A 247,296-nucleotide genomic window follows, 5' to 3' on the forward strand; every position below is an offset into this window, starting at 1 on the left:
AGGTGATAATCTTTGAACATCCAGTTACTTCCTCTTCCCTCCACTTTCCTTTTCAGAACTCCAAGCCATTTCCCCTCAACTTCTAAAGGTTCCCACCATTATGTCCCTGAGTAGTCCACCAGCTGGTGGGAACTTTGGTCTTCATCTATATGGAGGAATGTATCAGAGCTGAAGCGGACACTTTCCCTCCTCACAGACCAGGCAGAAGCTATATGGTAGCTGGCCTTGATGGTTTTGTTTGAAACAGCTCATGGAAAATTGGGTCAAATTAAAAAGTGATTTTTTTTTTAAATGTTAAGAGAGAGATTAGAATCGAACAAATACAAATCTCCAGGATCTAGGAAATACAAAGGGAGTTGACTACTATTTTTGATGCTAATTAATAAAAAGAAAGAGAGGCATATACCTTAAAGGCTTTTGGGCAGTGAACTTCTGGGGTAATTGTGTCATTTTCGTGTACTTCAAGGGAAAATAATATTGAGATAGGAGGAAAAAAGTATGGCAATTGTCCTGCTCAGGACTCAAGAAGACAGCTGGAAGGAGATAGTCTACCTATTTTCCTACCTATCCCCAAAGTCCCTTTTCATTTGGAAGCTTGAACCATCTTTTATAAAAAAAAAAGATCACCTTAGGATGAGAAAGAATATACATAGAGAGATTTAGGGAAATGAAGCTCTGCCTGTCCAGATATCTAACAAGAAGGAAGAGTAATTCCAAACTGGGGAAGGGGTACTCCTTCCAAGTCCCTCTGTGAGTATCCATCTCATATGGAGAGATAGAGTGAGGTCACAAGCTGGACTTGGAGTTGGTAAGTTGTTGTGGTTTACTCTTTGTGACCTGTTTAGGTTTTTCCTTGGAATGGTTTGTCATTAGCTTCTCCAGTTCATTGTACAGATAAGGAAACTGAGACACATAGGTTTAAGTGATTTGCCCAAGGTTACCCAGCTAATTAAGTGTCTAAGCCCAACATTGAACTCAGACCTTCCTAACTCCAGCCTGGGGCTCTATCCACAGCACTATCTAGCTGCCCCTGGAGTTAGGAAGACCAGGATTCAAATCCTGCCCTTCCAATATTACTTGTGCGACCATGGTTAAGTCAATTACCAGTTCTGAGCATCAGTGTCCTCTCCCATAAAATGCATTTTGCTCCTTTCAGAAAAGAATTGATTTGGGGCAGCTAGGTGGCACAGTGGATAGAGCACAGGCCCTGGGGTCGGGAGTATCTGAGTTCAAATCCGGTCTCAGACACTTTAATAATTACCTAGCTTTGTGGCCTTGGGCAAGCCACTTAACCTCATTTGCCTTGCAAAAAAAAAAACGCATTGGTTTTCTATTTCTGTCCAATCCTACAGCAAAGACAGCATTTTTAATTGTTCTATAATAATTCCCCAAGGACTCTTCTGGTCAACATGAGAATGAAGACCAAACTTTAGTCAAGTGAGAAATCAACAATGTAGTCTTTGGGGGGACCTTATCTCCATTCCCATTTTTATTGGCAAGTAAAGTTCCTAGAGCAAAGCTATATCTTAGTCCTGAGGGTTCTAAGGTACCTGTGAGGGCATAGGGTATGTCTTTCATACATTTGGCTTAAGTGCCTGTTCTGGCATTTTCCTTAATATCAATGGCTAGTGATTATAGCTGCAATATCATTTATGATTGTTGTCTTTTTTTTTTTTTTTTTTTTTAGTTTTTGCAAGGCAGTGGAGTTAAGTGGCTTGCCCAAGGCCACGCAGTTAGGTAATTATTAAGTGTCTGAGGCCAGATTTGAACTCAGGTACTCTTGACCCCAGGGCAGGTGCTCTATCCACGGCGCCACCTAGCAGCTCCATTGTTGTCCTTTGTAATCAAAGAAGATCATGACATCATATGGATGAGGGAATGACTTTAACATTATGATTTTTGTGAGGGGAATGTTGTGGAAAACCATCCTTCTCACTGCTTCTTTCAGAACAGTCTTCACTCTTGTAAAGACTAACAGACTGCCTTTTGTGAGGGGTTGGGGGAGGGAGGAAGTAAGATTAGGGTAAAAATTGTAAAAATCAAAATACATAAAATCTTAAAAGAAAGAACAATCTTCACTCCATGGCCTGATCTAATAGGAAATAGTGGGAGTTCTTGGCCTTATGGGGTCTTTTCCATGTTATTGAGCCCCCCCCCATGTTATTCTAAGCAGAGCATCAGTATGTTGATATTACGGTGACAAGCTTGCAACAATATGATAAAAACTAACCTGTCTCTTGATGGTCTAAGCATCAGTACAGTGATTTTATAGCAATAGTCTTTCACCAGTAAGCTAAAGCTAACTAGAGATAGAGTGTTGGGCCTGGAGTTAGGAAGACTCATTTTTCTGAGTTCAAATCCAATCTCTGACATTTATCAACTGTGTGACCCTGGGCAAGTCACTTAATCCTATTTGCCTCAATTTCCTCATCTGTAAAATGAGCTGAAGAAGGAAATAGCAAGCCAGTTAAATATCCCTACCAAGAAAACTCCAAATGGGGACATGAAGAATCAGATATGACCAAACAATAGAATGTTTAAACAATTAACATTTAAACAAATAATTAACTAACTTTTGCAGTGGGATATTTCCTAGGGATACAGAAACACACAATTCCCTAGCTCATCTCAAACCTTGATGAGCATTGGTTCAAAACTGAAGAGTGGCTGAAAAACATTTTTTTCCACCAAGTCATTTTCAAATATGGCATCTGAGAGATAGAAAAGTCTCTCCCTGACTTACAGAAATGTTTGTGTAGTTCCACTGTAAGGCTGGGTCATATAAGTCACTCAGGATTTTGCTTCTATCATGCTTGGCTTCCTGGCCAAGTTTCTGGACCCCAGGGGCTCTCAGTTTTTGGAAGCTCACAAGGTCACCAGTCTGGTCTGTTCCGTTTCTAATATTCCTTCACAAAAGGAAGGAAATAATAAGACATATCAGGGACAAAAGCAACAACAGGGGCATGAGCTCATGGCTTCATTTCAACCTCGCTGGGGACTGAAGGTCCTTGGCACAGTCTTCACCTGGAGACTTACAACAAAGAGAAGGAGGTCAAGTCATCTAGGCTTTTGTCTGTAGGCAGGCTTAGCTGCCAGAATCCAGTGGAAAAGCTTTCTTTCCTTCTTGCTAAGTAGACAGGAAAATATTCCCCAAAATGTCTGCGTATGCTCTTCATAAAGAGTCATGTCTGCTTATTCCACATCACTGGGCGCTACAAGTAGGCTCCCCAGACCCACAAGCTGCCAGAGCTAAGCCCCCAAAGGTCAGTCCCCTACTCCAACTTGATGACCCCCGTGTGTACTTGTATTATTGGGGGGATGTCTTTCTTTTCTTGAAAAAGAACAAAAAGTGCTGGTAAGTGGAAAAATAAGCATTTGGGTAAGGGAACATTATAAACGTTCTATGGGGGGGGGAGAATTTAGAAGTTATTCCTCATTTGCACTGAGGTATGGATTGGGCTATTGTTCTTCCACTTAACAGAGTCATTTTTTCTTGTGGAGACATCTTTTCAAAATTTCTGTCCAGCTCCCCAGTCTGTAAAGTCTGCTTACAGCAATTATATTCAGCAAATGGCCTAGACTTTGAAGTCACCTGGCTCAGACAGACTGAGCAGTGTGGGAATGATACTGAATACAAGGTGATGTGGTTTCCTAGGCACTAGCCCTGAAAGCTTCTGATTCCAATTCCTCTCTGGCACATCCTTTTTTCCCTCTTCCCAACACTCCCTACCCCCCTTAAATCATCAGAACTACTCTGTTAAAATCTGAAACCTTAACCCTTGCCTAACCTTTACTTAAAAAATGGGATGGAGAATGAGATTATAGGGGAAGGGTTTTTTGTTTGCTTTTTCTTAATGGGGGAATTTAACCTTCAAAGGCAGGGAGGATAACTGACAGGAATCATTAAGGCAGTTAGGTGTCTCAGTGAACAGTGTTAGACTTGGATTGGGAAGATCTGAGTTCAAGAAGGAAGGAAATGAATATTTATTTAGTTCTTACTATGTATCAGATACTATGCTAACTGCTTCGGATAAAGAGAAACTAGTGAAAAGAACAATCAATAGTCTCTGCCCTCACAGAGCTTACATTCTAATGGGGGTGGAAATGCAACACTATAAAAAGATGAAAAGAGTGGGAAAAGAGAATGAAAGTTTGGAAGAGTGGGATAGGAGAGACATAATTTTGAAATCCAGAAGCCAAAAATAGGGTTCTTAGAAGACTAAAAGCCAGTCTGGGCCTTTCCACCAAATGGGGGACTCTAGGAGAAAGTCACTAATGTGAGAAAGGGCAGGTCTTGCAGAGGGAGCTCCATGTTCAAAAAGCTACAGGGATGGTTGGTTATTCAAGAGCAAGTAAGATAATATTTGTGAAGCACTTTACAAAGCTAAAAGTACTATCTAACTCTATTATTATTATTAATTATCATTATTATCTGACTCATTACCTCTACAGACAATCAAGACACTGGAGGTGAGTGAATCAGTTATGTGGTTTTTCTTCAGTAAGGGAAGAAGGGAAGTTTGATTAGGGGAGTCCCTAATTGGGTGAGTTTTCTAATCATGTTGATGAAATTACAGGGTGTGGGCCCTTGTCTCAAAGTCTGTGAGGTACACCCCCCCCCCATGGAAGGTAACCTTTCCTGCTTGCCTAGGGGATACTTGCCCCTGCCCTGGCAGCCTGGAAACTCCCCACGCTTAACTAACTGAAGCTTAAGATTTGGATTCTTGTCAAAGGAGTTACCTTCTTTCTATGGTCTATAAAGATAAGCTGGTAGACTGGCTCATTTCCCTTTTTGTCTTTTCCCTTGTGCCTTCTTACCTACCTCCCTTTCTCCAGGTGCACTTAATGATGATTTGTACATTATATACCTTCCAGGTGGCCCAAAAGGAATATTCCTTAATTTCAAATAGCTGAGCATTTTCTTTCTATTGTTTTGTTTGCCTTTCTGGGCACAAATCAAAAACACAGTCCTGAGAGTGAACTTTCCCATTACAGTGATGGAGGCAGCTGCCTCCTGATAAGATTTCCTTAATGAACCACATAGCAGAGGCAGACGTGTATATTTATTTGTATATATATTTACTTTATCCAAAGTTCATGAGTAATATTTTTGGATCCTAAACTCTTGGTGTAAATAGAGAATTATCAAAGGAACCCATGAAGTTAAAGAAATAAAGCTACATCATGGGGGTATGGGAACTGGAGGAAAAGATAGGGACATATTATCCATGATATTGCCATGAATTACTCAGATAATATATATCTGATGTGAAAGGGATTTCTTTTTTAGCAGCTCCCAGAGTATGTTTACTTGCCAGGGTAAGTTCAAATCAGAGGGTGGTACCTTGAGTTTCAGGGAGACTATGTAGGAAAGAAGGAATCAATAGAATATCAAAAGATTGCCCCTAATAGCAGATCAAAGTTCATTTCCATTCAAGTGGGAGTTTATGTGATTTTTGTCTGTTCATGCATTCCTATTTAACCTTTGCAATATTTTTTGGAATAAAATAAAGGCTATCCCATATTTGATTTATACATACTACCTTGAATGCTTGTATAGGAGATAGAGATGCTGGGATCTCAGAAGTTATGCTCTCAGATCACTACTTGTGCCAACTACCACCACAAAGTCATCCAAAGTATTACGCCCTTGTATCAGGATGTTATTGGAGTACAGGGTCTATGGACAACTCTCACTTTTCCCTTTTTTTTGCTTAGGAATGAGGGAGTCTCACTGAAAATGTATATTTGTATTTGTTTGTGTGTGTGTGTGTGTGTGTGTGTGTGTGTGTGTGTGTGTGTGTGATGTGAAAAAGACAGAGAAGGACATTTCCTGCCAAGACTGGTGCAAGCCCCTTAATAAAATAATTAGGGGAAGAGTTTTTGCTTACCAATAAAATAGAAAGCAGATAGAGATTTCTGCTGATATTTGTAACCATGAAGAAAGACAGAGAAGCCAGGCTGGCACCGAGGGGGAGACAGTAATTGGAAGCAATGAGTATGGTTTGAGGCAAATGGTAGGAGTTGCCTCTGAGACTGGGAGAGGAAACAAGGCTGAGTACATTGAAATCACTCACACCTCACTTTAACTACAAACAAACCTTGTCTACCTTGCCTTGTGTGAATGAGTCCTGTGGAGTCCTCATTTCTAAAGTGATGTTAGAACACCAGATTCATCCAGAAATGTGCTGATATTATTTAACTTACTCTTTTCTGTCCCAATAAATAGACAGATAAATGAGTAGATAGACATAGATACATAGATTTGGTAGCCCTATATCTACACAGATCATTAGATTTTATTTTTTTTTCCTTTTCTAATGCTATTCCTTGCCTGGGTCCATTATCATGGTAAGGAACTGAATTCCTAAACCTGGATTAAATTCTAAAGTTTCTGGTATTCAAACTAGGTAGGAAAAAATGAGTCAAAATAGGTGAGTTATGATTAAAGGTCTTCATGATTTGAACCTGAGTCCATGAGGGTCTAAAGATGATAGGATCTATTGATTATAATTTTTAAGTGACTGACTGAAAAAAAGGGAAGCTAGAAGTTTGTGCTTGGTGAATGTGAAAGGAAGAAAATTACATGAATGCCACCTGCCCCATGGCCAGCTATTTAGTTTCTGGTAGTTTCCAGAGAACCAAAGAGTTGATCTTAAAAGACATGAATTTGCCTTAGGTATGCAGTTCCTTCAGAACCCGTTGGATTTCTTCCATGCCAGCACAGGATCAGCCAATTTACGGCTGGGAAATTCTTTCTTAAAGGAGCAAAGATCCTTGCAGATACTAAGTGACTTCTTAAAGGTTTTTAAAAGCCTCTGGCCAGCTCCCAGAGATCCTATTGGGAACTGGCTTTCAAATTAGACAGCAAAGAATCCAGGGTCAGCAAAATCAGTTGCCTTTATTACCAAGGACATAATGACTAAGAGCATTTAATCAAACATCGCTTGTTAAGAAAAACCCTTGAAGTTTCTAATTGGTGTTGGTTTTGACAAAAAACAAGACTGAAAGAGGATAGAGAATTTGATTTTAAATGGGCTAATAATTGATAACAATGATAAATTCAAAAGGTTGAAGCATCTAGTCCAGTGACTCCCCACCTTTTAAAATCCTGAGTATATTTTAAAATTTGTTGTGGCACATGTGGGAATGCTGAGACCACTAATGAAAATCTGAGAAGGCAGGAAAAAAAGAAATGCAAGAATTATGGTGATGGAAGAAGGTAGGAACTTTGAAAAGAATATATCTGATCATAATTTCGCATGCAAAGCATTTTACCATTTACTCCCAATCTATCTTTTCAAAAAAATTCATTTCCTTTCTTCTAGTGAACCCTCTACTATATTCTGAGCACTCTTGGACCCTGTTGGCTGTCCTGAACCTGAATCTTCCTCTATATGGTGTAACCCCTAATTAGAAAGTGAACTCCTTGGAGGGACTTTTTTCTTTTTTCTTTGTATAGCCCCAGAACTTAGGGACACAAGATATTCATTTCTACTTCCAGTATTTCCCTTATTTAGAATGTATCTTTTTTTCCTATCAAAATCATATGTATTATTCAATAGAAATATTGTTTTCCATGAAGCTTCCCTGACCACTCCTATCCATTCACGGATATATACCATTTTACCATTTATGAAATTCTTTCCTTTAATGTCTCTCCTCTGCCAGTTTTGGATCCCCTTTCCTGGAATCTCTAAAATAAATAAAAGCAAATAATAGTGCAGTGGATAAAGTGCTGGGTCTGAAGTAAGGAAGTCTCATCTTCTTGAGTTCAAATCTGGCCTCAGACACTTAGTAATTTTGTGATCACTTAACCCTGTTGGTTTCAGTTTCCTCAAATATAAAATGGGCTGGAGAAGAAAATAGCAAACTACTCAGTATCTCTGCCAAGAAAACTCCAAATAGGGTCATGAAGAACTGGACGTGACTAAAACTACTCACCAACAACAAAGATATATATGAGATTATTATTATAAGAGAAAAATTTAGTATTCTGCTTTTGACACAAGCTTGTCAAAGATAATTTATTATCTAATCATGGTGAAAAAGACACAGAGAAAGAGATGGGGAGATAGACTGATAGAGAGAAAGAGAGAAACAGACAGGGAGACAGAGACATGGGAGAGAGAGACACAGAGACAGACAGAGACAGAGAGAGACAGAGACAGAAAGACAGAGACAGAGATAGAGAGAGGAGAGAGAAAGGGAGGATGAGAGAGATAGAGAGGAGAGACAGCTTAATAACTTGGGCAAGTAACTCAGAAACCCCATTGCCTTCAATAAATTTTTTTTTAAAAGTTTAAAAGAGAGAGAGACAGACAGACAGACAAACAGAAGGAGAAAGAGACAGAGGAGAAATAGAGATAGAGAATGAGAGTGATCAAGAGAGACAGAAAGAGAGAGAGTAATGGATCCATGCAGCTCTCACCTTCAACTTGGAGGCTGGTTCAGTACAGTCGATAAATGAAACAACCCAACCACGAAACAAATATGTGTGTGTGTGCATAGACATATTATAGGAAAGCTTTATATAGACATTATATAGTAGAATCACAGTTAGGGAAGTTAATCTCTGAGTTAGGGAAGAACCCACATAGTCCAATTCATACCTGACCATGAATCCTCTCTATAACAAACCAAAAAAGTGGCCATTTGACTTCTATTTGAAGACTTGTAGCAAAGGAAACTCCACTACCTCACTTATGGTTGATTTTTAAAAAATGTTTCTGGACATTTTTCAAAAAGTTGGCATTAGGTCCTTGGTCAGGAATATCATCCTCAATCAATCAATCAATCAACAAGCATTTAATAAGTATCTAAACTAAGCACAATGCTAGACCTGACAGATTCAAGGACAACAACAATAAAAGAAATAATCTCTGCTCTCAGGGAACTTACTATCAATTGGTAGAAATTCTCATTACTAGAAAAGTTTTTCTAATTATATTTTACTTTTTCAAGCCTTCTCTCCCTTGCTCATGCTCTTTGAGATAAAAAGAAAAACAAATCCCATTAAAAATATGTATAGTTAAGCAAAAACAAATCACAAATTGGCCATATCAAAAAAAGGCTCATTTTACACCATTTCATATCTTTTCAATAAGATGGGTAGCATGTTTAATCATTAGTCATATGGAATCATGGTTGGTCATTTTACTAATCTTAGTTCTTAAGTCTTTCAAAGTTGTTTGTCTTTACAATATTGTGATTGTAAAATAGTCTTCTTTTGGTTCTTTCTGCCAACTCCACCATGTTATCAGTTCATACAAGTCTTCCCAGATTTCTCTGAAATATCCCCTTCATCATTTCTTACAACATAATAGCATTCTATCATATTTATATACATGATATGTTATATTTATATACTTTATATCTTATTCAACTACTCCTTAATTGACAGACCCTTCTATTTGTCACTGCAAAAAGAGCTGCAATAAATAAATTTTATATATCGTTAGAGTTTGTTTATAACCAAACTTTCTTCCAAGTTACTTTCTCTCTAGACTGCCCCCACCCCTCCCTTATTCCTTGACTACTTGAATTATTTTTCTTTGACTCAGAAATTTTGGATTTCTGCTATAATGTTGTTGGAGTTTTCATTTTGGGTTTTGTGAATTCTTTCTACTTAATGATTTCTTGAAATACGGTGTCTAGACTTTTTTTGCTAATTTATTTTATGTCATGAAATGAGTTTTAAAAATTGTCTCTACTTAATATGTTTTTCAAGTCAGTTGTTTTTGCCATGAGATGCTTCACATTTTCATTTATTCTTCCCAGTATTCTGACTTTGTTTTAATATCTCTTGTTGTCTCATGGAGACAATTTAGTCCATTCTAATTCTGAGGAAGTTTGTTACTTGGACAAGTTATTGTAACTATTGTGCCAATCTGTTAATTCCTTTTCCCCTACTCAAGGCATTCTTTACTCAAAGACTTTATTTGAACCATAAATCTGGTAGCAAGATATCTAATTAATACAAAGGGCAAAGAAACTCACAAGAAAATAAATTGAAAATATATTCATTCTTTTTCTATTCTCCAATTCATAAAATTGATATAATTTTTTATAGGCACCAGTGGAGAATTCATGATTCTAAGGAGAACTCAGAGGTGGTCTTTTCTCAACATGATTTCTAAAGATGGCAAGGAGTTTACTGATATCTTTTGGCTGGAGTCATTTGCCTCTCTGGCTTTAGGGTCAACAGGACCAGGCTTCCAGAAAGATGTGAGTTCAGACTAACTGACCCTGCAGCTATACTTTCTCCTTACTCTAGCTAGAACTACTTTTCTCAGTGAAAGAGAAAACTATCTTTGTCTTGTAACTCTCATTTTAGTTTTCACCATTGCTAAATATGCCAATACTTATTCCCTTATATAATACTCCTTTGTAACTTTCTTCTTCAAACCCAGTTCATACTTCTTGACAAAATTCCTGCATCTAGTTCTAGTTTCATAGCGTATTTGGCCTTCAGACATTTAGTTAGTACAGGCAAATAAGGTCAGACAGGAGTTGTTGAACTCTTATTATAGTAAGACTTAAAAACTGATTGTATGTAGGAGATGGGGGAGGTAGGAAGTCAAAGATGACTTGGATTGGAATATAGTTAACAAGGAAAATGGCAGTGATGCCATTAACAGAAACAGGAGAATCAGTAGGAGAAGTTGTGAGACAGTGGGGTGGGAAAGGAGAGATAAAAAGTTTTATTTTGGGGCAGCTAGGTGGTGCAGTGGATAGAGCACTGGCCCTGGAGTCAGGAGTGCCTGAGTTCAAATCTGGCCTCAGTCACTTAATAATTACCTAGCTGTGTGGCCTTGGGCAAGCCACTTAAATCCATTGCCTTGCAAAAACCTAAAAAAAAAAAGTTTTATTTTTTAACATACAGATGATATACCTTGGAAATATTGTGGGTTTGGTTTCAGACCACTACAATAAAGCAAATATCACAATAAAACAAGTCACACCAATTTTTTGGTTTTCAAGTGCATATAAAAGTTATATTTACACTGTACTATAATCTATTAAATATGCAATAGTATTATTTCTAAAAATTGTACATACCTTAATTGAAAAGTACTTTACTGAGAAAAAAATGCTATCATCTTGAGCTTACAGTGAGTTGTAATTTTTTGCTAATGAAGGGTCTTGACTTGATGTTGATGGCTACTGCCTGAATAGGAGAGTGGTTGTTGAAAATTGAAGTGGTTGTGGCAATTTCTTAAAATAAGACAGAAGTTTGTCTCATCAACTGACTCTTCCTTTCTCTTGAATACTTTGAGGCCATTGTAAGGTTATTAATCCAATTTCAATATTGTTGTATCTCAGGGAATCATGGAGATTCTGAGGAGAGGGAGAAGAGCAGTCAATGGACCAGTCAGAATATACACAACACTTATCAATTAATTCATCTTATATGGGTGTGATTCACAGAGTATCCCCTTCCCCCAATTCTAGTAGTAACATCAAAGAACACTGATCACAGATCTCCATAACAGATATAATAATAATAATAATAATAATAATAATGAAAAAGATGGAAATATTGTGATAATTACCAAAATGGGACATGATGTGAGCACATGCTGTTGGGAAAATGAAGCCCTTGGATTTGTTAGATGCAGGATTACCACAAACCTTCAACTTGTAAAAAAAAAATACAGTATTTATGAAGCACAATAAAATGCAATAAAATGATTTATACTATATACTGAGCTTGAATTGTCCACAGGACAATTAAATGAAGAAATTCGGTAGGCCTCAGGAAGTATGAATCCAGAGCCCTAAGAAGAGTTCAGTACTTAAGAGGTAAATTGGGGAGCTAGAGAGTCATCCACAAAGATAATAGTTGAAGTTATGTAGAGGATATTACCATGGGGGAAACTGTATTCATAAAGAAAAGAGGATAAAGGAGAAGTATCCACTTTTAGGATGCTCATTCAAAAAAAGACAGTTTAAAAGTTTAATAGGGAAGAAGAAAAGCCAACAATATAATTACAGAAATAAGAAAATAAGGGCCTACTTTTCTATGATGAAGGGAAAGTAGTGAATTGAAGATTGTGCCACATTTTAGATTGAAAAGGATCCTGCATAAGGGTCTAAAGAATTGGATTCTAGACCTGCTTCAATGGTCATCTAACCTTAGTTTAAGTCACTTAACTAGTCTCAGACTCAGATTCCTCATCTTTAAAAGGAGAATAATATTTGCCTTGTCAGCTTCATAGAGTTTTTGGAAAGATGAAAGAAGATAGTGTAAGTTTTTCTAACTATCAAGAAAAAGGATGTCTTGGCTATTGGGATAAATGATATTCTGGAAAGGCTTTCTGGAGAACACAGATCTCAAGCTATAGCTGAAAACGGGATCAAATGTTTCCAGCAAAATAGTTGAGATTCCAAGTCCTCCAGACTTGCTTACCTGACCTTGCACAAGTGTTTTGTTTTTGTTTTGTTTTTTAATCTTGCAATGCCTTCTGTGAAGTGGTGAGTACATTACCCTCTCACAAAGATGTGGCAGAAATGAGCTGTTTATTGATTGTGAAATATTTTGAATGCATCACATACCAGCTAAGTGCTAATAAGAGAGGAAGCCAAAAGCTGTGGCTTTCCTAGTGAGTTGACTAAATGTTCCTTCTCATAAATGTTTAAAGTCCCATAGAAAGAAATATCTTGTGACTGGGACTTAATCATCTCATTTCATTAAAATGTAGATTTAAAGATACAAATACCATAATAGAATGAATGAATTTATTAAGCATGTTATTTGCAAATTAGGGGGCTCCCCAGCTAGGTGATACAGTGGATAGAGTACTGGGTATGGAGTCAGGAAGACTCATCTTCCAGAGTTCAAATCTGGCCTCAAACACTTTCTAGCTATATGACCCTGGGCAAGTCACTTAACTCTTTGCCTTTTCTGTAAAATGAGCTAGAGAAGAAAATGGCAGACCACTCCAGTATCTCTGCCAAGAAAATCCCAAATAAGGTCATAAAGAGTTGGATATGACTGAAAAATGACTGAACAACTGAATTCCAGGAGATGAGAAAAGCTAAAAAATTGTTGGGGGGGGGGGGGATGGTGGAAAGAATATAGCAAAAGGAACTGGAAAGGGCAAAAAAGAGAAACTTCTACTACATCAGAAATTTGCCTGGGTGATGTTCCTATCTTCTCTCAGAGAGACAGAGTGGTCACATAGACAGAGGAAAATCCAGGTCAAGGATATTCTCAGATACTTGGTGGCTGTGTGACCTTGGGTAAGTCACAATCTCTCTGGTCCTGTAAAAATGAGAGTAGGACTGAATTGTTAACATCTTAGATCTCTTCCAGAATCAAATCTAAGATCTTATTAAAGCTACTTTAGAAATTTAGTTTTACCCCTCCATTTTATAGATGTAAGTAAGCACAAAGTGATAAAATACTTGTCCAGAATCAAATGGCCAGAATGTGCAACCAGACTTCTGACTCCAAATCCAACATTCTTTCCACCATACCACATTGCTTCCCAGACTTTACATTTAGGAAATGTCTCTAACCACACCCCATCCTATGATCTGAAAAATATCAGAATGAAGTGGGAAGGCCTGAGACTTTTTTTAAAACCCTATTGAGTTCTAGCAATTAGAGATTAATTTGTGTCAAAGGCCCTCTTTTAAAATACCTTTTTTGGGGGGAGGGGGAGATTAAAATTGGTAGTCATTTACATTCTACTTTGTGTTGTTCAGTCATGCCTGACTCTACAAGACCCCAATTAGGATTTTCTTGACAAAGAATTGGGGTAATTTGTCACTTCTTTCTCCAGTTCATTTTACAGAAAAGGAAACTGAGTCAAAAGGGCTGAGTAACTTGCCCAGGATCACACAGCTAATAAGTGTTTGAATCCAGTTTTGAATTCAGAACTTCCTGACTTCATACCCAACACTGTCTCTGCTATGTCACCTAGCTCATCAGCTGACTTAACACCTAGATAAAATAGAATTATTATTATTATTATTATTATTATTATTATTATTATTATTATTATTATTAATGTAAAAGGGATACTTGAGGACAAAGGAGATATTATTGGGCCCCTGGAACCCAAAGTTGGGAAACTGGCACAAAGGAAGACCTAAAAGTATGAGTTAAGGGGAGAATTAATTATTTTAGAATTTTGTGTAGTGCCCAAGTGGCCAGTCCAGTGCCCCTAAAATTCCCTATAGTACTCACTGCCTTTGACAACCTTCCACTTGAGTGGTGCCTACTCTGCCCTGTAAATAGAAACATTAGTAATGATACATAAAACTTGCATGTGTAAGTTGGCATGACTCATTTATGTAAGTATAAGTGTGTACTCCAACTTGTATAAGTCGGACTCCAACTTTATTTGTTTTTTACCCCCAAATAATGGCTTCAGTTACTAGAATTATCAAGAGTGCTTTAATCTCACACTTGGTATTTTCCAACTTTTGAGGACTTAGTCAAAAACGAACTGAACGTTATATGAATTATTATAAATATGACTTTGGAAATGCATCCAGAACAAGGGTTCTTAACTTTTTTGGATGCTATGGATCCCTTTGTAGAATAATGGTTTCAAACAATTGAACGAAAGGCTAAATGTCAGTTAAAGACTAGTGAAAAGAAAGATGTAACTTTTCTCCTCATCCAAATTCATGAATCCTCTGAAATCTACTCATGGAACCAGGTTGAGAATGCTTGCTATTTAGAAGAGCATACTGGGTTGGAATTGGCTATTGAATCTCCACTGATTGCTGGGTATCCTTCCTAAGGAAAGCCTCCTCTCTTTAGCTCTAAAATAGTTCTGTTCCATTATGAAGAATCATTTCCCCTCCTTAACCAACCATTTCCTTCATTCCAGAGAAAGTCTGATTTCTTTTTGGACACCCTCATATTCTAAACACACCCTATTTGCCTGCTGCTCCTTTTTTTTTTTTTTTTTTGTGGTGCCTTTGAGAGAAGCCTTGGTCTACCAAAGCATTTGCATGGATAATTTTGCCTCCTTTTGTTGTGGGAATTCTTGCTTGCTGCTCTCCCATCTCCAAGACATTCCATTCCTCCTCCATAGCTGCCAGTCATTATGATGCCTTGGAAAATCACCCCCTGATAGCCCCTCTGCCACATTACTTCCTTCCCCTTTTTTTTTAGCTCTGAAATATCAGTACAGCGAAAGTCATTTAGAACCTGACTATTAGTTCAGTATCTTTGACAGACAATCGCTGACAAAGCAGCTTTAAAGAAAAGGCCCAAGTAATCCCTTTTTTGTGGCTTCTAAGTATTTGCTGGTCAAAGGGGGCTCCAATCTTGCAGACTGTAGCTCAGCTATTTACACTGAATCAGGTAATCACAGGGTGAGAAGCTCCTCTAATCCATCTTCCTCACTGTGTGGTTGCCTAAGAAAATGCTTAACCTTAAACAGTAGGTAGTTGTTATTGTATTGTAAAATATAGAATACTGATTGACATAGTCAAGAGTTCCCAACTTGTTTTTTTAAAAAGTATCTTGATAACTGTATTTCTATATAACTGATTTCTTTTTGTCTTAACACAGACTTAGGAAGGTTCAAAGTACCCCAAAGTACCAAACATGAAAATCAGTAAAAACAGTAAAGCAATTCATTGATATGGGATACATCAGGAAGAATGATGGAGCCCTGGGCCAAATTGGGCAGCCCAGTGGGGCCCCAAAGGGCCAAAGTCTATTGTGTTTTTATAAATCTTTTATCTGGTCAAGTCAGACCATGCATTTGGGAAAGAAAATCAGGAACCTGGACCTCATGACTGGTGTTGATTTATGCTGGTAGAGGGAGAGAAGATTCCTGGGAAAATAGAGACTGGCTGGCACAAACAGCCACACGTTCCTTCCTCTTTGCTGATCTTACTCTAAAACGGTAGCTCAGCTTTCCTGTCAAGAATTTTTGAACATCCCCGGGGCATCTTCCTTAGCAGACCAGAGAGTTTCCTGAATTCCCTATTCTTCTGTAAGCCTCCGTGTTTTTATTTTGTCCTTTCAAAAACATTCTGAGGAGTTTTACCAGACTGCAAAACTAGTCTGTGACACCAAGAAATGATTAAGAATTCATGACTTATAGAATTTATTTCATATCCTGCAACTTTGATGAAGTTGTTGTTGCAATGAATGTTGTTGATTATGTAGTGTTCTCTACAAAAATGGATATTTTTTTTGTTTCCTCTTTGCCTGTACTTATTTTCTTTGATTTATTTTTCTTCTCTTTTTGCTATTGTGCCATATGAAATGATAAAAGAGATGGTTTCAGAAAACCTGGGAAGATTTGTATTAACTGATGCAAAATGAAGTGAGCTAAAGCAGGAGAAGAGTTCATATAACATTGTAAAGCTAAATAGCTTTGAAACTCTGAAGAATTCTGATCAATTCAAAGATCAAATAACATTGCAGTGGTCTCATAACAAATCAGATTACTCGCTTCCTGACGGAAAAGTGATAAACTCAAGATAAAGACTTAGACATACATTTTTGGGCATGTTTATGTGGGAATTTGTTTTGGCCATGCATATGTTACAAAAGTTTTTGTTTTTCTTTTTTTTTCTCCTAATGGTAAAAGGAAAAGATAGAAGGGAGAGAAAATAAATGCTTGTTAATTGGGAAAAAAAAGAAAAAAACAATAAATAGTGTGTTCTGATTTACAAACAGCTTTCTTCTGTAGCAATAGCCTCCTGAGAGGAGTTTCACCCTCCTGGTGACTGCATACCTACAAGAGTTCCCCTTCTCAACTCACCCCCTTCCCCGTGGTATCTCTCTCTCTCAGTAACCCCTTCTTCACTGTGGCTTCCTGGGTTTTCCATTCCGCTTCTAACCCCAGTACTAGTTCAGAATAGGATCTTTAGTGGTAAGATTTGCAGTAGTGGAGAGGAGAGAAGAGAAGAGGGGAAGGCAGATCTTCATACCCTAAAGTGACTCTTTTCTCTCTCCTCTAGGGTTGGGCTCCTGGGCAGTAGCCCTAGCCCACAGACCTCACCATAATTCCTTGCCCAAAGTCCTGTTCTGGTCTTTAGAGTATCCTCTCTAACTCTTGTGAGAGAATGCCCAAGACACATATTACTTGAAATGAAGATGAAATAGGCTTGAAAAGAAAAGGTAGGAAGAAATTTCAAGAGAACCCCCAAATTGTTAGCCTAGTATTCTTAGCAGTAATTATCTTTTAAATCTTCAAAAGAATTTGGATCTACTTTCTACTGAGGAAGTTAATAGGGGAGAAAACTAGAAAACTGCTTTTCACTCAAAAGAGGGAACATGGTATATTGGACAGGACACTAGACCTGAACTTGGGTTCAAATCCTCAAACACTTAGTAGCTGTCTGACCCCAGGGATATCATGCAATTTCTTTGTACTTCAGTTCCCTTCATCTGAAAAATGAGTGAATTGGACTTAAGTCTCTAAGGTCCTTCCATCTCTAAATCTATGATTGTAAGTTAAGTTCCATGGTACATCAAGGAGAAACAAAAATCTAGTTGGATGCAACTGATGGATAACAAGGCACAAGAAAGCCAGCAAATAAAAACCTAGGACCCTGAGAAAAGGAATCATCCTGGAGAACTGAGCCCAGTTCCTCAGAGCTCTCTCCCACCCCTCATCCTCCTTCTTGCCCTCTACAGATAAACCCTGGAGTCCCCTCCCTTCCAAAGTCCTATCCCTATGCCTACTGCCCCTTGGTTTAATGTCAATGTGTCATGGGAGGAAGAGGAGGTATATAATTCTTATTTCTTAAGCTGGAACTTTGAATGTATTTTTCTGAATACAACTCAGTTCTACTGTACTCATCTATTTTTATTTATTTAATTTTATTTTTTGTTCAGAGAGCTAGGACAACCATATTAGACTGCCAATGGATAATGCTATCTCTATCCAGAGGAAGGAAAACAAAACAAAACCCTTCAGAATCTGAGGAACACTATATTCACTTTTTAAAAAAGTTCTCTTATGTATTTCCTTCCCTTAGTCCTAATTCCTTATACAGAAAAATGATTATTCTGTAAACATATTTAACAAAAATGTGTATGTACAACATTAATCTGATTGTTCACCACTGAGGAGATGGGGATGGGAAGGGAGGGTGAAAGGAAATTAAGTAATTTAAAAAATATACATATGCATATGGATGAATGTTGAAAAACTTTTATAACATGTATTTGAAAAAATAAAGTATCAATTAAAAATTATTTTTATTGTGAACTTAAAACATTCACATAAACCAATATACAAAGAAGAAGAAAGTAAACATATTTAATATGATACATTAGGTATATCCTAGAATTAATAAGCTTCTATGAGTTGGTCAAGGGACATGGGTAACCAACCTCCTTAGGAAAGGACTATTTTTGCTTTTCTTTATATCCCCAAAATTTAGCCCAGTGTTTGGTTCATTTAATAAATGCCTGTTCATTGATTGGAAAAGTACTATGTGTTCCTGCTTCCAAGTCACTGATTTCCAAGTGGATTTTAGAACACAATCAGTTGGTCGATTAGAATCTGCCAAGTATTTCAGAATCCTCAGGCACCATCCTACTCTAGGAAATGATGACATTTTTTTATATGGAGGAAAATCTCCAGCTCTCTTTTGGAACAGAGGCAAGATTTTTCATCCTATCTTTCTCCTCTTCCCTTTCTGACCCTTCCAGGACCAAAAAACTTGTCAGAGACTTATCTTAGTTTCAACTCTGCCCAGGCTGGGCAGTAGAGAAGCAGCCAACACCTGGATCTCTTTCATAATAGGTCAACAAAATGAAACAAAAACCAAAGGTAGCAGGGTCAGCCATGTGAAACCAACCCAGGACACCAAGCTCTCCTGCAGGTACAACAGCACTCACTGGAAAGACCAGTCTCAGGGGCGACTCCACAGTCAGACTGAAAGTCAGATGCAATAGCAACTACCTTGGTTTATGTAATAGCCCACATCAGAAGGCATTTTATAGGCAACATTAAATCATGAGCAGTAATCTATGTATGAGCAACCATTGCCCAGTCTTGTGTTCCAGTATAGAAATGGATTAGAGAAGACACAGTTTATGCTTCCATGCTTAAAATGTTCAAGACTAGATTAGCTTTTCCAGAAATGCATAGTAGGACAAAAATTGAATAATAAAACACAAGGGACCAAAACATTAATTTCATCACAAATGATAGTTTTTTTAAACCTACAGTTTCCCAACAAGTATGTTACAAAATCCACAATGATGTGTAGAGGTAGTGAGCTGCCCCTCCTACTTTTGGCAACTCCTCAAGTAAATTGCTTTGTTTGCTACCTCCAATCTCTAATCTTCTATCAGTACCTGCCCTATTTCCATTTCACAGAATCCTAGAATGTAGAAGAATGAAGGAATCTTAGACACCATCATCATCTTCATCATCATCATCATCATCATCATCATCATCATCTCTCTCTCTCTCTCTCTCACACACACACACACACACACACACACACACACACACACACACAAAATCTCTCTCCCTCTCACTTTTTCAGAAGTTTCTTCTGTCAAGTTGAGTCACTTTTTTTTCCCCTCCAGATTTCTTTCTTCATTCTGTTAATAAAATTCTACTCAGTGGCTCAAACTCCAATGATCTCCTAAATGTTCCCAGGACTCATCTCTTTACACTAGTACTATCACAAAGATTGGCTATTCTAATCACATACTTGTTTAAGCAAATGCATAATATGAGGAGCTCCAGTTCCTTGAATCTATTTAACATGTCTTAGAGCAGGGGTTCTTAACACGGGGTACACTGACCTTCAAAGACTTTAGAGGGTCTGTGAAATTTGTCAGAGAAAAAAATGCATCTTTATTTTTGCTAATCTTTAATTGAAATTAAGCATTTCTTTCTATTATGAATATAGGCAATGATGCATTATTCTGAGGAGTCCACAGGATTCATTAGACCAACAAAGGGATTCATGACACACAGAAATAGGTTAAGAACACCTGTCGTTGAATTCAGTTAAGTTTTTTTCAAAAACCTATGTTCTCTTGCCCTCCCCAATGCTCAAACTTTCTACTTCCACCTACTGGAAAGAATAATGGATATATAGTCACAAATCTTTGCTTTGCTTCTTACTATCTATATGACCTTTGGATAAATAATGTCTTTCCTTGGGCCTCAGTTTCCTCATCCATAAAATAGGATTTTTGAATTAGATAATTTCTAAGAACTCTTCCATCTCTAAATCCTATCATTTCTATGTGTCACCCAGGTTGGACCTTGAATTAATTTGCCTTAGTGGCACCCCCATCCTCAAGATGAGTTTGAAGTATGGAGTTTGAGACTTCCCTTCATCACTTCTTCCCACTTTTTGCAGTGACTTTGGGAACTAGGTAGGGTGAGAATTCAACTACAAAGGAGAGGAGAAAGGTGATTAGTAAACTAGGTTAATTAGACACTTGAGTGGCCAGCTTATAACTCCCTATCATTCATGCTAGAGATATTCTCTTTTAATCAGTCAGATTCCACACCCAGTCCTTATAAGTAGAAGAAAGAATGCTACCATTCCAGAAACTTCAAAATTCAAACTAATGCTTGAAAGGGTAAGGTACTAAGGAAAAATTATTCTCCCTAACATTTAAAAAAAGACACCTATTTAATGTAAATAAACATTTTTAGTGCTTTGTAAGAATCAGTACTATTGCTTCCCCCATGATACCTTCTCGATCTTTCCCTCTATCACCCCCCTCCCCAATAAAATTTCCCTTTATAACACAAAAGATGTTTTAAGTGAAATAAACCAATACTTTGTCCAAAACTGACATATTCCTCATTCTGTACCTATAATCCACCATCTCTCTCAGAAAAGGTTACCATCAGTCCTCTAAAGTCAAGAATATTTACCGTGAGATGGCCTTCAATGACCTGTCACTTTCCCACAACTCTTCTTCCCTTCCTCCTTAGGTCTTAATTACTCTCTCAGGGCCTCATTCACGGTCAGGATCTAAAGATCAAGGTCCTGAAAGCTCTCATTTGATTGAAGTCCTGGGCAAAGGGCCAGATGAATTAAGAGTTTGTATGCATCCAGAACAGAAGGGAAAAGTCTTGCTACTAATGAAGCCCAAGTGGAGAGAGAGAGAGAGAGAGAGAGAGAGAGAGAGAGAGAGAGAGAGAGAGGAGAAAGTCAGAAGCATTGCCCTTTGAAGATGGTGATGGGAGAAGAGGCAGGAGGAGGATTCTGACCCAGATAATGGTCTAGAGCAGAAATGAGGCAAGACAGAAGAATTTGGGTTTAAACTTTCTCCTGAAGTAGTTCCTAGGATCCTGTAAGTACGGAAAGTTTATCACATGGGGTCATTTCGAAATCTAGAATGGATCCTTTCTCAGAATGTTTTTAAATACATTTAAACGTTAAATAAGATTATAAAAGATACAATTATAGTGAAAAAGTTATCAAATACTTAAAACAACCAAATTCACAGATACCATATTAAGAACTTCTGGCCTAGAATGACCCAGATGGAAGGTGTACATTCAAAACTGACAACAGAATTCCAAACAGCCTGGAGAGGAAGGAGAATTTATGAAAAATTTCAAGATGTTAGAGAACATTAGAACTGGATAAGGCTCTGCAGCTAAAGCAACTGTAAGCAGCAGTCCACAGTTCCCAGGCTTTAGCTGAAGACCACAAATGAGAATATCAAAAAACAGGAAGAGACTAGGGATATCAAATTTCATTGTAATAAATCAGATTTGAGGAGGGACTAATATTTATGGAATATTTGCAGTTTATTTTTCTTAATTTTCTGTAGTGCTTTTCCCAGCATTTCCCAGAAGGACAATATGATCAGTCTGAAATCAAAGGGGAGCCAGAAAGTTAAGGCAGCAAAGTGGCATTGAATACAGTGGGTTTTCAGTAAAGAAGATACGAATTCAAATCTTGCCTAAGACTGACTAACTGTATGACCTCTGGGCTTGGAATTTAATCTCTATCTGCATACCTTTCTCAGCTGTAAAATGAGGATTAAAAATAGTGTCTGCCTCTCAGGTTTTTTGAGAAGATCAAATAAAAATAATATCTGTAAAGCATTTTTGTAAGTCTTAAAGCACTATGTAAAAGCTAGTTATTATAAATATAATAATATGATTTGATATATGATAGTATATTATATAAGTATATATTATATAATATATGTATATAATATACATTATATATTACATATATAATATTATGTTAACTACATTATATTAAATAATATTCTTTGATTATATCATGTTAACATATTATCATATCATTAACAATTATCCTCTCTGTGACTCATTTTCCTCATCCATAAAATGAGGGGAAGGGAGTGACTTGATGAAATCTAGAGTTTCTTCCAACTCTAAATCAATGGTTCTATGATTTTATAAATCTAGAGAAAAGAATGGAACATTCCTCAAATCTTACCATTAATGGTGAAGAACAGCCTAGGATCCAACAGGTTCCCAAGACTGCTAGCCCTTATTTGGAGGCTGGTTGAGATAATGGAAAATATTAGATTTGGAGGCAGAGGGCCTGAGATCAGTTGCTGACTCTGCTTCCTTGCTTTCTGCGTGATTTCCAAGTCACAAATTCTATGGTCCTTAGTTTCTCAAATGAGAGGCTTCGAAATGAGAAGGCTTTAATACCATGCTTCTGTGCATAAGATGTTGCTATTTCCCCCTCCCTTCAGGGAAGACCTGAACAGGATGACCCCATTTAGGGCCCAAGGGCAACAACTAGACTAAGTACTACAGCAAATGGGTCTGTGAGGTTTCACTAGGATGGGGAGGAGCAGTCGGGGCCTACAGAGCATCCAAGGTGAACAGAATGGGCTGCCCTCAAATGGTCCCTGTTAAGCTGCTGGGTTTTACTTGTTTGCTGGATTTTACTCACAAGAATATTAAGAAACCAAATAAAGAACAACTAGATTTAGTTAAAGGCAGCACAGAGAAAATCAAATTCACCTCTTTTATTGGTTTCATATTATTTTTCTTTTTACAAACCGGAGAATGGAAGTGATTTACCATAAATCACAAAAGTGTGTGTGTGGGGGGAAGTAGGGAGTAGGGTAGTAAAGGTTCAGTTTAAACCCAAATTTTCTAATGCCAAATCTATCATTCTGTCCCCAAATTATACCTTGCTGTATAGGAGGGGTGACAGGTCTGGCCTCTTCTTTTCCTAGTACCCCCCATTAATTTCATCAAACCTTCCTTCCTTTGTACGGCAGTTTGTTTTACAAGTGTATTCCTCACAGACTGAACGCTAATTTGGATTTTGGTTTGGGATGGGGTATGCTGGTAAATATCTAATAACTAGCTCTCTGGTTTAGAAATATATGCACAGGATCCACTTTTTAATCTAACATGCATTATTATTTTCTCCATCATTTTTTGACATCAAGGAAATTAACAAAGTACTAAAACGTGATTTTTAGCATGTGCAGATTTTTGATATATAAATGCTCACACTGAAAATTTAACAATTATCTTGTGAGCTGATTCCATCACACACCCAGTTCTGACAGTAATTTATAGTGGCCTGTGTCACCTTGGGCCTCTTGGGTCTCAGTTCTCACAACTGCAAAGTGAAGGGATCTAGGATAGTGTTTGAGTGATGGGAAGAAAAGAAAGGATTTTGTAGATTTTAAAACACACACATATATATATATATATATATATATATATATATATATATATGTATATACATACATATATATATATATATATATATATATATATATATATATACACATGCTATAACACTAATTACTTCATGAGAAAAAACTGTAACACCAAACTAACTGGATTTGGAATTTTTAAAAACTTGAAGTCCTAATAATCCAGTTTATTAGATGTGTGACTATTGGAAATCATTTCCCCTCCCTGTGAAAAAATGTCTTGTGATATTCTCTATCCAGTTCCAAGACATAGTACTTGTGTCCAAGGAATTAGGGAGACAGGAATAAATAGATTCGTATCTCAGTTGAGCCTAGAGAATAGAAAACAAAACTTTTACTCTGGCACCAGGTACGCTCTTTGAATACCACAGATGTACAAAAATACTTATCTTCTTTCACTTTTTCATTTTTTAGCATGCCATATTTTCCTTTCTTTTACATGTGACTACTGTTTCCAAGATATTCATCTTTGATCAAAGAAAAAAAATTAATGCAGAAAAAGAAGAGCAAAATAAGCAAACACTTAACCTTCCCATAGTATGTGCTGAAAGAAATACAGACACTCCCATACCCAGTCACCTCAAAGCTTCTCTCACACAAAAACTCTAACCTAATAGGGTGAGCACATTGCAAATAATCAATGATTTGTGTATGGAACTAATAAGTAAAAAGTAGTGAACCAGTGCCCCCACACTTGTACAATATATCTCAACCATCAATAGACCTCAGTCGTTCTCAGTAACTTCCTCCAAGGGTGACAAACACACAGGATCAGGATTCCTTCTCAAGATGCATACCCACAAGCACATCTAGTCTTGATTTAACTTCTATGAGGAACCTTCCAACTCCTATGTTTGGAATCATCCTATAAGGGAGAGAAATACCAGTGGGAATTGAAGAAATCAGATTAAAAGTTCTTGATGTTGAATAAAAATAATATCATCCCAACCCGGATCTCCCCCTTAGCCACCATATTGTACATTCAGTTCCAGTAGTAAAGCAACTTCTTGCTAATTAGGCAACCGTGGGCTGGCACTCAATTTGGCAGATGGCCAAAGGAACTCATGAAATCAACCTCCCAAGGCAGATGTTTTGAAGTGATGCAATGTCTAACTGAAAGTTCCATTCAAAGCAAGTAAGTTAGAAGGGTTCCCCCAACCCTTCTCCATTTCCCATACAGTCTGGATCTGACTCCTTCCAACCTTGAGATAGGTTCATTTTTTTTTATCTGTGGAGAAACAAAAAGAGACTTAAAACAGTAAGAAAACTTCCTGGCCATTTCAGATGTCGTTGCCTGAATGGACTGCACAGCAAACCTGAAACCAGGACAGATTTAGCATCCACATTCTTTTTGTCATTTTCATCTACCCCACACTGCAGGTTTTTCAGGTACCTGCATGAACGTGCGCACACACACACACACACACACACACACACACACACGTGCTCTCCAAGGAGTGAGTAAGCACAACTATTTAAAGAACCCTTCATCTAAGAACAGGGCTTCTTCAGATCAAGCAGTCAGAACAAGCAGTCACAACTCTCATGTAAGTACCTCTTACTTGGGTCTGACTTTAATCTATAGAATTGGATTAACTTAGAAACTCAGATAAAATTCTAATAGTTACTCAATTGGATCCCTCTATTAAAAAATAGAGAGAGAGAGAGAGAGAGAGAGAGAGAGAGAGAGAGAGAGAGAGAGAGAGAGAGAAAGGAAGAGAAAAGAAAGGAAAAGAAACCAAAAAGGAGATTGTTAGAGATCTGAGAATTTTAATAGGGTTGAACTGGAAACTTTTGACAAGGGAAATTTCATTTGGTTTGTCGGCAGCTGTTGAGTTCACTTTGGCATCTCTCCTGTTTTTGAAAAATGTATTATAATGAGTACTTGAATTGCCATGCCAGACACATATGCTTTTTTGTTGTTTAATATCCTATTCTCTATTCTGGTATTTTAAGCAAGATCTGTCCAAGGTAGAATGAAAAAAAAATGCTGGACTTTAAGTCAGAAAAGACCTAGCTTCAAATTTCATTTCTGGCATTTAATGATGGTATGGCTATGAACAAGTTATTTCAACTCTCTGAACCTCATTTCCCTCATCTGTAAATTGGTGATAATATCTGTAGTACCCACCTCACAGCTCATCGTGAAACTCCAGTGAGTTTAAAGTGTAAAGTTTGCAAATTTCAGTTAATATTATATGATCTAGAACAATATCTTTTAATGCATGTTAAATGCATCATATTTAATGCAGTTATATCTATTTTCAACATGTTGCTATCAAGTGGAAATGATCTATATGTTGATTAAGTATGATGAAGGCTTCAAGACAGGTGATTAAATTTTTCTCTGCTTTTTTGCTATTATCTGGAGAAATTTATTTCATTACAACCAGTAGTTACTTGTTTAAAGGATTCCGTGTATTCTGGTGCCTTGAGGAACTAATACCCAACCTGGGTTTAGAGCTATGCAAACTGCTGAGAAAAAGGAAATGGAATAGAAGCCAGGGACATCCAGAATCTATGCAACCCTCAGGTCTAAATATCTTTGTTATTAGGTTACAAAAAAGATGGAACCCAATAGTTCATTCATTTGTGCATGGTTAAGTCTTACTTTATCTTTTCAGAAGAAGGCAGAGACTCAAAAGAGAGGCCACCTTCATGGTGAACTATCACATTGAGCAAATATATATCAAAAAGATAAGCTGAGCAATAAAACATTTCACCCAGCATTTTAAAATTTATGCCTTTTGTTTTTCATACCACATCTATTTTCAAACATTAACTCTCCCTTCTGATCTTACTCAAAAGGTTTTACTTTGTCACAAAGATTAAGAAAACAAAAATAATAATAGTTAGCTAAATGGCATTTTAAGGTTTGCAAAGCGTTTTACAGATATGATCTCATTTTATCCTCACATCTCCAGGAAGTAAAGTTCCATTATTACCCTTATTTTAGAGATGAAGAAATAGTGACTTGCTCAGGACATAAAGCTAGGTAGGATTTGGAGTAGGATTTGAACCCAGGTTTTTTCTGACTCCTTCAGCACTCTATTCACTGCACTTTCACATGTCTTCAAAAGTACAGCAAAATCAACTCACCTAACATTTAGATTTCTTTTTCTTTAAGGGAATACAACTGTTGTCTGAAAAGCCAATGCAGATAGAAGGGAGAATAAAATATTTTATATACCAGGGCATCTGAGTCATCAAACTAAAACCAAAGCAGCCCTGTTTGTGGTGGCAAAGAAATGGAAATCTTTTCATTTTAAAGATTTTATTTATTTTGAGTTTTACAATTTTCCCCCCCAATCTTACTTCCCTCCCCCCTCACAGAAGGCAATTTGCCAGTCTTTACATTGTTTCCATAGTATACATTGATCCAAATTGAATGTGATGAGAGAGAAATCACATCCTTAAGGAAGAAAAATAATGTATAAGAGACAGCAATATTACATAATAAGATATAAGGGGTTTTTTCCTAAATTAAAGGTAATAGTCCTTGGTTTTTCTTCAAATGCCACAATTCTTTCTCTGGATACAGATGGTATTTTCCTTCACAGATAGCCCCAAATAGTCCCTGATTGTTGCACTGATGGAATGAACAAGTCCATCAAGGTTGAACATCGCCCCCATGTTGCTGTTAGGGTATACAGTGTTTTTCTGGTTCTGTTCATCTCACTCAGCATCAGTCCATGCAAATCCCTCCAGGTTTCCCTGAATTCCTATCCCTCCTGGTTTATAATAGAACAATAGTGTTCCATGACACACATATACCACAGTTTGCTAAGCCATTCCCAGATTGAAGGACATTTACTTGATTTCCAATTCTTTGCCACCACAAACAGGGCTTCTATGAATATTGTTTTAGAAGTGATGTTTTTACCCTTTTTCATCATCTCTTTAGAGTACAGACTCAGTAGTGGTATTGCTGGATCAAAGGGTATGCACATTTTTGTTGCCCTTTGGACATAGTTCCAAACTGCTCTCCAGAAAGGTTGGGAGTGTTCACAGCTCCACCAACAAGGTGTTAGTGTCCCAGATTTCCCACATCCCTTCCAACATTGGTCATTGACCTTTCTGCTCATAAAACCCAAATTGATGATGATGATGATGATGATGATGATGATGATGATGATGATCCTTTTTAAAAATCAAAGCATTTTTTAAAACAACCTGCTATCCACAAAACAGATATAAGACTGCTAGGTGGCACAGTGAATAGGGTGTAAGACCTGGAGTAAGGAAGACTCATCTTCTGAGTTTGAATTTGGCTTCAGATATGTAATAGCTGGGTGACCCTGGGCAAGTCACTTAACCACCTTATTGGTTTCAGTTTCCACATCTATAAAATGAGTTGAGAAAGGAAATGGCAAACCACCCCAGTATCTTTGCAAAAAAAAAAAAAAACCTTCAAAAAACCAACAACATAAAAACAAACCAAAATCCCAAATGGGGTCATAAAAATATCAGATATGACTGAAAAATGATTAAACAACTAAAATCTGCAAAGTACTCTAGGTGAGAGAGAAAAAAAGATGATAAAAATCCTCTGATGAGAGTTACCATTTCTAGTTGAAGAACCTAGATATACACAGAGACTTCTTTAGAACTAAAGGTCTGTAGATTCCCGAGGGTCCAGTTCTTAACCTTTTATTTTTCTTTTGACTCTTAGACCTCTTTGGCAATTGGGTGAAGCCTACTGGTTCTTCTTAAAATAATGCTTTAAAAATCCATAAAAACAAGATACATGGGGTTACAAAGGAAATCAATTATATTAGTTATCAAAATTCTCTTTGAAAATTCATAGACCTTACATTAAGAACCTCTACCCCTGAGGCAACTAGAGCAGCAGCCCTGGAGTCAGGAGGACCAGAGTTCAAATATGACCTCAGATGCTGTATGACTTTGGGCAAGTCACCTAACCCCATTGCCTTGCAAAAAAAAGAAAAAAAAATCTCATCCCAATTCAATTCCTTTCTTTTTCCAGAGGGGGAAATAGGGACCTTGCCTCAAGTTACACAGCCCTAAAACAGTTAAGAAGTAAAACCAGGCAGTACATAATTAACTACAGGAAGAAGTCATTCAAACAAGAGTTGCTTAGACCTTCAGAGGACAAGCACTGGAGACCCTCCTGGCATTCCTGGCTTGTCAGAATCCTACTTTTATATTTGTTAAGGAGTCTGGGCTGTTTCTCAAGTGCATTCTTGGTGCAAGTTGTGTCTCCACAGTCTCTTTCTATGCCAAGAGAATTAATTGCTCCAAGTGCTCAAAGGTGTGTTATTTAAGGATCATGTTAATGGTTCAGTAGGAATGTTTCAAAACTAAAGCTTCCTTTTGTTCTTATTATAATATCTGGTATAAGCAGGTGGATTATGATTATTGAATAGAATAAATGAACAAAATAGACAGCATGTTCCATTAGTTATTCCTTTGGGAAATAAACCACAAAGAATTAATCCATGTATTTTTCTGCCACAGTAGGATCTTTAAAAAAAAATAGTCACTACTATCAGGACCAGTCCTACGCCAAATTGTGGGTTAAGTTTGTCTTCATGCTCTCCCTCTGAACCTTTCTAAGGTTCTTTGCTTCTTATCAGCTTTCCCCACACTTATGCTCTTTTTACCCTTATGGTGCCCAGGGTGTGGTACTTTGATGCCCCACCCAGGCTACTTCTCTTAGGCAATACTTCAAGCCCTCCACCTTTCCTTTAACTCAGAACTCCTTTAACTTAAAATGGAATGGCCCTCTGTTTCATTCTCTCAAAAAATTTCCCAGATGGCTCTTTGAAAAAAATAAAATCTGATAAATGAACTGAAGTCTAGAGTATTGAGTCTCTGGCAGAGATAGTCACATTTTAAAAGCTGGGGGTGGGGGGTGGAAGCAACTTAAGAGAAAGAAATGGGAATTAGGGGCAATTTCAGTATCATGCTAAAGCAGACAACCTACAGATAAGGCTAGCCCAGCTCCCCTCCTACCTCCCCTCCCCTTTTTTTAAGTGAAAGGGCAGTTTTATTGAGATTCTCCATAAGGAAATACAATCTACTGGGGCACTGAACAAGCAGTTGCCACTTCCTTCTCTCCCTCCCCACCCTTAAGGACTCCCTTGGGAAGAACAGTGAAGGTAGATAACCAGCAAGGTGAGTCTCTCACCAAGAACATAGTAGGGGGGGAGGGGAGGGGACTAATAGAGAATAGGGGTTGAGGAGGGAGACTGTTTCAGGGTCTAGTGTGCAGTTTGGAGTGGGGATTTGATAGGATCAGTAAAAAGGGTCTTCGCCTCCTGCTGTTCTTGGAGTAAGCTATTGTTCCTTAGAAGTGGATGCCTCAGGGCGGCTAGGTGGTGCAGTGGATAGAGCACCGGCCCTGGAGTCAGGAGTACCTGACACTTTATAATTACCTAGCTGTGTGGCCTTGGGCAAGCCACTTAACCCCACTGCCTTGCAAAAACCTAAAAAAAAAAAAAAAAAAAAAAAGAGGTGGATGCCTCTCTGAGAGTAGGGAAGGGGTCACTCCTTACACTGAAAATTGTTCTGAGGTTATTGGGGAGCAGAGTAACCATTCAAAGTCGTGACAGTCAAGAACAAGAGAGTCGGGAGTCCTTTGTAATATAAGGCCTATATAACTGTTCCTTCCCTGGAGATGGGAAGAGGTTAGTATAATTCTCATTTTTTTAGGGAGACAATGGAGACACAAAAAGACAAACTGGTTTGTGCCATACCAGAAATCCTTGAACTTTTCGCTAATAATTTCACCAGTCCTGCAGCAAATTCTTAGATAGTGGGAAGCAGGAGAAAAAAGGGAAGGATTCACTTTCGAGTATGCCACATCTGGAGCGAAATCCGGCTTTTAAAGTCCCTTTTCCCCGTTTTGAAAAATCTAGAGCTCTCTGGTTTCAAGCCTCGCTGCTGCCAACAGCGGCAGCTGCGCCTGGTGCTTGCCACCCTCTGAAAAGGGCACCTCGTCGGGGTAGGTTTAATTAAGGTCTCCAGCCGGAAAGCAGGGGAAGGAGGTGCCACTCCGTGCCTGGCAGCCCCTGGCCTGAGTCAAAGCCCCTGTCAGAGAGAGGGGTTGCCCATCCCCGAGGAGAAGCTGTCCCGAGGGGATCCATCCAAAGGAGGAGCTGTCCATCCCCAGGGGGTCTGTCCATCCCTAGGGAGGCTGTCTATCCCCGAGGAGGGCTGCCCATCCCGAGGGGGGGGGCTGTCCATTCCGAGGAGGAGCTGCCCATCCCGGGGGGGGGGGGGCTGCCCATCCCAGGGGGCGCTGCCCATCCCCATCCCCAGGGGAAGCTGTCCAACCCCAGGGGGGCTGCCCATCCAAAGGAGGAGCTGTCCATCCCGAGGGGGGCTGCCCATCCTAGGGGTTGCTGCCCATTCAGAGGAGGGGCTGTCGCGGCCCAGCGCTGCCGCCCGAGCGAGGGGAGCCCTTCTGGGCCAAGGTGAGCCCCTGGGCGCTGGAGGCTGGCCAAGCGCGGGGCGAATTTCAGCACTTCGGAGAGATGCGCCCTTACTGTCCCGGAGCTGGTGGGAGCCCAACCTGCCCCGCAGCCCCCTCCGGACAGAGCTGCTACAGGCTACCTGCAGGGGTGTCAGGTTGGGAGAAAACGTAGTTTTGAAAAACTTAATGGATTTCTTCCTCACCTCCTAAAAATGCTTTCTCTGAAAAAAGGGTTACCTTCAAGATGCTCACTTCAGATCCTGCTTGAGGGATAGCTTAGCTGAAGAGATCTTTTTTCTTTCTTTTAAAAAAAAAGTTGATCGTCTCTGTCTCTGTCTGCCCTGTCTCTGTGTCTCTGTTTCTGTCTGTCTGTCTCTCTCCTCTGCCTCTGTCTCTCTGTGTCTGTGTCTCTGTACTTGTGCCTCTGTCTCTGAGTTTCTCTCTCTCTCCTTCTTTGTCTCTGTCTCTGTGTCTGTCTCTCTGCCTCTCTCCCTCTGTGTCTGTGTGTGTGTTCTGTATCTATGTCTGTGTCTCTCTGTCTTTGTCTCTGGGTTTCTCTGTCTCTCTCCCTCTCTACTTCTGTGTCTTTATTTTTTCCCTGTCTCTCTTTCTATTTTTGTGTCTCTCTCTCTGTCTTTCTTCCTCTCTCCCTCTCTGCCTCTGTCTCTGTGTGTTTCTGTCTTTCTCTCAGTATCTCTCCCTCTCTGTCTCTGTGTCTCTTTTCACTGTCTATCTTGCCTCTGCTTCTCTATTTCTTTATTTCTGTCTCTCTGTATGTCTGTGTCTCTGTCTCACTCTCCTTTCCCTGAATGATTAGAAGATAAATTGTTCTTTCAAATGAGACAATATTTTTAAAAAGGCATTGTGTGGAAATTGAGTTTCACCATTTAAAAATAAAACAACTGCCCAGGACTTTAATATCTGTCCTCCTTATGTCTTAGTTTCTTCAAGTATAAAATGAGGAGGTTGGCCTCAATCACTTCTTGGAGACACTACAGAACTAGAGGCCACGGAGTCCACATTTTAGAGATGAAGAAACTGAGCTTTGGTGATTTGCTCAGCTCACATATGTAGGAAACATCCAAGGCAGAATTAGGGCCCAACTCAAAAGCCAATACTCTTTCCCATGTGCCATGGTGCCTTCCCAATGTTATAGCTTTGCAGATTCCTTAGAAAAAGGCACAGTGCAAGTGATAAGGAACTAGTACAGGGACTGAGCTAATTCTTGCTAATGTTTTTCAGAATATAGTTTCTCTTCTTGCTAACAAATCACTATAGCAGGCAGAGAGACCTGGTTTCTTAGAGGTGAATTCCTGCCCACCCCCATCTAATTATTTGTAATTAGTTTCTGATAGTTTATAAAGAATAGCTTATAAGATGGAAACTACTAAGTCCCTCCAGATCTTAAGTACCAAGGTCTGTACTTATCTACAGTGAGTGACCTCCATGTGAACTTAACAATTCTTAGCCTTCTGTCCAATGTTCAATAAAAGTATAATGAATGTTGTACTAGTTTTTAATTACAAAACTGAAACTTTCTGGAGCTTTGAAATCATTTCACTCAGTGAGATTAGTTTTACTAATCTGTTGTTTTTTCATTTCTTTCTTGAACTGTTTAATCACTCAGTTTACCAGTACTTTTTTTAAAATCCAAAACTATGCTTCTCTACTATATGCAACTTATTTTTATAAAAGGGCAGCTAGGTAGTACAAGGGAGAGAGTATGGGCCCTGGAATCTGGAAGACCCTGGGCAAGTCACAACTCTCTTTGCCTCAGTTTCTTCATCTGTAAAATGAGCTGGAGAAGGAAATGGCCATTCCGTTATCTTTGCCAAGAAAGGGGGTCATGAAGAGTCAGACTTGACTGAAAATGAGTAAATAACAACAATTTTATAAAAATCTATGTTAAATCTAGTTTATCAGACAGGCAGAGTAATATGGATGATATGGATTCCGAGTTCCCATCTCAAATGAGATATTTATGAAGTGCTTAATATAGTTTTGGTACACAGTAGGTACTTAAGAAAATGGTTGTTCCCTTTCTCCCTTCCCTTCTGTTCTCTTCTCTGTATTAGCTCCTTGAGCTAATTAATTTATTATGCATAACATATTCCATATGCACATAAAATAAAATCATATACTTACCTGGCTCCCACCATCTAGCTTTTTCCATATTTCTTTTCTATTGAATGCTTATATTGTGCCCAGCAATATATCTTCAGTCTCTTATATTTATTATTCAGTAACTTAAAGTAGGAAAGTGCTCACCATTTAATTATTTATTTATTCAGCATGATTTCCATATAATGTAGGGAGCATTACTGATAAATGATAGGATTCATAAATCAAGAATCTTTGGGTTCCTTTGGGGGGACTGTGGTTATAGAGCTGAATAGAAATAGACCATGAGAGATAGATTAGCTTCATTCTACTGGCAAAAGTTTGTTGCCATAAAATGTCAGATTGGTGGTTCTGAATAGTGGATGTATCTGCTTGGCTGGGAAATCATTGGGGCCTAGCTATCATGTGTGGAGCTATGACTAAATGTCACTAAGTCAATAACATGATAATACTTTAGGAGCCTTCATAAACTGGGAAAGATCTGACTCTAAAAGGTCTGGTCTCCCATTGATCACCAGTTGTCCTGATCTTATTATGTCACACCACTGGGCTCACATAGTTCTGGAAGAGATAAGAAAGGAGTCTGCACAACATCCCTACTCTAATCAATCTTCTGTGTATTTCTTCCCTTATGTAATGGTTTTTCTTTGAGATTGAAGGACCTCTACTACTACTACTACTACTACTACTACTACTACTACTACTACTACTAAACTACTACTACTACTACTACAACAACAACACCCCTCCTCCTCCTCCTCCTCCTACTACTAGATAGGAGTCATGAGGTAATGCTTTCATTATACACAACACTAGTCAAGCCTTTATTAGAATTTCTGCCTGGTCTTGACCCCTAGAACTTAAAAGGTGAATTTGGAGAGGATTCCGAGGACAACCCCCAAAGTGCTTAAAGAATTATTAAGTATGGGGCAGCTAGGTGGCGCAGTGGATAAAGTACCAGCCCTGGAGTCAGGAGTACCTGTTCAAATCTGGTTTCAGACACTTAATGATTACCTAGCTGTGTGGCCTTGGGCAAGCCACTTAACCCCATTTACCTTGCAAAAACCTAAAAAAGAAAAAAAGAATTATAAAGTAGAGGCAGCTAAGTGGTGTAGTGGATAAAACACTGGCCCTGGATTCAGGAGTACCTGAGTTCAAATCTGACCCCAGACACTTAAATTGCACAGCTGTGTGACCTTGGGCAAGTCACTTAACCCCATTGCCTTAAATTTGCAAAAAAATTTTTTTTAAAGAATTATAAAATAATATCTATGAGGAAAGGTCAAATGAATTGAGATTGTTTAACTTAGAAAGGAAAAGGCAGAAAGCAGACAATAAAAAGGCTTCAAATGGATAGTTCATGAAATTGATCAACTATTTTCCATCTCTTTTAGAGACAAAACAAGAAGAAAAATGGGCCTAAGTTGTATTATTTGGCATTTAGGCTTTTTATGAAGAATTCCATCATAATGTGAAAGGTTGGAACGAGTTTGTGAGCTGAATCAAGTCCACTAGTTTTTATTAAGTGTCTGTTATGTGTTGGGCATTGTGCTAAGCCCTATTTGGGGGTAGGATTTCTTTGTCTGGTGAATTTAAGAGCTAAATAGCCCGGTTTATTTTAAATGTAAAGAAGCTGAGATCATTTGACCTCCTGAGATCCCTTCCCAACTAGTATATGTCATGAGAAAGGACGGTGTGCATGAAATCCTTAGTCCCCAACTGGTATTCTAGCCATTGAAACCCTATAGTAGAGTATATGACAACTCCTTCTGTCAGTCCATATCTCCAGTTTGCATCAGTAAACCACCACATCATCATTTCTAGGTGCCACTTTCTTCAAATTCAAGTTACAGAGGGTTAATCTTTACTATATCTGAGACTTTGATTCTTCAGGAAGTGTAAATGGCATCCTTCCAAATGAGGCATTCCTAGAAATTGGAGTGGTAGGTGTATTTATTGATTACTAAAAGGAATAACAAATTAATGAAAAAAGCATTTATTAAGTGCTAAGGGATGGGAATTCAATTTGTGTAAAAAAAGTCCCTGCCCTAATGGAGTCTACATTCTAATAGGAGAAGACAACTTGCAACTAGAGTTGAATGAAAGGAAGAGGAAATAAAGGAGAAAGGAAGAAAAAGAGAAAGCAGAAAGGGAATCATCTTGCATTTTAGAATAACTCCACAGGGCAGCTAGGTGGCGCAGTGGATAGAGCACCGGCTCTGGAGTCAGGAGTACCTGAGTTCAAATCCGGTCTCAGACACTTAATAATTACCTAGCTGTGTGGCCTTGGGTAAGCCACTTAACCCCAACTGCCTTGCAAAAACCTAAAAAAAAATAATAACTCTATATGCCTTCTTGTTTACATGAATTTCAAAATATTTAAAAACTAAGAAGTGACATGAAATAAGATCAGTCATGTAGAGTTATTTTTTTTTTTAGATTTTGGCAAGGCAAATGGGGTTAAGTGGCTTGCCCAAGGCCACACAGCTAGGTAATTATTAAGTGTCTGAGACCGGATTTGAACCCAGGTACTCCTGACTCCAGGGCCGATGCTTTATCCACTGCGCCACCTAGCCGCCCCTAGGATTATTTTTTAGTAGCATTCATATCCACTCATCTATCTACATGTCACCTAAACAGAATTGCCCCCAACTAAAGACCTCCAATGATGGAACACTCACTCCAAAGTTAGGAAGACCCAAGTTTAAATCTAAGTTCAGATACTTATTAGCTATCTGATCCTTGCTTGGCAAGTCACTTAACCATTCATTGCCTACCTCAGATTCCTCATCAGTAAAATGGTGATAGTAATAGCACCTACTTCCTGGGCTTTTTGATATAATGAGATAATATTTGTGAAGCACTTTACAAATCTTAAAATACCACAAAAATGTTGATTATTCTTATTCTTATTTTTAGTCTCAAGAGAAGTGAAAAAAATTTCTTCTCTAGGAGGTCAGAATCATTGGAAAGAGGGAAACTTCCTTATAGTTTCTTTTTATAGCAGTGGATAAAGCACCCTGGAGTCAGGAGGACCTGAGTTCAAATGTGACTTCAGATACTTAAGTTACCTAGTTGTGTGACCTTGGACAAGTCACTTAACCCCATTGCCATGCAAAAAGTGGGGGGTAGGAGAGAAGGAGACCTCTTAGCCGGTGAGCATGACTCAGACTGGCATCACAGTTTATCAGTGGAAGAACTGTTGTTCTACAGCTGTCAGTTTAGTACCTATTATACCACAAGATCACAGTCTTACCGTGGATATGATTTTCTTCTAAACCCTGGAGGTTTCCCCAAGTGCTGTCTAGGTTTTAACACCTGGGCTCAAGACATTTTCACAGTATTATCATTTTCCCAGTGTGCTCTGAGACAGGAGGCAGGCAGTGAGGGTTTTCTCCTGATCTGCAGATGGAAAAAAAACTGAACTAAACCAAGAGGGGAGATTAATACACATTTGTGTCAACCTGTACCTGTAGTGTAACCACTGTACCACATAGCTGTCCTTCAAAATATATTTTTTGATAATTATATTTTGATATAATTGGCTTTCTTTATTATCTCATGGATTTTTAATGCATTTAAAAACCTTATTCTGAAAAAGGGTTTATAGACTTCACCAGATTACCAGAGGGGTCTGTGACACAAAAAAGGTTATGAATGTCTGATCCAGAGGAAGCCCCCAAGTACATTGGGTAGGCTCCCTTGTGGAGAATCTACAGGAGGATATTGATAGGAATTGAACCTTATAGGAGGGTTTGATTGTGTGTCAATCTTCACCCTTGGAGGATATATCAGTGAGGTCACAGATTCATTAAAATGTGGATGGTTTACTATTGTCCCTTGTAGAAGTATATCCAATGCAAAGAATCTTTTCTGAATTTTCCACAGAGCAAGCACAACCTGAAAAAAATTATGCTTATTTGTTTTATGCAAGGTTAAAAAGGAAATTCAGAAGGATGGCAGAGATATTTAAATTTGCTAGTGCAGATTAAAATATGGATCCATCGCTACCTTGTTTTTCCTATTTAGTTATCATATAATTTCTGCACATTTAAATGTCCTGGAGAAATAAATACATATGTTTAAAAAAAAGTAAAAATGACTCTAATTTCCTAGACCTAGAGATGAATGGGTCTTTCACAGGATCATGTTTAGAAAGGATTTCCAGAAGAAATTTTTGTTTGAATGAACACATACACACACACACACACACACACACACACACACACACACACACACACGAATGGGATGACAGTATTTTACAGCCAGCTTTCAATTATCTATGTGTGGATTAGCCAAATCAGATTTAAAATACTAGACTGATTTCCGTTCCTGGCAAGTCTGCTTTTGGGTCATTTCTCCTGCTGTCAGCTCATGTGTATTCAGAGGATAGAAAACAAGTAATATTGGCCTCAATAAAATAGAATCAGGAAGATAATTGAGCAACCCAAAAATCATATGATGTATTCCCAAACTCACCAAAAATTAGAGCAGATTTGCTAATGAGCTGCTGCTGTTTTGAATTACTCATATCATTGTTCCCCTACACAAGCAAGATAGAGAGCTGATTTTATAAACTTAATATTTGCCTGTGTAATCCAAATTTCTCCTTCATCTAAACAATTCTCATTAGATGTAGAGATTTTCCCACAGTGTAATCTTTTTTCTAATCCTTTAACACGTTTAAGCATCAAAGTTTTTTTTTTTTGAGAAGGCTTGGGATTCCTATGCTTCATTAGCGTAACCCCACCCAGGTTACCTGTTTTAAAAAGCCCTAAGGACATTGCTCTGTATTATAGTAATCATTATTATATCCCTGTTGTTGTCATAACAGTTTGAGTTGTGGATGGTCGGGGGAATTAACTTCTAAGAGGACGTAATGTGAATGCTTGGAGAACAACACAGCAATCATAAGAACACAGTACTTAAAGCAGGCAGACACCCAAATACTGTTATTCTGGAAGGAAGGTTGTATTTCACTGGTGCAATGTCAAGTTTTTGAGGCCAGAGACTCTTTTCATTTTGTCTTTTTCACATCTACCACCTAGATTCTATGTAGTAGAAATTTAGAGCCATTTCCATGCCAAATGTTCACATGGACTATGTTTGACCCGTGACAAAGCCTTCCTAGCTTCTATTGGTCTAATCAGCCACAGTCAGACACACTGAACTTTGACCCTCTTCAGAAATGAATAACTACAACCTATCAACCAACAAATCAACTTTAAAAGTACTTGTCAGATTGGATTGAGGGAGAAAGGAAAAGCTCACAAGGCAAATTTCCATCATTTCTATTCAAACTGCCATTAAATGCCTCCTCCCCATCCATCCACTATCCAAATAAAATTCATTTGAAGTTTGTGTCTTCCAACACTCAATGATGAGGCAACTCCAACACCACCTCTTAAGAGGCAAAAATAACCTCCTGCTATCTCTGCAGCCTGCAGCCTCTTCTGTCCTGCAGACTTACCATGGAGATAACATGCAAACCCACTTATATTTGCTGACTGTGAAGGCTCCCAGAGCATATATATAGCAGAAACATCCTGGTTTTAAAGAACACAGTTGGCAAACCTCTTCTTTCACACCTAATCACCTACAGCAACACCCAGTCTAAGAATATTTCTTCATCATTGCCACTGTCTCACCAGTGCTCTGAGACAGATTAATGGAAGAAAATATTCTGCCCTGCTCTGCAGATGGAAAAACTGAACCAAACCAATCATCCCAGGTAAAGGTCTTCTTTGTCCATTTGCTTGAGTCTCTGAATGACTTTAATTCATGCCTCTTGATTACTGGGATGATTTAAACCCAGATCACTTCAGACTATTGGAAAAGTAGAATTTTAGAGCCAAAAATCACTGAGTTCAATCCCATCCTTTTTCTGGTTCATCTAAATGTTGGTGCTTTTTTCTTCTAGCTATATAAAATATAATATAGCTTAAAATAGATCTGTTCTTCCTGACTCCATAGTTCGGAGTATGTTAGTATTACATTATCACTACACAGACATTTGGAAGTGTATAGGATGTCCAGGGAGGACTAGCACTTTTGGTGTGAGGTTTAGGACTCCTCATCCACAATTAGTATCTGCCTGTCACCCTACACTCTAGCCTGGCCATCAATAAATGGTCTCAGCAGATGAGAAAAATCAGGTTGAGGGTAAGCAATAATCCTTTAATCTATGCATAAGTTAGAGAATGCCTATCCCAAGCCAATAAAGACTTCCCATGGAAGAATGGGAGATGAGAACAATTTGTCCAACCAGTCATGAGGCCATGAAAGCAACCGAAGCATTCATTATGGGATGCATATAGCTTAGTCAGACACTAAAGACCCAAGAGGATCCCTGGCATCCCAGTCTTTTTTCTTGCCACTGAAATTCAATGACTCTGGAAGAGAGAATAAAGCTGACTATGTGTAAGACAAGCACTCTATGATGTTATTGGTCCCCTTCAAAAACAAAGAACCAACAACAATCTAGGTGTTTGTGAATACCTTATTTACAAATATTCCTTATTGGGGCAGCTAGGTGGCACAGTGGATAGAGCACCAGCCCTGGAGTCAGGAGTACATGAGTTCAAATTTGGCCTCAGATACTTAATAATTACCTAGCTGTGTGGCCTTGGACAAGTCACTTAACCCCATTGCCTTTGCAAAAAAAAACAAATATCCTTTATTGACAATTGTGAGCACACACACACACACACACACACACACACACACACACACACACCAGCTCCCATACTGCTACCTATTTTGATTACTGTCTATTCATAAATTTGGAATCTTCTTAAAAGAGATGATGGAAATATTTTCAGTCAAGAGTTAATCATTCATCCTTTAATCCATCCATTTGCTTGTAACAGGCTAAATAATAATAATATCATCTCTGAATTTATACCATACACTAACAAAGAAACACAAAGTTATCTATTATCTTTTAGATTTATACAGGTTTCCACATGTAAGACTCTGGATGAGCACAAAAGTTGAACTGCCCTTGAAAAAGGATCAGCTTTATTACAAAGCATTTTATACCCTAGATTTAATAGATGAGTAATTCATTGCTGAGATTTATGTAAAGCTTTATTTATTACAGTTTTTCAGATTATCTTATTATTAGCTCTTGGGGGGTAGGTGGAGAAGATTCTTTTACCATCAGTTTCTGTGAAGAGGGGATAGGGGATAGTGGAAAGGTTATTAGACTTGGGGGTCAGAAAGACACGGCATCAAAATCCTTCAGATATTTTTTCACTGTGTGATCCTGGGTAAGTCTTTCTGCCTCTGTTTTCTAATCTGTAAAATGAGGCTGTTGGACTCCATAATCTCTGGAGTCCCTAGTTCTAGTTCTAAATCTATGATCCTATGTAATCTATGCAATTTTGTATGTAATAAATCATCCATGAAGATAAACTAAATCATTGAACTAGTCACTTAGGTCAGCTCTATAAATCTGACAGTTGGTGGTCTTAACAACTTGACCACTGAGCTGAGAGTTAGGTGTTAATTCAACTTTCTCTGTTCTTGTAGAATGGCTTTCCTTTGAGAATGTTATTATGAACCACTTCTCAACCAATTCAAGAAAAGCATGGGGTAAGAGATGGATGGGTGGTCTGGCCTGAATGTATTAATTGAAACAATCGGATAGCTTATCCAGCTGGGTCAGGAACAAATCTGCTCTGCAAGGTAGGGAAACATGTCACAGATTCCAGATGCAGCCTAGCCTGGCATCAGTATTCTACAGTCCTGGCTCTTCGCCAAGCTATCTCCACCCTCCTCTCTCCCTTCTTTGTCCCATCGGTGCATTCTTTCTCTGCTCTTAAGTACAGGGATGAGATTTACTGGGGGTGATTCAACTCTAAACTGAGTCTCTGTTGTTCCTCCTTACAAGAGATATGCTCTGGCTGGATAATTCATGGGGTTAAAACAACAAAGCACAACCCTCCAGAAGGCAAGGGAGGGACCTGAGTTATTTCTCCAGATTTCACTTTTTTGGCTTGAACATGCCCAATCCTGGTTGTGATGAGGAACAAAACAGCCCAACACTGTGGCAGATTTTCTAAAACAGCCCATGATGATGATGACAACTATTATTGTCCACATAAAGAAAATAATTTGACAATCACGTGCTGCTTCTCTTTCTCTTTCTTTATCAATTAATAGGTGAGAAATGGGAGAATTGGGAAATGGAGAAAGATGAGTTATTAGTAGCATCAACACTCATCTATAAAAAAAAATTAATGTTTTGACCACTGTCAAAATATACATACTTAAACCAGAGAGGAAATGTTGCTTAAAATATGACTCTCCCTTACTCCTAACCAACCCTTTATGGAGGGGGGGTAGATTCACAGGTGTTACACATTACATATATTTTTGGACTTTTTCAATGTATTGATTGATTTACTGATTTTTTCCTCCTTTTTCTTTTTCTGTTTTTAAAAAATACTATTTATTACTTGGAATGGTTTCTGGAAGAGAGAGGAGGAAGGATGGGGGGGGAATGATGTTGATATAAAAAACAAAAGCCATCCATAAACTTAATAATAAAAAATTTTTATAATAAATTCTGAAGAAGACCCATTAGGATTTGGAAGATATGTTCATGAAAGTAGTAAATATATTGCTGTTTACCACTACAAATACATATCTATCTCTCTATCTATCTATCTATCTCTCTCTCTCTCTCTATATATATATATATATGCACAGGAAAACAAATGCTATATACCTAGGGATCTTGGATAAATCAGTTCAAGTCTCTGGGACTCAGTTTCCTTAACTGTAAAATAAGGGGAATTTTGATCAGATGACCTCAAACTTCTGTTTCCAAATCCATTGATTTCTTTCAGCTCCCAGTCTGTGATCCTGTGATCAACTTTACTGATTCAAACTAGTCCTTTGATCCCTCTGCTCAAATGCCAAAAAGCAACAGAGTCAATATGGCATTTGGTTGAGCTGAACAGTAAATACTTGAGTTGATAGATTAAGTTGCCATCTTAGTAAATGATTCTAGACTGGAAGTCAAGATGATCTAGGTTCATAATGCTAGGAGCCTCTAACACTAGCTGGGAAGATCACTTTATCTCTTTGAGGTGCCATCTTTTCATCATCTTTACAATGGAGTTAATATGCATACCCATTACATCATAGAGCTGGCAAGAGGGAGGCTCATTTGGAGTTTGTGTTAATCACTTTGCAAACTTTAAAGCTTTATAAATAAATGTCAGCTCTTCTTGTTATCCATACCCACATTTTTGACTCCACAAATAATAAATTAACCATCAATCCAGTCCTTTACTTAAGAGAGTTTATAGTAAGATTGCAATCAACCTACTGAATACCTTATTTCCTTACACACACACACACACACACACACACACACACACACACACACACACACACACACACAAACACATCTTTCTCTGACTTTCTGTCCTGTCTTTGTCTCTGTCTTTTTGTCTATCTCTGTCTCTCCTGGTGCCTTCCCCTCTGAGGAGATGACCGCTATTTATTTTAATAGATAGATAGATAGATAGATAGATAGATAGATAGATAGATAGAGATATGTATATATGCATATATAAATATATAAATATCTTATATGTACATAGCTGTTTGCATATCATTTCATCCATTAGAATATGAGTTTCCTCAGCTCGGTGGCACAGTGGATAGAGTACCAGTCCTGGAGTCAGGAGGACCTGAGTTCAAATGCGGATTCAGGCACAATAATTACCTAGCTGTGTGACCTTGGACAAGTCACAACTCCATTACCTTAAATAAATAAAATTTAAATACTAATAATAATAATAATAATAATAATAATAATAATGTGAGCTTCCTGAGGTCAAGGACCATGCCTCTATTTTTTTTCTTGGAGCCTCCTATGCTTATCTCAGTGTTTGGCAGAAATACAGTTAGTACTAAATAAATGTTGGTTGAAGGATTGAATAGTTGACTGAAAGGGGCAGAGCAAAGGGGCAGTGGGTCTGACTTTATAGAACAGTTGTCAGTACGTGCTGCAAGGACTCCAGTGAATAAATGGAACATGCAAGATTAATATTAATTAAAACAAGCAGCCCAGCTCCCTAGAACGTCAAACTGCCAAACCAATAGGATTTATTGTTAGGTGTTACTGACTTTTAAAATAACAAAATCTGACATGTTTGCTTGACAAACTGTGGGAAGGAATAGGTGACAGAGATGATATGGTCACTGATGATCAAGGAGAATGACATGTCTTACGCTTCATCCACATTTGCCATCTCTCTTTCTTCTTTCTTCATGAAGCAATAAGCAACATGTTCTGTGAGGACACAGTGTACCTTACTCCATGTATTAGAAGGCAACAGGCAACGTGTGTTCTTGTTTTTATTATACCAGATGAAATGGGAGGAGTTATGATTCCTCTGGCTTCTGTTCTCATCTTATGAGCTTGAACAAACCTGCCAAATTGTTTATGCCTTAATCAAACTCAGAATTAGGGTTTAGGTAAAGGTAGGCAGACACCAAGGTGCCTCATGTGGGGATTGTTGAGAAAGAGACCACAGTGAAGAAAAATATAATAGTCCCTAAATACATACTCTAGAGCCAGAAAATTCTGCTTTTGGAGAGGTATATAGAGATGCTATTGATTTCTTTTTTTTTTTTTACATCTTTGGAGATTTCTCAAGTATCTTTCTCCCTCTCCCAGAGAGACATCACATATAATAAATAGTATTTTTAAATTCAAAAAGAAAGAAAATGAAGAGAGAAAAATTGATCATTGTGTTGAAAACATTTATAGATATTTTATTAGAAGTCAAATTGTGTCTGTACAGTGAAGATTTAAAGTATACTTACTTGGGGGCAGCTAAGTGGTGCAGTGGATAGAGCAGCAGCCCTGGAGTCAGGAGTACCTGAGTTCAAATCCAGCCTCAGACACTTAATAATTACCTAGCTGTGTGGCCTTGGGCAAGCCACTTAACCCTTTGAAAAATGTTTAAAAAAAGACAATAACAAAACAAAAACAAAGTATATTTACTTGGAACACTACTTTTGCCTAGCAGATACAATGTGTTATGGTGGCCTCAAGTCCTTCAACTGTAAAATAAGTTTAGACTAAAGTTTTAAAAGGAAAATGAATTCTTTCTTTTCTTTTCTATACTGAAGAAAATCTCACTGAGAAAGAGAAAGCTCTTTTGAGAGCTTGGTTAAAGATCTTGGTGGGAGAACTGATGGGGTAGCATAGTCTACAGAAAAGAAAACTGGATTGCTACAATAGCCAGGATCATTTTTTACTCTTGGCCAAATTGAAATGGGTGATGGTTGAAATCAATGTTGCTCACCCCCTTCTCCCACCCCAATTCGTAACTGTTTATTTGCTTTCATACTAAAGTGTAAATAACAGATGATGCAGTCTTATTTTGTGGGGAGAGGAAGGAGGCTACATTTTAACAGGGATTAAATCTTAAGCTAAAGTAATGAATCATCTTGGCAGAATTTCAAGCATCATTGATGCAGAAGAGTAATATATGGAGGGGGGATTAGAGGAAACTTTATCCCCTGACATATCCACAATTCCCTGTTCTGAATCTTGGTCCTGTCTTTAACTGTATACTTTGGACAAGTCAATTCATTTCTCTGTGCCTCCATTTCTCCATTTGCAAAATAGAGCCAGTCCTATCTTTGCCCAACTCCAAAATAATGCTTTGAAAGTCATCTCTCTGAAAATACTTTGAGATGACATGTTCCATGACATGGGAACTCAGTTCACCCTCTAAGGTACATTTTTGAAGGGTATAATTGATTCAACATTAACACTATTTGAAATCCAAGGCACAGTCTGAAATATTTTCCTTTCTCCTCCTTTCTTCCTTACTCAGTCATTTGTATTCACTCTTGTTTTCTGTTGGGAATCCTGGCATTCACTAGGTTTGCCTCTAGCCAATAGTTCCATATTTGGTGTAGTTAATCACATTTTACAAATGTGGATCCAAGTCTCAAGCCTCAAAAGTTCTCCAGAAAGGGAAAAATGAAAAGAGCACTTAGTATCATGCTGACAAAGGATTTGAGTTTGGATCCCAGTTCTGCATTTGGAAAGTTTGATCTCTCCTGTGTGTGTCTCACAGAGCTTTTCCATGCCTTTCCACCATGAACCAACAAACACAAGGAAATGCACAGGCCTGGATCAACCACAGGTATTTATGAGAAATGAGTGGATAGATACAGTCTTGATCAGACTAGAAGAACTCACTTGAGATTGGGTACCAAACATATCCAGATAGATTTAGATAGGGGCAGCTAGGTGGTTCAGTGGATAGAGCACCAGCCCTGGAGTCAAGAGGTCAGGGATTCAAAATCAGCCTCAGACACTTAATAATTACTTAGCTGTGTGACCTTGGACAAGTCACTTTAATACCATTGCCTTGCAAAAAAACCCCAAAAACAAATAGATCTAGATAGAAAAAAGTAAAAACCTAATTCCTTCCCATTCCTTCCTTCTGTGTGTTTCTCTGTGCTCTGGTCAGTTGATCAATAGTTCTTGAGAAAAAAGAATGGGAGGGAGAGGAGAGGTGAGGAGGGGAGGGGAGGGGAGGAAAGGAGTGGAGAGAAAAAGTGGGGCAGCCAGGTGGCATAGTGGATGGAGCCCTGGTCCTGGAGTCAGGAGTACCTGAATTCAATTCCGACCTCAGACACTTAATAATTACCTAGCTGTGTCGCCTTAGACAAGCCACTTAACCCCATTTGCCTTAAAAAAAGAATTACCTAGCTGTGTGACCTTGGACAAGTCACTTAACCCCATTGCCTAGCAAAAATAAAGAAAACAAAAATCTTATCCTTTGGCACTTGCTCCTTTCTTGAGTTTTCACTTCTCCAGTGTCTGTAAGGGAATGGATTGAAGGAGGGAAGCCACCAAACTGCTGTTACAAAATCACTCTGCTAGCAACCCCATTGCTACTGCTGCTCAATGGGGCTGGAGTGAAAGCCTTCCTTCACCTCTCTGGGAACTGACTTTTGAGAAATTTAGAAAATTGCTGATACTGTAAAAGTTTCCTCTTTTCCTGAACTAGGGATAAATATGACTTTCAGAATTATTAGCACCTCAAGCCCCCTCACCAGGCAGCCAGACCAAGCCCTGGCAAAAGGACTGTTCCATTCAGAGTATGTAATGTTTCCATTATTGCCATGGCCAAGTGACTACTTAAAGTGCTGTCTCTCCTTGAAGAGAAGATAAAGGAACTCAAGGAACATCTCCCCAACTTTCTAGGTTATTAAGAAAAACTGAATCTTCCTGGTCCTGGGGTCAGGAAGACCTGAGTTCAAATTCAGTCTCAAACACTTACTATGTGACCCTGGGCAAGTCAGTCAACCTTTGTCTGCCTCAGTTTCTTCAACTATAAAATGATAATAATAGCATCTACCTCCCAGTTTTGCCATGAGGATCAGATGAGATGATTAAGTTCTTAGCAGTGTCTTATTAAATGCCTATTTCCTTCCTTCCTTCCTTCTTTCCTTCTTTCCTTTCTTCTTTCTTTCCATAATACTTCTTTAAGAAATTTTATTTAAGGCAATGGAGTTAAGTGATTCACTCAAGGTAACACAGCTAGGCAATTATTAAATGTCAGAGGCTGGATTTGAACTCAATTCCTCCTGACTCCAGGACTGGTGCTCTCACATGTCCAATTGTCTTTCCATCATTTCAAAGTGGCTGTCCACTATGCCACCTAGCTCCCCTCCATAATACTTCTTAACCTCCCATTACATCCAGGGCCATTTCCAATCATGCTGGACCCAGATGACTCTGAAGGAGAAAGTGAAGTTGGTAATTTCCTCACTTAAATCCAATTCACTTGTGTGTCATGGTATCACCTCCCTGATGTCATCATCCTTTTTGAGAAAATGAAGGCCAAACAATAACTCCTTAACTACTTCAAAGTTTCAAAGATGAAGCTTCTTTCTAGACACTACCGTTACTTAAATTATTAAAATTCTTCATCTTGTGGGTCAGGAAGAATGGTCGAGGGACTTGATATTCAAGGTTAGGAGGAACATAGCTAGAGGCTGCTTAGCTGCCTTTGACAATTCAAGTCACTGGATTCAGATGAGCTTTATCCTTAGGTACTGAAAGAAATCATGGAGCATTTGAGAAGTACTGCATGATTAAGGAGGGCAAATACCCCATCTTTCAGTAAAGAGAAAAGAAAGAAAATAGAGTGTGCAAACTTTAGGTCAGTGAATTTGAGTTTGAATCTCAGAAAAATTCTGGAATGCATTATGAAAGTATAGCTGACAAACATTTAAAAAGTGATCATAAAAAAAATCAGTATCAGTTCCTAAAAACAGATTGTGACAGACTAACATCTTTTTTGGACAGGGGTTGTTAAATTGTGAATCAGAACAATGTTATAGATTTTAGTAAAGTTTTTAACAGCATCTCTCATGTTTTTCTTATGGATGAGATAGGGATTTATGGATGAAACAAAAATTCCTACTTGTGTGGGTCTTTACCAACAGTTCAAATAGAACTAAGCTGATTAAAGTTTTTCAGGTTAACCATTCTCTTTGACCTCTGCAATGGTTTACATTGCTTCTCTTTTGGTTTTCAGGACACCCCTCTCTCCTGGTTCTCCTACCTATGAGACAGCTGCTTCTTCTCAGTCTTCTTTGTTAGATCCTTATCCAGATCACACCCTCTAACTGGGGGTGTTCATAAGGGTTCTGGGCTTGGGCCCTTTTGTCTCCTCCTCTATACAACTTCAGTGACCTCATCAATTCCCATGGACTTAATTACTATCTTAATTACTATGCAGAAGATTCTCAAATCTATTCATACTGCCCCCATCCTCTCTGCTGAGCTTGAATCTCACATGTCCAATTGTCTTTCCATCATTTCAAAGTGGCTGTCCAAATTTGTCCAAAATGAGCTCCTCCATCTATTGCCTTTCCTAGCTTCCTGTAAATCTTAATTAATCCCATCTTCTACAGAAAGACTTTCAAAAGCTCTCTAAATTCTAGTACTATCCTTCATAATGGTTCCCTATGTATTCTATAAATAGCCTGTTTGCATATACACTTGTCTCCGCTGTCCCTTATTAGACTTGAAGGCAGGGATTATCTTTTGCCTCTTTTTCATATCTCCAGAGCCTGACACATAATAAATGCTCATTGATTGATTGATTGAATGCCTGTGTATCAGAATTAATTAAATATATTTCTTAAACTGCATTTTAAATTTTGACTTTCTTTTGGTAAAGTAATATAAATCTTCCCAACCTTACCCAATACTACCCCAAGTTAAATTATTAGTTGGACTTTATTCAAATTTAATTATCATATTATTGTTATATTAGAACAGTTCATTTTTTAAATGTCTAACATTGAACACCCCATGATGTAATAAAGACTGCCTCTTTAAAGCTGATTTTTAAAATATTTTTTCTGCCCAAATTGTATTGCCTCCTAAAACTAAACATTAAAACTGTTTTCTTGCTGAAGATTTTGTCTCTTTGATATCTAAATATATATATATATATATATATATATATATATAAATACTCTCATCTAGATATATATACTCTTATCGCTTGCTTTATGAGGTAACTCACATGAGGTCACTGGACTTGTTTTGTTTCATCTTAGAAGAGGGAAAAAGAAAAGAAAAAGCAAACATTTGATAATCAAATATAGCCTGCAAGGAGAGAGCCTGGGCTGTGGTTAAAGGTGGAACAGATTTTGCAACCTAGAAGGCCCACACCCATTTCCTCCAACATTTTTTTCTCTTCTTTCCTCCTTCATCTTTTTTAGTCAATAATAAACCTTATCCAAAACTTCAAGTTGATTCCACTTCATGCCATCCTGATCAGATCAATCATACTAATCCAACTAATTGGATGAGTCCCTTTAAAAGAACCAGGGCCTCCTTCATGAAATCTAATACAAAGTACTGTAACAGGAAGCCAGGGAAATCTAATGCAATAAAATGCACCTGATCAGATTTAAGAACATTAGTGGCCCTTCACTTATAAACAGGAATCAAATGACAGAGGAGGACAAAGCTAAAGCAGAAGGGTTCATCATTATAACAGGGTTTTGCAGCAAGAAAAGCAGCTAGATTTAGAAATTACTGTCCTGGATCTTGAGCACATTGAACATCTGGTAGTAAAGGATCAGGGAGTCTTCAAAGTCTCTTATAATCCCAGCAGGCTAGAAACTTTGTTCTACAATCAAGGGTTAGGATACATGCCACACAATTGTCATCTTTGCAATAAAATCACACACACACACACACACACACAGATGCAGAGTATAGCCTACCCCAGTTTAGAAAGAAGTTTAGGTGGCATTGGCTTCTTGTAGCATTTCTGGATCAAATTAGTGGTTTTCAATGATCATTATCCTTACAAGCTAGATTTTATTTAAATTGTATATCTTAGCAAAAAAGAAAAAGCAGAATATATCAGACTTTCAGATGATCCTTAAAGTCTTTTCCATATCCAAAATTAAATGAATTGATTAAGTACTTATATTCCTGGATAACTTTGTTAGCTAATCATAATCTTATTAATTGAAGGGTTCCATAACTAGGTGGCAATTTAAGACTCAAAGACATGAAGAGTAGGATAGGGATCAAAGAGAAATGGGGACATTCCAACCCAAAGCAACCCCAGCTTCTCTGGTTCCCCTAAAATGCAAGCCATAAATCAATTTCATTGACGCTTTTAATATTTTGGGGGAGGAAGGATGCTTCCAGCTTCTTTTATTTTATTTTTTTCCCAGGTTTTTGCAAGGCAAATGGGATTAAGTGGCTTGCCCAAGGCCACACAGCTAGGTAATTATTAAGTGTCTGAGACTGGATTTGAACCCAGGTACTCCTGACTCCAGGGCCGGTGCTTCATCCACTATACCACCTAGCCGCCCCTTCCAGCTTCTTTTATACTTTTTTGTCTATATGAACCCTACATTACAGCCCAAATAAAGTTCAAGTTATTTATCACATTCAAGATGACTGTTCTCTTCTTCATGAATTCCAACAAGCTCTATCCCAAGTTTAGACTGGATTATATCCTCTGCATCTCTCAGAAACTTTGTCTCTCTTGGAAACTCAAGTGCATTTACTCCTTGAAGCCTTCCCTGATCACCCCAGTTAGTAGTGCTCTCTCTGCCTCCATCTTTCTTGAACTTTGTGTTCATGTCGTGACCCTCAAATTGAATATAAACTCCTAGACTCTAGTAGGAACTGCTTCATTTTTTTCTTTATATGCCCATTCTTTGCACTTAAATATTTGTTGAATTGAGGTAGACTAAAGAGCTTAGGATCACAAAAACTGTGTAAGATATCATAGATGTTCACTGTTAGCCAAGCCTAGAGCAATTCCTAGTATAACCATTATAGTAAAGAAGGAGATTTTTGAAATTAAATTTTATTTTTATGTGCAAATAATTCACCTCTCTCTTCCCCCTCTTCTCCAATTAAGCCCAGGGAAAGAAAAACAAAACCCATGTTACAAACATATAGTCAAAAAAATTTCTGCATTGACCATGTTGTCGACTGTTTGTGTGTGTGTGTGTGTGTGTGTGTGTGTGTGTGTGTGTGTGTGTCCTGCACTGAGTCATTTACCTTTCTATCAGGTTTTAGTTAATATGTTTGATCATGAGTCCACTGGAATCATGGTTGGTCATTATGCTGACTAGAGTTCCTAAGTCTTTCAAAGTATGATACTGTTGTCAGTGTATATACATTGTTTTTCTGGTTCTGTTCACTTTACTCTGCATCAGTTCATAAAAGTCTTTACAAGTTTCTCTGAAACCATCCCCTTCATCATTTGTTATAACACAATAGCATTCCATCATATTTACATAACCCTAATTTCTTCAGCCTTCCCTGACAGGCAACCCTTCAGTTTCTTTTTTCTTTTTTTTTCTTTTTTTTGCAAGGTAATGGGGTTAAGTGGCTTGTCCAAGGCCACACGGCTAGGTAATTATTAAGTGTCTGAGTTTGGATTTGAACCCAGGTCCTCCTGACTCCAGGGCCAGTGCTCTATCCACTGCCCCACCTAGCTGTCCCAACCCTTCAGTTTCTAATTCTTTGACACCAAAAAAAGAACACCAAATATTTTTGTACAGTTTATTTTGCTTAGTACTAATCCCATCCTTCAATTAATTCTACTTTCTCCCTTTTCTCTTCTATCTTCCATTGAGTGAAATGTATTTCTGAACCCAACTGGGAGTGTATTCTTCCCTCTTTGGATCAGTTCAGTTGGGCATGATGTTCAGCGTCAGCAGCTAACCCCTCATTTGTATAGACTTATATTTGAAAATGACCATTGTGGGCGGCTAGGTGTCGCAGTGGATAAAACACCGGCCCTGGAGTCAGGAGGACCTGGGTTCAAATCCGGTCTCAGACACTTAAATTACCTAGCCGTGTGGCCGTGGGCAAGCCACTTAACCCCATTGCCTTGCAAAAACCTAAAAAAAAAAAAAAAAAAAAATGACCATTGTACATTCTAAGCATTGTCCCATAGTCCCATCAGGACTAGGAAGTTATAGGAGGGGCAAACCTGTGATTTCATTGCAATTCCTTCCAATGAGATGAGTATTTGCTTAACATCTGGTGAAAAGCCCAGGTTCCTGAGAAGTCAAGCGACTTGCCTGGAGACATAATCCTTGTGGGTCAGAATTGGTACCTGATTCAAGGGGAGAACACCTCCAGTAGGATTACTTGATTTTTAAATTTGGGGAGGTGACAGCAATTAAGGGCAGTTTATAGGGAAAGCTATAAACTGAAGGCTATCGGAGCTTCCTTCCCCAGCCTCACCCAAGGACTATGACTGGCTCCCCACTCCCCACATTTCCATTAAGCTTTTAGTTTCTAGCCGAGACACAGGTCCTGGCTCACAAAAGACACCACTTATTGAGAGCTGGTGGATTGCACTATTGATTCGGTGCAAAAACCTGTTAGCTCACAGCGCTGACTTCTGGGGAGCTGCAAAATGATAGGAAGCCACGAAGCGTAATTTTAGGGGGGAATGTCCCGAGCCTGGAGCTCTTCCTTCTGCCCGCCCCCTCTTCTTAGGGGGACGAGGCCCTTCCTCTCCGCGGCGAAAAAGGCTCTGGGAAGCGCATTTCTAGCCCACCGCACCCCTACTCTTTAATGAGGAGGGAGACTTGAGTCATCCTCCCGACTCCAGCTCGCTGCCCCAGGGCCAAGGCAGGGTCTGGGAGCAACTCCCGGGAAGGTGAGCGGGGGGCAGGAGACGCTTGGGGGAGGAGAGAAGGGCTCCGGGGTGGGTAGGGGGTGGCCGCCCCTTTAGCGGCTCAGCTGGGCGGGCAGAAGCGAGGCCGGGCGGAGGCGGGGAGGGGTAAGAGCTGGGGGGACCCTGACATCCCCAGGGGCTGGCTCCTCCGGGAGCCGCCCGGCCCCGACTTGGCGGTGGGGAGACCCGGGGTCTTAGGCTCTCGGGGTTGGGGGGTCCTAAGAGGCACAGCCTCGGTCCGGGACCCCGGGGGGCGCCCCGAGCCAGCCTTGCAGCCCGCAGCCCCGGCCCGCCCCCATCCTGGACTTTCCTCTCCATCTAGTGGCCACAGGGACCATGTCGACCGACACCGTGAGCTCCATCACCAAGGATCAGGTGGAGAGGCTGGAGGAGAACTTCAAAGCCAACAAGCACCCGGACCCCCAACTCGCTGATCTTCATCGCCGCCGAGGTTGGTCTCCCGGAGAAGGTGACCGAGGTGAGGCCCCCCGCCTGCCCCTTTCCCCAAACCCAGGCTGTGGCCCCTCTCCTCTTTTCCTCCTTCCCTGGCTTCTTTATCCTAGCTGGAGTCACCTTATCATTTCCCACTCCCTTATCTCCTCCGCTGCACCCCCGCACCCATCACCGCCACCCTGGCTCCATCTTTCGGGATCACCACCCTGGCCCCAGGCTGCTCTGCCCCCAAATCTGAGGCCTCTCATACTTTGCCTTTCCTCTCACCCACTTTCGTTCCACAAATAGGTACCTATATGTGCCAGGTCTGGGTGGGCAGGTGCTGGGGACACAAGGACAAAAGTGGAACTATTTCCTCACTCCAGGGACTACAGGCAGCAAAAGTTCCTCGGAGGGTACCACGCTGCCCTTTCAGACAAGCCTCCCTCCTCCCCACCTCTCCCCCACTCCTCTTTTATTTATATTTATTTTTTGCAAGGCAAATGGGGTTAAGTGGCTTGCCCAAGGCCACACAGCTAGGTAATTATTAAGTGTCTGAGGCTGGATTTGAACCCAGGTACTCCTGACTCCAGGGCCGGTGCATTATCCACTGCGCCACCTAGTCGCCCCTCCCACTTCTCTTTTAAACTGTCATCTCCCCTGCTCCTTCAGGTCCTTTTTCTGCCGGTGGTTTAGCCTTTTTTCTTCTAATCTTTGCTCTCCCCAAAGTCCAGAGTTGGGTCTTCTTCCTTTGGACAGTCGGCCTTCCAGACAGAAGCTGTTTCTCTTCTATCAGTGGGTTTCCCAGCTAGGTGGACTCTCCTTTGCAGCTTGCTGCAACATTCATACTCATGGTCATTTCCATCATCTTCCATGCACGATCTCTCAGCTTGCTGTCCTGCCCCACTTCTGCTGCACCCATTTCCAGTGTCTGATGTCTTTAAGTATATTACTCTGGATGTTCATAGAATTAGAGGTTTGAGATGGGAAAAAACCCTATAGCCTAAGGAAGGCTAAGCCTAGATGGGTTTAAATAGCTTGTCCAAGGCTACACAGCTGCTCAGACAAAAAACCCAAGTTTCCTGCCATCCAGTCTGTCCAGCACAACACACTGTACTTTAACTTAAAATAATCCAAAATTGTATCTGTTGGTATACCAACACAGATAGAAGAAGGAGGGGAAAGAAGTAAAGAAGAGGAAAGGAGAGGAATGTGTTCATATCAAAATATTTTTAGCTAAGGATAGGTAATCAAGTAAAGGTAATTCAGTTCAGGCCAACAAGCATAAATTAAGCACCTAATATATAGAAAAACACTGTGGTTGGTATAGAGAAAATGATAAAATAGAATATTCTTTGCCCTCAAAAAAAGAAATTTGGGAAGAGTTTTTAATTTATATTTTATATTTAAATTTATTTTATTTTTATTATTTATTTACTTATATCTAATAAATAAATTTTAATTAAGTATATTAAAATTATACATATAATAAAATGTGTTTACATATAATTATTAAGTATAATAAAATTATATGTATATAAAGTATGTAATCTATGCATATAAGAATAAGGTAATTGATAGATTGAAGGAGGCCAAGGAGAGATCAGAAAAAAATTTGTTCTAGAAATACATGAAGAAAAAGGGAATATTAACTGCTGAAGAGATCTAGAAGGACTATATGGCACCTGATTGGAGTCTTATTTTTTTTTTGGTTTTTGCAAGGCAGTGGAGTTAAGTGACTTGCTCAAGGTCACACAGCTAGGCAATTATTAAATGTCTGAGTCCAGATTTGAACTTAAGTTCTCCTGACTCCAGGCCTGGTGCTCTATCCACTGCACCACCTAGCTGCCCTTTATTGGAGTCTTGGAAGAAAGAGAAGTGTGTTTTAAACATGTCTGATGTTTCGAGCTGATCCAGTCTATTGTTTTTATTTTATAACCAACCATAAAGTTACAAAGACCCATCAGTCATCTAATCACTAATTTTATAATCTGTTCACCATTTCATAACATCGTTACTGAGGACCTAGCTAGTCCCTGTGACATTTTGCCTAATGGCAGTTTTATTTTCTTCAACTAATATTAATAGATAAGCTAAGTCTTCATATTGGGTTCCCTGACTCAGAGTGGTTCAGAGAAACAGAGGCAATAACAACAGTTAAGTCCTTTGTAACCAGATTGCTTTGTGTTTCTAAATGCTCTAGAATAGATGAATTCTAATTATGGAGGGGTAGACTTAGACTAATTGCCCCCTTTGGTCCTGTGATTTGTTTATAAAGTCTCTTTGCACTTCTGAAAGTTGCTTAGGGCAGAAGATGAAAATAGCTACTTGGCTAGTGCCTTCCTTTTAGGAGATTCCTCTAAATCAATCAATGGAAAATAATGGTTGGGTACCCGATGGGACCCAGGTAGGAGCACTGATTTACTGTGTGAACCTATACAATCAATGCCCCACTCACTCATCTGAAAACATGAAGAATAAGATTGAACCATGTGACTTTTCAGGGGTTGTTTACCATCTTGATATCTGATTCCATTTGCCCTTCAGCACTGAATGATAATTAATTATATACAATAATCATAATAACATCTTTATGTAGAATTGTGGCATTTGGATGGAAGAACAAGACTGCCTAGCATGGAGCTTTGTGTTCAAATTTTGTTTCAGTTACTTCCTACATGTAGGACTCCGGGCAAGTCACTTAATCTCAATCATCCTCAGTTTCCTATCTTCAAAATGGGCATAACAGTAGCATTTGACTCATGAGGTTATTATGAAACTCAAAGGAGAGAACATATGTGCAATATAGAAGCTAACTATTAGCTTTAACAGTCACAAATCATTTTGTGGTCACTGTTACACTGCGATTCTCTGAGAGCAGGATTTGTTTTTTAATTTAAAAAAAATCTGGTTTTGCTTTTTTTGTATCATCAGAGCTTAACACAATTCTTAGCACATAATAGGCATTTAATAAAATGCTAGTTGACTGACTTGAACCTCACAGTATTCTTCTTAAGTAAATATTTTAAGTATATTATCCTCATCTTATAGATAAGGAAAGGAGAAAAAGGAAAATATTATAGATAAAGAAAAGAGACTAGTAAAGGTTGAAGGCAGACTATCCATACAGATCTACCTAACCTCAGGCTCAGCACTCAATCCATTATGTCAGGCTTATAGACCCAGTAATAATTGGCAGAGGGATACTGGTTCATCTCCATGGTGAAGTACAAAATGGGTCAGTCTGTTACATACTATTTTATAGACGGGGGATACAAAAGACTAAACGGAGCAGTGACATCCCATCATCACAGGCTGAATCTATTCAAATTGTCCTAGAAACTTAGTGCCTCTGCCAACAGCTGTCCATTGATTTATGTCAGAATCAAGCTATATTTAGTCAGTCCATCCTGGGGCTAGACAACTGTGTCAAGATTTACCTTGTTGATCATTTTCTTACATGTGAGTCAACAAGAAAGCAATTTGTATCTGCCTTTAGCAGATCATCCATCTATAATATTGATTGAAATTTCTTTTGAAATGTTTTTTGATAATTTAATTTTTTAATTTGATCATTTAATCAACAAGAATTTAATAAGTACCTACTATTTATCACACACACTGGGAATATAATAACACAGGCTAAATATATTTTCCTGGAAAATAGCCTGATGAAATTAGTTTTTTTAAATCACAGACTCTGTTGAGGGGGGGAAAAAATGACTGAGGAGGCAAGGATTTTCCTTCTCTTAGAGACAGATTCTGACTGTGTCTGTACAAAGTAATGCCTGAGGTACTCTTCCAATCTATGATAAGCTCACATTAAATAATCTATGTTCCCTACCCCCAAAACACATATACTTTTGGTCTATCAGTTCAGTTAAATACACATTTATTTAGGACCTGCTAAGGTACTGGAGGTTCTGGAGATAGAGCAAATTAGTGACCCGCTAAGAAGTTTACATTCTTCTATAACCCCCTGTCCCCAGATACCAGTGATCTTATCTGTAACATATAGATAATGGTGATTGGAGACATCGAGGTTGATACAGTGGAGGGAGTACTAGACCTCAAGTAAGAAAAATCTAAGTTCAGCTTCTCTCCAAAACATTGACCAGTTATGGGGTCACTTTATCTCTCTGTCTCAGGTTCCTTATCTGAAAAGTGGATATAAAAATAGAATATAACTCAGAAGACTTTATAAGCCTTAACTGAGATAACACTTGCAGGATACTTAAAATGTTATATAAATGTGAGCTTTTACCAGGTCAAGTTTCCTGCCACAGTAAGAATGGAAGGAGTTTGTGTGAAAACTGGTGGCCAAAAGAATAAACTATTTGAAAATGAACTAGGATTTTCTCTACTCCCTGCCCTGTCAACCAGCAGGCAATATAGAAATAACACAACCATTTCCTAACCCTCAGAGGAATGGTGGGAAGAAATGATCAAGTAATAGAAAACATTCCACAAAGATAAAGTAGCTAAACGATCATCTGGAAGGTTTGATGAATTAGCTCCACAAGGATGGGGGAGAAAGTGTTTCATGTAGTTCCTGGTTCATAGTAGTCCTTTAATAAATGTTTATGACTAAAAGCAAGGAGCCTGTTCGTAAAAAAAAAACAAAAAAAAACTTTCTCCTTTGATAATGGAAGCTTAATTGAAAGTTTTCCTACCTGGGATGACTACTAAACCAAGAGATGTGCCAAGAATCTGTTCTCTACACAGATTAAGGAGAACAGAATATTTGCACCCATTTGTCAAGGTTGCATTCAAATTCTACAGTTTTCTCCTTCACAACTTCCTCATGTAGAACAACTGGCAGCTCAGAATAGTAAAAAAAAAAAAAAAAATTCCAGGTCATACTGAAAGTGGTGAGCTGAATTGAAGAGCGAGAACGAGGGGCACGAATTCTTTCATCAGATATCTCAGGAAGATAATTTATAGAATCACAGAATCTGAGAACTGCTCCAAACCATCCCTGAATAAGAATCCTTTTATAATCTAATGTATGCACTGGAACATTTTACAAGCATTTAAGTTCTATATTTGTGGTAGCCCATATCAAATTCAATCTACCCCACTTCTTTTTAACCTTCCAGTTTCCTATATTTTGTTGTATTTCAGTTGAACTGTGGGTTTATAAAAATGCACTCGGAAGTAACTCTGTGTCTATCATACACTACCACATTGTATGTATCTGCTGAAAAGACTGTTCCATTTTCTCGTCCGTGGACCTCCTCTGCCCCCAAATCTGAAAAGGTAGTTCCATTGGTCTAGGGAAGCTGAAATATCCTGGTTCTTCCCTTCCACTTCTGCATGAAGAGGAGGAGGAGATGGATTAGAGTGGGAAGAAGGGATTATGGATGGGTTCAAGGGACCCACTCCCAAAAAGGAATTGCTAGCCACCAAATACATCATATTTCTGTGTTCCTGAACAACTTATTGAATTTCCTTGGTGTCTCAGTGTCCCCAACTATGAAACAGGAATAACGATAATAATGCCTAGCCCATGGAAGTTCAAATGAAATAATATTTGTAAAGTACTATGTAAACATTAACTATTATTAAAAAGTAAGCACATTTGTAAAGTGTTTTGTAAACATGAGCTATTATTAAGAAATAAGTAGAACCTAGTATTTTGTTCTTTGGCTTCGTCCAGCATGCCAGGCTGGATCCCCTCCCTTTAACTTCTTAAAGAACTTTCAAGATCTGCTGCCACAGAATAATGGGCACAAGCAGACAACCTACTCACTGCCTCCTTCCGTACTTGCTGCATCCTTCTCTGCTTGATGGCTCTCTTTTCCAAAGCAGGCCGACAGGGAAACGTTGGGTACAGGTAAGCCCAGAGCAAAATCTGTCCTAGGTTACAATGGTCTATCAAGAGCTATCCTTCTGAGGACTTTTACCTGTGTTATCCAATTTGATCTTCACAAGAATCCTGAGAAATTGATCCTATTATCCTCACTTTAAGGTTGAAGAAACTGAGACAAAAGGCTTAAGCATCTTGTCCAGAATCACACAGCTTGGAATTGTCAAAGACAGATTTTGAACTCTGGTCTTCTAACATCAAATCTGGGTAGGGGATTTGGGTGGGAGATCTTCCTGATCTATGCCACCACTATCCCATTTTACAGATGAGTAAACTAAAACCAGAAAGGTGGCTGTGTTAGGAATAGTTTGTCTAGTGTCTTGCAGAGATTTAAGTAGTACTGCTGAGATTCCATTCCGGATCATCTAACTCCAAATTCAGTGCTTTTTTGCCAAGGCCACACCATCTACCTTTCCTTCATTTTCCTTCCCATATACATGTATACAGCCCCTTTTCTGGGTGAGAAGAGATTATAAATCCCAGGGTCTTTAGGGATTTACCTCTCTTAACAAGACAGTCAATGTGAGAGAAGTCTGAATGACTATTTCATATGTGAATGCACATGTTTCTGTAGTTTGTTCCATTTCCTCAGGAAGTGCTGGTTGAGATAATAACCATTTTTAGTCTGACAGACTAATTCAGGTTCATGATTTCATGGATTATCCCCTCCCATCTATCACTTAGGTTTTAAAAGAAGTAGCTTCTGGAAATAGTACTGAAGTGACTTGTTAATTATCTGACCTTGAGCAAAAAAGAAGTGGTGGGACTTATAAATAATAACATCTAGGCGGCTATTTACTCACCCTAACCATAGGACCAACTTGATTCTGACTCAACACTTAAGCAGGGATTCTTAACTTGGGAACTATGCATTTAAAAATGTTTAATAATTATATTTTGATCTAATTGGTTTCCTTTTATAATCCTATGTATCACATGCATTTAAAACATAATTTTGGGAAGGGGTCCATAGTCTTCACCAAACTGCCAAAAGAATTCACGAACCAAAAAACGTTGAGAACTGCCCTAAAGAGTTACAGATTTCTTACTTATTCCTTATCTTCCCTATGCTATGTTATTTCCTTTCTTTAAAAATTGTGATGTCATCATGGACTAGAGATGCTACTTTCATGAGGGCAAGGAAGGACTTTGTGTTCCCATGAGTTATCTCTGAGATGCTTCCTCCAACACTGGTAGGAATGTTAGGGTAAAGGCAAGAGCCAAGAAAAGTGGGGGAAGGAGCCTTGCATAAGAGTCATTACATCAAAATTCAGTGGGCCTAACTATATAATTAGAAATATCATTTCCACATAATTCCCATTAGGAGAAATGAAGCCCTTATTTCACTGTGAGAAATCAGTCATTTTATCATCATGAAAATAAGAAAGGCTTTATTTACTGGCCTTTATTTACAGGACATTTTGCTTAGATAGGGCAGAGTTCCCTGCCTACAATATAAAGTAGATGTGTGTCAGTTAACTTTTCAGTACTCCTGGGAAACTCATAATTAAGAAGAGTTACTCATCTGCATCAGCAGGGGAATTTTCATTCTGGGATTTCCCTATAAATTCAAAGTCCAGATGACACCCATTCCCCCCATCCAACACACTCACCCCAACAACATCAACATCTAGGTTAAAAAACCTACTGGGTTAAGTCAAATGGAATTGCACAAAATCCTAAACCCAGTAACTCAATCTCTCTTTTTTTAAGTAGATTTGGGGAGAAAAAGCTGGGAAACATTCTCATCAGTCCCTTGAGATGTAGAAAAGGTCTGTTCTTTTCTATTATTACCAACTCAAATCCAATGTAGCTGTCATTGTCCTTTAGAGAAGGGCTCTTTTTTTTAAACTCCTCTCAATACTTTTGGGCCCAGTCCCAGAGCTCAGTGAATTTGGAAGTTTCATCAGTGCAAGAGCTGAAAAACAAAACTCTCCTTTAGGAAAGAAAAAGATGTTAGCTACTGAGATGTAAGATGCTAGCTGAAAAAGAAAAATGTTCTTCACAGTCCCTTCTCATTTATAGGGTCTGATTCTCTTCCTCAGAGTAAATAAATCCCTCTCAGTGTCTAAGGGTAATGAGGACATGCATTTATGAGCAATCAAGGGATAGACTTTCTTACCCAAGGGATGACAGAACACAGAATAGGCTGGTAAGGCCAGGAACCATAATCAGGATCAATTTAAGTGAGTAATTTAAGTAATTTGAATCTATTCTAGGTGGGGGGAGGAGCACACAGTGTGCTTTACTGGGGATAATTTTGAAGGACTAAAGCTAGCTTATTAAATTTCAAACTCATTTGATTTCCAGATAGCCCTCATCCTATCTGTTTTGGTATTGAAATAGAAATGATTTGTATTTTCTTTTTTTTCTTCTTTTTTTTTGGACTGTTAGTGGCTCACTCATGGAACTACAACTCTGGTCCATATTGAAGTTTCTACTAGTTAAGGCAGATTGGTCATAGTCTGCTGTAATAGGGTTGACATCCCAGAGGGATGCTCTCTGCAAAAAGGCAAATTAAATCTCATTGTATTAAAGTGGGTCATGATATCAAAAAGGATCCCCAGCCTCCCAGCATTTGATTTTCCATGTGTGTGTGTGTGTGTGTGTGTGTGTGTGTGTGTGTGTATGTGTGTGTGTGTGTGTGTGTGTGTGCAAAGGTACCATTCTGCATCTGTAAAACTTTATCATTTTTTTCAGCTGTAATTACTTGAAGTCTAGTTTAATTCGGCCTGCTCCCATTAAAGAACACTTCTCCCACCCCTGAAAATAAATCAAAAAACTATTTCAAGAAAAGTTGGCTATGGGGGTGGCTAGGTGGCACAGTGGATAGAGCATCGGCCTTGGAGTCAGGAGTACCTGAGTTCAAATCCTGTCTCAGACACTTGATAATTACCTAGCTGTGTGGCCTTGGGCATGCCACTTAACCCCATCACCTTGAAAAATCTAAAAAAACAAAAACAAAAACTGGGCTATACCAATCTCATATTAAGGTATCAAATCAATAGGAGACTTTAATATTTGGTGTTATAATTTAATAAAGGCACCCCAGTGTTCCAGAAAGAAAGCATCTTATGAATTGGCTTGGACAATGGAAATTCTAGTTTAAGGGTTGGAAAAAGTACTGGGAGACATCTCATTAGGAGCCTTTCCCCTTTCAGGCAATAAAGTTAGTGACTCACCTGTGTTCATCTATCTTTGTGCCTCCCTCAGGTCTAGTAGAATGCTGCCGAGGTAACAGGCATTTAATAAATGTTTTTGAACTGAATGGAACAGCTGGGGCAACCCTAGAGTCACTAACTGTTGCTCATTTTTGTTAATTCTCAGATTCCCTCTTCCAGGTGTCTGCAGCTAACAGCCCCTCCTTAGCTGCTCAGTCTGTGCTTTTCTTGTGTCTGATTATTTTTCAATCTGTAAATCTAGGAGGCAAATTGCTCCAGAGACAGTGTCCTAGGCCCTGAGTTTTGGGGACATTTTATGTTATTACCCCATTTTTGTCCAGTATAGTTTCACACACACACTTGGTTCACAAATACAGCTAATATTTACTAAACTGTGAGAATTTTTGGATGCAAACTAGATTAGGGCAAGTTTCTGATAAAAGTTGTAGTGGATGAAGAGGCTGACTTTGAAGTAAGGAAGATCTGGGTTTGAATCCTACCTCAAATACCTAGGAGCTATGTGATACAAAGTCACCTGCCTTCTCAGTTCTTTAGTTTCCCCATTTATAAAATGAGAATTATTGCTATCACCTACCTAATTTTGTTATGATGATCAGCAGGATAATGTATGTAAAGCACTTCATACTTTTTAAAGCATTGAACAAAATAGGAATTATCATTTTACTCTTTGGATAGCATTCAGCAATCCTTGGTTCCCCTGTTCTAACCAGTTCTCAGGACTCTTCTCTACCACTGACAGATCATTCTTCTTACTGGACTTTGCTACTCCTACTCTAGGCTCAGGCTGAATTCTTAGAGAATCCAAAGTGTATCTTTTTTGCTTGGTTTTGTTTTCCCTGTCTGGACCTCAGTTCCACTTCCCTTTTCTTTGGCTTCAGGTTAAAACTGTTATCTTGGTTATGACCACCTGAACTACCACCTCATCTCTGTCCCTCTGGACTTCATCCCCTGGAAATCCCTGACAAGTCTTTCATCTGATTGTGGCCACTCAAGCTTTGAGGGTACATGGTGTCCATTTCTTGAATTGAATGATTTGCCTATGAATAACAGATCTTAAATGTTTTGATAGTTAATGGAAGGGAGGTGGTCTTATGGACATTTATTCCCCTCCAACCACATCCAGACCTATAGTCACCATCTTTTTGGAAAAAATGACTCAAAATAATTCTGTTTCTTTGAGTAACTGTAGTTTTTTGCATTTCTCCCCAGAAATGGTTCAAGCAGCGACTGGCTCAGTGGCGGGAATCTGAAGGCCTTCCCTCAGAATGCCGTTCTGTTACAGACTAAAGAAGATGACTAGGAGACCACCATCTCCAATCACACCATGAAGATTGTCTATTATTTCTTTACTGGGTTTAGTCAAATTATTTTTGTTTTGCAGTGTAGTTTTTGTATGTCCAACTGTTAACCGTCCTGCTATTTAACATGATGTTTTATTTTTTAAATGTATGTATTAATAGAAAAGATGTCATATGAAGCTCTCTGCAACTTAAAGATAACAAATGGCTTAGCTGGGAAAGTAATGCAGTAGGTGGGCTGGTATATCATAGCTCATGAACAGGTCATCCTCACAGTGTCTCTCTCTCTCTCTGTTCAAAGTTTATTCTTTACTTATACCTCACAGTACTAACAATGGCCTCCTACCAGTTTCTCTGTTGAAAAGAAAGAGCTGGGAGTGGGGGGAGGAATGCCTTCCAAGTCTGCTTTACAAATTAATTTTCCTTATGTTCAGTTCAACTAAGTGGATACAGTTAAGTATTCTCAAGGCACCTAGATTATGAAGCAGTTTCCAGGACACTGGATGCATTAATTTGGACAAAGCCCAGTTAGGTGGGAAGAACCCAGAAAACTCACAGCTGTCCAAAAAAAAAATACTTAAAAGGAAAAAAAGAACAGCCCTGAATGAATTTTATTTAAACACATGAATTAGATTTATTTAGCTAAATGAAATAAACTTATTTTGTCCTGAAATGATATTATTAATAAAATCATAACTTCTTATTGGAAATACATCGTTTTGTTGCACTTTATGGACTTTTAATGTGACAATTAAGTACTTGAGATTGTGAAGGTCTAGGAGAAGACTGGAATCATCCAAAAGTGTGACCTTCAAGGGTGGTCAAAGTGAAGTTTCCTCATTTGGGCCCATCTCAGTGGAGAATTTTCCTTTCTATGGTCCTGTGTTTGTGGTGCAGGAATCAGAATCTTCTGCTCTTACAGACCTTCTTACAATTTGGGAGGCCAGAGAGGAGTGACAACTGAGGGTCCCAGAACAGTGTTGTGTATGAGAGAACACATACTTTATATGAACCAAGACTTGGAGGTGATTTGGCAGAAAAATGCAAATGTTAGCACCCCATTTCCTTGACCCCTAAGACATTTCTAGGAACTTTATTAGATCTGGAGGGCACTCTTTAGTTGGTTATATCAATCAATTTTCCAGGAGAAGGTGATATATTTGGGAGTTTCAGGAAGTCTTTGGAGATTTTAACTAACATATTGATCAAGAGACATTTCAGCCTCTAGGTTTTTCAGTCCACTTGCAACACTCTTTGTCTAAGAGCCCCACATAGGAAGAATCCTGTTATATGGCATGGAGTTTTAAAATGCCCCCAGCATACCTTTGAACTACTGTTTAACATGCACAGACTATGTTTCCAGTCATTTAGACTAAAAAATGGAAAATACAAAACATTGGCGTTTTAACAGAATACAAATGTTTACAAGACCTTATTAAGCAAGCCTGGCGTGTTTTAGCTTGTATGCCTTCAAGTAATTCATCCATAAACAAATGTACAGAGTCCTGGGGTTTAAATTGAATAGAATCTTGGATCTGGCATGTTTCCCTGCACAACCCCATCCGTGGTATTCAGACCATCTGTCTGAACATAGGGCTGGGCCCCAGAGGGCCCTCTGCAGAAAACAGGAGAATGACCAAGTCAAGAATAAAAATCAAATAAACACAATAAATACCTAGTATTACAAGAATATCTAATATTTGCAAAGCACTTTCTCAGCCACATAGCAACCTTGTGAGATAAAAAGAGCAAAGTTTGTGATGCTCATGTAGCAAAAAGAAGAAATATGTACAGGTAGCCCATACCAAATTACTAGCTGTCATGGAAGGGAAGGGGGAAAGGAAAGGAGGGAAGTAGAAAAATGTGGAACTCAAAAGCTTACCAAAAGATGAATGTTGAAAACTATCTTTGCATGTAATTGGAGAAAATAAAATAACATTCAAAAAATTCAATTAAAAAAACTCAATTAGATCTTTCCTTTAAAAAATCAAAACCAAAAAAAAACCAAAAAAAAACCAAGATAGATCTTTCCTTTAAAAAACAAAACAAAAAAAAACAAGAGAGATCTTTCCTTTAAAAAAAACAAAAAACTCAATTTATATATATATATATATATATATATATATATATATATATGTATATGTATAGGTTCAGTGACTGTCTAAAAGCCATGTGATGAGTGAGAAGCAAAACGTGGACTAAAAATCAGAATGCTTTCCCTCCAATTTCAACCTTCTGTTTGGGATTGGAAATTCCACACATTTGGAATGAGGAGAAGAAAAAGCTAGGCATAGCATCCCAGTTCAGGAAGGGCATCCTTTGTCACCAAATCTTTGCTTGTTTTATTTATTTGAGCAGAAGGGTCTAGGAATTGTGCCCTTGCCTGGCATGTGATGAGGAAGAAAGGAGAATTGCAATGAAGGCCCATTCTAGTAGAGCGAAGTCTCTAGTGGAGTGTTCCTGGGATCTGTCCCAAGTCCTAAGTCTATTAAATCACAACGTAGATGAAGGTATATATAGTTTGCTCATCAGATTTGCAGAAGCCCCAAAGCTTGGAGCTGGATGAACAAACCATGCTTAAAAAAAATCTTTACAGGTTACAGTGATCAGTTGAAGCTAATAAATTTAATAGAATAAATGTAGCAGCTACACTTGAAAAAATATGAAATGCATAAGTATAGGATGAGAGCAATATGACTAGACAAGAGTTTATGTGGGAAAAAACTGAGAGGATTTAATAAAATCCACTCAGCTTTGGAACTCCCTTTCTGGAGCTGAGCTGTCTTGACTGGTGAATGGGGAAGTGCAAACTCACTCTATTCTAGGTAGCCAACCTCTAACAAGAAAATCCTTCACATTTTGTCCAGTTGCCCATTAATCATTTTTCCATTTTCCCTGCTGCCATATCGCCCATTTTCCTTTTAGCACCCATACTTTGCACCCCTTGCTTTGGGCACTGTAACCAAATCACTACTGCTATTGCTTCTATATAGATATTTAAATCAACTACCCTATGTATTAACTCACTATCCCTGTAACTCCCCAGACCCAAACTTCCTTCCCTTACTGTTGTTGAGTTGTTTCAGTTGCATCCAACTCTTCAGGACCCCATTTAGGTTTTCTTGGCAGAGATAACTGGAGTTGTTTTCTTCTGCAACTCATTTTTTTAAAATTTTAGAAAGGTTTTATTTAAAGTTTTACAATTTTCCCCCCAATCTCCCTTCCCTCCCCCCAACCCCCAACAGAAGGCAGTTTGCTAGTCTTTACATCATTCCCATAGTATGCATTGATCTAGGTTGAATGTGATGAGGGAGAAATCACATCCTTAAGGAAGAAACATGAAGTATAAGATAGAGCAAAATTACATAAAAAGATAACAGTTTATTTGAAATTAAAGGTCTTTGTTCAAACTCTACAATTCTTTCTCAGGATACAGATGGTATTCTTCATCACAGATACCCCAAAATTGTGCCTGATTTTTGCCCTGTTGGTATGAGCCAGCCCATTAAGGTTGATCATCACTCCCATGTTGCTGTTAAGGTATACAATGTTCTGGTTCTGCTCATCTCGCTCAACATCAGTTCATTTTGCAACTCATTTTTACAGATAAAGAAACTGAGACAAATCAGTTTAAGTGACTTGCTCAAGTTAACATAGCTAGGAAGTGTCTGAGACTGGATTTGAACTCAGGGCTTCTTCATGCAAGGCAAGTGTTCTATCCACCACATCACCTAGCTGGTAGTACTATTCCCCTATATATGTTGTCTCCCCCATGAGAATGAAAGTTCCTTTAGGGTAGAGACTATCTTGGTTTTATATTTTGCCGTAAAGAGGACTATGAGGTATGGCCTAACTCATCCCATAGTTCACATGAAACTCCTATTGAATTAATCTTGTCAAGCAAAACCAAGAGAATTGTTACACCTGCCTTTAAAAAAAAGGCATGACTCACTTGGAACAGCTCCTTAAGAACACACACCTGGGGACTAGATGTATCACCTAGTGGAGAAAATTTGGCAACCCCTGACCAATAGCTTCTGAGTGGGAATCTGCATTAAATATTTGCTTTTGATTCAAACTTGTGATTTCACTGGTATAGAACTCTTGGTGTGGAAACTTCTTTCACTGATGCAGATTCACAACTCATATATAAATTTTAGTCTTAGAGAGATGTTTGGGACCATAAGAGGTTAAATGACTTGCTTATAGTCAGCTAATATGTGTAAGAGGTAGGATTTAAAGCCGGATCTTCCTGACTCCAAGAATTCCTATCTACTGTTCCAGACTGAGGGGCAGATAGGTGGTGAAGTGGATGAAGTGCCAGACCTGGAGTCAGGAAGACTCATCTTGAATTCCAATCTGGTCTTAGATATTTACTGTTGTGTGAGCCTGGGCAAGTCACTTCAGCTCATCTATAAAATGAGTTGGAAAAGGAAATGGCAAACTATTTTGGCTATCTTTGCTACCTCAAATAGGTTCATGAAGAGTTGGACACAACTGAAACAACTAAACAAATGAGTCCATAAACTTGAAGAGCAAAACATTCCTCCATATTTGGTGTCTGCAGTAGAATTCCTTCATGTTTATTGCTCTTGGGGTCAAAAAGGAGAAGAGAATGCAAAAGTTTGATGGTTTCCAGGAAATTCACCCAATTGAGAATTGTTTTTCCAATGAAATATCACAGAGATTCTTTTAACTTTTAACTTTAACCACACTCAAAACAAAAAAAGGTAATTTGGAAGTCCAGGTCTCAGACCTAAATTTTGTTGCCTATCCTGAAAAGGAAAGCAATCTACTTGAACCATTGTAGAGGGTCTCAATTATCATGCTAAGGAGATTCTTTTTTATACTAAAGATGATAAGGGACTAATAATAAGTATGGAGGATGGAAGTGACAACATCAGAATTATGTAACAGCAAAATTATTGTGCCTATTTCACAGAGAATAGGTTGGAGAAGGGAGAGAGAAGGAAGCAGGGAATTAAGAGTTAAGAGGATATTATAATAGACCATGTGAAAGACAGTGAAGACTTGACCTAGAGTGGTAGTAGTAGTCTGAATGGCAAGAAGGGGACATGAGAAACAATATAAAGGTAAGATCCAGAGGACTTAATAGATTGCTTTGTATGGTTGGGGCACACTGAAGGCACAACTCTGAGCAATTATGGGAGAATGATGCTATCAAATGAAATAGGGAATTTGGGAGGAAGGGAATGAGTTCAGTTTAGGACATACTGACCCTGGCAGGACAAAAAGGCAATGTGATATGGTAGAAAGAAGGTTGAATTTAGAATCAAAGTTTCAAATCTCTACTCATTTATTTAATATCTGTGTAACCTTAGAAAAACCAATTAACTTTTTAAAAATTTAATTTAATTTTGCTTTCAGTTCCAAATTCTTCCTTCACACTCTCCCTCCCCAACTCTCTGAAAATGTAAGATAAATAAAACTTGTTCTTAAATATGTCTAGACATGCAGAACAAATTTCCACATCAGCCATATCTCTCAACCCCCTACCCCCTTCCCAAATAAAAAGGCAAGAAAAAGGAATAGAAGAAACCTTGCTGCAATCTGTAATCTGAGTCCATCAGTTCTCTTTTGGGAGGTAGATAGTATATTTAATTATGAGTTTTGGATTTGAATTTGGTCTTTATGTTGATCTGTTCCTAAGTCTTTGAGAGTTGATTATCTTTGCAATGCTGCTGTTACTTAGTGCATATATATTTGCCAGGTTCTGCTCACTTCATTTTGCAATAGTTCATATTAATCTTCCTAGTTTTTCTTAAACCATCCCTTTCATTTCTTACAGCACTATTGTATTCTATCATATTTATATATTATAACTTTTTCAATTATTCCCCAACTTAGTTCCTAATTCTTTGCCATCACAAAAAGAGCTGCTATAAATATTGCACATTCAATTCCTTTTCTTCTTTTTTGAATATCTTTGGGGTAGAGATGCAGTAGAAATATCACTGGATCAGAGAGTGTGCATGGTTTAATAGTCTTTTGGTCATAGTTCTAACTGCTTTCCAGAATGGTTGGACTACATTACAACTGTATCAACAATGCATTCACATATCTATTTTCTCATATCACCTCCAACATTTGTCATCTGTTTTTGGTGATTTAAACCTATCTGATGGGTATAAGGTGGTACCTTAGAGTTGTTTTAATGCTTTTTCCTAATTACTAGCTATTTAGATCATTTTTGCATATGACTATTCCTCCTTCCTGAAAACTAACTATTCATTTTCTTTGACCATTTAATCAGTTGGAAAATAGCTCTTATGCTTATAAATTTGGCTCAGTTCCCTATAAATTTTTAGAAATAAGACCTTTATTAGAGAAACTTGCTGCAAAGATTTTTTTCATTTTCCTGATTGTTTTCTAATTTTAGCTACCTTGATTTCATTTGTATAAAACCTTTTTTACTTTTATATAATAAAAATTAACCATTTTATTCCTTGTAAACCCCTCTGTCTCTTGTTTGGTCATGAACTCTTCCTCTAATTATATGTTCCCCAATCATATAATTTCTTCTATGCTCTAATAAGTTACTTATATCACTCTTTATGAATAAATCATGTATTCATTTGGTAAAGGGTGTGAGATATTGGTCTATGCCTAGTTTCTTTTAGATTGCTTTCTAGTTTTCCCAACAGTTTTTGTTAAATAGTTTGTTCTTACTCCGAAGCTGAGATCTTTGGATTTATGAAATACTAGGTTGCTATGCTCATTTGCTTCTGTAAATTATATAATTAATCTGTTTCATTGATCAGCCTTTCTATTTCTTACCCAGTTCTTATTTCGATAATTACAGATTCGGAGTATAGCTAGAGATTTGATACTTCCATTTTATTTAAAAAAATAATTCCCTTTATAATCTTGTTAATTAACTTTTAGGCTTTAGATGATTCACTGAAAATGAAGGGAATGAACTGAATAACCTCAAAGATATCTTCTCTACATTCATGTTCCAATAATAACAATAATGTTTGTCCTTCAGTCCCAAAGAAGACCATGACATCAGGGAGGCTATACCATGACAAGCACATGAATTGGATCTGAGTAAGTTATCAGTCTTGCTTTCTCCTCCAGAGTCATCTGGGTCCAATGGCCAGATGTGAATCAGGACATCTGGAGATGGCCTTGGATGTGGGACAATCAGGATTAAGTAACTTGCCCAAGGTCACACAGCTAGTAAGTGTCATAATCTGGATTCAAACTCCCATCCTCCTGATTCCAAGGTCAGTACTCTGTCCACTGCACCATTTAGCTGCCCTATGATCCTTTAATTCAGATAGAGACAAAGGCCCAGATCTCAAAGGAGAGATTAGGGGTAGGGTCATCTGCACTGAGATTGTAACTGAACCCATGGGAATAAAAGAAATATCACCAAGGGAGACAGTGTCAAAAGAGAAAAGAGGTAGATCTCTTATAGTCCATACCCTATATTATCACTCAGCATGTGTAAATGGATCAAGGGATAAGTAAAAAAGACTTTCCCCTGGCAAAAATAAATTATGAAATAGGTAAGGAGAAAACCAGGAGGCAGCACCACCATGGTTGTTATGAGAGGTTTTTGTATTCAGAAAAATGCTGTAGCCAATAGTATCTAATATCACAAAAAAATCAAAAATGTTGAGAAGTTAGAAAAAACTCCACATTAAATACATGAGTCAGAAGGCAAAACAAATTTCAGACAGTTAAGGCATAAACATTCCTTAAACTGAAATGTTTCAGTCCAACTGGATACAAAATCTTAAGATTTCAAAAATATAAAAATCCTGGGAGAACTGATTCAATTTTTGGCTTTCATTAAATAATGACAAATGGTGGGTTGCTCTCCAGGATAGAATGGATGGAAAGAACAGAAAACCATAAGGTGATGTGTCATTTGGATGCTTATAAATCAGGCAATTTATTGTAACTTCAGAGTTTTGCACTAAGACTAAGCCAAAAATGTACTTTGACAATTAGAGAGAACTAGGACAGTAGGGCAGTGTGGTAGATAGAGCATCAGCAAAGAAGTCAGTAGAGCTGAATTCAAATTCAGCATCACTTACTAACTGGATGATCCTAGGCAAGTCACTTAATCCAAATAACTCCACCCTTCCCCCAAAATTAGAGAAAATGATGATTGAAGTGCCTAAAATATCACAAGGTAATTATGCAATTTTTAATTCACAATGGGGGAGTAGAGGGAGGTCCACCCCAAAGTACCTGAAAAAGTACTTGGAGAGCAACCCACCATTATCATTATTTAATGAAAGCTAAAAACTGAATCAGTCCTCCCTGATTTTTTTGTATTTGTAAAAGCTCAAGGTTTTGCATCCATTTGGACTAAAATATTTCAATCTTAGGAATGTCTATGCCTTAACAGTCTGAAATTTGTTTTCCCATCTCATACATTTAATGTGGAGCTTTTGGTCACTTCTCAGCATTTTTAAAAAGTGAATATAGGGTACATTCAGATTCTGTAGGAGTTTTTGTTTTGTTTTTCTTCCTCTGAATGTAGATAGCATTGTCCATAGCAGGTCTCAAAGGCTGTCCTACCTCTCTGAACTGCTGAGAGGAGCTGTTTCTATCAAGGGTGATCAACTCACAACATTGTTGTTAATATGGGCAATGTTCTCTTGGTTCTGCTCCCTTCATTTAGCATCTGTTCCTATAATTCACTCCATGCTTTTCTAGAGTGTGATCATTCATGGTTTTTTAATAGAATAATAGTATTTCATAATATTCCTATACCATAACTTGTTTAGCCATTGCCCAACTGATGGGTATTCCCTTAATTTCCCATTTCTGCCACTACAAAAAGGACTACTATGAATAATTTGGAACATGTGAGACTTTTCTCATTTTTTATGATTTATTCTGGATATAGGCCTAATTTTGATATTGCTGGGTCAAAAGGTATGATCAGTTTTGGAAATAGTTCCATATCATTCTCCAGAATGGTTGGATCAGTTCACAACTCCACCAACAATTAAGCTTGGGTGTTGGGGGGGGGTGCAAGGCAATGTGGTTAAGTGGCTTGCCCAAGGTCATACAGCTAGGTAATTTTTAAGTGTCTGAGGCTGGATTTGAACCCAGGTACTGCTGACTCTAGGGTCAGTGCTCTATCCACTGTGCCACCTAGCCGCCCCAAAGTTTGGATTTTTTTAAAGAAAAATTGTGGGTTTTGTCATTTACTTTTTTCCTTGCTTGCAGAATAACACTTTTGTAATGGATTATAGATGAAATGTAAATTAACAAACTTTTCATCACAACATATTCTCTTTGCATTAATAAAGAGGTAAGGAACATAGATGAGACAACCTGATTCATAAAATTGCTATATTAAAAAAAATTAAGGTCAAGATAAAGCTGAAGAATGATATAGAGGTAGACAATCATTTTTCCTAGAGAGGAACATTAAGGTGAATATTTTGTGATTATGGAAGAAATTTTCTGTACCACCAGATAGCTTATTGTATTGCTAAAAACATGGAATAAAGGCGGCTAGGTGGCGCAGTAAATAGAGCACCGGCCTTGGAGTCAGGAGTACCTGGGTTCAAATCCGACCTCAGACACTTAATTACCTAGCTGTGTAACCCCATTGCCTTGAAAAATCTAAAAAAATTAAAAATTAAAATATGGAATAAAACTATGAAATAACAATAGTAATAAAAAGATTTAACCTTTAAATTGCATCCAGGTGGTACAAAGCATCATTCATCTCAACAAATGACTGGAAAGACTTTGAAGAAGAAGATGCTTCTTGTTCTTTGTACGTGGTGGACATCCCCCAAAATAATTAATTTTGAGGATGGAATATTTCATCATACAAAATCTATCATTGGAATAGAAACATCTGAAGACCCAATCTAGTTACAAATAAATGTATTAAGAGAAAAACTACTACAAGAAGGAATATTTTACTTTGCTTTAAGGATGATCAAATTCTTCACCACTGAGACTCCACATCCAATAAAAGCCTGGTTTGATAAGATAGGAGAAACTATGGTAAGAGCTGAATTGTCATTGCAGATAAAAATATGTCCAATTGAAAATTTTAGATCTTTGGAGAAAGGGACAGAGAAGGGAATATGAATTTATATATAGCACCCACTATATACCAGAAGATGTACTTTTAAAAAGTATTATCTCATTTGATCCTCACAAAAAAATCTTGCAAGGTTAGATCCTCACTCTACAGTTGAGGAAACAAACAGGGTTAAGTGACTAACCCAGGGTCACATAGCTTGTAATGTCAAATTTGAACTCATATCTGGCATTCTATCCACTATGCCACCTAGTTGCTCTAAAATAATGTTATTTTAGAACAAAGATTAGTATAAATTATGCAATATCATAGAAATCGTTAGAATTATAAAAATGGGCTTTTAAGATCATCCAAGCCATAAGGAGGTTGAATAACTTGTCTAAGGAGACACAGGTAATAAACCTAAGAAGAGATTTGAACCCAGATTCTATGACATCACAGTGATAGCGCTTTCCAATGTATTGTACATCTAATCTACTCATTACTTTTATTTATTTAATCTATTTATTTATTTATTTAGTTTTAGTTTTTATAGGGCAATGAGGCTAAGTGACTTGCCCAAGGCCACACAGCTAGGTAATTATTAAGTATCTGAGGCCAGATTTGAACTCAAGTACTCCTGACTCCAGGGCCAGTGCTCTATCCACTGCGCCACCTAGCCGCCCCCTACTCATTACTTTTAACATCAGAATTTAAAACAAAATAAAAGCAAATTAAGACATTGACTAAATAATCAGAATTATATAGTTGGATCAATTAAAACATGCAAAAACTTTTTTTAAAAAAATCATCTAATCTAATCATTTCATTTTTAGAGATGCAGAAACTTGGCTCTGAGATCTGCCCAAGTTCATACAAGTCAGTTGCAAAATCTAGGATTAAGAACCAAATCTCCTGTCTCATGGTCCAGTTCTATTTTCACCCCAACTGCCTTTTGTCAGTATAGTGGATAGAATGGGAGACCCAAAGAGTGCTTTCCACAGTATGTAAGAGATTTCTCTTCTTTGGCATTAGGATAAAAGGCAGAGGTGAGGAGCAAATGTCAAGGGTCATCTGCATTGTTTAAAATATCATTTGAGAGTCATATAAAATTATCAACTTAGAAATCCTAAAAATCCTAAATCAACTAAAAAACTCCTAGATTTAGTGAATTTTGAGCCCTACCTGAGGTTGTCTTGGAAGCACCAGACCAAATGAGGTTCCCAAACCCTGGTGTAAGGGTGGATGGAATAAAAAGTGCGTTATAAAACATCAGGAGTGGGCCAGAGTATCTTGGATCACAGAGGTCTATACCTATTGATGAGCCAACATATGATAAGAATAGGTAGTGAATATATTATATGATGATGATGTTTGTCTTTCATTCTTGAAGAGGCGATACCATGACAAGCAAGTGAATTGGATTTGAATGAGGGGCTACTGTGCTAAGTGTTAAGTCATCAGTCTCACTCCTCCAGAGCCATGTGGGTTCAATGACCAGATAAGAATCAGGACAACTGGCGATGGCCCTGGATGCGAGGCAATCAAGGTTAAGTGATTTACCCAAAGTCACATAGCTAGTAAGAGTCAAGTGTCTGAGGCTGATTTGAACCCAAGTCCTCCTGACTTCAGGACTGCTGCTCTATCCACTGTACTACCTAGGTACCCAAATATATATTATATATTACATATTATATATTATGAGATTAAAAGCTGTCTGCCCATAACCGGGGGTATTCTTGGGTATCTATTTTAGTTCAGGGTCAAGTCTATGCTCTGGTTCTCTTCTTGATTAACTGGAGGAGGGTAGGGCATGAGTAAAGTGAGGTTAGAAGATGCCTATCTATCACTGGGGGTATTCTTGGGTCCAGGGTCAAGTCCACACTCTGCTTCTCTTAACCAAGTTGGAGGGTAGGGCATGACTAAGGGTGTTGGACAGGCAGATGGCAACAGCCTGCCAGCCCAGGAATGCAACCATCACTACTTTCATTCAATTTTCTCAAGGCAACTGGCCTGATCTTGATCAACTGAATCCGGGTGCCTTGCCAATCATCTGTGTCAGAGCTCAGGCAGGTTAAGACCAGAGGTGTTCACACTTTTCTCAGAAATGGTTTATGGGCTCACTTCATCACTGTCAAGAATTGGATCCACACGCCCACACTTGTTGACCTTCCCCCTCCTTGGCTTCCTCTGTTAAACAAACCTGAGAATTTTCCTTGCTTTACCAGATGTCTCTTGAGTTAGTCATTTTCTCCTGTTTCTCTGTTTGAATAAAGCCAGTAGGATCATGCAGACAATAGGAAAAACGCTGAATTTGGAGTTCAGGGAATGAGTTCAAATCCTTACTCCTCCACTTTCTACTAGCATGACCTTTCTTTATTCTCATTTCTAAAATGAGAGAATTGAACTTAAGGGTGCTTAACTTTTTGTGAGTATGACTCTTTTAACAAGTGACATCTAGGGAACTCTTCTCAGAATAATGTTTTAAAATGTGTAAGAAAAGATATATAGGATTACAAAAGATACATCGGATCAGGTTCATAGCCCCAGTTTAAGAACACTTTTGGATTGGGTGATCCCTAAAGTTGTTTACAATTCTAAATCCTATGATCCTATAAACCAGTGACACATTTGTAGACACCCCCTTAGTGGCTATGCCTAGTTAGAAATCCCCATTGCCTCAATGAGACAGCCCAAGCTTGACCCTTACCCTGTCTCAAACTAAATGTTCCTATTAGACTGTCTGATAGTAACATACTTGAGAGTTATTTTTGACTTCAGTTTTCCAAAGCCTTTTCATTTTATATGCTTTCTACCATTTGGCCACAGTTCCTGAAAGTGCTTTAAAAAGCAAATATGAAAATTTCAAAATAAATTTATTGGACTAAAAAAAAGCAAATATGAGACTTTGTGTACTACAATCATATAGGTTAACCTTGTTTAGATCATTCTGACAGGAAAAGTATTAAATAAACTGGACACAAAAAGCAAAACAATGGGTCTCTGGGGTTAATTTAGTTGACTTCTAGAAGGATTCCAGAGAATTTAGTCCACTGAAGGGCAGATGGCATGCAGGGTATTAGTTAGCCAGAGATAAAGGCAGAAGGGGCTGCACAGTTTTTGGTTGCTTAATATGAAAGGTATGTGAAGTTCCTCCAGTTTCCAGCCTCTGTTTCTTGATGCTTCTAACAGAAGGTCAACTATAGAAAAGTTCAGTCTTGTTTAGAGGCAGGTCTGAGAAGAGTTGGACTGAGTTTGGCTGTATGCATTCGTAGGTGGAATAAGTGATGCTCTGCTTAATGTAAATCAAATCCAGGGGGAGAGTGAATTCTGAAAAGTCAACTTAACTGCGCAACTGCTGGAAGGTTCCCAGTTTCCCAGCAGAAGGAAAATACTGGCTTCCAAAGGAAAAGATAGGCCAACTGGCTGCTCTTTAACAGCTTTGAGAAGGAATCTGTCACACCTAAGTGCTAAATGGTTCCTTAGGGGCAACATCAGCCAACATAAAATAATCCTAGAAGAGACAGGGAGAGGGGAAATGTTGGTAACTAAAAATGAGTTGAGGCAACTAGATTGCTCAGTGGATAGAGCACTTGGAAATAAAAACAGGAAGACCTGAGTTCAAATGTGACCTTAGACACTTTATTTTTGCAAGACAATGGGGTTAAGTGACTTGTCCAAAGTCACACAACTAGGTAATTATTAAGTATCTGAAGCCAAATTTGAACTCAGGTCCTCCTGACTCCAGGGCTGGTACTCTATCCACTAGCTGCCCCCCTGAGACACTTTCTAGCTATGTGATCCTGGACAAAGCATTTAACTCCTTTTGCCTCAGTTTCCTCATCTATAAAAAATGAACTGGAGAAGGAAATGTCAAACCTCTCCAAGTATCTTTGCCAAGAAAAGAAAATGAGATCATGAAGAGTTGGACATGATTGAACAGCAACAAGAAACACTTCTGGAAGAAATATGATTTGTTGAAGTTAATGACTTGTGAACCTTCTTTAATAAAGGGAAAGTGATAACTTTTCTATCTATTTATAAAATTTAAAATTTGATGTGATTTGGAATTAACAAACAGTATTGATAACATCCATTGTTTCTAGAATCAATTACACACTATTAACCTGTCATTTAGAGTCTGGACAATTTGACTCCTAGCTACTTTTTCAGTCATACTATTCTCCTTCCTGAATTATGTTTCAGGGGTGAAAATGGACCAACTGTTGTTTCCTAACTTCCATCCACCACCTCCATTAATTCCTCCAGCTCTCCCCTTATACTGGATTGTACTCTTTCATGCCTATCACTCAGCATCCTTAACTTGCTTCAGTTTAAGTGCCATCTACTCCAGGAAGCCTTCCCTGATTGTTTTCTCAATTTCTAGACTATCTGCCTCCTCAAATTATGTTGCATAAGGAATATATTTATTGGAATGTAGTCCTGGAATCTTAAGTAGGTATTTCCCCAGGAACTACATGCTGAGATAGTTTTAGTTGACTTCAGTGCCAGCAATGACTTAGTTCCATAGTCTGGGAAGAAAAGAAGGGAATGGAATGTTAGAATTCTAGAGAGACGAGGTTGGAAGAGCAAGTATGCAACCTCTAGGTGATATAGTGGATAAAGTGCCTGCTGGACCTTGAGCTAGGTGGAGAAGCTTTGTAACCATCCAGTGATTATTCATCTCCCCTGCATCTGGAGCACTGAGAAATGTAAATAGTCAGTGAATTCCCTCTTATTCTGTGGCTTTTGTTTTAAAATTTCTACTCTTGTAGTTTAGGAAGTTCAAAGAGTAACAAAAAAAACCTTTTACCTTTTATCCCTAAGGGATGAAAAGGACCAACTTCCCTAGCTCAGTCTGAAGTGTTTATTGCAGGCATGTTTCCTTGACCTCATAATGCTTAAAGTAAATTGTCTTTGTTTTTCACTGCCCAGATGAAGTCAAAGTGAAGTTAGTGAAAAGTGATCTTACAAAAAAGGGCAGGGCGTTGCCCTTGAATAGAGGTGGAAGAAAAAATCCAAACCAAAAATATTTAGAGCCTGGAAGAAATAGGGATACACAATTCCTTTGTTACATGAAGTGTGGAGATGGTTCATATTATACTTGTATTTTTTGTGTATGTATACATGGTAATGCTTCCAATCCTGTGCCAACAGCCCATCTTCCTGCAAAGCAACTCCTATTGCATCCTGGCAACTAAAGGTTGCTACTGCAGCCTGCAGGTACTACAGCCATATCTACTGAATATCCAAAAAAATCATCAAAGTCCTTGGCACTGTCAGAGGGTTGAACATCAGAAATGTATATAATTTTATCAGTGACAATGGCATGAAAGAAGAAGCCTTACCACCATCAAGTTTTTTAAAAAATTATCTTATTCTGAATTTAAATAAAACAAACACTTCCATAACATAGTAGAATGGGGGGGGGGGGACACATGAAAATGCAAATCTATTACGTATAACTTTCTATTGCTTTAAAACATATAATCAAGTTATTATGTAACTTTCTTTTTTGTTTCCTTCCCCACTTCCACCCCACCACAGAGATGGCTATCATTAGAATTGTACCTTTGACCAAGGGCCTATTCCATCCTTTTGCAGCTGAAACTTTACAAGTATGTTTTCTTCTCCCTTTAGAATGTGAGCTTCTTAAGAGCATAGCCTGCTTTGTTTTTTTTATTTGTATCTAGAGGTTTGCACATAGGAGCTGCTTAATAAATCATTCATTCATTCATATTCATTCAAGTTTTATCCTAACCCCAAAGAGAATAGAATTTCCTAGAAAACAGACCTATTTAGTTTGTCTTTGTATTTCCAGTGATGCTTATTGTTGAATTAAATTAAAAGGCATTCCAACTACAACATGTGCACTTTGGGGAATCCATGTATTTATTAGAGTAAAATACATACATATATATATATATATATAAAATATATATATTATATATATAATATATATATAGGTTGCAATTCTCTGTTACGTTAATGTCATTAAATAAATTTTGATTTTCATTGCCATTCAGAGCCAGGAATGTTGCTTTCTCCATTGTCATATTTTTAACTTCTCCTATATTTTAAAATGATCTATAATTAACGACAATAAAACACCCTAATTCCAAGGGCTTTGTACCAATAGTGAATTGTGGATTGGAGTCTGATTTTAGTTTCAAGGTGATGATTATTTTTTTCAATCAAGTTCCCAACATCAAAGAATAGGGATTTAAAAAAAAAACAAACCTTTTTATTTTAATGACTTGGTATGGTTTGTTAAAATACTTTGACCTTTCTAGAGCTAATGGTATATCCATAGTCATTTGTTGACTTTCCAAAGAGTAATGTATAATCTTTTGTAAATTTGCTTTTATTTGAGGGGAAGAAATTTACCTAGCATAGCAATTTCAGGTAAATATCTCAAGGTCTTTTGATAACACTCAATCTGTTAAGAAAGAATTTCCTAGGACACTAAAAGTTGATTCTAAGGACAATGGTTTTAAAGAAAAAAATTAATGAGAAAATGCTGAGAAAGTATCTAGTTGCCCTCTGAGAGTTTAAGTCACCAGGCTGAGATGAATTATAGTATGGTATTAAAAGAACTTCCAAATGGAGTTTCCAAGCCAGCATCAACAATCTTTAAAAAATTCTGGGGAACAAGAGATGGGTAAATGTGATCCTTATTTTTGAAAGGGAAAGAAAAAATGGGTTCTTCAAATTGCAGACCTATGATCGTGATGTTGAAATCTTGAAAAAAATTATAAAAGAGATCATTTGAGAGCTCTTAGAAAGAGGAATAGAAAAGTTATTCACTATATGCTGGGCCATTGTCAATCATCTAGACTTTTGTCTTGCCACTGGACTTTGATGAGTTTGAAGAAGAGATCAAAGCTGATGACTTTCATAATTTATGAGCAAATCAAGACATCCCCTGCAATGTCATTGGTGACCTTGGTCTTATTATCTATCTGTTCCCTTAAATATTGTTGACCTAGGGGATATAGTTTTTAGATTCAAGCTAAACTTTTGAACAATGTTCCTTTAATGGGGAATGGAGGACCCAACTTTATATCTAAGACATGACTCCTTTCCCACCAAGTTCCAGTTTTGGGAGGGTTTTTTGGTAATAGTACCATCATACTTATTTTATTCAAGTATCATTTTGTTAAGGAGGAAAACCTTCCACTAGATTTAAGACAACCCCCCAGAACACACCTCAATTTGAAGTCAACATATCACAGATATTTCACAGAAATCATAGAAACTTAAAACAAGATCAGAGAAAAGGGAGATCAAGGGAAATGTGTGTGTGCGTGTGTGTGTGTGTGTGTGTGTGTGTGTGTGTGTGTGTGTGTGTATTCCTAACTTTAACAAATGAGCAATGAAATATATGTATGAATGAATTGAGAATTGTGTCCTTTTGTGAGATTGGTAATAAGTGGAAAGACTGATAAGCAAAATAGAATCTACTAAATAATCTGAAAATGGTTCTCTTTTCTCTGCTATTAGAGCCTGTTAACCCTCTAAGGGACCACTCATCTGGTAATTATATATTAGGTATGTACAAATATTATGACAATATTTCTGTCTAGGGGCAAATATAGAAAAGGTCAGGGCTAAGCCTAGGCTAGAAGGCATCTGATTAATGAAAAAATATATATTCACCTCTATATAGCTGTACACATGTGAAGCTCATTATTTGTGATGTAGGTTACTGTATAGTCACTAATTAAAAAAGTGAAATTTCATGTTTTTAGGTACCTTGTACTAATTCAAGTGCCAATTTTAGAATGAACACATACAACAAAGATATCCATTTCTCCAATCAATAGCAAAACAGACATTGGAAAAATGTACCAGGAGAATATGTAACAGACAATAGAGTAAGAGCATTCAGAATAAGTACCAATCCTGTTGAACTGAGCTAATAAACTCAGCTGAACCAAGAGAGTCTCAGATCTTACCAAGGAGAAACTTCCCAAAGTCTCTAGAGGAGCAAACTGAGAATGGGGACATGATGGAGACTTCTTCTTCAGCAACCTTAAGTGGAGTTGGCATCATCCAACTTCTCTCTCAAAGTTAAAAGCTAGAAGAGCTCCAAACTAAAAGCAAGAAAGAACCCAAAGTGACTCAAAGAAAGTTAAGAGCCTGATGAGACTGAAAAGCTTGAAGAATCCTACTCTTTGCTTTTTCTGCTTTTGCCAACTCTGCCCCACCACTTAGAGACTCGGGTATTGCTCTCTACTAATGAGGAGAGAGTCCTATATCAATGGTTTGGAGGACTCAGGTTATATGTTGATAATCAAGAACTTGTGTTAATAACAGAAAAATTCAATTCTAAATCAAGTCCAAGATTAACAGTACCAAAATCAGTTATTTTTTCCACCCATGGCAAGCCACACAAAAATCATTCTCAAATAAACTTTTTGAATAAATTCAGTTAGGAGATAAGGAACATAGTATACTATGGATGCAGATTATAGGACAACACAAGGCTAGAGGTGGGAGGAGGAGTCTAAAGAGTAGTTTCTCTGAGGTTTATGAGCCTTTTAACAGATTCCTATTTTATAACTAATTATTCTTGCTAACTAGGTGCTGAATCACGTTTCTACCAGCTGAAAGACTGAAAATACCGGGCAGCCAAAATTTTGATTCCCGGGGATAAAGCCTCAGGTGCCCTGCCCTAGTTATATATAATTCTGAACATTAATATATGTTAAAGATTTCATTGTCATTCAACATTCAACTAGAGAGACTATTTAGAAAATCTATTTAGAGCTGAAGGGAAAAAAAAGTTAATAAAGAGAAATATACCATACACTATTAGAAACAAAAGTCTAGACACACACACCAGACAGAAGAGCTGCTCTGGTCTTCCAAACTGAGTGTCGGGCCAGAAGACAAGAGAGAATCTTTGCTATTCCTAGCTACCTTGGCAAACATTGCCGTTCTTTTCATCCTCTCTCATAACAACTTACTTAGCCTTCTGGTTCTGTTATGACACTTTTTCCATAACAGTCCATGGGTAGATGTCTGAGTAGAACATAAGGAGCTGGCTTCTCCCTCTCCCTCTCCAGCACAGTGTAGAGAGAGATGAGTGAGTACTTCCAATGTTTGATCCAAAGGACAAAGACCTTGTGGAACAGTACAGCCTCTGACCCACTGTCCTCTCCCTGTTAACTAAATAAAAATTCTGCTTTCTTCACATGTGAATTTTAGTACATGTAACCAATCCAAGGTTTCAGTGTGTCTGCAAAAGCAAACTGTAGCATCTTATCAAGTTAAGATTAAAGGGGATGGAATCATATGATTGCAATACTTAAAAATTTAGAAACCATCTGCTCAAGTGTTTTTGAATGCTTTGCATGAAATTATGGTACCAGGGTGATTATAATGTAAATAAGGACTCTTGGGAGAGTGGGAGAAATCAATCCAGGTTGAATTGTTCCCTTTGGAACATTAAATAATGCTTTGTTTAATGGAAGGTCTAGGATTTCATCAGTTTAGGGGGAATTCAGGAAGGAAATTCCCTTTACCAATGCAGATTAGCAACTGTTATGCAATTGATAACCTTAAAGATTTGTTCCTGAGCAATAACAGGTTAAGATATCTAGGTGGGGTAGTAGAGTAAAGACCTGAGTTCAAATGCAGACTCAGATCCTTAGTAATTGTGTGATCCTGGGCAAGTCACTTAACCCTATTTGTCTCAGTTTCTTTATCTGTAAAATGAGCTGGAGAAGGAAATGGCAAATCACTTCAATATCTTTGACAAGAAAAACCCCATATGGAGTCAGGAAATTTGGTCAGGACTGAAAGGAATGAACACCAAATAAACTTAAGGTTCCATCCAGGTTCCCTTCAAATTCCAGGGAATCCACCTAATAAAAGTGAAAAGAAGCAAAAACAAAAAAACAAAGAAACTTAGGTCATCAAACACTTTCATTTCTACTGATGTGTTGATGGAAACTATGATATGATAAAGTAGCTAGAGAGCCAGCTTAAGTGTCAGAACCACCTGAATTAAATCCCACCTCCTTATAAGGAATGAATCACTTAACTTCTCTTTGTTCTTGTTGGTCCTATCTGACCTTCCATGACCTCTTTTAGGGTTTTCTTGGTAAAGATACTGGAATGGTTTAGCCTTTCTTACTACAGCTCATTTTACAAATAAGGAAACTAGGGGCAGTTGACTAGTGCAATGGATAGAGTACCTGCCCTGGAGTTGGGAGGATCTGAGTCCAAATCTTGAACTCAGTCACTTAATAATTACCTAGTTGTGTGATCTTGGGCAAACCACCTAACCCCATTGCCTTGAAAAAAGTAAAAAAAAAAAAAAAAACCCAACACAAACCCTAAAAGACACAACTACAGTAAGGAAAATTAGGCAAACAGGACAAAGTGACTTACCCAGGGCCACACATCTGGTGCCTGAGGCCATATCCACCAACTAGCTAGCCACTATAATGCTGCAATTAGAGTAGGAAAAATCTAGGGTACTCTCAACTACTCAAGAATCCCTAAAAACTGTGATCTTGTCATTGGCCAATTCTTTGTGACCTCATTTTGGAGTTTTCTTAGCATTAGAATAGGAGTGATTAGCCATTTTCTTCTCAATTTACAAATGAAGAAACTGAGGAAACTAAGGTAACCAGGATTAAGTGGCTTGCCCAGAGGCACACAGCTAGCAAGTGTCTAAAGCTAGATTTAAGCACAGGAGGATGAGTTTTCCTGATTCTATTCCACTATTATCACCTAGCTGCCCCTAATTCCTCCAAATATACATTATAGGTTCAGCAGCAAATATATAATCAATTTAGTACACACAGCAGTTCTGGAAACTTTCCTAAAACATTGGCTCTGCCTTACTTGAGAGTAAGTGACTGTAGCTCCTTCCAGGTAGGGAACCATGTTTTTCTGGTTTGCTCATTACCATGGTCAAAGATTGAAATTATAAAGCAATCTGTATCACCTATCTTAATATGCTACTCTTATACAAAATATGTGCTCCATATCACCAAACCTGATATGCTACTCTTATGCACCAAATTATAGTCAACAAGAATGACTATCATAAGCATTCTATTAAACTGTGAAATAAATATTTGTTGGACAGTTTAAGGAACAATACAATCAGGATTGTTGAGATATAGCAGTTATTAACAAAAAAGATGAGATAGATTTGGTCTCTTAAAAAAGTAAGTATGTTCACTGGACTGAAATTTTAATTTTAATCAAATTGAGATCCTGAGAAAGGTTCTTTTGATGATAGGAACTGATTATTCTGCTCCTCCTTCCTTCTCATAAAATGAACAATACATCTTTTCAAAGAATCAAAAGCAGGAACAACCAAATGTTTGTCAAGAGTGTTCCTCTTCAGTTTTCACACCTTTCATAACCTCATCTCCTTTCTCCCCCCCGGCCCCACATTTTTAAAGGGAATGTGTGAACCTAAGAAGCAATGAGGTATCTTAAAGACAGGAAGATGTCCTCTGATATTTAGTATCACTGTGTCTTTAGAGTGAATAATCTCATCAATTTGATGTGCCTTAGAACTAAAGTATCTGATAATCTTTGAGTCTCCAACACTCTTAGCAAATGATTTCCTCTAGTCCCGATTAGCTGTCCACCGGCATTATTCCCATGACCTTCCAGGCAGCTTCTAGGAAACCAAAGTCTTTGGGTTCCTGGAGGTGGGGGTGGGGGTGGGGCAGGAGGGGGGAAATAGTTGAAGAGCTGAGTAGCAGAGACAGTTGAGTGACAGGTTAGCTTTGCCATACTGTCAAAAGCTTGTCATCAAATATTACCATACTGACATTTAAATCAAGAGACAGGGTTAGCTTTACTACACTGTCATACATTTATTGTCACAAAAATACCACACTTCACCCAATATTATTGTAAGCCAAGGTACCTCAATTACATGAGAAGGACCTACATCAAGGTCTCCCACTATATACAGACCAACACCAAAAGTTGTTTCCTGTGCAGTCACAAGTTAAGTTATTTCTAGAAGAGGCAGTGAGAAGGATGTTGTAGCACAATGTTGCCCTCATTTAATCAACATAATTTTCATGTCATGTCATCATTCACTTGATGTCATAGTCTTCAATTTTGAAGGACAGCAATCAACCATGTGTCTCAGGCAATTCCCTATGATTTATTTACAAGAGTTGCAATCTGCCTTGGTGGAAATCTCTCCCACATTAGGAGTTCCCTACACTAATGAAATAATAAGTTATCCTTGTGTACTTGTGGTTAGAAGTTAGCCCTCAGAATTCACATGAGAACCTTCTGTTTAACATCTATCCACTACTAGTTGCATCTTTACTTGGGTGCTACATTGCCTGAAGGTTATTTCCACTTCTTAAATTCCTACCACGAATTAGGTCATTAGATTTTCCCCTTCTAACACATACATCTTATAAAAATTGGAAGTTTACTCATTTCCCCCCAGGCATGAGCTCTCATTTTATCTTGTCATCAAAACAAGAGGAAAAAATGAGTTTGGAACATAAGCTTGTGGTTTTCTTTTTTTCTGATGTGAAATTTCTGAGCAGTTGCATCCCACATGAGAAGTAATTTGCCTGATCTAAAGGGTTTGTCTTTTATTTTCCCTAGAGCATTTTTTTTACATCAGAAAGTATTTGTACAAGTTAGGTAGCTGTCATGCTACCTTTAAGCATTATGTAATAGCAATGATTTTTTGATTTTTTTTAATATTACACAAAGATAAAACTCCTCAATCTATAGCTGCTATACTGTGCAATTTAGCAGGGTTTGGGGTTAGAGAGCAAGAGAAAAGGTAGTAACAGTAAATTACAGGATGCAGCTGTGACAAAGGAATGTTCTGCTCTAGGTCAAGGGTAGAGAAAAGATGATAATGATTGGGGCTTCTCCTTTCCATGACTCATTACTGAATTCATTCACCCTGATTTAGAATGGGCCAGCACAAGTTGGAGCCAGACTGGACAGACAAGACTTGGAAAGCACAAATCCTCATTCATTTTAATTTTCTACACCCAGAAAAGACTTAGATCCTGAGGCCAGAATTTCTGATTCTTCATCCAGTGTCTGGCTAGGAGGATACATTGAATGGTTGTTTACACACTTTTGCCTGCTGAAGAGAAAACTCAAACTGTGCATTGCATACATCTTTTGGATTTAGATCCATCTTGTATCAGGAGAACTTTTGAAGTTGAAGAAAGTGGTAGATTCACCACTACAACCCAAAAAATAGTAAGGAAAGGGGTCTGATAGAAAAAGAATCATGAAGGTAGAAACAGTAAGATATGGCAGCAAATTGACTACATGGGGTCAGAGAAAATGAAGAGTCTGAAATAATGCTGAGGATAATAAACCTGGGAGACTAAAAGGATGGTAGTCCCTTTAATAGAAATAGAGAATTTTGGAAGAGGCAAATATTTAGGGAGAAAACATGAGTTCAATTCAGGCTACTGTGAGTTTAAGATCCCTTCATGACATTCAACTTGAAATGTCCAAAAGTCAGTTGGTGATGCAAGATTGAGGTGCCAAAGAAAGGCAGGTACTAGAACTGGGAGTTAGTTTCATAGAGATGAAAAACTAATGGAAGCCTATAAGGTTACTGAGAGAATGTGGAAAGAGAGAGAGAGAAGAGAGCCTAGGACAGAATGTTGGGGATGTTAGAGAGTGTGATATGGTTGATGATCCAGCAAAGGGAACTAGAAGGAATAGTCAGACAGGTAGGAGGAGGACCAGAAGAGAGTCATGTTATGAAAACCCAAAGAGAAAAGAAAGAGAGGAGTGGTTGGTTTTGTCATATCTGTCATATCTGATTCTTAATTATTCTATTAGAGGTTTTCTTGGAAAAGATACTGCAGTAGTTTGCCATTTCCTTCTTGAGTTCATTCTAAATGAGGAAACTAAGGCAAACATCGTTAAGTTACTTATCCAGGATCACACAGCTAGTAAGTATTTGAGACAAGATTTGAATTCAGAAAGAGAAGTCTTCTTGACTCTAAATCTGGCACTCTATCCACTGTGCCACCCAGTTGCCCTCAGAGTAGGTGGTAAATAGGGTCAAATGGAGCAGATTAGTAGAAGAATTAAGACCCATAAAAGACCATCTGATGGGACAATTGAGAGACCATTGCCCTGAATATAATAGTTAAAGAATACTATTTGACTTCCAGCCAAGATGGCAGAGAGAAGACAGACACTGTGCTAAGGTCTCCTGGTTTCCCCTCAAAAATACAATGAAAGAAATCTCTTAACAGAAATTCGATTGACAAAACCCAGAAAAAGAAGCTAGGAGAAGAATATCTACTTCAAGGTCTGTCTCAAGGGATTGTAGGTGAACCAGGAGCAGAGAGCAGACAGCCAGCACAGGGGCAGCAGCAGGGTGAAGGCAGAGGATCAGCCTTAGCTGTGGAGGCTTCAATGAGTGACAGTCTGAGGATCAACTTTAGCCACGGAAACTTTGGCTGGGGGAGTAGAGGTCTGGGGAGTCCCAGCCAGGCTAGAAGTCAAGTTCCAGCACAGAGAGTTGCCAGCACGGCTGCACATCAACCCCGGGCTGGGGGCATGAGCAGAGCCTTCTTCCCAGAACAAACAGAAACCCCCCTCCACCCCCTAAGGTTCATGTGTGGGCAACAGAGCTCCCTCAGCTGAAAGGGGAGAGTAACTACTTCCCCCAGGGCCCAGCCTATTGTTCAAGAACAATTTAGAACCTGCTGCCCCTGCTTCTCTTCACTCCCTGCAGGCCTAGGCAGAGGGCCTCAAACACTCCAGAGAAAGCAACCAGTACCCCCCTACTGACTGGCCTACTTGGAGCTATTAAGCCAGGTGAACAAAGCCTATATGGCATTCAAAAGCAAACCTCTGAGAGTCACCCCCTCCTCCAACACAAGACCCTAGGAAAATGAATAAAGGCCAGCAGAAAGGGGGCCCACTGAAAGCACAGATTCTAACCCAGAGAGATCTAGAACTTTTGAGGAGAATATGAATTGGTCTCCAACCCAGAAAGACTTCCTTGAAGAAATCAGGAAGGAGTTTAAAAATAAATTGGAAAAATTGGGAAAAGAAACTCAAGAGAAAATTAACATGTTGCAAGAGAAAATTAACATCTCGCAACAAGAAAACAAATCCTTGGAAAATACAATTGGACAAAAACAAAATGAGAATAATTCTCTCAAATGGGCAAATTCAAAAAGAAAATAATTCTCTCAAAACTACACTTGAGCAAATGGAAAACTCCTTCAAAAATAGAATTGATTAATTGGAAAAGGAGCTGCAAAAGCTACATGAAGAAAATTCTTCTCTAAAAAAAAGAATGGAATATGTGGAAGCTAATGACTCCATGAGACAATAAGATTCTGTTAAACAAAACCAAAAGATCGAAAATATAGAAGAAAATGCAAAATACCTCATCAGCAAAAACCACTGACCTTGAGAATCAATCAAGGAGAGACAACCTAAGAATTATTGGTCTTCTTGAAAACATTGAAGAGGGGGGAAAAAAGCCTGGACTTAATATTACAGGATTTAGTGATAGTAAACTTCCCTGGTATCATGGAACTAGAGGACAAAATAGTTATTGAAAGAATACATTAATCCCCTCCGGAAAGGGATCCTAAAAATGAAAACACCAAGGAATGTTGTAGCCAAATTCCAGAACTATCAGATAAAAGAGAAATCCCTGCAAGTAGCCAGAAAGAAACAATTTAGATAGCAAGGAGCCACAGTAAGGATTACACAAGACCTGGCTGCATCAACATTAAGGGATCGAAGGGACTGGAATGAGATATTCTGAAGAGCAAGGAAGCTTGAAATGCAGCTAAGAATCCACTATCCGGCAAAGCTGAGCCTTCTCTTCCAGGGGAAAAGATGGACATTTAACAAAATGGGAGACTTCCAACATTTCCAGATGAAAATACCAGAGATAAATAGAAAATTTGGACATCAAACAGGAGACTCAAGAGACACATGAAAAGGAAAATAAAGGGTAAAGAAAAAAACTGCTATTCAATAAGATGAAACTGGTTATATCCCAACTGTAAGAAAGATTCTTATAACTCTTAAGAATTATAGCTCTATTAGAGAGAATATACTTAGCCAGAAGTGAAGGACATTCATGACTTTTCTGTGACTCAGAAAGAATGATTTAAAAACAATACCTCCTTAAAAAGGGGGACACTAAGGAGACAGGAGGCTGAAGGAGATTGAATGGGGTAAATCTCATTACATTAAGAGGTACAAAGGACCTATTGCAATAGAGAGGAAGAAGGGAGAAGGTGAGGACTACCTGAATCTTACTTTCAGCAGCTTTGACTTAAAGTTAACATATGCACACTCAGTTAAGTTAAGAAACTTATCTTATTTCTCTGTCATCACATTCAACTGAGATCACTGTATAACAAGGAACCAATGTAAACATTAACAGAATGCCTTCTGTGGGGGGTGGGGGAAGGGAAGCAAGAATGGGGGGGACATTGTAAAACTCAAAATAAATAAAATCTTTCTTTAAAAAAAAGAAACTGGGGGCAACAAGAACGGAATTGTGTCTTAGGTGCTCTCTCATAAAACTCATAAGCTAAGGACTCTAACTAAATTTTTGAGAGACAGAACCCACAGAGGGAGCCAGTGAGGCAGTTCTCCTATTCAAGGTAACCTAGAAAAGAGCAGAAAGGCTCTGCTCCCCTGGGGTTGGAGGGGCAGCCTGCCAAAGGGGTAGCCCGCCAGAGCAAAAGAACTTCAGCCTCCCAGAGGCAGCCCCAGGGAGCTGGGAGCTGCGGCTCACAGCAGTAGGGGCGTTTCCTGAGCTATACCCTGGGGAGCAGCAGGCACAAATTGGGGGGAACAGCAGTAGACCTCTGTGAGAGCGAACACATGAAGTCCAGCCCTCAGGGCACACAGAGAGCAAAGTGGCCAGCACAGCTGAGTTCCAGGAACAGAAGCAGGTGGATCCAGGAAGCATGAGCCCCCAGGGCAGTAACCCATTGAATCTAGGGAGGGGAGTGAAGAGAGAGACTGCCCAGCTCTGTCCTCTGCCCCTGGAACAGGACTCTGGGGCTCTGACCACATTCAGATCCTGATAGTAGTCTAGCCCCCCGCCTAGAACAGCAGGGGCCCCCCCACCTCAGCCCCGTGGTAGAGGGGGGCACATATGGTCATTGACAGACAAGGAGGGAGGACAGAGCCTCACATACTGTGACTCTTGTGGGAGTGTCCCAAAAGCTCAGGAAGCACCCCAAAAACAGGTTTAGGCTGGGAAAATGAGCAAGCAGAGAAACAAGAGGAACACCATTGAGAAATATTTTGCATATGACCCCAAGAAGGATCAAAATACTCAGTCTGAAGATGAGGAAGCACAAGCTCCTGCATCTAAAGACTCCAAGAAAAACAGAAATTGGGCTCAGGCTATGACAGAGCTCAAAAAAAAGACTTTGAAAAATCAAATGAGGGAGTTAGAAGAAAAACTGGGAAAAGAAATGAAAGAGATGCAGGAAAAACATGAAAATGAAGTCATCAGCCTAGTCAAAGAAATCCAAAAAATGCTGAAGAAAATAGCATGCTAAAAACCAGCTTAGGTCAAATGGATAAAACAGTTCAAAAAGTTATTGAGGAGAAGAATGCTTTATAAAACAAATTGACCAGATGGAAAAAGAGATAAGAAAACTCTCTGAGCAGAACAAATCCTTCAGACAAAGAATAGAATTCAGGGAGATTGATGAATTTGCCAAAAATCAGGAATCAATACTTCAAAACCAAAAAAATAAAAAATTAGAAGAAAATGTGAAATATCTCATTGAAAAACCAACTGATATGGAAAACAGACTTAGGAAAGATAATTTTAAAATTATTGGAATACCTGAAAGTCATGATCAGGAAAAGAGCCTTGACATCATTTTCAAAGAATTACTACAGGAAAATTGCCCTGATATTCTAGAAGCAGAGGGCAAAATAGAAATGGAGAGAATCCACCGATCCCCCCCAAGAAAGAGATCCCAAAAAACCAACCACTAGGAATATTATAGCCAAATTTCAGAAACTTATCTTACCTTTCAAGTATTAAAAGGATAAAAGGTTAGGGGGGAAGGGAACTAACAGAAGGAAGAAGAGGCAAAGGGAAAGGGGAAAGAAAGGGGAAGGGATTGGATATAGGAGGGAAAGCATACTGAAAGTGTTGGTTTTCAGAAACAAAATACTGGGGAATATGGATAAAGTGTAAAAAGGGGGGAAATACAAACAGAGGGAAGATAGCATGGAGGACACTAAAGAGTTACTAATTATAACTTGGAATGTGAATGGGATGAACTCTCCCTTAAAACATAAGTGAATAGCAGAGTGAATTAAAAATCAGAATCCTACAATATTTTGCTTACAAGAAACTCATTTGAAGCAGAGAGATACATATAGAGTGAAGGTAAAAGGTTGGAGCAAAATATACTTTGCTTCAGTTGAAGTGAAAAAAGCCAGGGTAGCAATCCTTATCTAAGACAAAGAAGCTGCAAAAATAGATAGTGTTAAAACAGATAAGGAAGGAAACTCTATCCTTCTAAAAGGTACAATAGACAATAAAGTAATTTCAATACTAAATATGTATGCACCATTGGTATAGCATCCAAATTCTTAGAGGAGAAGTTGAAGGAGTTACAGGAAGACAGACAGCAAAACTCTACTAGTAGGAGACCTCAACCTCCTGATCTCAGATTTAGATAAATCTAATCATAAAATAAACAAGAAGGAAGTTAAGGAGGTAAATAGATTATTAGAAAAACCTAGATATTATAGACTTGTGGAGGAAATTGAATAGGGAGTACATGGCACTTACACAAAAATTGACCATGTACTAGGGCATAAAAACCTAATGATCAACTGCAGAAAGGCAGAAATAGTGAATATATCTTTCTCAGATCATGATGCAATAAAAATTATATGCAATATTGGGCCAGGGAGATATAGACCCAGAACTAATTAGAAACTAAGTAACCTCATTTTAGAGAATGAGTGGATCAAACAACAAATTATAGACAGAATTAATTATTTCATCCTAGATAATGACAATAAGGAAACAACATACCAAAACCTATGGAATACACTCAAGGTGGCTGTCAGGGGATATATTATATCTTTAAATGAATAAAATAGAGAAAGAGAAAATCAATGAACTAAATATTCAACTAAAAAATTACACAAAGAACAAATTAAAAACCTCCAATTAAATACTAAATTAGAAATTCTAAAAATTAAAGGAGAAATTAATAAAATCAAAAGCAAGAAAACTATTGAACTAATAAATAAAACCAAGAGTTGGTTTATGAAAAAACCAATAAAACTGATAAATCTCTGGTCAATTTGATTAAAAAAAGAAAGAAGAAAACCAAATTTCTGGTATCATAAATGAAAACTATGAACTCACCACCAATGATGAAGGAATTAAAGTAATAATTTGGAATTATTTTGCCCAACTCTATGTCAATAAATTTGGTAATCTGAGTGAAATGGACAAATATTTACAAAAATATTAATTTCCCAGGTTAAATGAAGAGAAAATTACCTAAATAACCCTATCTCAGAAAAAGAAATTCAACAAGCCATTATTGAACTCCCTAAGAAAAAATCTCTAGGTCCAGATGGATTCACTAGTGAATTCTATCAAACATATAAGGAACAATTGGTTGAAATTCTATATAAACTCTTTGAAAAAATAGGTGAAGGCAGAACTCTGCCTAACTTTCTATGACATCAATATGGTGCTGATACCTAAACAAGAAAGAGTTAAAACAGAAATAAAATTATAGACCTATCTCCCTGATGAATATAGATACAAAAATCTTAAATAAAATCTTAGCAAAACGATTACAACAAGTTATCAATAGGATAATACATTATTACCAAGTAGGATTTATCCCAGGTTGGTTCAATATTGGGAAAACTGTTAGTATAATTAATTATATCCATAAAATACTTATCAGAAATTATATGGTCATATCAATAGATGCTGGAAAAGTTTTTGATAAAATACAGCACTCATTCTTACTAAAAGCACTAGAGAGCATAGGAATAAATGGATTGCTCCTTAGAATAACAAGCAGTATCTATCTGAAACCATCAACAAGCATTATATGCAAAGGGGATAAGCTAGAGGCATGCCCAATAAGATCAGGGGTGAAACAAGGATGCCCACTATCACCACTACTATTCAATATCGTATTAGAAATGTTAGCTTCAGCAATAAAAGAAGAAAAAGAAATTGAAGGAATTGCAATTGGGAAGGAAGAGGCAAAACTCTCATTCTTTGCAGATGACATGATAGTATACCTAGAGAATCCCAAAAAAATCATCTAAAAAACAACTAGAAATAATTAGGAACTTTATCAAAGTCACAGGATATAAAATAAACCCTTATAAATCCTCATCATTTCTATATATGACTAGCAAGATGCAGCAGAAAAAGCTAGAAAGAGAAATCCCATTCAAAGTAACCTCAGACAATATAAAATACTGGGGAGTCTATTTGCCAAGACAGACTCAGAAACTTTTTGAAAACAATTACAAAATACTTCTCATATGAATTAGATAAGATTTAAATAACTGGGAAAATATCAACTGCTCATGGATAGGTCAAACTAATATAATAAAAAATGGCAATTCTACCAAAATTAAACTACTTGTTTAGTGCCCTACCAATCAAAATTCCAAAAAATTACTTTAATTAGTTAGAAAAAAATTGTAGGGGATGGCGTAGTGGCGTAGTGGATAAAGCACTGGCCTTGGAGTCCAGAGCACCTGGGTTCAAATAGACACTTAATAATTACCTAGCTGTGTGGCCTTGGGCAAGCAACTTAACCCCATTTGCCTTGCAAAAACCTAAAAACAAACAAAAAAAAAGAATACCATCTGTATACAGAGAAAGAATTGTGGAGTTTGAACAAAGAGCAAAGACTATTACCTTTAATTTTTTAAAAAATTATCTTATTATGTAATTTTGCTATCTCTTATACTTTATTTTTCTTCCTTAAGGATATGATTTCTCTCTCATCACATTCAACCTAGATTGATGTATACCATGGAAACAATGCAAAGACTAACAGACTCCCTTTGGTGGGGGGAGGGAAGCAAGATTGGGGGGAAATTGCAAAATTCAAAATAAATAAAATATTTCTTTATTTAAAAAAATGAGTACTATTTGAGTAGCTGATCAGTTTATGCCAGTAGATCTGCTCCTTCCTAATCTATGTCCCCATATCTCTTAGCTGTTCCATTCTCTCAAATCCATCAGAGAGAAGGCAAGAAAATGAACCTCAGTGATAGACAGGGAAAGATTTTCTCATCTTAAATCCCCTCCTAATGTGGAAAAAAAGTAAAGATTGCCATCTAGATATCTTCATATTCATGCCTCATTTTGGAAGGTCACATCAGACACATGAGAATACGTGCCAGGACCTCCTTGAGTAGTCTCTGTAGAAGCAAATTCCATAGAAGCAGGAGCAGGGAAAACCAGAGTGTGTTGTTAAGGAGTGAAGATCAATCTAGTCAGCAGTCAATCCACTCTCCTCTCTTAACATAAAGGATTGCTAGTAATTCATTAAGTGCCAAAGTTTATGTTTGGTTTGACAGATGTTGAATTGGGGGTTAGAGCATCTATTTAAAGGAGAAAACCACACACGCTCCATGGGCAATGCAATACCAAACACATGATCATAGCCAATGGAAACCGGCAAATTTATTTGTTGCAATTTCCAAAATGTTCTGCCTCTAGGCTAAAGGCTTCCTTTCAACACATTTTTTCTGTTATTCTATTCCATCTCTTCATGAAATGGAACATCTAAAGCCAAGTTACATCACTCCCCCAAGCTTTGCCAACACTATGTCCTACAATTCAAAACTTATCCTGAATATTCTTCTTTGAGGAACTCCAATTCCATGGTAGAAATTCAACTGGCAGAGGAGACCTAATCCATCTTATGTTCTTGGGGCAGTGCCTTCATAACTTTTGTTTGTTGTTGTTTGGTGGCAGAAGAAAGGATTATTATCCTGTGGGATCAGAAACTGAATGAAATCATGCTATACAAGAAGGGGTACCAAGGTATGGGGTGGAAAATCCATTTTGCCTAATATTGTTCTTCAAACAGACACTGGACATACAAGATAGGAAGCTTCTCAGCTAGGGGTGCCCTCCAGATGATACATTTTTAATGCGCATTATCACCTCACACTTACCAGATTGGCTGAATTAACAAAAAAGAAAAAGGACCAATGCTGGAGAGGATGTGGGAAAAACTGGGATACTAATGCACTGTTGGTGGAGTTGTGAACAGATCCAACCATTCTGGAAAGTAATGTGGAACTATGCCCAAAGGACAATTAAACTGTGCATACCCTTTGATCTAGCAATACCATTACTAGATCTATTCCAAAGAGATCATAAAAAAGGAGGGAAGACCCACGTTTTCAAAAACATTTATAGCAGCTCTTTTTGTAGTGGCAAAGAACTGGAAATTGAGGGGATGCCCATGAACTGGCGAATGGTTGAACAAAATATAGTATATGAATGTTGTGGAGTACCATTGTTCTGTGAGAAATCATGAGTAGGAGGACATCAGAATAACTTGAAAAGATTGTTGCTGAGTGAAATGAGCAGAACTAGGATAACATTGTATACATTAACAACACATTATGTGATGATCAACTATTATATGACTGAACTCCCCCTCAACAGTTCTATGATCAAGGACAATTCTAAGACTTGTGTTGGAAAATGTCATCCACATCAGGAAAAAAAACAACTACAGAGTCTGAAGGCAGACCAAAACATAGTATTTTCACTTTTTTTAAACTTGTTTTGTTTTGTTTAGTTCTGATTCTTCTTTCATAACATGATTAATATGGAATTATGTTAAACATGATTGCACATTTTTAACCTTTATTAGATTACTCACTATCATGGAGAGGGAAGGTAAGGAGGGAGGTAGAAAAATGTAGAACTCAAAGGTTTACAAGAGATGAATATTGAAAACAAATCTTTGCATGTAATTGAAAAAATAAAATAACATTCAAAAAAGTTTAATTTGCATTATTAATATTTTCTTCATCACTTTTATAAATCTAGACAATCTTCAAAACAATAAATTAAGACCTGATTTGTAGTATTTGCCCATTTCCAAGGTGTAAGCACTAACAGGTAAGATTTAACAGTGGGCTTTCAGGTTTGACACTAAAAGAACAGTCATGATTCCCATTGACTTCCTACATAGGGATATCTTTACAGTTATCAATTAGTTTAGCATGGAATAAAACATACTGTTGCGAGGCTTCAAAGTATAAAAAGAAGCTTCCACTATGCCCCAAGGGCAACAAAAATGTGCACACCCCTTGATCCAGCAATATCACTAGGGGTATACCCTGAAGAGATGATGAAAAAGGGTAAAAACATCACTTGCACAAAAATATTCATAGCAGCCCTGTTTGTGGTGGCAAAGAATTGGAAATCAAGTAAATGTCCTTCAATTGGAGAATGGCTTAGCAAACTGTGGTATATGTATGTGTTCTATTAGAAACCAAGAGAGATGGGAATTAAGGGAAGCCTGGAGGGATTTGCATGAACTGATGCTGAGTGAGACACGCTAACAGCAACATGGGAGTGATGATCAACCTTGATGGACTTGCTCGTTCCATCAGTGCAACAATCAGGGACAATTTGGGGCTGTCTGCCATGGAGAATACCATCTATATCCAGAGAAAGAACTGTGGAGTTTGAACAAAGACCAAGGACTATTAACATTAATTTAGGAAAAAAACCTGATATCTTATTGTCTGATCTTGCTATCTCTTAAACTTTATGTTTCTCCCTTAAGGATATGATTTCTCTCTCGTAAAAAAAGAAGCTTCCAGCCATCATTCTTGATGTTAGATGTGTCAGTTCCAGTAGTAACTGCTGGGTGGCAGAGATTAGGCTTTCAACTATCTCCCCCTATTATTATTTTAAGGATAGTTACTTAGAAAATAGCTTTATTAATACTCTCTGGTGTTTACAGACAGAAATCAGACACTATAGAAACATATTCCAAATTCTTACTTCATTCAATAACATCTTTTTACATAATTCTAGTCATTACATGATCTGGAATATTGGCAAAGTTGAGGGTAGGGAGGAAGGATAGAATTATGACAAGGCAGAGTACCTTTTTGCAGCTATGCTAGGTTCTTCCACCATCATTTTAATAGACTGTTGGGGAATTAGTAATATATAATACCAGTTACTACAAAGCCTCTTGACAGATTTGTAGAATTTGAAAGTGAAAAGGAACATCAAGATGGCAGAGTAGAGGCAACAACCTAGTTAATTTCTTTCAACATTCCCCTTCAAACACTAAAATAATGTAAATTAAATTCTGTAGTTTAGGTTGAGGCATTTTCTATCCAAGGATAACTTAGGAGGATAAAAGGAGAGGTCTGTGACACCAAGGTTAGGGATAGCTCATAGCTCATGCTGTGGCAATACTAGCAGTGGGCCTTGGAGGTGATTGTAAAAGCAATAGCAGCAATTTGGGGGAACTCTCAGCCCAGAAACAATAAGGGATTAGACAAATAGAAAGAGATTACAGGGCATCATTTGGCAGTTCTATTGCCCATACACAGCTCCTAATTGCAGTTCCAAGCTGCTTTTAACACAAATGAGTATTGATTGTACTTTTTAAAAATAAAAAAAGTTCTGCATTTAAATATAATTTTTTCAATGAAATTTGAAATTTACCTTGAGTTTTACAAATTTACCCCTATTCTTGCTTCCTTCCTCCTACCCTCCACAGAAGGCAGTCTGTTAGTTTTTATATTTGTTTCCAAGGTATGCATTGATCTAAATTGAATGTGATGAGAGAGAAATCATATCCTTAAGGAAGAAAAATAAAGCATAAGAGCAAAATTACATAATAAGATAATGGGGTTTTTTTCTAAATTGAAGGTAATAGTCTTTGACCTTTGTTCAAACTCCACAATTCTTTCTCTGGCTACAGATGGTATTATCCATTACAAATAGCCCAAAATTGTCTGATTGTTGCACTGATGGAATGAGCAGATCCATCAAGGATGATGATCATCCCCATGTTGTTAGGGTGTACAATGTTTTTCTGTTTCTGCTTATCTCTCTCAGCCCTGAATTCCCATTCCTTCTGGTTTCTTGTTGTTGTGGTTAATATGATTATACATTACTAAAATATTCTTGTTTAAGAGTAAACATAATACCCCATCCCCCACAAAAATATAGAACCTCATGAGAAGAAAGTAAAGAAAGAGAAAAAAATGTTACAATCTGTGTTCTGATACCATCAGATTTGTCTTAGGTGGATCACATTCTTTATCATAAGTCCATCACAGAAGTTACTTCCATATTTTTCCATAGTTTCTGTTGCTGATTATAATTCCCTCCATCAATTCTTCCCCCACTACCATATATTATATTTTCTCTCCCTTTCACTCTGTCCCTCTTCAAAATGTGCTATAGGATAGTTGAGTGGTGCAGTGGACAGAGCATGGGCCCATTGACCAAGAGGCCCCAAGCCCACATACCACCCCAGAGACCCAGCAATCACCTGGCCCCATGGTCCCAGGCAGGCCACCCAATCCCAGCCCCTTGCAAAAAGTAAAAAAGAAAATGTGTTATTTCTGACTTTTCTCTCCTATGATCTAACCTCTGCTCTATCACCCACATCCCCCCTTCCCCCTGTCCCTCTTCTCCTTTTTACTCTAAATTTCTATACCCTATTGTGTGTGTATGCTGTTTCCTCTCTGATCCATTTCTGATGAGAGTGAAGGTTCCCTTAATCCCCCTCGCCTTCCCCCTTCTATGTCATTGCAAAAGCTCATTGCAATATATATATATATATATATATATATATTTATATAATATACATATATATATATATATATCTTTCTCTTACTCTCATTCCATTTCCCTTTTAGCCATTGACTCCATTTTTACAAAATATTATAACTTCAAATTCAACTCTCTCCTGTGCTTCATCTATAAAAGTTTCTTCTACCTGCTCTATTAAATGAGAAGGTTCAGGGGCGGCTAGGTGACACAGTGGATAAAGCACCGGCCCTGGAGTCAGGAGTACCTGGGTTCAAATCTGGTCTCAGACACTTGATGATTACCTAGTTGTGTGGCCTTGGGCAAACCACTTAACCCCATTTGCCTTGCAAAAAACCTAAAAAAAATGAGAAGGTTCAAATGAGCATTATAAGTATCATTTTTCTATGCAGGAATATATGCAGTTCATCATCAAGTCCCTCATAATTTACCTTCTCCTCCAATCTCTATGCTCCACCCGAGTCCTGTATTTGAAGGTCAAACTTTCTGTTCAGCTCTGGTCATTTCAAGAGGAACATTTGAAATTTCCCCTGGTTCATTGAAAGTCCATCTTTTCACCTGGAAGAGGATGTTCAATTTTGCTGGGTAGTTGATTCTTGGTTGCATTCCAAGCTCTTTTGCCTTCTGGAATATTATATTCCAAGCCCTACAAGCTCTTAATGTAGTTGCTGCTGAGTCCTGTGTGATTCTGACTGCAGCTCCATAATATTTGAATTGTGTCCTTCTGGCTGCTTGTAATATTTTCTCTTTGACTTGGGAGTTCTGGAACTTGGCTATAATAGTCCTGGGGGTTGTTTTTTGGGGATCTCTTTCTCAGGGAGATTGGTGGATTCTCTCAATTTCTATTTTGCCCTCTGCTCCTAAGATATCAGGGCAATTTTCCTGTAGGGATTCTTTAAAAATGAGGTCAAGGCTCTTTTCCTGATCATGACTTTCAGGTATTCCAATAATTTTTAATTTATCTTTTCTGAATCTGTTTTCCAGATCAGTTGTTTTTTCAATGAGATGTTTCACATTTTCTTCTAATTTTTTTCATTCTTTTGGTGTTGAAGTATTATGTCTTGATTTCTTGCAAAGTCATCAGGTTCCTTTAGCTCCATTCTATATCTGAAGGATTTGTTTTCCTCAGAGAGCTTTCTTATCTCCTTTTCCATCTGGTTAATTTTCTTCTCAATAACTTTTTTGAACTGTTTTATCCATTTGACCTAAGCTGGTTTTTAACATGTTATTTTCTTCAGCATTTTTTTGGGATTTCCTTGACTAAGCTGCTGACTTCATGTTCATGTTTTTCCTGCATCTCTTTCATTTCTTTTCCCAATTTTTCTTCTATCTCCCTTACTTGATTTTCAAAATCTTTTTTGAGCTCTGTCATGGTATGAGTCCAACTTCTATTTTTCTTGAAGTCTTTAGATACAGAAGCTTGTACTTCCTCACCTTCAGATTGAGTATTCTGATCCTTCTTGGGATCATAGACAAAGTATTTGTCAATGCTCAGTTTCCTTTTTTTCCCCTGTTTACTGATTCCCCCTGCCTGTGCCAGGTTTTGGGGAGCTTCCTGAGCTTTTTAGTTTTATTGGGACACCCCCACAAGGACCTCGGTGTGTGAGGCACTGACTGCTCTCCTAGTCTGTGAATGACCACAAGAGCACCCCTCTGCCACAGGGCTGAGGTGGGGAGGTCTCTATTCTATGGGGGGGCCTAGGCTGCAATCAGGATCTAAATGTGATCAGAGTCCCAGAATCCTGTTCCAGGGCCAGAGGACAGACCTCGGAAGTCTCCCTCCATTCCTTTACCTTCAGTGGGCTGATCACTCAGGGAGCAGATGCCTGGAGGCTCCTGCTTGCCAGTTCCATGAGCCTGCTTCTGTTTCCTGGATCTGGGCTGTGGACTATGCTGAGTGTGCTAAGTGCTGTGACTGTGCTCAGGGCCTGGGCAGAGGTCTCCCTGCTGATCTTCCAAGTTGTGTTTGGTTCTCCCTGGGGTGCAGGTCAGGAAACTGCTTCTGCTGCTGGGAACCACAGCTCCCAGGCACCCTGGGGCTGTTCCCAGGAGGCTGAATTTTCTTCACTCTGGCCAGGCCACCCCTCTAATCCTGTGGAACAGTTTTTCTCCACTATTTTCCAGGTTACCTTGGACTGGAGAATTGTCTCAATGGATCTTTCTGTGGGGTCTATCTCTCGAAAATTTAGTTAGAGTCATAATTTTAAGATTTTTGAAATATTTTCGAGAGAACACCTAGGAGAGGCTCTTCTACTACCGCCATATTAACTCTGCCCTGAAACATACTTTTTTACTGTATTTTTTGTGTCTTTAGTTTGTTTTCTTTCATAATATGACTACTATATGTTTTTCATGACAGCCTACAGATAACTATATCAAATTGCTTGCCTTTTTATGAAAGGGAAGAGAATTTGTAACTCAAAAGAAGAAAAAGTATGCTAAAAATTGCTTTTGTATATAATTGGGGAAAATATTAATTGAAAATTTTCTATATTTATTGATATAGTCATGTGGCAGGACCTGAGTTAGAATCCAGACATAGATGCTTACTAGCTGTATGACCCTGGGCAAGGTTCTTAACCTCTGTAAAAGTTTCCTTCATCTGCAAGATTAAAAAAAAAAGCCTCTTGGGTGGTTATGAAAATTAAATGTACTAAGTAAAAACACTTAGTACAGGGTCCACAATAAGCACTATAAAATTTCTGGCTATTATTACAAAGTGGATTTAAACCACTAAACAAAGGTACAAGAGTAAAGAAAATAACAGGGGAAATAAGCAGAGAGCAAGGACTCCAATATGCAATCTGACTGGATCATACCTCTCCCTATAGGAAGACCCTTCTATCTGGGCCTTTGACAACCGATAGAGTAATTCCCTCAGTGAGAACTAACAATGTAGAATGATCATGGATCTAGAAGATTCACCCAGTCTTTCATATTTCACTTGAAACTAACCATTTCCAGTTGAGTATGATTAAGAGAAAGTATGAAATAAGCATATTGATTTCATGGCTGCCAAAAAGTGGAGGACATGATGAAACCAAGGTTATAGGCCAGAGGGATGCATTAGAGAATATCTGTCAAAGACATCCATGCCTTCTCCTCCTACTTTGATACTTTCATCAGCTGCTTGAACCATCTTCACCAGGGGATTGGAAGAAGAGGTATCAAGTAATGTTAACACATGGTCAGAGTAAGCTAGATGAAGAGAGCTGAGTCACTCCAATTTAGTGGTAGTAGTCCATCATGAGCATAATGTGCTTAGGAAAACTGAGGAGGAAGAATGGAGTTTTCTGACAATAATAATACACTGGTCACTACTTGGGAGTCTTAGGACAGATTCAGTGGCTTGTGGAAAGCAACTCAGATCCAGTTAAGTTTCCTGGGTATGGGAAGGATAAGACTGTTTTGTTCTAACCCTCGTGAGGCCATTACTGAAATAAGATTTTCTCTGTCTCTTCCAGTAAAACATTTGGGATGGTAAGCTAAAAACCCAGTGCAGGACCTGTGTTTTGTTCCCTTTGGCTATGTTGTTTACTGTAGCTACACTTCACTACAGTGACAACCTGATTAAGTTGAATAAATGTGTTGTGTTTGAAATTTGAGATAAAATGAGGCACAACATTCCAAGTAAATTCAGTTTTATTGATAAAGCACAAATTTATCAATAAATAGCTTCTTAGCTTCCCCAGTTATGGGGTTAACACTTTTTTTAGAATTTTTAGGGAAGAACAGAACAAAAAACCAAGTTGTATAGGAGGGGGAGACAACATGATTGGGTACATCACAAAGAGTGGGCTATCAACTATGTGGGACTATTAACCACCCCTCTCTGTCATTAAAAATACTTGATTGATTTATGAAATTCATCTGCATATTGCAGATCTCTATAATGGACCTGAGTTAACAAACTCTCTAGTGCCTAAAAAGATTTGTTGAAGAGATAAGATTCTCCTTAATTGTCCAAGATAGGCAAGGATGGACAATATATCTTGTGGAAACATATTAGGTCAGTCTGTAGGCTTCTACAGATAACAGACAGATGTTCTGAGATTTCCACAGGAATGGAAGATAAATCTTTTCCCTTTAATTTCAATGACTTATATACAGACTGAATTTTAAACTGACTCAGAGGGAAAAGCTTAACAAAAGACATAGAAAGTTAACTTAGGTATATACAAGAATTGATTATAACATGAAATCAATGCATCATAGGGTCAATTATAAGTTGAATTAATTTGAATTTCCCATGTGATCATAAATTCATGTGATTTTCTGGAATAGCCTAGACTACATTTATATATGATGATTTCCTGAGAGTCTACCCTTATCAACTTTATGTATAATTAAGAGTCCCAGATATAAAGACTTCAATAAAAATCTTGTTGCCATAGGCTTCCCTTCTTTCCCAATCTATCATCTGTTATCAACCTCTTAAAATTTATTCAGTTCTTTACCCTTATTTTCAACAATATTTTCTTATAAACCTTATATCTACATAACATAAAATTGGTATTCCTTCAACATGAAGATCTAAAGATAGAATTAAATTACCTTAGATATAGTTTTCCAAGAATAATTCACTACTTTGCTTTTCTCTCTTTTTCATTTGTGTGGTTTTATCTAAAGTAAAATTTACGTGTGTCTTGAAATTTTGAAAATATAAAGCCTGTGCAAAAATGCTATTGTAGAAATTTCTGGAGCGATCTTATCAAACTTTTTGCTGTTTTCAAGCAGTTCTAAGACACCTATATGGACCAAAAAACTGATTTTATATGACACTGTTCATACATAAAGAAAGGCTGGTGAAAATGTGATGCTTTGGGGTTAAAACTCATCCCTTGTGTGACATCCAAAACAAAAATGACATTTCAAGCTGTCCAAGAGAGCTTGGTCTTTCTTATCAATGTATAATTGTTTACAATAATGCAGTATCTAGCTTTTTAAAAGTAACTGGTATAGGAACAAAATTACCTATTTTAAGAAAGATAAAGTCACCTGTGTGCACTATGAGGAGAAAGGGAGAAAAATATTGGCAAACAGAGGGAACACTGACCTTATTAGAAAAGAAAATATATAAAGCACACAAGAAAATAAAAGAGTTCACACTTCAGGCTCACAATGGCATGGTCTCATTCACTTAAAAGGAAGATGCACATTTCTTTTTTTTTTTTTTTTTTGGTGAGAGTGGAGGAGAATGTTGGAGTCTAGAAATACACAATCAAAAAGTGATCAGAAGAAACCAATGCCGTTTAATCATTACAGTGATTTTTCCCCAAGGTCTCTGAGTATTTCCTGGCAGAACAGGAGAGTCAGACATCATAAGAGGGAAATGAAGACCCATAATTGGTGTTGGAAGTATTCTATTCTGATTAATCAACGTCTAATAGGCTCTGCCAATTTCGCTAATCTCGGTGAACATATCGCGACTTTTGCAGCATCCTTAACTTTAAAGACATCTAGATTACTAGAATTCACAATCAAAGGAGTTCTGAAATAAAGCAAAAGGAAAAATCAATAACATTTTAGAAAGAAAACTGGAAATTTCTCAGTAGTATAACACTACAACAAACTAAATGACCTAAGTAAGTAAAATTTAGTTCTCTTTTATTATTGAGAAATAACTACCATGCCTATCCTAGCTGGGTTCATGAATAAACAGAGCTCTACAAAGGTAGTATGCACTTATAAGCAAACAGAGCCCCTGTCCTAAGTTACCACCCAGTTCCCCTTATCTTTCTGGGGGGAGGATGACTTGATTATTTTATTTTGGTTTTGGTTTTTCTTTTTACAAGGCAATGGGGTTAAGTGACTTGTTCAAAGTCACACAGCTAGGCAATTATTAAGTGTCTGAGGCTGGATTTGAACTCAGGTCCTCCTGACTCTAGGTCTGGTACTCAATCCATTATGCCACCTAACTGCCCCTGATTTGATTATTTTAAAGAATAATTTTGGCCTATGATTTCATTGAAGGAGGGAATTCTTAGAAAAGAAATTCTATCATCTAGTAAAATCTCCAAATTACTAGCCTTACATTGTTGCCTGGCAGTAGTTGTTGCTGATGTTGTTGCTTGACTTTCCTACTATGATATCAAAAAGATGCTTGAGGTTACTGAGAGTTGAAAGGACTTGTCCAGGGTCATGAAGCCAATATGAATCAAGAGTAGGATCTGAATCTATATATCATACTGTTTCTAAAATTGCACCCCTCTTCCCTACTCATAATTATGTACATAATTAGGTTCTCATCCAAAAATTATGATCTACTTTTTTCTCAGGACCCTTGAACTATAATGCCCTTCAATACTGTTTTAGACAATTAGACTTTAGAGAAAAGTTTATAGCCTGGAATCCAATCAGTCTTCCTTACTCTGCCAGTCCACTGGACTGATGACTGATGACTCAGTTGTGAATCTGAACCACTTGATTCTTTCCCCTGCCATATCTTCTTCTAAGAAAGCATGCCCCATACCAGACCTAAAACTATATTATAATGAGGAAGTCATCAAAACTGTCTGGCATTGGTTAAGAAATATAGAAGTAGATCAGTAGAATATATTAGATTCAAAAGACATAGTAATAAATACAGTAAAAATTAAGTATAATAAAAAATAATTTTTTTGATTTGATAAACTCAAAGACTCTAGTTTCTGGGAAAAGAACTCACTATTTGACTGGGAAAACAATAAAATAGTATGGCAAAAACTAGGCATAGACCATCATCTCATACCCTATACCAAGATAAGATAGAAATGAGTACAGGATTTAGACCTAAAGAGTAATACCATAAGCCAATTTGGAGGTAAAAAAGGAATAGTTTATCTGTCATATGGAATGGGGAGAAGTTTATGACCAAAGAAGAGATAAGGAATATAATAAATTACAAAATGGATGATTTTGACTACATTAAATTAAAAAAATTTTGCACAAACAAAACCAATGTAACCAAGATAAGAAGAAATGCAGAAAGATGGGAAACAATTTTCACAGCTAGTGTTTCTGATAAAAGACTCATTTCTAAAATATTTACAGAACTGAGTCAAATTTATAAGAATACAAGTCATTCTCCAATTGATAAATGATCAAAGGATAGGAACAAGTTTCAGATGAAAAAAATTAAAAGTTATCTAGTTATGAAAAAATATTCCAACTCATCATTGATTAGAAAAATGCAAATTAAAACAACTCTACCACCTCATATCTATCAGATTGGTTAAAATAACAAAAAAGGAAAATGATCAATGTTGGAGAGGATGTAGGTAAAGTGGGACATTAATGCATTGTTGATAGAGCTGTGAAGTGATCCAACCATTCTGTAGAGCAATTTGGAACTATGCCCAAAAGGTAGTTAAACTCTACACATACAAATACCACTTTGATACAGCAATACCATTAACAGGTCTATATTCAAAAAAGATTGAGGAATGACCAAACAAGCTATGGTATTATGAATGTTATAGAGTACTTTTGTATTGTAAGAAATTATCGGGGTGGGGGGGGGGCTTCAGAAAAACCTGGAAAGATTTGCATGAACTGATGCTAAGTGAAATAAGTAGAACCAGGAGAACATTGTACATATTAATAGTAAAAATGTGTGTTGACAAAACTATGATGGATGCCAGTCCTCACAGCAGTTCAGTGATCCGAACAATTCTGAGAGACTGAGATATAGAAGAATACTATCCACATCCAGAGGGGAAAAAACTATGGATTCTGAGTACAGAGTAAAGCATACTTTGTTCACTTTTAAAAACTTGTTTTTTATGCTTTTTCTTTCTTTCTCTTGTTTTTTCCTCCCCTTAGTTCTAATTCTTCTTTCACAACATGACCAATATGGAAGTATGTTAAATGCAATTGGACATGTACAAGCTATATCAGATTGTTTGCTGCCATGGGGAAATGGGAGAGAAGGAAAGGTGGTAGAAAAACGTGGAACTCAAAAACTTGCAAAAGGATGAATGTTAAAAACTATCTTTGCATGTAGTTGGAAAAAATTAATAAAAGAGAAAAAATATAATGTGAATGTGAAAAGAAAAAAATTAATTCATTTAATTCATCATCAATCAGAATGAATGCTATATAGAAGAGAAACTTTTAGGAAACTTATATCTTTCTTTTCCAGAATTCAAATCATCTATTCCATTTTCATTAATATTATGAACAGTCTTAATGTTCTTATTGGATTGGTCTAATATGGTTGAGTTTGTTTTGTAGATTAAAATAATAAAATCTAAAATGTAGTAACTTGCTTAAAAAATCCACAGTTTGGAAAAGAAGAGATGACAGGGGGCAGAGCCAAGATGGCAACAAGAACAGATCATGTCTTAGGTGCTCTCTCATAAAACTCATAAGCTAAGGACTCTAACTAAATTTTCAAGAGACAGAACCCACAGAGGGACCCAATGAGGCAGTTCTCCTACTCAAGGTAACCTGGAAAAGAGCAGAAAGGCTCTGCTCCTGGAGGCAGCCCCAGGGCACTGGGAGCCACAGCTCACAGCAGTGGGGGGAGTTTCCTGAGCTGCACCCCAGGGAGCACCGGGCACAAATTGGGGGAACAGCGGGGGGACCTCTGCCAGAGAGAGCACGTGAAGCCCAGGACTCGGGGCACACAGAGAGCAGCATGTCCAGTGCAGCCTAGTTCCAGGAACAGAAGCGGGCGGAGCCTGTAAGCAGGAGCTCCCAGGGCATGAGTCCATTGAACATAGGGAGGGGAGTGAAGAGAGACTGCAGAGCTCTGTCCTCTGCCCCTGGAACAGGACTCTGGGGCTCTGACCACATTCAGATCCTGATCACAATCTAGGCTCCCCCATAGAATAGCAGCCCCCCCCACCTCAGCCCTGTGGCAGAGGAGGGCGCATATGGTTATTCACAGACCAGGAGGGAGGACAGAGCCTCACATACTGAGACCCTCGTGGGAATGTCCCAAAAGCTCAGAAAGCACCCCAAAAACAGGCTTAGGCTGGGAAAATGAGCAAGCAGAGAAAAAAGAGGAACACCATTGAGAAATATTTTGCAAATGAGCCCAAGGATCAAAATACTCAGTCTGAAGATGAGGAAGCACAAGCTCCTGCATCTAAAGACTCCAAGAAAAACAGAAATTGGGCTCAGGCTATGACAGAGCTCAAAAAAAAGACTTTGAAAAATCAAATGAGGGAGTTAGAAGAAAAACTGGGAAAAGAAATGAGAGAGATGCAGGAAAAACATGAAAATGAAGTCAGCAGCTTAGTCAAGGAAATCCAAAAAAATGCTGAAGAAAATAGCATGCTAAAAACCAGCTTAGGTCAAATGGATAAAACAGTTCAAAAAGTTATTGAGGAGAAGAATGCTTAAAAAACAAATTGACCAGATGGAAAAAGAGATAAGAAAACTCTCTGAGGAGAACAAATCCTTCAGACAAAGAATAGAATTCAGGGAGATTGATGAATTTACCAGAAATCAGGAATCAATACTTCAAAACCAAAAAAATGAAAAATTAGAAATTAGAAAATATGAAATATCTCATTAAAAAAACAACTGATATGGAAAACAAACTTAGGAAAGATAATTTAAAAATTATTGGAATACTTGAAAGTCATGATCAGGAAAAGAGCCTTGACATCATTTTCAAAGAATTACTACAGGAAAATTGCCCTGATATTCTAGAAGCAGAGGGCAAAATAGAAATGGAGAAAATCCACTGATCCTCCTGAGAAAGAGATCCCCAAAAAACAACCCCTAGGAATATTATAAAGTTCCAGAACTCCCAAGTCAAAGAGAAAATGTTACAAGCAGCCAGAAGGACACAGTTCAAATACAGTGGAGCTGCAGTCAGGATCACACAGGACTTAGCAGCAGCTACATTGGAAGCTCATAGGGCATGGAATATAATATACTGGAAGGCAAAAGAGCTTAGAATGCAGCCAAGAATGAACTACCCAGCAAGGCTGAATGTCTTCTTCCAGGGAAAAAGATGGACTTTCAATGAATCAGGGGAATTTCAAATGTTCCTGTTGGAATGGCCAGAGCTGAACAGAAGGTTTGATCTTCAGATACAGGACTCAGGTGAAGCACAGAGATTGGAGAAGAGGGGGAAAATATGAGGGACTAAATGATGATGAACTGTATGTATTCCTGCATAGAAAAATGACACTGATAATACTCATATGAACCTTCTCAGTTAATAGGGCAGGTAGAGGAAGCTTTTATAGTTGAAGCACAGGAGAAAGCAGAATTCAAAGATAAAATATGGTGTAAAAATGGAGTCAATAGAAAAAAAAGGGAAATGTAATGGGAGAAAGAAAAAAGGAGAGGGGGGAATAGGCCAAGGTATTTCATATAATAAGATTTTTCTTTATTACAAAAAAAAAGAAATCCACAGTTTGGGGGCAGCTAGGTGGCGCAGTTGGATAAAGCACCGGCCCTGGATTCAGGAGTACCTGGGTTCAAATCCCGTCTCAGACACTTAATAATTACCTAGCTGTGTGGCCTTGAGCAAGCCACTTAACCCCATTTGCCTTGCAAAAACCTAAAAAAAAAAATCCACAGTTTGAATAAAAACTGTTTTCTGACTCCCAGGCAATACTGGGTCCTCTGAATCTTAAACAAGTTAAGTATTTCATTCTAAAGTGGCTAATGGCATAACTAGGTGATTGTAAAAGAAAATAAGATTTCTTTGAAAATGTTTCATTTATAGAAATTTTTGCCTTATTAACACCTCTCCCCTTCTCAACTCATTTCTCCTCTTTTTCTCTTGGTATATGCATACATACCTTGGATTGGGTGTAGCTAGTACTTCAATCCTAGGTGATGGAACATATTTTAGAGCAGATCGTGATACTGGCTGCTGAACTGGACGCATTGGGAGATAATCATCATGCACGGTTTTAGCTTTAGCTAAAAATTGTGTACGAGGGCTTGGTTTAGCTGACATGGCAGCAATGGATACCTTTGAAGAAAAACAACAGCATAAAACATGATCAGCTGATATTTAGTAAGTACCCAACAACTCTGGATTGTATGCCCAGGAACCTTTTCTTTCCATATGATACTCTTCTAAGAGTTTCTTTTTAGAGAGGTAGGGTTAGGATTTATAAAATGACAAAGTTGCAAGAGAAATAAAAGACCATCTAGTTCAACTGGAGTATAGAGATCATAAATCATACATAATTTATATAAAGCAGTTATTTTTGTGCTATTTATGTCATATTATATAGAAAATATATAAAAAGTATTTATATTGAATAAATAAATCTAGAACAAGAGATCAAAGTGATTGCTAGCCCAAAAACCTCATTATACAAATGAAAAACCTGAGACTGAGAGATCAAGTGACTTGCCTGGGGTCAAATAGCCAGGAAAAGGCAGAGCTAGGATTTGAACTCAGATCCTTTCTCACCCAATCCATACATCTCTTTCCTTCTATGTTGGTTAATTGGTGTGATCCTCTTCAATACCAAGACTAGAAGTACCTTCAACAAGAAGTAACCCACCCTCTTCTTGAAAATTTTCAGTGTTGGGGTTAGAGGAAGAAGTTCATTCTATTTTTAGAAAGTTCTCATTGTCATGAATGAAGTCTTCTTTTCTTATATTAAGCCTAAACCTTTCTCTGTAATTTCCACTTATTGCTCTGAGACCAAGCAGGGAAAAAAATAAAATCTAAACGCTCACACTTCAGCTTATCATGGTTCCTCTAAGTCTTCTCTTCAAGCTAAACATTCCAAGTTCCTTCAACTGACCTTCCTTGTTTTGCAGTGGTGGGATTCAGCCGGTTCGCAGGAGTTTGGCAGAACCAATACCTAATTTTATGTTGAGTTCAACAAACTGGTTGTTAAAATGACACTTCTAATAAGGGTTCTCTGGCCTGGGAAGACACCCAATGTAGAAATCACAAATTTACATTCTTTACTCTTTTTTAACATTCTTCTGCGCAACAGATTTTCTAAGCACAGGTTATAATATTCATTCCATCCATGGATGAAAAAAATTGATGAAACTATTCTTGTAATTATTTATTCATTTCTTAAAACTCATTATACCTTTGATGAAATATTATATTTTTCATCCCCTCATTTTTGTTACTTCAGGAAAAAAACATAAAGAGAAAAAGTGACAAACAACCAAGGGGGTGACAAACTAATATTTGTTTCTGCTTTGTTTTATACCCAAAATTCCCTCAGTGTGCTGGTGTTCCCCTGTACAGTGAAACCAATAGGAAACTGGGACATAATGAACCAACAGAGATATAAATTTCAAGGATATCTTACCCATTTCAGAAACCATGGAAGTAGAAGAAAAAAAAAAGAATAGATGAATGAGTTTTGGTTCTGCATATGTTGTGGTCCAGTGACTGCTTTCACTCCATAATGATACATTTACTTACTGTGAGCAATATAATAGAATCTAGTTTTTTTTGTTTTGTTTTGTTTTGTTTTTTAGTTTTTGCAAGGCAATGGGGTTAAGAGGCTTGCCCAAGGCCACACAGCTAGGTAAGTATTAAGTGTCTGAGGCCGGATTTGAACTCAGGTACTCCTGACTCCAGGGCCAATGCTCTATCCACTGCACCACCTAGCTGCCCAGAATCTAGCTTTGTGTACCTCTTTTATTGTTCTTATCTGAGTATTAAATGCATGACATATTAAACTACCTTTTGGTATATCTTTCTGCAAACTTAAAACGGTCATTAGGGCAGAGAAGAACCAGTTGTTAATTTATTTGAATCCCACCTCTGCCTCTATGTAACAGTCTACAATTCTTTCATTATCCAACTTAACCTTCTAAGAGACATGTTCCAGCTTAATCAAGTCTTTCCTAAGATGTTTCCTAAGCTTTCCAAACCTGAACACATAGTTTTTACATGTATTCTAGTTAGAAGAACATCTGGCAGAATTAGAAGATCCTTATTCTGGAAATTATGTTTCTCTATGAAGCTTAAGGTCACATTTGTTATTCTGTTGACCATATTATATTGCTGATTCATATTAACTTTCTAATTGAATGAAGTCTCCGAAATCTTATTTTTCAAAGAAGCTTCTATCTTACTTCTTATCTTACTTCTATCTTACTTCTCCCTTCATCCAATACTTGCAAAATTGCTTTCTTTTATTCAAGAGTAAAACTTTTCAGTTAATCTCATTAAATTTTAGCTTTTTTTTTTCCTCTCTGGCCCATTATTCTAACATTAAGGAACCAGACAAAAGACAAATCTTTCCCCAGACAACAGGGGGGAATAAGGTGTATCTTACAGGGCGAATTGGCAAATCATTTTCTCCTCTTTCAAAATATAACGTGTCTCTTTTGACCTTGGGTTCTGAAAGAGAGATTACTCTGGATGAGGGACGTGCATGCAGAGCAGCAGATGAAATCTTTGTTTCAACCTGTTCAAGGAAAATAAAACAATACACATTGACTATTTACATAAGACATCAATCAGATCAATATTACATTTCTTGGCCTGATCAGTCAAAGACATTTCTTAGCAGGGTTAGTAAAAAGGAAATTGTGTGTATCCTAAGAGGATAATTGTGTGTGCCAATTTCAAATAATTTTTTTTCACAGAAACCTCATTGTAAAACTAAAAATCAGAAGGAAAATAGATGATATGACATGTTATTTGGATAGCTTTCAAAAGAAAAAATGACAATCTATTTTGTCTTAACAAAACCAAAGTAGCTAGAAAAGATGAGAAATTTCAAGTGAGAAAATATCTTTGCATCAAATATCTCTGATAAAAGTTTAATAACTAAGATAATTGAGGTTGAAGCAACTTTTAAGACTGAGTCATTTCCCAATGAATAACAAGTCAAAGGATATGAACAAACAGTATTTGAAAGAAAAACTAAAAATTATCAGCAGCAATATAAAAGATTTTTGCAAATAACTAAAAATATGAGAAATATAAATAAAAATAACTCAGAGGTTTCACCTCAACATCTTTCAATGTTTTAAAGATGATAAAAAGGGAAAATAGTCAAGGTTGGATGGATTGTGGGAAAACAGACAGACAAACAGACCAATATACAGACATATATACACACATTTTTGGTGAACTGGTAAACTGATTCATCATTATAGAAAATTCTGAGGAGATATGTGAGAAAAGTCACAAAATTGTTCATGCCTCATGTTCCCAATAACTTAAGGAGAGTAAATATGATCAATCTATCTATGAACATTCAGTAAGGACTGACTATGTACCAACTACTATGATTCCCTGGGATTACAAAGATCAAAAGCAGACACACTTGCCCTCAGGGAATTTATAGTCTTTAAGAGGAAGCAACACATATACATATAAGTAGATTCAAAATATATAAAATATATCTTTGAAGTATTTGAGTTGGAGACACTAATAACTGAAGGATCAGGAAAGGCTTTCTATGGGTGGTGAGGATGGGGTGGGAGAACACATTGATTGAACTTTGAAGGAAGCTAGGGATTCTATCTAAAGAGGTTGTATATGAAGAGGGCATGCATTCCAGGCAAATAGGGGACAGCCTCCGTTGCCAAGACACAAAGATAGGAGTTTGGATATCATGTGTTAGTAATAGCAGATAAGCTGGTGTGACTGAAATGATTAAGTGTGCTAAAGATAGAAATGGTGTCTGGAAAGACAGGCTGGAATAAGATTATTGGGGGTTTATAGACAAACAGAGGTGATTGCTTTTGATACTAGAAGTAACAGGAAGCTATGGGAGCTTCTTAAGAAAGGAAGTAACATAGACTTAGGATTTAGTACCATCACTTTAGCAGCTCCTTGAAATATGGAATGGAAAGGGGAAGACATTAAGGCAGACTAGTCTGAAGGCTACAGCAGAGCAGGCAAGAGGCAAGAGGGTCTAAACCAAGGGCAGAGGTTGTGTGATTATAGAGAAGGGTATTGATGTAAGAAATACTGTAGTTGTAAAATTGACATGAATTAGTTAGTGATTGGATCAATGGGGAAAGGTCCCAAATATTTCAAAATATTCAGAGCAACAATTTTCATAGAAATCATAAAATAAACACAAAAGTTATCCATTGATTAGGGAAAGGCAAAAGAAATTATCATTATAGAATAGACTTTAATGAAATATTAGTGGTTCTTAAGAAATCTGAATATAATAGGAGAATTGAATGCATTCACCAATCAACCTGATATGGTTTCAGAGTACAAGGCACTACTAATTATCAGGACAATTAAAAATAGAAAAGAAAGTTTGTGTTCTCCAAAATTATGCATTCTAAGGGAGTTGTTGATCATTATTTCAATTCAACAATATTTATTGAATACTTCCTATGTGCAAAGTAATGCTCCAAGTACTATAAAACCAATGGATTTATAATCTCATTAATTTGAATTAAATTGAATGTGCCCTCTATAATGTGCATCACAACTCATTCATGCCTACTCTTCCTGTGCAAAAGGATCATCCAACTTGTTTTAAGGCCTGCCTCTCTTTCTCTTGACATCATGAGGATGTTAGTAGAGCACTAAGCCTGTCCATCTTATCATTTCTTACCTTTATTATCTAACCAACCAACATATCTTCTTTTTTCCATCATGCATTTCCCTGATGACCTTTGCTATTCTTTTTCTTCAGAAATTTTGTAGCCTATTCATACCCATCATTAAACTTTCCATTTCCCTAGGTCATAGATATCTTCAATCCCTGAGAAACTATTTTTTATTTTTCTAATTATCTAACAATGTTAGATTTTAGAAGCTTAGAAGATTTAGAACCTTTGATTCTGAGAGAATCCTAAGATTATCAAAGGAGTTTTGCGACCTTTTGAAGGCAATCCAGATCATTCTCCTCCCTCTTCCTGTTTAACTCTAGACCCAGAATACTGTACAGTCAGTCCCAAGTATATGTACCAATGGACAAGTTGTATAGATTATCTCTACAATTTATTTAGTAATAGGCAATAGACATTTCAGCCACGTGGTCTTTCCTGGACAAATGGTCAGTCCAGGCTCTTCTGAGTAGCTATAGATTTTTTACAGGAGGTTCTGCACCATTTCAGAACTTGATGCAACCAAAACAATGTCATCTACTAGCAAGAATATGTGGAGTAATTTCTTCAACTTGAACTCTGTTCTGGATCTCCTCCATCACAGTAGTGAACATCTTTGATGACTAGATCTCCCTTCAACACAGAGTTGAACACCTTTGATGATCTCCCTATCTGATGTTTCATTTAATATTTATGATCAAAAGATAATATGAAGAGAGTTAATGCTGTCATATCTTTCAAAGATATAATGATGAGTGAATGGGAAACATCTTGTTGGAAGAAAGCATTTAAGGCAGTATTTCAATCTACTAAATAAATTACTTTTTAATAATCAACAAACAATAGACACAATGAGATCTTATCTACATTACATCTTTCAGTCAATTGTGTAAAGGTAGATATGGTCCATTTTAGAATATGGATTGCAAAAGGTTGTTACCCACTAATGCCCTCAATCAATATGACTTCAATGTATAGATGAGTCTTATAAAGATTGTATATAAATGGAAAGGTAGACATAGAGGTTATTTGTTGATATTCTATTGACCACCTTTCTTCAGTATTAATAATATCCAATCTCCCTTCTCCTATAAATCAAGGCATACATGGAATATGAATTGGGTTCATGTTTTTGCATGCCTGTGTTATAAATATGTTTAGGATATTAATGTTATGAGTTCAAGTGTAGTAGCCCTATTTTCTTTGATGTTGAAAATAATTTTTTATTTTAAAAAATTGCAGTTTTTCTATTTTTCTTCTGATTGTTATCCTCCCATTTTTATTCTTAAATCCTCTTGAGATTAGTTCATTCTCTTGGCAAATTTCTTTAATATGATTTTATCTTCTACCACTTTTCCTTGCTTTATAAGACCATACTGCTCAAAATTATTCATCATCCTCTTTTGCAAGATTTTATAAACAAGTTTAGATTCAGAACTGAAGTAGTATTTGGAACACAATATCTCTCTATTTGCAAAGTCCTACTCTGATGCCCCTCAGGGGAAAAAATGTGATTTGGAGTCTTCAAAGACTATGGCAGCTGAATGTCAGCCCTTGCAATTTCAAATATACTAGAAAGGTTTTGAGTAAAACTTTGGCAACAGACTAAATCTACTTTCCAAGAACTAGTCTAGTTAAGTACAGTGAAGTTTATCACCAACAGCTATTCACATGGTTATTAATTCCTTGATTATGGCAACCTGCAAAACAAAATAAAACATAAAATGGCTCCTAGTCCTATGTGATCCCCTTCCATTTCTGCAGTAACTGTAGCAAAATGAGAGAAAAGGAGTAGAAGATGCTAAGGATCCCACAATTTTTAGATCATCTTTAAATTTTTACTGACTGTTGATCTGCTAAAATATAAGAGCTTTATCTAATGACCAGCAAGTTGACAGGCTGCTGTAGGAGCTAAATCATAATAGCCTTGACATTTTCACTATAAACAACCAAAAAAAAAGGTGGAAGTTGCATCTAAGTGGAAGCATGACTCAAAGGTATACTTTGGAGGGACAAAGAAAGGAGCCGGCAGAATTGGTTTTATCATATACTCAAAGATTAAAAAAAAAATTTAATTCCCTGGACATTTGGTCACTTGATATTGAAATACTCATGAAGATATTTGCAAAAAAAAAATCATGTGAACTTATATATTAACAGCAGTTGCAGAGGATCAAGAAGTAGAAAAATTCTACAAAAAATTCTAAGACTCTACAAATTAAGTCAAGCTATACTTTGATACTTAGTGATTTTAGTATAGTAGTAGGAATAGGTGAGAAATAAATCAGAAAACATGGGTTGGGAAGAAAGAATGAAAGCTATCAAGCAATATGCTTAAGTCTTATCTTTATCTATCTTGATTACTTCCTTTAAGAACTGATAGATTCCAGTCATAGGACACACCAACATAATCTCAGAAAAATAAAACTGATTATACTTTAAAAGATATTACTGATGTGGGAGTCACCCATAAATCAGTTGTCTCTATATAATCAGATCTTATCAGAGCAAAGATCAGAATTAGCAAAGAGTTAGAATAAAAATATACAACTGAAAAAGTTAATCTTAACTCATTAAACAAGCATAACTAATAATAAAAAATAGTCAACATACAATAAAATGACATTGGAAGCAATTATAATAATTTTAAATAGAAGCCTAATTAACATAAATCAGCTTTCATAAGGACAAAAGAAAACAAAAAATGTCTTAGTCAATAAAACATACAAAAATGAAGCCAACATAGTCACTACCCTCAAGAAGCTTAAACTCTAATAAATAAACATTACATTAACAATTAAAATGTAGAGAAGAATTTTAAGTGCTATAAGAAAGGTACTAGCAAAATATGACAGAATGTTAGAGATCTCTTCTGACTAAAGAGAAGGTAGCATTTGAGTTGAGGATGGATAGATTATTAAAAAGTGGAGAGAATTAGCAAATACATAGATATGGGAAAAGGTAGGACAAGTTGGAAAAATAGTAAAAAGTTCATTTTCACCAAGATTTTGAAAACAACTCACATTTCTATAATGATTTAAAATTTATAAAACAGTAAGGCATAATAAGTATTCCTATTTTACAGATAATAAAACAGGATCAGAGAGGCTACATGACTTTCCTAGAATCACATAACTAATAACTTGTTAAGAGGCAGTTATTGAATTTAGACCCAAGTCTCTGGGTTCTAAATTCCATGTTTTTAATGCCATAAAAAAAGAGGCTGGTACAAGATTCTGAAAAATCTCAAAAGTTAGATTAAGGTACAAAATTTGGTACAAATTTTGGTAATTCATTTAGTACAAAATTTAACATCATTAATGAGTTTTGGTACAAAATTTGGTACAAAATTTAACATCACTAATGAGTTTTGAGTAGGAAAGTGAAATAATCAGAGCTTTGCTTTAGCATGTAGGCTGAATTAAAGGTGACTGAAGTGGAGACAAAGACACTATTTAGGAAGATATTAAATTGTCCATATAAAAGATGGTGAATGATTGAATTATGATAGTGGAGTTGAGAATTAAAAAATAAAGACTGCTACAAAGGATACTGTAATATTTGAAGACTCGGTGAATTTGGGATGTCTAGGAGACAGTTTGGTGTGTAAGAATGGAGTTCTGGAAAAAGCCTGGTGTTGGGAATATTCATGTGTGAATCATCCATATAATGGTAATCACTGAAACCACAGCAGTGGTTATGATCACTGAGAAAAATGGCATAGGGAGAGGTGAGAAGAGAATCTTAAATGTTTACTAAGTCCAATGAACTGGGCCAACTGGTGAAGAACCAAAGAGAAAAGCAGGATGGCTTTTTGCTCTGAAAGGCCACATAGTCTAATAGGTGGCTCATATTCCTTAATATACCTCATACCTCTTAGATGTGTCATCTAAGGCATTTAGGCCATAGAAAGGGGGAAAAGAAGCAGAATGGTCCTGAGGCACTTAATAATTGTTTATTGACCTGAAGTCCATTGAGGAGTATTCAGAGAGACTTCAGAAAATCAGGATAAATACAAAATCCTGGAAGCTAAGGAGAAGCTTTAGTCAACAGTGTCAAATATCACAGAAAAATCAAGAAGGATAAGAACTGGAAAAGGACTTTGGATTCTTGATTAGACAGTCATAAACATGGTTTGGTAGATAAAGAGTTGATTTCTAAGTCAGGAAGTCTTGAGTTTGAACTCTGCCCCCAAGGCATATTGGCTCACATGTGGTCATATAATGTGACTGGGCAACTTACTTTCTTGTCAATGCTCCAGATAACTCTCAAAGGCTATAAACTGCACCAAAGGAGCATGGCTGAATTGACAAAGGAAATCCTTCACGAAGAGCTTTCTGTATTGACGGAATCACAGATCTGGTCCTCCCAAAATTTATTATTGATCTTCAACAATATGGTTGTTGTAATCAGGGTAGAAATAGATTGTAAGAGGTCAAGGAATGAGTAAATGGCAAAGAAGTGTCTAAAGTGAGTGTCAACTTTTTGTTTTAGAGTTTGGAGATCAAAGGAAGAAAGGGAATGAGTCAAAACTAGCTCAAAGGAGTGTTGAGGGGGACTTTTTTAGCTTAGGAGAAACCAGAAGAGATTTGGAGTTGGAGAAGAAGCTGAGAGGAAGAAATTGAAAGCAGACCACAAGAAGAACAAGATGGAACAAGATTCCATTTATTTCACTTCAACAATCAGTTATTATTGGATCAGTATGTGTTTCAGGCATGAGAGCAAAGATACAAGCTTATCTTATAGGGTTCTCTTTAGAAAGGAGATAGAACACTTTTTTTCTCTGAGACAGGAAGGAAGATGGAGAGGACAGACCAAGCTACAGAAAAATGTGGAGGTGAAGGAGGAAGACATTGAAGGATTATGTCCATGTAATTCTCTTAGGAAGTATGAAATAGGTTAATCTGTTAAGATTAAGGGGGAGAAGAGGAAGAAAATCTAATTTAAGAATGAAGGAAAAAATAAGCAATGGAAAGAAAGAAAAAAATCTAAATAGAAGACAGGAAAGAGTCAAATGTTGTTCTAAGAGTCAGATACGTTCAGACTACAGAAGGTCACTTTAAAGTTAGGCTCCCACAAGGACAGATAGATTTTTTTTTTTTTACATGGGCCCTTTTACCTGTTTGGGAGCCACAAAGTCTGGGTGTGTAGCTTTAGCCATAGAAAGTTGAACTATCCGGACAGAAGCCTCAGGGATGAGTGAAGGATCTTTCACTTGCCATTCAAGGGAGCTATATGGCCTGTAGGCAAACAGGGACTTAAAATGTTACAGCTGATGGGCATGTGAATCATAATTACAATTCAGTTGAACTCAAAATCCCTGCCCCAGGAATCCATTTTCAAGTAGATGCTGATGCCCAGTCTCCAAGACAACCTAAGGTAATTTCTATGATCCTGGCCACTGAGTAATTTGCAGAAATAACTTGTCACATATTAACTGAAGGCATAGCAGGTTATTGATGCTCCTTTCCTGCATTTTCCTGATCCTCATAAAAATCGCAATAATAAAAAACATGAAGTAATTTATCTCTCAGACAAATGACCAAATACTTATGATGTCTTATGAAATTAAAATAATTCATATTCTTATTAAATAGATATGCCCACCATTTTTTGCTACAAATCTAAAGACTGGAAAGATAGAAAATATAGGGGTATAGTATATTTAAAAAATCCACAAATTGCTGAATAAAGTTAAATGAAAATATTGGGAGAAAAGAATAAGAGCATCTTAACTCTTATAAATGCAACTGAAAAAGGCACCAGAGTAATCATTAGAAAGTAATAAAACTCATTTTGTCTATTGTGATTCAAATGTGTGGGAATAAACTTTTCTCTAAATTTGAATGTGCCTTTTACATGATTTGATTTATAGTCTTTTTAGAACAGTTGTTACGGTACCCCAAACATCCTTTGAATGTGATACTAGTCTAGTCAGAATTCCTACATTTTAAAATAATCTCCATAGATCAAAAAAATTAGCTGTCATAGGTGAAAATATTTGACACATTATTTCTGAACAAAGTTAAAATATGTGTGTGTATGTATGTTCAAAGGAGAATTGAGAAAATGGTCATAGGGTTAAAGACTAACTGACCTGGCACCAGAAGTGGCCTTAAAACTTTGAGTTCCTTGAAATGCTAACCATCTAGCCCCTGAGTATTTATTGAGTTTAGTTTCCTAAGAGTTAAATATAAGAATCTTATGCAATGGATCAGGCCTCTCAGTAGAAAGATCAACCTAATAACAATAAAAATTATGAAAGTAGTTTGGTAATTGTATACCTATAAATATATACAGTAACATTGCACTTCTAAGACTATACCTTATCCAGAACTTTCCTTTAATTGGAGAATAGCAGAGAACTTAGAAATCAACAAAGAAAGGTTTCTAAGCAACAAAAATAGATGTCATGATGTCACTAAGATACAAGTACTTTCCTAGGAAGAGAGAACCCTTCAGCTTCTCATAAGAGTCTATTTACTTTGATCTTACAAACAATCGTTAAGTGATTAGTAAATGTTTATCAACTCACCCACACAGTTCTAACAAGCTTTATGATCTGTTACTCCCTCAACAGCACACAGATAATTAATTAGAAGGGAAATAAGGCTACTCCAAGCAGACACAATGATAGCAACAGAGCTCAAACATCAAAAGAAAGAGGAGATACAAAGTTATAAAAAGCAAATGGGAGAAATCAAAAGCAAAGTTGTCTGGGTTCATTTAATACAGGGGGAAATATCCCTGTCTACCTCAACAGATCCTTGGGACATCATTACATTATGACACAATACATATAATAATTGATGTTCATAATAATGACCCTGAGTCTTTACTTTAAAAAAAAGTGCAATATTCAGCATTTGTTTGTTCAAGAAGACAAGGAAATGTACAGGGTATCCAAAATTATTCTGTTTTTAGAATCTTTAAAATGACCTCCTGTAGCCTGATCATACCTGGCTCTTAGAAAAACATTATTCCTTTCCCTGCCTTTATAATATGTAGATTCTATCCTTTCTTTCCATTGCTTATATTTTACTTCATTATTACATTAGACTTTTTCTCTCATTCCCCCAATCTTATCAGATTAGTCCACTATCTATTTCATAAAAGAATTACATGGATACATCTCTCAATGTCCCTCTTCATCATCTCCAAATATTTCTGTTGCTTAACCTGTCCTCCCCATTCTTTCTTCCTTTCTCAGAGAAAGAAGTGTCCTATTTCCTTTCTAAAGAAAACCCTCTAAACTTGTCCCTTTGCTCCCATGCCTTTCACATAGTCATCATATAAAAACTGATTGTTGAAGTGAATTAAATGAAATCTCCTCCTATCTTGTTCCACCAGTGGTCTGTTTTCAATTTCTTCCTTTCCACTAGATTCTTCCCCTACAACTACAAACCTCTTTTGGCTTCTCCTATCATAAAATTTGAATAAGATCAGAGCTAAAGGAAGAATATGATTAAAATTTTATGGAAAGCTTTGACACTTTACAGTAATAAGCCTCAATTGTCTAGAAAATTCAATTATCTTAGATTTCTTCTCCAATGATGCTGGATTGTTATTGTTATTCTATTTACAAACATAAAAATTTAACAAATCAATATTTAAATATATAATTACTAGATCCATGTGTAAATATTTACCAAAAATAAAAATCATAGAATTTCACATATGGAAGGGACTTTGAAGGCCATATAGTCCAATCTTCCTCCAAACAGAGAAATCTCTTCTACAATAATCCCTGTCAAGATGATCATTCAACCCCAGCTGTAGGAAATATCCAATATTGCAAAACAATTTTTTCAAATGTTGGACGACTATTTTTAGGAAGGAAGGCAGAGGAAGGGAGGGAGGGAGGGAGGGAGGGAGGAAGGAAGGAAGGAAGGAAGGAAGGAAGGAAGGAAGGAAGGAAGGAAGGAAGGAAGGAAGGAAAGAAGGAAGGAAAGAAGGAAGGGAGAGAGGGAGAGAAGAAGAGGGAAGGCAAAAAAGGAAGAAGCAAATTAGTTTTTCTTTCTTATATTGAGCCAAAATCTGTTTCCAGGTAATTTCCATCTTTTATTCCTCATTCTTCCCTTTAGGACTATCTAGAGGAAATCCAATCCCTCTTCCAAAAGGCAATGCTTACTTCAAATATTTGCTTACAATACTCATGTTTTCTTCCCCCTTAAGCCTTCTCTTCTCCAAGTCAACTCTCCCTATTTTCCTCAATTTTTTTTTTGGTGAAGCAATGGGATTAAGTGACTTGCCCAAGGTCACACAACTAGTAAATATCAAATGTAAGAGGTCAGGTTTGAATTCAGGTCCTCCTAACTTCAAGGATGGTATATAGATCTCTTATACTTGTCATCCTCTTTTCGATATTCTATAGTTTATCATTACCCCTGCCAAAGGTGGTTCCCTGCTCTATCTCTCCACTTTGTATGTAATACAGATTGCAGTTCTGAGAACTAAAATATTAAGTACTAATGCAGACTATTCTAGTTTTCTTAGCAGCTTCTGTTGGGTTTATATTAACCTTGGGGCCATGATAACTTAAATGCCTTTTTCACATGAGTTACTGTTAAATAAGGTTTTAGAACCAAAGATTTATAAAATTATGGCTGCTTATTTAATCTCATTGATTTTAGTTCATAGTTATAGCTTATTTGAGACCTTTCTGAATCTTGATTCTGTTCTCCCCATATTCGCCTGCCCTCCCAGCTCTATGTCATCTGAAATTCTGATAATCCTACTTTCCTTCTATTTATCCATTAAAGTTGTTGGGTCAAGTGCAGACCCCTGTAACTTAACCAAAAAAAAAGACCTCCCTTCAGCATAGCATTGATTAGATATGGATGTTCAAGTAGCCTTAAACTTACCTAATTATACATTGACCCAGGTCACATTTCTTATATTATAATTTTTTTCATTGATCTTTCTACTAGAAGGAGTGGCCAGATTCATTTAAGAAGACTATTTTGTGAAAATAAAATGAACAGGAGAGCTATTTACATGATGATCAAAACAATGTAAAGGAAAACACCAATGGAAGGAATTGAAAAAAATCTATCTATACTTTAAAAAAAAGAAAAGAAAAATCTATCTATGCGGGAACCTAAGATGACTTCATAGGACTTAAAGTGAAATATGCCCTCTACCTTTTGGCCAACAGGAGAGGACTAGGGAATATATATTTAGAAACTGGTCTTGATTTGATTTTCCTGATCATACTTGTTTGTTATAAGGGAGGGTTCTATGGTTGGGGGGGGGAGGGTTGTAGGTGAGCATAATTAGGAAAAGATAATGAAGTTAAAAATATATATAAAATAAAATCACTCAAGAGAAAACCCAAACAGAAAATAATCAATGTGTGAACCTTGTCTCAGTAGGTGTATATATATATATATATATATATATATATATATATATATATATATACATATATATATATTTTACTGACTGATTAAATGAAATAATATACATACAGCAATGTGTAGATCTTAAATCACTATATAAATAACTATTTTTATTGCTGTTACTCCACAGCTATTTAGGCTAAACATCAACCTGCCATGAGACTTGGACATTAGATTGAATTGAGTTTAGAAACAAGAACAAGTTTAGATTCAAGAATAGCATCATAGTGATGTTTCTATTTTTCTCTGTCTCAAAAAAAAAGTTGATTCACTTGCATTTTTTGATGGAATTGACTGATAATAATGAAAATGGTGAGCACACATATACACAAACTAAAAGAAAGATATTTAGGCATTTAACAAAATTATATTATGACTTTGGATATTCTTAAAGGATTCTCTACCTGCAGTGACTATAGTTATTCCAAACACGCTTTGGTTCTGCAAGAGCTTCAATCCGGGAAGATGGATAATTAAAAAATGACTTTGTAGGAAGCTTCCAGATTGTAGATCCTCGACCCCAACTATTATGGTATTCAGGCCTGCAGGTTTTAGGAGAATACAAAGGATGAGGAATAAGGTAAGAATTTGATTTTCATAACTGCAAACATTCAAATTCATATATAACCTGGGCTGTTATAGTTAGGCCTGTGAAACCAGGAGAATAGTTTACCCATCATTTTTTTAAAAATTGTTTCCACTTTGGTAGACACCTATGATTTCATAAGGGTAAGGAAGTCTAGCTATAAAGACTCCTTCCAGTGATTTATATTGACAAGTCCTCTATAAATTGCATGTCTCACAGAGTTGCCTTGGGGCACTGAGAGTATGGGAGATATATATCCAGGGTCAAAGAGTCAGTGTATGTCAGAGGTTGGACTATAAATCAGATCTTCCTGATTCCAAGCCGACCCTGTACATGTTATATAGCAAACTGCATCTTTATTGATCAGTAAGTCCTAACAATTTATTTTTTTATGGTGCTTTTCCTACATAAGCAAAAATGGGAGTCTTTCAGATATTATTACAAACCATAGAACTACTGCTAGATTTTCACCATCAAATTGTATACCTGAACAATTTTCTGTTATCCCATCTCAAATCAGGTTTATATAAATAGATTGGAGAGAAATGCTTCATGAAAGCAGCAAGTGCATTGAACTCAAAAGTGTCAAGAGGAGGGTGAATTCACCTGTAAAACAGGTAAATTAAAATCTCAAACCTCCTCACTTCCATCTCCATTTTGAATATTCTAAACTATGAAACAGGAAATGATTCAAATGGGGAAATTGATATAAAACTAAAGGAGTAGCTTTTATAAAAAAAAAAAAATCTAAAGACTTCAGGCCCAATGATTTCCTGAAAAGGAGGGCAAATCTCCTAGCTCCCACAAAAGAGAAACATTTCTTTTTTCACAAGTATATATTGAGTTTAAGTCACAGAAGTAAAATAAAGTAGATGTTATGACTTAAACTTCATTCTTTCTCTCTCAGAAGTGTTACAGAATATAGCTGACCCCAAAACCAAGCAGGCGCTTAAGAAGTAAAAAGTATTAGCAGAAATAGAAATATGTTTCAAAAGAAGGCCCTCTCAAAATATACATTAATGAACAAGATAAGTACACTTTGAAACATTCAAATTGAACTTCTCTCTCTCTCTCTCTCTCTCTCTCTCTCTCACTCACACACACACACACACACACACACACACACACATTCAGTCACTCACTCACTCACCATCTTGAATGACCCATTCTAAACTTTTCACCAGCACATAATAGCCAGAGTCAGAGTACTCCATCTCATGTCTCTGGAATTCATCATCTAATTATAACTCTTGTTGTTGTTCATTTTTTTCAGTCTTGTTTGATTCTTTATGACTTGACTTGGAGTTTTCTTGTCAAAGATATTCCAGTTCATTTTACAGATAAGAAAACTGAGGAAAACAGGATTAAAACAGGACTCGACCAGGATGACAAGTTGGTAAGTATCTGAGGCTAGATTTGAACTCAGAAGATGAATCTTCCCGACTATCTACTATGGTACCTAGTTGCCCTCAAATTATAGAAGGATCCCTTTATAACAATTTCATCTTGTAATAGATTTAGTAGCATACCACTCAAGCTACTGAGAGGATATTTTTGTGGATCCAGACAAAACAAAAACAAAATTTATCAGGAGTAGTAAAAGATCAAGAATTTCAAGGGCTATAATGTTGTTGTTGTTGTTTGTCCTTCATTCTCAAGAAGACCATGACATATCAGAGGAGATGATGCCATGACAAGCACATGAATTGGATTTGGGGGGGGGGGGGTGCTATACCTAAAATCACCAGCCTCACTTTCTCCTCCAGGGTCATCTGGGTCCAGTGGACAAATATGAATCAGGGCAACTGGAGATGGCCCTGGATGCTAAACAATCAGGGTTAAGTGACTTGATAGAAGTCAAATTTGAACTCAGGTCCTCTTGACTCCAGGGCTGGTGCTTTATTCACCGTGCTAGCTAATGAATGCAAGTGAGTGTGAAAGGAATCTAGCACTACCAGATATCAAGTTATATATAAAAACAAAACAGTACAAAAATAATTTGAAGTTGGTTAAAAAGGGGAAAAAAGGTGCTCAGTATAGTAGATTAATTAAACAAGATCCAGAAACAATCAAATATCTTATAGTGATCAATTATATACTCCCTGACAAAAATATCAGAAATATTAGCAAGAGGTTTATAGAAATTAACTTTAGAGCAATATCTTGTCATAATCCAAAATAAACTTCAAATGGAAAAATGATCTAAATGTAAAGGGTCATATAAGGAAAAAAGTTAAGGAAGAGGAGAAGAATTCTTATTTATATAAATGATAGAAATGATCATGGAAGTTAAAATGGAGAATTTCATTTATATGAAGTGAATAATTTTCTGTTCAAAGAAATACATTTAAAATCAGAAAGATAATAATTAATTGGAGAAATATTCATGATAAATTTCTCTCAGGGTAGCCTTAGGGTCAGGAGGACCTGAGTTTAAATCCAATCTCAGATACTTAATTACCTAGCTGTGTGACCTTGGGCAAGTCACTTAATCCCATTGCCTTGCAAAAACAAAACAAAACAAAAAAAATGTTAAATTTCTCTCACAAAAGTCTAATAGTCAAAATATGTAAAGCATTAATACAGACATACAAAAATAAGAGCCTTTCCTCCAATTGATAAATGTCCAAAGGATAAATGTCTCAAATGAGGAGATGCAAGCTAACCAGAATTAGATAAAAACCACTACAAGTTACTAACAATAAGAGAAATGCAATATTAAAAACTTGTAAAAAAGCAACCCTGAGATTTTAGCTAATTCCAATCAGACTGTTAAGATTACAATAGAGAAAGTGATTTTTGGAAATGTTATGGGAAGAAAAAAACACACTAATACATTGCTGACAAAGCTCTGTATTGAACCTATTCTGAAAAACAAATTGGAATTTTACCCAGTGATTCACTAAACTGTATATACTCTCTGATACAATACAACACTTAAATTTGTGCTCCAAGAAAGCACAAGGAAAGAATTGATTCAGATTTAGTGAAAAATTGAAAACAAGACTCACTCAAAGGGGAGGCAGTTCAGCCTAGCTGAAACAAGGCACCCTGAGGAAGAGACAGGAAGCAGAGTGTGCCAGGTAAGTGTGCCGTCTCCCCTCAGAACACAATGGAGACAGCTCAGTACCTTAAACCCCAGAGCCTTAGGAACAGCAAAATTTCCATCCCAGTGCCCTCAGAGAGCATCCTAGGAAACAACACCTATGAAAAACCTTCAGAAAAATACTGTTCCTTCAGTTACATTTACTGAAGACCCAGGAAAAAAAAGTTCTTGTCACCAAAGTTTCATTCAAGTTTTGCCTTGTCAAATTGTTCAACATCAGAAACTGTTGTGATTCTATTGGTAGCAATGATGTTGTAAGGAGAAGCATGTCTATCTGCTTCATCACAATACGCTAAGGCTTTACTATCTGACTTATAACTGAAATATTCTATATATGTTTTCTCTCCCATTAGAATGTGAGCTCTTGGACAACAGGGACTATCTGATTTTCCTATTTGTGTCCCCCCACTTAGCACAGTGTTTTTTGATCATAATAAATGTGTAATCTCTCTCCCTCTATCGGGTAATCTTAGAAATCTTTATTAAAAGTATCAATAAGGAAGGGGTGGCTAGGTGGCGTAATGGATAAAGCACCAGCCCTGGAGTCAGGAGTACCTGGGTTCAAATCCGGTCTCAGACACTTAATAATTACCTAGCTGTGTGGCCTTGGGCAAGCCACTTAAACCCATTTGCCTTGTAAAAAAAAAAAAAGCATCAATAAGGAGAGCAGCTAGGTGGCACAGTGAGCCCTGGAGCCAGGAGAACCTGAGTTCAATTCTGGCCTCAGACACTTAATAATTACCCAGCTGTGTGACCTTGGGCAGGTAACTTAACCTCATTGTCTTACCCAAAAAAAAAGTGTCTGAGGTCACATTTGCTCTATGGGGCGGCAGCTAGGTGGTGCAGTGGATAGAACATTGGTCCTGGAGTCAGGAGGATCTGAATCAAATCCAGCCTCAGACATTTAATTACCTAGCTGTATAACCTTGGGCTAGCCACTTAACCCTATTGCCTTGCAAAAAAATAAAAAATAAAAAAAAGACTGCTCTGTTCAAGCACCCTGTGGTCTTGTAATGAAACAAATAAATAATATATAAGCCAAACCTGTTAGGTACATGTAGTATGGAAACCTTCTTGGGTTCTGCAAGTCGATCAAATCTTCTAGTTAACTTCGCATCTAAAGCACTCAAAGGTAAAGGCTTGATAGGATCTTGATTTCCCCAAACCAATTTTCTAATAAAAGGAGAAAAACAAAAGGCTATATTACCCTGTTTGAAGTAAATGCCCTTACCTTAGAAATTATACCTGAACTCCATGCATAATGATTTTCCCTTTCTTTAAAAATTCTCCATATAAGCATTTCACAACTGTAGTGTTGAGAAAGATAACATCTATAAATATGTGTTTATGTGTGTATTTAATCCTTTCTTAAATTGGGATAATGCCATTCTTTTTTTTTTAGGTTTTTTTTTGGGGGGGGTAAGGCAATGGTGTTAAGTGACTTGCCCAAGGTCACAGAGCTAGGTAATTAGTAAGTGCCTGAGACCAGATTTGAACTCAGGTCCTCCAGACTCCAGGGTCAGTGCTCTATTCACTGCATCACCCAGTGCCCCAGGATAATGCCATTCTTAAAAAAGGATATGCCAAAAATGGTTACGGAAGATAACCATGTTTTTGTCATTACTTTTTAGAAAGGATTGTTTACAACTCAGGCTCAAACCAAGAATTCAGATAATTTGGGGGTTTTAACAAATTTGAAAAAACTTAAGCCAGATGCTGAACACAACTGAATTAGATAATCTTTAAGGTCACTTTTTTTTTAGGTTTTTTTTTTTTGCAAGGCAAAAGGGGTTAAGTGGCTTGCCCAAGGCCACACAGCTAGGTAACTATTAAGTGTCTGAAACCAGATTTGAACCCACGTACTCCTGACTCCAGGGCTGGTGCTTTATCCACTGTGCCACCTAGCTGCCCCTAAGGTCACTTTCAACTTGAAATAAGAGTTACATCACATGGGACAGCTAGGTGGCACAGTGTACAGAGGACCAATCCTGGAGTCAAGAGGACCTGCATTGAAATCCAGTCTCAGACATATAATAATTGCCTTGGGCAAGTCACTTAACTCCATTGCCTTAAATAAATAAAATTTTTTTTAAAGAGTTACATCATAGAATTTAACAATGATTGAAATTAGAAATGAAAAATGCCAAAAATGGCAGAGAAAAACTGGGAAGTCACCTGAGCTCTCTTCAGTTTTTCCTCAAAAATAACATTTAATCAATCCTCTAAAGTTGGATTCTACAGCAACAGAACCCCCAAAAGGACAGAGTGGAATAATTTTCTAGTTTAATGTGTCTTGGAAGGAGTTCAAGAAAGGTGTACTCACTCAAGTGGAGGGAAAATACAGCCAAACACAGGTTTCTTAGTTGCTCCATAGCAATAAAAGCTTCTGGATCTAATTCAGTAGGCCAGAGGCACTGCAGGTCAGTTGTGAGAGTTCCAGCCCCACAGCAGAAGGCATATTGCTAACCCTAACCACTGGCACCATGGGCATAACAAGGTTCAGCAATTCCAGTGCAGTGGTCAAGTTGCTAACATCTGAATCCCCAAGATGGAAAGTCAGTGGCTAGATCCCTGACCTCCATTACAAGAAGCTTGGACAGTGCCTCCTGTGCCCCAGTAGCAGGGCTCAACTTTCAAAAAATGAGCAAAATAAACAAGCAAACATACAAACAAAAACCCTGATCATTAGAAAGCTACTATAGCGGGGCCGCTAGGTGGCGCAGTGGATAAAGCACCAGCCCTGGAGTCAGGAGTACCTGGGTTCAAATCCGGTCTCAGACACTTAATAATTACCTAGCTGTGTGGCCTTGGGAAAGCCACTTAACCCCATTTGCCTTGCAAAAAAAAAAAAACAGCCTAAAAAAAAAACTTACTATACCAAACAGGGAAGAACAAAGCACCATCTCAGAAATAGAGAGCAGTGGCAAATTGCCTATTTGTGAAACCTCAAAGGGAATATGAACTGGTCCGAAGTCTAAAAAAGTCTTCTTAGAAAAGCTCAAAAAAGAATTTTAAAAATAAAGTAAAAGAAGTTGAACATTGGGGAAAGAAATGGGAAGTATGTAGAAGAATTAGGGGGGAACAAAGAGTCAAGAGCTTGACTGAAGAAAACACTTCCTTAAAAAATAGAAATGGTCAAATGGAAAAAAATCCACTGAAAAAAATCCTTAAAAAAAACTTCTGGGTGGCTAGGTGGCACAATGGATAGAGCACCAACCCTGGAGTCAGGAGTCCCTGAGCTCAAATTTGGCCCCAGACACTTAATAATGACCTAGCTTTGTGGCCTTGGGCAAGCCACTTAACCCCATTGCCTTGCAAAAACCTAAAAAAAAAACCCTAAAAAAAAAATTCTTAAAAAATTCTTAAAAAGTAGACATGAGCAAATGGAAAAGGAGATACAGCAGCTGATTGAAGAAAATAATTCCTTTAAAATTAGAATTGGGAAAGTAGAAGTTAATGACTCTATAACATCAAGAATCAATCAGAAATCAAAAAAAAAAAGAAGAAAATATAAATAACTTTTTGGAAAAACAACTGACCTGGAAAATAGATCCAGGAAAGATCATTTGAGCATTATTGGATTACCTGAAAGTCATTATCCAAAAAAGAGGCTGGCCAAAACCTTTCAAAAAAATTATCAAGGAAAACTGCTCTGATGCCCCAGAGCCAGAAGTTAAAACAGTCATTGAAAGAATATACCAGGGGCAGCTAGGTGGTGCAGTGGACAAAGCACCGGCCCTGGAGTCAGGAGTACCTGGGGTCAAATCTGATCTCAGACACTTAATAATTACCTAGTTGTGTGGTCTTGGGCAAGCCACTTAACCCCATTTGCCTTGCAAAAACCTAAAAAAGAAAAAAAGAATATACCAAACACCTCCCTAAAGAGATCCCAAAATGAACACTCCAAGTAATATTGTAGTTAAATTCAAGAACTATCAGGTCAAGGAAAAAAGTAATGCAGGCAGTTAGAAAGAAGCAATTCAAATACCAAGGAACCACAACCGGGATTATACAGGATTTAGCAACTTCAACATTAAAAAATTGTAGATTCTGGAATATATTTCAGCTTGCAAAGGAGCTTGGATTACAATCCAGAATCAACTACCCTACAAAATTGAGCTTACTCTTCCAGGGGAAAGATGGACATTCAACAACAGAGAGGATTTTTAAACTTTCCTGATGAAAAGACCAGAGCTGAACAGAAAACTTGATCTTAAATACAAGATTGAAGGGATACATAAAAAGGTAAATAGGAAAGGAAAAAAATGTTATTCAATAAGATTAAGCAAATAAGATTAAAATAAGATTTATATTCCCTATATCAGATGTATCTCTATTGGAAGGAGTATAATTAGAATGTGTAGGTGTGTGTGATTTGGGTGTGATTATATTTTTAAAAAAGGGTTCAAACAGGCATAAGAGGAAAAGGAATAGTTGAACAGAATCAATTACATGGATTGAAGAGGTACAAAGCATTTATTACAGTAGAGGGAAAGAAAGGAAGGGGCGAACATTGCTTGAATCTTACTCTCATCAAATTTGGCTCAAAGAAGAAATTATATATATATATATATATATATATATATATATATATATATATATATATATATTCAGTTAGGTTTAGAAATTTATATTACCCTATAAGGAATTGGGAGGGGAAAGGGGAAAGAAAATGGAAAGAAGGACTGAGAAAAAGGAGAAAAAGTATAAACAGAAGGGGAAATAGGATGGAAGGAAATACATAATCATAACTGTTAATGTGAATGAGATGAACTCTCCCATAAAATGGAAGCAAATAGCAGAGTGGATAAAAACCAGAATCCTACAATATGTTGTTTACCAGAAATACATTTGAAGCAGAGAGATGCACACAGAATAAAGGTAAAAGACTGGAGCAGAATATATTATGTTTCACATGACGTGAAAAAAATAGACAAGGGTAGAAATCCTGTTCTCAGATAAAACAAAAACAAAAATATATCTCATTAAAAGTGATGAAGTACTTTGCATGTTTATACATGTATGATCTATATTAGAGTGCTTTCTGTCAAGGAGAGGGAGAGGGAAGAAAGAGAGGATGTGAAACTCAAAACCTTGCAAAGAAATGATTGTTGAAAGCTACCATTGCATGTAGTTGTTAAAATAAATAAAATATCATTAAAAAATAATTTTAAAAAGATAAGAAAACTACATCTTGTTAAAAGGTACCATAGACAATGAAGTAATATCAATATTAAACACATAAATGCCAAGTAGAATAGCATCCAGATTCTTAGAGGAGAAGTTAACCGAGTTATAGGACAAGATAGATAGAAAAGCTATACTGGTAGGGGACCTCAACCTCCCTCTCTCAGACTTGGATAAATCCAGCCACAAAATAAACAAAAAAGAAGTCAAGGAGATAAACAGAATCTTAGAAAAATTAGATATGATAAGATTTCTGGAGAAACTGAATGGGGACAGAAAGGCCATTTATTAAGTCATAAAACCACACAATAAAATACAGAAAGGCAAAATATTAAATGCACCCTCTTCAGATCATGAAACAATAAAAATTACATGTAATAAAAAGTCATAAAAGAGAGATTAAAAATTAATTGGAAACTAAATAACCTAATCCAAAAGAATGAGTGGGTCAAACAACACATCATGGAAACAATAATTATATAATCCAAGAAAATGACAAAAATCACATACCAAAATTTATGGGATGCAGTCAAAACAGTTCTTAGGGGAAATTTTATATTTCTAAATGCTTCCTTAAATAAAATAAAGAGGAAATCAGTGAATTAGGCATGCAACTAAGAAAGCTAGGAAAAGTTCGTTCCATCAGTGCAACAACCAGGGACAATTTTGGGCTGTCTGCAATGGAGAATACCATCTGTATCCAGATAAAGAGCCATGGAGTTTGAACAAAGTTCAAAGACTATTCCCTTTAAGAAAAAAAAACAGATGTCTTATTTTCTGATCTTGTTATCTCTTATACTTTTTTGTTTCTTCCTTAAGGATGTGATTTCTCACTCACATTCAGTTTGGATCAATGTACATCATGGAAACAAAATAAAGACTGACAGATTGCTTTCCATGGAGGGGGGGAGTAAGATTGGGAGAAAAATTGTAAAACTCAAATAAAATCTTTAATTAATTAAATAAATAAATAAATAGAATTAAATCCTAAAAGAAAAGAAAGCTAGAAAAAGAACAAATTAAAAATTCCTAATTAAATATAAAATTAGAAGTTATGAAAATTAAATGAGAGATTAATAAAATTGAAAGAAAACTATTGAATTAATAAATAAAATTAAGAATTGGTTTATGAAGAAGCCACTAAAAGAAAAAGATAAGCCTTGGGTTAATTTGATTTAGAAAAAAAAGAAAACCAAATTACCAGTACCAAAAATGAAAAGGGTGAATTAACCACCAAAGAAGAGAAAATTATTATTATTGCTTTTTAGGTTTTTGCAAGGCAAACAGGGTTAAGTGGCTTGCCCAAGGCCACACAGCTAGGTAATTATTAAGTGTCTGAGACCGGATTTGAACCCAGGTACTCCTGACTCCAGAACCAGTGCTTTATCCACTGCGCCAACTAGCCACCCCTCTAATAATGGATTTAAAAATGAATTCTATCCAACATTTAAAGAACAGTTACTTCCAATTCTATAGAAACAACTTGGGGGGGGAGGCAAAGAAGGAGTCCTGCCAAATTCTTTTTATGAAACAAAGATGTTGCTGATACCTAAACCAGAAAAAGCCAAGAGAGAAAAAAATTATAGACCAATTTCCCCAATAGAATGCTGATAAAAATAATCTTTAAATAAAACATTAGCAAAGAGATTTTAGCAATTTATCACCAAGATAATATATTAGGTCTAGTTGAGGATTTACTAGGAATACAAGAATGGTTCAGTATTAGGAAAACTATCAGCAAATTGACCATATCAATTACAAAACTAAGAGTAATCATATGATATCTCAATAGATGCTGGAAAAGATTTTTTGACAAACTTCAGTACCCATTTCTATTAAAAGCATCAGAGAGACTTCCGGCCAAGATGGCGGAGAGAAGACAGGCACAGTTCTAAAGTCTCCTGATCTCTTCCCCATCTATCACATGAAACAAACCTCTTAAAAGAAATCTGAACCAGGAAACCCAGAAAGAAAAGCCAGGAGAGAAAAATCTACCTCAGGATTTGTCTCCCGGAGCAGCCTTGGCTGAGTACCGGCAGGTGAGTCTGAGCTCCCAGGGAAGATCAGCCAGACCAACAGCTGAATCGGAACCGGGAGTCTGAGGGCCCGAGAGCCGGACCTGCTGGATCAGCGGTGGGGCTGGACGAAGGTGGCTTGGGTCTGCAGGGAAGCAGAGGCGCTGGTGTTGGTGCTGTCCCCGTGGAACTTGGGGAAGGGGCTGCAGGGAGAGGTCTGGTGCAGGAGAGCTGCAGACTCTATCCCTGGGCTCCTCAGGTCTGAGAAAGTCTGAGCCCACGCCCCCATTGCACTGAGGCCTCCTCCCAAACAAATGCAAATTACTTCTGCCTCAGGCCCAGGTGTGTGAGCAAAAGAACCAGCCCAGCTGAGGAATCACCTCAGGCCAGGGTAAAGCCCACCATTGATTGAAGGCAAAAGAATTCAATAGCTCCAATTCCCTCCCTCAAGCAAAGGGAGAAGGCCTCGCAACCAAGGTCACAGACACCCCAGAGAGGGCAACCAGCACCTCCTACTGGCCAGCCAGAGAAACTGCACTCAATAAAGCCTTTGTCGATCCCAAGCCCAGGTGAACCAGCCCCCCCCCCATCTCAAGGTCTTAGCATAATGAAGAAGGGTCAGCGGAAAGGTGGATCCATAGAAAAATTCATGGAAGGGAAAGACCCCAACCCAGAGAGACCTGGAACATGTGAGGAGAATACAATCTGGTTTCCAGCGCTTAAAGACTTCCTTGAAGAAATAAGGAAGGAGTTTAAAAATCAACTGGAAAATTTGGGGGAGACAATTAATACCTTGCAACAAGGAAACAAAACCCTAGAAAGTAGAACTGAACAATTACAAAATGAGAACAATTCTCTCAGATCCTCAAATGAGCAAATGCAAAAAGAAATTAATTCTCTCAAAACCTCAATTGGTCAAATGGAAAGCTCTTTCAAAAGTAGAATTGACCAATTGGAAAAGGTTAATGAAGAAAACTCCTCCCCCCAAAAAATAATGGAGTCTACAGAAACTAATGACTCCACGAGACAGCAAGAGTCAGTTAAACAAAATCAAAAAATAGAAAAAATAGAAGCAAATGTGAAATATCTCATCAACAAAACCACTGACCTCGAGAATAGATCAAGGAGGGGCAACCTGAAAATTATAGGACTTACTGAAAACATTGAAGAGGGAAAAAAGCCTGGACTTAATATTACAGGATCTAGTAATGGAAAACTGCCCTGACATCATTGAATCAGAGGGCAAAGTAATTATTGAAAGAGTACATCGATCCCCAACAGAAAAAGATCCTAAAATGAAAACACCAAGGAATGTTGTGGCCAAACTCCAGAACTATCAGATAAAAGAGAAAATCCTGCAAGCAGCCAGAAAGAAACAATTTAAATATCAAGGAGCCACAGTAAGGATCACGCAGGACCTGGCTGCATCAACTTTAAGGGATCAAAGGGCCTGGAACAAGATATTTCGAAGAGCATGGGAGCTTGGAATGCAGCCAAGAATCTACTTTCCTGCAAAGCTGAGCCTTCTCTTCCAGGGAAAAAGATGGACATTTAACGAAATGGAAGAATTCCAAAAATTTCTGATGAAAAGACCAGAGCTAAACAGAAAATTTGGATATCAAACAGGAGGTTCAAGAGACACATGAAAAGGTAAAAAAAAAAGGGGGGGGCAGTAAAAGGAAAAAAATGCAATCCAGAAAGTTGAAACTGGCTACATCCTAGCATGGGGGGCAGGGGTAGAGACTCTCATAAATCCTGAGAAATGTAACTCTAACAGAGAGAATATACCTAGCCAGAAATGATGGACATCCATGACCTATCCATGAGACTGATATCTAATGGGATGTAACTGGCTTTAACTCCACTGGGGAGAAAGACTCTAATAACTCTCAGGAATTTTGACTCTATTCAACAGAATATACTGAACTAGAAGGGACAGACACTCAGAATTTTCTATGACTTAGATAGAATGATCTAAAAAAAAAATACACTACCTCCCTAAAAAGGGGGACAGGAAAGAGACGGGAGGAGGGAGGGGATTGAATGGGACAAATCTCATTACACTAAGAGGTACAAAAATCCTATGGTAATAGAGGGGAAGAAGGGAGTAGAGGAGAAACACCTGAATCTTCTTCTCATCAGACTTGGCTTAAAGTCAACCTACACATACTCAGTTAACTTATAAAACATCTAACCTTTCAAGAAGTAAAAGGGGAAAAGGGGAGGGGGGACAAAGAAAGGGAAGGGGAGTGGAGGAAATAAGGGGAAATAACAAAAGGAAGGGAAGGGAACAGGGAAAGGGGAAAGAAAGGGGAGGGTGTGATATAGGAGGGCAAACACACTGAAGGGGGTGGTATTCAAAAACAAAATACTGGGGAATATGGATAAAAGGGGGGGAAAGGGGGAAAAATACAAACAGAGGGAAGATAGCACAGAGGGCAATAAAGAATTAGTAATCATAACCTTGAATGTGAATGGGATGAACTCTCCCTTAAAACGTAAGCAAATAGCAGAATGGATTAAAAACCAGAATCCTACAATATGCTGCTTACAAGAAACTCATTTGAAGCAGAGAGATACATATAGAGTAAAGGTAAAAGGTTGGAGCAAAATATATTTTGCTTCAGCTGAAGTAAAAAAAGCAAGGGTAGCAATCCTTATCTCAGACAAAACAGCAGCAAAAATAGATAGCGTTAAAAGAGATAAGGAAGGAAACTTTATCCTCCTAAAAGGTACCATAGACAATAAAGTCATTTCAATATTAAATATATATGCACCCAGTGGGACAGCACCCAAATTCTTAGAGGAGAAGCTGAAAGAATTACAGGAAGACATAGACTGCAAAACTCTACTAGTAGGAGACCTCAACCTCCCGCTATCAGATCTAGATAAATCAAATCATAAAACAAACAAGAAAGAAATTAGGGAGGTAAATAGATTGTTAGAAAAATTAGATATGGTAGACTTATGGAGGAAAAACTGAATGGGGATAGGAAGGAATATACCTTTTTCTCTGCAGTACATGGAACTTATACAAAAATTGACCATGTACTAGGACATAAAAACCTAATGATCAACTGCAGAAAGGCAGAAATAGTGAATACATCTTTCTCAGATCACAATGCAATAAAAGTCATATGCAATACTGGGCCAAGGAGATATAGACCCAGAGCAAATTGGAAACTGAATAACCTCATCTTAAAAAATGAGTGGACCAAAAAACAAATTATAGAAAGAATTAACCATTTTATCCTAGATAATGATAATAATGAAACAACAGACCAAAACCTATGGGATTCATTCAAAGCAACTCTCAGGGTATATATTATAGCTCTAAATGCTTATATGAATAAATTGGAGAAAGAGGAAATCAATGAACTAAACATGCAACTAAAAAAATTAGAGAAAGAACAAATCAAAAATCCCCAATCAAATACCAAATTAGAAATTTTAAAAATTAAAGAAGAAATTAATAAAATTGAAAGCAAAAAAACTATTGAATTAATAAATAAAACAAAAAGTTGGTATTATGAAAAAAACAATAAAATTGATAAACCTCTGGTCAATTTGATTAAAAAAAAGAAAGAAGAAAACCAAATTGCTAGTGTTATAAATGAAAAAGGTAAACTCACCACCAATGAGGAGGAAATTAAAGTAATAATTTGAAATTATTTTGCCCAACTTTATGCCAATAAATTTGATAATCTAAGTGAAATGGATGAATATTTACAAAAATATAAGTTGCCCAGGTTAAATGAAGAAGAGATTAAATACCTGAACAACCCTATCTCAGAAAAAGAAATTCAGCAAGCCATTATTGAACTCCCTAAAAAAAATCTCCAGGGCCTGATGGATTCACAAGTGAATTCTACCAAACATTTAAGGAACAATTGGTTCCAATCCTATATAAACTCTTTGGAAAAATAGGGAAAGATGGAACTCTGCCTAACTCTTTCTATGAAACCAATATGGTACTGTTACCTAAACCAGGAAGAGTTAAAACAGAGAAAGAAAATTATAGACCTATTTCCCTGATGAATATAGATGCAAAAATCCTAAATAAAATCTTAGCAAAATGATTACAACAAGTCATCACTAGGATAATACATTATGATCAAGTAGGATTTATTCCAGGAATGCAGGGTTGGTTCAATATTAGGAAAACTGTTAGTATACTCAATTATATCAATAACAAACCTATCAGAAACCATATGATCATATCAATAGATGCTGAAAAAGCTTTTGACAAAATACAGCACCCATTCCTATTAAAAACACTAGAGAGTGTAGGAATAAATGGACTGCTCCTTAAAATAATTAGCAGTATCTATCTGAAACCATCAACAACCATTTTGCTCAATGGGGAGAGGCTAGAGGCATTCCCAATAAGATCAGGGGTTAAACAAGGGTGGCCATTATCACCACTACTATTCAATATTGTATTAGAAATGTTAGCATCAGCAATTAGAGAAGAAAAAGAAATTAAAGGAATTAGAATTGGGAAGGAAGAGACAAAACTCTCACTATTCGCAGATGACATGATGGTCTACCTAGAGAATCCCAAGAAATGATCTAAAAAACTACTGGAAACAATTAGCAATTTTAGCAAAGTTGCAGGTTATAAAATAAACCCCCATAAATCCTCAACTTTCCTATATATGACTAGCAAGAAACAGCAGGAAGAGCTAGAAAGAAATTCCATTCAAAGTAACCTCAGACAGGGTAAAATACTTGGGAGTCTATTTGCCAAGACAGACTCAGAATCTTTTTGAAAACAATTATAAAACACTTCTCACACAAATTAAATCAGATTTAAATAACTGGGCAAATATCAACTGCTCATGGATAGGTAGAGCTAATATAATAAAAATGACAATTCTACCAAAACTAAACTATCTGTTTAGTGCCCTACCAATCAAAATTCCAAAAAATTACTTTAATGAGTTAGAAAAAATTGTAAGTAAATTCATATGGAGAAATAAAAAGTCAAGAATTGCCAGGAGCTTAATGAAAAAAATGCAAACGAAGGTGGCTTAGCACTACCCGATCTAAAACTATATTATAAAGCATCAGTCATCAAAACTGGTATTGGCTAAGAAATAGAGTGGTGGACCAGTGGAATAGACTAGGTGTAAAAGCAGGAGAGGATTATAGTAATCTGCTGTTTGATAAACCCAAAGAGTCAGGCCACCAGGATAAAAACTCCCTCTTTGATAAAAACTGCTGGGATAATTGGAATTAGTATGGAAGAAACTTAGATTAGACCAACACCTCACACCCTTTACCAAGATAAGATCCAAATGGTTACAGGACATAAACATAAAAAACAATACTATAAGCAAATTAGAAGATCAAGGACTAGTCTACCTGTCAGATCTATGGAAAGGGGAACAGTTTATGACTAAAGAAGAGTTGGAGAACATCACTAAAAACCAATTAGATGATTTGGATTACATTAAATTAAAAAGGTTTTGCACAGATAAAACCAATGTAATCAAGATCAAAAGAAAAGTAGTAAATTGGGAAACAATCTTTACAACTAATGATTCTGACAAAGGACTCATTTCTAAAATATACAGAGAACTGAGTCATATTTTTAAAACAAAAAGCCATTCCCCAATTGACAAATGGTCAAAGGATATGCAAAGGCAATTTACAGATGAGGAGATCAAAGCAATCCATAGCCATATGAAAAAATGCTCTAAATCATTAATTATTAGAGAAAGGCAAATTAAAGCTACACTGAGGTACCACCTCACACCTCTCAGATTGGCCAGTATGACCAGGAAGGATAATGATCATTGTTGGAAGGGATGTGGGAAATCTGGGACAACATTACACTGTTGATGGAGCTGTGAACTCATCCAACCCTTCTGGAGAGCTATTTGGAACTATGCCCAAAGGGCAACAAAAATGTGCATACCCTTTGGACCCAGCAATACCACTACTGGGTCTATACCCTGAAGAGATGAGGAAAAAGGGTAAAAACATTACTTGTACAAAATATTTATAGCAGCCCTGTTTGTGGTGGCAAAGAATTGGAAATCCAGTAAATGTCCTTCAGTTGGGGAATGGTTTAGCAAACTGTGGTATATGTATGTCATAGAACACTATTGTTCTATTAGAAACCAGGAGGGATGGGATTTCAGGGAAACCTGGAGGGATTTGCATGAACTGATGCTGAGTGAGATGAGCAGAACCAGAAAAACACTGTACACCCTAACAGCAACATGGGAGTGATGCTCAACCTTGAAGGACTTGCTCATTCCATCAGCGCAATAATTGGGAACAATTTTAGGCTGTCTGCAAAGGAGAGTACCATCTGTATCCAGATAAGGAGCTGTGGAGTTTGAACAAAGTACAAGGACTATTCCCTTTAATTCGGAAAAAAAAATACAAACAGAACCAGGAGAAGGTTGTACACAGTAACAGTAATTCTATGTGATGAAAAAGTGTGAATGACTTAGCTATTCTCAGCAAAACATTAATCTAAGACTCATGATGAAAAAATGCTATCCACCTCCAGAGAAAGATCTTATGTCAACTAAATAAAGACCAAAGCATACTAAAAAAAAAGCATCAGAGAGCATAAGAATAAATGAATTTTTCTTAAATGATAAGCAGTATTTATCTAAAACCATCAGCAAGCATTATATGTAATGGGGATAAACTAGAAGCATTTTCAATAACATCAGGGGTGAAATTAGGATGTCCATTATCATCACTATGATTCAGTACTGAGCTATAAATGTTAACTTTAGCAATAAGAAAAGAAAAAAATTGAAAGAATTAAAATAGGCAATGAGGAAGCAAAGCTCTTGTTCTTTGCAGATTATATGATGTTACTTTTAGAGATTCCTGTATAATCAACTAAAAAAGATACTTGAGGGGCAGATAGGCGGTGCAATGGATAGAGCACTGACCTTGGAATCAGGAGGAACTGAGTTCAAACCCAGCCTCAGATACTTAATTACTTAGCTGTGTGACCTTGGGCAAATCACTTAATCCCGCTGCCTTGCCAAAAAAAAAACCAACTACTTGAAATTTTTTTGGCAAAGTTGCAGGATATAAAATAAACCCACAGAAATCATCAGCATTTCTATATTTTACCAATAAAGCCCAGCAACATGAGATACAGATATTTCATCTAAAATAAATGTAAACAATATTAAATACTTGGAATCCTACTTGCCATGACAAACCTAGAAACTATATGATCACAATTACAAAACCTTTTCACACAAATAAAGTCAGATCTAAGCAATTGGAAAAATATCAATTGCTTATGGGAAGGCAAAGATAATATAATACAAATGACAATTCTACCTAAATGAATATATTTTTCAGTGCTATACCAATCAAAAAATTATTTCATAGAGCTAAGAAAAATAATAACAAAATTGAGCTGGAGGAACAAGAATATCAAGAGAATCTAAAACTATATTACAAAGCAGCAATCTTTTGCTGACTAAGAAATAGAGTAGTGGATCAGCAGAATAGATTAGGAGCAAAAGCAACAATAGGAAATAATTATAGAATCTAGTGTTTGATAAACCCAAAGACTTCAGCTTCTGGGATAAGAGCTCACTATTTGACAAAAATCTGCTGGGAAAATTTAAAAATAGTATGGCACAAGCTACATAATAGATCAACATCTCACATTCTATTCCAAGATTGAAATGGTTACATGATTTAGACATAAATCATGACATGATATGCCAATTAGGTGATCTTTTAGATCTTTTAGATTTATGGAAGGGTAAGAATTTATGACCAACCAAGAGATAGAAAACATTATAAGATGCAAAATGGATCATTTTGATTACATTAAATTTAAAGATTTTTGTACAAAAAAAACCAATGCAACCAAGATTAGAAGGAAAGTAGAAAGTTGGAAAACAATTTTGATAGCCAGTGTTTCTGATAAAGGACTTAATTTCTAAAAAATAAAGAGAAATGGGTCAAATTTATAGAAATACAAGTCATTCCTCAACCGACAAATATGGTCAAAGGATATGAACAGGCAGTTTTCAGATGAAGAAATTAAAGCAATCTAGAGTCATATGGAAAAAAATACTCTAAGTCACTATTAATTCAGAGAAGTATTAATGTATTTAAGAAATAGTAAAAAAAAATCAGTTTGAATAAAGCTAAGGATTTATGGAAGGAAGTAATGGAAAATTGAGCTGAAAAGGTAGGTTAGATCAAATTTTTGTATTATGTGAATGCCTAGCAAGAGTTAGAGTCTTATAAGCAGAAAGGAGTCACCAAAAATACTTTTATGAGAGGAGTGACATGGTAAATATAATCTGATGTTAATGTGCAAGATGAATGAGAGAGACAGACAGATCTTTCTTCAACAAGACAGATATGTCTTTAAGGACGCTTTACAACCTATTCCATTAACTTACCTCCAATTTTTTTTTGAAAATTACTGAATTGGTCAAGATCTTCCTTATTTATACTCCAAATCTCACTTTCATTGAAGTCTCTCTCTTGTTTATTCAGCACTTCATAGAAATGGAAAACAATTGATCAACATTTTTCTTATAAAAATTTTTCACATATTTGAAGGCAAGAGGAAATTACTCCTTTGCTTCTCTCTTCCTCAGTAGTCACCTCCCAATGTTTTTAACCTTTTCTTTTTTCCTTCTTTGTAAAATTTGTTGTTTTATTATCTTCACATTCTCCTTTAGCTTTGTGCTAGCTTTCTTCTGGTACCAAGCATACTTCTGGACCACCTCCCACTGGTCAGTTAAAGTATGATCTGGGACTATAAATTAATTTTAATCATCCTAGGAAGATCATGATTAGAAAGGCAAACTTTCTATGAAAATGAATTACATAATTCATTTTAAAGTCAAATACCAATAATTTTGATAAGCTTTTATTTTGTAATATCCACTTGTTACCCTTGTCTTTAGCAACCTCTTTAGTAGGCTAGTCCCTCCAGGTCCCATCCTGCATTTTCTTGGATCTGTCGGTCACTTAAAAGATTAGGACTGGAATGAACTTTGGATGTGTAACATAAGGAAAATTGTCTGAGTTGTTCTTCCTTTTGTGAGTGATATACTTAAAAATGGGTTATAAGACACCAGAGATCTAAGGCCAACAAGAGAAGATAGCATAAAGCAGCAGGTGCCCATTGGCATTTGCTTTTACTGACTGGGTTTCCTGGAAATGGCTATGACACCCTAGAAAGAAACATGGAGAACACTACCTACTAAAGTGATCCCATGCCATTCCATCTCCTCTAATGCCCCCTCTGTTATCACTACTCCATCACTTATTTTCAGACTTTCCCTTTCTATTGGCTTCTATCCTACTGCCTACAAATGTACTCATGTCTCCCCTTTCCTGAAAGAACTCACTTAATTTTTCCATCCTTGTCACTTCCTATATTCAATAATGCCCAGCCCTCAGGGCACACAGTGAGCAGCTTGCCAGGGCAGACCAGATCCAGGAACCAGAAGCAGGTCCAGCCAGTAGGAGCCCCCAGGGCATGAGCTGAGGGAGGGGAGTGAAGAGAGACTGCCAAGCTCTGTCCTCGACTCTGGGGCTCTGACCACATTCAGATCCTGACCACAGTCTAGGCCCCCCCCTAGAACAGCAGGGCCCCCCCACCTCAGCCCTGTGACAGAGGGGGGCGCATATGGTCATTCACAGACCAGGAGGGAGGATAGAGCCTCACACACTGAGACCCTTGTGGGAGTGTCCCAAAAGCTCAGGAAGCACCCCAAAAACAGACTAAGGCTGGGAAAGTGAGCAAGGCAGAGAAACAAGAGGAACACCATTGAGAAATAGTTTGCTTTTGAGCCTAGTAAGTGGTGGAACTAGGACTCAAAAATCCAGATCTCATTCCAAGTCCAGCACTTTTCACTCTACCAAAATGTCCTCAAAACTTCTGTCCCTCAATGTATAACAATGTATAACAATAAATAAAAAATCATTAAATTTAGTATACTACCAACAAAACCCAGCAGCAAGAGATAGAAAGAGAAATCCCATTTAAAATAACTGTATATCACATCAAGTAATTGGAAGTCTATCTTCCAAGATAAAATCAGAGATTATATGAACACAATTAGAAAACACCTTTTCACACAGATTAAAACACACCTAAACAACTGAAGAAATATTAATTGCTCATGGCTAGGCTAAGCCAATATAATAAAATGACAATCCTACCTAAGTTAATTTACCTATGCAGTGCTATTCCAATCAAAACACCAAAGAATTATTTTGTTGAATTAGAAAAAGTAGTAACAAAATTCATCTGGGAGAATCAAATTCTAATAATATCAAGGGAATCAGTGAAGAAAATGTGAAAGAATATGGCCTAATAGTACCATATCTCAAACTGTATTACAAACTGGTAATCATGAAAACAGTATGGCACTGACTAAGAAATAGAATGATTGCTGGTAAACTGAAAAGTAGTTTGGCAGAAACAAGGTATAGAACAACATCACATATGCATACCAAATAAGGTCAAAATGGACATATGACTTAGACAAAAAAGGGTGATATCAAAAGCAAATTAGGGAATCATGGGAAAATATACCTGGGGGATCTATAAATAAGGGAAGAGTTTATAACCCAATGAAAGATAAAAAGAATTATGAGAAGTCAAATAGACAATTTTGCTTATGTGAAATTTAAAAGATTTTGCACAAACAAAACTAAAATAGCCAAAACTGGAAGAAAAATAGGAAAACAGGAATAAATTTCATAGTGTTTCTCTGATGAAGATCTAATTTTTCAAATATATATAGGAAACTGAACCAAATTTAGACAAATAAGAGCTATTCCTCAGTTTATAAATGGTTACAGGATATGAACAGGCAATTTTCAGAAGAAGAAATCAAAGCTATCAATAGTCATATGAAAATTTGTACTAAATCACTCCTGACTAAAAAAGACATCTATCAGATTATCTAACATGATAATAAAGGAAGATGATAAATGTTGGAGGGCATGTGGAAAAACTGGGACACTAATGCATTGTTAATGGAATTGTTAACTGATTGAGCCTTTCTGGAGAACAATTTGGAAAAACTTCCAAAAGGCAATAAAACTGGGTGCACCCTCAGCAAAAGCACTACTAGGTCTGTATCTCAAAATGATCAACAAAAAGGGAAAGGGATATCATTTATATCTGTATCATATGTAGATTGGTTCTTTTAGTGATGACAAAGAACTGGAAATTGAGGGAATGCCTACCAACTGGGCAATGACTGAACAAATTGTGGTATATGCTATGATGCAAAACTATTATATTACAGAAATGAGAACAGAATGGTTTCAGAAAATCCTGGAAATATTTATATGAACTCCTTCAAAATGAAGTGAGCAGAACCAGGAGAAAGTTGTACACAGTAAAAGCAATATTTTAGGATGATCAGCCGAGAAAGATTTAGCCATTTTGATCAAGATGATTCTAGGCTATTCAAAAGGACCCACAATGAAAAAATGCTATCCACCTCCAGAAAGAGAGCTAATGAACTCTAAGTGCAGAGTGGCACTTACCTTTTAAATTTTATTTTTATTACTTTGTGTTTTCTTTTGCAACAAGTCTAATATGGAAATATGTTTTGTATGACTTACATATATTATTAATATCAAATTGCTTACCTTCTCAAGGAGGGAGGAGGAGTAGAAGGAAAGGAGAGAATTGAAAGTCAATTTTTTGTTTAAAAAGTATTAACCAGGGCGGCTAGGTGGCGCAGTGGATAAAGCACCGGCCCTGAAGTCAGGAGTACCTGGGTTCAAATCTGGTCTCAGACACTTAATAATTACCTAGCTGTGTGGCCTTAGGCAAGCCACTAAACCCCATTTGCCTTGCAAAAACCAAAAAAAAAAGTATTAACCTTTTTTACATGTCATTAGGAAGAATTTGATGAAGTAAATAATTTTTTAAAAAAATAAAGTTGGACTCTTAAGAAACTGAGAAACTAATAATGATACAAGAGAACAGGGACCCACAGACATACACAACACACACACACACACACACACACACACACACACACACACACACACACACACACACACACACACACCTCTCAGAGCAGAGAGCCAAGGCTCTTCTAGGATAGAATATTAATGTATTATCAGTTCTGGTTACTATTTCATATGTTACTGCTCTATATTTTTTTCTTTGTCAGCTTGGATGGATGAAGAATTGAAATGATGTAAAGGCAAAAGACATCAATAAACCATTATTTTTAAAATCCTCTCTTTCTTCCTCTTCCAAACTTTATAGAGTCCCTCTAACTTTGTTACTCTAACTTTGTCTAGTTCAAGTGAGTCATCCTAGAAAACCAGCTTATACCTCCATGGACCAGCCTCAGTGGGCATGTTGTAAAAGACTGCCCAAATACTTTTGCTCTCAAAGAGAAAGTACAAACCTGAAAACCACCTTTTTTCTTTTCCTGTTGACAGTATTCAGGCAATTGTCTGAAGGGGTTGAAGTCAACACTAAGACATTAATGACAATGAAACACTTCTTTCTAAACACTTTCTAAACACTTCTTTCTTTGCCAGATTTCCTAGGCAAAGTTACAACAGATAATAAAGTTCCTATGTAAAGTTCCTAATAAAGGAATACAACAGATAATAAAGTTCCTAATCATAACATTCCTTGATTTTTTGGTACTGACAAAGCTATGACCATAGGTGTGAATCCTGTGGACATAGAGTGATTCCACATAGGTTAGCATCACTGAGGTGAGATGAGATGAGATGCACATCTCATCAAAAGAGAAAGACTATCCTAATTAGTATCTTTCGCTTAGAAAAAATAAGAAAATATAGAAATTTCCACAAATAAAAATTAACATAACTTTTCCTCCTTATACACTGCATATATCATAGGAGTCTGTCACTCACTTGCTGTAGCAACATGATCACATATTTTCCCTTCATCATAACTGGCTTTTCTTTGCTTGTTAGATGGAAATGATGCTGCCTGCCATTATTTTGATAATAATAAAAAAATTTTATAAGAATTAATATGCTCCCCATGGATATAGCATGTATAACATGTTTAAGCAATGAATATTCTCTGAATTCAATATCCCAGAGGTGAGTGTATAATGTTTTTGTATACTCCCTCACATATTTAGTCATTTTCTCAATAACCTCTTTCCCATATATGTCAAAAATATGAGACTAAAAATAATATTATTACCTTCTCTACAAAGAGAGCTCTCTAGAGAGTAGGCAATTCATCTTCTAATATATAGTTTTAAAATCCAGGTTCTCTTTTTGAAGTACCAAATAATTGAAAATAGAGAGTATGTCAATCAATTAAGAAATAGCTAAACAGCCTGTGGTATGTAAATTTAAATGGGCTCCAAGAAATTGGTAATATGATAAATACAAAGAAAGATGGGAAATATATAAACTGAAGCAAAGTGAAATAAATAAAACCAGAAAAATAATATAAACAATGATTGCAACAATGTATATGTAAAGCACAACAACAAAACAAACAAACGAGCTCTATGAAATGTTAGGGACTGAACTTGGCTTCAACGATAAGAACACATCTCCTCTTTGAAAAAGTAAGACAGTGGGTATGGAATAATAATATAGAATGTTGGACCTTGTTGAGATGTAAGTTACTTTTGCTAAAAAAAAATTTTCTCTTTTTTTTAATTCTTTGTTATAAAGGATAACTCTCTGGAAGCACTAGGAAAAAGGAGAATATTGGAAAATGTAGGTGATATAAAGATAAAGATTAAAGAAAACCAACAAACTCTACAGTTGATTTACAAAGGGAAAAGCTCACAGCTACCAAGTTAATATTACAGGAGTTAAGTAGGAACAGAAGTGTGACTGTATTGAAGAAGTATATTCTTCTGATGTGATACAAAGGCAAGAAACATAGGCAGAGACAAAAATTCAAGATACAATCCATAGAGGAGCAAGAAGGAAATCGTAGAGGATGAATGTACGGGCTGAATGTGAATGAGTTTCATAGACTAAAGGTACCAGTTTAAGTTCAGTAAAGTCAGGTAAGCAAAGAGGTGGATGGATAGCACATTGGAAATATAAAGATTAAAGGGTCAGTGAGAAAGGAATTGTCTTTTATAAGCAATAGAAACAAATTTCTTGAACAAGATTTTTAAGCCTTACCTGTCTGGCAGCCTCCATATCATTTTAGGTCTAGAGAGCTCTTTTACGAAGTTCCTAGAAAATTAAAAGAAAAAAGTCAACTGGTTAGTGTGCATATACATATACACATGCACACACACACACACACACACACACACACACATATATATAAATTTTATTTTTCAATCCACAATAATCTATTTTCTCTCCCTCCTAACATTCTGACTCCAAGTAAAAAAAAAGAAAAAATAAAAACAAAACCTTTGTAATAAATACACATAGTAAAGCAAAAACTAATTCTCACATTGTCCATGCACAAAAATATATAACTGAGTCCTCTCTCTTGTCAGGAGATAGCTAGCAATTTTTTTATCTATGGTTCTCTAGAATCATGTTTGGGCATCACACTGAACAGAGTTCTTAGGTCCTGTTAGGTTATTTGTCTTTGCAATGTTAGTGTTATTGTATAAATTATTCTCCTGGCTCTGTTCATTTCATATTGCATCAGTGCATGCAAGTCCAACTAGATTTCTTTGAAACCATTCCTTACATCATGTCTTATAGCATAAGAGTATTCATTTACATTCATATTCCATAATTTGTCCAACCACCTCCTCAGTTTCCAGTTCTTAGCCTCCAGAACAAGAACTATAAATAATACTATAAATAAACTGATTAGTTTATGGAAACTATTTATAAACACATAATTGTCTTGAGTAAATCATAATACATTAAACCTGACAAAAAAAATACTTCCAAAAAACCCTAACCATTCAGAAGTCCCACTAGTATGGAACTGTGAGTTCTCTATTAATAGAGAGATCAATGGATTTAACAAAAAGCAGGGATATTATCTCCAGAAGGTCCCAGTTGAATTGTACACTGATTTGTCTGGTGAGATAAACCTTTTCTCATTAGCATAATAAGATAGATCTAGTCATTTATTAGAGAAACCTCAGCTTGGATATGAAAGGAATGGTTGCAGGACATTTCACCAGAAGAAAGCAGGGCAACATGGATGACTCTGGGAAAGGCTTGGAAGTGTGGCAGAATCACAGATTTAGAACTGGAAGGATTCTGCCATGCCATAAATGCCCATTTTACAGATAAGGAACCAAGATTTCCAGAAGTCATAGAGGCAACCTATACATGACAGATCCTAAATTTGAACTCAATCCTCCATCTTTGAACCCTCTACCACATCACCTGCCTATTATATAAGAAGGGTTTCTTCAGAGATCCCCAAGCTTCACTTGAGCAGTGCCATTCTTTCCCAATCCTCATAGATATCCCACTGCCTTTCAGTGTCATTTTGCTTCTAGGCACCTACTTCTTTCCTGTTTCACCACAATTAACTGGAGCCCTTTCTTTTCAGATAATATAGCTTTGAAATAGGAATTTTAGAGCTATGACCAGTTAATAATGGTGTCTTCCTGTGTTTAAATCTTACTTCAGATACTTACCAGTTGTGTGAGCAAGTCACTTAATCCTGTTTGCCTCAATTTCCTTCTCTGGTTAGAAATAGCAACCCACTCCAGTATCCTTGCCAAGAAAACTTGAAATGAGGTCACAAATAGTCAGAAGTAACTGAAACAGGTGAAAAATAACACTTCCAAACAGGGCAATATTGTTATGTATTTTCAAGTCATTCCTTTTAAAAGATCCCCTATTTCCATTTATGCATAAGAACACTCCTACTTCATAACATTAAGATCTAGATGGAAGAGGAAATATGAGGGCATTGAACTAGGGAGAGATTATCCAGCACTTAAAAGTATCAAAAGGAAGAGATTAAATATTTTCCACAGTTTTGCCCTGGATTAATTTGTTTAAAGCATAATTCAGTTCTTCAATTGAGGGGTGTCTGTGTGAGTGTGAGCATTCAAACAGGATGTGTGAGAGAGAGGAGGCACTGTGAGCACATGACTCTCTGAAGAGTATTCCCAGGGGCAGCTAGGTGACTTAGTAGATAGAGCATCAGTCCTAGAGTCAGGAGGACCTGAATTCAAATCCAGCCTCACTTAATACTTACTAGTTGTGTAATTTTGGGCAAGCCTTAACCCCAAGAATATTCCCATATCCCAATGCAGGGAGATGACAGTGACAATCACTAGCACTTATATAGCCTTAATTTAAGAGTTGCAAAGGGCTTTATAAATATTAACTCATTTTATCTTCACAGCAATTCCAGGAGGTAGGTGCAATTATTTATGCCCATTTTATAGATGAAGAAGCTGAGATAAGCAGGGGTTAAATTCTTTGCCCAGCATCCCATGATTGTTTGTGGTATCAGTATCTGAGATTGAATTTGAACCCAGGTCTTCCTGACTCTAGGTCCACAGTTCTAGCCACTAGAGCACCTGACTGAATGTGTCCAGATTTAATACCACTGTGTTCAATCTCAATCTCAATATTTCATGTATATTAGGACCATGTTGCTTTCTAAAGAGAGTAGCTCATGAAGGATCAGATATAAAGATAGTTTGTGAAAAAAGTTTATTTGAAAAAAATTATTTTACAAGCATTTCTCATCTCTCCCTCTAACATGTCCCCCCCAAAATTGAACAATGAGAAAACAAAAAGTAAACTCTCGTAATTAATATGCATAGTGCTATAAAGCAAATTCTCAGATAAGTTACGTAAAAAAAACTCAAAATATTAATCTTTTCACTGAGGTTCAAAGTTGTTTTTCCCTCTAGGGAAAAAGTATCGGAATACCTTTTTTAAATTTTGAAGTAAAAATGGTATCATTTAAAATATATGGCATAACTGGAAAGATTTGCATGAACTGATGCTGAGTGAGATGAGCAGAACCAGAAAAACATTGTACACCCTAACAGCAACATGAGGGTGATGATCAACCTTGATGGACTTGATTATCCCTTCAGTGCAACAATCAGGGACAATTTTGGGCTGTCTGCAATGGAGAATACATTCTGTATCCAGAGCAAGAAGCATGGAGTTTGAACAAAGACCAAAAGCTATTATCTTCAATTTAGGGAAAAAATTATCTTATTATATAATTTTGCTATCTCTTATGCTTTATTTTTCTTCCTTAAGGATATGATTTCTCTGTCATCACATTCAACTAAGATCAATGTATAACATGGAACCAATGTAAAGACTAACAGAATGCCTTCTGTGGGGGGTGGGGAAAGGGAAGCAAGAATGGGGGGAAATTGTAAAACTCAAAATAAAAATCTTTGTTAAAAATAAATAAATAAGATATATGGCGTAAAAGTTTGTAGTTTAGTGTCACAATTTATCACAAAAAGATATTTCAACTAAATTATTTCAATTTGGAGTCATCTCATTAATGTCTGTTTAGCCTCTTTGCGGAGGCTTAATTAATGTCTTTCCTCTCTTCACTCACTGATCATGCATTATGTCAGCCTAGCTACATCTCCAAGCTGGCTATAATAAAGATAATCGTCTGGAACATTTGTTTGCTTGCTTTCTCCTAGTAATTGCATTACCTCACAAGGCTTTTTTTTTTAATTATCCATCATCCCTTAGGGGGGGAAACAGCCTAATGAAGGATTTTTCTTCTTATGCACAGATTATGAAATTACAAATACATGACCCTGAGCTTTTAAAGAAACTTAGCCTTTTATTATTTATCTAAGCTGGGAAATTTTCTGAAATCCTTAGTCTTGCTACAGACTAATGATTACATGTAATACAGTAGCAGCACTTGGGGCTATTTTCAGGTTCAAAGAGGTGGGGCAATTTAAGTAATTCTTAACAGTCCTTCAGTACTTTTTTTCTCACAACTATTTCAATACATTGAATATGTATAGACCAAAGTAAGGTTCTGGGGAGGTTAAAAAAAATGGAAAAAGTGAACTATTTCTTAGAGAGCTTAATAGTATCTCCAAGTTGGGACTTCGTAGGTCATCTCATCCAATCAATAACTGAACAAAAATCTGCTCTACAAAATCCCTACTAGTAGTCATCCATTCTGTACTTGAAAACCTTCAGTGATATAGCCCATTGTATTTTAATACAACACTGAGAAAAATTAGTTTAGAAAATCATAAAGCAAAGAAAAATGTCTGATTTTGGAAAATGTTTTAAAAAAATCAAAAAAAAAAATTCCATCAACCTCTACCACCACCTTGGGGGAGCTATAAGGTACAAATGAATAGAGCATCACGTCTACTGTTAGAAAGATCTGAGTTCAACTTCTACTGTAATCTTGGACAAGTCACTTTTGTTGGGAGCCAGGGTTTCTAAGCTGTTTGACACAGTCACAGCAAGAAGACTCAAGGCAGTCACACTGCCTGATGGAACAACATTTCCTTCTTCAATATATATACAGGGATTTCATGCATACCAATATTTATAGGTTTATTATTGATTATAATATTTATTCACCCTAATACTGGAATGACTATAAAGGATTTCAGAAAAATTCCTTGAATAAAACAGATTGTAAACTCTGTCCAAATTTAACAGGACTGCCTCTCCTTGAGGCATACAAAAGGCTTCAACATTATGAAATCTCTGGAAAACCCAACACTGGGAATTCCAAGGAGATGTCAGAATATATACAGGGAAAACATATACAAGATGGGTCAGATAGAATTCCAGGGAAAATTAATAATTTTGCCCCCCTTACCATACACAGGAATATATGAAAAAGATGGTGAGAAAATAGTTAGTATAGGTGACCGATATGTGAACTCCAGCAGCCTTAGTTTCATGGAAAAGAATAAAAAAGTCACAGAAACTGTGGCTTCTACCAACAAGGCCTGAAAGAAAAATTGGTTATTGTAAGAGTTAACGGATGGGTGGACAAGCATAAAGACTCTCACTATAGATTGTTAAGGAAGTGTATTGAAAAACATTACTTACACAAAAAAATATAAAAACGTTCCATTAAAAAATTGCTTAATTAATAACTTTAAATGAATTAACAATTATACAATGTAGTAATAAATAAGGTAACAGACAGGTTGAGGTCATCATGGTCTGAGTATGGATAAGAAATCAATTAACTATATATTATTAATTAAACTTGTAATCACATGATTAAAACTTGTAACCATAAGAACTATATGATTGATGATGAAGATTGTACACTTTTGTAACCAAGGAAATGATCTTAGCTTGCTTGAAACACACATGATTCTGAGACTATAAAAATAAATCCAAGCAACTGACAGTCAGTCAATCTGCTCTTGCTTTTACCCCTGTGTTGACTCAACTCATTTCACGGACTCTATCCCTCCTGTCAGGTTCCAAGGACCCTGCGGAGGCTGGACCCCTGAAACTTATCTCTGTCCTCAGGTTCCTCATCTGTAAAATGAACTGAGAAGGAAATGGCAAACCACTCACTCCAGTATCTTTGCCAAGAAAATCCCAAATGTGATCATGAAGTCCAATATGACTAAAATGACTGAACAACAGCAAAATCACCACCATGAAGTGGTGGTTACTGATATAGCAATAATTATTTATTTTATTTTCCTGCACACCCAGAATACAACACAATTTATATCTTAATGGCAGATGAACAACTATTTGGTTTTTTTTTGGGGGGGGGGGGGGTTGCAAGGCAATGAGGTTAAGTGACTTGTCCAAGGTCACACAGCTAGGTAATTATTAAGTGTCTGAGGCTGGATTTGAACTCAGGTACTCCTGACTCCTGGGACAGTGTTCTATCTACTGTACCATCTAGCTGCCCCTTGAATAGCTATTTGGAAGAAAAATTTTATCTAACAACAGAAAAAATGTCAGAAAGAACTGAGGAAGACAAGAAAATATTGACTTCTGACCCCTCAGTCACCAACCCTTGACAGAGTGAGGTGGTCCCCTGTCAACAAAAGAAGGCTAACTCCTGATCTTGCTCAGGATAAGCCTTTTTTCAAACACTGTTGCTACCCTCTTCAGTTATATTCCTAATTGAATAACACTATCAAATTCAGAGATGCTTCTAGGGTTCTAACTAAAAAGAAGCCACAAACACTGTGGATGCTATTTTTTTATTTTTTCTAGAAGTTGACAGCCCAGGGGAGGAACAGAATCAACGACCTAGAGCTTCTGACTGGAGTCTGGATTACCCCAAAAGGTGAGCCTCCAAGTCCTCAGTGAGTAGAGAGAAACACAGTCATCTGATATGTCAGGAGATAGTGTTAGGAGAATCCTGCTATGTCCTTAACTTCTTTTGTCCTTCCTTTTCCTTCTCTTGTTTTCTTTACCTTTTTGCTCCCTGTGTCCATCTTCTTAAAGGAGAAAATTTTCAATTGGCAAAGGAAAGAATAACAGAATCTTAGAGTTGTCAAGGACATTAAAAGATATGTAGGGTCACAGGATTTAGAGGTCAAAGGTATTGTTGAAAGTATTTTAAATTATGTAGCTTAGTTAGATCATTAAACTGAGCCCCATAGAGATTAAGTGACTAAGTCAAGGTCACAGAGTAAGTATCCTGTCTAGCCCATAAATTGATGCTTTAGTCCTCTTCATGATATCCTTCTGACTAGGTTAGGACTCCTATGAGAAGCTGGGATCTAGTTTTCCCAGAGGCAGGTTGGTCACAGAGTGTGGTAGACTATTAAGTCAAGCTCAGTATTAAAATGACTACCTTTTAATTTTTTTCTTTTTAATTTTATTTTATTCTGAATTTTATAAATAAAACAAGCATTTCTGTTAACACTGTAAAACAGAAAAAAAGATTGTATTTGAAATGCAAAACTATTATTCACAACTTGATATCCCTTTTAAATATAACAGTTATCAGGTTAAATAAAATAAAAAAATAAAACAAATATTGGGGGCAGCTAGATGGTGAAGTGGATAGAACAGTGATCCTGAAGTACCAGGAGTGCCTGAATTCAAATCTGGCCTCAGATCTTGGACAAATGACTTAATCCCATTGCCTTAAATAAATAAAATTTAAAAAAAACAAATATTAAAAGTTATCCGGGGGCTGCTAGGTGACAGTGGAGAAAGCACCAGCCCTGGAGTCAGGAGTACCTGAATTCAAATCTGGCTTCCAACACTTAATAATTACCTAGCTGTGTGGCCTTAGGCAAGCCACTTAATCCCATTGCCTTGCAAAAAAAAAAAACTAAGAAAAATTTATCAAGCAACTTCCACTCTAAAAATGGCTGCCATTAGACACAAATGTGTGTGGGGGGGAGGGTGTTTTTAACCCATTATCTTTAGGAATTTCACCAATGTGCTGCTCTAATAGTAATTCATTTTTATGGGGCCAGGTAGAAGAAACTATCCATTTTAGGTATTCAAAAAAAAAAAAAAAGGTAAAAAGTGGTCCCAATCTGGAACTCCTACTTTATTTACCTGTTTTTGTAGAACTAAATCCTCAGAGACTTTCCCAAGCTTGTGATTCTCTGCTGCCAGAGAGAGTATCCTATTGGCTCCATTAGGCCATGCCTTCACATTGTTTCAGAGAATCATCAGGTTACTTTTTTAACTTTTCTTGTAAACTTCTAAAGTTCCTAGGGGTAAAAACTGGCCAATCACTAGCTGTTTCAGTGTGTAAAACACAATCCAGGATGGAGTAACAAGGTTAGCCCAGGAATGAATTTCCAAATCTCTTCCTCGCTGATGCTCCCATTCTCTTCTCTTATGGCTCTGATTTCTTTGGGTCAGAGGCCTTATTTTCAAACCCAGGCCTCTTGATTCTTGGCTGGAGTCTGAGGTCCCAATCCCATCAGGACAGTTCCCTTCACAAGACTATCTCTATTTGCTGACAAGACAAGACAATACCAAGAAAAGCACTATCTCTGTTGCTGAACACTTTGAGCAATTTGCTTTTAGTCTTATTACGCTAGGAGTTCAACTTCTGCAGGAGCTTCCAGTATCCATTGAGCTCTTCATTTGAAGGACCCTGTTCTTTGTTCCCTTCTATATACAACTGCTAGCAACAGCAATCTAGTATACAGTTTTTCAAGCTCCCTACCCTCCATATTTGCAGTCCCCCAACTCAAATACAATGGGAGCAGCAAGGTCCAATTCCTAACCTCCAGATCTAATAGCACCCTGTTCATCTAGGTTTAATAATGTGGCAAAATGAGATATTTGCAAGTCATTGAATACTTAATAAAATGTATTTACACCTATAGTTTATGTAGAAAAGCTAACAGCAATAATACAATAGCATTAAACTTTAAATTTGTGAGATTTTGTTCCTTTCATTTCTGGGATTCTATGTATAATGAGTTTCTAATATAAAATAGTTTTGAGTTTCTATCTTGACTTCACTCCGGATACCTTTTATAATTTGGCACCAAGAAATGAACATAATATTATAGAAATTGTTTGTTTGTTTGTCATATGGTACAGTAGAGTTATCATGTTTCTTGTTCTAAAATAAGCTTCTATTGATATAATTTACTACTGCAACCTTTAATAACCTGAATATTTTATTAAAAACATTAAACTCAACACAAACAAGGAAACTATTTAGGAAATATTGAATTTTTGGCAGCCACATTACAATGTTGATACATATTATACTTGAAGTCATCCAGATAGCATGATGGATAGAGCACCAGACCTGAAAGCAGAAAGACCTGAGTTCAAATGTGACCTCAGATGCTTATCAGCTGTAAGTCATTGGGCAAGTCATTTAGCTTCTATCTGCCTCAGTTTTCTCATCTGCTAAATGATAATAACTGCATCTACCTCACAGTTGTGAGGCTTAAATGAGACAATATCTATAAAATATTTAGCAGAGTACCTGGTAAATAGTTGATGTCAAGAAATCTTTGTTTCCTTATCTCCTTTTCAACCAAATCAACCCAAGGATATAGACCAGGTGTCAACAAGTCCAGCCCTCTCCTCCTTGGTTTCATTATCTGAGGCCTAGAGAAGTTAATTACCCAGGGTCACATAGTAAGATAGTATTTATATATATGTGTGTGTGTGTGTGTGTGTGTGTGTGTGTGTCTATATATATATATATATACGTATATATATGTAGACACACATATATATACATATATATGTATATATATAAATATGTGCCCTATTGTCTTCTCCAGCTAATTTTACAGATGAGGAAACTGAGGCAAACAGGGTTAAGTAACTTACCCAGGGTCACACTACTAGTAAATGTTTGAGGTCATATTTGAACTTCCTGACTCTAGATTGGGTGCTCTATCCACCATACTACCTAGCAGACTCCAATGGTGTACAATTGCCTTTTTTAAACCCAGATGTAGGAATTTACAATTTTATAGATTAACTTCTATCCTGGTAGATTCAAACCACCATTCTAGACTATTTCACTTTTTCTTGGCAATTTCTAACAAAATAATTAGCTATCTCTTTGAGTTGTATACTCATATCCAAAAATTGGATATGCATGCCAAATGTGTCCTTCTCCAAGCCACTGACATAAACATTGGGTGCATCAAGTTTTGGATAGAGTTCTGTGGTATGTCTCTAAAGATCTCTCTTTGAGATTTGACATCATTTCATTAATTAGCATTTCTGGATTTATCTGTTCTAATAGTTATGAAATCAATTAATGGTACTGTCATTCTCCAGTTGTCCCTCCTGTCCACAAGAGCACTAAGAGATCTGTCAAACACCTTGTTGAATCAAGTCAAGCTCTTCATCAGGTGCTTTGTTTTAATTAAAGTGAAACTTCTCACATATCTGGGTAGTCTCCTACTACTTCCACCTAATGCCTTATTACCTCTACAAACCTCTTACACTCTATTCTACTCCACACATTTTATACCCAGCTAACTTATTGTTCCTTGCACAAGACCTTCTGTCTCCTATCTCAGTGTCTTCGTTCAAGCTGTCCTCATTGCCTAGGATGCTTCCCTTTATTACATTTGCTTCTTAGTCTTCCTGGTGACCTTCAAGACTCAACTCCAATATCTCCTCCTTCAGGAGGCTTTTCCACCCCCTCCTCCTCACTGCTAAAACGTTCCTCCCAGAGATGATGCTTCAACTACTCTGTAACTAGTGGGTATTGAATTATTTATAAAGTATCACCTTCATTAGAAATGTGAGCCCTTTGGGGACAGAGATGGTCTTTGCCTATTTTTGTTTCACTACACAAAGCACATGTTCTGGTCCAGAGTAAGTATTTAATTAATAAATGCTTTTTTGGTTTTGCTTTATGCAAGGTATTGGAGTTAAGTGACTTGCCCAAGATCACACATCTGGGTAATTATTACCAAATTTGAACTCAGGTCCTCCTGACTCCAGGGCCAGTGCCACCTAACTGCCCCAATAAATGCTTTTTGTCTGATGACCTCTGAACCAGTCTGTGATCTGTCTCAGAAACTCATCATTTATCCCCTTCATCTTTCTGACAGTTTCTAAGATAAAACTCCCAGTGTCTACTAACTCAACTGTCCCAATTACTCTAGCTCAAACTAAATTCTCCTCTTTTCCTATCTCATCTTGGCAGGCTAGAGATGCCCATCACACTGGATCAGTAAGGGTGATTGTTAGCCTCCGATCTTACCTGGTGTCTGACTCAGTGTAATAGCAAGCTGTAAAAGAAAAAGGGAAAGGAAAATTTTAGTTTAAAAATCATGGTGACATGGTGCTCTACATGTTCTGCTTTTTAAATTTTTATTATTTTTATTTTAATTTATAAAATAAAACAAGCAATTCCATAATATAGTACAATAAAAAGAAGATTGTATATGAAACTGTAAATCTACTATGTACAACTTGCGATTTCTTTCAAATGTACATTTTCATATAAATTTCTTTTTTTTCCTTCCTTTTCCCCGCCCTCCCCACCCCAGAGAGCTATCATTAGATCCAAATAGGTGTATTATATGTAAAATTATTCTATACATACCTCTATCTGGATACAGAAAGTAACTTCCTTCATTGGTCTTTTATAGTTAATTAGGGTACTTATAATAGTCAAAATAATCTGTTCAAATTTAATCTTAAAACAATATTACTGTTACTATATAGAATATTCTTTTGGTTCTACTCATTCTACTCTTTCATGACTTCATGCATGTCTTTTCATGTTTTCCTAAGATCATTGAGCTGATTATTTCTTATTAGAACAGTAATATTTCATCACAACCATATGGCACAACTTGTTTAGCCATTCCCCATTCTTTGCCACAACAAAGAGAGCTGCTGTAAACATTTTAGAATATATAGGCTCTTTTCTTTTTCCCTAATTCTTTTTACAAATAGAACAGATAGAACAAAAAGAAACAAATAGAGAGTAGTGGTATTGCTGGATCAGAAGGTTTATGTAGCTTAATATCTGCTTGGGCATAATCCCAGATTGCTCTCCAAAATTTGAGATTAGATCACAATTCCACCAAAAAAATGAATTATACTTTATAATAATTATGTAATCTTTATAAAATGACTGGAGATATAATAACATATCAGTCATCTAGGTAATGTTATAAAAAATAACCATCACATTTCCTTGTAGCAGATCACTTACAAATTGCATTCAATTCATTTTGTTGTTAAGATAACAATGATTTTTTTCCCATTCATTTGTTACAATTTGAAAATTGTGATTTTAAAACTCTGATGGTAACCTTGAAAAATGTTTTTATTGCATTGTACATGAGTATATTAACAGGAATTTTGTTAGTTACCTCAAACAACATTCTATGAATAAAAGGGACCGATTTTGCAAAGCAAATAGAAAAAATAAAATTCTAATTCAACTACGTAAGGTCCATCCTTTATCATTATAATATGCCCTCAATAGTCATCAAAGAAAGTTTGTAGGGCAATTTCTGTATTGCTCTACAATTCTCCCATGATGTTTTGCTTCCTTGTCATATCTACCTGAAACAAAACTACTCAGGGTAACACTCCTAGCCCATAGTTATTATAGTAATTTTAAGTAATAAAATGGGGGGGGAAGTTTTTCTTTGAATATAGTTGTCAAAAACTGAAGTGATCAGATATAAACAGCAGATTCTAGTCTTGAATAGAAAGACAAATATTTCTTCTCTTTGATGATCTTCTTTTAATATACAAGAATTCCTACACAGTTGCTATTTAAAAAAAAAACTAGCATAAAATAATAAATAGAATCTAGACCAAAAGGATCAGGAGACCTGACAAATGCTAAAAAAAAAAATAGACAATGATATTTTCATGGTAAAGGTTAGGTCATGACTGTCTCTTTAATTATTAAAAATACACAAGTATGATATCATTTAATGGCTATAAATAGTTTCTGCTCTTAAAAGTTCTAATAAAAATTAACAGAATTCTTTCTGTTTCCAATTTCATCCCTTTAAAATGTGGTAGCTTAGAAGCATCCAGGTGCTAAAGTATTGAGTCAAGAAGATCTTAGTTCAGATCTGGACTCAGACCCCCTACTACCTGTAAATGGGGATAATAACAGTAACTATCACATGTTTGTTGGGGGTAATCAAATGAGTATTTGCAAATAGGCACTATCAAAATAATTATTATTCTCTCCCTTCCCCACTCCACTTTAGGACTGAAATCCCTAAATAACATCAGATAAATGTTATATTCATTTGGAATATTTCAGAAACCTAATTTAAACTCTATATATTTAAATCATTGACATAAGAAGCAATTGATAGTTCCACTACATTATTATTTGTGGAGACAGACTCTCTAAGATATATTATTTTCCTTGATTGATCTCAGATAACTCTGAAAGCTTCATAATGATTTTTTCCCTTAGGGTGCATTTCTATTTTTACAGGATGGTCACTTTAATTAATATCAATAAATTCCATGCTTCGGGTTAGAGATTGGATAAGACCAATACTAGCAATACTAAGAAATAATGTCTTTAAGAAACCTAGAATGCTATAAAACACAAAGGGAAACAATTTCTGTCAAACACATTGCTAATCAAGCTAAGGAAAAGGAAGGTGAATCTTATAGGTAGAAGGTAATTTTCTCAATCTTCCTAAGTTTTTTTTTTAAGTTAACTACACTTCTGATTAATCATACCCAAATTCCATAACTATGAGAAAGTTGAAAATAATAGGACGAGAAAATTTCGGTCCAATTTGTTTTTAGACACATATTTAGTTAGGAACTTAGAGCATCTTTTTTCTGTATCTTGTTGATATTTAGAAAGCTTATTTTCTATCTTGAAATGCAAAATTCTCATAGAACAGAAAATAGACAATGAAAGTGGGAAAAAGTGAATAACTAAAATTTTTACTCTGCATTTTATATGATAATTTTCTGAGCTACATAATTTCTCATTCTTTTGTTTTAGAGAATAGATCTTTTAGACACTCTGCAAAGACACTCATTGACACCTTAATTGTCACTATCCAAAGCTGAACAAAAATCATAGGATTCTGATTAGCCTACTGTTCCAAAGGACAAGCAATGGTTTTAAATGAAACCTATTTGTTGACTGAAGGCTTCAAATACTTGGAAGTCTTTGTTAGCCAATGTTACTATCATGGAAAACAAAAAAGTTTTAATTAAAATATATTTGTTGAAATTCATATGCACTTATTTTTTTCATGAGCACTGATGGTATTAATCAAGATAGAATATAAATTATAAAGGCTAACAGCAGATAGGTGAACAGAACTGTAAATTTCAAAATTAATTTATTGATCTCATCTTTAATAATATCTTTCTGACATTAGCATACAGTTCATATGTACATTCCATGAGATATTTGCTTACAAAATTAAGAGAATTTCAAAAATTATGATTTGTTTAATTCAATGCAATAAATATCTTAAAGGACTTTTACGTGGAAGGCTTTTTTGCTGTTCTCTAGGAATACAAAGATATTCAAGAAGCTTGAAATATAAAGGAGGAAATGATGGTCAAAGTACATGAAAAGGTGGTTTTCAAAGGAAGAAATCCAAACAGCTATATAAAAAAAAATATTTCAAATCACTAAAAATTGGAGAAATGAGGAAAATGACACTGTTATACATTACATGTGGGCTGAGAATTGATGTAGCTATTCTAGAAAGCAATTTGAAATTAGGCCTCAAAAGTCATCAAACTGTGAATATGCCCTCTGACCTACATGATACTTCTACTAGGCCTATACCCTAAAAAGGATAAAAAAAAAGAGAGAGAGAGAAAGATAAAACAGGGTATCACTGTGAGGTATATTATCTTAGCTCCCCACCTTCCATATTTGAACTTAACTAAAATGTGGTCACAAATTATTTAAAACAGCTGTTTTTAAAAGGAGAAAAACTGGAATCTAAGAGATTGCCCAGCAATCATGGAATAGCCAACCAAATTATGCTATATAATTGTAACAATATTATTGTGTTATCAGAAATAATGAAAGGATGCTTTACATGAAACCTGGGAAGATTTGTATTAACTAATGCAGAGGGAAATGAACAGAACTGGCACAACAGTCTTACCATAGCAACAATACTCTAAAAACCACCATAAAATATTTAAGGATGCTGATCATTACAATGACCAAGCACAATTCCAGAGAGGTAGATGTAAAGAGGGGTAATGAACTCAAGATGCTGAATGAGATAAAAAATTTGGAGATGAACAAAGAAGAAATTTGTTTTAGATGACAATGCATATTCCCTCTAGAGAAATCAAAGAGATGAAGTGGGAAAAGTAGAAAGAAGGAAAAATTGTTTGGTATATAAATAAGTATAATTTAAAGGAAACTAAAATAAGGAAAAAGGAAAGCTCCAGGCAAAATTCTACAGGATATTTAAGGGAAAAGATAAGTTTCAAATGAAAGACTTGATCAGAGAAGACTTGGCAGAGAAGAAACCTGAAGAGAGCCTTAAAGGAAGAAACTTCATTATATGGAGAGTGAGTAGTGAAATCCTTTCCATGGAGCTCACATGAACGGCAGCATAGAGACTAGAGTTTTAAGGATGAGACTGAGAAACAGAGGGCAGCTCAGTTTGACTAGATGTAGGATATATAAAAGAAATTAATTTAAGATAAGTTTACGGGGCAGCTAGGTGGCATAGTGGATAAAGCACCAGCCCTGGAGTCAGGAGTACCTGGGTTCAAATCCAGATTCAGACACTTAATAATTACCTAGCTGTGTGGCCTTGGGTGAGCCACTTAACCCCATTTGCCTTGCAAAAACCTTAAAAAAAAAAGATAAGTTTATACTGGAAAGTTGAAGCTAGATTGTGGAGGACCTCAAATGCCAGTATAAGGAGTAATCAAATGAGTATTTGCAAACAGGCACTATCAAAATATTTATTCTCTCCCTTCCCCACTCTACTTTAGGACTGAAATCCCTAAATAACATCAGATAAATGTTAGATTCATTTGGAATATTTCAGAAGCCTAATTTATCAGTGTGTAAGATAAATTGGACAGAAGGGTGAAAGAAGACTTAGAGGTAGAACAGACTAGATAAAGGAAAAGCAGAGAGAATTACAATAGTCTGGTGAGAAGGGATACAGTCCTAGTTTTGGATAATTGAAAACATGGGAGAAGAAAAGATTACTGAGGCAAAGAATACAGAGAGAAGATGGCAGTAGCAGTACAGAAAGAGTGGGTGCAATAGGTAGTGCAGAGAGAGGAACAAAAAGATTTGGAAACTGCTTAAGAAAACAGAAGAATCAAAAATTTACTGTCAGGTCTAGTCTATGTGACTAGTAAGATTGCTGTACCACTAGCAGAAACAGAGAAATCATAGGAAGGATACAATTTAGAATAGAACCACGTCTATAAAATTGGAAGATTATACTTGATGATTTCTGGTATCCTTTCTAACTGTTGGTGCATGATAAGAGAAAGAAATTATACTTTGGATGGTATAGCAATCATCCAAGTTAATCTTATCATTTTACAGCCATGGAAATTGAGATCTGGAGGAATTAAGTGACTTACCTAGTGATCTGCAAAACCACGATTAAGATCTATGTCCTCTAACTTCAGATACATTGTTCTAGGAAAAATTAATTTTTAAACAGGTAAGGTTCAAGGTGTTTTAGGATATATATATATGTATATATATATATATATATTCAATAAATATTTAGAAAGAATGAACTGGTGATTTGGGAGGTCATTTGTTGGGAGAGAGGGGTTGAAATAGGAATATATATTATTAATAATTTTACATAGAGGTGATAAAAGATAACAATTGAAGCCTTCGGTAGTGGATACAGTCACCAAAGAAAAGAGTTATAGGAGATCAAAAGGCCTAGTACAGAAGCTTGAGTAAAACTGACATTTGACAATTTGGAAGAAGAACAGTCAGTAAAAGAGGAGTATACAGAGAGGTAGGAAAATTCTAAAAGTGCCATTTTATGGCAGCCAAAGAAAGTAAAGATATCACAAAGAAAAAGGTAACCACAATGCTAAACACTTCAGAGAGGTTTAAGGATGGGGATTTACCTAGATTTGGGGAAATGGAAGTAATTAATGACCTTGGAGAGAGGTCTTTAGTACAGAAATGAAGATAGAGCATAAGATTAAGGAGTGAATAGGTGACAAGAAAGTAGAAGCAGTAGGTGCAGACTTCTTTCTAGGCATTCAACAGTGAAGATGGAGAGAGAAATAATGATAACTTAATGGGATGGTAGAACCACCACTAGTTTTTTTTAATATTTTTGTCTGCCTTTTTGTTTTTCTTTTGGTATATTTCTAGTCTAAGGGAATGGTTTCCAAGAGAAGCTATGAAATAACAGAACAAGGTTACAGAGAAGACAGAGTACAGTTTAGCTTCATGGAGAAGGACCTCCAAGACTGGAAAGAAAGTAGATTAGAGAAGAAGAATAGCAAATGCTCATCAACAATGGCTTCAATTTTTTTGGTCAAATATGAAGCAAGGTAATTTGTTAAGAGAAAAGGGTAATATGGATGTGAAGTTGGGGGTTAAGAGGAGGAGGACCAGGAGGCTGTGAAAAAAGAATGGATAAGAGATGAGTAAAAAGCTTTCCATGATTCAGATAGGGCCCAGAAATTAGAAAGCAAACATTTGTAGCTGACTCAGCAAAATTTTGTAGTTTCCTCTGGGTATCGTCAGCAGTCATGGAGGAAGATAGAGGTTACCAAGGGCTGAGGGTTAGACAAACAGAAAAGGTCAAGGAGTTAGACTTAAGGGTGAAGAAGAAAAGGGAACTCTGTTTATTTAGTTGATCATGGGGTAAAGTCTGGACAGAGAGAAAAGTGAAACTAGAATAGGGTTGACAGAGCTGGAAAAAGGGGAAAATCAAGAACCTTCCCATGCCAAAATCTGCTGTTATGTAAAATATTTTCTCAAACTGAAACCTCAACAGTGTGAACCTTGGCTCTAAGAATTCTAATCAAACATTAACATTTCCAGTCAGCAAGGTTTCTAGAAAATTTTAAATATATATTAAATTATTTTACACTGGATATTTACTAGCACATATTTCCTATTTAAAAGTGGCTATCTTAGCCATAAAACACTAAAATAATTTCCTTGAAACTTGTGGACATGAAATGCCGATCAATCTTGATTACTATAAAACAAATAGGCTGGTATCTGAGTTCTCACTCTGCCATTTGATTGAGAAGGTTGCCATCTACTGGAATAACAGGGATTGAACGCTATGAACAATACCGATACTAATGCTACTGATGTCATAGACTTTCCTGTTTTAAAAAATATGTAGTTCAAAAGAAATGTGAAGTCAGTAAATTTAGAGATTCACCCACAAAGATTCACATAAACTGTTTGTGCCCTGCTTGTGGGAGAGCATTCTGAGCTCAATCTGAGATCAATCACAACTGGACACGTGTAACTTGACTCTACTATGGTGATGCCATTTTGACCATCTACGAGGACAAAGGACAACTACTAATAAATACTATAGAATCATCGAAGGGAAAATGTGATAGCAACCAAGCACTACAGAACCCTGTAACTACTTGGTCACAAATCAAGTTACTCCAAACTTGAAAATCTAAGATACAGCTGTAACATAAATCAGGAGCTATGTCAGGAACTAGCTAAGCTATCATTATTTCATCATTTAGCTTTTTTTAAGAAAAAATATTTTTTAAAAAAGAACAAAGTTTACCTCTGCCCTACTACTCTCCAATCCTTATTTCTCAACTCTCCTTATCCTTAAGGAAAGATTTGATAAATTTTGTCTTGCACTGTGATTCTGCAAGGATAAAGTAGTTCCATTAATTGGTGTTTAAATGTAGGAATCATATTTATACTGTTATTAAAACTAAAATATGATACTGAGAAGGATGGGGAAAACTGGGAGATAAAGTACAGGTGGAGGCATTGTGAACTTATCTAAGTATTCTAGATAACAATCTGGAACTATCACCAAGGCACTACAATGGTGCATACCCTTTGATCCAGCATATCCAAAAGAGGTCATCAAAAAAAAAGGGGGAAACCCTACATATACAAAACATTTCTAGCAGATCTTTTTGTAATGGCAAAGAATTGGAAATTGAGGGAATGCCCATCAATTGGGGAATGACTGAACAAATTGTGGCATATGAATGTGATGGAGAAACGATTATACTGTAAGAAATTGTGAGCAGGAGGACTTCAGAAAAACTTGGAAAGACTTGCATGAACTGATGCTGAGTGAAGTGAGCAGTAGAACATTGTACACACTAATAGCAACATTGTGTGATGATCAGCTATGATAGATGCAGCTCCTCTCAGCAATTCAACAATCAACAAATAATCCTGAGAGACTTGTTATGGAAAATGCCATCTACACCCAGAGAAAAAACTATGGATTCTGAATGCAGAGCAATGCATATTATGTTCACTTATTGGAACTTCTTTTATACTTTTTCTTTTTTTCTCATGGCTTTTTCCCCCTTAGTTCTAATTCTTCTTTCCAACATGACTACATTAAGATTGTTCGCTGTCATGGGGAAGGAGAAGGAAGGAAAGTTGTAGAAAAATATGGACCTCAAAAGCTTGCAAAAGGATGAATGTTTAAAAACTATTTCTACATGTTATTAGAAAATTTTTTTAATTAAAAAAAACCTAAACCATGAACTGTCCCTCCCACACTTTTCCTCTTCAATTTCATTAGATTCAAGAAAAACACATCAAATGCTCATCTTGTGCCAGGCTACCCACACACAAACACACACACACACACACACACACATACACACACACAATACCCTAATGTATTTTTACTTTCAATAATGTCTCTAATGTTCATTTGAATCTTACTTCCCTTGTATAACAATAAAAAATTGAAGTTAATAGTATTATGCTAGGCTGTCAGTATAGGAGATATAAAAGATTTAATAAAGCATTTTCCTTGCTCTTAAGGAACTTTCACATTATGCTACTTCGGTTCTTTATAAAGTTTTCCACAAATCTTTCCTAAAAGCCTGGTGATGGGAAAATACATTTGTTGAACGTTTCAAATATCTGTCACATCATGGATGTGAGAACTCCTTCCTCAGATATAGCCTGCAGCCCTTCTATAGCTTAGTAGTCTTCTAGGGTGCCTGGTGCTGAAACATTCATTGTCCTCAAACCAGAGATCAGTCTCTCAGAACTTATTTGGGTTTGTCCTCAGATAACAAAACAAGTACATTAACCTATGTCTGAGGTTTGTTCCACTTGGCAAGACCTTGTAGAGCTTGCCTTTCATTTAGCACAACCAGAATCCAGAATCATTTCCACATCATGAACACCAAGGATGACTTTAATAGAGGTACAAAATAAAGACACTTGAATTACATCAAATTCCAGTTGCCTCATTCTCTTCCTCCTTATATACTAATTATACGTTCTCTTCATTTAAGTATGTTTTTCTATGCACACAATATATTTATTTTATATGTATGTCTTTTCTTTCCCACTAGAGTGTAAGATCCTGAAAGGGAGAAATCTTATCTTAAAGGAAGCATGGTTCAGTAGAAAGGTTTGCAGTCTTCTACCTGTCTGACCCTGGGCAAGTAATTTACTCTCTGCACTTGAGTTTCTTCACCTATTAAATGAAGAAATGCAACCAGATGAGGTCTTTTCCAAGTCCAAATCTCTATATCTTTGTATCACAACACCCAAGAATGGTGTATTTTATATGAGATGCTCAATACATTTGTCAACTGATCTTTCACCCCCATTCATAATTTTGTATCCACCTATTCACCCTATTCATCCATTCAGTAGAACATGCACAACACAACACATACACACACACACACACACACACACACACACACACATATACACACTCTTGACAACAGTAGTAGCAAAAACTCAGGATTTTCACTGTCTCAATCACATTCTGTTATCTGAATGTCCTTCACCTTTAGTACCCTTTTCTCCATCCCTCATCTAAAAAAAAAGAAATTAAAGATGCATTCCTCTCTTCATTGCAAAGGCTAAGAGTGTGAAAGATAGCATGTACTGGTTGGCATCTTGGTTGGTTTTACTGTACTTTTTTTTAATAAGGGGAGAGAAATATATTTAGAAACAAATGTGACAAAAACAAAAGGCATAAATTAAAAACTAAAATTAAAAAGAATTTCAAGGTACAAATAGAGCAAAATAATTAGTTTTAGGACTGAAGTCACACTATCTAGCAACAACTCCAACCAAGTTTTCAGTGACTCTTTGGGTTTTTTGTTTGTTTTTTGAGCAAAGACACTGGAGTGGTTTTAACCAACCACAAAACTGGACGTACTAAGGAAATGAATCGACATCAATTCCTTAACAAGTAAAAGGTGAAACTGCAGGAATCTTGTAACATAATCTCCAGAGAGAGACAAGCCTGGAGGAAATGAATAAAAGGCTGAAAAATGAGTCGCATGACTACACAAGTTTAACCTGTATCTAATTACTTGCCTTCTCAGGGAAGGGGGAGGTTGGGAGGGAGGGAGAGTGGAGAAAGGAAGGAGAGAATTTGGAACTCAAAGAATAAAAAAAAAAATGTTAAAAACTTTTACATGTACCCGGGGACAAATAAAATACTACATAAAGGGTGGCACTGTATCTAACAACAGGTTGAGACTTTTAGTTAGCATTAAGGAAGAATTCGAAAGGCTGAGTATGAAAAAAAGGAAAAATCAGCGTTCACACCCGTGTCTGAATTTTGCAGGTCCTGGAACCTTGAAGACCCCTTAGCCCGGCCTGTCTTGTGCAGAGGACAGAGCTGCTCCTCCCGCGGCGGGGCGCGGCGGGGCGGCCAGTGTCACCCACCCGCGCGCCCTCCTCCCCACGCCCCGCGGGCCGCGCCCCCTCCTCCCCGCGCCCCCGGGCGGCAAGCTGGGCAGCCACGTACCGCTGCCCTCGGGTGTGCAGGACACACACGACTCGACCGGGTGGCAGGCGCGCCCATGCATGCCCAGAGGTCCCGGCCGTCCCGGGCGCTGTCTCGCGCGGCAGAGCCGGCCGCAGGTCTTCCTGCCAGGTGCTGATGATGCGGCTTGCGCTGGTGCCCGAGCCCCGGCTGGCGCTCTCCGTGGTGCTGCTGTTGTCAGGTTGCCAAGGGGACCCTCCGCTGAGCGCCTGCGCGCCAGCCCCACCGCCCCTGCCCCCGGCGCGAGGCTTGGTTCCCCTCGGGGCCGGAGCGAGGCAGGGCCGCTACAAACGGGGCCAGCAGGCCCGGGCTCCGCGTGCTGGTGTTGCTAAGGGGGCCCTGGGTGTGCTGCGCAGCCCCACTGGGCGCGGGTCTCACCGTGCTTGTGTCCGGCCCTAGACCTAGCTGTACTACCCCCAAAAAATCAGAGGGTCACGGCTAACATTTTTTTTTAGCTTTTTGCAAGGCAATGGGGTTAAGTGGCTCGCCCAAGGTCACGCAGCTAGGTCATTATTAACTGTCTGAGGCCGGATTTGAACTCAGGTCCTCCTGATTCCACTGCACCACGAAGCCGCCCCAACATTTACCTACAGATTTGTTTGCCCAACCCTTTACAAGTCATGTAGGTGCCCTTATTGTTCCCATTTAACGGATGAGGACGCTGAAGTCGAATGATTTGCTCTACAAAGTGGCTGAGGAAGGATTTGAATTCAGGGTTACCTAAGGCGGTGGTCTATTCACTGACTACACCACCTAGCTGCGAGGATGATTGCAGCAGACATGGAATTTATCTACACTGATTTCCCTTCATTTTACAGCTAAGGAAAATGATTTGCCAAAAATGAGCATACCCTTTGATCCAGCAATACCACTGAGATGAAGAGGGTAAAAATATCATTTGTACAAAAATATTCCTAGCAGCCCTGTTTGTGGTGACAAGGAATTGGAAATCGAGTGAATGTCCTTCAATTGGGGATTGGCTTAGCAAACTGTGCTATGTGTTCTACTAGAAACCAGGAGGGATGGGAATTCAGGGAAGCCTGGAGGGATTTGCATGAACTGATGCTGGGTGAGATGAGCAGAACCAGAAAAACACTGTACACCCTGACAGCAACACGGGGGCGATGATCAACCTTGAGGGAATCTCTCATTCCATCAGTGCAACAACCAGGGACAATTTGAGGTTGTCTGCAATGGAGAAAGAACTGTGGAGTTTGAACAAAGACCAAGGACCCTAAATTTAGGGGGGGGGACCAATCTTATTGTCTGATCTTGCTATCTCTTATGCTTTATGTTTCTTCCTTAGGGATATGATTTTTCTCTCTCATCACATTCAATATGGATCAATGTATACTATGGAAACAATATAGAGATTGGCAAATTGCCTTCTGTGAGGGGGAGGGGGGAGGGAAGTTAGATTAGGGGAAAAGTTGTTAAACTCAAAATAAATAAAATCTTTAAGAGGAAAAAAGAAAATGATTTGCCTAAAGTCAAGCAAGTAATATGCATCAAAGACAGCTTTCAACAAAGGTTCTGTGATCACAGGACTCTTTCCAAGTATGGTTGACTCATAACTGCAAAGGACCTTGGCACTCAACTAGGGGAAAGTGTGACACCTCAACCAACCAGCCAATTGATGAACTTCTGGCGCTGTGCTAAGCCCTGGGGACAAGACAGACAAAAATATGCATCAATCCATGTTCTCATGGAGCTGATTTGTGTGCCTATGGGTGTTGGGGGGGTGGGGAGAATAGTGCACACCTATAGGAATATTGGGTTAGGAAATTTCCAGGTTAGGAGTGGTTTGTTAGTGTGGTTACCACACTTTCAGTATCTTCAAGTTTTAGACTGTTGCCTAGAGTAAGAGATTAACTGGCGCATGCTCCCACAGGCAGGGTGTATCAGAAGGAAAAACTTGAAGTGAGGTTCTTTCTAGTTTCAAAGATGGTTTTCTATCTACTACCCAGTATTCTGCCCCATATCCATAAACCTCTGGATAGAGAAGACAGAAATGTAAATAAATATCTTCATATAGATATGAATATAGCTATACAGAACAAGATATATAGATATCTATAGTTGTATATGTATATATTAAAAAAGATACAATAAAAGGGGTTTTGATGTTTGAGGATACTTGAGTTTGAATCCTTCCTCTGACATTTGCCACCTGTGACATCAGATCATAAGGCTTAGAACCAAGGAAGCTCAAACCCCGTTGTTTTGCAAAATGGGTCACCTGAACCTCAGATAGTTTTGGATCACATAAGTAGTTAAATATAGATCTAGAATTTGAACTCTGGCCATCTGATTAGAAATTAATGTTCTTCCCATGGCAGGCTAACTCTATCCCATTAAACAAATGCAAGAAAAAAAATCACCTGTGCCATCTAACAAATGTAACCAATTTGCTTCAAGTGAAACTCACTTGTTAGAAAATATGAGCATCAAGACACCAGATATATGAAAGGAACAGTGGAAAGCAAACTGCTTGCTCCACACATTCAAGTATCTTCTGGATTTGTTCGATTTCCCAGCCATCTTCAGACAGCCCCCTGTGACTTATCACTAGTCATCATCTGCCAATCTCTGAATTATGAGACCCCAAGCCTCAGGGATGCATAAGTTTTGGGAAACCCCTCTTTGCTAGTGTAAAGATTATACCAAACGGAACCTCTATCCATAGAATCATAAGACCATAGAGTTAGAGTTAGAAGTGACCTTACAGATTAATGAGTCCTGTCCTCTCATTTTATAGATGAAAAAAGCTGAGGCCCAAAATAACTGAGACTTTCCCAAGGTCACCCAGAGTTAAGTAACAGAATTGGAATTTGAACCTAGGTCCTCTGACTCTAAATTCAGTGCTCAAAGCAACATGAAATGTCTCTACTTTGGGGACTAAGACTGGAAACCAGGAGCCAAGTGACTTTTTCTACATTCAGGATTCATTTTGGGTGGGGGGAAGGGCATCACTCACCAGACAGTTGGCTGGTGCAGAATGTGAGCTCTACTTTGCCCCAATCATACCTTGCCAAATCCCAACCCTGAATTATTTCTATCATCTACCTCCCTATTTCCATATTGCTAGAACAGAGCTAGGAAAAATCAAGAAACCGCTCAGTCACAAAGTTATGATGCATAATTTCAAATGGGTCCTCACTGAAGCCAAGACAGTCCTTTCATATCTCTCCAACCTATTTCTTAGCTTAACCACCAATAGTTATTCCAAACCTTTTCATGGTTCTCAGACCTCTCACCTTTCCCCTTCCCCTCAACCTCTCAGATGAGACCCTCTTACCCTCATACTTTAATGAAATAATTGAGTCCATTGACCTTTTCCTTACTGTTCCTCCCACATCACTGAAACATCTACCCCAACTATATTCTTTTTCCACCTTTCCTATAGCTGCCTAGGATCACTTTCCTTCAAAGACCGCTGGATGGCAACCTCAGTGTCATCTTTGACTCCTCACTTGCATTTATCCCCTGTATCAAGTCTGTTGTCAAGTTCTATCAATCCCACTCTTTCACTCCATCTCTCTTCTATACTCTCCACTCTATCAACTCACGTGGCTACCACCCTATTAGAGCCCTCATCACCTCTCCAATGGTCCTCTTAATTGATCTCCCTGCTTTAATAAGTCTTTCCCCTAACCCAGTCCATCCTCAATGTAGCTGCCAAAGGGTTTTTCTTAAAGGGCAAGTCTAACCTGGGCAGAACTTCCCCCTCCCACTTAACTCCAGGATCATCTTTTAATATCTTTAGTTGTCATTTAAAGCCATTCACAACTTGGCCCCTTCCTGCTTTTCCAACCTTGTATTTTATTCCCTCCACACAAACTCTGCAATCCAGGTACATAAACCTCCTTGCTATTTTTGAATGGGACACTGCCCTTCCCAACTCCACACCTTTGCACTTGTCTCTCTCATATCTGGAACGCTATCCTTCACCTTTCTCATCTCCTTTCAATTCTCAGCTCAACTCCCACCTTCTGCATACCTTTCCGAGTCCCTCCCTCACCCGACTCACACCCCTCAAAAATGACTTCCTAATGACATATCTGGTTATTACCTGATGGCTTCACTTTTAGAATATGAGCTTCTTGAGGGTAGGAGAGTACTGTTACTTTTCATTGCATCCCCATAACTTAGCACATAGTAGGTTCTTTATAAATACTACAGGCAAATTACTGAAGCCCTCTAAGCATCTATTTCATCTGTAAAATAGTAATAAGACCTGTAGTATCAACCCCAAAGGTGAGAAGCAAATGTGAATTTTGCAAACTTTAAAGACACTATATAATATTGGATCTTAGAATACATAAACACACACACACACACACACACACACACACACACACACACACACACACACACAGAGTCACATTCTTCCAATAATTAAGTTTCCCACTTCTTGGTTCTCCATTTGTTAAGAATGCCAGTGCTGTTCTGCAGGCCACAAGGAAGTGGGAAAGATGGGGGGGGGGGGGGGTTAGGAATTAAACTGTAAGACAGAGACATTGGGAAAAGTTTTAGAACAGAGCAGAGGTAAAACTGCTTACAGCTGGATTCAAACTGTTTCATTGAAGATATTTTATTACTGAACATTCCTTTGTGAAACCAATAATGCCCACTGGACTAACATTTAAATATTAAGGAAAGGTCAAATATAGATACAGTGCTTGTCTGATTTGTTTATCTGCTTAATTTGGAGAAAACTGTGCAATGTATTTCACCTCCAGTTTGCATCTGACTGTCATCAAAACTGTTAAGATGCTTTATTCATTTTTAAATTTGACAACATTGTTTTCTTTTGGTCATTCTATTTGACTAATTCACCAAAAGTACATTGGAAATGGTTTCTAACTTTTGTGTATATTACTATTCAATCTCTGCTTCACCTATCATGACCCACGTGCTGGCCCAAATATCAAGTATTTATGAACATGTGTACTGCGTGCTTCCCTTCTCAGGAAGTGGATGCAAGAATCTCCATAAATGGAACTGTTTTTCAACATTGATACTTTATTACTAATTTTTTTATTTGAATTTTCTACCATCCATGTGTTTTAATAATAATTATATGTTTTTGTAATAAACAAATGAGTGTTTTTCATCCTAAATTTTGTATGTTTGCAAGTATATTTAATAAAATTTCAAAACAAAGTTTCTGACCTAAAAAGAAAATGCCAAGAAAGTAATGTCTATCGGGTCCCTTACTGTTTATTGTCTTAAGGGAGAATATGCCTATGATTCCTGTGGTCTGTCCTTTCTCTTAGTCATCTCAAAAAGTATTCATGGGAATGAATATACAAGGAAAAGATTTATCAAAAAATACAGTTTAGTAAAAACTTAAAAAAATATAGAAAGAGAAAAATTTCCTCACACAAAAATACTTGAAGCTAAAACAAGGAGGAGAGGAAAAAACAAATGCAGGCTAATGTCAGAAATAGTCATTGTGCTGGTTGGTTTTGCTTAACTGTTTCTTTGTTAAAGGGAAAGCTCACTGGAGATGGAGATGGCTAATAGGGACTGAAATGTAAAGAACAGAAGGCATCAATAAAATATTAATTCAGAATGAAAAACAAAAGAGAATACAAGAGAGAAGGATATAATTTAAATTGAGAGGATTCAATTAAGTTTCATTATCTTTGGGTTTCATGTTTTACTGCAGGTCTCAAATTAGAGAAGAAAAAAATTCTTTGTCAGTATCTCCATGTTAAGAGTTTTAACCCACTTTTCAAATCTGTAAAACAAAGAGAAAAAAGGTATTCAGACAAGCAGCTAAGGTTAAAGGCTTAATTTTATAAATTATTTGTGTAGGCAAGTACAATAATCACCCTCATAATGTGTTTACAGCTTTCTAAACAAAGCCAAAAACAAATGTTAGAATAAAAGGGAAAATGTGAAAACTGAAAATAAAATCTCAAAATAAAGCCCATAATTTTTCCTCCATAATCATCCAATTTCATTTTAAAAGATATTTCCTTTAAATTTTAAACTGTAACCTAGAACTCAATGTTTAATATTTGGAAATGGACAAGTTGGAAATTTGTTTTGCCTAACTATGTGTATTTCTTACAAGGGTTATGCTTTTCCTTTTCTCTTAAACTGGAGGTGAGGGAGGGGTAGAGTAGAGAAAGAAAATACTTGTTAATTGAAAAAATTAAATACATTTTTAAAAATTTCCATTTATTTTTCTACTTCAGTTTGCTTGGCTCTATATTCTTTTAATAAATTATTTTGAGTTTTCAAAATTATGATATATTTCCTAAATCATTCACTAAAGTCATACTATGATGCTCCATCCTAGAATGGATGTGATCGTGGTTTCTTTTTTTTTCTGATCTTGGTTTCTTAAAAGGTTCTGCCAAAAAATCAGTCAAACCAGCCAGAAAAGTTTCACGTACAGATCCAATAACAAATTCTATGTCCCAGTAAAATGAATTCATCACCAGGTTGGGCACAGGGCCCAACATTTTTTGGCCATGGCATCAATTAAATTATCTTCTAAGTTAGATAGTGAATTCAATCTATTTTGATGAAGGGAGTTATCCATGGTCACAAAATAATAGCTTCTTGAAGTGTTTTCCAATCAGGCAGAATATCTAGTTTTCAATGTACAAAAACCCAAAAGCTTCTAAAAAGTTTCAAAAATATAAATATATATTAAAGATGATAGTGTCTAATTAGATGCTTTAAATAAATTAACATCTTAGTCATCTAAGTTTCATGTGCTGCAAAGAAAATAGGATAAGATTTGTCTTCTATTTAAAAGTAAAAACCTTTTTGGCTTCAAGCTTGCAATACAACATTCTCTGGTTCTAAGAGCCAACAGACACTGGAAGGTGATCACTGAGCTTCCGAAATCAGCTGGGCAATCAGTTCTCTTGCATCCTGCATACTGGAGGGGATGTCTGAACCATTCTTGGTTATGTAGGTTCCAAACAGGAACAACTTTCTATTATCTCCAATCTCAGATAATCCCAAAGCCTCATGAATATCTGTGATACAATATGCATCTTCAAGATCCTTGTTCCAGAAAACAAAAAAGAAGAAAACTTGATTATTTTGCATGTTGGTGTGAGCACGAATATTTTTCCAATGATTGGCTGGTTTTTGGATGATATTATCTCTAAGTTCCCTTGTATTCAGCAGTGAAATTTTATGATTTTATGGAGTTTTTATAAAATTACATATATATGTGTGTGTGTGTGTGTGTGTGTGTGTGTGTGTGTGTGTGTGTGTGTGTGTACTCAATTATTCTTTTTTTTATTGGGGAGAGGTCAGTCCTTTTAAAAGTTTTAACATTTTCATGGGTGAAAATTACAACTAAAATTGTAAATTAGCTTTTTTGCTCTTTGGAGGCTTTACTCTAAACTTCAGAAATCAAGAAAATACAATTACTTTCTATAAAAGCTGAACCTAGCACCTAAATTTTCACAACAATTTTATCAACTATCTTCTAGTGGTTGTTATTCAAAGCATATCAGAAAGTCTTTAAAACATCTTTAAGATGTTTATCAAAAAATTAATCAAAATTTTGGGATCCAATAACTTGATAAAAGTTATTAAGACATTTGATATCCAGAGACAGTCTTAACTATCCTTCATTTAGGTTCTCTGGGTTCTGTGTACTGATAGATCATCAGAATGTTCCATAACTGTACAATATTATCTTGGTTCCTGTTGATATGCTTATACTGAAATAAGATATAATGCTCCAGTTCCAGCTTTTGTGGAAAGTAGGACTAATAAAAGGGGAATATCCCTGTTTCCTTCAAAAAAAGAGAAGCTTAGATCAATATGTAAAGGACATCCTTCTATAAAGATTCCTGTAATATTTACCTCCTAAAATTTAGGGCCAGGAAAAAATTTTCTGTAAAATAACTTTTCTTTCTTTCATCAGATAAGAAAAATTGTACAATCCAATGTTTTTGTTTTGTTTTGTTTTGTTTTTTGCCTTGGTTCAAAGTCAAGAGTTCTTGCTCAAGTTTAACGACTAGCTTATTATCGGGTACCTGCTACAATTTATGTCTTGGCTCTTCTGGACCAGGATTTTGTTGTTTTGAAATTGCTCGTTTAAATAGATATTTGAGCTTTGTAACAATACTTTCTTTTGGGGGAAAAAAAAAAGAATGATGGGACTAAACTAAAGGTGGCAGAATTTGTCAAGCTTATTTGTATATCAGTATTTATACCTTGTATATGTGATACAATAGGTATTTTCAAGATCCTTGGTCCAGAAAACCTGAATTTATTTAGTAATCTGGATAATTCCTGAAACTAGGTTAAAGGAACTAAGCAAACATATGAGTTATATTTTTTAAAATAATTCTGCTCAAATGTGGAACTATGTTCAAAGGACTATAATACCATGTATAATACCCTCTAACCTAGCAATACTATTAGGTCTATATTCCAAAAGAGATGAAAACCAAAAAGGAAAAGAACCTATTATGTACAAGGATATTCAAAGTAACTCTTTTCTGGTGGCATGGAATTGAAAATTGAGGGGATGCATATCAGTTGGGGAACAGATAAACAAATTGTGGTGATGATGATGATAGAATGCTATTCTGCTACAAGAAATGATGAGCAGGATTCTCTCAGGAAAAACAGGGAATATAAATAGTCACTGATAACTTTGACGGGCTTATGATCAAGAATGCTATTCATACTCAAATACTTTTTTACTTTATTTTTCTTGAGGTTTCTTTTTTTGGAGGGGGATGGAAATCTATGCTTTCTTTCATAATATGACTATTATGGAAATGTTTTACATGACTACATATTTATAACCTATATCAAATTACTTTCTCAAATAAAAGAAGGGAGAGAATCTGGAACTTGGGAGTTTTAAAAATGTTATAAATGTTAAAAACTGTTTTTTACCTGTAACCAGGGAAAAATAAAATACTAAATAAATTTTTTAAAAGTTATTAAAAAATAACTGTGCTCAACGGTCATCTTCAGGAATAAAAAAAGCAGGTACTTTTGAAATTTAAAAAAAGAGATTTTCAGTGGCCAAATCTTGGCCTCTACATTATCGGTATTTTTCTCCCTCTAGCCTTCCCCCCATTTCCACTTTTACAGATGAGTTAAGTTCATCTTTATCTATTGTCTCAACTACTCCAATAGTCATTTTGCTTAAGGGGAGACCAGTAATGCCTTCTTCAATCCATTTTCACATAATTGCCAAAGCAATTTTCATGTTACTCCCCTCTTCAATAAAACCAGCTAAAGCCCTTCAAAAAAAAAGGTATTTGTTTAAACTAATTGCATTACTTTAAATTTATACATTACCTGAGTAAAAGACAAAGCCAAATGAATGAGAATAGTGATGCTGTATTTTACTAAAACTCATAATTGATATATTATGATAACCAAAAGCAATAAATGAAGGCTAAAAATAATCTTATATTTCTAATTCCAAAAAAAAATTTATAAATGAAGAGAGCTGGAAAGTACCTCCCAGTTATCCTATGAACTTCTAAAGTTTTGTGTGTGTTTGTGTGTATGTGGTTTTATGCCCTCTCTCTCATGTCTTAAAGAAAGAAAGAAAAATATCTCTTTTTGATCATCACTACAACCCTGAGGCAGATAGTGGTTAATGGCCTTGCTGAGGGTCATGCAGTTAGTAAATATCTATGCTAATATATGAACTGAGGTTTTCCTGCCTAAGTTTAGTGGTATCACCTAACTTCCTCAAAAAGGACAGGGATTATATCAAGCTGAAAGCTCTAAGTCACTCATGATTGGAAACCAGTAATAAAGTTAAAAATTTATAACTGACTGGATAATATTATTATGAGATAAAAAGAAGTGGGGCTCATGATCAGCATTAACCTGATGGATTGGGCAATATTTAGTGTGAACCAGTTTAATTTCCTAATCAACATCAAAGATACAGTTATTAATTCACATGTAGGTTCACATATTAAAAGTATTTCCTCTTGACTCAGTTTACACTTAATATTAGACAGAACTTAAATCTATGTTCACACTTTGATTCAGCAGTACTAGGTATTAATTGAACATTCAGCAAGTTTGAACTCAGTGAAGCTTAAAAATAAGGATTCATAACCTCATATATTGTAAAGTGAAAAAGCACCCAGAGGATTTTTACCATTTTGAAATTGGTACATGCTAGAATTTCAGGGACATGTTGTAAGGGGATAGCAGGTTAAGGCAGAATTGAGCCTCACTTCTGATTGGGAAGGGTTGAGTACATACATCTGGTCACGTCAGTCTGGTAATAAATAAGATCATCAGGGGTCCAAAAGTGGTCGAGGTGAACATGGGAACTTTTGAAGGCAGTCATGGAGTGGTGGAACTTAGTAACTATTGGACTTTGGATAAATTATCTGCCTTTTCTAAGTCACAATTTTCTCAATGATTAAGTAGAAACAGTATCACTCCATATTACCTACTTTTCAGAGTAAGAGTTGTTGGAAGCATCAAAGGAGATGAAATGCATAAATTGCTTTGTAAACTGTAAAAAATAATAAATATCACCTATTATAACAGATGTTTCTTGTTGGAAAATCCAGTATTTTTTTTAAATGGTTGGAAACCAATGAGATATTGGTTACTTTTCATGAAGAAAAGGCTTATTGTATATAAAAGGACTATTTTCTTCTCCTTATTTGTTACGGTGAATTTCTCTACTCGCTTTTTAGCTTCTATAGTTCCTTTTTTCAAGGTTACTATGTACAAAGCAAATATAGTATTTCACTATCAGAGTCTGCATGTACTAACTTGCCCTTTTCGAAGATGAGGAGAACACCATGGCAAAAATGCACAAAAGGCCAACCAGAGAGCTAAATTAAACAAAATACTTTTCAATGAGTTTTTGCCAAGTTTTTATTATTATTATTATTATTATTATTATTAATCCAATATAAGGTTGAATGGAAATGGTCCAAGTCAAAATTGTAAATGCTAGAATCTTGGAAAGATTCACTTTCTGGCTCTATCTCTGCTCTTTTTATCTCCTTTATCACTTACATTTCATTCTTTTATAAAAATTAATAAGTTTCCAACAAAAGAAACAAAGTAATCATTATTACGGAATTTTAATACAACGTAATCCTTGTACAGAGGAAGACTAGAAACCCCTGAAGAAGAAGTAGCATGCCTAAGGTTAAAGGGATACTAAAGAGAGAAACCAGAATTCAGTTCTAGGTTCTTCTTTCTCTCCCTCGAATCAGATTGTTCCCTGCAGAATATTTTAGAGTAAATTATCTATTCAAGCTAGCAGAACTTTTTATTTTTCATGAAAATATCTTTTTCTACCTTTCTATTTTTAGTAAAAATATATTTTATTTTATTTTTCTAATTACATGTAAAATCAGAATAGTTTTTTTTTCAATGTCTTTACCTACAACAAAATAGGAAAAAAAGATTTTGGAGGAAGATAACACATTTACTTTTCCTTCCTGAAGCATTCTAGTTTAAAAAAAAAAAGCAACATTTTCTATAAATAGCTCCTTTAAAAATGTTAGCAATATTTTAAGCTTCAATATTCTATATTCTATGTAGCTTTTAACTTAGATTTCTACTCTTGGTCACTATATATATATATATATATATATATATATATATATATATATATATTTTTTTTTTTTTTTGAGGACTTTTGATAGAAATTTTACCAAGAAGGGAAGAATTGAGTTCTCCTATTATAGACAAACCCATCAGGAAACTGTTACCATTTAAGTGAGAAATTTCAGGTTTAAAACAAGTGAGCACTGACCTGAATAATAATAGAAACCACTATTACTAACTCACATTTTTAGAATACTTTAAAGTTTCCAAAATACTTTTTTCCCAACAACCTTGTGGGATAGGTAGTGAAAATATTAAAATCTCTACCTTAGAGATGAGGTTCAGTGATATTAATTACCCATGATTACAGAATCCCAGAGCCTCAGAGTTGGAAGGGACCTTAACAGGTCACCTGAATAGGAATCTTCTCTGCAACATTCCCCACAAATTTCTATTAAATGCCTATGGTTATAAGGACAGTACTTTTCCTAAAGATTGCACTACCTCTACTGAGGAGCTCCCCACCTCCACTTTTAGATTGTTCTAATTATGAAGTTTTTTCTTTTATAAAGTCTAAATCTGCCTCATTTTAACTTCTAGCTATAGTCTTGTATTCTGTCCATTGGACCCAAGTTAAAAAAAAAAAAGCCTCATCTGGCTTCAATTTCTAGTCCTGAATATAAAGCTAGCTATTTAAAAAATAAGAATTTTTTCTATGTTAAAAAAAACAACATCTAGGTGGTATACATAGGAAATTTTACCTGTTTATTTGCAAAAACAACTAGAGGAAGAGCTGGATCTTTTTGGATCAATTGATGAAGATGCTCTTTGGCATCAGGTAATCGTCCATGATCTGCCGAGTCTACCACAAAAATCAACACCAACACCCTGGAAAGATACATCTTCCAGTAAGAACGGAAAGGCTCACTGCCACCAACTGCAGGAAAACAATAAAGTGAAATCTAATCAATAAATCATAAACACATAAATAAAAAGTCTAGTTACAGACTTTTTTGAAGAGCTACGGAGAAACCAGTAAAGGGCTAGGACAACAGTGTAATTTATGAGGCAGCAAACAATGGCTCAAGGGTCAAATCCAGTCTGCTGCAAGCTAAAAATAGTTTTTCCATTTTTAAATATGCTAAGACTTTTAAAATAAGAGGAAAAATGTGTCTTGTTTTCATGGAATTCTAAGAGAATGATAAGATGTATACACAAATGCACAAAAGACTAACAATTTTACAGAAGTGCTTTTGAGATGTACAAAAAATACAAAGTGACATTATGACATTGGAGGAGAAAGACCATTACCACCAGGGAGACCAAGGAATCTTCAAGGAAGAGGTGATATTTAAGTTGTACTCTAAAGAATAGGTAGGAACTCAGCACAAAAAGGGGAAAAAAAGAGAACAATTCCAAGTTTAGGGAAAAGTGATTAAGCAAAGATATGGGGGGAGGAGTGTGAGGGGGTGCAGAGAGAGACAGATGGGGGAGAAAAGGGGGGAAGGGGGGGGGAGAGAGAGAGAGAGAGAGAGAGAGAGAGAGAGAGAGAGAGAGAAGGAAAGAGAAAGAAAGAGGGGAAGAGAAAGAAAGGGAGGGGGCAGAGGGAGAGATGGGGGGCGGGGAGAGAAAGAGAGAGAAAGAGAGTTGTTAGCCTCATTCTCCCTTCCAAAGTTCAAATGACAAGACAAAAGTCCAGTGGCAGGCCAAAAGTCAAATTGACTGGCAATGGCCTGGGATGCAATGGATGACTTTGGCATCTTAGATGCCTGACCAATCTAAGTACTCCACAGAGTCTTCTTCAACACTTTCTGCTTCAGCCACCTTCGTGGTCATTGGAACACATTGGATGGAACAAGCTGTCCAACTAAAACCTGAAGCATAAAACATCTCTGTAGCATCATACTTATAAGATGTGGACAAGAGAAGTCTGTGCTACTACTCACAAGAGATAATGTGTGAAAAGTGTGTTGTAAGCCATAAAGCACCATATAAATGTGAGCTGTTGTTATGGTTATTTCATTCTAGTTTAAATTTGGTTCTAAGGAGCCCCTGAAAGAAATATCTTGCCTCAAAAAAAAAGGAAAGACCTGGCAGTCTTCCTACCTACCACCACCCCTTCCATCAAGGTAACACATTTTTTCCTGGCCAAACAAAAAAAAAATTGATAAAGATATTAAATATCTTGAGGCTAAACATTTTATTTGCCAAATGTAATTCAATTTTTGTTCTTTTTTCTTTTGATACCTCCCATCTCATATTTTTGCCTTTCTCTGCTGAGTGGGGAATTTCTGATTCTAAAGAGTTAAAAGCCATTTAAATTATTTGCTAGTAAAATACAAACTAGAGAGGCAGCATAGTGTAGTGGATAGGCTGCTGAACCCAGAGCCAGGAAGCCCTGGGTTCAAATTCTGATTTGGATATTTTAGTAGCTGTTTGACCTTGAGAAAGTCATGATCAAACTAGAGACAACTTTTAGAACCTAAGTTTCACATCTGTAAAATAAGGATACCAATGATGTAATTTCTCACATGGTTTTTGTGTGAAATAATATATAAAGCACTTTACAAATTTTACAATGCTGTGTAAATATCAGGTCTTAGTATGGTTAAGCTAGGGAGGCACAGTGAATAAGAGGGTTGGGCCTGGAGCACAGAAGATCTGAGATTACATCAAATTCTTGCCAGTAGTATCACCCTGCATAATTCATTTAACACTATCTGCCTAAGCTTCCTCACCTATAAAATGAAGATAATAAAAACAGTACCTACCAAACAAGATTGCTGTGAGGATCAAATGAGATGCTATTTAGAAAGCACTTAGTATGTGCTGGAATATAGTAGGTGCCTAATAAATGCTTTTCATCTTAACTGGCACTTAGTAGATGCCTAATAAATGCTTGCTCCCTTCCCCTGTCTGAAAATTCACTTCATGTTTTAAGGATCTACAAAACAAAGGTTTACATGAATCACCTCATTTGATCCTATTAGAAATCCCAAGAGATATATTCTATAGGTATTACTATCTCCCTTTACAAATGAAGACCATTGTGTATATCCTGTTCCCTAATCCCAGGTGTCCCCCAAGTCCTGGATCTCCTTTTTTTCATGAGTTCAGTTATCACAGTCATGTCGAAGACTCCCAGAAGAGCTCCCAGACTCACCTTTTGCCTTAGCTCCAGTCTCAGCAGAGTGAGGTGTTTTAATGGGCAGGAAGCTTTCTGATCACCAGCTTTGTACTAGATGAAGTGTTCATTTGGGTTTCTTATCATCTCAAACCCAACATAGTAAAACTAATCATCTTCCCAATTAAGTTCACTCTTTCTTTCAAACATTCTTTCCTTCCTTTCAACTAGGTTTGAAACTTCAGAATCATCCTTAATTCTTTATTTTCCTTCATTTCCTATATCCAAATCCATTGCCAAGTCCTATAATTCTCCCTTTGCAATATCTTTTGAATTCATCCCCATCACTCTGTTCATAGAGCTACCACTACAGCTTAGAATCTTTCATCTATCAAAATCATTGTTTTATTGATCTCCTGCCATGTCTCAGGACAAAATCTCCAATGATGATATACAGTGTGGAAATTTGGGTTTTAGTAATAAAGAGGTCTTTGTTCATAATGCTTAATGATTTCCTGTGGAATGTCAATAAAGGAAGCAGAGAAGGTTAAATCAGGAATGAGAGGGGAAAAAGCTTAAACTGGTGAAATTTTCTTTTGCAAGTCTGTCTGTATATGACTCTAAGCATGAGTCTCTCAAGGATATACCATTGAATAACTAAATTTTTTTTCTTGATAGTCATGCTCTAAATAGCTCAATATAAACAATGCCCCCATATTCATGTACCACAAAGATGCATACTCATTAAAATGCTAAAGAAGTATCCCAAAACTCAGAAACTTGCAAATGTAATGTTGAAAATTAATTTTGCATGTAATTAGAAAAATAAAATAAAATTTTTAAATAAGTATCCACAACATACAATTTCAATAAAAAGAGAAAAAACTTTGTTCAACAAGTATTATAGAACAGGTTAACTTACTCTCCAGGAACTCCATCTGCGTGTCTCCATTGTTGATGCATACTACATTGATCCCCTGGGTGGGAGCAATACTATGTTGGACTTTATTTGTGGCTAAGGTGTGGAGGACACTGGTCTTTCCTGCTCCATCCAAGCCCAGCACTAGGACTTGCTTATTTTGCACTTTGTCCTGTGAAATAGAAAATGAGGCCATATTTGTGTTCTGCTAGGAAGCAAGCAACCTATTTAATCAATGAGACTGAAACCACACTCAATCATCCCTGCCTTCAAACAGCTTACACTCCAAAAGGGGGAACAAGATATACACATTGAAATACAAAATATGTACATAAGAGAGAGAAGGCAATTTCTGGAAGGTCCTCATGTAAGAGGTGGCACCACAACTAAGCTTTGGAGGAAGCCAGGAATTCTAAAGTGAAGGTACCAGGTACAAGGGAAAGACAATGCAAAAGTATGGAGATGAAAAATAGAATATTGTGTATGTAAAACAAATTTTAAAACAGCTAATTAGGGCTGGAATGCAGAGTTCAGTAAGGGAAGCCTAGAAAGGTAAGGTGGAGTCAGACTGGGAAGAGTTTTCAACAAAGGCCTAAGAAAAGTTTAAATTTTAGCCTAGAAGTAAAGATCTTCCTTTGAAACTTTTCAAATGTTTGGTTTGATCCTATCTAATTATAATATATAATTGAGAGAGGACTTGTGGGTTATATGACCCACAAGATGGAAGACTAGATATCCTGCCTATTCCTCTGAAATCTTTCTAAAACAGAAATTATGTACCAAACGTAAAACCACTTCAGTTGTCTTCATCTTCTAGTGCACTCAGAATCCAAAAGAAGGTTAAAAAAGAAAACCCACAAATGAACATCTCCCCTGAGTTCACTCAGGACAAGTCCCCCCCTCCCCAGCTCCTGTGCTACTGGCAAATGAGGTCACATAGGTGCAGTCATCTTTTTAAATGTACACAGGGCTGAAGGCAGAGAAGTCTGGCAGAGATACACAGAGAAGAAAAGGGAGGAAAGGAAAGAAGTCTTGTTTTGGGAGAAGGGTTCCATTGATGGGCTTTATGGTTGGAGGGAGATGTTTTTGTGAAGGGAGATAAAAACTTTGGGCTGGATATATGGTCTGAGAAATTTAGGGCTTAAAAGAGCACTTGTCCTACCCTGGGAGGAAAGGAGCTGGAATTCTTGGGGGTGAATGGCACCTGAGGGGTAGGAGGGCATCAACCCAGAGAGGAGATCTTGAAGCAAATAGAAAAAAAGATAAGGAGGGAGAGGATAGCATAATGAGGATAAAGGGTTGGGGTGGGAAGGACTTTCCATGGGGCAGTGTTCTCTCTGACAAATGCAAGAATTGGCATTGTCCTGGGAGTGAAGTTCTTTAAGACAGAGGCAGAAAATGCCAAGAGAGGAAAACCCAGCATGGATAATGTGGAAGTTTTGACTGTAAGAGGAAAAGAGAGAATAAGGACTTGATAATGACAGGGATCATGAAACAGAGAAAGAGGGTCTAGAGAAGACAAAGTATAGATGATGAAGAGAAAGAAATCCTCTTTTGGAAAGGGGTAAAAAAAAATGAAATTTTTAGAAATAATTAAGACTAAAAGAGAGTCTTTTCCCCTTTCTGTGGGAAGAAGAGGAAGGAAGGAAGGAAGGAAGGAAGGAAGGAAGGAAGGAAGGAAGGATGGATCTAATTAAATGGGGGGGAGAAATGTGTAACCAGAAAAATGCAGGAAAAAAGGATTTAATTAGTAAGCAAAACCCCAAAGCAAGATGGTAACAAATGAAAAGGAAAAGGATGAGAAATAAAGGGAAGAGAGTCACTGAGAATAAGGCCACCTGAAAAAAGGTGCTAAGGTAATCAAAGGAACGTAGTACTACCTCCATGGAAGAAGAGGGAAAAAATCATAACTTGAACAAAACCTAATATTAGACAAGAAAGGAGGAATTTATACTAATTCTCATGACATTAAATGTGAATGGATTAAACTACCCAATAAAATGAAAGAGTAAAGATAAGAAAATAAAACTATAATCTGTTGCTTAAGAGAATTATGTTTTTGGGGGCGGCTAGGGGGCACAGTGGATAAAGCACTGGCCCTGGAGTCAGGAGTACCCGAGTTCAAATCCCATCTCAAACACTTAATAATTACCTAGCTGTGTGGCCTTGGGCAAGCCACTTAACCCCATTTGCCTGGCAAAAATCTTAAAAAAAAAAAGTGAGAGAGAGAGAGAGAAATATGTTTTTAAAAATAAAGAATATAAAATAAAACAGGGAATGTAAAAAGAAATTTTATTATGTATTAAGTGAATTAAAAAAAGAAGTTGACTTCATGCTATCTGATAAAAGCAAAAACAAATATCCAAAAAAGTTAAATAAAAAGATAAACAAGAAACCCACATGAGGAGGGGCACCATAAACAACAAACCAATATTACTAATAAACTTATATACAAATATGTCTTGGTAACTAGTTTCATAAATGAAGCACATGAACTTCAAGAAGACATAGACATTAACACAATAGTGACAGGAAACATCCATATCCCTCTAAGTTCTAAATAAGATGAACAGAAAAATAAATAAGAGTGAAAATATGGTACTGAATTACTAGAGAACCTAGAGTTAAAAATTTTCTAACACTTTCTAAATAGGTCTGCCAAAAATATTCTCACATGATACAGAACTTTTACAAAAATTGACTATTTGTTAGAGAACAGAGACATTTCAAACAAATGTAAAGAGGCAGAAATAGTACATACATCCTTTATAGACTATAATGTAATAGAAATAGTCATTGGATCAAGGAACCCAAATAAAAGATACAGATTCAAAAAGGAGACTTAATAATTCAATGTTAAATAATGAGTGGGTCAAATAACAAATCACAGAATCAATACCTATGGTAAAGAAAATGATAATGATGAAACAACATACCAAAATTTCTGGGATGTTATTAAAGCAATTCACAGGGGAAAAATCATAATCCTAGAAATATATAGTATCAAATTTTTAAAAGCAGATTAACTGAATAGCACTTTAAAAAACAAAGTCAACAAAGTAGGTCCCCCAATAAATAAATATTAACTATTAAAGGAGAAATAGATGAACTGAAAACAAAAATGTCTCACTGAAATAATAAATAAAACATTTGAAATACTAATGAAAATTGACAAACAGCTACTCTGTTTAAAAAGGTAAAAAATCAAATCAATAAAATAGAAAATGAGCAAGGTGAAATCATTTCAAAATCAATAGAAATAAAAATAATCTGAACATATTATGCAATTAGATGCAAACAAAACTGTGAACAGAAATATAACTTCAACAATATAAAATATTCAAACTCTTAGTAGAACTGACAGAGACCTTTAAAAAAAAAATCTATTCTCAGAAAAAGAAATAGATCTCATTTAAAGGAAATACCAAAAAATAAAACTCCTAGTCCTTATAGATTTACAGGAGAATTCCATTAAACCTTTAAAGAACAATTAATACCCAAATTTCACAAATTATTTTCAAAAATTGAAAAAGAAAGCACCCTATCAGAATCCTTTTAGAAGTCGACATCAAGGGGCGGTTAAGTGGTGCAGTGGATAAAGCACCGGCCCTGGAGTCAGGAGTACCTGAGTTCAAATCTGGTCTCAGACACGTAATAATTACCTAGCTATGAGGCCTTGCGCAAGCCACTTAACCCCATTTGCCTTGCAAAAACCTAAAAAGTCGATATCAAAACCAGAGAAAGATTAAAAAACAGAAAGAAAATGATAGAACAATATCATTAATGAATACTGAACCAAAATTAAGTTTTTTTTAAATTCCATTAAACAGACTACAGTAATTTGTCCAAGAATTCACTCATTATGACCAAGTTGGATTTATACTAGGAATGCAATTATGATTCAACATCAGGAAGTTAGCATAATTATATTAGAAACCAAAAACATTCAAAATCATATGATCATCTCAATAAATGCAGAAAAAGCTTTTGACCAAGTACAGAACATTTTTATGCTAATAACCTTATAAAGTATAGGCATAGAAGGACCCTTAAAAGCATCTATCTAGGAGCAGGTAGGTGGTGCAGTGACCAGTGTCACTTGCCCAGAAATCAAGAGGACATGAGTTCAAATATGAATTACTTAGCTGTGTGACCTTGGACAAATCACTTAACCCTATGTCTTGCAAAAAAGCATTGATCTAAAACCAAAAGCAAACAATATATGCAATTGGGATATATTAGAAATTTTTCTAATAAATATGGGAGTGAAACAAGGATAACCACTTTCCCTGCTATTATTTAATAGTTCTGGAAATACTAGCAAAAGCAACAAGACAAGAAAAAGAAATGAAACAGTACATCCTTATTTGCACATGGCATGATGGTATGCTTGAAAAATCCTAGCTTACTGGCCTTGCTTTAAAAAAATTGCAGGCTATGAAATAAATCCTCAAAAAAATCAGTGGCATTTCTATATAATAATAAAACTCAATAGCAATAGACAGGGAAATCTCATTTCAAATAACTATACAATATCTGGGGATTGACCTTCCTTCCAAAGCATACAAAAAGATTTGAATTGACCCAATTACAAAGTGCAGAGAAATATTTAGTGATGGCTCTGCCATGCCAATATAATAAAAATTATAATAACTTCCAAATGTAAATTATTCTTTTCTAGAACTTAAGAAATAAAATTCATCTGAAAAAACAAAACAAAGGGGCAGCTAGGTGGCGTAGTGTATAAAGCACTGGCCCTGGAGTCAAGAGTACCTGGGTTCAAATTACCTAGCTGTGTGGCCTTGGGCAAGCCACTTAAACCCGTTTGCCTTGCAAAAAAAAAAAAACAACTAGAATTATCAAGGGAAAGAAAAGAAGTAGAGATGAAAGGAGAATAAGCATTTCCAGATTGTAAAGCAGAAGTCATCAAAATTACCTGGTATTTTTAGAAGAAAAAAAAATCAGTGAAACAGAATAATGTACAGACAGAAGAATCAAGGGCACTTATTGAACCAGTGTTTATTTTTTCCCCCTGGGGGAGAAACCCTTCTTATTTGATAAAAACTGATGGGAAAACTGGAAAGCAGTCTGGCAGAATTAGGTTCCAACATCTTACACCATACTTCACAATATATTCTAAATGGACATGTGACTTTAATATTAAAGATGAAAATATTTTAAAAACCAAAAGAGAGGGGCGGCTAGGTGGCACAGTGAATAGAGCAACGGCCTTGGAGTCAGGAGTACCTGGGTTCAAATACGACCTCAGACACTTAATAATTACCTAGCCGTGTGGCCTTGGGCAAGCCATTTAACCCCATTGCCTTGAAAAATCTTAAAAAAAAAGAGAGAGAGAAGCTGATCTTATACTTCTCCCAGATATGAGGAAAATATGTATTCATGAGCACAGAAGAGAAAGAGGCAATTAGATAAAATAGATAACTGACCACGTAAAACTGAAAAGCTTTTGTAGAGATAAAATTAATATACCTAGAATAAGGGAAATGATTAAATGAGAAAAAAATCAGTTTTCTAACAAAATTTTCTCAAAGGAGCTTGGTACTCAAGATTTAGAAATAATAAATGAATTAATTGGACTAATAACCACAAGGTATGAACACATATTTCTCAAAAAGAACTGCAAAAGTATTCACAATTACATGAAAGAATGCTAAAAATCACTACTATAAGAGAATAATATGAGAAATGCAAGTCAAAATGTAAGGGGCAAAAGTGCTGACTTTTCAGAAACATAGTGCTAAATTAGTCTAAGCCACAGGCCTTTAGTTTCTACTTCTCAAGAATCAGGTGAGCATGAGAATCCACATCTCTGACTAGAAAAATTATGTCACCCTAACCTTATAAGATGTAAACAAAGACTAACTTTCTTGGGAAACCTTAAGTACACCTCCTTTCTCTTCGGACCATCAAATTTGAACAATTGTTGTAAGGAGTCGGCAGAAAAGCAGAGGGGGGGGGAATGTGGTTTCTGTGGGTTTTTTAACCCTGCTTCAGCTTCTGTAATTTGGCTTTTCCTGCACTCTCGCACTCTCTCTCTCTCTCTCTCTCTCTCTCTCTCACACACACACACACACACACACACAGAGAGAGTTAGGAACTGCCTCAATTCTTGCAAGAACCGAATTAAATTTTAACTCTTTACTGCCACTTTGAGAGGACTCCGAGTAGTCATTTTGGGTTAGGGTTTAAATTCCCTGCACAAAACAACCCTGAGGTTTTACTTTATATTTTGCAAAATGGCAAAAATGACAAAAAATAGGAATAGTCAATGATGGAGGAGTTGTAGAAAGAGAGGCACACTAATACACTGTTGGTAGAGCTGTGAAACAGTCATTTTGGAAAGCAATTTGTAATTATGTATAATGATGAAAATTTTCATATCCTTTGATCCAGAAACTCCATTACTGAGTTTAAACCACAATGTAACTATCAATAAGTGTGTCTGTGTGTGAATGTATACACATACATATACATATATAAATGGCAGCAGTTAGTAACTGTAAACAAAGTAGATGCCCAGTAACTGGGGGGTAGATAAACAAATTGTGATACATAAATATAATGCAATATGATACTATAAAATAAAAAATCATGTAGTGGAACTAATGTAAAAACTAACAGAATGCCTTCTGTGGGGGGTGGGGGAAGGGAAGCAAGAATGGGGGGAATTGTAAAACTCAAAATAAATAAACTTTCTTTAAAAGAATAATAAAATTTAAATATCAAAATTTAAAAAAAATTATGCAGGTGAGGAATACAGAAAAGTATGGAAAGAGCAACATTAACTGATGGAGAATGAAATAAACAGAGCCAAGAAATAATATGCATAACTACAATAATTTAAATGGAAAGAACAGCTCCAAGACAAAAAAGAACAATAAATGTAACAAAATTATAAAGATCAAGATTTGAATGATGAGGAAAGAGAGGATATCCCCAATTCCCTTCTTTGTGGAGGTGAGAAGCTCACAAATGTTACAAACTGTGGTTTCAGATTTTTTTAATTTATCAGTTCTGCTGAGTCAAATTTATTAAAAAAAAAAAAGCCATTCCTCAACTGACAAATGGTCAAAGAATATGCTAAGGCAATTTACAGATGAGGAGATCAAAGCAATCCATAGTCATATGAAAAATTGCTGTAAATCATTATTAGAAAAATGCAAATTAAAGCTTCTCTGACGTACCACCTCACACCTCTCAGACTGGCCAATATGACCAGAAAGGATAATGATCATTGTTGGAAGGGTTGTGGGAAATCTGGGACACTATTACACTGTTGGTGGAGTGTGAACTCATCCAACCTTTCTGGAGAGAAATTTGGAACTACACCCAAAGGACAAAAAAAATGTGCATTTGACCCAGCAATACCACTACAGGGTCTATACCCTGAAGAGATGATGAAAAAGGGTAAAAACATCACTTGTACAAAATATTCATAGCAGCCCTGTTTGTGGTGGCAAAGAATTGGAAATCAAGTAAATGACCTTCAATTAGGGAATGGCTTAGCAAACTGTGGTATATGTATGTCAGGGAACACTATTGTTCTAATTAGAAACCAGGAGGGATGGGATTTCAGGGAAACCTGGAGGGATTGGCATGAACTGATGCTGAGTGAGATGAGCAGAACCAGAAAAACGCTGTACACCCCAACAGCAACATGGGGTGATGATCAACCTTAATGGACTCGCTCATTCCATTAGTGCAACAATCAGACAATTTTGGTCTGTCTGCAAAGGAGAGTGACAGCTGTATCCAGATAAGGAGCTGTGGAGTTTGAACAAAGTGCAAGGACTATTCCCTTTATTTTAGGAAAAAAAACTGATATCTGTATTCAGAGAATGAACTGGGGAATTTGAATAAAGACCAAGGGCTATTACCTTTAATTTAGAAAAAAAAACCTGATAGTATTGTCTGATTTTGCTATCTCTTATCCTTTATGTTTGGATCAATGTATACTACGGAAACAATGTAAAGACTGACAAATTGCTTTCTGTGGGAGGGGGAGGGATGTAAAATTGGGGCTAAAATTGTAAAACTCAAAATAAAATCAGTAAGAAAATAGAAATGATGAAGATGAATACAGAGAAACATGGAGACTTACACTAACTAAAGCAAAATGAAGGAAATAGAGCCAGAAAAATAACATACAAAATTAGTATAAGGTTGTAGGCTTGTATGAAAAACGATCAAAATTACCTGATAATAAATTATAAAAAAGTCAGTTTGTCCCATAAATAAAGAAATATGAGTAGAAGAAAAAAAGATCCCCTGCTTTAAACAGGCTTTCCCGGGTGGCGCAGTGGAGAGCACCGGCCCTGGAGCCAGGAGGACCCGAGTTCCAGTCCGGCCTCAGACACTTACTGATGGCCTTGCCGCGGCCGTAACGGCAGAGCCTCCTCCCAATTTACCTGGCCAGCTCGGGGGGGCGCCGGGGGGGGCGCCGGGGGGGCCGTGCTGCTCATCGGCCCGGCCCGCCCCTGGCGGAGGCTGCCTCCAGGGCCCTCCGGCCCGAGGCTCCGCGTCCCTGGGTCGGACAGGGCGGCGCGTGTGCCGGGCCCGCGTCACGCGCGTCGGAGACGGCAGCGCGGCTGCGCGGGGAGCGTTCCGTCGGTGCCCGCCGGCTCGGGCAGCCGCCGCCCCTCTCTCCTGCCCACCGGCGGGGCGGCGGCCCGGGGCGCACACGTGGGCCCACACGGCATAGACGCCCCCGTCACGGCGGCCGCGGCCCAGCCCGAGCCGCGGGGGCGGGAGGAGCCTCGCCCCGCCGCCCCGGCCGACATCCGGGCTCCGAGCCCCGAGCCCGGCGCGGCGGCGCGCGAGTGACGTCACCGGCCAGCGTACGCTTTCCAAAGCGCTGTGCGTGCCGCATCGCGCGTGACCCTCACAACGCCCGTGAGGCAGGTGGTGCAAGCACGGTGATCCCCATGGCCCAGATGAGGAAGCTGCGGTCACCCCAACCTCGGAGGGGGCCTTCCCCCTTCATCATACCCTAAACTGTCTGCTAAAAGGACCCAGCCTACATGCAAAGATTTTTCAACGGTGTGAAGATAAATAAACCTCACGGTGAAAGACAACACTCAACACAATTCACCCCCTGATGGAAGGAAATAAAGGGGACCCAATGATCAGTGTACTTAAGCCCCCACCCCCATTCTACCACCCAGGTCACATTCATCCACATTCACTGCTAGAATGTTTTATTTTAAAATGTCACAGTGAATTTAAACCCATGTTGATTGTACATATATGTTCACAAATTTATACAAAATGTCACTGGCAAAAGCCCTGTCCACAATAAGGAACAATTATTAGCAAAATTACAGTCCTATTCACATTTCTACTTTCAATTATAATCATTTGTTTTAACTGAGGTCTGCTTATCACAGGCATTAGTATGTCCAGCAATAATGACGACTAAGAGGTTTGCCTGAATTTCACAAATACTATGAAATATACCTTGGTCAAAATTTTCACACAAAGAGTTCTTACCAAGATTTTATGGCTTACTTAAACTAACAAATGATTACCCTTTACCAGAGTACTATAAATGAATAGACCTGGTACATACGTTTGCTAATAATTATTTCTGTAATCTATATGATATACTCAAGAAATAAACATCTGTCATTCATACCAAAAATAACATTGTTCTGGCTTAGTTCAAGATCCCAAAAGAAAATGTCAAGTTTTCCACCTCTCTCACCCAACAACAAGGAAACTGGTGAAGTTTTGGTGGCAATGTTGGGACTTAAATCTAACATTTTTATTAACAAGGATGAAGGAATGTAATCACAGGGCAAATGTTTGTTAGACTTTAAAAAGTTCTTGGAAAACATCAAATGAATACTAACAAAAACATAGCATCCCCTACAAACAGAGTTAAACAATTCAAGGAAAAAAACTTTAGTGACTTTTGAGGAAAGGCATAATAAGCAAGACTTTTAAAGAGCAAGCTGATTATAAGAGAATACATGAGTGTTTGAAACCCACAACTAGAAAGCTGAAGCTGCTTGTTTGAAGAATAGCACCTATCACACTCCTAATCAGGCCTCAACACTGACCTGCTAATACTGACCTGCTTGCTGTGTGAATTACCTTTCACCAAGTATTATGGTATAAAAACAGGCCTGTCTATCTAGTTGGGAATAATTCCTTTTTCTGTATGAGACAAGATGAAACCAGTTCTTTTGCCAAAGCAAAGAAAGGCTGTATATTTATAAAAATAATAATGTAGTGTAAACCATCAAGTACCCAAATGTTATATAAGAGCAAGGGAGTGACCATCACTGAGAAGAATTAAGCTAAAAAAAAAACATCCTGCAACCACTCAGCTATGAAGAAGTCAGGGAAGGTCCAGGTCCCCTTTCATCAAGGGATGCTTCCAAGTAGATTGCTATGGTGCTCAGGGAACTCCATTTTCAGTCTATGCTTAGTAAATCTTGCTTTATAAGTGAAAGGTGAATGCAACAAGTGGGTTCTTCAGAGTCAGTTGAAACTAGTATAAGAAGCTTCCAGGTTTAACATGAATTGGAAAGAACTTAGAGAACAGGCCTTATCTGTGAAGCTGGCAAGGGCCAGGGAGACCACCAAGAGCAGGGAACAGCAAATGCTGATGGTGCAAAAAGGTACAAGACATGAGGACTTAAGCCAGCATGGAGTTGAAGGACAGTTGACATTGGGAACTCCTGGATGCAGAGAGCACAGAAAACTAAACAGAACATTAAGTCAATTTAAGAGGGGAATAAAAAAGCCCTGTGCTTGTTGCTGTTCGACCTTTATTGTGTTCCTGGTACCTTACAGTGGAAAGAGTTAAAAAAATAGACTGTGACACAATGTCCAAATCACCAGCCTCCTTTTCCACCCTTCTTCTTCTTCTGTTGCTGCTTCTTCTTTGTGGCAGGAGCCCCTGCAGGTTTCTGGTGTCTTGGGGGTATTATATTACTTGTAGAGGCAGAAACTGCTGCAGCGCTCCCAGGCCGGGGGGAAGTAGGTGGGCTGGATACTGTTTTACTAGCATCCCTGAAATAGGCCAGATAAGATATTTATTTATTCAACTCTGGAAAAGCAATTAAAAAGTATATTCCTGAAGTCTGACTTATTTTCCTCAAATAATGTACACTTTTAAAATGTCAGTAAACTGATGGAGCAAGTGAATAAGATCTCTAACACACTGAGTATATATCCTCTGTGACTGACTTACAGAAAGACATGACCAAGACTATCACAGAATGGGCTGGTTTGTAGAGTTGCAATATTTACCTTTGGAGGATATATCTACATAGATAAAACCACAGACTGATGATGTTTCTCCTTGGTTCTCAAAGAAGACCAAGAGAGCAGGGAGATCAGTGATGCCAAGACAAGCACATGAATTGGATTTAGGTGAGGGGTACTGCTGTGCTAAGTCACCATCCTTACTTCTCTAGAATTACCTGGATCCAGCGGTCAGTTATGAATCAGGATGACTGGAGATGGTCTTGGATGTGAAGCAGTCAGTGTTAAGTGATTTGCCTACAGCCACACAACTAGTAAGAATCAAGGGTCTGAAGTGTCCTCCTGACTCCAAGGTCAGGGCTCTATCCTTTGTGTATACATGATAACCAAACAAGAACAATATTTTGCTTCCCTTCAATTACATAAAATCTTCCTTTCTCTCTAACTTTATTAAAATAAGGGATTCCTATTTCTTTATGAAGGGAAACAAAACAGCTTTTCATTCAAGTCTAAATATCTTAATTTGGAGAACGTGACATAAAAAAGAATAAAGTATTCACATACAGTAACTAATTATTGATCAAGAGGTTAATATGACAGTCAAAAAACTATCTGAAATTCTGTAAAACTCTTAAGTCATAGAATTTCTAAAATTCCAAGAGAGTTCAAGTGTCTGTACTTTTTCAAGTATCTTTCTTTATCAGTCACTACAGTGATGAGAAAATTGGCAGGACAGTCAAAGATTAGGATGTATAAAAACCAAGCTTCCTAGATTTAAGAAGCCAGTACTGTTGGTCCTGCTTATGTAGAAGTAGAATAGTCATGTCCTCAAAGGGAGAGAGCTCTGAGAACACTCCTTTTTTGGTCACTCATTAAAGTGACCCTGAGAAAGCCACAAGATCTTTCAGACTGTTTCCTCATCAGTAAAATTTAAGGAAGCCAACAGTACAGAGTCCATAGCAGTGGTTCTCAAATTTTTTTTGCTTACTGAAGGAACATACATACCAAAACACTTCAGTAGACACATGTAACCACAAGAGTATGCTCCATTCAATTCAAAATATACCAGCTAAACTTTGGATACTGTCTTTGAGAACCACTTACCTACCTCACAGACATGTGGAGAGGTTCAAATGTGATAATGTAAGTGAAACATTTGTTAAGTGACAGATTATATATGGCAGTGATCTCCAAAAATGGGATCTGTAGTCTGACCCCAAAGGGCTCAACTAATTAAAGAGGGGAAAAGGGAATGCATTTATTTCTGTAACAGCTGGACATGGAACTCATCTCCAGCTCCTATCCTTCTTCACCTTGTATCTCTGCTGTATAATGTCCTAACCTTCCCACTTCCAAGCTTTATTTCATCATTCAGGGCAGTTATAACCTAAATGTACCTGTACCACTGGGAAAGACCCCTCTGGAAAATTTCTCTTGTTACCCTTAAGCAGGATTACACCCTGTCTTCGGATCATCTCTGGCTGAGATAAGTACTTCTCAAAAGGCAGGTTGTAAATTCTATGGCAATGATTGGTTAAAAAGTCTCACTTTGCCCCTTTTGGGACAATCACGGATGTTGTTATCTTGATCATGGATCTCATTATATAATATTTTCTCCCATCCTTCTTTACTTCCTTCCACTACATCTTTGACATCCCCTTCTTCCTCTCTACATACATAGCAACTCCTGGTAAAAGCCTCATCATCTATAGACTTGATTACTCAAAAAGTCTCTTTCCCTTTCTTAGCTACTATCCACACAGCAGTCAAAATGAACTTTCTAAACATAAATCTGATAATGTTAAACCCTAATCAATAAATTTCAGTGGTTCCCTATTAACTCAAAGGTCAAATTTTTTTCATCTTCATCTTACCCTTTAAAAATTTATACTTTTATAATTTTTATAAGTTTTATAATTTGTATAATTAGTACAAAAGGGCATTAGTATAAAAGTAACTATAACTACACTTATAGGATGGGATGTGTTCAAATAGGGGTTTGTGATTGAAAATGTTTGAAGAATACTGATAGAAGGCATTAAATGAACTTCAAGAAATAAAATGCTATGTCCTTTGAGACTGAAGGTGGTGTGAAAATAGTCATCACTTACAATTCAGATGAAGCTGCTGAAGCTGTTCCCTGTGTCCCTTTTCCTATCAAATCCTTCTTTTTACCCTTCTTTCTTCCCCTGTAGTAGGAACGCTCTCGCATTGGAAGCCATCGTTCTGGATCTGGGGTAACTTTAGGATCATAATTTTTGGGTAGTTTTCCTAATTAAAAAAAAATAATCAGAGTTTATATAGACATGATTTTTTTTCCTAAATAAAATAAGCCAAAACTGAAAAAACAAAAATCAAGCTGTAAGTCAGGGATGGGGAACTTCTTTCTGTCAAGGATCTTTTTGGATATTTATAACATCATTAATTTCATTTTATGTAAATTATTTAGGAAAGAAGGCAAAGAAGGAGTCCTACCAAATTCCTTTTATAACATAAATATGGTGCTGATACCTAAACCAGGGAGAATAAAAACAGATAAAGAAAATTATATACCAATTTCCCTATCAGCCCCTATCAAAAATGACAATTGCTGGAGTTAATGGAAGAATATAGGCACATTAATGAAGTATTAGTGGAGTACTAAAGTGGTCCAATCATTTTGGAGAACAATCTACAACTATGCTCAAAGGTCTATATGGTGCATAGTCTTTGATCCATCAAATACCATTATTAGGTCTTCACCTTAATACAAAGATCCAGAAGCATATATCTTATAAACATATCTTATGAAATGATTTATATATTTTTTTTATGTACAACCTGGATTAAATTCTATGACTGATCTTTATTTTAAAAAAATTTGGGGATATTTTCTAATTAAAATAAAACCTGGTTAAATAAGTCAAAATTCAGTGAGAGTTTTCTCTTAAGAGATAAGATTTCTGATTCTCCATGTAACTCATGATATATATACACATATAAGGAAATTAGTGCAACCAAAATTTTAAATACATATGACAATAATACAAAGATCTTTTTGCAATCTGTACTTACTATGGGGAAAAGGAGTCCTTGCCTTATATGCTAGCATATCTGGAACTAATTTCAAAGTCAGTTAAACCAGAATACAACCTTCACCTATGATCTGAAGAATACTCATTTCTACACAAAAAATAAGAACCCTTATTTCTACAAAAAAAAAAGACTATTATATAAATATAGAGCAAATCTGATGTAAAAAATATAGTGGAAAAATTGTCAGTAATGTGAATAACACAATTCTAGCTATAAGGAACTAAAAGGATAAAAGAATATTTCTTCCAGAAGATTTCATTAAAAGATAGAAAGAAAATTTGGTTTTATCCAATAGTAATTATTGGAATATACAAAACAAATTTACCTTTCTTTTTTTTCTTCTTTTTCTTTATATCTCCTTGCCTAAAAAAGCAATGAAAACATCAAATATTATTGGAGCAACTACTGATTGCAAGATACTGATGAACATAAACAATGGAGCTTCCTGTCTAACACTTAAAATCTAACAAAGAAAATAAGAAATATACAAAACTATCACTATTTACAAGCATGATTTAGGACTAGAGAACAGAATAAATGACCACCCTTAATTTACCTATTAAAGAAACCAAGATTCTTAGATGTTAAACAACAGGTTTAAGATCAGGATCCGAATTTGAACCAAAGTTCTATGATTCCAAACCCATAGCTTTTTCCTACTATGTAATATGATATTCTACGCCTCACAAGAATGCAGAACTTTTACTATCGTCTTTTCTGGGGGGCCAAGCAAAGTTAAATATATATATTTCAAAAACAACCTGAACAGTTAAATAGATAACAAAAAAGAGTAACTATTTCAGGTCTAAACATCCATGATCAAAAACTGTTTTTGTTTTTTAATAAACAGGTGGATTATAATTATTAGAGATGAAATGAACCTAAAAGGTTATATAGCCCTTATAGTTGGCAAGAAGAAATAGACTCAAAGGAATTAAGTGACTTGTCTAAAGTCACATAGTTAGTTATTGCTAGAGAAGGAACTACAAACCAGAACTCTTAACCTTCAACTAAAGGTGCCTTCTACTATATCAAGGTTATTTTCTGCCAGTTGTTAAATTTTATCAGCTTCATTAATCTCCCTAAAACTTTTAACCAGTGATACCAGAAAATATAAGAAACAACCTGTTTCCTGCTTTGACTTGGACTTAGGTCTTTCATTTCGAAATTGAGCATGAAGACAAAATATTCTAGGATCACAGATTTAGAGATAAAAGAAATCTCAAAAATCATTTCAGTCAAATCTCTCATTTTACAGGTAAGAAAACTGAGGCCCAGGAAGCTCAAACAGTAAAATGTAAATCAGAAATCCCAGTCAGGCTCTGATACCCAATCTAAAACTTTCTTTACGTTTTACCAGGCTGCTTCTGTCCCTACACATGCCTAATGAAACATTTATACTATAAAATATACCAAAAACTTAAAAGTATTATACATACAACAGGTTTTTAAAATGGGATAGTGAAATGGGAGGGGGAAGCAAGGTATCAGAAAGTGAATTAATAAAAAAGTATTCTCTAATTCACCCAAATTTAATCAAAGAAATATAATATTAAAAAAAGAAACTAAAAAGGAAGCATATGGGAAAACTAACAAAATGTGACTTGAACTTAACTAATGATATTTTAGAGATCTTGATTAGGTTGGAAAATTGTAGTCCCTCTGACAATTAAAGAAAAAATAAAGGATAAAATTACAAAGGAAAAATCAGCCACTAAATGATTGCACTTTTCAAATTGCAAAGTAAAACAATTTAACATTTCAAGGAAAACTGAAGGAATAAAAAAATTTCCAAATGATCTTTAAACTGCATGCTTTTTATAGTGTTATTTGCTGGTGTTTTTCCAAAAGGTCTTTAGTAGGATTAACAATGAAAAATCATTACCCTTGTTCTTTCATTGGGTTATCTCCAACAAGCTTCCCGCCTTTCTTCCGAATGTATGTAGCACCATGGGAATTTTCAAGTGCGTCTACATCTACTTTTAGGGACATACTATCTGACGAGGGCAAGTATTTACTAAGACTGTGACAGAATAAAAGTTCAGGAAAACAAAATGAACACATACACTGATAGTACATGATAGTCTCATTTTTCCACAACAGTAAATACAGCCTTTAAATCCCAGATAGAATAAAAACAAAGAATGCATTGATATTTGCAAGCTAAATTAACATATAATATTTATGCACCATATATCTTGATAAAATATTATAGAAGAAGGGTTGCATCCTTCCCTTAGATCAGTGGTATATCAGAATCCCAATGGCATGGCTTAATGAACACATAATTCTAAAATATTCACCAATCTTAAACACAGATTGGAAGTGATGGATCTTATCAGATGTGTGAATTCAAATCTGTCCAAGAAAAAAAAAGGATACACTTTTGCCTTCTCAGGATCTACCAGTGAATAAGCAGAGATAAGCTGTGCCAAAGTGTGAACATCTTTTGGATTTTGCCTGAGAGAAAATTGAAAAAGTTAAAAACAAAAATCCCAAACATGAATTAATCAACAAGCATTTATTAAGAGCCTAATGCATTCAATGATGAAGTCAAAAAAAAAAAAAAATACAAAGAAAAGCAAAAAAAATCCCACCCCAGCAAAAAAGTCCATGGATATAATATAATGGTAAAGCAATTAAGATGTCCACCCATGCACCCATAAAAGTTTACTTCCATAGCTGCTCCAGGTCACTAATTGCATCCTTCTTCCTCCCATATTTGAGTTTGAAGTTGGCAGCTTCTCTTATCAAGGACAAATGAACAGAAGACTTTGGCTGCAGGTTCATTAAAAAAAGAAAAATTTTAGGCAAAGTATTTAACAAGTGTCACTAAAGTGAAAACTATTTAGACCACATAAGTTTGTTTCTTCATTAATTCCTCTATCTAAGCTTCTATTTATTACCTGTTATTTGAAGAATACTTGAAAGGGGGGTGGGGATGGGGGAAATAAAACGATAAGCTGACCAAGAGCCAACTTAAAATACTAGCCAACTCTACAATGTTCATTTTTAAAATATTGTTTGAAATGGGGTCTATTTTTCCCTAGAAATAGTTACCAAAAAGATCAGATTCCTAGAATAACCCCATCCACTGCACACAAAAATTAAAGCCATTTTTGTAGTTTAACTGTTTACTAACAAAGCTGAAGAAACTAACTACTTCTATTTTACATTATAAACTCATTTCAATTCTATTACAGAGACTCTTCTTCCAACTCTCTTCTACCTGTCTTCCTGGACTTCAGAACATACTAAGCATTTATTAAACACCTGATGTATGTCAAAGTTTAACAAATATGATTCTTTCTCACATAATCTTGAGAAGTGGTTGCTATGGTTAGCTGAGAACACTGAAAGAAACAGAGGTCAAGTGGAGGGTGAGTGTATGAGACCAGATTTGGGTCACCTAGCTGCCTCTGAAGGGAAAGAAGCCACCCCCCAAAAAAAAGTCAGCAATGGTAGGAGCACACAGATCCCCAGTGGAAGGGAAATGCTCCACTCCTAAATAACACATGGTTTTTAAAAGTTTATAAATTGAGGACAGCTGGTATTAGAATCTGTTATTGAACATTTTTTAGAGAACATGCTCCCCATTTATTGCATTATTACCCAGTATGTATCTCTCTGAACCCTTCAATGAAGTCTAATCTGATGCCTCTTTTAGGGGGAAAGCTTATAAAGGTTTCAAAGTACAGATACCAAACTAGTTGAACATAAAAAAATCTACCCAGAAGACTAGCCAAAAGGTTACCATAAGGAAGCTGGCAGATCTTTTGGTGCAGTGAATCAGTAACCACATCATCCATTAAATGGACAAGGACTTAGGTGGAAAAGACGACTGTGGACTCATGACTAATCCAAAACTGGCAAAAAGTTTCCCCTAATAACTTCTTGGACTGAAATCATGATGTAATATCAAGATTTGTCCTTCTCAGGACTAATTACACTTGAAGGACAAAGCTGCAAATGCTGCAGTCTTCTCCTGATTCTTAAGAATTTAGTATGCAAATGGTACAAGAAACCCGAAAAAAAAAAAACAAATTCTCTGCAATGTTTTTACTGACAGTTCTTCAGCATGGTACCATACTAGTAGTGTCTCCATGTATCTATCTTGAATAGATAGGTCCTCCTGGTTAGGAATGTTTACCAACAAGGATCTGCAGCTTTTAGACCATTAAGGTCTTGTCTGAGGTCACAATAATGTCCCTGTCAGAGGAGGGTTTTGGACTAGAAAAGGTCTACTTGACTCCAAGACCAACTATCTATTCACTATGTCACACTGTCTCTCATGCTTTTCAAATTACTATTGCGGGGCAGCTAGGTAGGTGCAGTGGATAGAGCACCAGCTCTGGAGTCAGGAGTACCTGAGTTCAAATCCAGTCTCAGACACTTAATAATTATCTAGCTGTGCGGCCCTTGGGAAAGCCACTTAATCCCTTTGTCTTGCCAAAATAAAAAAAGAAATCAAATGACTACTGGGGTTATTTTGGTTCATGTAATGTGATAACTGTCAAAGAGAGAAATTTCCATAACTTTATCTGATTTCATTTTAGGGCTTTTGTTTTCACAATTGACTTGAATTTAAAAACTAAAATGGAAGATAACAAAATATCTAAATATGCAGTCAGCAAACAAATTCAAAGGTCAGTCTTCAGAGTCTGAACATACTTTTAGATGGTAGTATTACGTATAAGTAAATTGTCATAAAAAGGTTATTTTTTTAATCTTCTTGAATAATGCTAGTTCTTGGGGGAGGAGAGGACTTTACTTGTACATAAGAGAAGTTCAAATAAAGTTTAAAAAGAGAAAGGCTCACAAATCTAGAGTTGTCAAGGACCATCTACTCAATCCTTTAAATAATACAATTTAAACTTTTTAATTAATGTAGTCCAAAATATTCCCAATTAAATTTACTTACCTGGTGATTTTGGTACCACTGGATAGCTTGCGTAAAGACCTCAATGGCACTATCAATATCTTCTTCATGACTGTACATTGTTACTAATGCAGATACCTATACACAAATTTTTAAATGAACACTATACAGTAAAACCCATCGTGAATTTTCTATCTTTTTCTAAAGTCAGAAATATTATGGAGGTGATAGTCAATATATTCTGGCTTCCTTGTCAATAACTGTTATCATGTGTATTATAAAGCTATTATTGGGACCAACTAAAGCATTCTCTTCCCAAAAGAAAGAACTGTGAGGAATGAAAAAGACTTTAAACATTTATCATTCATTCTTCTAAGGAACATAAGAAAAGTATAACTTTTTCAGTTGAATAGTTATTTAAAATTAACATTTACTAGCAAAAGGCAAATCACTTAACCTCTTTGGGCATCAATTTTTTTATTTGAAAAATTTGGGTCACACTGATAATGTCCTCTTAATGAAGCTGTGAAGTTTTGTTGAGTCACTGTCATACTTCCGTGGTAGAAGAGTTGAAAGTTTTGACCATAAGCCCTCCAATAACTGCCACCCAAGGACCAGTCTCACAGGAAATAAATTATTTTAGCTACAACTCATGAAGACTGTCTACTCAGGAATAGATGATCTTTATTTGAATGGACCCTTCTTGCATTACAGCTGTTCCATGGTTTACTGTAGGTCAATTCCAGAGAATCCCTGATTCCAGGGAATCCAAGTCTTCTTGGAGACATGTGTCCAGTGTGCTAATAATTTCATTCCAAGGTACAAGAACTGAATCTTTTAACTGGCTTTATAAAGCATAAAAGCAGGCTCATATTAGATTTCATGACAAATTTCAATTGAGAAAAATAACTCCCAAAGGGTGTTTGGAAAAGTCATTTGATTTTCAAGAATTTCTGAATGGGTTGAAATTTAGAATTTTTTTGGAGTCCCCATTGTTACTTTGTAGAAATTCATTTAATTTCTATCCTAAACAAATGAAATCTCCACAAAATCTATTTCAGTGCAAATAAATAATACAGCCTATTTCTGTTACTAAATAAGATCAAACAAAAAAAATTCCCTTTTGTTCCCAAATAAAAGTTATAAATTTGATGATTAAAATAGGGAACCAAGTTGCAAAAATAAAATTTCCGATTTACAAAATACTACAGTAATTTAAGGAAAACCCCTCAAGACCTACCTACAGTAGCACTGTCACAAATGTATGTTTAAATTTTAAAATAAGGATTCCAATGAAACTAGTATGAGTAATTAGCAAATCAAAACAGTTAAATCAACTATGATTAAATTGTTCCAGTTATAAAGAAATACAATTAGATACATGGTTTTATAACTGAGGAAAAATATAGAATTGGGACTTCAAGACCATTTTACTTTTATTTTCAGAATTCTGACATTACTGCAAAGGACCATAGGCTACTGAGAGAGTGTGAGGAATTTTCTTTTGCATAGGAAGCTTTGAGGCAATTAAAAAAAATCTGTTCAACTTGCAGATTGACTTAATTATCAATTATCCATCAATTACCTGTCAAAGCAACATTAATGCACTGTGGGTGAAGTTGTGAAGTGGTACAACCATTCTGAAAAGTAATTTAAAATTATGCAAATAAAGTGACAAAAATGACTGTACCCTCTGACTCAAGATTCCATCACTTCTACACATATATTTCAATGAGGTCAACAACAAAAAGAAAGGCTCTCTATAAATTAAAATAATTAATGGAAAACTGTTTGTGATAGCAGACCACTAGAACAAGGTAGATATCTCCTGACTGGGAGATGGCTAAACACATTGTGGTACAAGAAGCAATGAACCCATGACAACTAAAGAAGCATGGCTATCATGTCTCCAATTTACCTTGTTAAAAATGTTGTAGATAAACTGCTGATACTAATAATAATCAAATAGTTAACAATAATGCCTTGTGAAAACATGGGCAATGGTATTCTAATGAAGTTATAGCCTCTCAACTAACTAGATTCTTAAATAAATTTAATTTAAATAAATTTACTACCTAATGTTTTTTAAAGGGTTTTTTTTTTGCAAGGCAATGGGGTTAAGTGTACCTAATGTTTTTGAAAAATAATTTCAATTTTTAAAAATTCTGAAAAATTTTCTGTTCAAAATTTAGTACATTAGGGCATAAATTATATGAGAAAAGTTTTTGTTATTTCAAGACAAATTTAATTCAAAATACAAGAAAATTTTAATACTTTTTGGATTTGATGTATTTGGTGTTTGTCTAATTTTGTTTGCTCAATGATTTTACTTATCTTAAGAAATCTTCAAACAGTATGAGGGCTGTTGACCTACTGAAAACACTTATCAATTTGTAGCAGTAAAAGTGTTGGTCTTTTGTTTTTGAAGCTTGTTTTTAAACATAAACATTCCCTTTTATTTGAAAAAGGGCAAAGCATGGAAAGGCTTATATGAAATGATAAAAAGAACAGAGACAGAAAAAAACATATATGATGATCAGATCAACATAAATAGGAAAAAAATCACAAAGCTACTAAAATGAAAGGCTGCAAAATATAAAGAACAAGTTTGACTCCAAGATAAAATATAAGATTCCTTGCCCCAAATCCCTTCACTGAGGAGCAAGGTGGGTGGGAATCTGTGAATGACACATAATGTTCAATTTCTCTCTCCAGATTTCATATAGTTTGATTTTACTGAATTGTTTTCTTCTTTATCTCTCTCTTTTAAAACAATAACAATACTTTGTTATAAGGAATGTCTCCGGAGGGAAGAGGAAGAATAATATAATCAGAAACATTGGTGATAAAAAATACTTCTTAGAATATATTAGCTACCAAAAACTATTCCTATATCCCCACTTGGTTGCTGAACCTGACTAATTTTCTTAAGTCTTCTCAATCTACTAAAACTGTATCTCCCTCTCCTAATAACTTTATTACCTCCTTCACTTGATTTTTTAAAAAGATTTTCAGAAGATAAGAAACTATTTTGCTATACTTACCTCAAATAATTTGGCTCTAACACTTAATATAAGTCTGTGATCTGGCTCTCTTACACAAGAAATTTTTAAAAACAAGCTGAATTTACAGTGCTCTGATTAATTCTTCAGCAATATAAATTTAAAAAGTGACAGCTACCAATAAGCTCCTAATTTATGCTGTATGAATTATACATAGGTATACAATATAATATAATTTAACATAAATTAAAGGTATAACTCACCATGCCTGGTTTATGCTTTAACTCTCCTATACTTCTCAAGATTAGACATGCTTTGGTAATGTTACCTGCAGGATAAAATATTAGAATTATTTTATAAAAAACTATGCCATACAAATTTTACTATACCATTTCTTTTCCCTTCTCCCATTCCTAAAATCAACAACAAAATGAAAGTCAATGATTTATATTAACTTAATAGTTAGTCTCCTCCAAAAAGTTACAAAAGATAATGCTATTTTCCCTTCCTCTGACAATTTTTTATTTCAAGTGTGCAAATACCGGATTATTTGTTCAAAGGGCAAAAACTCCTTAGTGAAGAAGGAACTGTCCTCAGAGGCAGGACCTGATTCAATCCAGCCTCTAATAAAAAATGGCTATGACCCTGGGAGCATGAGGAGTACTATAAAAAGTTTTCCTGGGGTGGCTAGGTGGCACAGTGGATAGAGCACTGGCCCTGGAGTCAGGAGTATCTGAGTTCAAATCCGACCTCAGACACTTAATAATTACCTAGCTGTGTGGCTTGGGCAAGCCACTTAACCCCATTTACCTTGCAAAAAAACAAACAAAAAAAAGTTTTCCTGAAAAATTAACCTACTATTTCCTTTTCTTTTCTAATCTTTTTCTAATCTTTTATAAAACATATAACCAGAAGATGAGTCTGCTAAAACTCTCTTCTAATCAGACCACAGGAGGACTTAAGACATTGTGTTCACATTTTACAAAGGAGATAAACAAGCTACATATTGTCCAAGAGGAAAGGACAGGAGTTCATGCCATACCAGGATCAACTACAAGAAATGGGGCTGCCTAGTTCACAGATGAGAAAACTTAGGGAAAGAAATTAAGAGCAGCACTTTGACATCTAAGTAGAAGATGGCCTAGAATGGGGGGAAAAAAAAAAACTTAAGGCAAGCAGACTGGCCAGCAGACCCTCATAATAGTCCAAGCAGGAGAAGATGAGAACCTGTATCAGACAGTGTCAGTGTTAGAGGAAAATGGCAGTATATGCAAGAGACCTTGCAAAGGTAAATCAAAAGCCTTCACAACAGATTGGCTGGGAGAGGGAGTGGAAAAATCAAGGATGACACCTAGGTTGGAGTGCCCTTGACAGTAACAGATATTGAAAAGAGGAGAGGATATGGGGGAAGAGAATGAATTCAGTTTTGGACATTTTGAATTTAAGCAGCCATCAGAATATCCAATTTAAGATATCAAACAGGTAGCTTGAGATGAAAGACTGAAGGTTAGCACAAAAAGAGAGTCACCAGCACAGAAACAGATGATGACCAAATCACATGGGAGCTAATGAGTGGGCATAAACTGGATGAAGATCTAGCACAGGAGGCTGAGTCAGATAGAGACCATAGAGAACCAAGAGAGTTTAGAGGGTTCCAAAAGCCTAGAGGGAAAAGAGTATTGAGAAAAGTGTGATAAATAGCTTCAAAGGATAGAGAGAGGTCAAGAAGGATGAGGACTAAGAAACTGCAACTGAATTTGGCAATTCAGAGATCACTGGTAACTTTGGAATAAACAGTTTTGATTGAATGCTAAGGTGAGAAATCCAAGTTGAGAGCTAAGAGTGGGAGGAAAGGAAGCACAAAAATCTACTTTTTGCTGGCTTTCTCAAGGATTTTAGCTACAAAAGGGAGGAAATATAAGATGATAGCTCAGATGGATGAATCTGAGGATGGAGAAGATATAGTCATGTTTATAAGCTGTAGGAAAGCAGTCAGTAGACCAAGAAAGACTAAAGATGTGTGAGAAAGTCAGGATGAGAAAGGGAGAAGTCTGCTAGAGATGTACAGAAAGGGACAGCATCACATTTGCATGCAGAGAATTTGCCTTGGGCAAGGAGAACTATGTTATTATGTGAAACAGCTGTTAAAGAGTCTACATGTGCTAACAAACTCAGAAAGGAAGTTTCCTTCCCTAAATATTGTCAAAGCACTGAGTGACTCAAATCATATTTTAAATATATGAACAAAACATCTATTATTTATGAAATGGCTCTTGTTGTTGCTCATGGGAAGGAAGGTGGTCTAAAATTCTGATTAAGAATTTGAGGAAAAAGGGGCGGCTAGGTGGCGCAGTAGATAAAGCATCGGCCCTAGAGTCAGGAGTACCTGGGTTCAAATCAGGTCTCAGACACTTAATAATTAGCTAGCTGTGTGGCCTTGGGCAAGCCACTTAACCCCATTGCCTAGCAAAAAAAAAAAAAAAGTGTGAGGAAAAGGAAAAGATCTGAATTTAAGATACTAGTCCTGCTGATTCTGGGTTAGTTCCAGGGCTCAGTTTCTTCATCTGTTAAAGGAGCAGGTAATCCTAAATTATTTCAAAATTCTTTTCAGTTGTATGATTCTATAAGCAGACTTTTGCCTGCAACTTTTTTTAGGTTTTTTTACAAGGCAGTGGAGTTAAGTGGCTTGCCCAAGGCCACACAGGTAGCTAATTATTAAGTGTCTGAGGTCACATTTGAACCCAGGTACTCCTGACATCAGGGCCAGTGCTCTATCCAACTGCGCCACCTAGCCACCCCTGCGTGCAACTTTTAATTGTAAAGTCAGTTCAATACTCTTCTGAATATATAAAGATCTTATCAAAAGACCAATTCATTAAGTCTTAGTTTCCAACATGGTTCTTCCTACATTTGAATCTTGTATCAAGTCAATGTTACTTCAGGATAACTCAAACCATTCCAAGCTTCATTAAAAACAAAACAACAATACACAAGTATTAAACAAAGCAATACCTTGAGCAATTTTCAGCTGAGCCATGGTCAATTTAATTTCTGCTGCATTGGCTGGATGCTGTTCTGAAAATTCCTAAGTATTTTTAGAGGAAAAAATAGAAACTTATCAAATATTTTATTCTATAAACTCACTCCTTTGAACTCTTGATCTCTCAAACTTGATCTCTCAAGCTTTTAATGAATTAATTTTTAGGACATAATTTGAGTCATGAAGGTTCTGGAAAACCCTACTTTGGAAGATAAAAAAGATAATCATCTCAACACATATTTCTGCTCAAAGGTATACTCAAAGGTATTAAGAAGCTGCATAATATATTAGAAAGAGAGCTGGGCTTCAAGCCTGAAAAGTCATGTGTCCATGGACAAGTCCTTATCCTCTTTTGAATCTCAGTTCTCTCATTTCTAAAATGAGAATAACAACTGTAATACCACCCTCATGGGGTTGTGATGGATCATATGTGAAGTGCTCTGCAAACTTTAAAGTACTATATAAATTCTGACTCTTGAGTTTCTCATGTTTACAAATATGAATTATGATTATTATGAATATTATGGATTTGAATAAGTGCTCTTAAAAATGTATAGTCACTATAACTTCTACTCTTTACCTTTTCTCTCTGGATAATGTTCAGATACATCAGCTTTCCTGGAAGATATTTCACTGCATTTCACAAAGTGTAAGAGATAAATTTGAGGTAGATCTTCCAATAAATGTTGTCTGCTTTTGCTTGCTTCTCACCCAAATTCCAAATAAGAAAACCAAATATACAGTCAGTTTCCCCTATTAATAAAATCAGAAGCTAGAGCGTATCTTCAAAACCTCATGAATCTGGGCTATGACTAATCTAGAAATCAGTAATGGAAAAAAGAATAGTTTTCTGTGGCCCATCTTATGCCTGACACCACAGAAAGCATGTTCTGACAAAAGCAGTCTGGAACTAACATAAAATAGGTCTCTAAAGGAAAAGGCATTCAATGTGTTTGTGACAAGAGAGAATTTCACAATCTAATAATGGTGTAATTTAAAAATGAACTAAAACAGATTTATGACTTACCAATTATCTATTATCATCAACTCCCTACCAAGTTTTAAGAGTTGCTAAATCAAGATGAAAATTATGCAATAGGTCACAACTATCAACCTCATTTAAAATAAATTATGCAGTCACCTGAAGGAGGTCTATTGCTTTTGCATGTTGCTTTTCCCGGCAGAGTTGGGCAGCTTGTATTAACACGGGTAAGAGATGCTCAGGACTTTGGGACTGTAAGCTGGTTGATATTTTACGGCACTGATCTGCCTAGGTAGATAAGATTTCATTTTTTCACATATATAAAAGTAAATTATCACAACCAAGATGACAATCAGAACAGAATAAAAGGAATAAAACACAGCAATTTTATTTGGATGAATTACATAAAATAAGTTTGGCACTTCATGTATTCTTATTCTCATTATGTCCTTTAGAAAAAGATGCATTTATCTGGCAAGTACAATTTATTAAAATATAAAGTCAAAAAAAGTTCCTAAAATGATCTGAGTAATATCAGCACTTTTTCACTAAGTGTCATGCTCTCCACAGTGATGTTTTCCAAGGAAGTAAATATATATTTGGATGTATAAAGACATTTAAAATAAAATCTCATTAGTTAATAACCATATTTCATGAGGATTTGTTTAAAAATTAGTTTATTTAAATATTTTTAACTCAGTATCTAATCACTTGAAAATTTAAGTTATCTTTCAATCACACAAAAGGAAAAACACTTTGTAGATCCTGAATTCTGCACTCAGGGAAAGTTAAAATTACATTAGAATTTAATCTGAATTTTAGGAATCGGGAATTAAGATCTTTGTTTCATTAATATTAATAATTCACTCATACATCCACAAAAAAATGAAAAACTGTTCTTGAACCTATGACATGATTAGCACTTTAGAGAAAAGAATGATATATAGTTTTACAAAGACAGAATTAACATGAAATAGATTTGAGCAGGTAAGCCTTATATAATATCATAGCAAAAAATAGTGAGAATTTTATGTTGTATATTTGTAATAATAATTAGGAGACTTACTTACCTGGTTTGTATACATAGCAAGTAAAGCTTTGTTAAATTCTATAGCCTGCAGCTGTTTCTTGGAAAGTTTATGTTCTACTCCGTCTGCATTGGTTAGTTTCACTTTTTTCTTGGAATCGAAGACATTTTGGTCCTATTATTTATAAAAATCCACAAGCATTACTAACTGCCACTCAGTCTTTTGTTTCTTAAGACTTCTAGTTTGACTGTTATAAAAAGACTCTGCAACTAGATAATGTTAAATCTAGCTTATTAAATTTAGTTAGGTTACAAACATTATATATTCTTTTGAACCCTTAAAGAGAAACTGCAAATACTATGCCCTTTAAGCAGAACAAGTCTTTAAGAGGTCCTTAGTCCCCGTATTGGACAGTTAGGTGACACCATATATAGAGCACCAGTTTGGAGTCAGAAAGACCTGACTTTAAATCTGACCTCAGACACTTACTTATGTGACCATGGGCAAGTCACTTAATTCTGTTTTCCTAATTTCCTCCTCTGTTAAATGAGTCCGGGAAGGAAATAGCAAAGCATTCAGTATAACCTGCTTTTTAATACAAATAAATAGAAAAAGCACTAAATTTACCATGGAAATTATATCATATATCTATACATGCAGATTATATATATACATATATATATATATATATATATATATGAATAAATATCACAAGTATGTCTATCATCTAAAGACCAGTCTAAAATGATTTCTAAGAAGTCTTAAGGTTAACAGATAATAATTTTGATCATCTAAATCATATATACTCTTGGAGAAAAAGGACACTGAATATATGCCAAAAATTATAATCATCCTCAAAGGAAAAAGTCTTATAATTGCAAAAATACATACATACTAAAAGCTTTTTCTTTAAACAGAGAAGTATTTAATCAATTCACACACAAAATAAACATTTCTACATAGTTTGAATTTTCTACTCAATGGAAAGCTTAATTTTCACATGAAATAATGTGAAAATTGAGTACTAGAACAATTACCCTTTGATATTGTTCTAACAGAATTTTTTTGTTTTGCTATGAGAAAAGGGAGCATTTATTACTAGATGGTACAAAGGTAATGATGACTTCATTTAGAATTTTCCATACCTTGTTAATTGTAATGATGTTATTTGCAATTACAGCAAGCAATCCTACATCTGTTGGTCTGTAGACAAGAAATGACAGTCAAAATGCTAAAGCCATTAAAAAAAAAAAAACAAGTCCTCATGAAAAAAATACCACAATCTTTAATAAATTCCTTACTTCAATTTTATTATCTGATTATAAAGTTGCAATGCCTCATCTGTATGTCCCTGAAGCTGGAGAATATATGCCATTTGACCATGAATGATTGCTAGTTCTGCTTGTATGTCTTCCTCAGTCACATCCTAGGCAAGAAAATATGAGTTTTAATCTGAAATAACAACACATAACAAACATAATAACCCAAAACTAGAATGGACTGTCTCATGAGGTAGTGGACTAACCCTCGTAGGAAGTCTTCAAGCAAAGTCTGGATGATCACAGAAAATATTCTTATACAGGAATGGATTTAACAAGATGACCTCTAAAGTTTCTGTCAGATTCTGTGATTCAATGATTCTTTGTAATCCCCAAATTGAAATGACTATATAGGTTGAGAGTAAGAAATTTAAAGAAAATATGAAGAAAATAGAATACTTATATATATGTATGTATGTGTATGTGTATATATATATATATATATAAAATCTATCATCCAAAAAACAGGAGCAACAATAGAGATGTATGAAGTACTATTATGTTTTTTTAGGTACAGATTAAATATAAGGGAACATATTTCTTCAAAAGAATATCTAACAGTTACCCAAGTTTCTACTCTACCTAGACTTTCAATTCAAATGCACTTAATGACTAAATGCACACAGCAGAATTTCAATAATTTAACAAATTATTATGTATGCCACAAATCATTAAAATCTATAAAATAAATCATTAAATCTATTATTAGATTCTAAATATCTAAAATTTGATGTAGCAACAATAGTATACTTACAGAGTCTTCTGAGAGTGATTGGCGACAAAGATCTATAGAAAATAAAATGTTTAAAAAATTAACTTAGGTGAGATTATAGTACTTCCTCTCTATATTCCACATGGCTGGGTCTAGAGTCTTTGAAAAAGCTTGCAGGAATCAAGTGTTTTTAATTATCTGCCAAATCAAGGTTTACTGAGAACATCAAATGCACTATAGACATTGTTACAATCTCATTAATTCCATTATGAATATCTAATCTTCTCCCTTTGCCCTGTCAGATCTATGGGACACATATACACATGCTATTTCCAACTTGCTCATTATTATTCTCATCAGTTCTTCTACCTACTTTGATCTCAACAATCTCAAATTTATAACTTCAGTGAAGGAAAATTTATCAAAAAAAGAAAAGGCACAAGTGGTTTAGGAGTCATAAAATGATAGATTATTATTCTAATAAATTTATTTAAGAAGAGTCAAACATCCTATTTCTCTTCTTCCACAAGAACTTAAAAGGCATCATGAAATATATTAACACAAAATAAACTTTGTAAACAATACTCTTCCCATAACATGGTATGCTGTTATTTATGATATCTGATTACCTCTCAATAGCAAACAAGTCCTAGAATATGTCCAAAAAAAAAAATGAAGTCTTCTAAAAAAATGTTTTTTGGGGGGTCAAGTGGGGATGGTGTCCGGATTTGTGATTTAACTGACCTCGAAACTCCTGCTTCTAATTCAAGTCAGTATCTGCAACTTATATTCTTAAAGATCTGCCTAGGACACTGAGAGATTATGTGATTTTCCCATGGTCACAGAGTAAATACTATATCAGAAACAGGATTCGAACAAAGACTCTCCTCTCTCCAAAGTCAGCACTTTATTCACTATGCCACATTCCAGAAGTAACCTTAAAGATTATGTAATCCAGTTATGTATATAAAAGTCCACCCAACAACATCCTCAATAAGTGGTCATCTATGTTTTACTTAATGTCTACAGTACAAGTAGCAGATCATTCGATTCTCAGATAGATAGATAGATAGATAGATAGATAGATAGATAGATAGATAGATATTCTCAAAGCTCCAGAGGAGGGTGGCATATCTTCTGTATGCCACCCCCTCCTCTGGAGCTTTGAGAATAAATGCAATGCCCTTTCTACATGCCAATCCTTCCAATGTTTGAAGATAATTATCATGTTCTTCCTAGGTCCTCTCTTCTATAGTCTAAATACATTTTATCTTAAAAAGGTGTCTACAGGTACATATTACTGTAAAGAGAGAGGGAGTCTCTCCTTTAGGCACTTAATATCTGACCACACACAGAATTGGAAATTCTCATTCTAATTCTCCAACATTAAATCCCTGGTAGAAATGCACAAAAATCAAATCTAGCATAATTGTTCAACTGTTAAATTTAAAATGCTAGGAATGTTTTTACCTTCTGCTCTTTGTAGGATTTTCAGTGCCTCATTCAACTGGCCTTGTCCAATCAGGGCACATGCAGTATTGTAGCACAATTCATAAGTGCCTTCCTGAAGGCCTAAGTTTTCCTGGTATGGAGCAAATTACCAAGTCAATTACTAGAATGAAACATGATTTAGTAGCTGAATAGGTTTATAAAAATACTCACTGGTATTACTCTTTCCCAATTGCTTTGGGCAGCAACCACTGCTGAAAGGTTTGTTTTCCTTTCTTCTTCATAATCATCTTGAGAATTTCGGATGAGATCTCGATATACAGCCAAGCAGTCATCATAACGCTCCAACCTGTACAACTGAAGGGAAAGACAATAAACAAAAAAAAAAATATTGCTAATCAAACACACACATTGGCGGTACTTATAAGTACATACCTTCTTTTTTTTTTGGAAGCTATAACAAAGATAATTTATTACAAATCTGAACCAGTAATTATTAATATCAAGTTAAATATTACATGGGAAGATGCATGTGACAGTTTTTCCTACCAATCTTTTTTATGCAAGGTTTTGAATTTTACAATTTTTTTCCCTTCCTCTCCTCCCTTTCCTTCCTTCTCACCCCAACAGAAAGCAATCTGATATAGTCTTTATATGTTTCCATGGCATGCATAGAACAAATTTGAATGTGAGAGAAAAAATAGAACCAAAAAGAAGAAAAAACATTAGAGATAGCAAAATTTCACAAATATATATATATGATAACTTTTAAAAATTAAAGATAATAAATCTTTCGTCTTCATTCAAACTTCAAAGTTCTTTCTCGGCTACAAAGGTCATTCTCTATCATGGATCCCTTAAAATTATCCTGATCATTGCAATGATGGAGCAAGTCCATCAGGGTGATCATCACCCCATGTTGTTGTTAAGGTATATAATCTTCTGGTTCTGCTCATCTCACTAAGCATCAATTCATGCAAGTCTTTCCAGGCTTTTCTGAAATCCCATCTCTCATGATTTCTTATAGAACAATAGTGTTCCATCACATACATAGACCACAGTTTGTTCAGTCAATCCCCAACTGATGGGCATCCCTTCAGTTTCCAGTTCTTTGCCACTACAAACAGAGCCATTATAAATATTTTTGTACATATGGGATCTTTACCCCTTTTTCATGATCTCTTCAGGATACAGACGCAGTAGAAATACTGCTGGATCAAAGGGTTTGTATCTTTTTTCATGATCTCTTCAGGATACAGACCCAGTTAGAGATATTTGCTCAAAAGGTATGTACCTTTTTTCATGATCTTTGAGCATAATTCCAAATTGCTCTCCAGAGTCCACCAACAATGCATTAATGTTCCAGATTTCCCAAGTCCCCTCCACAATACTGTGGGCTATCCTTTCTGGTCATATTGGCCAATTTAAAAGATGTAAGAGATGCTTTAATTTCCATTTTTGTAATCAATAATGCTCTTCTTGGCCTTCTGGCTAAGATCAAGTGTAATTAATAATGATTTAGAGCAATTTTACATATGACTACATATGACTCATCCAAGAATTGTCTATGCATGTCCTGTGACCACTTGTCAATTGAGGAATAACTTGTTTTTTAATAAATTTGACTCAGGGGTAGCTAGGTGGCGCAGTGGATAGAGTACTGGCCTTGGAGTCAGGAGTACTTGAGTTCAAATCCAGCCTCAGACACTTAATAATTACCTAGCCGTGTGGCCTTGGGCAAGCCACTTAACCCCACTACCTTAGAAAACCCAAAAAATAATTAATTAATTGATTGATTAATTAGTAAACAAATAAACAAATGAATGAATGAATAAATTTGACTCCGTTCTCTAATATTTTAGAAGAGTTCTTTGTCAGAAATATTAGTTATAAAAATTGTTTCCCATTTATTACACTCTTTTGATCTTACAGTAATTTTATTTGAAGCACATACCTTCTTAAAGTTCTAAATAAAATTCCAATCACTGAAAGAACTGTGGAGTCTGAACAAAGACCAAAGACTATTACCTTTAATTTAGGAAAAAAAACTGATATCGTATTGTCTGATCTTGCTATCTCTTATACTTTGTGTTTCTTCCTTAAGGATATGATTTCTCTATCATCACATTCAATTTGGATCAATGTATACTATGGAAACAATGTAAAGACTGACAAATTGCCTTCTGTGGGGGGGAGGGAAGTAAGATTAGGGGAAAAATTGTAAAACTCAAAATAAATAAAATCTTTAAAAAAAAAATTCCAATCATTAAAAATCATCAACATTTACTCTTTTCGTTGGATATTTTCTTTTTCTGGTAATTTCTGCATGGCATCAATACTTTTACAAAGCCATTTTCAATTAAATCCTTACATCTTTTCAATATTGTAAATTCATAAGCTAATAAAGGTATGATATGCCATCTAAGTAAATCACTTAACCAAAAGGCAAATTACTTTCATTATCTTCCTTTCTAAAGTCAGAGGAAAAGTTTATAAAAAAGATCAAGGAAAAAAAATCTTAATTTAATACTCCATTAAACAAATCCAATTTCAATAAGACTTCCATAAAAAAAGGACTGCTAAGCCATGAAAAACTGCAACAGTATAACAGTATAAGAACAAAAAATACCAATATTCCTTTCTTATGACACTTATTTACCCTGGTTTCCTTCCTTTTTTTTAAATCTTTCCATTTTGCTTTCTGTTCTAGCTTCCAATTTTCTGTGAAAAACAAATTTCCCAGTACATGTGAACATCATGTGTAACTTCCACCAGAATTCTTTACCAAAAAAACCTAAAAACTGTCTTACCCCATGATACATTAAATCCAGTATTCTAAACATTAAGCATGTTAGTTACTGGAAGAGCAATCTTTGCCCTTCCCAATGTTAACTTCAAAAGATGAAAATTATACAAGTCATAATTTAATCCTGAAAACATTTGTTATGCACCTTCTACATGAAAAACATTTTGACAGATGTCAGGAACACTAAGAAATACAGTGCGTGTCCCCCAAGACTTTGCAATTTAATGGGAGTTAGTATTTTCTGCTTAAGGTAGATATGACACAAAGAATAAGGTATGGGCAAACCAAGATTTTGGTAAGAGTGTTCTAATTTGAGGACAGAGAGTATTTTCAAATGTGAAGATCAAAAAAAGTCTCCACATCACTGGAGCATTATCCATGAATTTATCTAAATCTTTGCAGATGTTATTCCTATTTTTAGCCTAGATACCTCTTGAGTGCAACAAATTCTTTATTTCCAACCTTCAATATAATGTAGTTAACAACATCTGTCTGCCCTAAATGTATGACTTTTAAGATTACGTTTTATATTAGACATAATTTTGTAAGTCACTTGTAATCCATTTGAAAATAGGTGGAAGGGGCAGCTAGGTGGCTCAGCAGATACAGCAGCGGCCCTGAAGTCAGGAGTACCTGGGTTCAAATCCAGTCTCAGACACTTAATAATTACCTAGTTGTGTGGCCTTGGGAAAGCCACTTAACCCCATTTGCCTTGCCAAAAAAAACCTAAAAAAAAAAAAGGTGGAATATGATGTCTAAATAAGTAGCAGGGATTTGTTGCAGTCATCAAAAGTGTTCTTTTTTCAAACTTTATTGTGATTTAAAAAATTTTAATCATATCACATCTTTCAGTCTTCCTCCTTTCTTCCCCAAAAGTAAAAAATTCAATTCTACACTCTCTCTTCCATTCTCCACTAAGCTTTTCCTTTTTCCATCATTCATTTTCTTTAGGAGATCTGTGAACCCAGGAGCATACAATATACATAACAATACGATATTGAACTGTTTCTGAGATCTGAACTAAGTCTGTCACATCTGTCCTAGCTGAAAATGAATAAATTTAATCAAATTACAAAGAGTAGACTTAGCAGTTTGTTCCTTAGGCTAGAATTCCCATTCCTGGAAATTCTAAAGAAAGAAGCTGGATCATTCTCAAGGATCATCAACAGATAGTTTAAAGAAATAATTACCACTTGTCCATAAAGTTCCTTTAGTTTGTCCGTCTGATGGCTGGCACTTTCTATTGTTTTCAAGGCATTTTCAATACGATTCAGCCTGTACTCACAATATGCCTTCTCAAAGGAAACAGAATCACTGCAAGAGCAACAAATCAGCATATGATTAGGGGAAGCAGCAAAATGACATCTAACCTCTTAAAACACTCCTGTGCCTATCCGCATAAGTTTTTATTAAAATGTTACCCTTGCTTAATTTTCATAAAAGATATGATCATTCAGCAGGATACCAAATTTTTCTTGCTCCAAACACAATCTGAATGTGATCAAAACTTACTATTTGAAATTTTTTAACTTTGTTTTTTGTTCTTTCTTTATCATGAATTTTTCTCTTTTGTTCTGATTCTTCTTTGACATAACTAATATAGAATATGTTTAACATGATTGTACATGTATAACCTATAACCAGACTGCTTGTCTTAGGGGGCAGGGTAGAGCAAGGAAGGAGAAAAATTTGGAACTCAAAATTTAAAAAAAACAATGTTGAAAACTATCTTTACATGTAATTGAAAAAGAAACACTATTAAGATTAAAAAAAGAAAGAAAACCATGGTTCAGAGAGATCATGGAAATCACCTGAACAGTTTGGCATGGTGCTGAAGGCAGTAATTATCATCATTCAATGTGGGAGATCTCAATATATACTTTGTCTAAGCTAATACCTAAATGTTGGCATATTTTTCTCCATAATTTACCTTATTCCTTGCACTTCTCTTTAGCATAGGCTATGAGTGAAGTGAACAGAACCAGGAGAACATTATATACATTAATAACAACATTGTAAGATAAACAACTTTTTCAGCAGTTTAGAAATCAAGATATCTCAGATCTCAGATCCCTGAGAGACCTACTAGGGACAACCCCATTCACAGCCACAGTAAAAAAAACTAGAGTCTGAATGCATACTAGGTTTACTTTTTTAAAGTTTCTTTCACATTTTTCCCTCCTTTCTCATGTTTTTTTCCTTTCCCCTTAGTTCTAATTTCTCTTTTACAATTTGTCTAATATGTAAATATATTTTTCTTTATTTTTCTTTTTTTTTTTTTAAGGTTTTTGCAAGGCAATGGGGTTAAGTGGCTTGCCCAAGGCCACACAGTTAATTATTAAGTGTCTCAGGCTGGACTCAGGTACTCCTGACTCCAAGGCCAGTGCTCTATCCACTGTGTCACCTAGCCCACCCTGTAATATGTAAACATATTTAACACAAATATATGTACAACTTTTACCAGACAGCTCACCACCATGGGGAGGGGAAGGGAAAGAAGGATGGTAGAAAAATGTAAAACTCATAAATTTGTAAATGGATGAATGTTGAAAAACTACCACTGCATGCAACTGGAAAAATAAAATTTTAAAAATTCAATTTAAAAAAAGGTACAGTCTAGTGCCTATAGAGCTTCTGGGAACTAGGAAAGGCACCTCTAAAACACATTAGCTGTGTGACTGAGCAACCCAGGGAATCCTCTAATTTGCTAATCCACAGAAGAGCTGCCATTCTGTATTAATCAAGGGAATCTTTTCACACATACACACACCACCCATCATGAGTTTACAGTGCCATGAAATTACAGATCATAAAATATCTTTACTTCTAGAGGATGGCTAACCCCAAATTTCCTTAACATCAAACGTCCTTTCAAGACTTTCATCATTCTTTATATATTTCACATCAACCCACCATATTAAAAAGCCATATTAAAGGAAATTAAAAAACTCCCCTCTAGCTGCTTCACAGTATTTAAAGATAAGCAAAGAGTTTAGAGTATAGGAGATAGAAGAGGCCAAATTAATTTGCCCTCTCCACTTTCAGAAGCATCATCACTGGAAAAGAAATAAAGTATGCTACCAAAAGAAATGAAACTGGAAAGCAATCCACAAAAGTACTTCTATTTGAAATAGATGGTTTACTCAGAATTTCCAATATCACTAAGGCTTAATTACTTACCCAGTCAACACTTTGGTGTGAGAATTGATGACACTCAAGGCTTCCTTGAAATTACCATTTTGGATAAGGCACACCACTTTACAATGCAGAGCAGTTATATCATCTTTGTTGATCTGTAATACTAAATAAAGATAATATTTTAAGCTCCAAATCTTTTGTACTTTTTCTTTTCTAATATACAGGTCCCTTAAGTTAGAAATAATTCAATAGTCAGTGAAAGGTTACTTTTCTTGTAAAGAATAATACAAATTTATATACCAGGTTTTCCTCAAGACATCAAAATTCGATATGTTTCATAGGTCCAAGACAAAAATTTATTAAACTATTCTATAGTTCTCAAATCTTTTCGTCTTGAAACTCAACCCATGCCTTGTTGGGTACACTTATACCAATTATCCGTTTATATCCAAAAAAAAACCACAACAAACAACCTTCCCCCTACTCCAACCCCAGAATTTATAATTCATCTTCCTAGTAATTTACCAAAAAGCCATTCAGAACCTTACTTTCATTCTTACATTCATTCTGAAAAAAAAATAAATCTAAAAAAAGGCCCAAATGAGTAGATACACATAACAAAAGTATAACATCACTATCACTAAATAGCAGTTAAGAGAATAATGGAGACTTGCAAGATAGAGACCCTTGGGGTTTTAATACTTCAATCTAAGGACCACCATATTGAAGTTGGATGGATAAATTCCTGTGATACAAACAGGTTTAAAAAAAAAACTTTTATAAAACATTAAATGAATGACCAATTTTGATTTCAGAGGGACAATGATAAAACTGTTTCCTCCTCTTGGATGAACAATGGTGAACTATGGGTCCAAAGCATTGCAAACACACTTAGGTTAGTTTTAGTTAACTGGTTTATATGGAAAGATTGCAGGTGCCAAAGTCATTGGGATATCAAAAAGTCATTGTGTAAAAAACAAAAAAGTATCAAAACTGCAACAATAAACATTGCATTCATTTTTCCCTTGCTTTGACAGTTACTTTCATGCTTATGCAAAAAATCAAATTCACATTAATTTAAAACAAATTGGTGACACTAACAATGAAAATTAATGACTACTTTTCTTATTGTTTGAAATAATTATTTTGTGTAGGTTTATAAAATCATTAATTTTCACCTAAACATAAAATAAAAGCTTATTAGACAAAATTACTATGCTAAACAATTAACAGACTTTACAAGTTATAATTTATATATAATTTATAAAATTATAGATCAGTGTATATATTATAAAATACAGGCCAAGAAGATACAAAGACAAAAACAAAACAGTCTGCCCTAGTGGAGATTACATTCTTTTTTTTTTTTAAAGTTTGTTTGTTTTTTACAAGGTAAATGGGTTAAGTGGCTTGCCAAGGCCACACAGCTAGGTAATTATATTAAGTATCTGAGGCCAGATTTAAACTCAGGTACTCCTGACTCCAAGGCCAGTACTCTATTCACTTTGCCATCTAGCCACCCCAGACATTATATACTAAATGGAATATAAAGTACTCCTGAGTACACACATGAAAAATAATAAGTAATTTAACACTGTTACTAGGAAAAGTCTCACAAGTAGATTTTAAAAGGTGGAATTCTAAGGTTGGGGGACAAACAAAATATTGAAGAACATGCTGAAGAAAAGCCAGATGGTCAGTTGACAGGATGGAAAAACTACATGAAGGGGTTCTTTGAAACTAAGAGGAAAGGTCTTTGAATACCAGAGAGGCATCTCTGTTTGTTCCTAAAGGTCACAGGAAATCACTCTGACCAAGCAGGGCCTGCCACTGTCACTAGCACTTTAAGAATACCATTTTGATGTATACATATAATTTATACACATATGTGCCAGTCTTTATGATACTGATCATGTTTTTCAAAGTTTTTATTCCTATTAAGTTAAACTACCCCACGACCTCTCTTCAGTTTGAAAATCCCTATAATTCTAATGAAGTAATCTCCTATCTGCCCAGAAGTCATTTGTTGATATTACAAAAAATGTCAGGGCAAATGATAGACTTTGTCTTTGATTGCCACCTCTTCCATTATAGCTAAACTAATGTAAATAATTTCAGTGTGCTTTTCAAAAGAAAAATAGACAAAGATAGGATATTTTTCTTTTTATCTATAATTCCTATCCTCCTGTCTTAAAAGAAATTCAGTGTATTGAGTGAGCATGTTGCCAGTTTTGTTACAATAAGATCCAAGATCATATCAGTCTGAGTAATCCCTTCGGTGATGCAGAGTACAAAACAATATTGTGGTTGTTTTGATAACAAATGTGTAATGTGAATAATAAAATGTGTCTGTATCTAAAACTTTGATTTGGGAATTTCTCTCAGAGTGCTCTTCTGTCCATCTGACAAAGCATAGTCTTGTTCATTAGTGCCCCAACCCATTCCCTATTATATCTCTTCTTAAATGTTTGGTTACAAAGGACCCAAAGAATCTACCTGCCAAGGCAGACTCAAGAACTTTTTTAAAACAATTACAAAACTCTTCTCATGCAAATAAAATCAGATTTAAATACCTGGGCAAACATCAACTGTTCGTGGATAGGTCAAGCTAATGTAATAAAAATAACAATTCTACCAAAACTAAACTACTTGTTTAGCACTCTACCAATCAAAATTCCAATGAGTTAGAAAAAGTTGTAATTAAATTTATATGGAGAACTAAAAAGTCAAGAATTTCCAGAGATTCAATGAAAAAAAGTGCAAAAGAAGGTAGCTTAGCCTTACCAGATCTAAAATTATATTATAAAGCATTGGTCCTCAAAACTGTCTGGTATTGGCTCAGAAATAGAGTGGTGGACCAGTGGAATAGACTAGGTGCAATAGCAAGAAACGATTATAGTAATCTGCTGTTTGATAAACCCAGAGTCCAGCTATTGGGATAAAAACTCTCTTCAATAAAAACTGTTGGGAAAATTGGAAGTTAGTATGGAAGAAACTTAAGATTAGACCAACACCTCACACCCTATACCAAGATAAGATCCAAATGGATACAGGATTTAGACATAAAAAAAACAATATTATAAGCAAACTAGAAGATCAAGGAGTAGTTTACCTGTCAGATCTATGGAAAGGGAAACAGTTTATGACCAAGGAAGAGATAGAGAACATCATTCAAAACAAACTAGATGATTTTGACTACATTAAATTAAAAAGCTTTTATACAGACAAAACCACTGCAACCAAGATCAAAAGAAATGTAGTGAATTGGGAAACAATCTTTACAACTAGTATTTCTGACAAAGGACTCATTTCTAAAATATACAGAGAACTGAGTCAAAACTTTCAAAAAAATAAGCCATTCCCCAATTGACAAATAGTCAAAGGATCTACAAAGGCAATTTACAGATGAGGAAATGACAACAATCCATAGTCATACGAAAAATTGCTCCAAATCATTACTTATTAGAGAAATGCAAATTAAAGCATCTCTGTGGTACCACCTCACACCTCTCAGATTGACAAATGACTTGAAAGAACAATGATCAATGTTGGAAAGGATGCAGGAAATCTGAGACACTAATACATTGTTGGTGGAGCTGTGAACTCATCCAACCTTTCTGGAGAGCAATTTGGGATTATGCCCAAAGGGCAACAAAAATGTGCATACCCTTTGACCCAGCAATACCACTACTGGGCCTATACCCTGAAGAGATGATAAAAAAAAGGGTAAAAAACATCACTTATACAAAAATATTTATAGCAGCCCTGTTTGTGGTGGCAAAGAATTGGAAATTAAGTAAATGTCCTTCAAGTGGAGAATGGCTTAGCAAACTGTGGTATATGTATGTCATGGAACACTATTGTTCTATTAGAAACCAGGAGGGATAGAAATTCAGGGAAGCCTGGAGGGATTTGCATGAACTGATGCTAAGTGAGATGAGCAGAACCAGAAAAACATTGCACACCCTAAGAGCAACATGGGGGTGATGATAAACCCTGATGGACTTGCTCATCCCTTCAGTGCAACAATCAGGGACAATTTTGAACTGTCTGCAATGGAGAATACCATCTATATCCAGAAAAAGAATTATGGACTTTGAACAAAGACCAAAGACTATTACCATCAAATTAGAAAAAAAAAAAAAACATTATATTACAATGTAATTTTACTATCTCATACTTTATATTTCTTCCTTAAGGATATGATTTCTCTGTCATCACATTCAACTGAGATCAGTGTGTAACATGGAACCAAAGTAAACAGTAACAGAATGCCTTCTGTGGGGGGTGGGGGAAAGGAAGCAAGAATGGGGGAAAAATTGTAAAACTCAAAATAAATAAAATCTTTCTTTAAAAAAAAAAATCAGATGCCCAGATTAGAATAGACCAAAGAGAAATCAAAGACTCCATAAAACAACAAGAAACATTAGAAAAAAATAAAAAAGATTGAAAAAAAAGACCCAAAGATTCTTGGGTCTCCACATACATAAGTTTGTAAAAAGCTGTATTATTGCTTAAGAAAAATCTGGTACTAATATTTTGCTTCTGGAATTTCTTAGGTGATGGCCAATTCTTCAATTTATGTTATGGCTCCATTGCAGACTTCATTGTATAGAAAGATTTCCATCCTAGTTACTAGTTATAGCTTGGATTCTGCAGCCTTTAGTGTGCACATATTTTTATGCTTTACCATGAGCAAATGACATGACTTAAAGGAAATGGTATAAATTTCAATGTAAAAAAAGTAAGATTTTGGTGATTCAACAATTTTGTAGAACAATTTGGGCCACTGCTAAGCCCATATTCCGGAAGAGATGAAATATGGAAAGAAAAGAATCTCTATGTAAAAGGATATTAATAGCAGCTCTTTTTCTGGTTGGCAGGGAGCTTGGAGATTGTGGGGATGCCCAACAGTTGAGAAATGGCTAAATAAATTGTAGTATGTGATTGAGAAATGATAAACAGGATGCTCTCAGTAAAAAACTTACATGGGCAGATATGTAATGGAAAATGTACTTTATACAAAGTAATAGCAATATTGCAAGATGATCAGCTGTGAATGACCTACTTTTTCTCAGCAGTGCTGTGAGAACACTGAAGGCCTTTATGATAATAAAGGATGCTCTCAAGGACAAGAGTTGGTGTCTGAATACAGACTGAAGCATCCTTTTTTTTTCCACTTTATTTTTCTTGAGGTTTCTCTTTTTTGTGGGAAGGGGGTTGTTCACTTATACAACATGACTTGTGGTGTTTTTCCTGGTTACACATTTTTAACACACATCAAGTGGCTTCCTTTCTCAATGAGGGAGTGGGGTGAGAGAGGAAAAGAATTTAGAATTCAGGTTTTGGAATGTAAATGTTGAAACTTGTTTTTGCATATTGCTGGGGGGGAAATTAAAAATAATTTAAAATTTTTAAAAAGATATGATTTGGGGGCAACTAGTAGCACAGTGGACAGAGCACTGGCTCTGGAATCAGAAAGACCTAAGTTCAAATTTTACCTCAGATACTTAAATAATTACCTAGCTATGTGACCTTGGGCAAGTCACTTAACACCACTGCCTTGCAAAAACCAAAAAAATAAATAAAAAGAAAAAAGAAAACTATCAGAGATGGGGTTCAAACCCACATCTCTCTTAAAAAAAAAGACATGGGGGCAGCTAGGCGGCATAGTAGATAAAGCACCAGCCCTGGAGTCAGGAGTACCTGGGTTCAAATCAGGTCTCAGACACTTAATAATCACCTAGCTGTGTGGCCTTGGGCAAGCCACTTAACCCGGTTTGCCTTGCAAAAACCTAAACAAAACAAAACAAAACAAAAGATATGATATGATTTTGGCAGCTATGTGGATAGGGGGAGGATAAAAATGGGTAAGAGGGAGGAAATGAAAATTTATAAGGTCTATGTGCCAGACACTGGACAATAAATATTATTTCTGAGAGGTACATATATGTTGTTATCTTCATTTTTTAGTTGAGAAAAGAGATTAAGTAACTTGTCCAGAGTCACATGGTTAAGGGTTGATTTGAATTTAAGTCTTCCTGACTCCAAGTCCAGTATACTCACTATTCAGGTCAAAGTCTAGCTGCCTCAAATCAGAATGGAACTGAGAGGTGAGATCTGCATGGAGATGAAATGGAAAGTTATTATAATAGTTCATTTGAGAGGTGATAAGAGTCTGAAGTAAGGTAGTATGGCTGAGTTCAGTCACTTTTCAGTCTGTTGGACTTTTTTTTTTAGGGGTTTTTTTTTAGGTTTTTGCAAGGCAAACCGGGTTAAGTGGCTTGCCCAAGGCCACACAGCTAGGTGATTATTAAGTGTCTGAGACCAGATTTGAACCCAGGTACTCCTGACTCCAGGGCTGGTGCTTTATCCATTACGCCACCTAGCCACCCTGTTGGACTTTTTCCTGTCCTCGTTTGGGAGAGGAAGAAGCAGACAAATTTAAGAAATGAGTTCTGGAGTTAAGGAGCAGGAAGGGACTAGTGAAATAAAGAGAATTCTAGGGCTGCAAACTAGGTAACTAGAAGAAAGGTAATGGGGCAGCTAGGTGGTACAGTGGATACAGTGGCACCACCCAGCCACCCTTCCTAATCTTAACAATCCTGAAAAAGAGATGCTTTTATGATCCCCATTTTATAGTTGAGGAAACTGAGGCAGACAGAGCTTAACTGATTTGTCCAGAGTCCAGAAGCTGTTACACTTATGAGGCTGTATCCACTGTACCACCTAGCTGCCCCATTACCTTTCTTCTAGTTACCTAGTTTGCAGCCCTAGAATTCTCTTTATTTCACTAGTCCCTTCCTGCTCCTTAACTCCAGAACTCTTTTCTTAAATTTGTCTGCTTCTTCCTCTCCCAAACGAGGACAGGAAAAAGTCCAACAGGGTGGCTAGGTGGCGTAATGGATAAAGCACCAGCCCTGGAGTCAGGAGTACCTGGGTTCAAATCTGGTCTCAGACACTGAGTTCAAAGCTGGCCTCAGACACTTAATAATTACCTAACTGTGTGACCTTGGGCAAGTCACTTAACCCCACTGCCTTAAAATAAAAAAAGAGAAAGAAAACCTAGAAGAAAGATGAGGCCATAAAGGAAAATAGGAAAATTCAAAAGAAGGTAGAGTTGGGGGAACATGAGGAAGATTAGTTCTGTTTTGAACAAGAATTTGAGGACATCTAATTTATAGAAAAGATATTATGGAATACTAATGTTGCTCTTATTGATATTTCTACCTCTCCCATTCCCATTTATCATCACATCCCAATGTCCATATACAGTCGGCATTTTCTGGGAGGCTCAGAAAGAATACTTCACACAGGACATTAATGCTAACTCTACCATCTGTAAGTTATATTTAGGGGCAGCTAGGTGGTGTAGTGGATAAAGCACCGGCCTTGGAGTCAGGAGTAGCTGAGTTCAAATCTGACCTCAGACACTTAATAATTACCCAGCTGTGTGGCCTTGGCCAGGCTAACTTAACCCCATTGCCTTGAAAAATCTTGAAAAAAAAAAAGGAATGGTAGGGATGGCTAGGTGGCAAGTGGATAGAGCACTGGCTCTGGAGAGTCAAGACTACCTGAGTTCAAATAGGCATCAGATACTTAGTAAATAGCTAGTGGTGTGGCCTTGGGCAAGCCACTTAACCCCATTTGCCCTGCAAAAACCTAAAAAAAAAAGGGAACTGTATATTAGTGCTTTACCTAAGTATTATATGCTTAGTTATATTTTATTCTATAAGTATATATCACATATATACTAAATAATATAGAAAATGTAATAAATATAGTTCATAGCTTGATAAAGTAAAATACTTAATAGATATTACTAAGATATTAAAAATATCAAGTATTTAGAACAATGTATACCATGGAAACAATGTAAAGACTTACATCATATATACTAAATAATATAGAAAACATAATGTACTTTATAGTTTGAAAAAATACTTAGTGGGTACCTTTAACACTTACTACTACAGACATTAAAAATATCTAGTATTTAGATTAATTTATACCATGGAAACAATGTAAAGACTAACAGACTGCCTTCTGGGGGTGGGGGAGGGGACCAAGTTTGTAAAACTAAAACTAAATAAAATCTTTCTTACAAAAAATATCAAGTATTACCACTACTGGGATGATAGAAAAGGGTAAAAAAAACACCACTTGTACAAAAATATTTATAGCAGACCTGTTTGTGGTGGCAAAGAATTGGAAATTGAGTGAATGCCCTTCAATTAGGGAATGGCATGGAACACTATTGTTCTATTAGAAACCAGGAAGGACGGGATTTCAGGGAAGCCTGGAGGGATTTGCATGAACTGATGCTGAGATGAGCAGAACCAGAAAACACTGTACACCCTGACAGCAACATGGGAGTGATGATCAACCTTGATGGACTCGCTCTTTCCATCAGTGCAACAATTAGGGACAATTTGGGGCTGTCTGCGGTGGAGAATGTCATCTGTATCCAGATAAACAACTGTGGAGTTTGAACAAAGTTCAAGGACTATTCCTTTTAATTTAGGGAAAAAACCAGACGTCTTATTGTCGGATCTTGTTACCTTTTAGACTTTTTGTAGCTACCTTAAGGATGTGATTTCTCTCTCAATTTAGATCAAAGTACAACATGGAAACAAAGTAAAGACTGACAGATTGCTTTCCGTGAGGAAGTGGGGTGGGGGGAGGGAAGTAAGATGGGGGAAAATTGCAAAACTCAAATAATATCTTTAATAAAAATAAATGAATAAATAAAATTAAGTATTAGAGAGCTTTGCTCCTGCGGAATCCAATTGAAAACCAACGAGGGTGATTAGGGAGGATTAAAAACAAGGAGGGCCCCTGAGTCCTAGCCTTCCGGGCTCCTCCGGGGTCGGGCCAGCGCGCAGAGCCCCGGGGCGGCCGGCCGGGGCCAGGCTCCGGGGGGCGGCGGAACGGCCGCCGTGTGCGGGCCGGCCCGGCCGCCCCCCGCAGCCGCCCCCGCGGGCCCCCCGCGAGGACGCGCTCCCGCACCGGGCCCTTTAACGTCCCCTCCCCCCTTCCTGGAGACGGGCCGGGGAGCGGCTAAGTCCACGTGGCTCAAAGGGGCTCCGGAGCCCGGCCGGCCGGGCCGGGACAAGGCTGCGCGGAGGGAGGGCCTCCGCCTGCGGCCCCTCCTCCGCGGCCGGGCGGCGGGCCGGGCGCCCCCGGCCCCGTCCCCGCCTGCCCTCTTGGCCCCTCTGCCCGGCGCGCCGGAAAGGGGCCGCCTCGCCCCGCGGGCCGGGGCCGGGGCCGGGGCCGGGGGCGCGCCACTCACTCTTGTCCACCGTCTTGAGGGCGCGCGTGAAGTCCCCGTTCTGGCCGTGCCGGTTCACCTCGCTCCAGAGGGCGGCCACGGACGCGCCCCCGCCGCCGCCGCCGCTCGCCATCTTGGAGAGGCCGCCGAGGTGGGCGGGGACGACCTCTGCTCCCGGAAGCGGATTCCGACGGAGCCGCGGGGAAAGGGGGGGAGAGGAAGCGACGCTGGGCTGTTGCTCATAGCAACCGGGCTCCGCGTCCTCTCCCCGGGTCCCCGGAAACTCCCAGGAAACGCCTCCGGACCTGGGCCCCGAGCGGCGCCTGCGGGGCGGGGCTGGAGGCCGCGGGGCCCCGCACCCAGGCCTCCCAGGCCCGGCTCGGCTCGGCACGCCCGGCCCGGGGTCAAGGCCGCCAACCGGGAGAGCCGACTCCGAAGTGTCTGGGTCTGTCGTGGAAACAATGTAACGACTGGCATTGACTTCCGTGGGGGTGGGGGAGGGGAGTAAGAGCAGGGGGAAAATTGTAAAACTCAAAATTAATAAAATCTCTAATAAAAAACTGCTATCTTATTGTGTGATCTTGCTATCTCTTGTACTTTATATTTCTTTTTTTTTTTTAGGTTTTTTTTACAAGACAAACGGGGTAAAGTGGTTTGCCCAAGGCCACACGGCTAGGTAATTATTAAGTGTCTCAGACCGGATTTGAACCCAGGTACTCCTGACTCCAGGGCCGGTGCTTAATCCACTACGCCACCTAGCCGCCCCTTTATATTTCTTAAGGCTATGATTTCTCTCATTACACACAGTTTGGATCAATGTACAACATGGAAATAAAGTAAAGTTTGGATCAACGTACAACATGGAAACAATGTAACGACTGACAGATTGCTTTCTGTGGGTGTGGGTGGGGGAGGGATGTAAAATTAGGGGAAAAATTATAAAACTCAAAATCTTAAAGAGTCAAAAAAACAGGGGCAGCTAGGTGGTGCAGTGATACTGACTGGAGTCAGGAGTACCTGTGTTCAAATCCGGTCTCAGACACTTAATAATTACCTAGCCGTGTGGCCTTGGGCAAGGCGCTTAACCCCGTTTGCCTTGCAAAGACCTAAAAAACAAAAAACAAAAAGATTCAAAAAAATTAAAATAAAGTATCAGTCTGGTTGGTTGCTTTTTGTCCATTATCAAAGAAGATCAAATGACATCACTCTTGAGACAAATCACAGTGACTGATTGACCCAGGTCAGGCATAGTTAGTCTACCTGGGGTGGGTGCTCTGAACTTAGGGGTGTTGAGCTTCCTTTGAGCTGCTTCCATTCTGCCCTCCCCATAGAGCGCAACCCCCTCACTGATGAGGGTATGCCATGCTGTGCCAGTGTCACCCATGCTGGACAATCATTTCTAAAGTTCTTTAAGGAGACGTCTTGTGAGCACCTGCCCCCTGTGAGTTCTACATAAAATAGTTTTTTTGGCAAGTGTATGTCTGGCTTTCTAACTCTGGAGTAATGTTGGAATGCTAGGCAGTTGAGCTGACAAAGGATCTCAGTGACTGGTATCTTCTTCTGCCATGTGATCTTAAGACTCCTCCTAAAACAATTTAGTCTGGTGAAGCCTCAGAATTGTGAGGGGCAAAAGTGCTGACTTTTCAGAAACATAGTGCTAAATTAGTCTAAGCCATAGGCCTCAGTTTCTATTTCTCAAGAATCAGATGAGCATGAGAACCCAGATCTCCAGCTAGAAAAATCATGTCACTCTAACTATATAAGGTGTAAACAAAGACAGGCAAACCCCCCCCCCCTTCTCTTGGGACCATCAAGTTTGACCAGTTGTAAGGATCAACAGAAGAGAGGAGGGGAAGAGGGTTGTGGTTTTTGTGGTTTTTTAACCCTGCTTCATTCAGCTTCTGTAATTCGGCTTTTCCTTCTCTCTCTGTCTCAGAGAGTTAGGAACTGCCCTGCTTCTTGCAAGAACCAAATTAAATTTTAACTCTTTGCTGCCACTTTGAGAGGACTCCCAGTAGTCATTTTGGGTTAGGGTTTCAATACCCTGCACAGAATCATATTTTTAAATCCATGAAGTAAAATAGGAAGGATTGCAAAGGAAATCTGCAGCATTGAAATAGCTATCAAAATATTTTTTAAAAAAATCCAGAGAGCAAGATTGAGAAGTTATAAAAACCTCTTTTAACTATTGAAAAAGAAATTGAAAGATATTGGAACAATTGGAACCTTCTCCATGGGTCTGCTTTCAGTGGGCTGATCATTCTGCTGCCTCACACTGGGACCAGCCAAATTCCCCAACCCCAAACATAGAAGTTTTATAGAGGTGAAATGAGATTAAAAGTAAAATCAAGGGCAACCAAAGGCAGCCAATGGGTCAGTTACTTTGCAGTGTGCATTGTTGTTGAGTCGAACTTGTGATTTCATTGGTGCAGGCAACTACCCAATATAGATTTGTACCTGCTCTATAATTTACAGCCTAAAGGGTTGCCTAGGATGCAGAACAGAATTTGTGTAAAGGGCAAGACTTGAAACTGGTTCTTCCTGACTCCAAGGTCAGCTCTCTCCCCAAGGTCAGAGGCTTTCTCTCTGGCTTTGAGGAGTGTGTGCTAAGTGCTGACTGAACCTGTAGGAGTATCTCAGCTCAATTCAGTAAGTTTTGTTTTGATGTTGTTTAGCAGTAGCTAGTAAAATGACCTTCTTCCTCTTCCCTAGGCTTCGTGCTTCACTGAGTAATTCAAAGCATCATACCATGCATTTAGAGCTGGCAAAACCTTGATGGATTATTTGGTGAAATTTGTGAAGCAATAACAAGCAGATGGAGAAGTCTTCTGATTACAAATCTATTGTGTTTACAATACATCATAGCATTTTTCAGAAAAAAATAAAAACTTTTTGACCAGAAAACTAATTGTAGTTTAGGACACCTGTCCTAAAACACCCATTCTCCATTGTACCCAACAGCCAACTCTGACTAGGAATTGTGGTCAAGATGGAGTGGGGTGATGTGATCTATCTGGAACTTAATGTTGAGGTTTGAGAATATTTCTTGGTCTTCTCTCTAAAGAATTAAGACTTAAGCTGTCTCTAAAACCAACCAGTGACATATACTATTGATCACACAACCATCAGACCCTAGTTCCCTAGGGGAGGCAGGGTGCTGAATTAGGTGAAACTAAGCTAATCTAAGCACTTACTTCTTTGGGGTTCATGCTCCTCAGAAGACTCTACTCCATAAAGGAGGCAGGGTTCTTACAAGCTCTGTGTACTTGGTCCATGCCGAGATCACCTAGTCACATTGACAAAGTTGATGATTACTCAAAACAATCTTCAGGCTAGGTTTATTTGAAGAAGGAAGCTGGCTAACCAGAGCAAGAAAAACCAGTGGGGCTTTGTTTTCAGTGCAGGGTGGAGGGTTGGGGGAAGGGGTTTGCTATGAGGAGGTCACATAGACTTGGTAAAACTGAACGTGCAATTACCCAGAATGCATATAGAAGTGCTGTCTTAAGAGGTTATTAATGTATGATAATGATACTATAATTAGCTTGACTTCATAAGTTCACCCAAGGACAGTAAAAAGGGTAGTTCACAGGCACTGTTCTAGGAAAATTTCCTTCTGTAATTTATGGACCAGGGTCTGGGCCCAGCATCCTGTTGATGCTGCTTTTTTACTGGTTGGCTTCTGAAAAAGAATTGTGTGACCAGATGGTGCAGTGAAGTAAAGGTACAATTTGTTATTTTAGTGGGGCACCATGAGGGAGTCAGGAAATTGGGTCTAGGTTATCTGCTAGAATCTCACAACTTAGTGATTCTCAGGGTAGGTACCTTGCTGCTTTCAGCTAGACTTGTTTACTTAAAATGATAATATTAGAGGACAAGATCAGGAAAAATTAAAGTTAGAAAGCCATTGGGGTAAAAATATGAGATAATCAGGGCAGCTAGGTGATGTAGTAGATAGAGCACCAGTCCTGGAATCAGGAGAACTTGACTTCAAATTTGAACCCAGGCATTTAATAATTGCCTAGCTGTGTGACCTTGGGCACGTCACTCTTAACCCCATTGCCTTAAATAAATAAATAAAATTTTTTAAAAATATGAGATAATTGAGGTCTAATTTAGAGTGTGAGCAGTGAGAATGAAGAGGATGGGAACTTCTGGCCAAAATGATTCCCCAGCTTTCCCATATCCAAACATGTTACCTACTTCCTGACAGAGAGTTGATGGACACAAGAAACATACACTTTTGTACATATCTATTGTGAGAATTGTTTTGTTGACTCTCCTTATTTGATACAAAGGTGTTTTTTTTTTAAATCAGGTTGAAGAGTTTTGGGGTGGGATAATGGACTTAGCAATACTGATTCTCCCTTAAATGAGAGCCATTGAAACTTTTTTTTAATGCAGAGAAAAAACTGAAGAAAGTACAGATGAGCAGGACAGTTTTGAAAGTAATCTGTAGCATAATATATATAATATATACATATATATATATATATACATACATACATACATATTCATGGGGGAGCAATTTAAGATATTCACTTCTTCATATAAAATCCCCTTTTTTGAAAAGCAGCTAGGTGTCAAAGTGGATAGAGTACTGGCCTTGGAATCAGGAGGACCTGAGTTCAAATTTGATCTCAGACATTTGATACTAACTATATGACCTTAGGCGAGTCACTTAATCCCATTGCCTTGCCCAAAACCAAAAAAATAAATGAAATCTCTTTTTTTGTGTTCTGCTGTGTGTGTGTGTGTGTGTGTGTGTGTGTGTGGTGCATGAAAATGTTCTTTTTTAGTATTTAAGTTCAATATTAAAAATATTTTAAGAGAATGACAGGAAACTATTAATTCAGTTTGAAAACCTGAATATATGTAGGTATATACAAAATATATGTAGGTATATACAAGGTGATTTGATGGGGAAGACCCTAGTAGTTGACAGAATCAGAAAAATGTTTTTGTGAACAATGTTGTGGAATCGAAAGAGGTTTGAAATAGATCAATGAGAATTCTAGGGCACTGGCTGGAGTAAAGATCTGAATTCAAATCCAGCCTCAGACATTTACTAGCTGTATCTGAGCAAGTTACTTGACCCCTATTTGCCTCAGTTCCTCATAAAATGGAGATACATTGCAGAAGGAATTGTCAAGCAATTCCAGTCCTTTGCCAAGAAAATGATCCTGAAGAGTCAGATAAAATTGACTAAATGAAACAAGAGAGAGATGAAAATGGCTTAAATTAAAGCAGTGACTATGTGAATTCAGAGAAAGAGACCAATTTGAGAGATATTGTAGAGGCAAGAATGGTAACTGAGTAGATAGGTAGGTTTGGTGAAAGTAAGGAGTTGAGTAGGAAATGGAGGTAGTGACTTCTGATGAATAGAAGGATGCCTCAACAGAAATAGGAAAGCTTAGAAGAGAAGTGCATGGGGAGAATAGACTTTGTTTCAGCCAAGTTGATTTTGAAATGCCAAAAGATTAAATGCCCAACAGTGATCTGGAATTGGAGTTCAGAAAACAGAGGCTGAATAAGTAGATCTGAGAATATCAGAAGGGAAATGATGAGTAAATCATGAGCTGATGAGCACAGTGAGAAAGTGAAAAAGAGGGATCAAGACCTGACCTTGGATGACACACACAATTGAGGGATGTGATATGATGACCGAGGAAAGAAGATTGAGAAGGAGCAGATAAATAGGGCAGTAGACCTAAGCAATGGTGATGCCACAAAAAAACAAAGAGAAGACAATATCAGGGAGTTAGGGTAATCAACTATGTCAAATGCTGCAGAGCTCAGGAAGGATGAGGACTGAAAGGTTAGATTTGGTAATTTGGCAATGAAGAGGTCATTGGTAACTTTGAAAAGAGCAGTTTCAAATTCAGGGACAAGATCAAAATCCAGATTAGAGAGTTGAGGAATGAATAGAAAGGAAGTGAAGGAAATGAGTATAGACAGCTTTTTCTAAGAATATAACTTGGAAAGAGAATCAGAAGAAATTTGATTATATTTATATGCAGTAGGAAATGATGAGAGACAAAGTACACAAAAAGTTTTGGGAATCAAGGAAAGTTTCAGATAGAAGGTGACACCCAATTTGAAATTTGAGTGAAACTGAGAGTTGTAGGTGCTACCTTCCAGGCAATGTTATGCTATGTGGGAACTGAATAGGTGGGTTAGTCTACTATGTAATGTGTGTGGGAAAAATAATCTGGGAAAGTCATCTGGAGTCAGACTGTAAGGGGCTTTTAATTCTAATGTGAAGACTGAGTAAATAACAATAACAAAAGATTTGATTCTCAGTCCCAGAGTCAGGAGAGTGCTGGGATCTGTCGATTTACTGAACTACCTTAAATGGGATCCTAATGAAAGGAAAAGCCAAGGTTCATTTTTTCATCCTAATATTTCTGTACTTGCCAAAATGAACAAACAAACAACTCTTGTTTTTTGTCTCCTAGCTCTCAGTTTTGGCAAGCTATTTTTGCTTTGGGTGTGCCTCCTTCTCCTGCTGATTAATACTCTAATCCCCCCCTTTTCTGAAAACTTCCCTACCATATACTAGAAACATCCATGCCCCATGCTAAATTTTCCCTACCAATCCCTAGCACCATCTTGCTTATGACATTAGGAGTAGGAAATCAAGGAGATGCCCATCACAGTAAAGCCCAGGACCTTCTTCTGTGGTGTGAAAAAGAAGGACCCTCAGCTGTCTTACACACAGACATCTTCAAAGAACTGGTGGAATTTATGCCAAGTCCTAAGTCAGCTTCCCTGATGGAGCATCACTGCCCCCCCCCCCTTACTAAGGTGTGAAAATCATATCTCAAATTCTGAAACTTCCCCTCTTGGTTTCTAATATTAGATCTTGGACCTTCCCTTGTATGAATTAAAATGTACCATAATAAAGGACTGTTGCTTTATTCTTTACTGGACTAATTTATTCTTTTGTGAAAACTTTAAGACTTTGAACTATTCTTAGTTTAGGACAGGATCAGGACAGAGATATCAGTCTCATTTTCCCCTCTGGAACTCTAAGGGTCCAGTAGCCAGATATGGATCAAGACAACTGGAGATGGCCCTGAATGTGAGGCAGTTCGGGTTAAGTGACTTGCCCAGGGTCACACAGCTAGTAAGCAGCAAATATCTGAGACTGGATTTGAATTCCCATCCTCCTGACTCCAAGGCCAGTGCTCTATCATCTGCACCACCTATTTGATAATTCTACATAACAGATTTGTTACTGCTGCTGCCCTCCTCTCCTGACAGGTACTGTGAATCTTTCTGATACTGGCAAAAATGGTGAGACTTTACCACTGCCACAAACCTTAACTCTGCTTCTCTGCTTCCCAATGTTTGGATCTCCTCCAGCAGATGGTGCTGATTGTTTACTCTCCAGGTAACAACAGCATATGGAGGAATTAAACAGGAATCTCAGCTGGTATCCCTTGATGGCATGTGAGAGCAGGAATTATTTTCTGTTAAAGATTGGCCTGCATTCTCTTTAAGGTACCTTCTTTCTTTAAAAGTCTGTGAGTCTACAAGCATGGAAAAACTCATCATCAAGTGAGTTGATCATTTGATAAATCATTTGACCAGGGCAATCCATTAAACAAAAATTTAAATTACCTTCATTCCCCCTTCTGTCCTGCAATGAAGATAATCAAGAATATTGTTGGGAGCCAGGGTCTCTAAGCTGCTTGACACAGTCACAGCAAGAAGACTCAAGGTGGCCACATCGCCTGATGGAACAACATTTCCTTCTTCAATATATATAGGGATTCCATGTAGACCAATATTTGTAGGACTAATATTGAGTGCAAAACTTACCTATCCTAATAGTGGAATGACTATAAAGGAAGGATTCCAAGGAAATTCCTTGAATAAAATAGATTATAAACTCTGTCCAAATTTAACAGGACTGCCTCCCCCTGAGGCATACAAAAGGTTCCAACATTAAGAAATCTTTGGAAAATACAGCACTGGGAGTTCCAAGGAGACAGCAGAATATATACAGGGAAAACAGATACAAGATGGGTTAGGTAGAATTCCTAGGAAATCAATAGCTTTGCCCCATTTTCCATACACAGGAATATATGATAAAGATGGTGAAAGAATAGTCAATATAGGTGATCGATATGTGAACTTTAACAGCCTTAGTTTATTGGGAAAGAATAAAAAAGTCACAGAAACTGTGGTTTCTATCAACAAGGGCTGAAAGGAAAATTGGTTATTGAAGGAGTCAACGTGGATGGACAAACATAACTACCCTCACTATAGGTTGTCAAGGGAGCATATCAAAAAACATTACATATGCGTCACAAAAACATAAAAGCATTCCATTAAATGAATTATATCAGAGATTATTATCAGGAAAGTTCTACTTAATAACTTTACTATGCAGCAACAAACTAAGCAACAGACAGGTTGAGGTCATCACGGTCTAAGCAGGGACAAAAAATTAATTAATAACATGATTAATAATGAAACTTATAAACACATGAACTACATGATTAAACTTGTAACCACATGAATTATATGATTGATAATGAAAATTGTAAACTTTTGTAGCCAAATAAATGATCTTAGCTTGCTTGCTTGATGCTTATATGATTCTGAGACTATAAAAATAAATCTGACAGTCAGTCAACCTGCTTCTGCCTTCAAACCCTCGTGTTGCCTCAATTCCTTTTGCCAACTCTATCCCTCCTGTCAGGTTCCAAGGACCCCGAGGAGGCTGGACCCCCGCAGAATATTAAGACAGATTCATTGACAAATCAAGGGAGAATAGGTGGACATCCCATTGTTATTTCATGAAAAACTGATAGGCCCCCAGAATAGTAGGTGGATACTCTATGTTAGACTTACGGGAGAACTTGAACAGTAGCTACATTGGATGGGTAGGCATGGATGGGTGTGGACTTGCAGTGTTGGAGAAATTATCCAAATTTGTGAGATGACATATTTTTGAGCATATAAATGACTCTCAAATTTATATATCTCTCCTGATCTCCATTTCTAAATTTCTACCACCTGCTAGACGTCTTCCTCTGGATGACTCACTGGTATCTCAAATTCAGCTTGTTCAAAGCAGAACTTATTATCTTCCATCCTAAATCTACACCTCCAAATTTTTCTATCTTATGTTGAGGATATCACACTCTTAGTCTCTCAGATTGCAATCTCAAAAGTCCTTTTTGGACTTACATGAACTGATGAGTGAAGTGAGCAGAACCAGGAGGACATCATACACATTAACAGAAACAGTGTGTGATGATCAACAGTGATAGACTTAGCTCTCCTCTACAGTACAATAAGACAATTCTAAAAATATTGTAATGGAAAATACCATCCAGAGAAAGAGCTATATGACATCTAAATGCAGATCAAAGTATGCTATTTTCCACTTTAGAAATTTGGTTTTTTTCTCATAGTTTTCCTTCTTTTGTTTTGACTCTTCTTTCACAACATGATTAATATGGAAATATATTTTATTAATAGTGTGTTGGAGGCAGCATGGAGTTGATGATCAATCTTATTGGACTTGCTCATTTCATCAGTGCAACAGTTAGGCACAATTTTGGGATATCTGTGATGGAGAATATCATCTGTATCCAGAGAAAGAATTGTTGAGCTTAAACAAAGACCAAAGACTATTACCTTTAATTTAAAAAAAAATGCTATCTTATTATGTAATTTTGCTATATCTTATACTTTTTTCCCCTTAAGGATATGATTTCTCTCTCATCACATTCAACTTAGATCAATGCACCATGGAAACAATGTAAAGACTAACAGACTGCCTTCTGTGGGGAGTGAGGGGAGGGAATTGAGATTAGGGGAAAATTATAAAATTCAAAATAAATAAATTTTAAAAAATAAAAATAATAGTGTATTGGAGGTATCACTTTTCCCTTTTGTATACTCTTGAACAGGAGACTATCCTCATTTCTATTCTAATGAAGGAAGCTTTTATTCTGGCACCAAGTCAGACAAGTTTAATTATCTGAGTTTACAATCTTTGCAGTTAATCTTTATTAGAGGGACATATGTCTATGAGGAAGGAACCAGACTGGCTAAAATAGGGAATGTCTTTACTATTTCTGAAGATGTTATTCTTTTGAGAATATCCTTGTGTATTTGTACCCTAATTTTTGGAGAAGTTGTCAGCCCTACCTTCTAAATCTATGAAAGTAATGATGCTGTTTAGTGAACAACCTTTAGTCAAGGAAAAAGACACTACTGATATCCTCCTTACCAAACTCACTTTGTTTTTTAAAAAAACTACATTTCTTTGGTCTTTACAGCAGAGAACATCAAGATTTTAATGTGGAACAGAGCTAACTCAAAATGCTAGGTGGAAAAGTAGCCCCTCCCCCCCAAAAGGGAAAATATCTATGGTAAAAAAAAATTGGTGAGGAACAGCTAGGTAGCACAATAAATAGAACACTGGCCCTAGTATTTACTTAAAACTCTGTGATTTTGGTCAAATCACTTAACCCCATTGTTTTGCAAAAATTAAAAAAAAAAAGTGTTGGACCAGTCCATCTTCCCCAGTGATTGAGGTCAAAAAAGATATTTATACTTACCATTTCTCTACCCTTACTATGAATGCAGTCTTCCTAAATTGACTATTACTGGGACAAAAGAACAATTTCTTTCCACCCTACTGGAATTAAATCATGCTAAATTAGATTTGGATTTTTTTTTTGCTGATTTCTTTTTTTAATTGAATATTTTTCCAATTATATACAAAGGTAGTTTTTCAACTTTTTTTTTTGGTTTTTGCAAGGCAATGGGGTTAAGTGACTTGCCAGCTAATTATTAAGTGACTGAGGTGGGATTTGAACTCAGATCCTCCTGACTTCAGGGTTGGTGCTCTATCCACTGTGCCACCTAGTTGCCCCTCAACATTCATATATCCACAAATTTATGAGTTCCACATTTTTTCTACCTCCTTCCCCATGACAGCATACAATCTGGTTAAAGTTGTACATGTATGTTCATGTTTAATATATTTACATATTAGTTTTGTTGTGAAAAGGGAATTAGAACTAAGAGGAAAAAAACCATGAGAAAGGAAAAACTTAAAAGAAGTTTTAAAAAAGTGAACAGACTCCGTGGTTTTTTTCCCTCTGGAAGTGGATGACATTGACCATAGCTGGTCTCTCAGGGTTGTCCTTGATCTCTGAACTGCTGAGAGGAACTGCATCCATCATAGTTGATCTAGATTTGGATTTTTGAATACAATTTAGTCCTTAAAAAATTATTTTGCATTTGATAGTTGAACAAATGTGTTTTCTATTGTATTATCAGAAAAATCTTATGAATGCATGTTTGCTAATTTTCTAACCAAAAAATCTTCAGTAAATGAGCATTCTCTGCTTCTGGATTATTGACAGAAAAATAAAAACAAAAGAAGTACAAAAAGGACTCAGAATGTCTAAAGAAGTAAAGGAGAATAGAAAGTAAGGGGAGCAGCTAGGTGGCAGCTAGGTGGCACAGTGGATAGAGCACCAGCCCTGAAGTCAGGATGACCCGAGTTCAAATCCAACTCCACTTAATAATTACCTAGCTGTGTGACCTTGGGCAAGTCACTTAACCTCACTGCCTTGCCAAAACAAAAATGTTAAGAGGGGTAACAGAGACATAAACTGGGTTTCCTGGAGATAACTACTTAGAGAGGGTTCCCTAGAGAGAACCACTTATCTGAAAACTTAAATAACAATAGTTGTACAGAGAGGGCATGTTCGGGTGTGCATTACGCAGGGATATCACTTACCACTGGTTTCCAACTGAGGGGCACATCTGACTCATACATACATTACTGTGATGAACCCATGGATTTGTGTAGAAAGTTGAAGTTGGAACAGAAAACAATGATTCACAGAACTACAATGATGAAAAGCAATCCCAGACCTAGACTTTAAAAAATGTTATTATTCTTTTTTTAATTATCAAAGTAATCCTCAATGTGCTTTCCCTCCTCCCAGAGTCATTCCATATAACAAATAGTATTTTTGAAGGAAGAAAATCAGCACAACTAATCAATTTATTGAAAAAGTATGAAAGGATTTGCTATGTGTGACCTGTGGACCTCCTATCACCATAAAGAGTGGATTAGAATGGAGTTTCTCCTTTTACATTGTTGTAGTCATATAGCTCTTCACTATATCAGTTTATGTTGTACTTTCCATGCTTCCATTTGTAAACAAACGATTTAAGATGTAAATCAAGATATATCATTCATAAGCAAAAGATATGATATAAATCAAGTATGTAAATTTGCAATTAATGTTTAATAGAATTCTGTGCTTTTTGAGTGTAATAGAACTAAAAAGCCTATGTTATGTTTGTCAACCCGATCAAATCAGGCTCCATACCTGTGGATAGCTGGAGCCAAAAGAGCAAACTAGAGACAGAAGAATCAGGAATCAGAAGTTTAATTTCAAAGGGAGGGAAATAGCTTTCAGGCAAAGTCCACCTTCCTAAGAAGGGGGTTTCACTGATTTTATGGCAGGGGTAGAGTTTTGAAGTGCAAAAACCTCAAAGAGCTGAACCACAACACAGGCATTCTTGAGTTTTGAGTAAACTGTCTCCAACTCTATGATTGGACTACATCACAGGCATTCTTGGGTCTTTTGTGAACAGTCTCCAGGTTGTTAGGGTCATTGAACTTTGTGATTGTTCAGCAAGTGTAGAACCAGAAGCAGAACTAGCTAATCAGGAGCAGAGGTGAAGCACCTGGTTCAGTTCACAAGCAGAGGATATTGTTAGCCTTTCAGGGTATCTGATTGATCACCTCAGCTGGAGCATGCTGGCTGCATTCTCAGCTCAAAGTCAGGGTGTCCCTGGAAAGTAGGGAAACTCCAACAATCTAAATAGTATACTTTTTACACATATCACATCAATTAATATGAAAATGATAAATCTCATTCCAACACATTACAAATCCACTCATGACTCATTGATTCTAGGTCTACTTGGTCCTCCTTCCCCCTTAGTGCTTTTACCTTGAGGAAACTCTTAGATAAAATCTATACCACTGATAAATAGAATTGGTTATTCGGCAGCTAGGGAGTACAATGGATAGAGTACCTGGTCTGTGACTATAAAAGGCTTATCTTCCTTTGTTCAAATCCGGATTTAAAGGTCACCAAGACAAAAAATTCCTTTTCTTTTGATATACTTCCTGTTTATCCCCCACCACCTCAGGTTTACACTTCTCAGCTTTGGAATTTGTGTTCTATTGATAACAAATTGTCCATTTGAGACCTTTTCCCATTGCATTCCTTCCATCTTGCAGCCATAGAAACCTGTTGCTCCCAGAAGCCAATAATTCTCTTTTTCCTCAAGGAGTTCAGGCTCCCAACCATTGCACTCCCACATGCTCTTTCAAACATCTTGGTTGTACTCCCAGTTCACCAACTTTCTCAATTTCTAAGGTCTAAATCTTTACTCTATTCCAAATATGTATTGGGATAGTCATATCCTTGATCTTGCCATCACCATTAACTTATTCATACTACTTGCTTGATCCAAAACACCCAGATTCTATCTTTTATACTTTTATCTCTTACTTTGTCTCACTCCTACTGAGAAAGCTGATTTAATGAGTGAAGATCATTATTCAAATTCTAATTAGTATCAATCAATCTGATATGAATCTATGCTCTCTATATTAGGTCCCAGAGGCCTTTGTTTTATCTTGTCTTGGCGATCAATCCCTGTATTGTGGAAGTGATTCAACTGCATGAAAAGTCCTAATTTATTTTTGTGCCTCCAGACCAAACAAGTGACTATCTTTTGACCATTTTGTCAAGATGTATAGCCTGTCCTATCTCCCCCTGCCTAACATAAGAAGTAACCTATTTATTTTATGACCACTTGCTTAGTCAGTGTAGATGCCCTACACTTCACCCAATCTATGAACAAAGTCAATCAACCAATGAGATTCTATATTTCATCATGCTTTTTCATATTTGGGTACCAAACCTTATAAAAATAAGGTCCAAGAAGAAGGGGGCATCTCAGATCTGGAGGAAGATCTAAGGTCTGTTTCATTAGAAGGTACCATGGACCTTTAATAAAGTGTCATTGACTCAGAGCTCTGCATCAGTCTCTTTTATTGCAGGCAGGAAACCTTTCCTCCCCACACATTAGGAAGCCCATGAAGATTTTGATGAATACCTATTAAAGTCTAGGAAAGACACAAAATGAAGAGAAGCATTTTTCGTTTTGGAGGAGAAGACAGTAGATAATAGAGCTTAGAAGAAAAAAATATGAAAGAATGTAGTCTACTAGATGAGTAAATGTTAAATTGTTTTTGTAAGACATCAAAAAGTCACTAGTAAAACAAAGGAAAACAGCTTATTAAAACTCTTATTTACCCAACCCTAGCCCCTCATTCTTCTGAGAAAGAGATTTTGGTCAGCCACACTTGATCTTCCATTAATAATACCTTAGGAAATCTGCCACGTCTCCAAAGGCTTCAGTGAAACCACCTCTTCCAAACAGATTCTGTAGCTGAGCCCTAAGGATTGGTGAGATGGTTCCTTAGCTTCCACTTTTACTTTCACTGGTTTTCTGTGGAGGATTTTTGAAGAGCTTGTGTTTTTGTCTTAGTAATTCCATTTTTGAGATCAAAGTCATCATGTAGTCATCTCTGTCCAAATAGACTTTTTCTAGTTGCTGTCCTTCTACAATTTCCTCTACCTTCTTGGAGGTTTTAATGACTTCCCTGACAGCTTTTAGGTCTTGACTGTAGAGAGTCAGAGTCTCACATACAGATTGAAATAACAGGCCACACTGGTTGATGTTAGGTACTGAGGATTTACTATGGGATTTACTTTGTGTCCTCCATTCAGATTCACAGACATGGATAAAGGCAGTGAACAGCTGGTGGAAGTCTGAGAGGATCAGCCGGAAAGTCTGGCCAATGTTGCTGCTGCCTTTGCCGGGCATTTTCCCTTGAAAGACTAGAAATTCTGAGAGCTCCTCAAGCATTTCATTGAGCTCTTTCAATTTCTTAGAACATTTTTTCACCTTGCTTTCCCTTGACTTTAGATTTTCTTTTGTATCCAAGTGGTAGTCAATGTCCAATGGCAAAGGGCTCAGTTTGGGGTCTAGGATCTCCTGGAGATGTGAACTGAAAAACTTCTGTAGCAGTTTTTCATTTTCCTTCACTAAGTTGTTGAAGTTCTCTACACTCGAGTTGGTATATCCAGGACCCCAACTTCTGACCAAATCTAATAACTGTTTAAACAAACAGATCTGCCTTTTCACATTGCCATAGCCTTTGATGAGATTCTGGTCATGTGGTCCACACAACATCAGTTCATGACCTATTCTCACCAGTTCTGATATTTTCTTTTCAGCTTGAGAATCCTGAAAAGTAGCAAATAATTCTTCAGAGGGGGGATACAGTTTTGTAAATAGCCATTCCAGAATAGTCAAACGATAAACTGAAGGACTACATAGCAACTGTTTGATTGTTTTCAGTTCAGTGATATAAAGACCCTCAAGGAACGGGCACTTTATGTCCATAAGCCTCTTGAACACATCCAGAACCTCCAAAGTAAGGTAAGGATCCTCTTCTTCCTT

The 247,296-nt window shown here is 36.8% G+C and overlaps 4 protein-coding genes and 1 pseudogene across 6 annotated transcripts in view; 1 reads left to right on the top strand and 4 right to left on the bottom strand.

The window, feature by feature from the left end:
• The first annotated feature begins 29,643 nt into the window (after positions 1–29,643).
• Positions 29,644–63,938, top strand: LOC141517903 (homeodomain-only protein-like; annotated as a pseudogene).
• Positions 63,939–104,336: 40,398 nt separating this feature from the next.
• Positions 104,337–173,474, bottom strand: SPMAP2L (sperm microtubule associated protein 2 like). The gene is made up of 10 exons (XM_074231581.1): positions 173,469–173,474; positions 170,153–170,498; positions 159,448–159,475; positions 149,013–149,066; positions 128,713–128,841; positions 124,381–124,518; positions 119,695–119,815; positions 112,325–112,456; positions 109,853–110,028; positions 104,337–104,595 (listed from the first exon to the last, which is right to left on the bottom strand). Exons 1-10 carry the CDS (start codon positions 173,472–173,474, stop codon positions 104,481–104,483), a joined length of 1,245 nt encoding a protein of 414 aa, XP_074087682.1. The 3' UTR covers positions 104,337–104,480.
• Positions 173,475–175,782: 2,308 nt separating this feature from the next.
• Positions 175,783–194,574, bottom strand: ARL9 (ARF like GTPase 9). 3 transcript variants are annotated; one of them, XM_074229366.1, is made up of 5 exons: positions 194,146–194,574; positions 185,767–185,935; positions 182,482–182,657; positions 176,956–177,202; positions 175,783–175,916 (listed from the first exon to the last, which is right to left on the bottom strand). In XM_074229366.1, the coding sequence occupies exons 2-4, from the start codon at positions 185,780–185,782 to the stop codon at positions 177,023–177,025; spliced, it is 372 nt and encodes a 123-aa protein (XP_074085467.1). In that variant the 5' UTR covers positions 185,783–185,935; positions 194,146–194,574; the 3' UTR covers positions 175,783–175,916; positions 176,956–177,022. The 3 variants fall into 3 exon arrangements, with proteins under 3 accessions (XP_074085467.1, XP_074085466.1, XP_074085468.1); XM_074229365.1 differs by having other exon boundaries at positions 194,193–194,332; XM_074229367.1 differs by lacking the exon at positions 194,146–194,574 and adding an exon at positions 193,981–194,115.
• A 1,968-nt stretch (positions 194,575–196,542) lies between these two features.
• On the bottom strand, positions 196,543–231,873 carry SRP72 (signal recognition particle 72). The gene is made up of 19 exons (XM_074229368.1): positions 231,721–231,873; positions 222,471–222,591; positions 220,481–220,604; positions 216,698–216,841; positions 216,506–216,617; positions 215,078–215,109; positions 214,306–214,430; positions 214,150–214,207; positions 213,047–213,178; positions 212,136–212,264; positions 210,967–211,039; positions 208,218–208,282; positions 204,995–205,090; positions 202,748–202,851; positions 202,456–202,533; positions 201,959–202,096; positions 200,399–200,436; positions 199,110–199,269; positions 196,543–196,803 (listed from the first exon to the last, which is right to left on the bottom strand). The coding sequence occupies exons 1-19, from the start codon at positions 231,830–231,832 to the stop codon at positions 196,626–196,628; spliced, it is 2,019 nt and encodes a 672-aa protein (XP_074085469.1). The 5' UTR covers positions 231,833–231,873; the 3' UTR covers positions 196,543–196,625.
• A 13,918-nt stretch (positions 231,874–245,791) lies between these two features.
• LOC141516295 (HAUS augmin-like complex subunit 7) overlaps positions 245,792–247,296 on the bottom strand; it is a 1,715-nt gene continuing 210 nt past the window's right edge. The window contains 1 exon segment of the mRNA XM_074227454.1: positions 245,792–247,296. This exon segment is cut by the window's right edge and continues 210 nt beyond it. Coding sequence (XP_074083555.1) covers positions 246,250–247,296 — 1,047 coding nt within the window. The 3' untranslated portion in view covers positions 245,792–246,249.

The sequence above is a fragment of the Macrotis lagotis genome, chromosome 3 (genome assembly GCF_037893015.1).
Source record: "Macrotis lagotis isolate mMagLag1 chromosome 3, bilby.v1.9.chrom.fasta, whole genome shotgun sequence".
In the NCBI taxonomy this organism is placed as follows: Eukaryota; Metazoa; Chordata; class Mammalia; order Peramelemorphia; family Peramelidae; genus Macrotis; species Macrotis lagotis.

Bases quoted from the DNA above. Each gene is read 5' to 3' on its own strand.
- SRP72 (XM_074229368.1), bottom strand. From the start codon at position 231,832: ATGGCGAGCGGCGGCGGCGGCGGGGGCGCGTCCGTGGCCGCCCTCTGG. The intron at 215,110-216,505 runs GTAAAAACATTC...TATTTTCTATAG, and splicing joins AATCCTACAAAGAGCAGAAG to ATCTTTGTCGCCAATCACTC. The intron at 202,097-202,455 runs GTATCCTTTTTT...ATTCTGTCACAG, and splicing joins GATCCTGAGAAGGCAAAAGT to TCTTAGTAAATACTTGCCCT.
- SPMAP2L (XM_074231581.1), bottom strand. The intron at 119,816-124,380 runs GTAGAGAATCCT...GTTTGCCTACAG, and splicing joins AATAACTATAGTCACTGCAG to GCCATATAGCTCCCTTGAAT. The intron at 112,457-119,694 runs GTAAAAGGGCCC...TTCCTTGAACAG, and splicing joins ACTTTGTGGCTCCCAAACAG to GTTGAAACAAAGATTTCATC.
- ARL9 (XM_074229365.1), bottom strand. From the start codon at position 194,246: ATGAGCAGCACGGCCCCCCCGGCGCCCCCCCCGGCGCCCCCCCGAGCT. The intron at 182,658-185,766 runs GTAAGTTAACCT...GTTTTCCTGCAG, and splicing joins GCAGATGGAGTTCCTGGAGA to TTGGTGGCAGTGAGCCTTTC. The intron at 177,203-182,481 runs GTAAAATTTCCT...TTCTGGAACAAG, and splicing joins TTGTTTTTGCAAATAAACAG to GATCTTGAAGATGCATATTG.